At 41.7% G+C, this 282,190-nt stretch overlaps 2 protein-coding genes and 1 non-coding gene across 4 annotated transcripts; 1 reads left to right on the top strand and 2 right to left on the bottom strand.

Annotated features, from left to right (window-relative positions):
• The first annotated feature begins 9,598 nt into the window (after positions 1–9,598).
• LOC122209738 lies at positions 9,599–12,520 on the top strand. Its single transcript, XM_042921878.1, has 3 exons — positions 9,599–10,068; positions 10,521–10,689; positions 12,283–12,520. The coding sequence occupies exons 1-3, from the start codon at positions 9,669–9,671 to the stop codon at positions 12,383–12,385; spliced, it is 672 nt and encodes a 223-aa protein (XP_042777812.1). The 5' UTR covers positions 9,599–9,668; the 3' UTR covers positions 12,386–12,520.
• A 27,580-nt stretch (positions 12,521–40,100) lies between these two features.
• On the bottom strand, positions 40,101–200,313 carry NPSR1 (neuropeptide S receptor 1). 2 transcript variants are annotated; one of them, XM_042921855.1, is made up of 9 exons: positions 200,158–200,313; positions 164,055–164,187; positions 96,285–96,388; positions 86,287–86,380; positions 80,295–80,496; positions 67,774–67,850; positions 51,906–51,992; positions 41,079–41,259; positions 40,101–40,191 (listed from the first exon to the last, which is right to left on the bottom strand). In XM_042921855.1, exons 1-9 carry the CDS (start codon positions 200,311–200,313, stop codon positions 40,101–40,103), a joined length of 1,125 nt encoding a protein of 374 aa, XP_042777789.1. The 2 variants fall into 2 exon arrangements, with proteins under 2 accessions (XP_042777789.1, XP_042777799.1); XM_042921865.1 differs by lacking the exons at positions 86,287–86,380; positions 96,285–96,388.
• LOC122214647 lies at positions 70,899–71,005 on the bottom strand. The gene has a single exon (XR_006200027.1). It is a non-coding gene; the product is annotated as a U6 spliceosomal RNA (small nuclear RNA).
• Positions 200,314–282,190: the final 81,877 nt, after the last annotated feature.

Here is a 282,190-nt window from a genome sequence, read left to right as displayed (position 1 = left end):
TTGTTGTGCTTGGGTTTCATTGAGCTCTTTTCATCCATGGGTTTATAATTTTTACTGAAGTTGGAAAATTTTAAGCCATTATTTCTTCATTTAAAAGAATATCTTTTCTATCCACACCCCTCTCTCTAATGTTTCTTCTGGAGACTCCAACTACCTACACTTTAGGCTGCCTGTAATTATCCTGCAGCTCACTGATTCTTTTTTCATTTGGGGGCACAGAAGAGAGGAGGGATTCTTTTTACATCCTGTGTGTCATTTTGGATAATTTCTATTGCTATGTCTTGAAGTTCACTAATCTTTCCCTCTGAAATGTCTAATCTACTCTGGGTGCCATGGAGTGTATTTCACCTCTTAGACCTTATAGTTTTCATCCCCTGAAGTTCCATTTGGGTCTTTTTTAAATATTCTCCATGTCTCTACATAACTTTTGAACATATTGGAATAGTTATAATAAACGCTTATTGAAGAATTATTAATGTCCTTCTCTGCTTGTTCTACTATCTGTGTTAGCTCTGGTTCAGTTTCTATTGATTGATTAATCTTCTCATTGTGGGTCATATTTTCTTCTTTACATATCTGATGATCTTGGATTAGGTTCAAAACATTGTGAATTTTATCCTGTTTAGTGCTGATTATTTTTTATATCCCTATAAATATCCTTCAACTTTGTTCTGGGATGCAATTAAGTTACTTTGAAATAGATCTTTTTGGCTCTTGTTTTGTGATGTTTTTTGGTGGGCTCAGTGTTGTGCTCAGTCTAGGACTATTTATTCCCTACTACCGAAGCATGGCTTCCCTGGGAACTTTCCCCAGTGTGCCATGAGTTATGTGTTTTCCCCTTTGCCTGGTAGGAATAGGAACTATTCACAGTCTTGTGTGAGCACTGGGCACTGTTCTTCAATCCTTCCAGATGGTTTTTCCCCAGCAGCGTGTAGTTTCCTTAAATGTATTTGCTGCTCAATACTGTGCTGGATGCCCAAGAAGGGCCTTCTACAGACCACTCACTGTGCAGTTTTCTCCTTTTTTGGTACCCTGTCTTGCCAGCTCCAGCTCCCTTCTTTTCTCCAGACCCTCAATTCACAGAGTCCATCAGGCTCTATCTGGCTTCCCCCTTCTTAGGCTGCAGACTGTAAATTCTTTCAAGTTCATCTGTGGCAGTTATAGGGCTCACCTTATTAGTTAGCCATCTCAGCAATCACTGTCCTTCACTGCCTAACATCCAGTGACTAATCTGTTTCATATATTTGGTCTGTTTGTTGTTGTTGTTGTCATTTCAGTAGGGAGATAAATCTAACTCTTGTTACTCTATCTCAGGTGGAGGCAGAAGTCTTTAACTTAAAATTATAGCAGAAAGTTTAATTTGAACATAAGGAATGATTTTTTTTTACTCTCACTATTAGAAAAAAAAAAATCATTGAAATAGGAGACCCAGGAATGTGTTGGAGTCATCTTGCTTGGAGACTTAATAAAGGGGACAGGTTGAGAGTATGATCTGGCTGGGACATCCATTGCCCCATTCATGAGAGGATTGATTTGGCTGCTCTGGCTGTCTAGACAGGTGTCCCCTTCTTTCCTAACTGCTGCATGTGCATACCTCCCAAAGCTGTGTGCTTGATCAAAGAGAACGACCACACCCATAGGGGAAAATCATTCTTCAGTCAAGGATATATGAGTAGCCAGGCTCCCCTGTTAGAACCTCTAATCAAGCCCTCAATGTCCATTTGCAGAAGAACATAATATAGGCAAGCTTTCAAAACTCCAGAAACATTCAAATGAGGCACTGAATACGGCAGTCTACCTTTCTTAAATGAAATAAAATAAAATTAAATTAAATAAAATTAAATTAAATTAAATTAAAATAAACAAATAGTGTTTGTCATGGGTGGCTATTTATTAAGAATTCTTTCTGGTGTGTGTGACAGAAAGTAAATTCAAACCTTCAGCCAAAAGGGTTATTAATTAGTTTAACACTTTTTCTGAAAAGTCCAAGGAGTTGGGCCAGGCACATCTGTTACGCAAGGTTTGAATAATCATTCCAAACCGAGGTCTTTCCTTGACATGAGGGCTAAGACAAAGAGAATGATCCTCTCCCAAGCATAAGTAATTTAAATGGGCTCTTGAGTCATGTGAACACTGCCAGATTAATTACTGCTTCCAGGGAAATGATCTAAATTACTCTGATTATTTAGCATGGATCTTGTTTTTCAGTCTCTCCACACTCCCCTCCATCCCCCATCCCCATGACTGACAGTTTTGTTAGAATCACACTAGAGGGGGAGGGACACCGTGTAGTCAAAAATGTACCCGTGAAACATGAGGGAGCTTTATGAGATGATGTTGCAAGATTTCTACCTACTCTAACAATTCATGAGTCTAAGGACCAAAATGTTTGAAAAATTATAGGGCCTCAGCTGATAAACACAATAAATTGATTTCCTTCCTAGGAATCCTTTCTTAAGGTTTTGTTGTTTTTCTGATTTTTAAAATAATGCAGGCTTATTACTGAAAATTTGGAGAATCAAGGAAATGTCACTACCCAAAGAAGTTCCTTGATAACATTTTAGCGTATGTTCAAATTGTTCTAGAACTTGATTGATATGAATTAAAAGGAGGCATACCTGAACAAACACTGCTGCTAATTCTCTTGATCTTTCATGCATATAGACCAAGTTGAATACCAAATCTTGGCATTTATGCTCCCGGTAACAGTAAGCAGATTTTTCAATTAATTATGGCATATGAGCACTCTTGAAGGTCTTATTCCTCTAATTACCTACTGGTGGCTGTTCTGCATTTTGCCTTATTGAATAAAAATGCACATCATTAATGTCTAGTCACTGCTGCTTCATCCTGCATTGCAAAGCTTCACCACAATACACATTTTATCTTGACGTATTTCTGAGGGATCTTACATACAAACAGGAATGGTGGGGTATGGATTGAATGGGACCTATAGCTAATTTTGTGCTAATTCTACTCATTCATTCCTGCATTCATCATTTGTTTACCCATTTATTCAACAACCTTTTATTGAATTTCTACTATGCTCCAGGTACTTACAGGGTAGTAGAGAAATAAATGTGAACAGCACACATGGGGTTTTTCCCCTCTCATAGTTTGAAGTTTAATGGGAGACTTGGAAAAAAATAAATGTCAGGAAAATACTTACAAACCGTGATAAGTGTCGTGAAAGAAGCAAACAGAGTGTTGAGGTTTACAAAATGCTGACCACACAAGGGTTCTTCTCTGCTTCCAACCTTCCGTAGCTCCCCACTGCCTACCTACACAAGGCCGCCAGCAACTCAGCATGGCGTTCAAGGCTCTTCAGAATATCGATCCTGCCTGATGTTACCGTTCCCATCGCCCCCCATACTCAAGCACACATAAATATTCGCCACTGCCTGGATGTGTATGTAATGCCAAGGGCTCAGATGTTTTACTTGCAAGCGATAGAGTGTCTTTGGGTGGTTCCAGGCAGGCAGTCAAACAAGCACACACAATGCGTGCTTTGAATGGGACAGAGTGGAGTGTGCAGGATGACCTGGTGAGGTGGGGGCGTGAGGATCTGTGAGGAAGCATCAACAGGGCTTAACCAAGAGGATGGCATTGCCTAAATGTCAGTGGGAGTGGCAGACCTACTAGATATGGACCCGAGCCCTTCTCTCGGACGTGGTCGTGGATCGGCTGTGAGGGTGAGGACATAACGAGTGACTCCCATCCTCCTGGCCTCGAAGAGGTTGGCGAGCTGCCAGCTGCAGCAGTAAAGTGGCGGTAAAGTGGTATTAAGGTAGTAGTGCTACTTAAATCAATATATAGATTCTTCCAGAGGAAAGTCAGAAATAACTTCTTCCTCCGGGATTCGTCAGTCTTACTAGAGAACTACCCAGACTCCTTGCTGGTGGTGCTCTCATATCACAGGGTATGTCAAGAAAGATGATTTCGTAAGCCTTTAACCTGGGGTCTCACAAGGGTGGCCCACAGGCTGAATCTGACTCACAGACCAATGAGCTGATTTATCTGGCACTGTGTTTTAAAAACTGGGAATCTCCCCACAGAATTTCTGATTTCCACCTTTTCCTTAAAAATAAGATCGGCTGGGTGTGCCTGGGTGGCTCGGTTGGCTAAGTGTCTGACTCTTGGTTTCTGCTCAGGTCACCATCTCAGGGTTTAGTGAGTTCGGAGCCCCGCCTTGGGCTCCGCATTGGCAGTACGGAGCCTGCTTGGGATTCTCTCCCTCTCTCTCTGTCCCTCCCCTGTTCACTCCCATCTCTGTCTCTCTCGAAACAAATAAATAAAAATAAATAAAAATAAGATCTGCTAACATTCTCATGTGAAAACTGGCTGGAGCTGAGGGGAGACCCTTTTTTCAAAGGCATTTACACCCTAGGCCCATGACAGGCCCCACCAGTCCCTAACAGCTGTCAGGGCTGCAGGTTGAGAAGGCCCCAGCTCTGCAGATGGGCCCTGTGTCATACATGCAGTGCCTTCCAGTCTGAGCCCCAGAGCACACGGGTGAGGTTGTAAACACAGTCACCCTTCGCTGATTGCCAGGGAGGCTTGGCTCTCCTCCGTGCCCCACCAGGTGCCTGCCCCTGGGGTGTGCCAGGCCATGGCTGTGCCCCTTCCCCAAGTCTGCCCCAGGCAGTATGTGCCTGTGCCTTGGTGACATTATTTGAGCACTAACAATAATACTTCCAATAATATTAATAGGAACAATTATAGAGCACTTAGCATGGTCCAGGCACTTTGTCAAGAGCATCACACAGATACACGACTCCTTCAATGAACCTGAGGGCAGACATTACTATTCCCATTTTATAGATGTGGAAACAGAGGCACAGAGAAGTGCCTTGCTCAAAGTTACACCATAGGTGATTAGGAGAGAGAAGAATCCAGGTTAAATCCTTGGTGCCTACCCTTGAAGAATTTTAATGTTTATTTATTTATTTTGAGAGAGAGCGAGCATGAGCAGGGGAGGAGCAGAGAGAGAGTGAGAGAGAATCCCAAGGAGGCTCCACATTGTCAGCGCTGAGCCTTATGCGGGGCTCAATCCCATGAACTGTGAGATCATGACCTGAGCTGAACTCAAGAGCCAGACACCTAACCCAGAAATGATAAAAATCATTTCTGTTTTATCTATTTTTTGAAGTTTAATAATGTATATTTGGAATTATCTTCAAACAGCTACATCTATCTGGAATTGCTGGTTAATTCCAAATAGTGTGCCATATGCTTTCCTATCCTTCATCTTTGTGCACACATTTCTCTTACATGGGTTGTGGTTCCCTCCCCCTCTTGCCCATACCTAGGTCTCTGCCCTGGAAACTTCTGGTGGCAATTTGCCTATGCCTTTTACAGGTGGCATCGCCCCATATTCTGAGGTAGTGTTGATTTAAAATATTTGGTCCTACTGTTATGTGTTCTTGAAGCTTGTGCCCAGGGCATGGATACCTGATTCAGAATACATGACCATAGTGTGTTTATAGTCCTTTTGGTTTCTATTGAGGGTTTTTAAAAAAACTGCACACAAGTTTCCCTTATGAGACAGTGAGGTCCTAAGAGCAGAAATTACATCTTACTCAAGTGCATGTTCTGGTCCAGCTCGAATGATAAAGAGTATTGCATGGGGTGGGCAGTCTGTCTTTTATCCATCTGGATGTTCGTTCTATGTCCTCTTTACTTAATAGCACATTCAGATCCCTTTTCCTCTCCCCATCAATTCAGCTTGCTTGAAATAATGGAAACTCATTCTGAGGTGTCAGAGACTGATGACGGCTTTGTGTGGAATCTCCCTAGGCACTTACTTTTCAGCTGGCATCAAAGGCCTCATCCAGAAGCATCCATATAGAAAAGGTCAGTGAACAGAATCCAATGTGTCTGAGGACAACGTGTGTATTAGAATGAATAACCATGGAGGGTTCAGAACAGCTGTTCTGGGCCAGGGGTGATTTTCCCCCTTCCGTCCCACTCAGGGCAATGTCTGGAGACATTCTTGGTTGTTACAACTTTGGCAAGGGTCTCTATTAGCATCTTGTGGGTAGAGGCTAGGAATCCTACTAAATATCTTACAGTTCACAGGACTGCTCCCACAACAGAATTTTCCAGTTCCAAGTGTCAATAGTACTGAGGTTGAGAAACAAAGTTTCTGACAGGGTTTTCTACGTATCCACAAACACAATGGCTTCAACCAACACACAATTTTTGTCTCCCAGTTCTGGAGGCCCAAAGTCCAAAATGGGTGTCACTGGGCTAAAATCAAGGTGTCAGCAGGGCAGAGTTCCTTATGGAGATTTTAAGGGAGGATCCACTTCCTTGCCTTTTCCAGCTTCTAGAAACCACTCGCATTTCTTGACTTGTTGCTCCCATCCTTCATCTTCAAAGCCAGCAATGGCAGGCTAGGTTCTCAGGTGCCAGGGGTCTGGTTCTCCCTCCTCTGCCTCCCTCTTTCACTTAAGGACCCTGTGATTATGTTGGATCTATCTGGAGAAACCAGGATAATCTCAGGTCATCTAATTATCAGCCTTAGCTCCATCTGCAATTTTAATTCCCTGTCACCATGTAACCTAACATGTTTGTAGGTTTGGGGAGTGAGATGTGGACATCCTTGGGGGCCATTGTTCTGCCTACCACAGAGGACCCTTGTCCTACAACCCAACCCTAAATCAAATGCATTTACTGGCCTTACCAAGGCCAAGTTGCAAGTCATTTAGATAATTCCCAAATACCATAATATGATTTGAAGAGAATTAAGTGTGGACTGCTCAAGACCTGTAATTCTCTTCCAGTTACAGTTACTTCTTTTTAAAAATTTTTTTTAAATTTTTATTTATTTTTTATTTATTTTTGAGAAATAGAGAGTGCAAGCAGGGGAGGGGCAGAGAGAGAGAGAGAGAGAGAGAGAGAGAGAAAGAGAAAGAGAAAGAGAAAGAGAAAGAGAAAGAGAAAGAGAGAGAGAGAGAGAGAGACACACACACAGAATCTGAAGCAGCCTCCAGGCTCTGAGCTGTCAACACAGAGCCTGGCGCGGCTCTTGAACCCACGAACTGTAAGATGACTTGAGCCAAAGTTGGACGCTTAACTGACTGAGCCACCCCAGATGCCCTCAGTTACAGTTACTTCTTCACCAGGGCCTGCCATAGGACCTCCAATGACATTATTTCCTGAGCTGTGGGAGTCTGGGCTCAATCACACCTGCCTCCCTGTGTAGCTATCAGGTGAGGGGCTTGCACACAAGGATTAATAGCCAAATGGAAATCTGCATGCCCCTTCATTAAGTGCCAGATGTAACAACTCTCAGTACAGATACAGGAGTCTAAGAGAGAGTTAGACTTCCCAGTCTAACTGAAGTTTCTTCCCAGAAAATTCAAGACAGCAGCCTAAATTTCTTGCCCAGTTATAGTCAGAATGAAGGTGGAAGAGAAGGGTCCCAGGCTGGGCTCACACAGAGCTGGAGGCTCTACCCAGGAGTGCCTGCCACAAGGGGCAGGGTGGGCACGCATGCCTGAGTGCCCTGGGCTGTGACCAATCAATGACCATTTTCTGGTCTTTTGTACCAAGTTGGAAAACTAGGTAGGAAAAATGGTTAACATGAGTTTAAGTAGCCTATTGGAGACTTATACTTACTTGTAGGAGGCATGTTGGAATTTGGGGGCCTCCAGCACAAGGACTGGGGTTACCAGTAATGGTACAGAATGGCTGGTGGAGAAAGTACTGGCTTTGGAATCAGAAGGCTCTGTGCTCTGGTGCCGACTCACCTCTGCCTGGGACGACTGCCTTATACAGCCTTGCAGGGCCCGGTGGCTGTCCTGCCCCTGCTGTCCCACAGCCTCACGTTCTAGCCCTCTTCAGGTAGGGCAGGTGCATGCAATATAATGTTCCCTGTAGAAGATGCACCTGTGGATCAGTGGTATTAGTTTAGGAACTCAGTAGGAATGTAGCTGTAATCCAGGCCCTTTCCAGCTTTTGAGAGTAAGGCCCTAGTGCCTGGCATGTCACAGAGACCACAGTGCTGTTGTCTCTTGCTGGCTTGTCATGTGGGCCCAGAGAAATATTCTCCTTTGCAGCCAGCAATATGATTTATTTGAAAGAAAGTCTATAATGAGCATGTGCTTCAAATGAAAGAATCAGGATGGTACTGCCTGAGCTCGTTTATGCTAATGCTCTGCAGGGAAGTAGCTTGGAAATTGCTTTTATTAAGGGAATAGGACACACAGAGTGGGGAAATGGAGCCTGCGGGCAGCCAGAGGCCTCCCATCTCTTCGCCTTCAATTTGCAAGCATCTGGGATGCCATCCGCGGTTGGCAGGGGCCTTGGCACAATGTTGGTGTTGCTGGTGTTGGCCCTGTGGGCTGTCTGGGCTGGAGAAGTGCTTTCTTTGCACCCTCGTGGTCTGCCTGAACTTGCTCTCCCTGGTCCCTTTGCTCTGTCTGGGTGTGAGTCAGGAAATAAGAGCAGGCCTCTAGTGTCCCTGCAGTGACAGGGTAAGACAGCTTCAGTTAATAAGCTTGGCAGCTGGCAGAATAGCTGAGCCTCACTGGCCCTAACAAATGCAATACTGGGAAGAGGATTTCATAGGGCTCTGGGTGGATCTGACCTTGCCACCTTTACAGATAACCTTGTTGGCAACATATAGAGCATTCTTCTAAGTGGGTGAATGACCCAGGGGTGGAAAGAGGAACCTTAGGAGGTGCTGATGTTGCCATTTGCAGCATATCTTGGCCCCTGAAGTTTTGACAAAAGTCCTGAGCTCCCCATGCACACCTGTCAACCCTCCCTGCACTACACAAAAGTGTATTCCTTTCCTATTATCTCTGTAACAAATTACCATAAACTCAGTAGCTTAAAACAATGCACATCTATTCTTCTACAGTTCTGGAAGTCAGAAGTCTAAAAGCAAGGTGTCTGCAGGGCTGTGTTCATTCTAGAGGCTTTAGGGGTGAATCTATTTCCTGTCTTTTCAGAGTCTAGAAGTGGGCTGTATTCTACTCCTAACTTCTTGCTCTATTCGCACCTCCTCCTCCTCCTTCTCCTCCTGATTCTGAGCCACCTGCCTCCCTCTTACAAGGCCACCGTGATTGCACTCAGCCCCCTGCATATTTTAGCATAATCTCTCCATCCCAAGACCCTTCACTTAATCATGTTGGCAGACTCCCTTTCACCATGTAAGGTGCAGGATTCCGGGACCAGGATAGCACAGGAGGACTGCCGCGGGTGGGGTAAGATGAGGAGACCACAAGCAAACCCTGCCCCATCCGGCCCAGCAATGCCTCCATCAGCGTGATGGCTCCAGTACCGTGTCCGAGGGCAACTCTGGCTCTGCTTGTGTATTTAGGTCTTTACTAACCACTCCCCATATTCTCTCTCCTGCACCCGAGGGTGCTCATCTTCCCCTGCTGCCAAGTGACTTTGCAGCCCCTTCTCTCCCTTCTTTTGCTTAAACACTGGAACGTTGGGCCGTGCCAGTTCCCTGGTTCTAACCTTGGGTTCTCTTATCCGTGTTCTGCTTCTCCTCCTTGTGGCTCTCCTCAATGGAACATTTCCTCCAGAACTCCCATCATGGCTCTACAGGTTTTAGGAAGCTGAACACATTAGTGTTATAACAGAAGGGCAGAAGTAGACCATCTCTTGAAGCCGAAGGTAGAATTTCAGGGCAGCAGGTGTGAACAGGGATGAGGTCACAATGCTTCCTTCTGTCCTGTGGGCAGAGCATTGGACACGATGAGCAGGTGCAGAAAGGAAGTTCAATGTTCCTCACACTGGGACAACCTGGGGAACCAGAGAGATTTGTCCCACAAAAGTGGGGATGCCTCAAGGAGAGACCTGCCCGGAAGGATTTGAAAATGAATGAGGAACCCTGGGGGTTGCTGACAAGGCTTCCACTTAGGAAGTGCTGTCTCTGGGACAGTGGAGGCAGTCACTGCTTAGGGCACCAGGAGACCACTTTCAGAAGGGCAGGCTGTGCACCTGAGACAACAGCTGAACCAACCAGAGGAGAAAAGTCAGGATCCTGGGAGCCCGAGCTCAGGTTGGAGCTGAAGGTGGTGGTAGCCAGGACAGACCACAGAAAAGGTGATACACAAACAGCCAACCGGCTTCATTAGACACAGGCTGGATGAGTGAGCAGTCCAGGTGTCTAGAAATTGCCTCCTTCTGCAGAGGGTCCCTGTCTCATATGACAATGAAAGTACTTTAGCCCTCCCTAGAGCTGGAGGGACAAGTGTTTATCCTGTGGGAGAAAGGACAGTTTCAGTGGCTTGATGTGCATGTGCAGTGAACGTGGTTTGGGAAAAGAGAGCAGTGAGGCCAAGGCTGGAGGAGCATGGATGGCCAGTATGGGATGTGTTTGCTTTGGAAGATGCTGGAAGACTGCTGGGAGTGATTCAGCAAAGAAGGTGGGGAAAGCCTGGAACTAAACTTTAGGTAGCTCATCTGTCCTTTGGGAGGGGATCTCCCACTTAAATTCCGAGGTGCCCTGTGGGGGTTCCCTCCTGGTCCAGTCACTGTCCCTATCCTTTTCTTAGTTTCCTGCAGGGAAGTGGCAGTGGCCTCAGGAAACCGGGCAGAGAAGAGCCAGGGGCCATCTGAGTTCTCAAACCTCTCCAGGCTCCTCTCTCAAGTGATGTCGCAGCCTGCACCTGTTCCTCTCACCAGGGCAGGAGGAAGGCCCTGGCCACCCAGCGAGCAGACACTGTAAGCACCCACCTCAGTGGGCTGCAGTGTCCCTTGGCAATTCCTCATTTGCTCCTTTTTCCTTTTTCAACACAACCCTCCCTCCCCCTTAAAAAAAATCCCTTGAGGAAAGATCTGCCTCAGCTTCCTGTGCAAATTTCTCTCTCTCTCTCTTTCTCTCTCTCTCTCTCCCTCCCCCCCTTCTCCCTCCCTCTCCCTCTATCTTTCTCCCTCCCTGCTTGCTTCCTTCCTTCCTTCCTTCCTTCCTTTCATGTATTCTGAAGCTCAACTATAGATAAGGTGTTGGCTCTGAGGAGTCTGTGTATTTTGTTAATTTTTTTGCTTGAATCTTAATCTTTTAATCATATTTTCCCTAGATCCTGATTCTTTTATTCCTATTTTTGTCATTACTTCATTGAATGTGTTCTTGTCATTTTGACCCAATTTGTGTGTGTGTGTGTGTGTGTGTGTGTGTGTGTGTGTGTCTAGCACAGTGCTATGCACTAGGTCTAGAGACCTCAAGTAGCTTTACTCATTAGGAACTGGTTAACTGATCTTGGACAAGCTAAATAACATCCTTGGATCTTCTTTTCCTCATCTGAGAAATGAGATAATTACACTGCATATTGGCTTCTTTTAGCTCTAACTTCTTCCTTAATCAGATGGAAACCCAGGGCTTGGGTGGACTTCATTTCTGCAGAGGTGTGCACATGGGCATCACGGGATAGCATCTCACTCCTGCAATGATTAGTATAAATCAGGAAACCTACGTTGGCTTTAAAGAGTTCTTCCCACTTGGTAATGGAATAAATCTATCAACTGTATTATTTTCTTGAGGCTGCTATAACAAATTCCCCAAAGCTTAGTAGCTTAAAACATCAGACATTTATTCTGTCATCATCCTGGAGACCAGAAGTCTAAAGTCAGTATCAGTAGGTGAACATCAAGGTGTCAGTAGGACTATCTGTGCTCTGGAGGATTTGGGGAGAATCTGTTCCTCGCCTCTTCCCGCTTCTGGTGGCAGCTGGCATTCCCTGACTTGTGCTACTTCAGTCTTTGCCTCCGTGGTCACATTGTCTTCTCCCCTTCTCTGTGACCTCACGCTGTGCTCTCTTCTCAGGGCATTTGTGATTGCATTTGGAGCCCACACCCTGATAATCCATGATAATCCTCCCCTGCCAAGATCCTTAACTTAATCACATCTATAAGGACCCTTTATCCTTATAATATTCGCAAGTTGCAAAGGTTAGAATCTGATATATTTGTAGGACCGTTTTTCAACCCATGACACCACCTTACACCAGCCCAGTTATTGGCCATCGGCAAGGAAGGGAGATAAGTGACTGTGGTGGCATTTCCAGCCTCTCATCATAGCTTCAGCCTTTGTAAAATCAATCACGGAGGTGGGTGCCGATAACGATGGCCCTGACATTCTTGCAGAAAAAGGCACAGAACTTTTACAGGCAAAGAAGACAGAGCGTGTGTCTATGCATCTGCAGTCTGGGCTTCTTGTTGGGGGCACCATGAGACCCACAACGCCCCAACTTCTGACAGATTATAGGAGACAGATGACTTGTTCTAAGAATTTCTTTGCTTTGTCCTCTTCTCTTCTAGGTCACTATTTAGAGAAAGAGTGGCATGGGAGGGAAAACTGCAGAAGGAACTGAAAACTCAGTGCCATGGACAACTCTTTTATTGTGAACATGGCACCTTCTGATCCAGAGCCTATCAACTTCCAGAGTTCCTCTCTCTCTCTCTCTCTCTCTCTCTGTCTCTCTCTCTCTCTCTCTGCACATGGCTGACTGGTCAGATTTTTACTAGGCATTTTTGAATTGAAATATATTAATTAAAAGTCTCAACCTCAAAATTTATTGCCTGTTTTGTTTCCCTGTACAACATTGGGCAAATGCCTACCCCTTTCTAGATCTCAGTTTGCTCATCTGTAACTTAAAGAGGATGAACCATGAGGGCAGAGGCAGGAAGGGATGTCTCGGGTGAAAAAGACTATATGATGTAATGGAGAAACCCGTGCTTGAGAACCAGCAGACTTAAGTTAGAAACCTGACTCTGACACTCTGTTAGTCATGTGCTCTTGAGAAAGTTGCTTTTCCTCTACCAAGTCCGGGCTTCTCATTGGTAAAATGGAGATAACAATTGGTATGGGGATTGTTATGGGTTGAATTACATCCCTCAAAAAGATACATTGAAGTCTTGATCCCTAGTACCTGTGAATGTGACCTTATTTGGGAATGGGGTTGGTGCAGATGTAATTAAAAAGAGGTCACACTGGAGTAGGGTAGTCTCTAATCCAATATGACTGGTGTCCTTATAACAAGGGGAGAAGACACATGGGGAGAAGATGGTTATGTGACAGTGGAGGCAGAGATTGGAGTGATGTGTCCCCAAGGCAAGGAATGCCTGGGGCTACCAGAAGCTGGAAGAAGTAAGGAAGGATTCTTTCTTGGAGGCTTCAGAGTGAGCACAGCTTTGCCAAGCTTGATTTCAGACCTCCAGCCTCCAGAGCTGTGAGAAAATAAACTTTTGTTGTTTTAAGCCACCCATTTTGGGGATGTTTCAGCATCCCTAGGAAACTAAGTAGTCATGTCTGTTTAGGCTCCTCTTGGCTGTAATAGTTTCTCAGGCTTTCCTTGTTTTCAATGACCTTGACAGTTTTGAGGAGTGTTGGTGAGATATTTTGCAGGATACCTTTCTATTAAGATTTGTCTGATGGTTTTCTCATGATTACACTGGGGTTTTGTAATTTTGGGATGAAGACACAGAGGTAAAGTGGAGTCTCATTTCATCATACCAAGGGTGAATGCTATCGATATGATTTATGACTGTTGATGCTGACCTTGACCACTTGGCTGAGGTAGTTTGTCAGATTCCTCTACTCATCCATTCCCGTTTTCCTACTGTGCTCTTTGGAAGGAAGTCACCATCTGCAGCCCACACTTAAGAGACGGGTATTCTACTGCACACCCTTGAGGGTGAAATATCTACAGACATTATTTAGAATTCTTCTGCATGGGAGATTTATCTCTTCTTTCCTATTTATTATTCAATCATTTTTCTTTGAGTATGGACTCATTGATATTTATTTTATACTGTAGATTATGATTCAACACTACTTTCTTTATTTTTGTTGCTTGAATTACTCCAGCTTGGCCATAGGGTGGCTCTTTCAGTTGGCTCCCATTTTGATAGCCCCGTCACTGGGATTCTTTCCTGCCCAAGGACTTCCTTATTTCTGGCACTATGAGATGCTCCAGGTTCATCTTGTATATTTCCTGTCCTGGTTCTGGAATCAGCCATTTCTCTAGGGAGACTTGGCTTTTCTTTCTTTCTTTCTTTCTTTCTTTCTTTCTTTCTTTCTTTCTCTCTCTCTCTCTCTCTCTCTTTCTTTCTTTCTTTCTTTCTTTCTTTCTTTCTTTCTTTCTTTCTTATTAGAAGATGGTATTATAAATCACTATGTGCTCATTGCCACTAGGGTGTCATTTCTTCTAGTCCCCCTCAGCTGACAGAGTGAGGAAGTATATATGGTCATACTAACTGTGTTTTTCTAAGTTGCCCTTCACTTTACATTTGGTGCTTCTTGGATCCCTCCTCATTATACGCCTAATAGGTATCTAGCACCCCTGATTGTTGGGCCCATTAGTAGGAAAGGTCTATTCGAACTCACCTAATGAATGGGTCTAGGTAGATACTTTTTATCTTAATGACCCAGTTTGTTAAGCCTGTATTCTCATATCCTCTCCAGTCCATCTCAGAAGCTCCTACCTTTGGACTTTGATTCTTATAGCTCCTTTTTCCTGTCATGCCTGGCTGGCCTTTCACTTCTGTTTCTCCAAATTTTCCCTGTTCTTCTAGGGTCCAACCCAGGTTGTTGCATGGGTGTGTTCCTAGTATCATAATTCATAAAACTGCACACCTAGGATTTGCACACATTTTTAATTTATGAGGAATTATAATAAAATATTTAAAAAGATAACTTTGATCCAGGTAGAAGACATCAATAACTTTGCTTCCATGAGGTTGCAAATAATCTTCATGATACTAAAAATAAAGCTTATTATTATGCATCAGTTAAAATATGTTCATCTTTAAGAAACAGAAGCCCTATCTCAAGCTGGTTTAAATGGGGACTTTATTATCTCAGGGCACAGGAAGCGGTGAGGTAGGCAGCTTCAGGGACAGCTGACTTTGTGGCTCAGTGATGGCACTGAGGACCCAGGTCATACTCTCTGCTCTGTTCCCTGGGTACTGGTTGTATCCAGACATCAGTCTCTTCCTGTGGCTCCCCCTGAAGAGCAAGGGAACTTTCCAGCAACCCCCCCCCCTCCTTTCAAAAAAATCATCCCTTCAGACCCCTTCAGTCAGAATTGAAGAAGAGGGGGTTCCAGGGTTTTTCAGTTGGTTAAGCATCCGACTTCAGCTCAGGTCATGGTTTGCAGTTTGTGAGTTCAAGCCCCGTGTCAGGCTCTGCACCTTCTTTGGATCCTTTGTCTCCCTCACTCTGCCCCTCCCCCCCTTTCAAAAATAAGTAAATATTTTTTAAAATTTGAAGAAGAGAAGTCCAGAGTCTTTGAGTCTTGTATTGGAAACAAACACTGTCACTCCTTCCTGAGGAAGGAGAGTTTCTTCAGGCAGGAGAATGGGTGAGGGTCTTGTCCCAGGGATTTTCTTAAGACTTTCAACAATTTATTTTTTGACTCTTCTCTTTCATGTCTTCCAATATTGCTGAAATCTGGTTGGAGTGGTCATAGGACAGCTAACTTGCAGGATGAGAAGGTGGGCAATGAAGGGTCAAGCAGTGGGCTTTATAAAGGAGGGCTGCACTGCCCTGGTCCCCTGTGGGGATTATTACCAGCCAGGAAATAGCTTCAGCACCCAACCCAGGCTGCATCCCGGCCTCAGGCTCCTGGTTCAGATGTCACAGTGCCAGAAAAGTGTTCTCTCAAGGCATTTGGCACCGTTCTAATTTTACATTTTCTTTGGCTGATTAACAGCTTTCCCCTTACTCTGTAAGTTGCCCAAGAGTGGGGAACATATCTATTTTCCTCAGCTTTGTATCTCCAGCATCCAGAACAGTGTGTGGAACATATGGGAGTTAAACACTATTTATTAGTTGAATCAATTAAAGTGGTAGGTAGAACATGGGGTTTTATTTTATTTTATCTTTATTTATTTATTTTTAAATGTTTATTTATTTTGAGAGAGAGAGAGAGAGAGAGAGCACACATGCAGGAGGCTGGGAGGAGCAGAGAGGGAGGGAGAGAGAGAGAGTGACAATCCCAAACCAGCTCCATGCTAAGCTCAGTGCAGAGCCTATCACGGGGCTCAATCCCATAGTCCTGGGACCAAGACCTGAGCTGAAATCAAGAGTCAGATGCTCAACTGATTGAGCCACCCAGGTGCCCCAGGACATGGATTTTTAGATCAAACCAATGTTGTTTCTTTTCTTTTTCCATATAAGGAATATTTTTTTTAATTTAAAAAAAAATTTAAATACAATTTATTGTCAAATTGGCTTACATACAACACCCAGTGCTCATCTGAATAAGTGCCCTCCTCAATGCCCATCACCCATTTTCCCCTCTCTCCCACTCCCCATCAACCCTCCGTTCTCTATATTTAAGAGTCTCTTATGGTTTACCTCCCTCCTTCTCTGTTTGTAACTATTTTCCCCCTTCCCTTCCCCCATGGTCTTCTGTTAAGTTTCTCAAGATCCACACAGGAGTGAAAACAGATGATATCTGCCCTTCTCTGACTGACTTACTTCACTCAGTATAATACCCTCCAGTTCCATCCATGTTGCTGCAAATGGCATGATTTCATTCTTTCTCATTTTCAAGTAGTATTCCATTGTATATATAAGCCACATCTTCTTTATCCACTCATCAGTGATGGACATTTAGGCTCTTTCCGTAATTTGGCTATTGTTGAAAGCGCTGCTATAAACGTTGGAGTACACGTGCCCCTATGCCTCAGCACTCCTGTATCCCTTGGGTAAATTCCTAGTAGTGCCATTGCTGGGCCATAGGGTATTTCTGTTTTTAATTTTTTGAGGAACCTCCACACTGTTTTCCAGAGGGGCTGCACCAGTTTGCATTCCCACCGACAGTGCAAGAGGGTTCCCGTTTCTCCACATCCTCGCCAGCATCTATAGTTTCCTGATTTGTTCATTTTAGCCACTCTGACCAGTGTGAGGTGGTATCTCAGTGTGGCTTTGATTTGTACCTCCTTGATGATGAGTGACATTGAGCATCGTTTCATGTGTCTGTTGGCCATCTGGATGTCTAAACCAATGTTGTTTCAATGCCCAACCTAGGGACATTTCAGCTCCCAGCTTTGACAGCTAAACTTCTCTGAGCCTCTGAATCCCCCACCTGTAAAATTAGGATAATGCCACCTTGCCTTTAGAAGAGCTTAATACATGTTAGCTTGCCCCTTATTTTTCACTCCGCATTTCCCAACACCTCCTGTGGACTGTTTCTTTATGAATCAAATGGGGACCAACAGCTTATTTCATAGAATGGTTATGGAGATTAAATGAAGTAAAATGTATAAGAGAAGGTGCTTTGTAAAAGTTGGAATTAAAATTATGATAATCATCATGTAAAAAGGAGGGTAGAAGAGCATTGAAGTCAGTGTCCACCTCACCAGATTGTCTGGAATATACAAGACTTCCTATGCTGCTATTGATTTTGCTCTGTGTCATTTGAAGACCTGAGTGGCATCTTTGAGGGTTGATTTGCTATATTTTAAAATTGTTATGTATTGCCTATATTTTTGAAATGTTCTGTGTTCTTTTTTTTTTTTTTTTTTTTTAAATTTTTTTTATTTTTGGGACAGAGAGAGACAGAGCATGAATGGGGGAGGGGCAGAGAGAGAGGGAGACACAGAATCGGAAACAGGATCCAGGCTCCGAGCCATCAGCCCAGAGCCTGACGCGGGGCTCGAACTCACGGACCGCGAGATCGTGACCTGAGCTGAAGTCGGACGCTTAACCGACTGCGCCACCCAGGCGCCCCGAAATGTTCTGTGTTCTTGATGCTCTGGCATTTAGGGCCTTATTCTGGAAAGACTGTCCCTCCCTGGGCTGGCAAATTCCTCCAGATAGCAAGCGACTCCCCTGAGAGTGCATTTCTGATACACAAACCAACCAATCTGGAGCCCACATCCCCAACCATCACTTTCATCAACCTCTCCCACACCAAACCAGTATTCCCCTTACCCCAGAGCACCACAGGGTCAGGTTCATGGGACAACTAGCAACCACCCCTATAGCCCAGAGCCCACCAAGATTATTCAGACTATCAAATCCCAAGCTATTCAGTGCACCTACCCTGTCTCGCCCCTTCTTTCCCAGGAATACCCCAATAAATGCTCTGAGCCACGCTCTCCCTTCTCACCTCTTTTGCCTCCTGACTGACAGTATTGTTTCCATGTGTCCTGCATGGTATGGTGTGTTTCCTGTTTCTTGGGATCTGTGAGCATAAACTTCTTCCTTCATGATTGTCGTATCTGTGTTTGCATGTCTTACCAAACCTGATTAAAACAAATCCTGAGTACATTTTAACACAGAAACAGCCCCCAGGACCAAATGCTCTGTGTGGGGGTGGGTGCCCAAGTTAGAGAAAGGATATCTAAAGAGCCCCCTTCCCATCTTCTGAGAGGACACCCAGTGGCAGAGGCTGCCTGAGCTGTGGGCTCAGATGCTAGGAACCCAGGCTAGAGGACCCTCACAAGGCTCGGGCTTGGCCAGGGAAAGGTTCATGAACTTCATGCCTATACAGTGAAGAGTGCCTGTACCCCTCAGAAATCAGTGGGAGAGATATTATTTAATGCCCTGGAGACTTAACTGGAATCAAATCTGCAGGAATTTCCAGTAAAGGAGTCAGGCAGGAAAAGATTTTGTTGAGTATCTACATTGTGCTCTGTGCCAGAGACATGGCCGCCTTTCAAAGAAGGTGCTATTTAGCCTCATTGTAGAAATGGGGAAACTGAGGCACAGACTGTTGCCCAGCTTGTGAGACCAGAAGTGGAGCAGAGGTGTATTGCTCCATGGTCTCCCTGACCCCACCTGCCTGTTGTCTCTAGACTGTGCTGTCACACATGTAGGGACAAGGGAACCCAAGGTCATCCCCATCTTCTGGGTAGATATGCCATTAACACATCCATAATTATTGTCATGCAGATTGAGATGCCAGTAGTCCACCATATTTGTCAATGAAGGATTATTCTGACTTAGGATATAGACTTGGATTGCTCCATTTTGCATTCCACAAAACGAGATCTTGGTTAATGCTGAAAGTGATAGTATGGATGGGATTATCCTCTGTATCTTCAAGAAAATGAAAATCAAAAGGTTCATCCTTCTTTTCTGTGCTATTGATATTTTGTCGTATGGGGGGAACTCACAGTGATATAGAAAACCAGAATCATAGCCACCCAAAGAAACCCAGAACTTCCCTGGCTCAGAGAAGCATGATGAAGGAAGGGCCTCTAGGACGCCCAAGCCTCTCAGTGAGCTCCTTGTGCTGCATGAGCCTGTCCTGGATGGTTGTGCAGAAGCAAGAGCATGGCAACCCCTCCCCTTCCACTGGGCTTTGTTGGGCCCTTCTGCTCCCAGGCTCTCCCAGGGAACCCCTGGTGCCCACCACCTGCAATTTCATGCCCACCCCTGACTTGAGCCCATCTTGAAGGCATGGAAGGGGTGTTTCCTGAGGGCCCTCTGTTGTGCCAGATACCATACTAGACTTCTTTTAAGTTATCACTAGGACTTGGAGGTGGGTTTTGCTATTCCCCTTTTACAGGCGAGGAAATGGAGATGAAAAACATTTATTTTGGGTACCCAATGTTAAACACAGCCAGTAAGTAGTGAAACTGGACACAAATCAGATCCTCCCCACTTCCTGTTCCAGTATGAACAATAGCAGACCCAGACCTGGCATGGCTGGGCTCTGGATTCAGTATGTCGGGGGGAGCCTAGGAGCCTCCCCACAGCCACAGTCACCCCTCTTCACTGCCATGTTGATTTTAGTCTCAGTTTTCGTGCTTAGGCCTGCCATTTCCTGCTGACTGGAGTCCTGTCCTGAATATATGCCCAGGTACCTGATCTCCTCCTTAACTCCTGTTAACACAAAAAATAAACAAGCAAACAAACAAACAAAAAAAATGAGAAAAGAAAGAAAAAAAAAAGGAAAAGAAAAGGTGAGGGGTGCCTGGGTGGCTCAGTCGGTTAAGGGTCTGACTCTTGATTTCAGCTCAGGTCATGAAATTGAGCTCCACATTGGGCTCTGAGTGTAGAGGCTACTAGGGATTTTCTCTCTCTCTCCCTCTTTCTCTTCCCCTCCCTGCTCATGCTCTCTCTCTTTCTCTCTCCCCGCCCCCCTCAATAAATAAACAAAACAAAGAAAAAAAAAGCAAACATTCTAAACCAAAAAAAAAGTTTATTTATTTACCGCAGTGAAATGAGTGTTCCTTTACAAAAGCCAGCCAGGAAGTTCACCAGTCAGAACAAAAAAAGTACATTGAAGCAGGCATTGGTGAACTCTCTCCGGAAGAAAAGGAAGGAACAGCACACCTCTCTGGGAGGCATTATGTTTCTGGGAAACCCACATCAAACGTCATAATCTGCTCCCTGGCCTTCACAAAAACACACATTCATTACAAAACAAATACGTATTTATTGTAGAAAATCTAGAAAATTGAGAAAGGAATAAAAAGGAAAATCCTATGATCCTCTCACCCTGCCACCTAGTATCTGTGTATCTAAGACGTGTGTGTATTTACAAAACTGGAGTTACGCTATTATATACTACAAAGTATAGATGTATCTATATTTACACTGTTTATGATATTGGTATTTAAATGCCTTTTGTTAACACCCTTTTTAACGGTTGGATAGTAGTATTGTGTAGCGGAAATCGGTACTTTACTACAGGTTTGGTGCTGCTTCATCATCGCCTCGGGAGCTTACATGTGTTTGTGGATTCCTGGGCTCTTTCCCGTACGTTACTGCGTCAGAATTTCTAGGTTTAGAACCCTGCATTTTTATAAGCCTCCCTGGTGATTCTGACATAGCCCGGCCTGCTGTGACCCATTTTCAGAGCCACCAGTGACCGTGAGCTGTCGTAAGCAGTCAGAAGTGGCACCGGGCACAGGGCCACCTGCGGCACGTGATGAGAGCAGAGGAGCCCAGGAAGGCGGCTGACCAGTTCCTCCCCGGCTCTCTCCTTGAGGGAGGCGCAGAGTCGGCCTCCTGGAGTTGACATAGAAAGGAGAAAGATGGGAAGGAAGAAAGATGGCTTGAAATGGATAAGGCCTGGGTCTTCTATGTGTGAACTCATTTTGGGAACTCCTCATACCACGTATAGGTCACCCCTGACCGCTGTTTTTCACCTTCTAACTAATACCACTGTGGGGGTCTTTTTAAAATGTTTTCTCCTGTGAGCCTCTCTGATGGTTTCTTTCATCCTCTTCAACTCCTTCCCCGGGGCTGGACCCATGCTGCTCCGTCTGGGTGTCTGCTGGGAGGACAGCTGGCGTCCTGATCAGCGCCAGCCGAGTGGCTCCCTCAGAGCCTCACACAGTCAGCTCTCACCTCGCCACTGGGGGCCCGAGCAAACCTCTCAGCCTGGCTGAGAAAAACGTGGTCCCGGACCCACGTGCAGAATCTCAGGCCAAATCCAAACCTGTATTTTCAAAGGGTCCCAGGTGATTGCTATACACATTCAAGTGTGAGAAGCCCTGTTTGAAGGGGTAATAACATCATTCAGGAAGCATTGCTGCCCTTCACTCAAGGGTCTAATTCAAGGAGTGAGACCACAGGCTACAAGTGCAAGCAAGCCACTGAGAGCTGGCCCTGCAGCTCTAATACCGGTCTGTTCTCCATCCTGGACTGGCCAGGAGATCCCAACTTTAAGGGAAGAACACAAGCCGTTCTCCAAAGGGCATCAAGCCCCAGCGCTGCCTGGAGGCCTCGGGCTGTGGCACTCACGCTCTGGGCAACACCTGGCTGCTTTGTTAGGGGAGAGTAAGGACCAGTGGGGATAGTGAGTGGCACTGCAAATTCTGAGTGACTCGGCAAAGCTCCTATCTGCATTGGGAATGACAGCCCAGTTCTGTTCGGGAAAGAAGCACAATGGCTCTTTATCACTGGGTGTTACCAGATTTCAATGGCCGGAACCAGCCAGATAGGCCAGGGGATGATTAAGAGGCAAAATGCAAGGCATTGTGAGGGAGCCACGCTGCACCCCGTCCTGAAAGTCCTATCATAAGAGCCATTGTTCACACAGCCCCTGCCCGGGCCCCACCTCCTTCCTCAGAAATACTGTGGGACAGGAACACGGGTCTATTCATCTCTTCCCAGGAAAAGGCGTATGGAGCCGTAGTAAACTCCAGGGTCCTGGAGGGCTGGTGGGGGAGAGGGATGAAAGAGGGTGCACAGGCAGGACAGAAGGTGATGGTGAGGGTTGGTTAGCTCATAGGACACAGCAGATCGGAGAAGACATGTTGGGGGCATGATCAATTAGTGTTGCACTTTTTGGCTTTGAGGAGCCAGAAGCAGGTGGAGCGCGGGGAGGGCAGGGGAATGCTATTGCTGGCCCACACTCCTGAGACAGGATGTCGGGAAGCCCAGGCTCAAAATCCATACCCCACCGATGGCTAGCTGGTTTTGCCATTTTGTGTACATTTTCTGAGTCTTACTTTCCTTGTCTGTAAAATGCAGATACTGACATTTGCCTCACTGGAGGATGCGACAATGAAATTAAATGAAACGAAGCCTAAGAAAGCATCCAGCACAGCACTTGGAACAAATCAGGAGCTCAGGTTCAGAAAGATGTTGCTTTCTGTTGCCTGCCAACGAATGCACCACACCCTGCCAGTTCCACTCCCTAAGAAAGGTTCACAGCGTGTCCCCAAAGGCAGCCTGTGAGGAGGGGGCAGGGTACGGCTGATGTCCATTAGGCTACTGCAATTATCCAAGAACTAGTTAATTAAGGTCTGAGTCGAGGCAGGGTGTGCTGGAATGGAGAAAAGGCAGTGATTTTAAACAGGATATGATGTCACCAAATTTACATTTTAGAAGAATGACTTTCAAGCACTGTGAATGACTGGGCCTGTATTTTCTCGCCTTGAATTATTTAATTGTTTTACTTGAATTGTTGTATTGTCCAGTCCGTTTGCCTGATTTTTGCCTTCACCTGGTAACGAAGGCCACTTTCTCCCCTGCAGTTGCCAGAGGGCGTCACCCAGCCACAGATCTGTCTGCTCCTGCCTTGTGTTCAGCCCCGTCTTGCGGGGTGGCAAGACAGTCTTCTTCCATGCTCATCATGGGGACTCGTTGTCACGGAACCCTGCCATAAATGCCAGCTAGAGTGAATTGTTTGAATTGTTCGTGCACTGTCTTCCCAGTTCCTCAGAGGAGGTTTGTCTCAACCCCACCCGGAGCCACTGCTGCCTTTGAGCAGCCGTGGTATTGCACACAGGTCCCTCCTTGTTCTGGCCCCCCGCATCTAGGCCTTGGTGATTTTAGCACCGGGGGCACCTCTGTGCCATATGTTGACAGAGGGGGACAAGCAGCCCTGATGAGTTTAAACTGGAGTCCATGGAGGCTGGCTCAGGGGACAGACACGAGTGACTACAATACTCCACGACGCCTCTCTCCTCTGAGAACAAGACGTGCCTTACTGGGCCACGTTTGCACACCCAGCTTGCACATGCAGCTCTGCATTAGTGCAAATGCTTTCTCTCTCTTACTCCAAGAGCAGGCTCCCCCTCTGCCAACCCTCTGCTGCACAAGTGAGCTGCTGCTGTGCCCAGTGGCCGGCCCTGCGAGGGTGTCTGCTGGGTGCCAAGTATGGCTGGCTGTATGTTCAGACCTCATTTCCTTTCCTTGACTTTTGGTGTTACTCCCTCAACTCTCAGTGGTCAGGGAGACTGAAATTTCCAGTCTGGTTTCTCCCCATCAGGGTCAGAGCTACTTAGGTCAGGCTGAGGGAGGAAAGAGACAGAGATGGATAGGCCAGGGAGTACCTGTGGGGTGCTGTCCTGGGTGCTGCAGAGGTAGCTGCTCTCTAGTAGAGGATGCTAAGGGGTTCCAGACTCCCTCTCACTTTCACTCCTGGCTTACCCCCTGGGCTTCTGAAATCTTTCTCCTGCTGACTCCTCGCTCTTTAATAAAGGAAACTAACCAGGGGTTTATTTAATAACATTCTAGTATGTACACCAGATTATTTGGCTGTTTGACTAGTTGAATTGTCAGTCTTAGCTTCATTGCATTCAATTTCCTCACTAACTTCTTTGTTTTGGTGAGGATTAAGATAATTCAATATGTTATAGCTTCCTAAGTTATACATTTTAAAGATTGGAAATTTTTTAGTAAAACTGGCTGAACTTTCTGCATTTGGGGTAGACATGCCTCATTAGTTTATTCCACAGATCTCAGAGTGTCTCCTTTTCATAAATGAACTCTCTTATTGGATGTAAGACTGTTTTGGATTTATCCTGGAACCCAGGCTGGGAACACTATGCTGTAAGGAGAACATTGAGCAGGGGGAGCCATTTGTTTTAGAGTTTATTTTTTTATTTTTTTAATTTTTTTAATGTTTTATTTATATTTGAGAGAGAGAGACAGAGGGAAAGGGGGGAAGGGGCAGAGAGAGAGATGGAGACAGAATCTGATGCAGGCCCCAGGCTCTGAGATGTCAGCACAGAGCCCGACGTGGGGTTAGAACCCACTGGCCACGAGGTCATGACCTGAGCCAAAGTCGGATCAGACACTTAACCAACTGAGCCACCCAGGTGCCCCTAGAATTTCTTAAAAGATATTGCTTCTGAAAGAAGTTCTATTAATGTTCCCAGTGACCCTTTTCTTATTTCCAGATCAAAATCAATCATCATTATTGCTCTTTAGGTAATATATGGGAAATCTCCAGGAAGAAAGATGCCACTCGTCTATAGCTATAACAGGTGTGGTCACAGGGACTTGGATGTGTTTCTCCAGTAGGACCTGAAATAGTACTGGCAAGTGAGTATTGTCCACAGACCTACATTCTTTGAAAAATTTTTTTTAACGTTTTTTTATTTATTTTTGAGACAGAGAGACAGAGCATGAACAGAGGAGGGTCAGAGAGAGGGAGACACAGAATCTGAAACAGGCTCCAGGCTCTGAGCAGTCAGCACATAGCCTGACGTGGGGCTTGAACTCATGGACCGCGAGATCATGACCTGAGCCGAAGTCGGCCGCTTAACCGACTGAGCCACCCAGGCACCCCATAGACCTACATTCTTTGGATGAACGTGCCGATCTGGCCTAGTAGCCCCAAATACCCCAAGCGATTCCTAAAGATGAGGACAGAAGATGCACTGTGAGTTGTCAAGTGCCAGGATCTCCTGTCTCATGTGGGGATCCACATCCGCCAATCTTCCCACTTGCCACTCTGTTATTCCCTCCGGGGCATGGGTTGGAGCTAAACTCTTTCACCCTTCCCTCCTCCCATTCACCCTGCTTTGGAAACTGGCCACTAAGCCTCTTGGCCCTTGCAGCTCTGTCAGGACAACTGCCCTCTTTCTTGGGGACACTTGTTGGTCTTGATAATGGATCCAGGTTCTGGGTTCCACGTTACCGAAGCTCACGTCTGTGGGCTTTTGTACACAAAGCCTCTTTACCTTAGCTTGGAAGGGTTTCATCCAGGCCTCAACATCCCACAGCAGGAAAGGATCAGTATCTGTCTTGGGTTGAAAGATGACAGTGAGGACATGATTTAGTTCTCTCTTTATTAGAAGTAAGGGAACGTCAACTAATTTTTTACCAGCCCGATGATGTCCTTGAAGAAACCTTCCTTATTTCTTCATGTGACCTGGAGAAGTCTTCAGTGTGGCATGGATTTTCTGTGGGTGACTTTTCTTTTACCCTAACCCCCAAACCTTGTAGAAAGCTAAAGAATACCATAAAAATTCACCTGTCTTCTTCTCCTTTCTTCACAAAGTACCAATCTTGCCAAACTCTCTATTATTTATTCACAGCCTCTTCCCAAAGTTTATAGCTCAAGGCATCTGACAGGTAGGTAGGAAGAGGAAGAAGCTCATATGAGCATAGTTTTCCAGGGAATCACTCATCACAGTTTGATAACACAATTATGGAAATGAATTCTTCTAGTCAGATAAGACACAGTGATGCGCTCAAGTCAGGTCAAGGAAAAGGGAAGTTATTATAAGGATAGACATGGAAGGAATTGAACAACTGTCAGGATCCAAGATATCTCTGTGGATGGGTTCCTCCAAACTGTGTTCTCTCTCTCCCTTTCTCTCTCTCTCCATTTCCCCCCCTCTCTCTCCCCTCTCCCCTCTCCTGTCTCTGTTTGCATTTCTCTGCACAACTATATCATCGTCCTTTCTCTATCAGTCCATTTCCTCTGCTTACTGCTGGGTCCTATTGTTTTATGGGTTTGAGATGGTCCATTGTGACCTCCCTTGTTTGAATCTTATACCATGAACTTTGGGTTTCAATTCCCACTAAATGGCTCAGTCTCTTGGCCATAGTTGGTGGGTCAATGTGTAGATGAGCCCCCATGGATTGGAGGTCTTCCTCGTCTAATCTGCTTTGGCTAGGAGGTGTTAGGTCACATGGTACTAAGCCAAATCTTGGCCTAAGCATTAAGTGCTGTGCAGGACAGTGTCCCTCAGAAGGGACTGTGGGCATGGCAAGTACACTAAAGTGGGCCAATCCCAGCATATATTCTTGCTATGGTGAGGATCTGGGCTTTTCTGTTTCCATTTCAAGTAAAGGCATAAGAAAGGTGGTTCCCAGGAAGGTGGACTCTGGGGGTGGCTGAGAGCACAAATTTCCCTCAGAAACAGCCTGGTGATTTGTAAGTAAATGCTACCATTCTTTTTAAAAATGTGCCAAGAATCTCCTGTTATGTCTGCTGAACATGACCCTTTGTGGATTCTGGAATCTAGAGCAGGTAGGGAGGTGGGTGGTCAAGAAGCATTGTTTTCCCTTTAATTTTACTCCAGCTTTGCCCAGAGGACAATTTGGCTGGGCTTCCATGGGCCAATCACTGGAGAGAACCAAAGGCAATGGCCCTCTTTTTCACACCTGTTAAGGAGGCTGGGGTGGGAGTGTGTGTCTTAGGAAAGAGACAATAGAATCTGGATGGGGAGCAAAGGAAAGATGTCAGTGATGAAAACAAGAGGTGTACAAAAAGAAAACACATTTTTGATGGGCAGATATTTCCTTCCACAAGAAGGTATAATGATCTTAGCTTCTGGAAAGAGGCCCCCTCCTGCCAGGTGGTCTTAATCTGATTGGTTTGAACCTGAGAAAACTGTACTGAGCACACTCAGCTCAGCCCCACTCTCCTTCTCTCAGGCTTGGGCTGTCCACAGGGTGCAGAAAGTTTTTTCTGCTTCTCTGTCTCACTGAAGCAAGCTAACTCCATGCTGTAGGAAAACCCATCCTGGGTCAGCACTTCCCGGAACTGAATGGGTAGATCAGAGAGGGGGTAACCTAAGTGCTGCAGGAAACAACTTTTGGAAATTTAGTAGCTGCTCCCTTTTCTAAGCCCTGCAGAGTCCCCTGCAGATGGGGGTGGGAAGGGAAACATGAGAAGGAAAATTCACAGCAAGTGTTTATGGATCATGCCAAGAGGGTGTGCGTGACTTTTCCACTGGGCAAAACTCACGAGCAGAGTTACCTCTAAGAGAGGCTGAGAAATATATAGTGCCACGTGCCTCAGAGAAGGGCTGCAGATAGCGATGAGCAGGAGCTGTATGAAGTCTCATTCTAGAATTCATTATTAGCAGGTTCTCTTGCCTGTAGGTACAAGCCATATTTATTTGTAATAAGGGTGTTTTATTCTACCTTCTGTCATCCTTTGTTTTGCTTTATAATCTGCTCAAAGCTCTCATGGGGAAGAGAGAGGCTATTTTTGGGCCTCTCAACTCCAACATTTGGTGCATGGCCTTGGAACACTGAGAAATAGAACGTAGGAGTTGAATAACAAATTGGGAGGAGATTTAGATTTTAATTTTCTTTGAACCTTAAATCACACAGGGAAGAGAATATGATTTTGGACTTTAAATCCTTTGGACTTTAATATCTTTGGACTTTAACTTAATCATTGAACTTTAATTCCTTCCTAGAAAATTCATGATGAGAAGGGGTTGATATTCAAATTTGGAGCATGTTGTAATTGGTATTTTATTGCTGGAGTATCTTAACATCATTTGATTTTATTGCGGAACATATAATGGTCTGTATTTAGAGTGACCATGTAATTTATCACCCAAACTAGGATAGTTTTGAGAGAGAAAGGAGGCTCTATTGAGAGTTCAGTTGCAACAACGGGCATGAACCTGGACTGTTTTGGGTGAACTTGGATGTATGGAGAACATGTGGAAAGACATAACTAGAAAAGAGAAATGGAATGAGGAATGAATTTCCAGCAGTGTAGTAAATTTAATTAATGAAGATTTTCTGACCCACATAAGAGCCCTCTGGGGATCAGTTCTAACTTGTTCACCAGTGGTCCCAGCAGGATCTACAAAGGAGCTGTACCAGTTGGGGCCATGCAGTCAGGCAAGAGGAGCCACCACAGGCATTTCAGATAGAGGGGACTCAATGCAGGGAATTGGGTGCTCAGGTGTGGGAGGGTAGAAAGAGCAAAAAGGAAGAGTAGCAGAGATATGAATAACGACAGGAAGCTGCTACCATCCCCGAGACTGTGGGAACAAAAGGAAAGAGGAGGAGTCATCCTAGGAGGTTGGGCCCCCAGCACAGATGCTAGGGTCCAAGCTCCATGCAACTCAGGAGAGGCACAGCCTGGATATTGCTAATAACTGAGGAGATGGTGAGGCTGGTGCTTCAGACAGAAAGGAAGCCCCCCATTCTCCCCAGTTGCGTTCTCCCCTCCAGTTTCCTGCCCATGTCCCTTTGCCACACCCTACCTAACAGAGCCAACTGCCAAGGGAGTCTGGGAAATGTGGTTTGCAGAGTCCCAGCCCCAAATGGAAGGTGGACATGAAGGGTGGGCTTGGAGCTGAAAAGCAGTATGGAGATAAAGGGCCTACATGCAGTGGATGACACCAGGGGCGTGCCTGACAAAGGAGGAGCAGAGAGGTCTTGACGGAATGTCCAATTTCCTTCTCTGAGTATTGCCACCCTCTGGCTGACCACAGCTTAATAATTAAGCACAGACGGATTGAGAACAGTTGAGGAAAGTCACAGTGGATGCTTCTCTATTCCTGACGTTTCCTTTCACGTGGAGATGTCACAGTCCCAACTTTTATTTGTTTGCCCTTCAATCACCCAAGGAAAAAGGAATGGCCTAATCTGTGTCACAAATCTGGGAAGAAGAAACTGGGCATGCTCGGCTCAGCGTTCCCCTTCTCCTGGGTGCAGGCTCCTTGTAGGAAGCTGAGGTTCTCCTCTGCTCTTCCATGTGTAAATCTTACCACTTGATTCATAAGACTAATATGTATCGGCACCTGCTCTATTTCAGGCACCATTCTGGTCCTGGGGATACAACAGTGAATGAAACAGAAAAGATCCTTATCTCATGGGATCTGCAGCTAATAAACAATAACTGTAACCAATAAGTACATTGCATAGTATATCGGAAGGTGGTAAAAGCTGGTATAAACACAGAATAGTGAAGGGGACCAGAGTTGCTGGACTGGGCAGCTACAGTTCTGAGTCAGCCTCACTCAGCAAGCACCTTTGAGCCAACAAGGAGTGCTATTTGTTGCCGACACTCAGAACCCCTAGCTTTTGAGGGGAATATCGGCCATTGTGTTCCTCAGTCTAAGCAATCACTTGTCCCCAGTCCTGGACATGCACTGAGGGGCTCGTATGGGTAGGACTAGGAGCCCAGCCCCAGCAGAGACAGGCTGGATCATCTCCTGAGGTGTTGTCTGGGAGCCTCAATCAGAACTGCCTGTGATTATGCTTTAACCAGCTTTGCAAACAGATGCACACGGTCCCTTACCTTACCCCCCTCACCCCCACCCTACATCTGATTTGCATCCAAGACAGTGGTAATAGCAATGCTCTTGGCAAGCAAATCAACACTGTTTTTCTTTCAGGCAGCAGTCCTCAAAGGGTGGTCGAGAACCTGGAGGCTGGAGGGCCATGTCCTTGAGAACTTTTCAGGGGGTGATGTGTGAGGTCAAAACTATTTTCACAGCAGCACCAGGATGCTATTTGCCCTCTTCATTTTCATTCTCTTATGGGTATGGCAGAATTTTCCAGAGGTTACATGGCATGTAATAGCACAACAGATTGAGTGCAGAAGCAGATTAAAATACTCTTTTCCCCCCTAACTACATATTTGTGTGAAGCCTGATTTTCTTTATATATTTCCATCAAAACAACATATTGCAACAGATTGAATGCAGAAGATATGAAAATCCAGCTGTCTTCTGTTAAGCCAAACTTAAAGAGATTTGCAAAAGTTAAAACAATGTCACCCTTCTCACTAATTATTTTTGGGGGAGATATATAGTTGCTTTCCATATAAAAGATATTTAGGTTAATATGTAATGAGCTTATTATTGTTACTTGTAAATGAATCCATAAATATTGAACATTTTCTCACTTTTAATTTTTAATGCAGTAAATATCAATGAGTATAATCCACATAAACAAGCATAAAGGGGTCCTGAGGAAAAAAAAAGTGTAAGAAAACCTGCTCTAGAGGGCTTTGATGTGATATCACACCCACATGCTGTTAGATCTCTCCAGACTGCTCTTTGCAAGCATCCTTCCTTGTGTCCAGGCATCATATAAATACACGGCCATACTTATCCACTTGATTCTCTTTTGGGTATCTACATGGATGCAGAACTATTTTAGATTAAGTCTGTCTTCTTGGGGAAAAATGCATTTAATCCAGAGTAGAAAGAAGAAGAAATTGAGCTGTCTTGGGTTTATCTGACAGATATACAGAGAGTTGCAAGCTGAGAAAGTTGGACTCTTAGGAGAACACGTTTGTCCTCAGGTGGGTCCCAGAGCAACTGGATGGAGGCAAGCAAAGGGAGCCTGCACACTTCGGCCATGAGAAATTTACGCTTATAAATCCTGGCGCATTGAAGGGCTGCACAGACTTGCTACACCATAACCACCTGAGTTGCTTGGTATTCATACAGATCTCCAGGCTCTGCCCAGAACCCAGTGAAGCAAAATCTCTGGGGCTGGAGATCTAGCAATCTGTACTTGTTTATTTTTTATTTTTTAACTTCTGTGAGGTAGGTTTGGGACCATTTGATCAGCCTCCCTGACTGATTAAAGCCAGTCAGGTAGTTATGGGGATGTGTGAGTTACAAGATTTTGGCCTCAAATATTTCTCCCAGCTACCTACTGCAGGCCTCAAGTGCCTACCTTTGGTGATTAGTTCTTTGGGGTTAGGACATCACCATCTTCAGTGTTCCCAGTTTACATGTAAATCTCTCAAGGAATGCTGCATTCAGCTGAGCTCTGGGTAACATCTTAGCCGGTGTATTGTGTATCTGCTCTGCCCTGCGGGATGAAGAAGGGCAGGAAGGATGGGGACAAGGAGGAGAGGGAGACTTTGGGAAAGGATATGGAAGGATATGGGAAGAGCTTAAGTACTCCAGACCCCCAGACAGACAAGAAGAGAACAGAAGATGAATACTGATTTCTGCTGAACTGACTCCCAAGGCTCTGTGAAGGAGCCAAGATGTTTCTGCAGATTTTGAAAAATGTTGGCATCCAATATCCCTATTACTTGATGCTAATGATACATGTTGGCTCTGAATGCAGAGAAGGAACCCAGAAGGATCTTTCAGCCATCTCTGCTGTTTCTTATATGGAACTGAGACACAACTGATCACCTCCCTGTTGCCAGTCTGGCTCCTCTCTCCGCACTGTGTCCAGAATAATTGTTCCAAAAGCCTTTTTGAAATACAGTTTTAGAAATTCTGTGTACTGTGAAATATAATGCACATTCATAAAAGTGCACAGGACGTAAATATACAGGTTAATGAGTAATTAGAGCATGTAACTGCCACCCAGAGCAAGAAATATAGCCTGTCCATCCCTCTTCTGCATGCCCCCTCTCAAAGAGAGTTCTTCCTCCCTCCCCTACAAAGGTGCCCTGGCCTTGGCTTTTATAAAAAGTAATTTTCTTGCTTTGCCTTAGAATTTGTATCACCTATGTGTGCTTCCCCAAACAGGGCAGTTTAATTTGGACTGGTTTTGAATTTTACACGAATCAAATGATACATAGTATCTTTTGGTATCTATCTTCTTTATCTTTTATGTTATTTTTTTAAATATTTTTTCATATTGTGGTAAGCAGCTGTGGTTTTTTTTTTTTTTTTTCATTTTTGTTGCTATAAAGTATCCCATTGTATGAGATCCAGCATAATCTGTTTCTTCTACCATTGGTGGACATTTGTTTTGTCTCCAATTGAAGTTCTTACAATCAATACTATTATGAATATCCTTTCATTTGTATCATGGTGCACATAATTACACTGTTCTGTGGTATGTGCACTAAGGAATGGAATCTCAAAGTCATGGGGTATATGCATCCTTAATTTTACTAGTTAAAGGCACATATTTTTCCAGAATAGTTGTATTAATTATTCACCCACCAAAACAGAATGACAATTTCTGATGCTCTGTGACCTCACCAGGGCTCGATATCTGTCAACGTTTTCAATTTTTGCCAGTCCAGCGGATGCATATTATTTTCTCATTGTGGTTTAATTCACTTTCTCCTGACTTTTGATGGTATTGAATTACACATGTTTACCAGCCACTTGGATCACCTCTTTCCTGAAGTCAAGTATTGCCCATTTGTCTCTCTTCTATTGTCTTTTCTTACTGATTTGCATGAGCTTTTATATATTCTAAATACTAGATCTTGCTCAGTTTTATGTGTTACAAACATCATCTCCCATTCTAAGGCTCTCTTGACCCTTTCTATGATGGCTTTTGGTGAACCGAGTTTCTAAATTTAATCAAACGTATCGCTATTTTCCTTGACAAACTATAGTTTTTGTTTTTTGTTTAAGAGCTACTTCCCTATTCAGAGATCTTAAAGCCATTGTCCTACATTATTTCCTTAAGGTTGTTTTGTCTTTACAGTTAGATCCATAATCTACCTCGAACCAATTTTGCATATAATTCACTAGGTTTTCATTTTAATTTTTTCCCATGTTAACACCCAGCTGTGCTAGTATGATGTATCTGAAAGAGTATCCTTTCTCCATCCCTCTGCAATGCTACTCTGAAATAAATCAAGTTTTCCAAATGTGAGCATCTTCTTCTCGATTCTTTCTCTGTTCCATTTGCTAATTTGTCTACTCTGAAGACAATACCACAATGTTTTTATTATTATTATTATTATTATTATTATTATTATTATTATTATTATTATGGCTTTATGATAAGGTTTGGTACCTGGTTCATCAAGGTTTTCCATTTTTTTTCTGCTTAGTGTCTTGACTAAGCATTTCTATATAAATTTTTAGAGTTATCTTGTCAAGTTTTACAAAATTCCTGTTGAAACTTTGATTGCCATTGTATTCATATTATACATCAGTGGAGAAGAATAATTTTATGATATTCAGTCTTCCAAACAGTAATCATTATATATTTATTTCTACATTTTATTTCTACATATTATATCTCTCAGTAATATTATGATTTCTCCATAGAGACTTATATACATCTTATAAATTTGTTCCTGGAAACCTCATCTTTTAAGGCTATAATAGATAATAATTTAAAAGTTTAATTTTCTATTTGTTGCTATTATGTGGAAATGATACAGATTTTTGCGTATTGATTTTGTATCCTGCTACCTTACTAAAACTTATGATTAATTCTAATAATTTATCCACATATTATTTTGAATCTTCCATTATATATTTATAGCAATAATGTTGGTTTTTATTACTCATTATCAATCCTTATACCTTTTATCTTATTTTGCTTGCTTCGTAGCTTTGGCTAGGATCTCAGTACAATGTTGAAATGTAGAAATGATGATGCTAGCATTGTTAACTCATTCTTTCAGGAGTAGAATTTAGTGATTCATCACTTACATATAACACCCAGTGCTCAACACAACAAGTGCCCTCCTTAATACCCATCACCCATGTAGCCCATTTCCCACCCACCTCCCCTCCATCAGCCCTCACTTTGTTCTCTATAGTTAAGAGTCTCTTGGGGTTTGTTTCCCTCTCTTTTTTTTTCTCCTTCCCCTATGTTCATCGATTTTGTTTCCTAAATTCCACATGAATGGAATCATATGGTATTTGTCTTTCTCTGACTTATTTAGCTTAGCCTAATATAGTCTAGCTCCATCCACATTGTTGCAAATGGCAAGATTTCATTATTTTTTACAGCTGAGTAATATTCCAGTGTGTGTGTGTGTGTATGTATATATATACATTTGTACATACACACACACACACACACACACACACACACACACACACACATACACACTACATCTTTATCCACTCATGAGTCAATGGACGTTTGGGCTCGCTCCATAATTTGGCTATTGTTGATAATGCTGCTATAAACATTGGGGTGCATGTGCCCTTTTGAATCAGTATTTTTATATACTTTTGAGTAAATACCTAGTAGTTAAATTGCTGGGTCATAGGGTCAGTCTATTTTTAACTTTCTGAGGAACCTCCATACTGTTCTCCAGAGTGATTGCACCAGTTTTCATTCTCACCAACAGTGTAAGAGTGTTCTCCTTTCTCTGCATCCCCGTGAACATCTGTTGTTTCCTGTGTTGTTAATTTTAGCCATGTTAACTCATTCTTTAATTTAAAGGGAACACCTTTAAAGTTTCATCATTAGATTTTTTCGTATGTAACATTTAGAGTTAGTTAGGAATTTCTTTTTATCTCAAGTCTGTGAGATTTTTTTATTGTGCCTGGATGTCAAATAATTTTATCAAACATCTTCTCTACCTTTATTATAAATCATTTAATCTATTAATGTAATGAGTTACTGAGTGATTTTCTAATGTTAAGCCAACTTTGCATTCCTGGAATGAATGCAATTTGGTCACAAGTGTTACTCTTTTTATATTTTTTCTGGATTTGGTTTATTAATATCTTATTTCAAGTTTTTGTATTTATTTTCATGACAAAACGTGGCTTGTAGTTTTCCTTTTTGTAATCTTTGTAGGATTTTGGAATTAAGTATTTTTAGTCTCAAAAATAATTTTAAAACTCACCCCTTTTCTAGTCTTCTGGAGAGTCTGTAAAATTGGGAGTTGCTTTGTACTTAAATGGTGGTAGAACTTACCAATGAAAACATATTCTTTATTTAGTAGTTATGATACTACTCAGATTACTGTTTCTTCTTATGTCCATTATGGTAAGTTGTCCCATTCATGCATATTTTCAATTTTTTTGGCATGAGTTTAATCATAATATGCTGTCATCATCTCTTTATTGGCTCCAGGACCTACAGTGATATCCTTTAAAAAAAAATGATATTGCTTATTTATGAGTTCTCTTTTTTTCCCCCTTGACTAATCTTACCTGAGTTTATTTTATTATTTTTTCAATGAGCAGAAATTTATCTTTGTTGAATCTTTTAAATTACAGTTATTTTCTATTTCCTTAATTTTACTCCTACTCTATTATTTCCTTAGATTTTGTGGGGGGGGGGCTATTTTGGTGATTTTTTCTAACTGCATGAGACAGATAATTTAATTTGTTCATTGACTTTAGATTTTTCCTCTTTTTTTTAAGCATTATTTTATCTGTATCCCACACATTTGATATATAATTTCATTATCACTTAGTACAATTGTTTTCTAATTTCCATATACTTTCTTCTTTGACCATAAGTTATTGAGGAGTATGTTTCCTAATTTCCAAACATATGGCAATTTTCTACTTATTGTTCTAGCATAATTGCATCGTGATCAGAGAAACTCTTTGACTGTATGAGCTCAGTCTTCCAAAGGTTTTGAAGCTTGTTTTATGGCCTGGCACGGGGTCAACTTTTATAACTGCTTCACATGTGCTTTAGAAGACTGTTTATTCTGGGGTGTTAGGGTAACCTGCTTCATGTGTTACTGACGTTGTTCAAATTATCCAGATCATTTCTAATTTCTGCTTCAATAACTGGAATTAAGCGTGATAAAATTCCCCATGAGGCTATATATTGGCCTATTTATTTTGTATTTTGACAGCTTTGCAAAATATATATTTGAAGCCATGTTGTTAGATGCACAGAAATTTGGAATTAAAATACCACCCTGTTGAATTAAAACATTTATCATTTGAAGTGTCCCTGTTTAACTCTATAAATGCTTTATTCCTTAAAGTTTAGTTAGTCTTTACTAACATAGTCTCACCAGCTTTCTCTTGGTACCGGGTACCTGGAATGCCTTGGTCCATTCTTTTACTTTCAAACTTTCTGCGTGTTGTTTTGTTTTCTTTTTAAAAAAAAAAATCCAGCCTGACAGTCTTGGATTATTAATTGGAGCATTTTATCTGCTTACCTTTATTACAATTACTGATATATTTGCATAAAAAATCCTCACCATCCTCCTATGCGCTTTCTATTTTTTCCCAGCTCTTCATGTTACTCTCTTTTCTTGCCTTCTTTCAGACTGCTTAAGAGATTTTGTCATTCAGTTTTTCTTCTTTTTTGGCTTAGAAGTTTTATACCGCTTCATTTCTATTATTTTACAACATGCATTCTTGAAATCACAGCATGCATTCTGGGTGTATCGATGTCTAATGTACTGTACATTCTACTCTCTCTCATTCCAGGTAATTCAAGGACCTTTAACCAATTTAACTACATTTAGTTCTCTCTGGACATGTTATTGTTGTGTGTACAAACGGTAATACTGAGTCACACCTCCTGTGAACCTCTTAAAGGATCCCCGAGCAGTTTGAAAACCATGAGACTAGACAGCCAAGCCTCCATCCACTTTAACATTCTATAAGCGCAGAACTGCACTTCTAAAATGTTAACCGGACCAGCCCAGTTAATCCACTGTTGTGGATAATGCATTTTAAAAATGCAATTGCAGAGCAATGAGGCATGGGTTCCTCACGATTCCACAAGCAAGGGGGTTGGTGCCAAACAGGGCTATCTCTTTTTAATCAAATGCAATTGAAAAGCTGTAGGGAACACGAGCAGATCTGCATATAAAATGAGGTCTATTCAAAGGATGATAAAAGATGTGCAGTTGCCACCAGGTCTGTATCTCACCTAAGATGATTCTAGAAGTACAGAATAACTCTATCTCCTGCTGAGAGTATCTTTGTTTTCCTGTTTCCTTGCGGCCCCTTTCCACACCATGCATGCAGAAGGAAAAAAGCAAAGTCATCTCTGCATATGTGTGTATAAAGTTGTTGAAGTGAGGGAGACAGTTTATGCTGCGCGTTTGTTTGCTTTTAAAGGGATGCTTTTTTTCTCATGATTAATTTCAAGTTAAAGCCATTAAAAAGGTGTTGCCACTTACTTTCTGGAGGAAAAATGGTGAGAGATGTTGCTTGGCGAGATTAAACTTCAATTAAATTATGCTTCACACAAGCCCTGAAAGCAGAGAAGTTTTTACCATTCATGTTTAATTTAGTTCAGTAAAGTGGAGACACTTATTTCTATAGCATGGCTAAATACATTGAGCACACCTACTCTTCTTATCCTAAACTTTCACCTGGGCCTGGAGCTATGTGATAATGTAACCACAGGCCTCCTCTCGGTGTAAGAAGTGAGCATCTTTATTTTATAAAGCCCCTTGTTGACTCCTCTGGCCCCATTTGGGCATCCAAAGCTACTGACAGTGACATCACATCACCAAAGCTGTCTTTTTCTCCAGGAGCTCAAACTGTATTTCTCGATTAGGAAATGATGTTTCTCTGATATCATAGTGATAGATAGTGAAGTTACACCTTCTAAAGGGCAAATGACTCAGTGTTGAGTCACCAAGTTACCAGGCCCATGGGTAAATGATTGCAAAAAGTCTGACTCTCTGGGTACAATTTAAACCATTTCAGTCTCAGAACCGTATCTATGGAGAACGTATAAGATCCTCTGCTCCAGCCTTATTCTGTTCCCATCTTGCAGATTGGGGCAGTTGATACCCAAAGACATTAAATGATTTGTCTGAGGTGATAAGACTAGTAAATTACCAATGTTCTCATGTTTAAATTGTATTTTCCCGAGCCTAGTAGATAACATGGAGATGAGGATTCCAGAATCCACACCAATCAATATAAAGCAATATAAAGCAAGTTTCATTTCATTTTCATCTTCCAGGGGCACTTGGGTGGCTCAGTCAGTTAAGCTTCTGACTTTGACTCAGGGCATGATCTCGGGTTTCATGGGTTTGAGCCCTGCATCAGGCTCTGTGCTGACAGCTCAGGGCCTGCTTGGGATTCTCTCCCTCTCTCTGCCCAGCCCCTGCTCATGCTCTTTCTCTCTCTCCTCTCTCTCTCTCTCTCTCAGAAATAAAATAAAACATTAAAAAAATAAATAAAGGCAGCTTATCCTGCAGCAACATGTATCATTATCTTACTGATCTCCAGTCTTCTCAGGGAATGAGATACACCGCATTACAACAACTACAAAATCACGTTCCCAGTTTCTAAAGAGCACACAGCGCCTCACTCTACTCTCTCCTTCACTGTCAGACTCCACTGATAGATGAGGTAGACATCTAATATCTTTTGCAGACCAGGACTTGACAGAGATTGAAAGCATCTGTCAGGAGAACCCAGGCCTCCTATTTTGCCATCCCGGACACCTGCCAGATTTTGCTCTGTTAATTGGCTTCCATGCAGGCAGCGATTTTAGCAACAATTCTGCGGGTCTTTTCTTTTGTGGCACATCTTGATTGAGAATGAAATGTTGAAAAGTACTTCTCAGCCGCTCAAAGTGTTCAGGGTTGCTCACATTTAGCTGATTGGACAGAAGGGGAGGCAGTCTTCAAAACCATTGTGTAGACATAAACTAGATTATTCAGGCTACTCAATTCAGAGAATTATTCTCAGAGAGAGAGTGACTGAAGAGTCTGATTTCTGCCCAAGGAGATACTTTCCCTAAGGTCAGACAGAATTGATAAGAGAGTTTGCGGGAAAAATGCCACTGTGACCTTAAACATGCAGTTGCTGGGCTGACACCATAATGAGGAATGGAGTGCTATTAAAATATACTGCACATTTTAATGACTCCACTAGCAGTAGGCCAAGAAAAAAAAAAAAGACTTAAGCTCAGAATAATTCTGGGAAGGAGGATTTTGCCAAGGAGATTTTAATGTCAAGAATGTATGTGAGGCTAAAAATAAGGAGTTCACGCACATTCCACAGCCGTGGGTGGGGTGTATATATAATCAAATTAAATTATGCCATTTCCACTTACGAAAAAATCTGATGGCAAAAATTGACTAGAAAACATTTAGTCATATTTCACTTGGATTATGCTTATAAATACCAAACTCCAGACTTGTCAAAATAAACCCCACCAGCACTTTCTGGCCGAGGTGTTAGATAGACAATGGCTGTGATATGCAAAAATGATAGAGCTTCTGGGACCAGGACCGCGCCTAGAAAAGCCACAGGAATTCAGCTCCCAGCTAATGAGAGAGGGTTCATGGAAGGGAAAGAAGGGTCCCTGCGACATGAGGAACAGAGCCCAGAGTGGCCCAAACGTTGAATGCAAAGGGAGGGGACTTCAGAGAGCCTCAGATATGTGAGACCCGGGTCCCAACTCTCAGAGACTGGAAATCTGGGGCCCATGATTTTTTAGTGTTTTGTTTTTTTTTCTCCCATCAGTGAAAGCACCCTTCAATTAGAACTTTCCTCTGGAGGGCCAGCATTGGGTTCTTTTGACAAATCATTTGTTCATACAACAGTACTGTGAGGTTGATTCCTGCCAACACACCCAACTACAAACCAAGGCTATCTGCAGAGGAGACACAAAGTAGCCATGCCTGGAAATGAATTTGTTGGCATTTTGAGGACAGATATCTTCTGGGCTACAACTACTAAACAGCCAATCCAAAGATGGGGGGACAATCTAAGCTTTAACAAGTCTTTTATTTACATCCGAAGTTGTAATTAGAAGACTCTCGTAACACAACTATGCTTCTTTAGTCCCCTCTGCTTGCCCAAGCTTGATCCTGGGCCAGAGATGTCTCTGTTCATTGGGTTCTGGTGCTGAGCAGTGGGAAGGAGGGCTGGGAATCATGGGGAGGAGGGAGGATCTTTCCTGGCTGACATGAACAGTTGGTGACTTCACATTAGCCAATACTTGCTGACGCAGGAGATACACACTCATTGGGATATTTGCTTTGTGCAAAGGAGCAGAATGGAGAAGTTCCATGCACGTGCCCAAGGTGGAGACGGACCCAGCACTGCTGATGGGGCTCAGACTAGCCATACTACTGTCCCAGAGTCTAGATAAATTCTGGCTTGGATAGAACCTGCATCTCGTGCCTCGCGGTTCTCTCCCGGAGTGTCATTCTGGAATCCTGTGATGTTTGCTGCCTAGAGAAAGAATAGATCAGAGAGGGAAAATAATTTGACCTGATGAAAAGAGAAGTAAGGAAGTTAAACCGTAATAGTTATGGAGGATGTATTGACGACTAAACACTGGACTAAGCACTTTGCATGTAATATCCCTCTTTCCTTCCCACTCCCAGTCTTCCCACTGGTCAGCACCAGAGCCCAGTGTACAGAGACATCACTGGTCGAAAGGTAGGCACTGCTTCTAGTCCCATTTTATAGGCAAAGATACTGAGTTTTATGGAAGTTAAATAACTTGCTCAAGGTTATTGAGCTTATCCACATCTATTATCCATAGCCATGAATCAGCAATGGCAGGATTTGAACTGTGGCCACTGACATCAAACCCAAGCCTTAAACCACTTTAGTATTTTATCTCCTATGGATATCTCTACCTATTCTCTGTAGCCCATGCACTAAAACAGCTGAAAAACAGCAAGATGGCTGAGTAGTTGTGGGAGGGATCTAATTTCAGCTTTGCTACTAATTTTTTAGATAACCTCAATAGTGTTACTTAAGGTCATGGGCCTTCATTTGTTTATCTGTAAAATGACAATAAGGCTTTGGATCCTGCTATCACCACAGCATTGTATTGAGTGTAGAGAAATTAGTGTAGAGAAACTTTGGACAAAAGAAAGCTCTTCTATGTGTGACCTGATTAAGATGGTTGCTACAGGAGGTGATGTGGTTATAGGAGAAAGAGCATGGACAATGGCCCAGGCCTGGGTTTGAATTTGTCATACTAGCAAGACCTTTCTGACCCTGAAGCATCTCATCTATACCTGCCAGGAGGCACTGAAAGAGAAGACACATGTCAGTGTCCTAGTGCAATGGCCATCTGTGCTGGCCCGGGCAGTAGTGACCCTTACCCATGGGGAAAACAGATGGAGCTGCTGAAGACACAATAGATAAGTGGGTTGATGGCACTATTCAAAGCCGGCAGGTTCTGAATGATCACAGAGGCATAGAAGCGCTCCTCGGTGTCTGGAAGGAGACTGAAATTGTCCAACATGTCGAAGAGGAAGTATGGACTCCAACAGCAGATGAAGGCTGGGGAGAAGAGAGCCATTAGTGCCATAGCAGATCACAACCAGGGGCCTTTCGGTGGCGCCCTCAACTGGAGCTCCAAATAGGAGGCTCCTTAGCCCCTGGGATCTCTCAGAAATATTTAGGACAGTTGTGTGTGTTCACATTAATGTCATGTTTACTAACACACACACACACACACACACACACACACACGTACACATGCATGTATACACATCCCACAGATACATTGTTAAAGTTGAGGGAATTTCTTGGATCTTCTCTGTCTGTAAAGGGAGCGTTTGATTTGACCATTGTTGTCAGTCTTCATGGAAAGGTTGGGAATGGCTTGGCATGGCCTCAGCCTCTTATCCTGTATCATGTGGAAGGAAAACCAGCAAAACTCTTTGGAGATTCTATTAAAAAAAAAACAACCCAGAAGAACAGGAAGCATAGTAACCAGATAGTGATTTCTGGTTTTAGTGTGCGGCAGGGGAGAGTTGTGGTGCCTAATGTTTTCAGAGCAACGTCTGGCCTCATCACAATGTTCTTAATTTTCTTTTCCATTTCTAAGTTAGCCACTCCAGAAAACAGCTGCCCTCTACCCCCTCCAAGTCAGTCGGTGCGTGTGAGCCCCTGATTCTGTTTGTCTCAACATCTTCAGAGGAAATGAGTGGTAAACAGAGATCCAGAGTATGACGGTTAACTTCATGTGTCACCTTGACTGGGTCAGGGGGTGCCCAGATATTTTGGGAAACATTATTGCTGGGTGTTCCTGGATGAGATGAACATTTGAATGGGTAAACTAAGAAAAGGAGATTGTCCTCTTCGATGTGAGTGGGCCCCATTCAATCACAGAAGGCTTGAATAGAACAAAAAGCTGAGTGAGAGATGAATTGTGCTGTCTGCTTGACTATCTTCTAGCTGGGACATTGTTCTTCTCCTGCCTTCACACTCAGACTCGGACTGGAGCTACACCATGGGCTCTCCTGGCTCTGCAGATCCTAAGCCAATTTCTAACAATTCTCTTTGCATATATGTCTCTCTCCTCATTCTCTGGAGAACTGAACCAATCCCCACATGCACAGAGGTAAACAATCTTAGGCTGACTAGACACCGAGATGTGCTCTTCTGCTTTCTTGTCACACCCTCTCCACCCTCCTTCTCCCCACTTTCTCACCCATAGGACTTTCCTCAGAGAAGTCAGGCTTCCTTCCCCATCTGCTTGCAGGGGCCAACTTTCTTCTGAAACTGTTCAACTGACATGTGTTTGTTTCCCCAGACCTTGGCAAGGTATCAAAGAGGAGCAATTGAAACACCAAGACCACTGAGCCTTCTGGGTGCTGGTGGTTGAGCTTAGCATTGACCTAGAACAGTGGTTCTGGGGCATGGAGGGGCAAAAGTGCCTCTTGGGAGAATTTTGAAAATGTGCATGCTTATGGATTTGTGTGTGTTGAGGGGGTAAGGGGCCTGGGGTGTCCAGGGATACTAGTCCTCCTGCGGGACACAGGTCCCATACAGCCTTTGATTTATGTAGCAGAGCACTCTGTTTATAATTTCCAGAACTCTGGAAACCTAACTCTATTTTATATATGAACACAAATATTTGTACTAAATAGTGAATTTTCCAGAAATGCAATTCTCTTGCAAAGGGAGGAAAGATTACTTTCTGTAATTTGGAACTTGAGCAGGATTTGTTTACCTGCTCAGAAAATCAGGTCCCTGACAGCAATACTGCTTTATTTTCGTGCCTTCATGAAAACACACCTGCACTGATTTTCCTTTGTAGCTGTTAATACATCTAGCTGACTACTTCATTATTCTCCTAGGGTAGCTGTGCCTAAGTATTTACATATTGAAATCTGCATGGTTTTATTATAAATTATTTTCTTTCTAGTCCTCCTTTGTATTATTAAATATTGATCTTTGAAGACTTATGTTGGGTAAGTGGTATTAATTATACATTTCATTTCAGGTAAAGGGGCCTTACAAAACATGTGTTTTAGGAAGGGCTGCTTTGGTCTGACTGGGCTGTTAACATGGGCTGCCCCTCTTGTGGGCATCTCTGCTCTCTGACTAAAGGACCCCCAGGGCCTGGGCATATGGTTCCTGATTACAAATAATTATGTTGGCTCTGGCACACATGTGTGACATATATTTCCTGACTCAACATCCATGGGAGGTATATCTGTGTTTCTGATTGTCTGGGAAGGCAAGAGAATCTTTGATTTACTTTGTAAGCTGTTGGGAAAGGATTCTGAGCCCCCGTGGCTATATACGCTTTATCCTCAGGTCAGCCTGCAGTGCTGTTTTGTGCCTCTATTCTACTGGCTGTGTCACACTGCATGTGGTCTGTTTGGCATTTTGCAATTGTGTCTCAGAAAGGTGAGATATGGACCGTTTTGGTGAGCTGACAGGCAGCTTCCACGAGAGGTATGCTTTCTCAGAGCTCCTGGAGCTGTAAGAGGGCAGGGAGGGTAGTATTTGAGCCAAATAAAAAGAATCCTTTTTCTTCCTGCATATCTTAATCCATTTGTTCCCAGCAAATATTAATTAAGCACCTAGTGTATGTGGGATCTTATTTAAGGCTTTGGTGATAATAATATAAGGAACACAAAGCAAAGGTCATTGCTCTCATGGATTGAAGCCAGTAGGGGATACACAAAATGCAGATTAATAGATATAATGTCAGGTAGAAGTGGGAATAGGCAGAAAAATACCACAGAATAATGACGAGGGGGGCTGTTTACAACTTGTGCTGGAGGACTGGCTGAAGAGGTAGCACCGTTGGTAAACAAAATGATGTGAGGGGGGAGCCAGGCAACCATCTGGGGGCAGGGTCTCTCAGGTGGTGGAAACAACACAAGGTCCCTAAGGTGCAAACAAGTTGACATTGTAAAGAAATAGCAAGAAGACCAACAGAAGTGGGAGAGAACGAGCAACAGGGAGAGCCCTGGGAATGAGGCTGGAGACCTGGCTGAGCGATAGATCACACATGGTAAAAACGTGGGGTTTTATTCCGATGTAATGGGAAGCCAGAGGTGGGTTTGCAGGATTGTGATGATACCTGGTTTACAATCTTGAAAGATCACATTGGCTGTTTTGCAGAAAAGGAATAAGACAAGACCAGTTCTAATGTTACAGGCAGAAATTCGTGGAGGCTCTGCCAAGAGTTGTATAGATAGTGAAGGATGATTGGGTTTGAGAATTATCTTGGATGTAGAGCCTCCAGGCTTTGCTGATGTGCTAGTTATGCAGGATGTCAGAGAAATAGAATAATGACAGAAAGATGGCCCTTAGGTTTTTGATGCAGACACCGGGTGAAAGATGGTGTCATTTACTGAAATGGGGACAAATGGGGGCAAGAGTTACTCTGGAGGAGGAGAAGAACATGCCAAGACTTTGGGTTTGACGTGCTGAGTATGATGAATTTATTGGAAATGCAAATCAAGATCTCAAGTAGAAATCATAAGTATGATTTCTAAGCAAAGGAGGTGTTCTAAGAAGGAGAGCCTGATCACATGTTGCTTACAAGTCAAGATGAAGATTGAGAATCGACACTGGGCATTTTGGAGGTTTTGGTGACCTTGGTGAGGGTGGTTTCAGGAGTAACAGGACAGAAGAGAGATAGAAACAGACTCCAGAGAATGAGAGGTAAACTGTGGAGGAGTTGTACTAGGGGAGAGAGTGGTGAAGCGGGTCTATTCTGAAGAGCTCACTGAGGGAGCTACTGCACAGCATTTACGTGCACATGATCCAGGTAGGGGAGGCCTGTCATGGAGGAAAGATACCCAGAGAGGCAAAATTCTTGAGGAGGCAGCAAGGAATGGGATGCAGGGCTCCAGCCATCATTTTGGGCTTAGAAAGAAGCAGTGTTAGTTTATCCACAGTAATAGGAGAAAAGAGCACATCGTACACAGGCAGATAGGTGGAAGAATGTGAAGGTGAAAGGGTGAGGGAGTTCTTTTTTTTTTTCAATATATGAAATTTACTGTCAAGTTGGTTTCCATATAACACCCAGTGCTCATCCCAAAATGTGCCCTCCTCAATACCCATCACCCACCCTCCCCTCCCTCCCATCCCCATAAACCCTCACTTTGTTCTCAGTTTTTAAGAGTCTCTTATGCTTTGGTTCTCTCCCACTCTAACCTCTTTTTTTTTTTTCTTCCCCTCCCCCATGGGTTTCTGTTAAGTTTCTCAGGATCCACATAAGAGTGAACACATATGGTGTCTGTCTTTCTCTGTATGGCTTATTTCACTTAGCATCACACTCTCCAGTTCCATCCACGTTGCTACAAAGGGCCATATTTCATTCTTTCTCATTGCCACGTAGTATTCCATTGTGTATATAAACCACAATTTCTTTATCCACTCATCAGTTGATGGACATTTAGGCTCTTTCCATAATTTGGCTATTGTTGAGAGTGCTGCTATAAACATTGGGGTACAGGTGCCCCTATGCATCAGTACTCCTGTATCCCTTGGGTAAATTCCTAGCAGTGCTATTGCTGGGTCATAGGGTAGGTCTATTTTTAATTTTTTGAGGAACCTCCACACTGTTTTCCAGAGTGGCTGCACCAGTTTACATTCCCACCAACAGTGCAAAAAGGGTTCCCGTTTCTCCACATCCTCTCCAGCATCTATAGTCTCCTGATTTGTTCATTTTGGCCACTCTGACTGGCGTGAGGTGGTATCTGAGTGTGGTTTTGATTTGTATTTCCCTGATGAGGAGCGACGTTGAGCATCTTTTCATGTGCCTGTTGGCCATCTGGATGTCTTCTTTAGAGAAGTGTCTATTCATGTTCTCTGCCCATTTCTTCACTGGGTTATTTGTTTTTCAGGTGTGGAGTTTGGTGAGCTCATTATAGATTTTGGATACTAGCCTCTTTGTCCGATATGTCATTTGCAAATATCTTTTCCCATTCCGTTTTTGCCTTTTAGTTTTGTTGGTTGTTTCCTTTGCTGTGCAGAAGCTTTTTATATTCATAAGGTCCCAGTAGTTCATTTTTGCTTTTAATTCCCTTGCCTTTGGGGATGTGTCAAGTAAGAAATTGCTACAACTGAGGTCAGAGAGATCTTTTCCTGCTTTCTCCTCTAGGGTTTTGATGGTTTCCTGTCTCACATTCAGGTCCTTTATCCATTTTGAGTTTATTTTTGTGAATGGTGTGAGAAAGTGGTCTAGTTTCAACCTTCTGCATGTTGCTGTCCAGTTCTCCCAGCACCATTTGTTAAAGAGACTGTCTTTTTTCCACTGGATGTTCCTTCCTGCTTTGTCAAAGATTAGTTGGCCATATGTTCATGGGTCTAGTTCTGGGGTTTCTATTCTATTCCATTGGTCTATGTGTCTGTTTTTGTGCCAATACCATGCTGTCTTGATGATGACAGCTTTGTAGTAGAGGCTAAAGTCTGGGATTGTGATGCCTCCTGCTTTGGTCTTCTTCTTCAAAATTACTTTGGCTATTTGGGGCCTTTTGTGGTTCCATATGAATTTTAGGATTGCTTGTTCTAGCTTCGAGAAGAATGCTGGTGCAATTTTGATTGGGATTGCATTGAATGTGTAGATAGCTTTGGGTAGTATTGACATTTTGACAATATTTGTTCTTCCAATCCATGAGCACGGAATGTTTTTCCATTTCTTTATATCTTCTTCAATTTCCTTCATAAGCTTTCTATAGTTTTCAGCATACAGATCTTTTACATCTTTGGTTAGATTTATTCCTAGGTATTTTATGCTTCTTGGTGCAATTGTGAATGGGATCAGTTTCTTTATTTGTCTTTCTGTTGCTTCATTATTAGTGTATAAGAATGCAACTGATTTCTGTACATTGATTTTGTATCCTGAAACTTTGCTAAATTCATGTATCAGTTCTAGCAGATTTTTGGTGGAGCCTATCGGATTTTCCATGTATAATATCATGTCATCTGCAAAAAGTGAAAGCTTACCTTCATCTTTGCCAATTTTGATGCCTTTGATTTCCTTTTGTTGTCTGATTGCTCATGCTAGAACTTCCAACACTATGTTAAACAACAGCGGTGAGAGTGGACATCCCTGTCGTGTTCCTGACCTCAGGGAAAAAGTTTTCAGTTGTCCCCATTGAGGATGATGTTAGCTGTGGGCTTTTCATAAATGGCTTTTATGATCTCTAAGTATGTTCCTTCCATCCCGACTTTCTCGAGGGTTTTTATTAAGAAACGTTGCTGAATTTTGTCAAAGGCCTTTTCTGCATCGATTGACAGGATCATATGGTTCTTATCTTTTCTTTTATTAATGTGATGTATCACGTTGATTGATTTGCGAATGTTGAACCAGCCCTGCATCCCAGAAATGAATCCCACTTGATCATGGTGAATGATTCTTTTTATACGCCATTGAATTCGATTTGCTAGTATCTTACTGAGAATTTTTGCCTCCATATTCATCAGGGATATTGGCCTGTAGTTCTCTTTTTTTACTGGGTCTCTGTCTGGCTTAGGAATCAAAGTAATACTGGCTTCATAGAATGAGTCTGGAAGTTTTCCTTCCCTTTCTATTTTTTGGAATAGCTTGAGAAGGATAGGTATTATCTCTGCTTTAAACGTCTGGTAGAACTCCCCTGGGAAGCCATCTGGTCCTGGACTCTTATTTGTTGGGAGATTTTTGATAACCGATTCAATTTCTTCCCTGGTTATGGGTCTATTCAAGCTTTCTATTTCCTCCTGATTGAGTTTTGGAAGAGTGTGGGTGTTTAGGAATTTGTCCATTTCTTCCAGGTTGTCCAGTTTGTTGGCATATAATTTTTCATAGTATTCCCTGATAATTGCTTGTATCTCTGAGAGATTGGTTGTAATAATTCCATTTTAATTCATGATTTTATCTATTTGGGTCATCTCCCTTTTCTTTTTGAGAAGCCTGGCTGGAGGTTTATCAATTTTGTTTATTTTTTCAAAAAAACAACTCTTGGTTTCGTTGATCTACTCTACAGTTTTTTTAGATTCTATATTGTTTATTTCTGCTCTTATCTTTATTATTTCTCTTCTTCTGCTGGGTTTAGGCTGCCTTTGCTGTTCTGCTTCTATTTCCTTTAGGTGTGCTGTTAGATTTTGTATTTGGGATTTTTCTTGTTTCTTGAGATAGGCCTGGATTGCAATGTATTTTCCTCTCAGGACTGCCTTCGCTGCATCCCAAAGCATTTGGATTGTTGTGTTTTCATTTTTGTTTGTTTCCATATATTTTTAAATTTCTTCTATAATTGCCTGGTTGACCCACTCATTCTTTAGTAGGGTGTTCTTAAACCTCCATGCTTTTGGAGTTTTTCCAGACTTTTTCCTGTGGTTGATTTCAAGCTTCATAGCATTGTGGTCTGAAAGTATGCATGGTATGATTTCAATTCTTGTATATTTATGAAGGGCTGTTTTGTGACCCAGTATGTGATCTATCTTGGAGAATGTTCCATGTGCACTCGAGAAGAAAGTATATTCGATTGCTTTGGGATGCAGAGTTCTAAATAGATCTGTCAAGTCCATCTGATCCAATGTATCATTCAGGGCCCTTGTTTCTTTATTGACCATGTGTCTAGATGATCTATCCATTTCTGTAAGTGGAGTGTTAAAGTCCCCTGCAATGACCACATTCTTATCAATAAGGTTGCTTATGTTTGTGAGTAATTGTTTTATATATTTGGGGGTTCCCGTATTCGGCGCATAGACATTTATAATTGTTAGCTCTTCCTGATGGATAGACCCTGTAATTATTATATAATGCCCTTCTTCATCTCTTGTTACAGCCTTTAATTTAAAGTCTAGTTTGTCTGATATAAGTATGGCTACTCCAGCTTTCTTTTGGCTTCCAGTAGCATGATAAATAGTTCTCCATCCCCTCACTTTCAATCTGAAGGTGTCCTCAGGTCTAAAATGAGTCTCTAGTAGATAGCAAATAGGTGGGTCTTGTTTTTTTATCCATTCTGATACCCTATGTCTTTTGGTTGGCGCATTTAGTCCATTTACGTTCAGTGTTATTATAGAAAGATACGGGTTTAGAGTCATTGTGATGTCCATAGGTTTCATGCTTGTAGTGATGTCTCTGGTACTTTGTCTCACAGCATCCCCCTTAGGATCTCTTGTAGGGCTGGTTTAGTGGTGACGAATTCCTTCAGTTTTTGTTTGTTTGGGAAGACCTTTATCTCTCCTTCTATTCTAAATGACAGACTTGCTGGATAAAGGATTCTCGGCTGCATATTTTTTTCTGTTCATCACATTGAAGATCTCCTACCATTCCTTTCTGGCCTGCCAAGTTTCAGTAGAGAGATCGGTCACGAGTCTTATAGGTCTCCCTTTATATGTTAGAGCCCGTTTATCCCTAGCTGCTTTCAGAATTTTCTCTTCATCCTTGTATTTTGCCAGTTTCACTATGATATGTCATGCAGAAGATCAATTCAAGTTACATCTGAAGGGAGTTCTCTGTGGCTCTTCGATTTCAATGCCTTTTTCCTTCCCCAGATCAGGGAAGTTCTCAGCTATGATTTCTTCAGCACATTTCCCTCTCTCTTCCTCCTCTGGAATACCAATTATGTGTAGATTATTTCTCTTTAGTGCATCACTTAGTTCTCTAATTTTCCCCTCATACTCCTGGATTTTTTTATCTCTCTTTTTCTCAGCTTCCTCTTTTTCCATAATTTTATCTTCTGGTTCCCCTATTCTCTCCTCTGCCTCTTCAATCCGAGCCGTGGTTGTTTCCATTTTATTTTGCAGCTCGTTTATAGCATTTTTTAGCTCCTCCTGGCTGTTTCTTAGTCCCTTGATCTCTGTAGCAAGAGATTCTCTGCTGTCCTCTATACTGTTTTCAAGCCCAGCAATTAATTTTATGACTATTATTCTAAATTCACTTTCTGTTATATTGTTTAAATCATTTTTGATCAGTTCGTTAGCTGTTGTTATTTCCTGGAGATTCTTTTGAGGGGAATTCTTCCGTTTCATCATTTTGGATAGTCCCTGGAGTGGTGCGGGACTCGGGGGCACTTCCCCTGTGCTGTCTTGAATAACTTGCGTTGGTGGGCAGGGCCGCAGTCAGACCTGATGTCTGCCCCCAGCCCACCGCTGGGGCCACAGTCAGACTGGTATGTGCCTTATCTTCCCCTCTCCTAGGGGCGGGATTCACTGTGGGGTGGCATGGTCCGTCTGGGCTACTAGCACACTGCCAGGCTTGTGGTGCTGGGGATCTGGCATATTAGCTGGGGCAGATCGGCAAGGGGCACAGGGGCAGGAGGGGCAGGCTCAGCTCTCTTATCCTTCAGTGATCCATTTTGGGAGGGGCCCTGCGCCACTGGGAGGGAGTCAGACCTGCCGCCGGAGGGATGGATCCGCAGAAGCACTGGATCCACAGAAGCACGGCGTTGGGTGTTTGCTCGGTGCAAGCAAGTTCTCTGGCAGGAACTGGTTCCCTTTGGGATTTTGGCTGGGGGATGGGTGGGGGAGATGGCGCTGGTGAGCGCCTTTGTTCCCCGCCAAGCTGAGCTCTATTGTCCCGGGGCTCAACAACTCTCCCTCCCGTTGTCCCCCAGCCTTCCCGCTCTCTGAGCAGAGCTGTTAACTTATAACCTTCCAGATGTTAAGTCCCACTTGCTGTCAGAACACTCCGTCCGGCCCTTCCGCTTTTGCAAGCCAGACTCGGGGTCTCTGCTTGGCCGGCGGGCTGCCCCAAGGGTGAGGGAGTTCTATTCTGATATAGTATTTTCTTAGTCAAATAGGAAGCAAGGTCATTAGTTGAGAGGGCGTAAGAGGGAGGAAGCTTTGATGGTTTGAGAATAACGAAGAATACATACCAATCCGACACATACTATGTGCTCTAGAAATACCTTTTTTTCCCCCCTAAGGTGAGGTGACTTTTTTGGTCTTAAGAGTAAAGAGAAAAGGGGTGCCTGGGTGGCTCAGTCAGTTGGGCAGCTGACTACAACTCAGGTCATGATCTCGTGGTCTGTGAGTTTGAGCCCTGCATCGGGCTCTATGCTGACAGCTCAGAGCCTGGGGCCTGCTTCCGATTCTGTGTCTCCCCCTCTCTCTGCCCCTTCCCTGCTTGCTGTCTGTCTCTCTCTCTCAAAAATAATAAACATAAAAAAAAAGAGAGAAAAGGGAAAAGAAAAGGAAAGTAAAGAAGATAGGATGATGGGGGAGAAGGTAAAGTGACCATTAGGGAGAGATTTGTAGTGACTTTGCAGTTATATATCCAGAAGAAATGGAATGTCACTTCTGTGTTTACTTTGCCCATATACTTCAGCTCCAGGGGGAGTACGTGTTAGAGAATGCAACTGGGTCAACTGGGTATGGTGAACATCATCCAGCTAGCTATGTCTTTTTTTTCTTTTTTTAATTTAAATCCAAATTAGTTAACATGTAGTATAATAATGATTTCAGATCAGCTCGTTATGTCTTAATCGACTTTCTCCAAATTATCCACCCCATGGTCTTGGTAGGATACTCGAGTCATACAGGGAGGCATCAGGCACCAATGTCTGCCCTTAAAGGAGATGCAGATGGTGTGTGGCAAGTTCCACACGCTCCACTCCAGTCAGACAAAGCTGGCAGTGCTTGCAGACAAATTCCTTTCTTGCGTGGGCTCTCCACTACCAGCTCCCAGGTGCAAGTTTGCTTTTGGAATGTTCACCCAGTTCTACAACACAAAGAGGGACTTTGCTTACCGAGAATGATGACAATGCTGTACTTGATGGCCTTGATTTTTGCCTTTGAGATGAGCCCTCGGTTGTAACTGGTGCACAGCTTTCCATCTGTAGATACAAAAGGGCAGTGTGAAATGAAGTTGTTGTTGCCAACAGGAACATCACAGGCTAGACCCACAGCTGTCACGGGACCACTTGTATCCCACTCACCTCTTCCCAGGAGGACCTCCTGGACATTTTCAGAGTAAAGACGGCTCTGGGCCGGATGCTGGAAACTGCTGTTTGCAACTTGATATAAAATGCAAATGCATCGGGACATCCAGATTCTCTCGAGTCATGGCTGAATGCCCTGAGTCAGCGGAAGCTGGAATTAGCCTTCAAACCTGGAATTGGCCAGGGAGCAATGCTAACATACCCATCTAGTCACGTTAGCAACTTAGGGTGAAACCATTGTCTTAGAATGGTTACCCCAAACTAACTCATACATCTAACTCAGAAACTTCACTCTCAACAAAAGCTCAAGCCAGGGATATTAAAAAAATAAAACAAAGACAAAAAAAAAAAAAAAACTGTCCCAAGTAGGAGCCTGGTTATAATTTAATTCTATGTGGGCTATTGTTTGATGGTAAATACATGAAGGATAAATATAAGAATCCACTAGAATATGAACTTGATGGAAGCAATGACTTGGTTTTTTTACATTCCTGTATCCTCTAAGCTTAGTGAATGATTAATAAATATTTGTTGAATCAATCAATATAAACCTCTCTCTCGTTAAAAAGTAGTGGTAAAATTAAAGTTGATTAGGGTGGACAGAGTTCAGAGAGATAGCTCTTAGTAAAAGGAGTGTGTAGATGGCAACTTTGGGATTGGAGGTGTTGGACACAGGGTCCATTGATGCTGTGGAGGAGTTTTTATTGTCAGAGCTTCTGCCAGGCAATAGGGCACCTTTGTAAAAACTGGGAAAAGGTGCCCTTCCTCTGCATGCACACAGCCCTGTCCCAGCATACCCTCAGTGAGGATGGGATGCCAATCCCACACATCCCTGGGATGCCACTGATTAGGGCTCGATGGGTAAAACCCTGGCAGTGGTCCAGGTCAAAAGCCTACCCAGGGCCCCTGTCACATGGGGCAGGACAGTTGTATACTAGAAACCAACTGCTGTGCTTGCTTGTCCTCACTACATTGTTCAGATTCCACATTTGAAATTTATTTTAAACCCATGGAAACTGGTGTGAAATTTACATTTGCACTTCTTATTCTAGCCCCTCTCCAGTCCAACCCAGCCCAATCCAAACAGCATAGCACACCTGTCATGAGATAAGGACCCCACCACGATGCTGAGGAGGCTGCGGGGCAGATGCAGAGATTCCAAAGGTAGAGCTGGGGGCAGGAAAGACGCATGAAACAGAGGGAGTCCTCAGCCAAGACACGGAAACAAGAAAATGTCAGATGTATTTGGACCATGGTGGAGTCACCTCACTTGGCTGGAGCCTGAAAGAATGTTGGCTTTGGAGTGGGGAAAACTGAGGCCAAAATGGGGAGACCTGAAATGTCTTCAAGAGGAGTCTGGTCTGAATTTCTGAGCTGATCGCAAGCCTCTGAAGCTTCTGAGTCTTTTCACAGTGTGAGCATTTACTCACTGGAGTGAACAAACTGTTATCAGGAATAATAGGAATAAGGGTCTCTTTTATGGGCAATAAACTGAAATGCTAATTATAATTGATTTTTTTTATTTCTTAATGTATACCTCGCAAGGCCACTCTCAGGTACTATTATGGCTTCCAATTATTCTGTGCATTTCACAGAACCACAAGGCTTCAGTGGTGGAAGGAAGCAAACGCTTCAGAAGCATTTACAGCAGTGGATCTAAACTACGGGCAATATCGCTCCCCAGGGTTACATTTGGCAATGTCTGGACACATTTCTGATTGTCTCGATGTATGGGAGGCTGCTAGGAGCCTCTAGTGTGTAGAGGCCAGGAATGCTGTTAAACATCTTAAGATGCAGAGGACAGCAAAAAAGAATTATCCAGCCACACATACCGGTAGTGTCAAGGTTGAAAAACCCTGATTTCTAAGGTGGTATCCTGGGAAGGATATGGGCTTCAAGGTCAGAACCGATTACACCTTCCAGCTCTACCAATTACCAGCTGTGCAACCTGAGGCAAAATGCTGACCGTTCCCAGCCTCAGTTTCCCAATTTAAAAAATGAGGCATAAACACCAAAGTCAGAGTTTTGAATATTGACCTGAAATAATGTATTTAAGGTGTCAACCCTATGCTGAGAATATCAATTCTCTTATTACTTGAGATGAGTAGAGTTTTAACAGTATTTCAGGAGGAATATGAACCACCTTTATGGAAGTGAACAGAAGGTATTACTACATTTAGATAGTCTATTATACAATGTTGTTATCTGTTTACAGGAATTATATACATCCAAAACTTATCCCAGAAGGATTTTACCCATGGGAGGCAAGTAAGAAATACAGCCGACCAAATTATATCCTTTCGAAGTATTCCCATTTGCTGGAGTAACAGCTGGCTTTGAAACAATATGGTTCTGAAGACTTTGTTTTTCAGAAAAGTTCTTGAGCATGACATTTGGACTCTGAAATCCTTTTAAAATGGAAACTTGCAGTACTTTCCAGGGGGCAACTGGGTGCCAATATAATCAACTACCTGCCCTTTGATCTCCCAATGAGATCAGGGAAAAGCGTCTTTAATCTGACCACTCAGGGAAATGCAAAGCCTCCAGCTTCTCAAGATGGCCCTTCAAAGAGAGCTGAGCTACAAAATGCCAGTAATTCTCCTTTATTGAGAGATAAAAGGATTATTTCTACCCTGGCCTTGGCGCTGAGCTGGAGCAAAAAGCAGTTAAATTCAGCCATCACTGAGCATTAGTAGCTGGGGTAGCCTAGAGGCAGCAGGTCCATGAGATTCCGACTGGAAGCGTCATGCTGCCTTAGGCAGTTTTGGTTCAAGCATGCATCCCTGGATACCCCACACTGTAAATTTAGTGTCTCAGGGGCCAGTTCCTGCTCTTTACTTCCCCTCGCTTCAGGCCCCTTGCAGAGCCACGGGGAACCCTTTGTTCTTATATGCCGAGAGCTTGAAGGAGGAACAATTGGTGCATTGGGATTTTTAAATGAGACAGAATTTATTCCTGGCCGGAGGAGGGAGCCATCTATGGACTTATAATTTATGAGTGCAGGTGATTTGTTTGTAACAAGGAAATCCACCTGGTGATGTTTTTATTTATTAATTTTTTCTCTCTCTATTTTATTTATTTTTTAAAATTTACATCCAAGTTAGTTAGCATATAGTGCAATCATGATTTCAGGAGTAGAATCCAGTGATTCACTCCCTACACATAACACCCAGTGCTCATCCAAACAAGTGTCCTCCTTAATGCCCCTTGCCCATTTAGCCCATCCCTCCACCCACAACCCCTCCAGCCACCCTCAGTTTGTTCTCTGTATTTAAGAGTCTCTTATGTTTTGTCCCCCTCCCTGTTTTTATATTATTTTTGTTTCCCTTCCCCTATGTTCATCTGTTTTGTATCTTAAATTCCACATATGGGTGAAGTCGTATATTTGTCTTTCTCTGGCTAATTTCACTTAGCATAATACACTCTAGTTCCATCCATGTAGTTGCAAATGGCAAGATTTCATTCTTTTTGATTGCCGAGTAATACTCCATTGTATATATATACCACATCTTCTTTATCCATTCATCTGTCGATGGACATTTGCACTCTTTCCATACTTTGGTTATTGTCAGTAGCACTGCTATAAACATTGGAGAGCACATGCCCCTTTGAAACAGCACACATGTATCCTTTGAATAAATACCTAGTAGTGCAATTGCTGGGTCGTAGGGTAGTTCTATTTTTAATTTTTTGAGGAAACTCCATACCGTTTGCCAGAGTGGCTGCACCAGTTTGCATTCCCACCAGCAGTGCAAAAGTGTTCGTCTTTCTCTGCATCCTCACCAAAATCTGTCATTGTCCGGGTTGTTAATTTTAGCCATTCTGACAGGTGGTGGTATCTCATTGTGGTTTTGATTTGTATTTCTCTGATGATTAGTGATGCCGAGCATTTTTTCATGTATCTATTAGCCATCTGGATGTCTTCTTTGGAAAAGTGTCTATTCATGTCTTTTGCCCATTTCTTCACTGGATTATTTGATTTTTTGGGTATTGAGTTTAATAAGTTCTTTATAGATTTTAGATACTAACCCTGTATCTGATATGTTATTTGCAAATATCTTCTCCCATTCCATCGGTTGCCTTTTAGTTTTGCTGATTGTTTCCTTCGCCATGCAGAAGGTTTTTATCTTGATGGAGTCCCAGTAGTTCATTGTTGCTTTTGTTTCCCTTGGATCCAGAGACATGTTGAGTAAGAAGTTGCTGTGGCCAAGGTCAAAGAGGTTTTTGCCTACTTTCTCCTCAAGGATTTTGATGGCTTCCTGTCTTATGTCAGGTCTTTCATCCATTTTGAGTTTATTTTTGTGTATGGTGTAATAACATGGTCCAGGTTCATTCTTCTGCATATTGCTGTCCAGTTTTCCCAACACCATTTGCTGAAAAAACTGTCTTTATTCCATTGGATATTCTTTTCTGCTTTGTCAAAGATTAGTTGGCCATATGTTTGTGGGTCCATTTCTGGCTTCTCTCTTCTGTGCTATTGATCCATGTGTCTGTTTTTGTGCCAGTACCATACTGTCTTGATGATTACAGCTTTGTAATACAGCTTGAAGTACAGAATTGTGATGCCTCCAGCTTTGGTTTTCTTTTTCAGGATTGCTTTGGCTATTCAAGATCTTTTCTGGTTCCATACAAATTTTAGGATCATTTGTTCTAGCTCTGTTAATGATGCTGGTGTTATTTTGATGGCATTGAAACCTTTTTCTTCTTTCTCCCTTTCTTGTTCAGTCTCTTGTGAGTATTTCTGCTCTTTCTCTTTCTCTCCAGGTACTTTCCAGGGGAGTGCTTTTACTGCACTCTCTCCACTTTCTCTGTCCACTCTCTGCAAAAACAGCTCCCTACCCTCCATGGCTTCTCTCTCCCCCAGTTCACCTCTATGCGCTGGGTACCTGCTCAGTTCTGTGGCTCAAGTTATGCAGATTGTTGTGTAAATCCTCAGATCAATTTCCTAGGTGTGCAAAATAGTTTGGTGCTTATCTAGCTGCATTTCAGGGATGAGAGAAGCTGAGAATTTCCAGGCTGCTCCGCCATCTTGGCTCCTCCCTCAAAACTCATACCTGGTGATATTTTTAAATAAATATTTTTTCATATGTTGGGAATTCGATGTATTTCAGGTTGATTTAAAAAAAATTTTTTGTAGTTAGGCTTGATTTGTAAAACTTTTAAATTTGAAATTAATTTTTGATTTCTGATCACTGATGTCCTGTTTATTTACAAATATAACCTCAATGTTAAATATTTTTCATACATTAGGCCTCACCTGCTTAGCTGTGGGATTTTGACTACTACCTTCCCTTGTGGGTTTTTTTGTTTGTTTGTTTTTTTGACCCTCTAACAAACCAGAGGTCATAGCTAGATATGAGCAAGTTTAACCTAACCTACCTCACATCCTTGTCTATTCCTCAGCTCCTCAGCTCAGGTGGAACCAGGAACCCTGACAGAACTAAGATAATTGTGGCAGAGACAGGTTAACTGTCCACCAAATCGTTTTCTTTTCAGCAGGGTGGAGTCATATGACTAAGTTCTACCTATGGGAATATGGGAAGAATCCATATACACTATTCTCAGGTCTGGCTCAGATAAACCACCTGAATATTCCTCTGCCTCTCTCTTCCTCCCACCCCTGACTGTTGGATGTTGATGTGGAGGGGTACCTTAGCAGCAATCTGTTAAGTGTGGCAGAATCTCCATCTCTTTGAGTTTCTGAATGACTGTGGAACAGTGCCCTTCCCTTTGACCTTTACTGTCAATTGGACTTTAATTAAACCAGAAACATAGTTCTACTTTGTTAAGGCTACTGTATTTGGGGGTTTCTTTGGTAGTGCATCTAATGTTTCCTTACCTGAAACAGAAATTGGTATCTCATATGCAGTGCTATCATAACAAAAATCTAAAATATGTGGTATTGGCCTAGTGGGCAGGCAGCAGGTGGCAAGGAAACTGATATTGGAAGCTGGGACACTAGAGATCCATTTGCTACAACGTTCACATATGATGCCTGGGAAGTCAAATTCTGTGCCTACGGAGCCCGGAGCCCATGGGACAAGGTTGGTGTAGGAGTCAGGGCTCTCCAGAAAACAGAACCAATAGCAAATACATAGAAGAGGAAATGTATTATAGGAACTGGTTCATAAAATTATGGAGGCTGAGAAGTTCCACAATTTGCTGTCTGCAATCTGGAGAACCAGGAAAGCTGGTGGTATAATTAAGTCCAAATCCAAGGAATGAGAACCAGGGGAGATGATGGTGTAAGTCTGAGCTCAATGGCTGGAGAATCAGGCAATTATGTAAATCCTGGTCCTAGCCCAAAGATGAGAAACAGGAACACTGATGTCCAGGAGAAGATGGATGTTCCAGCTCAAGCAAATTTGCCCTTTGTTTGCCTTTTTATTCTGTTCAGGCCCTCAGAAGATAGGATGGTGCCCACCCATATTGGTGAGTGCATTTTCTTTACTTAGTCTACCAATTCAAATGCTTCCAAAAGTGCCTTCCAGACATACCCAAAAATGGTGTTTTGCCAGCTATCTGGGCATCCCTTAGTCCATTCAAGTTGACACATAAAATTAACCATCACAATTGGTAAACAGAATGTTAATAGTCTCTGTTGATTGCTACCAGATGTGTTTAGCAAGGTATTAGAAAAAAAAAAAAAAAGATGAACTCAGACAAGAGTTGGTTGGTAAAAATGAAAGGAAGTTAAAGAAAGTCTTACAATTTCAGATTTCATAGAGCTGTAAGCATCAATTACTTCTAGTCCCTAATAGTAACAGATACACACTTTACCTGACCCAGTGCAAGAGGAAAATGTGAGCAGAGCATTAAAGCAAATGTGTACAACTTCTAAGTGTGCAAGACTTATGCCAATGAAGCTGACCCTCGTCCGCAAGTTAAGTTATAACTCTCAGAAGTTTTAACAAGCAAAGACCCATTTAGAATCATTCCCAAGGCAAAGATCAGACTAAGGATGGGGCCTCCCCACTATTGTTTCAGGTGGCTTCAAACTAGCTTCCATTAAGTTAAAGATAGGGATTGCATGAGAAAGCAAAGAAAGTCAGACCTGAGAATTCTATTAAGAAAGACTTTTTGGACATGATTGTTGGCACATGAAACTCACTGAAAGCAAATATATCACAAATCTACTAAGTTTTTGAGGAATGATATTGCTAAATAAACCATGACCTCTTTATCTTTTACAACACTTTAAAAGATCAAACAGTACGGGGCACTTGGATGGCTCAGTTGATTAAGTGCCCAACTCTTTTTTTTTTTTTTTAATGTTTATTTATTTTTGAGACAGAGACAGAGCATGAATTGGGGAGGGGCAGAGAGAGGGGGGGACACAGAATCCGAAGCAGGCTCCAGGCTCTGAGCCATCAGCCCAGAGCCTGACACAGGGCTCGAATTCATGGACCGTGAGATCATAACCTGAGCTGAAGTCGGACGCTTAACCAACTGAGCCACCCAGGCACCCCAAGTGCCCAACTCTTGATTTCGGCTCATGTCATGATTTTAGGTTTGTGTGATTAAGCCCTGAATCAGGCTCTTGGCTTACAGCATGGGGTCTGCTTAGGATTCCCTCTCTCTCTCTCTCTCTCTCTCTCTCTCTCTCTCTCCCCCTCCCCTGCTCTCACTCTCTTGCTCTCTCAAAATAAATAAAAAATAAATAAAGATCAGATATCAAAATTTTTACTAATCCTGTGGTTAGAAGAAAATTGTACCCAAATGAGGTTTAAATGTGCACTTTCCTAATTATCTGTGAGGTTGAGAATCTTATTTTTGTCCATTCCTCTTTTCCCTTCTGTGAAATGCCTGTTTATGTCTTGCTCATTTTTTTCTATTTATCTTTTGTTGTTGTGGCTATATATATATTTTTAATGTTTATTTATTTTTGACAGAGAGAGACAGAGCATGAGCAGGGGAGGGGCAGAGAGAGAGGGAGACACAGAATCTGAGGCAGGCTCCAGGCTCTGAGCTGTCAGCACAGAGCCTGACACGGGGCTTGAACTCACAGACTATGAGTTATGACCTGAGCTAAAGTCGGACATTCAACCGACTGAGCCACCCAGGCACCCCTTATTTTTTAATTGAAGTATAATTAACATACAATGTTATAGGAGTTTCAAGTGAACAACATATTGATTCAACAATTCTATACAGTACTTAGTGCTCATCACGATAAGTGCAGTCACCATCTGTCACTATACAGTATTATTAGGTTATTATTAATTATATTCCCTACGCTGTAATTTTTCATCTCTGCAACTTATTTATTTCATTCATATTTTTAAAAAACTCTTTTATAAATTGATTTTTAGGTGTTCTTCATATATCGTGGATACTAATCTTTCCTAGATATATGTGTTGCAAATAACTCCCACTTTGTAACTTGACTTTTTAAATAACTTTTTAAACAAATCAAATTTATCTATCATTTCTTTTATGATTTAACATATTTTGGATCTTGCTTAATACATCCTTCTTTATCCCAATGGCATAAAGGTATTACCCTACATTTTCTTTTAAAAGTTTTACATATTGTGAAAATAAAGGAAACCTCACTTAAAATGGAGTTGGCAAGCCCTGCAGGGGGTGCTCACATACTTACCACTCCTTGCAGCCTGCTTACCATCAGAAAGAAGAAACAATCATTTTGACAAGGGAGGGCACTTTGCACATAGAATTTAATTCCTGCCTTTAAGAAAAGTAAGGAAGGGGTGCCTGGGTGGCTCAGTTGGTTAAGCATCCAATTTTGGCTCAGATCACGATCTCACTGCTGGTGAGTTTGAGCCCCACATTGGACTCTGTGCTAACAGCTCAGAGCCTGGAGCCTGCTTTGAATTCTGTGTCTCCCTCTCTTTGTCGCTCCCCCACTCACACTCTGTCTCTCTCTCTCTCTCCCCAAGAGAAATAAACATAAAAAAAAAGAAAGAAAGAAAAGTAAGGAAGATCCGTACCTCCCTGCCCCAGCCACAAAGCACCAACCACCGCCTGCTGTCAATGAGAAACAACCACCACCTGGAACTCTTGTTCTCAAATGAACTTTTGTTCAGAACAGTCCTCCCCAGCATCCTCCTAAAACCTAATAAAATCTCACCTCCCCTTTGTCTCTTTGGACTGGCCTAAGGTTCATCATAACTTGCTTGTCCCGAATTGCAATTTCTCTGCTATTTATAAATAAACTCATTTTTTACTGAAATAAATTGCTTTTTGCTCTGTTTAAAGTTAACAAAATTTAAGTCTCCAATTCACCTGGAATTTGTTTTTTCCCTATAAATTGAGGTAATGACCTAATTTTATTTCTTTTCCTATGATCTTCTGACATATATAAAGTTCTCATATATCTGTAGATTCTGTTTTGGGGTTGTTTTATTTTCTACTTGTCTATTGTATTGTGTCAATACCACACTCTATTAATCACTCTGACTTTATGATGAGTTTTAATATTTAATACAGTAACATCCCCCCCCCCCCCTTTGTTCTACTTCTCCAGGAGTGTCTTGACTATTCTTGGCTCTTGAAATTTCCACATATATTTTAAAATTGGTTTGTCAAGCTCAATAAAATGTCCTATTTTAATTTCAACAGGAATTGCATTAATCTATATGTTGTTGGGGAGAACTGACATCTTTAGGCTATTGAATTTTACTACCCATGAACTTGTTATAAGCTTCATTTATTTATATATTTATACTTTTTTTTTGCATGAAGTTCTTTACATCTTTTGCTAAATGTAGTTATTTGTAGAGAAGCCGTTTTACCTACATTTACTGATGAAAAAAGGTACTGAGAGCAGTTAATGGGCTTATCTTAAATTCATTGGGCTAGAAATGAATAAGAGTCTAACCCAGTTCTTAATACAAAGTATTTTTCTCCACCTCTTTGTGCCTCATTTAATTTGAAACATGCAGTTTGGCTATAGTATGGATTGTATCACATCTTCCAAGCCACAATGACCAGATGCAGTTATATGTAGATATGTTACTTTATCCATGCTGTGTCTGCACCCCCACATCTCCTGTCCCTCTGCAGTTAAATGTTCTATTTTATAGAAGTAGATACCCCTGGGCATCAAGAGCATGTCTGTTTATGAAAGATAAGCTACAAGATTGAAAATCTTATCTCCTCTACCTCTTGCCTTCTACACCTGTTTTTGGGAAAGTATTTAGATCATTTATTAAAAAATGCTTTTCCTTTTCTTTCTGTCAGCCTTTGAGGGAGAGAAAATAGACATATTTGCCAGTAAGAAGAGTGGTTCATAAACGAGTGATAGATTGAATTTTGCAACCTATATTTATAAAGTGCGCTTCTGTTCACACTAATCATTGCTGATGTCCCCTTGTTGATGAGCAATAATCCTGGCCTGCTAACACCACTGGAGATCTATTTACTGGCCATCTCCATAGCTGCTTGGCTGTAATGACAAGTAAAAAATCATGGGGCGCTTGGGTGGCTCAGTCTGTTAAGTGACTGACTCTTGATTTCAGCACAGGTCATGATCTCACAGTTTGTGAGATGGAGCCCCACGTTGGGCTCTGTGCTGACAGTATAGAGTCTGCTTGGTATTCTCTCTCTCCTTCTCTCTCTGCCCCTCCCCTGCTCACTCTCTCACTCTTTCTCAAAATAAATCAATAAACTTAAAACAAAAGAAAATCAGGTGAATTCCATTTATGAATCAGATACAGAGAGTATACAGGCTTTTGATACTACTCTCTGCTCCTCATTCCAGAAGGGGCTCATGGTGGTGATAATGGACAACTAGAAAATAGAGGTAATGGAGATATAAACTTGTATTAGAGAATAAAAATTGACTGCCACCATTTCTACCTTCGGGGAAGGATAATGGCATACTGTATATCAGTGGGAAAACTGATCACTTTGAGGCATTGTACTATTTCAAAGACTGGAAGACGGGGGAAGCCAAGAACTTAGGGACTGGAAAATCTAGTAGCAGGGAGATATGGGAGATTCTGGAGAGAGACAGAGCTCAACCATAGTGGTGAAAGACCTAATGAGAAAGGGGGAGGGGTGGGGCAGCTGAGGGGATGTAGAAACCTTTCATCACCTCGAACCTCCGGCAACATTTGCTGTATTTACTCTTGTGAGTGATGAACTCAAGGAAAATGATGTGGATTCCATGCTTTCTGGGCCAGGAGCGGAGGGAACAGAAGAACCCTACGAGATGAGTCGTTGAATGTGAGAGCTTAGGGGTCAAGGACATACCAGCCTCCTGGAACTGGCAAGAATCACAGGACAGGGGTTTAAACCAACCTGATTTACATCTGAAAGCACAGGAAGACCTCACCTACCTAAATAAAATTGAGCCCTGCACCCGTAGCGGCCATCTTTTAGATATTAAATACTTCAAAACGAAACAGTTTAGGAGAGAAGACAGGAATAGCACTCTGAAGGCAAAAGCCACGCCACAGAGCATGTGCTTGGGTTTTTTAATTAGGAAAAGTATTTTTTTCACTCTACGCTTTGTTTTTGTTTTTATTTTGTTTATTTGTTTTGGTAGGCTTCACACCTAGGGTGGAGCCCAGTGTGGGGCTTGAACTCACGACCCTGAGATCAAAACCTGAGCTGAGATCAAGAGTTGGACACTTTAACTGACTGAGCCACCAGGCACCCCTGAGCATTTTTTTAGCCATTTACCACCTCCCTTTTGCAGTGTCCTTCCTCTGAGAGGCAGCTTGATACAGTGGGAAGACACACAGGCTTTCTGGTCAATCACATGGGCTTAACCTGCACGCCTGTCTTCTATTTGTAAAAGAGAGACGATAATGCCCCCTTGCAGCATTGTGTAAGGATTCAGGAAGACAACACATGGAAAGAACTTAGCGAAGTGACTGGCAGTAGACGTTCTGTCTGTTCCGCTGTCTCGTCAGATTGTGTTGACAGACCAAATAAACAAATGGATCATGGCAAGATCAAATATAAAAACAGAACTCTGACCCACACTCTGCAGCTGCCAGGCCAGGAAACCAGTCCATTATCTATAGTAGGCAGACCAGAAAGCCACCTTCTTATGTACAAGTCAGACCTGTATCTCTAGCATGCTGGCCAGTAAGACCTGTGACACTCTATGCCAAACAGCCAACACTTGATTAATGACTGGCAGCTTCTTCAGGTTTTGTCCCTGCTTTCAACGTAAAACCAACCAGAGAAAGCCAAATGCACACCCCTAACCAATCAGACAGGATGTCATGCTTCTACTTCGCTCTGCCTGCAGCTTCCCAGGCCAATAGCCACCAACCAGGCACACCTGATATCTTCCTTTTTTTCCACTATAAAGCTTTCCCATTCTACCACTGGCTTTTGAGTCTCTGCCAAAATGTAAGTCATGGCTCTTTTGCAAGCCATGCCATGCAACCCATATGGCTCTTTTGCAAGCTCTGGATAAATAGTGTTTGTCTATTCTCATTTCGTTGGTCTTCAGTTACTTCCACGGTGTCTTTTTTTTTTTTTCTCAATTCTCTCTCTGTATGGACTAAGTGTGTGTATCTTCCCCAAATCCATATGTTGAAACCCTAATTCCCAACATGACGGTATTTAGGGATGGGGCCTCTGGGAGGTGATCAGAGTTAGATGAGGTCATGAAGGCCTGGAGCTCTCAGGATGGGATTTGTGCCTTTATAAGAAGACAGGTGAGAGCATGGGCTCCCTCTCTCTCATCTCCTGCCTCATATGAAGACACAGCAGGGAGGAAGTGGCAGCCGTCTGCAAACCAGAAGAGAACTCTTACCAGGAACACAATCAAGTGGCACCTGATCTTGGGCTTCCAGGCCTCTTAGAACTGTGATAAAATAAATTTCTGTTGTTTAAGCACTTTGTTAGGGAAGACTGAACAGACTAAGATATCCCCCTTTTTACTTTGTCCCCCTTTAGACCCAAAGCTCTGGACCTTCCAAACCCCTCTGGTCCCACCACACTTGATCTGTCCACCATCAAACAGGGGTCATGCACTCTAAAATGACAACTTGACCAGTATATGCTCATGTGGTGCATGCACATTGCTCAAACCAGGCTGCAAATGTACTGCTGGGTCCTCCTGGAGAGAGTACCTTAAGGAAAAATGACTGACTCCACTGGTTTGAATTTCCGGCATCATGGAAGGTTCAGAAGGGAGATAGCTCAGGGCAGACAGAGGCACTTTTTCTATCTCTCATATCAGCCTCTGGGAGCTTCCTTATTGCTTGTAGCTTCTAGATACTACCTATATACCCAGATATATCTGATCTTGGTCATTACCCATTCACTGAGAATGTAAGTTTTGAATGTTTAGATATTCATCAGTATAAGATCTCTATCTATCTATCTATCTATCTATCTATCTATCTATCATCTATCTACACAGTCTCAGCATTGGGTCTCTCAGGGTTCAAGCATAAAGTTTACCCAGAGAAGTGCATGAAAGGATAATTTTTTGTGGGGGCTGAGTTGACAGTTAAAAAAATATCTCCTATACACAGCTAGCATAATGATGGATGTTTATACAGACTAAAGGGCCAGTGGGCTATTACTTTATATTATAAAATATATGTAATCATGGAAAATTTTAGCCCCTGGATAAGCAAGGGAGGAAGGAAGGAAGGAAGGAAGAAAAAAAGGAAGGAAAGATAAAATTCCACCACTCAGAGATAGTTACTATAACATTTAGTGTTTGTCCTTCCTGACATTTTCAATCATCTATCTATCATCTATCCATCTATCCAACTAGCTGTCATCTATATGTACATGCACATGCATATTCTATTTATTATATATTAATATACTTAAAAAAGTGATATTTACATGTTTCTGTAATTAAGTACTTAATAATTAAATAATTAACTACTATAACTGTTTCAACAGTTATAGTATTTAATATATTTATCTGATACCTGATAGAGGAAGGATGTCTTCCTCCTTTCTTTTTTCAGACAAATATTCTGACTTTTGACCAAAGCCACTCACAATAAATAAAATGAATGCATTTGTGTTTATTCTTCCTGACGGCTCTTGTTCTTCTAGAAAAACCAGGCTGCAGAGACTAGACTGGCACGAGGGAGTCTGTGTGGAGGATCTGCGTAGAGGCCAGAATGAGCTACGAGCTGAACGATAGGTATTTCACGGGCAGAAAATTTCCAAGCAGCTTGCACACACCTCTGGGTTACTCTCGTCAATCATCGTGGGAGTCAGTTGCCTATAACTGTGTCTCCCACTGGATGAGAGGTTGTCAAACCTGGTTGCACATTAAAATCATCTGAAGAGCTTTTCCAAAGTAATGATGCCAGACCTCCCTCCAAACAAAGTGAATCAGAATCTCTCAGGCAGTGGTAGCTGGCATTGGGGCATTTGAAAAGCTCCCCAGGCAATCCCTTGTGCGGCCGGAGCTGAAACCCAGTGCACGAGAACAGGCTTCCTCTAGCCAGGAATCGTGCCATTTACTCATTTGGCATTCCTGGTCCTTTGTAGCACTGCTGACATGTGGGGAACACAGCAGAAATGAACTGAATTCAGATGAAGACACTAACACTGACACATCTCTACCAATTCTTCTAGAGAGAGGGACACAGATTGTCAGTGCCCACTTGGGAATCCATGTGACTTTCTCACTGGAAGAAGTAGCTTCAAGAGGGAGGAAGATGAGTGTGGTCTCGGTCCAGTAAAGGTAATGGCTCAAAGTCTGAAAAGAGGTAGACTTAGAGCCATTTAGTCTGTCCCCTTATCTTAACCTCTTGAAGGCCAGAGAGGTTATTGCAAGGTGGCACAACTCTTAGTGGCACATCTAGAACAGAAACCAACTCTTCATAGTCCACGTAGCTGCGTTCTAGCTTGCTGTCCTTGAGTGAGCGTATGTGGGTGAGTATGTAGATGTGAGTGCATATGAGTGCGTAAGTGTGTGTGTGACAGACTGGGTGTGTGAAGGGATGCGTGTGTGTACAAGGAACGGGAGGAGGTGGGGAGCCTGAGGAGAGAACTAGTTGCATTATAATAAATGGAAAACCAGGAGCCCTTGCCCCTCTCTTTCTGGCAAAGTGAACTTGGTTCGCTGAGTTCTCTCCAGGTTGGTCTCCATCAGGTCCAGTAATATTTGCTTGGGAGGCAGGCTAGGCCTTCAGGTCCCGGTGCCTGCCATGGGGGAGGTGTTCTGCATCAAGGTTTACTGCAGCAGGATCTGGGGAAGGGATGTAGCAGGTGGTCTCAGGCTCATGCTGAGGTGAAATTGGCCATTCTTTGCCTAGCTTAGGGTCCAGGATTGTTCTGTGGATAGACAGCAGTTTTCTCCATCTGTAAATTTAAGTCAGATAGAAATGTCTATCCTCATGTTTCACCAAATGTGTGCTCCTTGGACAGCTGTCTTTTCACCCCAGTGTCCTCCAGGGTGTTCCTTTTTGCCAGGCTTAAGAAACTGGGGGGGGGGCGGCTTTGGATCATGGCCCCCAAAGTCCCCCCTTCCTTCCTTCTTTGAGTTTTCAGGGAGGCCACCTGGAAGAGACAGTACCTACTGGGAGAGCCTTTGGGGGATCTGCTCTGCTGGCTGAATCCTGATAGAATAGTGCAGGCTTATTGTATTCAGGCAAAGCGCAAGCTCATATTTGCCACAAAACAAAACAAAAAAACAAAACAAACAAACAAACAAAAAACACTGCAGAAGCAAAATTACCCAAGAGTTGGGTAATTCGGATTAGAGACTTACCGGAGCAGTTGGAGATCACAGTCTCGTGGGCTTTGCTCTTAATCCAAATGGTTCTGATCACAATGGCATAGATGACACTGTGGAAAGGAGCAGAGGTAATATTAACATGGCTGGTGGGTTCCTACAGTGAAGACACAGAGACAGGAGGACTCACAGGTCCCGGAGTGTGAGGTATGGAGGGAGGGGTCTCTACACCATGCCTGGTCCCTGTCCTTGCTGATTATAGAATCCCAGAAGATGACAGCTACCTCTTTTTTAACTGAGGATGCTAGGACTTGGTGAAGTGAAATGGTTTCTCAAGGTAACTCAGGTGGTTAGAGATATAGCTGAAGAATAGCTGACCTTAGAATCCAAACACAGGGTTTGGAGTCAGAAAGATTTATCTTTGTAACCAGCACTGCTATTTGCTAGTTGTATGACCTTGACCTTAGACACTCTTTAATGTGGCCCCATGATTCCTGTCTCTGGTGTTCATGCCTTTGTGAGATCCCCTCCCCTTGAGTGCGGTGAGAACTGTGACTTACTTCTAATCCGTGCAGTGGGCCGAAGGTGATAATGTCTGTGATTGCATATAAGTGTAGTGCCTGTCTTGCTAGTGTCTCTCTCTGTTGCTGCCATGAGTCCTACACCTCCAGAAAATTAATTCTGCCGAGAACCCATGAGAGCTTGAAAGAAGATCCTTCCCCAGTTGAGCCTCTGATGATATCCCGGCCCTGGCAGACACCTTGATGACATATCCATTTAAGCCATGTCCAGCCTCCTGACCCATAGACACTGGAGCTAATACATATATGTTGTTTTCAGTCATTGAGTTCATGATAATTTGTTACCCAGCAATAGATAAGCAATACACTGAGTGATAGAGGCTGAATGTATCTCCACCCCCAAATTTATATGTTGAAATTTTAATGACCACAGTGATAGTATTAGGAGGTAGAGCCTTTGGGAAGTGATTAGGTCATGAGGGTGGAGACTTCATGGATGAGATTAGTGGTCTTATCAAAGAGACCCCACAGAGCTCCCTAGCCCCTTCTGCCATGTGAGGACACAACAAGACGTCTGCCACGTGGAAGAAGGTTGTCACCAGAATCTGACAGTGCTGGCACCCTGATCTTGGACTTCCAGCCTCCAGCACTGTGAGAAGTAAAGTTCAGTTGTTTACAAGCCACCTAGTCTGTCTGTCTGTTGTTACAGCAGCCCACACCAACTAACACACTCTGTTGACACTAAAATGCAGTTAATAATGCAAACTTCTTATGAGATTTTTGGGATCAAATGTGACAACATTGAAAATGCCAAGCACAGTGCTTGGAAATTAGCAGAGACTCAATCAATAAATGCCATTTTTCTTTCCCTCTTTCTTTTCCATTTTTCACATAATATCACATCTACTTTCGCATGATATAATCAATACCTAACAGGAAAGCAAAGTGTAAGTGACTCAAAAGCATCAGCAAATTTTGTATCTTTCGTCTCCGTTAATGAATATAAAAATTTATACTGTAATCGGTTATTTGTTGTTTCTAATATATTAAGAAACTCAACAAAAACTTTGGGACAAAGCATTGCTTTATTTTGTTTTATTTTATTTTTAAATCTTTTTAAATGTTTATTTATTTTTGAGAGAGAGAGAGAGAGAGAGAGAGAGAGAGAGAGAGACGGAGTGCAAGTGGGGGAGGGGCAGAGAGAGAGGGAGACACAGAATCTGAAACAGGCTCCAGGCTCTGAGCTGTCAGAACAGACCCTGATACGGGGCTCGAACTCATGAACTGTGAGAGCTGAACCTGAGCCGAAGTCAGATGCTTAAGCAACTGAGCCACCCAGGTGTCAAGCATTTCTTTATTTTAGAACTGCACAAATTTCCCTCCTGAGAATCACTGGTTAAAACAAAATCAGAGCTCTGGTCTGCAGTAGCTGACAAAGCACTAATTGCTTTTAGTGATCTTTACAATATAACTTAATTAATGACTGTGTTAAAACCTTCTGCTTCTTATTGCTTTTCCTATTCTTGCTCACTGAACTCCTCTGAATGCTCCAGGTGAGCTTGGGACCTTTTTCGAGCAACCCCTCTCCTTCTCATCTACCTGTCCAGGGATTTTTCTGGAATTTGTAAGTCTACTTTAAAGAAGAAATGAGAAAAAAATTACTTGTGAGTCTATTCTTTACCCTAAGTTGGACATTTGTTATAGCAAGGAGACTTTTTCCCCAGGAAATGAAATATAAGGAAAGGTTACAACCACTGTGAAACATTAATTATGTATTACACTTGCAACCTCAGTGCTATGTCAATTAATAATTCAAATATTCATTGACCACCTGCCATATACATAAAGGAAAATTAAGGAAGGTCTTATGTGTTAGCGGTTTAAGACTAAGTCATCACCACCTAATCTACATAGGACCAATCAGGCAAGTGGAAAACAGCTCCTAATAAGTAGGGTGTCCCTTTATTACCCAAATCAGGCCACTTCTCAGAGCAGAGCAGAGCAGTCATGCATCAGAGAAATCTCTGAATTATATTTGTCTCCTTCTCCCTCCTCATTTCTTTCATCAGCAAGTTCTGTGGACTTTCCATTCAAAATGTCTCCATGATTTGTTCCTTCCTCTCCTTTGCTGCTCCTCAGCATCAATCCAGATCCTTCCAACCTCTTTTTTTATACTTCGACAATTTTAAAAAAATGTTTATTTATTTTGAGAGAGAGAGACTGAACAAACTCACACACAGGGGAGGGACAGAGAGAGAGAGAGAGAGTGAAGAAACTCACACACAGGGGAGGGACAGAGAGAGAGAGAGAGAGAGAGAGAGAGAAAGAGAAACTGTGAATCCCAAGCAGGTTCTGCACTTACGCACTGTCAGCATAGAGTCCGACTCAGGGCTTGATCCCATGACCCTGGGATCATGACTTTAGCTGAAATCAAGAGTTGGATGCTTAACCAACTGAGCCACTCAGGTACCCTGACAACTTTTTTTATTGTGGTAAAATAAACATAGCAGAATTTACCAGTTTAGCCCTTTTTAAGTGCACAGTGTGGTGGCATGAAGTACATTCACATCATTGTATAACCATCACCATCATCCATCTCCAGAATTTATCATCTTCCCTAAGTGAATCTCTATACTCATTAAAAGTATAGAAGCCTTCATGAATGTTCATGTTATACTCATGCAAGGGCCATACTAATCTTCTCTGTATGATTCTAATTTCAGTATGTGTGCTGCCCAAATGATCACCCCTTGTGACCTCTTGCCTGATTATGGTGATCTTCCAATGCCTCTACTCAGCTACCATCTTGAATGTCCATGCCACCATCAAGGTGGAGCTCTGGGACACAGAGTCATTCTCTGGCTTAAAACACTCCAGTGTCTCCACATTCCTACAAGATGGTATCCAGTCTCTTATGCAGGGCATCCAAAGCCTCCCACAATCTGCCTCTGCCTTCCTTACCTTATCATCATCATCCTGCTTCCTTCCACCCCACTGTCTCTCAATGACATTTCTCCATATCAGTGATGGGAGCAGCCAATAGGGCAGGCCAACAAAACTAACCCTGACTCCATGCTTCACATGTAGTTGACTTTGGGTGAATCTGAGTTCCAGTGTCTTCCATCTGTCAGCATCCGCTTTGCTCTCTCATTGAAATGCATTTTTAAGCCTATTCTCTGTATTTCACTTTGCTATGAAACCTTTCTGAGCTGTGCTTGTTCCCCAGTGATAATTAGCTCCCTCTTCCTTGGGGATAGGATTCCTTCCATGATAGTATAACACTGGTTACACTGATTCTTGTCTATGGTGGTCATGTCCTAAAGATCAGCAGACCTATAAATAGCCCATTTGTAGAAAGAGAGCTAAAGAATAGCATCTCCATTCTTTTAGTCCAACTTCTTCCATGTCTTCAATCTATTTCCATTCTCTTGACAAGTGCAGCTTTCCTTCAGGCTTCTTAGAAACCTGAAAACTGAAAGATCACCTAGATTGAAGAAAGTATCCCTTATCGGTAACTGGCAGGTGGAGTTCCTGATTTTATGGAAGACTATCTGGACACAGACCCATTTTATTTCATTTCCTTTATAGAGGCAGCTCATGGTGAGGGGAGAGTGAAAGCCTAAGCCAGAGAAAACCTTGTAGGACTCTTAGGAGGATGCCTGAACCCGGTTCCTTAGTTCTGAGTCTGGATTATGCGTAAGAAGTGTTGAGGAAACAGAACAAAACCTTTACTCTTCCTTTGAGACACCATGAGAGCACCCCATTCAGATTACAGGTGCCTGACCCCTGTAGGACTCAGCACAAGGCTGGGGACTTGATGGATGTCCACTGCAATCTTGGAGCCATACGCCTTCAGAGTCAGACGGGGCCTAAGGCTGAATCTCTGCCTCACCTTTGGGGTCTGAGGATGGTGTTGAATTGTGCTCTAAAGGTCTCGCTGGAGGTCAGGCATAGGGAAGACAGGCAGGGGGAGTTGGTGCTTCACTGGATAGGCCTTTTTTTCTCCTCTCCCGGCAGGGGCTTTAAGAATACTCCTTAGTTGAAAGTGTCTCTCTCCTTCATTAATTAATTCATTCCACTATATGCATTTGAGCACTTTTTTGTATCAGGCACCTGTTGAGCCACTGTGGATACCACAGCAGAAAAAAAACAGAGTCCTACCCCTCATGGAGCTCATATTGTATTTGTGGAGATAGACGATAATAAAATGAGGACACAGTAATAAATGATTATAAAGGAGCAAAATCATATGGAGATAAAATGTAGGGTGACACAAGAGTATATAATAAGGGCCCTGACTTGTTCTGGGGGTCAGACTTCAGTTTTGAGAGATTCAGTGACTTGTCTGAGTTCACACAACTAGAAAACGGGACTGTAGCCTGGGTCCTCTGACTTCAAGGACTGTTAACCAACTTGTTAACAAACTTGTTAAGGAGGGTGCACAGCCTCCTCTGGGGGCTGTATTGGGTCACACATACTATATATGGTTCTAGTTATTTACTTCTTTGATTCCTAGACCAGCTTAGCCTCTCTGCTGTGGATCCCCTAAGGGGGCTCTCTATTTGCCCTACCATAGCACTCATCACACTGCTACAACACCTTCCTTAATTGGCTGCCTTCTCTGTTATACAAGAAGATTCTTAAATTCAAACAGGATGTATGTCTTGTCATTTCTGTATCCCCTTTGCCTGGTCCAGGGTCTGGCAGAAGTTGGGTGCTCTACATGTATTTCTGGAAATAACTAATGTGTGGGAAGAGGCAAGGAGTCAGGGACTGTGTCATTGGGCTCTGGGAGACATGAAGGCAGAAGTAACTTTGGGGGGAGAATGTAGAAAGAGCATGATACTTAAGAAACTAAGAAAAATGTGAGAGTCCTGATATACACAATCCATTGACACCATGTTTAATGGGCTCCTGGACAGAGAAAGTCAAAGGAATGCCTTTATTAACTCACTCGGCACTACAGAATTAACTGAGATTTCTCAGAAGAGTTCACTCTGGTGACTTTGGTAGTTCAGATGAATTCACTGATGTCTGGAACCAGCAAGTATGGACAGTTGGGTATCAGTTAGGATGCTTTTTGTAGCAAGTTACAGAAAACTCCCAACTCAAATTGTTCTAAGAAATTAGAATATTTCTTATCTTCCGCAATTGTAACTTCAGAGGGTCAAATCTGCATTCCTTCCATCCCTGTCTCTTTTCTTTTCAGTGTAGGTGTCTCCCTGAGTCAGACTACAGCAGTTCTAGGTGTCAATGCAGAGACAGCAATGTCCAGAAGGTGAGAAGCTGTCCTCTCCTGGGCTTGTTCCCTAAGAATGGGGAAATCTTTCCCAAAAGCTTGTCAGAAACACTCCCTCACATCTCATTGGCTACAATTGCTCACCTGGCCATTCCCAAACTATTCACATACTGAGGGGAGAGGCGACCATGAGCAGCTTATTGTGGAATGGATATTGGAAAGCCCATCACAAACATCTACCCTAACCTAGCAAATTCGTGAGAATGCCTTTTCAAAAGGTATAACTCTTGCCACCCCTCAGGTAACACCATATAGTATATCACTTCCTTTACTAATATCATGGGTCATTCTCCTTGACCTTGGACCTCATGCCCAGGGACAGTGCTGGCCAGCCCCTGGGTCCTTTTACCCACCATAGCCATGAACTCTACTGGGCTGTACCAACCTTAGCATAGGGCTTTCCCACAGTCTGAACTCCATTCCCCAAGCGAAATAAATGGATTTTTTTTCATGTAACACGAATCAGTGCTCTATGACAAATGTGCTTTTTTCCACTTATTACTTTGCAGTCGTTGGCCATGGATCTTTTATGCCTCTATCTTTATGTCACAGAGATAAAAATGATAGAAGAATGAGAAATCAATTAAGTCACAAGAAAATAACCATAGCTAAACTAAAGCAATTACACCGGGGCTAATAACCTTCCCAGCAACAGTTAGACAGTTATGTCAAGTAAATTTTAAAATAACAGGAGTTGTGTTGACCCAGAAAAACATTGTATTGCCTTTATTGTCAGTCACTGTGATTTCAAGTCCTGGGAGGCTTGATTTAATTAATGGCAGAGCAGCTAAATCTTTATTCATACACAGCTCTCCTGAAAGTTTGCCACAGGCAATATAACTCCTTCTTCTCTTCTTCCCCCCCGTCTCTGCCTTTCATCCTCTCTCCCTTTCCTTTCTCCCTTCCTTCTTTCCTTTCACAAATATTAATGAAGGATCTGCCATATGCCAGAAACTGATCTAGGTACTAAGTAGCCAGAAATTTCCATGATAGGTGTGTGTGTGTGTGTGTGTGTGTGTGTGTGTGTGTGTGTGTAAGAGAGAGAGAGAGTGACACAGCATCTCTGTCCTGTGATTGGGGCAGTTTGTCCATTGGGCCTTTATGGTGTGCTGGATTTGGAATCCAGAAATTAAGAGACAAAGTTCTATACTCAAGTGATACAGCCGCACAAGCAGGTGATTACACTACCATGAAGCCTTTATGGCGACAGGGACGAGCTGAGGTTGGAGGCTATGGGTGAACAGCTGAGGCACTATTTGGCCCATGACTGGCAGCAGCAGCTCTGTGTGGAGTTGGTGTGTGGAAGGACAAATGAAGAATGTGAAGTGAGTTTCCAGAAGCAAGGCAGGGTGAGTGTGGAGGAGTGCTTAGGCACAAGGAATGATGTGCACAAAGGCACAGGCATGAGAGGAGTGAGGGACGTCCCTGTTTGTTCTGGCTGGAGAAGTGCGTGAAGGGAAGAACATCAGTAACTCCCTTGAAATAGCCAGGGGACCTTTGAGAAAGACAAGCCATCTTGTCCTAACAGATATTAAATGTATATAACGCTATAATAATTAAAACAATGTGGAATTAGTGGCAAAAAAAGCACCTAACCTACTTATTTCTATGTTCTCTCCTTTCCTAATTATGGCAATTACGATGAACTGAAAATAAAACCATATTTAAAATGAAGAAGCAAATGACAAACTAGGGACATATTTGCAACTCGTAAAAAAAGAAAAAGGTTATTGTATAAAGAATATCTCTCAAGATAAAGAAAAAAGAAGATAAAAACAAACTGAAGAGACTAACAAGCCCAGAAACAATGAGAGTATTTATAATATAAACATGCATATGATAGAATTGCTGTTTCATACCATGGAGAAAAGATAGATTATTCAGTGAAAGGTGTGGGGACAAATGACCAACATTAAAAAAAACAAATTCAAGTTAGATCTCTAATTCATATGTAACATCAAAACTAAATGCTATTGGGGCACTTGTCAAATCAAATCAAATATGTTTTTTTTTTTAATTTTTTTTTAATGTTTATTTTATTATTTTTGAGACAGAGAGAGACAGAGCATGGACGGGGGAGGGGCAGAGAGAGAGGGAGACACAGAATCGGAAGCAGGCTCCAGGCTCTGAGCCAACAGCCCAGAGCCCGACGCGGGGCTAGAACTCACTGGACCGCGAGATGGTGACCTGAGCCGAAGTCGGACGCTTAACTGACTGACCCACCCAGGCGCCCCAAATATGTTTTTTTAAAGTGACATTTTTAATGTACTCCCAGCACAGAAATTATTTTCAAATAACTAAAATAATAAATCATTAAAAAGTTAAATCGGGGTGTCTGGGTGGCTCAGTCAGTTAAGCATCTGACTTTGGCTCAGGTCATGGTCTCATGGGTCATGAGTTCAAGCCCCGTATCGGGCTCTGTGCTGACAGCTCAGAGCCTGGAGCCTGCTTTCGATTCTGTGTCTCCCTCCTCACTCCTCCTCCCCCACTAATGCTGTGTCTCTCTCTGTCTCAAAAATAAATAAAACATTAAAAAAATGTTTTGGGGCGCCTGGGTGGCTCAGCCGGTTAAGCGGCTGACTTCGGCTCAGGTCATGATCTCGCGGTCCATGAGTTCGAGCCCCGCGTCGAGCTCTGTGCTGACAGCTCAGAGCCTGGAGCCTGTTTCAGATTCTGTGTCTCCCTCTCTCTGACCCTCCCCTGTTCATGCTCTGTCTCTGTCTCAAAAATAAATAAATGTTAAAAAAAAAAATTAAAAAAAAATGTTTTAAAGTTAAATCAAAGTAGAAATAGTATGTGGAAGAGGCAATTTCCTAAGAAAGAAATGGAAGGCAACAATGTAAAGAAAAGCATGAGTAAATGTGCATACACGACAGTGTGAGACGTGGGTGTATTAGAGAGAAGCCATATACATTTCATTCATATTTTCTCCTGCATTTATACAAAGTTTTGCATATGCTTTCCTATGATTCTTTTAACTTTTTAAATTTATTCATTTGACTTTTTCATTTCTTTATTTTTTATTTATTTATTTTTAATGTTTTTATTTATTTTTGAGACAGAGAGAGACAGAGTGTGAGCAGGGGAGGGGCAGAGACAGAGGGAGACACAGAATCTGAAGCAGGCTCCAGGCTCTGAGCGGTCAGCACAGAGCTGGACGCGGGGCTCGAACTCACCGCGAGGTCATGACCTGAGCTGAAGTCGGACGCTTAACTGACTGAACCACCCAGGCACCCAAGACTTTCTCATTTCTGATTTTTTTAATTCATGCTGTCTCCCCCTTTCATAATTATGTCAGTCATATCAACCAAAAGCAAAATAAAACTATATTCAAAATGAAAAGGCAAATGACAAACTAGGGAAATATCCTCAATGATTGAAAACATGAAAAGCTCATTACTTAAAGAATATCTTTGAAAATAAAGAAGAGAGAAAACAAAATAAAATTGAGAAAAAAATGGGTAAAAGGATAAAATATGTAATTTACTTGAAAAATAAAAAATGATAATGTACATATTAAATTTTTAAAATCTCATCCGTAATGAAAAAAACACAAGTTAAAACAATGACATATGTATTTTTTGCCTCTCAATTTGGTAAGGATATATGTATGTATGTATGTATGTATATGTATATATATGTACGTGTGTATCATGCCTGAAGAACAATGAAGCATGAGGCATGGTTCATAAAGTGAACGAGCATCTTATTTGAGTTGTTTCTTTTGTCTACTTAAGCTTGGAATTGAAAGTTTAACTTTACCTAAAAGAACTATAAGCAAAAGAATCAAACGCAAGGATCCACAGCGTGGTTAAGAAGGAAAACTAAAAACAACAACGGTAAACTTTAGCTCTGAGAGATATGAAATTGTTACAAGTTATCCGAGGAGCTAGCTGGAAAACAATAAATAAATGAATTCCTCACGAGATTCCATTTAGGCCTGGTCTTGTGTCAAGGGAGGAGAAGAGGCTCCTGGGTGGCTCAGTCAGTTGAGCACTGGACTCTTGATTTCCACTCAGGTCATGGTCCCTGGGTCATGGGATCAAGCCCCCAGTCTGGCTCTATGCTCAGTGTGGGGCCTGCTCAGGATTCTCTCTCCCTCCCCACTCTCTGCTCCTCTACCTCTCTCTCTCTCTCTCTCTCTCTCTCAAATTAAAAAACAAAACAAAACAAAAAAGAAGGGAGGAGAAGCTGATGGGGTGGAGCCACATCCCCCTGAGAGAAGTTCTTTCTTCAACAGGAGGAGCCTGACCATGAAAGAGTGAAGCTCCTAATTGAGCAGATAGGAAACCCTTCAGAGAAGCTCAAGGTTGGAGGGAGGTCACTCTGAATCTCCATCGTTCTACCACAGCTAGGGAGCAAGGAGAAGGATGAGGGCCGAGTGAAACTCGCTTTTGAAATCATCCCTTCATCATCAAATTATACTTAGCTTTTTCCAAGGACACTACAAGAACACACAAGTTGGGCTGTAGGTAAGTTTGAGAGGTCCTGATGGGAAGAAGCAGCTTGAATTGATGGGGGAAGATTAGGGACAGTGAAAGAGCCGCGTGACAGATCTGGCCAGACAGTGCAGTGGGAGCCATGTGGTTCACATACTGTATTCACCCTGCTGAGCAGGGGTTTTGACTGATTTCACGAACTGATGGGAAATCAATCAGGAGAGAACAAGGACATGCACTGCCACTGAAATTGATGTGTCAGTTGTGTGACAGACGGCGGAAGCTGCTTCCTCCCAAATGCTCACCCCTGCAACTAGTCGCCCTCCTCTGCCATGTGCCCCTTTCCAACAATGCTATGACTTACCTTTGATTGGTTGTCTAAATACCCTTCATCTTTCCTTCAGGATTCCTCCCAAGTTCAACTTGGTAGAAAGGAGGCAGTACGTTGAAATAACGTAGACGTCAATTTGTCAGTTCAGCAGAGATGACTGGGCAATCTCCAACCTCAGCAAGGCTGCTGGGCTGGCTATGGGATCACCATCCTGCCCAGCTCCACCTCTGATGCTGGGTGAGTCATTTTGCTTCTTTTAAGCCTGCTTTTATGAAAAATTCAGGGGCTGGACTATGTGATGGATGACATTTTTCCAGCTTTGGGATTTTATGAGACTGAAGATGAGCAAAGAGCAAGAATATGTGATTCCCATAATGTCAGAAAACACTTGAAAAATACTTAATACACTTAATTAATAATCAAAGAAATGCATATTAAAATGGTGAGATACTTTTTCTTTTTTTTTTAATTTAACATTTATTTATTATTGAGAGGAAGAGAGACACAGAGCATGAGCAGGGGAGGGGTAGAGAGAGGGGGAGACACAGAATCGGAAGCAGGCTCCAGGCTCTGAGCTGTCAGCAGAGAGCCCGACGCAGGGCTCGAACTCATGAGCTGTGAGATCATGGCCTGAGCCGAAGGTAGACACTTAACTGACTGAGCCACCCAGGTGCCCCGGTAAGACACTTTTTCACAACCTCTATGTTTGACAAAGATTTAATAAAGAAGTGATGTCATCTTCCATTGGGTCAGGGGAAGAAGAATCAGAGCTCTTTTTTGCTGTTGGCAGGAATACATCTTTTCTATAGGGCAGCTTATGAATATGCATCTAAAGTCTTGAAATGAGCATCATCTTTGATCTAAGAATTCCACTAGAATGGGATCTGAAGGAATAATCAGGGACTCATGAATAAATTTAAATACAAAGATTTTTATTGCATCATTATTTATATGATCCGAAACCAAAGGCTGATCTTCCTTCAACCAGGAGAAATTATGGGACGCTCCATGGCAAGCTTGAGGACACTCAAAACAGGATCAGCCTGGCCACATACACACTCAACATGCCAGCGTCTCCCTCAATCCCATCTCATCCACCCACACAGAGCCACGTTGTCAGAGGCGATCCTGCCATATGACTAGTGAGACCCTGCCTTTCCAGGTGGCTGTGGTCTTCTCTGCTGAAAGACCATCAGTGGCCACCATTGGCTGCAGGACAAACCACCTATGGTTTGGTGGTTAAGGCCCTTTATAATCGAGCCTCACCCCACCAGAAAGAGCTTTTTGCCAACTTCTCCCCTCCCCTACTGACACCGCCTGCCTTCCCTTTCCCTGTCACCACACTTACTCTAACCCCCAGTCACCAGGGAGCCTGCTTTCCTCTCTCCTTCAATGGTGGCTTCCAGCAAGTGTTCCCTGCCATTAACTGACCTCACTGCCCACACTTTCTAGCATAGTTTTTGTGTATATTGCCTTTTTTTCCTTTTTTGCTCAGTGTTGTTTCAAGTTTGCCTATCTTTCCAATTATAAGGTCTCTGAAACTGGCACTATGTCTTACATTTGAAAGACTACATGCTATAGGAGAAAGAACAGGCATGAAATCAGAAAAACCCATGTTTAAATCCTGTGCCATGTTGGGTAAATTACTTGACCTCTCTGAGCCTGAGTTTTGCCACACATAAAATGCAGACAACAGTAGTTCTTTCATAGAGTTGTAATGTGGTTAATGGGACAATTGTTAACCACTTAGCACAATGCCTGCCCCATAGTACATACTCAGAAAATATCAGTTCCCTTCTTTCACTCTACTTTGGAGAAGTTGGGCTTGATAAACAGTAAGTTTAGATGAAATTTTGTGGTCTGGCCACTTCCCTCAAGGACACCAGGAACAATGAAAGACCTGTAGGGAAGGAGAGCAGGAATTGGCGAACCAGGAAATCCATGGGTCTGGACTGCTGGCCCCTTACCTGATGATTGTCAGAGGGATGAAATACACCAGGAAGGCCACGATGGTCATGTATGGGGTCCAGTAGGAGTCGTCAGGCCACAGTGCCCAGCACTGCACTTCACCATTAGAGAGTTTCCTTTTTCCAAATATGATCAGGGTGGGAATGGAGAAGAGGAAAGAGAGGGTCCAGGCAATCATGATGAGGACCTTGGCTTGCTTTTCTGCTCAAAGGAAAGAGAAGTTGGATGGTTTGTTCATGTAGACATCAAAATCACCCAAGATGAGGACAGTATGAAAGGTGAGAAAGAGACTGAGAATAGTGTCTGACATCTTCACTGGGCGAGGAGCATGGCTGTGTGGTCAGACAGAGGGAACATTGTAGAAGGCAATCATGGTAACATGAGCATCAAAGGAACAGACCAGTGCACATGCAGTAATGGAGGAGAAGGGAGCTAGAAGTGATCCAGGGAGGTAGGAAAATGTCAACACCACCCCCACGCCTTGATGTTCTCAGAAGGAAGGCTGAGAAGCATCCTTTTCAGAGATGTTAGGAGGACCAGGGATCTCAGGAGGCAGAGGGTGGAGGGAACCTACTGTGATGTGGTTGACAATGTAAGGGAGTTGGTTCCTGGAGGAATAGAGGAAAGTTGCTCTGGGTAGAAAAAGCAGTGGGAATTTGGTGAGGAAATAAGCACAGAGCAGGATGGGATTGAGAGAGCAAGTGAGATGGCTGGAAGGCTTTTCCTCTTGATCAGAGGGATGTGATCCCTGCTGGGTTTCTGCAGACCTCGACAGCATTAGTAACTGTTCCTGCATGCTCTTGTTCTTTCACTGGTTAAAATTCAAATTTTATCTTCTGTAGGTCCTAGAGCCTGGACTTTTAAGAGTGATCTGCAACTCCTGGGCCCCACTCAGATTCCCTTGACGGGCTAACAATGTATTCACTTGTGAAAGGAATGGGCAAGGAAGTAATCAGATTCAAAGAATAGGAAACCATGCTTTAGAATTAATTCCACCAAGGTACTAAAAATGTGTCCCCAGAGTCCACCCGGGGCACATGCTTGGAATTACTTTTCTCATACAGGTGCTGGGCTGTACCGGGAAGTCCCCAGTCAGATGTGTCACCAGCAAACACACAGCAGTGGTAAGACTGTTGACCTTCTGATCAGCGGAGCCCATCTGCTATAAAGAGTGACCGTTTGGGGCTTAACACTCAGGGACAGAACAGATGAAATGCAGTCTGGGTATTAGGTAGGCCATCCTCTGTTATCTTCAAAGTTGCCTGTGTCTCCTACCCATAGGAAGGCAGCTTCTTGTTCAAAGTGCTCTTGTCCAATTCTGTACTTCTGTCTTAGCCTCTACCTTTTATGCATCATAAAAGGTAGAAGCCTCTACCTTCTTTGTTTTTAGCAATGGAAGTTACACATGATAATTACAGACATACTAGCAGAGAAATGGAAGCAAAGAGAAGAAAAAGAAGTCCTTGGTGGCACCACCCAGAAATAGCCAGACTAAATTTTGATAGTGCATTCATATATAATACAATAGATTACACATATAAAAATGAGAACATAATATACATGCTGATTTTCAACCTAATTTTTTTCCCTGGAAAAAATTTTATGACCATCTTGTCATGTCAAGAAAATCTTTTGTCAAAAAATTTTATGACATCTTTTCATGTCTACATCTACACAAGCGGCATTCAGAGTTTTTCAGGCAGTGAAAGCCTTTCATCAAATGTTAATTTTATCCTGGGCCCAGTGCAGGATGCCTGGGTAGCTCAGGTTGAGGCTAGGTGACAGCCAGAAGCTTCCAGGCCTGTCTGGGAGCAGGTCTACAAAATGAGCCCTCCGGGCCCAGAGTGTGAAATGTAATTTGAAAAGCACTGATACATTTCCCCCCCCCCCCCCAATGGTTACACTAAACTGCAATTTTATCCATAGCCTCTTATTATTTAAATTGCTTCTGATTATTTTTATTACAAATAATTTATATGTATCTCTTTGTACTGCTATTGCCTTAGGATAAACTCTTAGAAACAGATTTTGGCAAATATTATTAAATTTCTCCCAGAAGTGTCTACAACTTATGGCTCCCGCCAGAAGTCTACAGACACGACTATCTTGTTATACCCTCCCAACCCGGAGAAGATTCCCCCTCTAACTCTTGTTACCTCATTGGTAAGATTTCATATCCAAATGTTTAATTCTTGCAATTGTTTAGTTAGTGGTCCAAAAGAGTATTTCTATATATGGTCTGCTCATTTTTCTTTGTTTCTTAATAAATTTGTTCATGTTCTTCGCCCACTTTTTCTATTGGTATGTTATTCTATCCTTGCCACAGTTCTTTACAAAAATGATATTACCCCTTTGTCTGTTGTATACAAATATTTTCTCACTTGTCATTTTGCTTCTTAAGTATGTGTACAATATTTATTATTTGTATAAATAGTTTTAAAGTTCTGATGTAGTGAAAACAACATTTATTTCCCTTATTGTTTCTGCCTTGGGTGTTATTCCTAGGAAGATCTTTCTCTCACCAAAACTAAAAAAAAAGTTTTACTCATACTCATCCCCTTTCAAGTTTAAAATTTTTACTTTTTTCAATCCAACTGGCATTTACTTTATAATTAGCTGTGGCAGATAGCAGTCTAATATTTTTTAAGTGGCTAGACAACTATAATAACACCATATACTGAGTAATTCATTCTTTTCTAATTGACATTATTCCATATGCTTTCCATACATTATTCTGGTTTCAGTATCATGTTTTTTAAAATTATCAAACTTTTATATTATGTTTTAATATCTGGCATGACATATTTCTCTTCATTATTAACAGATGTTTTCCTAATTGTTCTTATATTTATTTATCCTAAAGGGCCTTGAAATGTCAACTTCTCTGGAGTGGCTGGCTAAGGAAACTACCACTTTAGTAAAAAGCATTAAAAAAAAATCAGTAAAATGTGGCCTCCCCTTCCCCTCTCCTTCCTTTGCTTTAGTTGTCATTGCCTTGTGTCTGCAAAGCCACATGTGACTCTGTGTGGCTTCCACCTGCTCCTGTTCTCCACAAAGGTGTGCTGCCTGGTGGGGAATTGCTTTCTGTTGTCTTCTCTTTGTTCAGTCACGTAAACCCTTAGCTCTGCCCCTCAGGGCTGCCCTTAAATTCCAATGAGCTGTGACATCAAGAGACTCTAGCATCGGGTTCCCTGTTCTCACCTGTACCTCTCCCCCAAACTCCTGCACAGCCATACAGCCTTCCTGGGGGTGTGGCACCCATGTGTGCTGGGAATTCCTTGAAGTTTCTGGGATTTGGATGGCTTCTTTCCTTGGCTCCCACCCAGCTCTAGGTCTCCTCTATTTTGACTGGGGCCAAGGTCAGACACTTAACAGACTGAGCCACCCAGGCACCCCAAGTGTCCTCGATTTCTATGGCTCTTCCATGACTTCAGAGGAATTGGCAGCGAGGAAGGGAAAACGGTTAATGTTGATTTCCAACTTTCATCTTTCCCCGATGCCATTGGAGATGATTATTTTCTAAGTGCCCAACACTGAACCTCTATTAATTTTGTAGTGAGGAAATAAATTGCTTTACATCTTTAACAGAACACTGTGATATTCATTCCTGCCTTTTCTGTAATTTAGGACACTGTTCATAATATTGCAGTGTTTCCTAGAACTCGTCATATCTTCCATGAGCTAAACATTTGATTTTTTTTTTTTTTTAATCTAATGAGTATGGTGACATGGGTAACTGACCATGTTTTCCTTCTGGCTACGGATTCCCTAAGCCTCCACCTTCTGCCAAGCATCCTGAGACACCTCTCACATGTTTTCTTATATGATTTCCCTTCACTCATATTTCTGCACTTTGAAATACCCTGGTGTATGTGTTTTTTGTATGTCCCCACTCAAACCTTCCTGGGGCCTACTGGGCGTAAATAAATAGATGAATGAATAAGTATATCACACTTTCGTATAGAGCATAAAATGTTTCCCCATTTTCCTTCATCTCACTCCCTGCTTCCTTCTTTATCATAATCACTGAGGCAATGGTAGTGCCTAGAAAGCTCAGTAGTGGTCACGTACCTTCACACACACACACACACACACACACACACACACACACACAAACAAAAACAACCCTAGAAAAAGCCTAAAACAGGTGTAAATTATATTTTTAAATTGGTTTTAACTGCACACAACACATCAATATACCTTCTTGTATGTAAGTCCCTGTGGTCACTATGACTAGTCCAAATCCCATCCCCAGAGTGAGGACTATTTGGTGTGTGTGTCCTTGGAAGCAATTGCTTATTACTTTCTTTTCTTTTCTTTTCTTTTCTTTTCTTTTCTTTTCTTTTCTTTTCTTTCTTTCTTTTTCTTTTCTTTTTCTTTTTTTTTTTTTACTATCCATTGCTATACCAATGCCTCATTCAGAGGCAGGATATATGGTAGTCAAAGACACCCATGCTGTCTTGGGTTCAAACCTTGCCCCTACACCTACCAGCTGTGTGATCTTGGGCAAATTACTTTAACTATCTGAATTGCAATTGTCCAGACTATAAGATTCAGATAATAATAGCATCTATCTCCCAGAGATGTTGTAAGAATTAAAGTACCTAACATTCATAAAGAGCTTAGAATCGTGAATGGAATATAGTATGCAATCAATAAATCTAAGCTACTGAAACTTCTACATAGGCTAGCCAGCCATTCCTCCAACGAGGGAATCCCTGCTATTCTAAGCAACATTACCATAAACGATATGTGTGCATACTTGCATGCATGTGGGTGTTTGTCAAGAGAAGATACCAAAAAAGTAGAATTCCTATGTCAAAGAGCACATGTGCCAATATTATCTGATATATTCAATAGATTCTGATGACATTAATTCTACTTATTCTAACGTTCTGCTTGTTCTGTTCATTTTGCTTTCTTAGTTGTAAACTACACAGAATGGTATTTTAAAGTATTATCTATTTGCCACGTTTTGACTTTTGTCCCATTTTCTATATTTGATTGCACCTCATCTTTGTAGGTGCAATCACATTAGGTTCTTCACATTAGGTTCTTCATTTCATAAGTTTTCATGGGCTGCTTGGGAAAGCGTGGTATGGGTCACTGAACATTGGGTTATTACTTGCTTTCAGGGGTCATGGAGGAAAGTAAGCTCTGCCCATGGGCAGAGTAATGGATAATTAGTCTCATGACTAGGTACCCATCACCCCTCCAAGGACTCATTGATTCCTAAGACCCCCAACTCTGTCTCTCCAAATCCAACACCCCCACGATTAGGAGGAAGAGACTTCCATCCCTGTTGCCTCTCTAGGGCAGGGGAGGCCAAAGGGAAAGGAAACATGCAGTGATCATCCCTCCTTTTTGTGCTCCAGAAATCACCCGTTAGTTTCCTTGAGTCCTTCCTGCCCTGGGCCTTTACACAATCTTAACACTTCACCCACATTACTGTAGCCTGTGGGTACTGGCAACCGTGTGGATTCAGTCTTCCCTCTGACCCATCTGCGTCCTCCTAAGGATTCCTTACTATCACTGGATCAAGGAGAATTTTCTTTGTTTCCAGTATTGTTATGAATTAAAAAAATCTTTCCAATTATTTCTATGGTTTGGGAGTACAGAGGGCAAGGTGCTTGTTTCTGGAAAATGAGCAAGTTGAAGTGGGAATATTTATTTCTTGGGAGAGGTGAATGTGTCAACACTGCTCTAAAGGAAGAGGCCAGAGGCATTAGGGTCAAGGGAAATGGTCACAAAGTGGGCCCAGCAAACTACCTTCCCTAGTAGCTCTTGACCATCCGTGGGAACCATCAGCATTTCCCCAGGCATTCTGCCTCTCTTTCTACATCTTTATGGACAATCAGACCCATTAAATAGAAAGAAAGCAGAGAAGGAGAAAGTGGGAGGAAAAGAACCATAGAAGATATTAGTGAGAACAATCCCACTCTCACCCAAGGATGATTTCTTACAGAATAGTGCTTGGTTGAGCCAGCTCACCTCCTTGCAGAAACTTCATGGGGTAGACGATGGCATGGTATCTGTCTATGCTGAGGGACACCAGGACATAGGTAGAGGCATAGAGCAGCACAACCTGAAGACAGAAACGAGAGGGGGTGCATGACTTCATAGAAGTGAGGGAATCCACACAATGGGAAGAAGAATGTTCTGTGCTATTGAGAAACCTGTGCACCAAACCTAGGGAGGGATGAAGTTTGGGTGAGGGAGAGAAATGATTCACTCCCTGTGTCTACAAGCAGATTGCTGTTCTTGGTGCTGCACTTGTCATTGTTAGTCGTAGCTGGGGAGAATGCTTCCAGATCACCCTTCCTCACTCATTCATTTGGCTTCTTGGAGACTCCACATCTCAGGATCAGTCTCTCTTGACATTTGCATGGTACATTTGTTTGTAATTGACTTTTAAAGCTAAACTAATTTTCCCTGCCACAATTGACATTCCAGAATAATTAGAAACAAACGTTCATTTGCCTTTTATCAGTGTGAGTTGTTGAGAGACAATGGAAGGGATCTGGTTTCTGGGAGCCCATGTGCTGTTTAGAATCATTTATCATCATCTGCGTTGACAGTCTCAGAGCTCACTTCCTCCTCCACTTCTCTGGTATAACTGTTCATTAAGGCCAGTCCTTGGGTCCCCCCCTTCCTCCTTCCCACCCTCTCTTTTATTAACCTTACTCATGCCCTTTAATTATCCTGAGTACAGTGTTATTTGCATAGTTTGCAGAGAAGGAAATTGGGATATAAGAGGTTAACATCTCTCATGTTAAAAGCATAATCAAAATGTAATTAAATGAAATATTTCTGAAAGAATGATCAAGGTGGAAAGTTTTCAGGTAACTTTGAGTCTTATTTATACCAAGAGTCTAGTCATATCTCTGCTTTGTAACCTTTGGATCAATTCCAGAGCAGGGAAGAATAACTCAAAGACCAGAGTCTAAGGGTGAGTGTCTGAATCTCTCCTAAAAACAAAATAGAAATACCGTGACTTTGGTAATAACTTTTGTCTGAATTTATACCTTATTGTTCTTTCTCTCATTCAGAAAAATAACAATCAACTATGTTATTGTTCTCTATTATTTTTATTTGTATAACACCACCGCAAATGCGTCCTGGCACTAATGTTGTGGAAGGTGCCACAGGGTGGGAGTTCTGATTAAAGATTGAAGGCTTTCTTGAGGGATATAAGAAGAAATTCTCCTCTTGCTAAAAAGATGCAATATGGACAGGGAGAAGAATTTTGGCCAAATTTAACCAAAAAATTTAGACAACAGTCTTCTTAGAGAAAAGTGGGATTTGTACGTGTGACCTATGAATTCAGAACTATTAAGGATGGCCACTCACAGCATAGGAGATGGCATTCAAGGAATATGAGAAAGAAAGCTCCCAAGGGCAGAACTCTATGGGATGGAACGTCTTGGTGAGAAGGTCGTAAAAATCTCAGCCATCTTTGACTGTGTTGAGTGACTGTGACCGTGAGGAACTTGCCAACACAAGTTCAGAATTTGAAGCAAGACGAAAAAGGTCACAATAAGGAGTGGCTGGAGGAGTAGGCGATGTTAACACAAAGAGATGTACTTTCAGACAGTCAAAAAGAGTAGTTAATTTCAAGGGTCTTCAAACATGTAGGCAGGGTAAAAAAAAAATTAAAGGTTACATAAAAGAAATGCATCTCAAATTGTCATGCCTCTTTTTTACAAAAATAAATGCCAGAAAACAGCATAAAAACATGTTCAGAGTTTTGAAAGAAAAATTATGATCCAAGAATTTTGTAAATATCATTTCTGTGCCAAGGCACAGAATAGTTTTCTTAAGTGTATAAAAAAAAGAAAGTATAACATCACATAATCTCCTGAAAAATCTTCCTTGAGGAAATATTTCTGCTGACTGAGCATTGTTTAAAAATTAAGAACTCTAGAAGAGGGACGGGATTGAATAATAATAGCTATGGTAAGCAATGAGTCCCCCCAAATCCCACAAAATGTTTACAACATCATTATGAATATAGTTAGGAAACATTCCAGGGAAAAATCTGGGGAATTGAGTGAGAAGAGAGAGTAGAAGGAAAGAAATCATGTTATATATTTCCATTTGGTCATTTTAGACATCTCTGTTGTTTTTTACTTTGATAGAGACATATTACACTTAAAAATTAAAGATAAGCTATGACATAAAATAAAAGGGGGGAAAATAATTTATTAGCTTCTTACGGCTATTGTAACAAATCACCACAAGCTTCATGGTTTAAACCAGCATAAATGCACTTTCTTACACTTCTAGAGACTAGAAGTCCATAATCAGTTACACTGGGTCAAAAATTAAGGTGTTGGCAGGGCCACCCTCCCTCCACAAGCCCCAGAGGAGAATCCATTCCTTGCCTCTTTCAGCTGAAGGTGGCTGCCAGTATTCTTTGACTCGTGGCCACACCAATCTCATCTCTGAGTCTATGGTTACAATGGCTTATGTCTGTTTGTCAAATCTCCCCCCTTCCCTTTAATAAAGGATATATGTAATTACACTTGAACTCATCAAGATAATCCAGAATAATCTCCCCATTTCAAATTCCTGGACTTAATTACATCTGCAGAGTCCTTTTTTGCCGTATAAGGTAATATATATAGGTTTCAGGGATTAGAATTTGGATTTGGGGGTGCCATTTTTCAGCCTACCACAATTAACAACCAAGCAGGAAGGAAAAAAAACATGTAAATAAAAAAAATAACACAGAAAGATTAAAATGAGGTGACTTAAATAACACCAAACACTATTTGTCTCAATAAATATAAATGACTTAACCTCCTTGACTAAAACAAAGACTATGTACAAAACCCTTCCACAAATCTAACTGTATACTGTGTTGAAAATAAGCCTCTCAGTCCAAATTATTATCAAAGTTTAAAAATAGAGTGATGGCCAAAGGCATAGGAAAAACTAAAATCAAAAGAAGGCATTTACTACAATACTACTATTTGACAAATTAAATTCAAAGCAAACTGTACTACATGGGACAAAGGAATTATTTTTATTGATACAATACATAATGATGACAGAATATTAATAAACTTATATGTAACAAGTAACATAATACTAAACATGCATAACTGAAATGTTCAAAGACTTACCAAGTATAAAACACAATAATACATAGAAATAATTAAACACATTTTAAAAATAATACACATTATTGTAAAATATCTAGGCAACATTTCAAAAATTGATCATAAAATAAACTACCAAGAAAAAAAATCCCTCAATAGATTTCAAAATTATACAATTTATATAATTTGCATATTTAAAACAACAAGCAATAAAAACTGAAATCAGTATCATGTTATTTTTTTTTAAATACCACTTGGAAATTTAAACACCCTTGTAATTAACTTGAGTCAAGAAGGAAATCAAAGTACAATTATAGTCAATTCATAAATGTCAACAATGAAAATTCTACACATCAACAACATATGGGATACCATTTGGATAACAGATGGCAGATTGAGGACATATGTCTGAATTCTCACTACCCCACCCCTCTATTCTGACAAAAATGACCTAGGAAATATAAAACCAAAGAAAATCTTGCACAGAAGTTGAGACTTAAATGCAGCAAACTTAGAAAAATTTTATTTAGAAAAATACCAGATTGGATTCATGTAAAGGAGGATCCCTGGATTGACTTAAAAAATTAATATACTTTATTTTTTAGAGCAATTTTAGATTCATAGAAAAAAGGATAGTTTCCACCTCCATCCCCAACTTTTCCCCATTATTAACATCTTAAGTGTGGTCCATTTGTTAAATTTGATGATCCAATATCAATACATTACCATTAAAGTCCATACTTGTGTTGTATAGTTCTATGGGTTTTGACAAATGAATAATGTCCCCTATCAATGATTCATACAGAAAAGCTTCACTGTCCTAAAAATGCCTTGTACTTTACCTAGTCTATCTTGCCAAATCCCTAGCAACCACTGATATTTTTACTGTCTCCATAGTTTCCCTTTTCCAGAACATCATATAGTTATCATACTTCTGTAGCCTTTTCAGACTGACTTCTTTTACTTAGCAAAGTTCATGTAAGATTCCCCCATGACTTTTCATGGCTTGATAGCCCATTATGTTTTATTGTTAAATAGTATTCCATGATATGGAAGTACCAAAGTTTTTTTTTTTTATCCATTCAGCATTTGAGGAACATCTTACTACCAATTTTTGACAATTATGAGTAAAGTTGTTATAACATTCTTGTGCAAGTTTGTGTGAACATAAGCCATAAACTCAATTGGATATATATCTAGGAGCACAATTGCTATCTTGCATGATAAGAGTATTTTCTCTTTGTTTTTAATCTTTATGTCCTTATTTTGAGAGAGTGTGTGTGTGCAAGCAGGGGAGGGGGAAACAGAGAGAGAAAGAGAGAGAAAGGAAGAATCCGAAGCAGGCTCCACACTGTCAGCACAGAGCCTGACACGGGATTTGATCCCATGATGCTGGGATCATGATCTGAGTCGAAATAAAGAGTTGGACATTTAAGCAACTGAGGCACCCACGTGTCCCAAGAGTATTTTCAATTTTTTAAGAAACTGCCAAAATATCTTCCAAAATGGCTGTACCATTTTGCACTCCTACAAACAGCACTAGCATTTTGTATCATCAGTTGTTTGGATTTTAGTCATCCTAATAAGTATGTAGTGCTTTCTCATTTTAATTTGCAATTCCCTAATGCCATATAATGTTTCTTTTCATATGCTTGTTCATTATTTATATATCTTCTCTGGTTAGCTGTCTGTTCAGATAGTTTGCCTATTTTTAAGTGGGCTGTTTCCTTACTGTTGAGTTTTAAGAGGTCTGTGTGTGTGTGTGTGTGTGTGTGTGTGTGTGTGTATACATTTTTTTAGAGAGAGAGTGAAGGGAGGAAGGGGCGGGGGGGGGGAGAGAGAGAGAGAGAGAGAGAGAGGGAGAGAGAGAGGGAATCTTAAGCAGGCTCCACACTCAGCACAGAGCCTAACACAGGGCTTGATTCCATGACCTTGGGATCCTGACCTAAACCAAAATCAAGAGTCCCATGCTCAACCAACTGAGCCCCACCTAGGCATCCAGGTCTGGTATAGTTTGGATACAAATTCTTTATCAAGTATGTGTTTTGCAAACATTTTTTTCTCATTCTGTGCCTTGTCTTTTCTGTCTCTTAACAGTGTCTTTTGCAGAGAAATTTGAAATTTTCATAAAATCAAACTTTTCATTTTTTTTTTCTTTCTTGGGTTGTGCTTTTGGTGTTATACCTAAAAAGTCATTGAGAAATCCTAAGTACCCTAGCTTCTCTCCCATGTTTTCTTCTAGTAGTTTTATAGCATGCATATTTCATTCAAGTCTATGATCCATATTGAGTTAGTTTTTCTGAAAGGTGTAAGGTTTGTAGTTAGATGATTATTATTTTTTTAATGTGGATATCCCATGACTCTAGCAGTATTTCTTGAAGAGGCTGTTTTTTCTCCATTGAACTGTCTTTGCTCCTTTGTCAAAGATCAGTTGACTTTTTGTGTGCATTTGTTTCTGGGCCTCTATTCTGTTCCACTGATCTATTTGTTGATTCTTTTGCAAATATCATGCTGTCTTGATTTAGCTGTAGCTTTATAATAAGTCTTGAAATCAGATAGTATCAGTCTTTCATTTGTGTTCTTCAGTATTGTGTTGGCTATTCTGTGTCTTTCACCTTTCCACATAAATTTTAGAGTTTGTCTATATCTATAAAATAACTTGGTGAGCTTTTTATTGGGATTGCATTGAATTTATAAATTGGAGTAGAATTGACATCTTAATAATAGTGAGACTTCCTTTCTGTGAACATAGAACAGCTATCCATTTATTTGGATATTCTTTGATTTCTTTGATTAAGTATTGTAGTTTTCTTCATACTGATTTTGCACGTATTTTATTAGATTTATACGTAAGCTTTCATATTTTTGGTGCTAACATAAATGGTATTGTGTTTTTCATTTTAAATTCAAACTGCTTATTGCTGGCATATAAAAGCACAATTGACTTTTGTTTACTAATCTTATATTCTGTAATCTTGTTATTTTCACTTAATAAGCCCATAGGTTCTCTGTGGTTTTGTTTGGTTTTGTTTTTTGTCAATTCTTTCAGATTGTCTGCATAGACAATCTTGTCATATGTGAACAAAGATATTATTTCACCTTTCCTGATCTGTATACCTTTTATTTATTTTTCTTGTCCTGTTGAGTTAGTGGGACTTCAGTATGATGCTGAATAGGAGTAATGAGAGTGAACATCCTTGCTTTGCTCTCAATCTTATGAAAGAAGCATCCAGTTTCTCACCATTAAGTATGAGGTTAGCTGTAGCTTTTTGTAGATGTTCTTGTATCAAGTTCAGGAAATTTTCCTCCATGAAGAGTTTACTGAGAGTTTTTATCATGAATCGATATTGGATTTTATCAAATGATTTTTTGGTATTTATTGAAATGATCATATACATTTTCTTCTTTGTCTTTTGAGATAATGGATTGCATCAATTGATTTTCAAATGTCGAACCAGCTTTTTATACATGGAATAAATTCCACTTGACCGTGGTATGTAGTTCTTTTTATAAATACTTTGATTCAATTACTAGTATTTGTTGATAATTTTTACATCTATTTTCACAAGAAATATAGGTGTATAGTTTTCCTTTCCAGTAATTCTTTTGTCTGTTTTTGATGTTAGGATAATGCTGGACTCACAGAATGAGTTAGGAAACATTCCCTTTGCTTCTGTGTTCTAGAAAAATTAGCAACTTATTGGTATAATTTCTTCCTTAAATATTTGGTAGAATTCACCAGTAAACCCATGTAGGCCTGGTGCTTTCTTTCTCGGAAGATTATTAATTATTAATTAAATTTGTTTCATAGATACAGGCCTACTCATCTTGTCTATTTTTCCTTATATGAGTTTTGGTAGATTGTGTCTTTCAAGGATTTGGTCCATTTCAAGTAAATTATCAAAGTTTCAGGCATATAGTTCATAACATTCCTTTATTATCCTTTTAAAATCTATAGGATCAGTAGTAATTAACCCTCTTCCATTTTTAATATTAACAATTTGTGCCAACCCTCTTCTTTTGTTTACTGTCACTAGAAGTTTATCCATTTTATTATCTCTCCAAAGAACCAGCTTATAGTTTCATTGATTTTCACTGTTGATTTACTGTTTTCAGTTTTAGTAATTTCTGCTCTAGTTTTTATCATTTAAAAAATTCTACTTGCTTTAGGTATACATTGTATGTTTTCTCTAGTCTCCTAAGGTAGAAGATTAGATTATTAATTTTAGGTCTTTTTTCTTGACTAATACAAGAATTTAATGCTATAAATTTCTCCAAAAGCACTGTTTTTATTGTCCTACAAATTATGATAAGTTGTATTTTCATGTTTAATTTGACCCACATGTTACCTAGAGTGGGTATAATCCCCCAGAACATTGAGATTGGCCAGCTATCCTTCTGTTACTCATTTCTGGTTTAATTCTAATTTGGTCTGAGAGCATACTTTGTGCTATTTCCACTCTTTTACATTGTTAAGGTGTATTTTATGGTCCAGGATGTAATTTCCCTTGGTGAATGTTCCATGTGAGTTTGATAAGAATAAGTATTCTGCCTTGTTGGATGAAGTGTTGTGTAAATGCCAATTAGGTCAATTTGATAGATAGTTTAGTTTACTTCAACTGAGAGCTATTTAGTTCAACTATATCCCTGCTTCTAACACTAAGTATTGGCATAATTTATTTCTCAGCAATTGCCACAGTAAGCAATTGATAACATTTATCTACAAGGAAGCAAATTTTTTTCAATAAGGAATTAAAATATGTTTTAAAAAATAACCCCTGAGAAAATACCAGTTCCAGATGGTAATCAGGGGTCTTTCACATCTACTAAACTTTCAAGATTATATTCAGAACACAGAAGATTTTTATTTTATTTATTATTTTAAAATTTATTGATTTATTTTGAGAGTGTGAGGGAGGGGCAGAGAGAGAGAGAGAAAGAGAGAGAGAGAGAATCACAGGCACGCTCTGCACCATCAACATGGAGCCTGAGGCAGGGCCAAACTCACGGACTATGAGATCATGACCTGAGCAGAAATCAAAAGTTGGACTCTTAACTGACTGAGCCACCCAGGCACCCCAAAGATTTTTAATTGTAACTATTCTCTATTCATTTTCTGAGGATGGAGTAACTCTATTTCCAAGGTCTGAAAATGATAGAATAAATGAAAATTGTAGATGAATATAGATATGAAGATTCTTAAAAACCCTACTAGCAAGTGGAATACTGTGGGATAAGGTTTTCCAGAAATGTACTCTACATCTCTAGAGCTATAATAATTTAGATCCGGAATATGGGCATCAGAATAAAAATTATTAATGGAAAATAATTTTAAGAGCTCAGAAACAGAACACATCAGTTCTAACGCCAGTTATGAAACAGTTCATTCTTTCTGTATTAGTTGAAGTGCCTTAATCCATAGTATGTACATATATTGTGTATTAACAATATAATATATGTATATGGTAAATATGTAATCTTTTGTACCATCTATTTTATGCATATATATTTGCATTAGTAATTTTTACATTAAAGTATATTCAACAGGCAAAGTATAAATGTCTTTAATCTAAAAATAGATATTAGCAATAATTAAGGAAAAGCACATATCCCAGGGATGCCTGGGTGGCTCAGTCAGTTAAGCATCCAACTCTTGATTTTCAGCTCATGTCATGATCTTACAGTTCATGAGATTGAGCCCCAAGTGTGGCTCTGTGCTGATAGCATGGAGCCTGCTTGGGATTCTCTCTCTCTCTCTCTCTCTCTCTCTCTCTCTCTCAAAATAAATAAATATTAAAAAAAAAAAAACCCAAGTATCCCAGTTATAAAAAAATTGAAAAGGATAGTAGGCAATTTAAATAAGAAGAAATTCAAACGCCAATAGATATTTTTAAAAGTCCAATTTAGGTGGTAATACAGGCACCACAAGTTAAAACAACTAGAGATGATACCTATTTTCTGACAATCTGTCACAGTTTTTCAAAAAGAACAGTAGCCAGTGTTGTGTTAGTTTCAGGAGGAAAAAATTAAAGGAACCAAAACCAAAAAAACAAACAAAAAAAGAACTTTGAATGTTTGTATCCCACCAAAATTCATATGAATCCGAATGCCCAGTGTGATGATGGTAGGAGGTGAGGCCTTTGGGAGGTGGTTAGGTTATGAGGGTGGAGCCCTCATGAATGAGTGGGATTAGTGCCCTTATAAACAAGGCCTGGCAGAGCTCCCTCATTCCGTCTGCCATGAGAAGTCTGTAACCTGGAGGAGGGCCCTCACCTGACAATTGCTGGCACACTGATCTTGAACTTCCAGCCTCCAGAACTGTGAGAAATGAATGTTTGTTGTTTTTATAAGACCCTTACTCTGTGGTATTTTTACAGTAGCCTGAATGGACCAAGAAAGCCAGAATATGTCCTTCATATTTACTGCCCTCCCCCAATTTAAAATGTGAATATTTATGTTCTTATTAATACTTATTTATGTTTGCTTTATATATTAATTATTTTTAGAAAAAAAAATTTAAAAATCTTACCAATTTGGCTTATCCTTCCAACTAGGAGTAAGTGATAAGTTTGTTGTGTGGGAGTGTTGAGTTCTATATTGTTTTCCTTGTGAAGACTCCAAAAACTACTTGTCACTTTGCCTCATATTTTTTTAAAAAAAATTTTTTTAACGTTTATTTATTTTTCAGACAGAGAGAGACACATCATGAACGGGGGAGGGGCAGAGAGAGAGGGAAACACAGAATCGGAAGCAGGCTCCAGGCTCTGAGCCATCAGCCCAGAGCCCGACGCGGGGCTCGAACCCGCGGACCGCGAGATCGTGACCTGAGCCAAACCGACTGAGCCACCCAGGCGCCCCGCCTCATATTTTTAAAGGGCTACATACCTGCAGATAGCGGACCACTCGGCAAACGAGATCAGGTGCCATAAAATCTCCAGTGAATCGCCAAATGATATCTGTCAAGATGTTAACCAGTCCTGTGAAAGAGTCTAACAAAAACATGCAAGTGGTTAACTTTAGTCTCTTTCAAATTTCCAGCCTTGCCACAATAGAAATGTATTGTGAATTGCTAGGGAGATTTTTTTTTTCCTTCTGATTTATCAGGTTGCCATTAAGGAAAAGTAAGGCAAGGCAGGAGTTCATTGACTTTTATTATTAGGTCTTGTTACCACTCAGATGTAACCACCTTGGAAGGATTTTGGTAATGACTAAAATGATTTTGGTAACCATACAGTTGACCTTTTGAGTCACAGAAGAGGAGCTTTAAGGGGGTTTAGATCTGTACCAAAATAAGGACTGTGTGAGGATCGATAAGGGAAAAATTGAGAAAAGGAAAATATTTATCTTTAAGAAGCCCCTCAAAATCCCTCTTCTTGTACCCACTGTTTTATAATGTCGACCTCTTGTTACCTCCCTACCAGCAATGACAGCACTCCACTTTCACTCCAGGTTTCTTTTCTTTCTTCTCCTTTCCCCTTTCAACATCTATGCCTGGAAAAAATCAAGTGCATGATCTATCAGTTTCATTAACTTAATTGGCTAAACAACAGAGGAACTGAGGCCAAGATTTGAGACCAAAGTCAGAGACTTTAGGCTCCTGTGGTTATCTTTACTCATTTCTGTACTTAGATTGAAAGTTGTGTAGATATCTATATCAGAAATGGTAAAATATATGTCTAGAAGCTCCCTCTCACCCTTCCATGACATATCACTAATTGATCATGTGATCCAGAATCATTCTCGAAACAGTGCTATAGGGATTCTCTGCTAATTGATGGATAGGGCTGGTACTTAAAACAGGATAAGTAAGAATTCATTGACTTAGAGTCACTTCCTTGGAACATGGGATATAACACTCTGTCAAAGACCCAAGAGGCAAGGCAAATTCATTGCCAGGGTAGCTCTTAGAAGTCTGGAGAAAGTGTTGGTCTTTCCTAGGCAAAAGAGAAATGCCTGAGTTGCCCCGGCAGACAGTAGAAAAAATAAAAATAAAAAGGCCAAGTAAAGTGTGCATGCTATAATGGATATATTATGTAAAGCCAGAAGACCCACCAGAGAATTATATTCCATGGAAGGACTCAGAAGACACATCACTCATCAAGAATGTACTGGTGAGAGGAGCACCTGCATTACAAAGAAGCTTCCAACTATGCTAGAGTGGATGTAGGAAAGGTGGTCATAGAGCCTGGTCTTATTATACATGGTAAGGCTGCACTGTAATAATTCTCCTAGTCCTTCCCCAAAGGGACCTATGGTCACTTATTTGTGTGACTGTACACTGGGGAAAGAAGAATATACAGACATTTTGAGTACTGAGGCACAGGCTCTATGTTGACATGATACCTAGAGACCTGAAGTGTCATTTTGGCCCGACTAGAAGAGTGGAATCTTTGGGGCCAGGTAACAAATAGAATCCTAGTTGAAATGGAATGGTTCACTAGATCTGCAGACCCTCCATTATTCATTTCCCCATTCCCTGAATGTTTAATTTATACTAATATACTTAGCATTTGGAATAACTCCATATCTGCTTCCTCATAATAGTGGCAGACAGCAAGACTACTCATTGGACAACATGATGAATTACCCCTTATCATGGCCAATCTAGCTACTGCTGTATTTGAGTGTCTTTGAATTACCAACAGTGGAGATCAACACTGAGCCCCAGTATGACACTATTTCTTAAGAAGACCAACCAGCTACTTTGTGACAAGCTGACTACATTGGACCCTTCAATATTGCAAGTGTCAGCTGTCCATCTTCCCAGCGTATACTTATTCTGGGTATGAACATGCTTTCCCTGACCTCTGAGTTGTAGTCAACACCATTCACCAATCTCTAGAGGATTTCTGATTGCCCAACTGGAATGGAATCCCGCATAACACAGTATCTGATCAGGAAACCCACTTCATTGTAAAGGGGATATAGGCTTGCACCATGGATCATAGAATCTATTTGTGTCACACAGTGCACCACCCAGCACAGCTGTCTTTCTGGAGCACTGGGATGCACTAGTAAAGGCACAAAGTGCCAGCTTAGTGGCAATACTCTGAAAGCATGGAATCCCATCCTCCAAAATGCTGCGTATGCATTAAATCAGAGCTCTCTTTATGGTGCTGTGTCACTAACAGGAGATATACATATGAGAACCAAGGGGTAGAGGTGGGAATGGTCACACTGCATATTACTCCCAGTGAACCCCTGGGGGAGCACTGTGTATACGTCTCTGCTCTGCAGGCTGGAGGTCCTAGTCCCAAAAGGAAGTTGCAAACCTGCCGGGGGTCATAGCAAGGGTCCACTAGAACTGAAAGTGATGGCTGACACGAAGACACTTCGGACTCGTTTGTCCAGGGACTAGCAGTCAAGAAGAGAAGTCACAGCTGTGGTCAGAGTAATTGGCTGTGATCAGCTGATGAGGCAGAGCTGGGTTTATACAGTGAAGGAAGAGAAGAGGATGGGTAGAACACAGGTAATTTACTCATTATTTTATGATTGACTGGAGATAATGAGTGAATGGGGCTAGATGTGCTAAGCATATTGCAGCAGGCTCTCAGTGTAGGGTTGTGCAGATTTTTGAGGCTGTAGACTGCTCTGCTCTGTCCTGCTGTGGTGGGAGGGTGCGTGGGGGCTGAAATCGAGGCTTTAGTATGGTCATGAAGACACACACCCTGGCTTCAGGCTGCACAAAGATAAAGCAAGTGTCAACTCTGTCCTGCATGACATACGAACTATACCCTCTACGAAACTGTTCAGATCAACATTCTAATCCTGCCTTTGTTGAGAAACACTGCCAGGTTTTATGGGAGAGAATCTGTGGTTTCTGTGCATTTCTGCTCAGACAGAAGAGTGGGCAGAACCTTACTTAGAAGTGAAGGGTATCCATTTGGTTGAGTTCAGGCTCTCGGAAAGCTGAACAGCTAAACCACAAAAGAAACTCCTATTTTGGAGTAGGCCGCTCATGATTTCATTTCCAATGGTTTATTTTTATTACTGTGTTTCTGTTAAAGAGGAGTAACAAAAACTGAAAATGGCACTGTCACTTGGTTAATTACTTCTGTGCATGCTGGAGAATGAGAACAGAAGGGAGGCTAGCATCCAGAGCAGGGGATGGCATATAGTAGGTGCTCAGAACGTATTTGTCAAATAAATTGTCTCTATGGTTTGGAAAAGGCATTTATGGCTTTTTAAAAATTAAACTTGGGTTCCTGGGTGGTTCAGTCAGGTAAGCATCTGACTCCTGATTTCAGCTCAGGTCATCATCTCACAGTGGAGGGAGCCCCACATGGGGCTCTGCACTGACAGCATGGAGCCTGCTAGGGATTCTCTCTCTCCAGCTCTCTCTACCCCTTCCCCACTCACACTCTTTCTCTCTCTCTCTCTCAAAATAAACATTTTTTAAAAATAAATAAAATCAATTTTTATTTTGAAATAATTAAAAGCTCACAAGATGTTGCAAAAATAGCACAGAGGGTCGTCACGTACCCATCACCCAGCTTCCCCCCATGGTGACATCTCATGTAACTAGAGTTGGCTTCATTGTTCAAAGGAGAATTATTACTCTCAATCCAGGTTTCTGTACAACACGGAGCATGATCCTAAGGAATGTTACTAAGCAGTCACTATATCTTTGTCAATATTTTAAGTATTTAAAATATCTCAAGATTTTTTAATCTAACAAAAAACTATAAATTCCTCATTTGAGAGATAGGCAAACTTCGTGTGATTAAAATGTTTTCTAAGATTGTGTAACAAGTTACAGCTGAAGTCAGACTTGTAACCCAGACTGGATGTTAGTGTCTAGTCTTCACCACACTGTTTTTTTTCCTCCTCTTCCCTCCCCTCCTCTCCCCTCCCCTTCCCTTCCCAATTCTTGTTCTATCTGTTTTCCTTTAATCCCTAGACCAATATACAGGCACAATTCTTCCTCCCATGCCCTCATTCCCTGTCCTGGTTGCCCTGATTTTTCTCTCAGCCTCCTCTATTTGTAGGGTCACTCCACCCATAGGATTTGCTTCTATACCTTTAGAGAACTGTGATGGTAAATCTTCCTTTTCAGGATCTGTATTGTAAACAAGATAAAGGCTGAGCTCCCAACTTAGTGTAAAGACTTGCTAAGACTTACGTCTTGCTAAGTAACCACCTGGCATTTTTATATTGAACACCATAGTGATCACACATTCATGTTTTCAGACATGCATTCCGTCTTCTTGAAATTGCCTTGTTCCATTTGTCAGTCTGTTGAATTATTATTTACCTTTCAATATCTAGCTGACATGTCCTCTTTTTTCCAGGAGCTTCCTTTGACCATTCACAAGGTAGGGTCTATCATGTAAGGTATTGGGCCCTCCCAGTCTTATGCCTGTCTGTCTTTTCCTTTTTGTTTCTCTGTAGGTGACAATTAGAGCATGAACAAGCACATGGGAACTACAACAAATTGTCAAAGATTAGAGAAATCAGAGAAGTTCTGAGAAGGTCAGATTTGAGCAGCGTCTTGAGAGTCGTGGGTTATGACCTGATTAATAGAAATCTCATGAAGGGCTTCCTGGCAGGAATGGACTGGATGTATGAGTGGATTGGGCCAATTGAAGTTCCTTGGATATTCTCTTTTGTTTTACATATTCTTTTTTTTTTTTTTTAGTTTATTTATTTATTTTTGAGAGAGAGAGAGAGAGAGAGAGAGAGAGAGCATAGAAGGGGCAGACAAAGAGGGAGAGAGAGAATCCCAAGCAGGTTCTGCACCCTCAGTGCAGAGCCAGACGTGGGGCTGGAACTCACAAACCGTGAGATCGTGACTTGAGCTGAAGTTGGATGCTCAACCGACTGAGCCACCCAGGCACCCCTATGTATTCTTTAAATAAAGAATAATGGGCAAGATCCCTAAACTTATGTTTTTCTGAACTGAAGTGATACATTAACAATTATATTGTACCCCCAGTAACATTTCTTTTTTGTCCTGGAGCTCAGTCTTTAATGAGCCCATATCTAGGAGTAGACTATCAGTGAAGCCTGGGCCACAGCATTTGCTGCTATTAAGCAAATGCTGCTGGATCTGATCGGTAAAAAGCTATTTAGTTACCTAAGTAATTGAATACATTGCAAATAAACCTTTCTTACGTGGTAATTAACAGGACCTTGGGAACAAAGGGTGCACTTTAAAAGTCTTAATCACTTCCCCACTATTACTCCTGTTTCTTGAAATTTCTTCAGTGAGAGATCCTAGGAAGCTGAAATACTCAGAAAAGCCAAAACAGGCTCCCTGCAGGCATTACTGCCCCTTTGATGGCTTCTTGCAAGTATGAGTGTGGGTTCCCAGTTGGAGCACAGATATGGGTGGAGTGGGGAGAAATCAAGAAAGAGGGGACACCTGAACTGAACCCTGAAGGGTCAATATGAAGGGGTCGCATGGAAAGGGGGTGAAGGACACCCTAGGATTCTAGACAGGGATGACACCATGAGCAAAGTTGTGGCGAGAAAAAGTGAGGTAAGAGATTCCGTGGCTTGTGTATATGAAACAACATCAGTTTGTAGTTGCTGAAGTCTGAAGTAGGAGCTTCCAAGCGGCACGAAATGGGGCTGCAGAGACAAGAGTTGGGCCATTTAGGGTCTCCAGTGCCAGTTAAAGGAACTCTTGCGCTTTTTCCCCTGTGTACTGTGGGAGCAATTGAATGTTGATGTGTTCAAACACCAGTTTCAAATAGATTTCTTTAGTTACTGTTGGGGGATCAATTTGGGAGGTCCAGTGCTAGATTTTACACTACACTTGTTAGGGAAATGTGCAAAAGTTCAGGAAAGAGATAAGTAGTACCTGGGGTATGTCAAATAGGAATTGAGATATAGAGAAGGATGCAGATTTGAGGTATACTTTATAAGGTAAAATTAGAAGGACTTGGGGACTGAGTGTTAGATGTTTTAAATGGGAGGCAGAGAGAGAAGTCTACACTGTGTTATGGGTCCTGGCTTGGGTGTTCGTGGGAGATGGTGGTGCCTCTTGAGAATACGGGAGGATAATAAGTTCATTATATTTGGGTCGTTCCCAGTTTTTGGCAATTCCACATAAAGCTGTTACGAACATCTACCTATAAGATTTTGTGTGAAAGTAAGTTTTCTTTTCCCTGGGGTAAATACCCAGGAGTGAGATTGTTGGGCTATAAGGCCCTAGCTTCAATTTGCATTTTCCTACTGGTTACCGATGTTGTTGTTATGGTCACTTGCAACCCCTATGCCTCAAATTCCTCTTTGAGTGTTCATTGATGGTGGGAGCTGGGGCGTGGAGTGTTCTAATAATCCATTCTCTCCCCTCATCTGCATCTGTGTTCCTGTAACACTGCTGCCTCTTGTTGCTCAGTGCTTGCTAAGCTGCTGGCTGGAGGGTTCTACTTTGCCTGAGCTCAGCCTCTAATATCCACCTGTGCATCTGGGCCATGGGGTTGGGAACTTCTCAGCACTCCAGTTGCTTCTCCACCATGACTGTCGAACTTCTGCTTTATATCTATGTGGTGAGTCTTGTGTGGGAGAGTTTTATGCCCTTCCCCTAGCAGTAGGTGACTTCTCATGGAATTGGTGTGGTACCTGGGGCCAGCCATTGTATGCCCCCGTCCCCAAGAGTTGAGGGTTTTTTATTGTTTGTTTCTGTGTATTCCCCTGTGCTCTGGGGCAACAGTGTTTGGTCACACAGTGGCCTAAGATTTTTGTTGAGAGGTAACTGGGCAGGAGGGCATGATTTCATACCTTTCCTGAAGGCATAAACCAAACCCTCATGTATACCTTCACACTGTCTCTGTAACAACTCCTCAGTTCTGCCACTGTAGAGTGGAAGCAGCCATAGACTGTCCTCTAACTGAACAAACATAGCTGTGTCCCAATAATAACTTTGTTTATAAAAATAGGCTGCAGGCTGGATTTGGTGGGAGGGCTACAGTTTGCCTCCCCCCCCCCCCCCCACCTCCTGCTCTACAGTATAAACTACAAATCGTCCTACTGTGACTTTTGGAGCCTTCCTGCCTACCTCTTAGGTCTGATCTTTTCTGGTCCTATTACAAATTCATACCATAAGGGAAACTCTTTCAACCAGCAGTTATACTGACAGCTGGTTAATTGATCAAAACGTTGGTTAAAAAAAGGAAGCACACACACAACACCATCTTAAAACATTTTTATATAAAACATTAATGTGCATGTATTTATCCATTTCTTTAATGTAGGGCCAAGAGTTTTATTTGATTTTATGCATCATCTTTCTTTTGTGTGCAGAAAATACATCCATAATGCATCTTTTATGATTTCCAGTTTTGTTTTCTTTAAATTGGAAAACTTGAGATACCAGCGAAGCAATTTGAGGCAGAATCTCATTGTAGAGATTTTTATAATCCTTTTTCATTCTTTTATAGTTACATTCCCTGTGCTTAATTCTATTGCTTCTTTTAGTGACTCAGGAAAAAAAAAAAAAGTCTTTGCAATGTATCCAACTTAATTTTCCCAGAAACAACCCTTTCATGTTGTTTATGTCCATTATATAGTTTCAATAATGAGAACAACTGGCATAAACTGGTTTGGGAACAGACCCCTGTGACTCCTATAACCTAAGTAGTGGGAGCAGAAATGGACAGCTTCTTAGGGACTATCCTGCTAGTCGTGGGTGCTAGTTAGTCAGGGTGTGTGAAGGATGGAGACTGTTGGTTAGTCCAGTAAAGCATAAAGAAGATGCAGCCAACAGACCTTCTATGGGAGACCCTTACTGTTCCTTGACCATTCCTGGCCATTCACTCTGCCAGCCCCTTTCTTCATGTTGCTCTCTTCGCTTGGGAGTTTCTTTATGCACCTCTGCTTAAGGATATCCTAACTCCTCTGGGTTTAGTTCAAGGTTACCACCTTTATGAAGCCTTTTCTACATACTGGGATTGGTTGATTACCTCCCCTGGGCCTCTCCCTAGCTTACCATCAAAGTACCATAACACATGAACACATTTATTTTTTGTATTTTTCTCTAATTTTGTTATGAGATATAAAGATTTTTTTTAATGTGCCATCATGTCTCCAGACCCTAACATCTTCTTATTACATGGTAAGAGCGTGGTAACTTTCTGGTAAATGAATGGCGACATTATCACTGTTGTTGCTTGATTGGCCGCCTCAGCAGATGTGGTTTCACAGAGCAGACTGAGTCCCATTAACTGTGTCCTTCAAAGTAATGTAATGATTACTTAAGGTAATCATTACTTAAGGTAATGATTTTGGAGTCAAGATGCTGGAAGGAGGAATGTGGTTGGAAATTTTGATCCCCAAGAAGAATTCTAAAAGAGCTCTCTAGATTCTGAGATCTCTGCTAGATGGTAAGCTCCTGATTAGTAGTGGCTGTGCCTCACTCATATTTATAGCCTCATCTTTTTTCAGGGTGTCTTGTGAGATACTCAGTACTTGCAAGATAAAGGAGGAAATGGCCAACTGAACAGATTTGCAAAGCTCTTGAAAATGCAAGGCCGCTAGTGAGGGATTCACCTACATAGAGAATGAGTTGAAGCACCATTTCTTAGGTTCTCCTTGCTCTCAGCTGATGTTCATATTTTCCCTTACAAAGCAGGACTACAGGAATAATGAACACGTAGCAAGCCGAGTAACTTTTTTTGGCAAATGAGTAGCACATGAGCATTTGTCGCGCTGGATAACAGGACTACTGAATACAAACAATTTTAACAATGACTTTGACATTTCTGACAACGTAAGGTTATTTTAGCTTCAGCTATGGTGTTATGGACGAGAGGTGCTTTGGTTTTCCTGGAGGACACTGTAGATGGCAATGTCAACAGTGAATCTCCAGGGTATACAACGCTTCCAGCTCAACTCAATGTCTCTGGTGTGGTTGTTTGTTTTGTTTTTAAAGCAAGGGAGGTGGTAATTGCTTGTGGTTGCACATGAAAGCGTTTTTGATATTGCTAAGAGTCCTTCTCTTTCTCTTTCTCTCTCTCTTTTTTTTAACAACCAAATGCTTAAGGACTCTCTAAATGGAATGAGATTTGAAGACTTTATGTAAAAACTTGTTTATTGATGGAATTTGCATTACCCAACCTGTCAGGTACTTAACTGCCAATTAAAATTATTTCTCAAAAAGGTAAGTTCTTGTGTTTCTAAGTTTTAGACTCATTTTGCAATACTAATATGATCCTGGCACTGTGCCCTTCACCAAGATTAAGTACAGGCTGAGCTTAATGGCCCAAACTGTCAACTCCCCAGCTCTTTATTAATCCTGGGAAAGTGGCCCGCACCTCAGTCATTACTGCTCAATTAGGTAAATAACCATCACATCCATTCTCATCAGACCACTCTCTTCACAGAAAGCTGTTCCTGAGATTTTCAGTTAGTCTTAATAAGTCATGAATGTCGCTAGTGCCTCCCTTTTTCCATTGGTCCACTGAACAAATAAAAATCATGTGCCTGATTAAAGGAACACAAGTCATCCTAAAACCTATTGTCTGCTTCCATTGTGTGCAAAGGCAAGAATCTCAACACTTGAGGCCAACTGGCCAGTGTGGGTCATTGGTATTGCTGGGTGGTGAAGAACTCTTATATTCATATGTGTAAACATCAGGTTCAGCAAGAGCATACATTTCCTTGAAGTGAGGACAAATAAGGCACTGAGTCACTGCCATTTCTCCTCCTCACTCCACTTTAGGGAGAAACTTCTGGAGGCATGACAGTACATCATCACCATTGCACAACGTGAGGATCAAACTGACTCTGGGTGTAAATACAAGACATGGACAACTTGTTTCCTCCTTTCCTGAGAGTTTGCTTTCCTAGTAAGAATGGTCTTCCATCCATCCCATCAATGGTCTTGCATTTTTAAAAATCCAAGAGAAGGGGAGGAGTTCCATTTGCAGTTATCCAAGAGAAGAATTCTTTTAATGGGTTTTTTTTCTTTGCAGTTCTTGCCCAAAGGCAGCTGAGTTGCAGCAGGTTGGCGCGAAAGTCGTAAATTGTAATAAGAAATATTTGGTTCTCATTTCATCCTGCTGCAAAAAAGGGGCAGACTTACACATAAGGAGGTGAGGCAGACATGGAGACAGGCTGCTCACATCCCTCTTGAAGAAAAACCTCACTGTCCAACTGTGGAGAGTGTGGTTTTCTGGCATCCTCCAGCTGTTAGATTCCTCGGGGTCTGTCCCAGCTTCCTAGTTGAGATCACTCTATTAGTAGTACAATCTCTGCCAAGGACTGGGCAAGGTGTGAGTAGAAGGGTCTAGTCATTTCCATCCAGCATGGGAGTCCTACAGTGAGCTGGTAGAAACTGTAAGGTTGTCATCATATTCCAATGGGTCCTCTTATAATCTTTCTTCTTCCCTTTATAGATGTTATATCCCCTCTAATTTTTGCATGCTTAATTCTGTTTCAGCATCTGTCTCCCAAAGAACTCAACATGCAACAGGAGATAGGGCAGGAAGAGATGCATGACCATTCATTGTCTAGAGAGAGTCTTTAAAGGCTGCCTCTGCATAACCTAAGATCTTAGCTCCTAGCCCAGTCCCGAGCTCCTACCCAATTTTCTGGAAGATAGTTTTCTGAAAAAAATTGATAAATAGGAGGCTCAGCCTTTGTTTAAACTTGATCTATAGTAAAGACCGTCTATGTTATTTTCTATAATGCATGCTTGTTAATTTATCTAGTTAATTTACTACATTTGGCATCCACTATGAAGACAGTGTTAATTAAATTAACTGATTGGCTCACAAGGTGAATACAACCAAGCCAATACTTGAGAGAATAGAACACCAAGAAATACTAGTTGTGATGAAGGTTCGGAGATAGGGCCATTGTTTTGCTGAACAGCAAAGATGCTGTTTATGGGGCAATTCTTTGTTGGGCTAGACCGTACTGTGCACTGCAGAAAATGTGGCATCCCTGGATTGTGTGATAGTTCCAAATGCCCAAGCATTTCTAAATGCACCAGGACTGCCTCCAGTTGAGAATCACTTACAGGGCAAGCTGAGGTGTTCAAGGTCAGAGTTATCGAAAAGAGTCTGAGCTGTGGCATAATATATTGGGGCAAAAATGAGTTGTCTGTGTTGAGTGGGGAATGGAGCCAAAGCTCAGAGGGGACAGAAGATAGGAGCAAGCATGCAGAGGAAGGGAGCAGAACCAAATCACAGGGCCAGAAGAAAGCTGGAGGATTTGGGCCACAGTTGGTCACTAGAATAGCACAGTGAGATGAGAGCAATGCCTAGCCTAGTGGGTGATTGATTAAGGCAGAAACAGGGATCAGCCTGGGAATAAGAGAGCTGCCTGGGCTTCAGAGCTAGTACTCATACACTGGACACCCTACTGCCTTGGACTGTTAGTTCCAGTGCATTTTATAAGGCCTTGGCCTCATCTTTCTAAGTGACATTCCCTTTTCCCCAAAAATAGCTGAGTCTGGGCAGAGGGTGGAGACAAATTTTTGGCTGACCGCCTTTGGCGTTGCGTGAGGGATTTAACATATGTTAGTTTAAGGGCACCTGGGTGGCTCAGTCGGTTAAGCGTCTGACTCTGGCTCAGGTAGTGATCTCATGGTTCGTGGGTTCGAGCCCACATAGGGCTCTGTGCTGGCAGCTCGGAGCCTGGAGCCTGCTTCAGATTCTGTGTCTCCCACTCTCTCTGCCCCTCCCCACTTGCATTCTGTCTCTCCCTCTCGAAAATAAACATTAAAAAATTTAACATGCATTAGTTTATTTAATGCAGTGTTTGTATAAGTGTATCTGAGCCAAACTCTCTACCCTACACATAAATAGAATCAGTGACAATTGAGAGTCTGCATTCAAGTTTGGGTTCAGTGAAATTTGGAGTGTAAATTGGACTTTTATAGATTTCTAATTGAATAGAATAATTCTAATTAGATGAAATGATTGCGTCTAAGGTGCAGGACGACTATAGACACTCAGAAAAATCACAGAATCTTAGAGAAGCTGGGACACTATCACTGAACCAACATACGGACTTCTGCATGTGATAAGGATTAACCTCCATCAACAGTGGAGACCAGGTCAGGCATAATTTACACATAATCTCTTTCCGTCACTGTAATTGTCCAAAGGAAGGCAATAATATAATTTCTGTATCTTGTGGTCATTATGCAGATTAAATTGAGTAAAGCACACAAAGCATGTATCTCGGTGCCGGTCACAAAGGAGGCTTTGAATGCATGGTCCCTGCTCTGCTCACTTCCCCAAGAGAGAAATGAAGTGATAAGAATTTAAGTAACGTGTTGAAAGCCACACAAATGATAAGCACATGAGCCAGGACTCACACCCAGGTACTTAGACCCTGCCACTTGATTTTGTAGAGCTTTCAAACTAAGAATGGTTTTTCAAATGTTTTAATAATTGAACAACATTACAAGAGTGAAAACATTTTGTGGCACATGAAAATGATATGAAATTCAAATCACAGTATCCACAAGGTTATTGGAACACAGCCATGCCCATTTGCTCACATATTGTCCATGGCTGCTTTCCTGCTACACCAACAGAACTCGGTGACTGAGACAGAGATCATATGGCCCCCCAAAGCCTAAAATGTTTAGATAAAGCTGGCCGACCCTTACTGCAGACCTTAGACCCCTGATCTTTCCTTTATGCCCAAGTGCTGGTGGATCCAGATTGCTTGTGACTTTGCCAAATTTTTCTGGCATTCTTGGGGAATTTTCAAACTGCCAGACAGGTTGCACTGAAGGGCTCCCTGCTGGCTTACATAGGAGAGTTTTGAAGGTACCAGATGGGAGCAGATTCCTTCCTTTCATCTTAACAAAAATCCAATCTCACTCTCTTTCATCTTCAAAGGATTTGATTAATGAGGACACAAAGGCGGGAGAGAGAACAACTCCTACTCTTGCACTGGGCCAGGCTGCCAGCTGGAGCTGCTGCCGTTGAGCCCCACCTCCCCACTGTCTGACAGGTCCCCGAACCCCCAGCCCTGCCCAGCGGACGTGGAGGCTGACTGCACAAGCTCCGGGGGCAGGGACCTGCTTTGTGTTGGCTTCTCCACTCACGGGCACTATGGTTTGGGGCAAGTCATGCAACCTCCGTCAGGGTCAGTTTCCACAGGTCTACAATGGGAGTAATGAAAACATCCATAGCGCAGGCAATTTGTAGGATTAAATGAGAAAATACACGTAAATAGTTCTTTGTTTTGCGAAGAGTTGGCTGAGTAAACATTCAGTAAATAGGAACCATTATTAGTACTTTTTTTTTCTGCCTACTTGTCAGCAGGGAAGAAGCTAATTTTCTGATCCCAGCTAAAATGGCCTGGGAGGTATTTTTAAAACATTTTTTAGAGTAACACCAGCACACAATACACAATTCAAGCAGTACAAATAATAAAAATAGATGTCTCACAGTGTTCAAGGCAGCACTATTCATAATAGCTTTAAACTGGAAATTACCCAAATGGCCATCATGAGTAGAATGGAGAAATAAATCGTGCTATATTCATACAGTGGAGCCATTCAATAAAGAGTGTGAAGGGTCTACAATATGTGCAACAATGTTGACGAATCTCTTGAACAGAATGCTGTGCCAAAGGAGCCACACATAAAACGCATGCCTACTGTAAGGCTTCATCTGGAATATATAATAAGGGGAAGCTCTCCTCTGCTTCTGGGATTACCCTTGGTGGAGGTGAGGGGTGGGGGCTAGAAGATGGTGGAAGGAGATCGGGGGAAACCAGTGGTGCTCTGTTTCTTGATTTGGGTTCTGATTACATAGGTATACTCAGTTTGTGAACATTCATTAAACTGATATTGGTAATGTGTGCACAGGATTAGACTTCATATTTCAATATGAAGAATAAAAACTAAAAATAAGAAAGCCACCTTCCACCTACTCTTGACTTCCACTCACTCAACTTCATCCTTAGAAGCAGCAAGTGTTACCATCAAACAGAATCGCCAGAGCTGGTCACTGAATGTACAAGAACGTGTCTGCATGGGTAGATTGTGGGTCTTTCATTCTTTCTTTGGATTTCCTGAGAGGAAGTTTTTGTGTTATTTTATAACATCTTTATTTTTAGAGCAGTTTTAGGGTCACAGCAAAATTGAGCAGGAGTACAATGAATTGCCATATACCCCCTGCCCTCACATATGCACAGCCTCTTCCATTATGAACGTCTCCCACTGGAGTGGTACATTTGTTACCATTAATGAAAATACTGACGCATCATAATCACCTAAAGTCTATGGTTTACATTAGGATTTTCTCTTGATGATGTATGTCCCAGGATCTTGGACCAATATATAATAAAATGGAACCAGCATTATAGATAGTATCACACAGAGTATATTCACTGCCCTAAAAATCCTGTCTGAAAGCAAGTTTTGATGTGCCTAGCCCTATGTCCAGTTGACCAGCTGTTACAAAAAACAGACCTCAGGAGAAGGAACGAGAGCAGAGGGGTTGGGAAGGCGCTCGGATGTTGGGTAACCCTCCTGGCCCTGGCAAGATTTCTGCAAATGTTGGTTGAACTGTCAAAGTGAATTTAAGGGCTTCAACGTGGCTGGGCCTTCTTCTTCGTGTTGGGTTGTTGTCACCTCATGCCTTCTTTGTGTCTCAAACTCCAGTTATCATTTTGGGCAGCCCTGTTCGCACGCCTATTCCTGATGAGCACTAGGCCCGATCTGTGATGCTGAATAACATCCGTCTTCTCTCATTCTGAAGCTGTAACAGTGTCTGACAACAGGAAGGGATATTTGAAATCAGGCCACCATGAAATCCCTGGGAAGACATCCTCGTATTTCTGGACTTTTTATTCTGTCTTACCTTCCCCACTGGTGACTTTGTCTTGCACTTTTGGCAGCATCAACAACCCCAGATGTTGTCACCCTTTAAGACCCACTGCGAAGGTTACCTCTGCATGGAGTTCCCCCCATGTGCCCCTGGAGGGCAGACTCTGACTTGTACCATTTCATCTAGTATTCCTTTAAGTGATCATCAGTCTATAATTATCGATTGCTGCCCACTAGGCTTCACATACCATATCATGTGCTAGACATCCCCCGAGGAAGAGAACCCCATCCCTGTCCTCAACTTGCTCACATTCTGGTGTCAAAGGGAGTCATGTAAAATAATTTAACACGTTTTTGCATGGTATCTGTACAAAGGATGGGGTGACCGATCAGCTCTGCTAGGGTAGGAGCCCAGAGGACAAGGTAGGCTTCACCGAGGTGCCCCTTGAGCTTTGTATCTCAAAGACTGAGCAGTGCTTTGCTAGACGGATGACAGCAAGAGAGCAGCATGCGTGACGGCATGGAAGTATGAAGCACCCATCGCCATTCATCGTTTAGGGTGTCATTTTATTTACTAGTCTTTCCAACTGGACTGTGACAGACTCATGGATGAGACTCATAACAGCCTTCTCTACTCCCCTAGTCAAGTTCTAGACACTAAAATTAGATGGAAACAAAAGATTAAGGGCAAACCCAGGAAGAGTCTTCTTAAAAGATTTAACTAAGGGCCTGAATTTTACATGTTCAGCAAATCTCCATTTTTAGTGTGCGGACTTCTCATCAGACTTGGAATACAAAGGAAACCTTCTAAAGAGATGAAACTGAACTTTAATTGGAGCAGGTTTTATAATCAGGGTCAAACTGTGATTAGCATCTTGTCACCTCTGTACTTTCTGCTTTATTCTACATCCCATGCCTGGGTCCCCAGGGCTGGCTTCTCCAGGTCTCAGGAGGATATGAATTATTTTGAGTGTAACTGGGTCTGGCCTGTGACATAGTCCTTGTTTGCCACTTAATTGCTCTGTGACCTTGGGCAACTTACTTAGACACCTTGGGTCTTTGTTGCTACCTTATAAAACTGAGATAAGTAGGGGCACCTGGGTGGCTCAGTCGGTTGAGCGTCCGACTTCAGCTCAGGTCATGATCTCGCAGCTCGTGAGTTAGAGCCTCGCGTTCGGCTCTGTGCTGACAGCTCAGAGCCTGGAGCCTGTTTCAGATTCGTCTCCCTTTCTCTCTGTCCCAACACACTGGCATTCTGTCTCTGTCTCTCTCAAAAATAAATAAACATTAAAAAAAATTAAAAAAAAAAACCGAGATAAGTATACATACTTACTTTGTCAAGATTAAATATCATAAGTGTTTGGAACATAGCAATAATGTAAGCTTTTCCTTCTTTTCTTCTCCTTACTTTCCTTTCTATCCCCTTCCCTCTTTCCTTAGCAGGATTGAGAAGAAATTTGGGGAAGAGAGAGCCTAGGAGTCAGACAATGAAGAGACTCTGAGCAGCTGATGGAGACTTCGGGAGAGGTAAATGGATGGGTAGAGAGAAATTTTAAGACACTTTTCTGGGTTTCTTACAATTTATCCCCACGGATAAATGCCATTGCATCTGAGAGGTTTCCTTTCTTTTTTTTTTTTTTATTTTTTATTTTTTCAGTATATGAAATTTATTGTCAAATTGGTTTCCATACAACACCCAGTGCTCATCCCAAAAGGTGCCCTCCTCAATACCCATCACCCACCCCCCATCAACCCTCAGTTTGTTCTCAGTTTTTAAGAGTCTCTTATGCTTTGGCTCTCTCCCACTCTAACCTCTTTTTTTTTTTTTCCTTCCCCTCCCCCATGGGTTTCTGTTAAGTTTCTCAGGATCCACATAAGAGCGAAACCACATGGTATCTGTCTTTCTCTGTATGGTTTATTTCACTTAGCATCACACTCTCCAGTTCCATCCACGTTGCTGCAAAGGGCCATATTTCATTCTTTCTCATTGCCACGTAGTACTCCATTGTGTATATAAACCACAATTTCTTTATCCATTCATCAGTTGAAGGACATTTAGGCTCTTTCCATAATTTGGCTATTGTTGAAAGTGCTGCTATAAACATTGGGGTACAAGTGCCCCTATGCATCAGTACTCCTGTATCCCTTGGGTAAATTCCTAGCAGTGCTATTGCTGGGTCATAGGGTAGGTCTATTTTTAATTTTCTGAGGAACCTCCACACTGTTTTCCAGAGTGGCTGCACCAGTTTGCATTCCCACCAACAGTGCAAGAGGGTTCCCGTTTCTCCACATCCTGAGAGGTTTCCTTTAAGACTGAAGTTGGATGCTTCTTTGGAGCACGACATCAGGCTGAGACTGGCCACAAGGGGGCTCAGCTTTGTTGGGGTTGCATACTGTGCAGAGGAGGGATGGGATATTATTTATCTAGAAGTTTCAAGGTCACACTCTTGACCTTAGTGTGTGCCTGTCAGGCATTCCTTTAAGGGCTGTCACCTGGGAAAAACATTCAACTTGAGACTAATATGTGGCTGGCTAAGGGCCTTTTCTCAGTAATATCTTGGAGCTTTGAAGTAGCTTATCCCCATTATTAGAGGGGATTATGCAAAGATCCTCCATCCATTTGACAGGGATTCAGGCGCAGTGGATGCAATGACCCAAGCTGTGTCTCCCGGACCTGTGTCTATGATTCCATAATGACTCGCCAGGACCCCTCTCTATGTCACCCACCCCACCCCCAGGCACGAGAGTCCCAACACCCCAGTTACTCTTCCCCACTCTCGCCCCCATTTCAGCCCACCAGAAGTAAAGGGCTCTCCATTGCAAACAAATCTAACTGACAGCTAATTTTCCAGGGCTAATGGTTGAAGCCACTTACGCTCTCCACAGTACTTTCATTTTAATGGGGGCATCAAACCTTGGCCCAGGAGGGACTCTTTAATGGAGGGATTCCAGGCAGTGTGGAATGCGGACAGGAGCAGAATGGGCTGGCCCCTTGCCCAAGGTCACACAGCAAGGTGGAGGCAGAGCTGTAAATAAAGCCCAGCCACCTCAACTCCCAATCTCACACTGCTGCCCCAGCCTGAGGCTGCCTCTTTTGGTCACCAAGGGGACTTCCGGCCCTGTTCTTGAACTGTGTTAGTGACTGCGCCCAGGCCTGAGTGTGAAGAGTGTGATGTGAGACCCAAACAATCCTCCCCCACTGCCAGAACCCAGCATGAAGAATAGGAGCGTGGAGGAGGCTTGATCAATAGATATTATGCAAATGCCTAGAGCAATAACATTCCCTTCCATTACCAAGCTAACAGTCCCAATAAAGAGCGTGCCTGGATTCTGACAGTTTTATTTTTCCTGGTTTGTCTGACGGAAACCAGGGTCTGACTGATGCCCACATGAAAGCATAAAAGGTACATGACTGGCAGAGGCCCAATTCCTTTTTCTCTGAAATAGAGGCCCTTGCACCATGAGCTTGCAACAGCCCGGCTCTGTGCACATCAATTATGTTCTCTGGCTGAGAGCCTTGCTGAGTAGTAAACATGCCTAGAGCCACGATGAGCCTCATTTGTGATGCAGCCCCCATAGAAGGGAAGCAGCCGGGCAGCGGTGCCCACATGCCCTCCCTCCTTCCCCTCTCCACCTCCTCCTGCCTGTCACGGCAGCTAAGGCATCCTGGGATCTGAGTATTTGTTACACTTTTGTTTGTAGTGTACAAGAAAAATAACATTCTTCATCTTCTAAACCTGAAATTAATTGCTAGTGTGAACTCCTACTCTGCTGGATGTCGAAAACTTAATTGCAGTCAATTAAGTGTTTACTCTTCCCCTGTCTCTGTAGTCCTCTTTAAGTTCTAGAAAACTTATGCAGTATTAAGTTGTGTGTGTGTGTGTGTGTGTGTGTGTGTGTGTGTATGGGTGCCTGCCTGTGTGCATGGCGTCTGGTCCTAAGTGTCTTACCTTATACTCACTGGCGTGTACTAAGAAGTCCTCAATCCCATCTTGCTTTTGGTTGATCAGCAGATCAAAGTGATGCCTGCCTTGTTCCAGTTGCATGGCCCCTTTAGGCCACCGGCTCTCTCTTCCTTGGTTGCTCAGAATACATTCCTCTGTCCCTGCACCAGGATAAGGGCAGTCTCTGCAGACTGCATGTGGCTATTTCAGACTCTCTGCCTACACACCCACACAGATATTTCTTCTCACTTTCAGTGCTGGGTTGTGGGGAGGGGGATCCCCCCTCACTCACTCCCTGGCCTACCTCTGGAGAATGTGGGTCATAGATCCCCTTGCCCTTGAATTTCTCTGACTTGTAGTTCCCCTCCCATATCCCACTAATGTTTGTCCTGGAGTGGCTCAAGGCTCAAGGTCTCCTTCTCAGCAATGCCCTGATGTCTTGGCTCTTGTCTCCTGCACGTGTCTCCTTACCCTTTCCCATTTCTGGATCCAGGTAGTCTAGCTTTTCAGCTTTTCTTCCATATCACTTGAAATTCAAAAGCCAAGAAGTAGACTATTTTGTTTTCACATTCCTTTAATAAACCTTCGTTATGGCAGTAAAAGCCTCATGATATAGTTGTCCAAATGGAGGATTATGTAGCGATAGAAATGCTAAAGAGGAGAGGGGGAAGAACACATTGGTTGTGGAGCAAAAACATCATACGGTTACATTCGATTTTTTAAAAACTTGCTTGCAGTCATTCTCAAATAGAGTTCCAGAGAAAATGAAGCCTTAAGGAACATGATTGGAGTTTTCATCTTCTCAATGTTCCCAAGGTTGATACCTTCCCAAAGTTGCCCAGGGCATTTCCCCAGGGTAATTCTGGATGCACGGGAGAAAAATAATTCATTAAAGCAACGGACACTTTGGGAAAGCAATTCTCAAAATGTGATCTGAGGACTCCTCATGGTCCCCGAGACCCTCGGTCTATCAGGTCAAAACTATTTTCATGTAATACTAAGACTTTATTTGCCTTTTTTGACTCTCGTTCTCTCATGAGTGTCCTATGGCCTTTGGAAAATTCCTCTGTGCAAACATAAACATCTGCGTACACACAGAAAATAGGTGTACAGCGATTTCATTGGAAATTATCAAGTAACCAGTATTATATTACATAACCTTTAAAAAATGTTAAAGCAGGGGATTATAAATTTGATGAGATTAAAAGGCAACTATAACTGAGCAGATATATTAAAACAAGAACAAAATAGAACTTTTAGAAATGAAGAGAAATTATGTAATAATTAAAATTAAAATCTCAATAAACATGCTAAATAGAAGACTAGAACCAGATGAATAGAGAACTGTAAGCTTGAAGATAGGTCTGAAGAAATCACCCTGAAGGCAATAAAGAAAAGGAGGTGGATCAAAGAGAAGTTAAAACCCATAGTGAATAGAATGAGAAAGTCCAACACAAATCTCATTGGAGTTCCAGAAGATGAAAAAGAGAAAGGAAAAGAGGCACTATTCAAAGAGATAGTGGCTATGAATTTTCTGGAACTGAAGGACACCAATCCTCAGATATAAGAAAACTGAAAAAGTCTGGGTTTTAAATTTCCCACACAATTCTCAGACAGTATTTCAGATTTAGGATGAGGAAATCATGTGTGTTGTTTTGAATCACAAACCAAATGGAGTGTCTATTATGAACAGAAGGCCTAGGAGATCAGGGTTTCTTAATGCAACTCCTAGAGTTTCAAACACAAAAAAGTCATGAGGAGACTTTATCTGGTTCCAAGGCCAAGGCTAGGAAGAAAACCTGGCCATAAACATTCACTTTGGTGGTTTAACAAATATTTGTTGAAGCCTTGCCAGGCTCCAAGAAAGTCACCCAGCCTCAGGACTCCTTCCCACCTCCTCTGCTTTCCCTTATCTTCTATCTAAGGCCCACTTCTCCTTTATGGCAGTCAGTCAAACTGCACACAAGACTAGGCACATGAGTACTTGCTCTAAGGAAAGAAGAAAAAGGAAGCACCTAACATAAAAATACAAAATGTTGTGTGTTTTTAAAGTTGTATTTATTTAAGTAATCTCTACACCCAACTTGGGGTCCAAACTCACAACCATGAGATCAAGAGTTGTATGCTTTTCTGACAGAGCCAGCCAGACACCCCCCAAAACACAAAATGTTTTAAAAAAAGAATACATCAGACAAATATTAACTAAAACAAAGATGCTATAGATACATCAATACAAGATAAAATCTTAAAGGCTAACAGCATTGCTGAAGATAAAAAGTTACTGAATATTGATTAAAAGTTTAATTCATTGGGAAGATGTAGGAATTCTAAATCTTTAGAATAAATAAAATAAAAAATAATAGAACTATAGGGAGAAGTAGACAAATCTACCACCATACCTGCAGATTTTAGCAATTTCTTTTAATTATTTATAGGTCAAGTAGATAAAAAATCACTAAGAATAGAAAAGATTTGAATTATACAATAAACAAACTTGACCTGATATAAATATATAAGTAATGCCCCTCAGATCTGGAGAACACATATTTTCGAAGGCACCTAGCACATTATGAAATTGATATGCATTAGACCATGTGTCATGTTTCATCCAATTTCAAAATATCCAAAACATGCAAGACATTAAGCTAACAATAGCCAAGACATAACTAGACAACCCTGGTACTTTTGAAAATTAAAAAACATACTTCTAAATAATTATTTGTCCAAGAAGAAATCATAATAAAAATCATAGGTTAATTAATCATAATGATATAGTAAGGAAAACAGTAGCTGTCAGAACTTGTGAGAGGAAATTCAAGTATCTTTGAGAAATACTTATAATCCCTAAATGCCTATATTAGAAAAGAAATAAGTATGAAAGTAAATTAAGTAACTTAAGAAGCCAGATAAGAGTGGAAGTGGTATTACTGAAAATGGTAGAGTAAGGAAATCCCTGAACTCTCAGAATCAACTTTCAAAGAACGCTGAAATATAGTAAAAAACTTACAACAACCAGGGGAAAGCCTAAGAATTTGCTGCATTGTGGTAAGAGAGTGCTACAACATTTTACACTGCCTTCCTTCCATACCCTAGTCCCCAGATTAGCAATGGCCATAAAGACACCACATTCCTGGTGCAGGTTGCTACTGCCACAGGGATCAATACAAATCTCATTCTCAAAGAGCTGTGGTTGTATGTTTTGACTTGTCCAGCAGCTCCCTTTAAGCACTGGTACAAAGTGTGCCTTCATTTCACCTGGCTTGGAGTGTTCTCAGGACTGAAACACTTACCAAGTGGTACTTGTTGAAAACATATAAAGACAAAGGTATTGAATACGGCAGTATGGACCAAAGAATAATAATAGGGACAAAGCAATAGAGAGATCAAAAAGCCTGGGAAAGATGAGGTTGGGAGACAAGATATTTGGGGGAATAAAGGCTGAAAGCACCCATGAATACAGGTGAATCAAGGTCACACGCAGGGCTCAGGGATGCGTGAATTCTCTGAAAAGTCTGGAGAGAACCCTAATCTTTCACTTCTGGGCATCTCAGAAGGAGAAGAAAGAAACAGAAAAGAGTAGAAAGAATATTTGAAGAAATAATGGCCCAAACGCTCCCCAATTTGAAGAAAGACATGACACTACCCTTGCAAAAATCCCAATGAACTCCAAGCAGGATAAACTTGTAGAGATCTACACAAAGACACATTATAGTTAAACTGTTGAAATCCAAAGAGAAAGACAGAATCTTAAAAGCAGCACAAGAGAACTGACATGTCATATATAAGGGAGCCTGCATAAGATTAACAGCATATTTCTCTTCTGAAACCATGGAGGCCAGAAGGCAGTGGGATGACATATTTAAAGTGCTGAAAGAAAAAACTGTCAGTCAAGTTTTCTTAATTTTTTTTTTTTTCAACGTTTTTTATTTATTTTTTTTTGGGACAGAGAGAGACAGAGCATGAACGGGGGAGGGTCAGAGAGAGAGGGAGACACAGAATCGGAAACAGGCTCCAGGCTCCGAGCCATCAGCCCAGAGCCCGACGCGGGGCTCGAACTCATGGACCGTGAGATCGTGACCTGGCTGAAGTCGGACGCTTAACCGACTGCGCCACCCAGGCGCCCCCAGTCAAGTTTTATATGCAGCAAAACCAGCTTTTAAACATGAAACAGAAGGGGTGCCTGGGTGGCTCAGTCGGTTGAGCGTCCGACTTCAGCTCAGGTCACGATCTCGCGGTCCATGAGTTTTAGCCCCCCATCGGGCTCTGGGCTGATGGCTCAGAGCCTGGAGCCTGCTTCCGATTCTGTGTCTCCCTCTCTCTCTGTCCCTCCCCCATTCGTGCTCTGTCTCTCTCTGTCTCAAAAATAAATAAACGTTAAAAAAAAATATTTTTTAAAAAAACAAAAAACATGAAACAGAAGTGCCTGGGTGGCTTAGTCAGTTAAGCATCCAAATTTGACTCAGGTCATGATCTCATGGCCTGTGAATTTAAGCCTCACGTTGGGCTCTGTGCTGACAGCTCAGTGCCTGGAGTCTGCTTCTGGTTCTGTGTCTTCCTCTCTTTCTGCCTCTCCCCAGCTCACACTCAGTCTCTCTAAAATAAATAAATAAATTAATTAATTAATTAATTAAAAAAATGAAGGAGAAATTAAGATATCCCGATATGAAAAATGAAAAGTTCTTCAGCCATGAACATGCCTCAGGAGAAATGTTAAAGGGAGTCCTTCAGGCTGAAATGAAAGGCCACAAAACAGCAAGTAGAAACCATGTGAAAAAATAAAGAACAGTAAGATTCATGGCAAAGGTAAATATAAAAGCTAGTATATTATATTTCAGGTTTGTTACTCTTCATGTTCACTCAGTATGCTTTAAAAGACAATTGCATAAGGGGCGCCTGGGTGGCGCAGTCGGTTAAGCGTCCGACTTCAGCCAGGTCACGATCTCGCGGTCCATGAGTTCGAGCCCCGCGTCAGGCTCTGGGCTGATGGCTCGGAGCCTGGAGCCTGTTTCCGACTTTGTGTCTCCCTCTCTCTCTGCCCCTCCCCCGTTCATGCTCTGTCTCTCTCTGTCCCAAAAATAAATAAAAAACGTTGGAAAAAAAAAATTAAAAAAAAAAAAGACAATTGCATAAAACAGTAATGACAAATTTATGTTAATGGATATGTGCTGTGTAAAGATGTAATTTGTTACTTGCAACAGGAAAAAAGAATGAAGATGTAAAAGCACAAAGTTTTTGTATACTGTTGAAACTAAGTTGGTATTAATTTTCAAACCTGATTATACGAATTATAACAGCTACAAAGTTAAGATACCAATTGTAATCCCCTGGGGAACCACTAAGAAAAAAATAAACTAAAAAAAATAAAAACTATACACCAAAAACATCAATTATTCACAAAAAGAGGCAGTAATAAAAGAATACAGGAACAAAAAAGCTATAAACAGAAAACAAATAGCAAAATGGCAGAAGCCTTGCCTTGTAATTACTTTAGATGTAAATGGATTAAACTGTCTAATCAAAAGGTACAGAATTGTTAAGAACCATTATCCAGCTATATGCTGTCTAAAAGACACTCACTTTAGATTCAAAGACACAAATAAGATGAAACTGAAAGGATGGGGGGGGAAATCCATGCAAATAGTAACCAAAAGAGAGTTGGTGTGGTATCACTAGTTCACTCATTCAACGAATATTTATTAAATGGCCCACTATGTGCCAGACACTCTTCTAAATGTAGTGAATGAAATAGATAAACATCTTTCTCTAATGGAGCTTACACTCCAGTGGCCATTACTGGATATATTTGAAGGTTGAGACAACTGAATTTCCTGATAGACTGGAAATGGAGTGTGAAAGGAAGAGTCAAACATATCTCTGAGGTTTTTGTTTTGAGTAGCTCTAAGAGTGGTACTGCCATCAACTGAAATGGTACCATGTTTTCTAGATATCACACTTCTAGGAACCACATTTTCTAGATTCTCCTTCCCCATGTTGTTCCAGGTTACAATTTTCAATGTGAAATTTGAGAAGTAAAAGAGGAGAGACCATTCTGTCAGTAGGCCATAGAAAGCATATGTATAGGCAGCTGCAAGATTTACAGTGGCTTCTCAGGCTTTTGAAAGAGACTGTTTTGCTTCTGCAGTTGAGACAGTTGGTGGGAGCTTTGCCAGAGAACTTGAGAATTGCTGCTGTACTCAAGGGAATATTTGAGAACCACTGGCTTTTGGGGGATCTTTCACTGACCACCTGGATTCTTTTTTGAAGTTTTTTTTTTCATGTTTATTTATTTATTTTGAGATAGAGAAAGAGTGCAAGTGGGGGGTGGAGAGAGAGAGAGAGAGAGAGAATCCCTAGCAGGCTCTACACTGTCAGCACAGAGCCTGACGCAGGGTTCGATCTCACGAACTATGAGATCATGACCTGAGCTGAAATCAAGAGTCAGATGCTTAACAGACTGAGCCACTCCCGACACCTCAACCATCTGGCTTCTTGGTCTTCATTCCTCCAGCTCTATTAACATTTGAGAAAGTACCCATTTAACTGCTATATTCCTATAATACTTAGAGTGACTTTAATTGATAGACAAAATCCAAACTGATACAGATGGGAAAGGATCCAAATGAAGTAGGTGTAGGGAGAGAATATCAGGAATTTAGCTCTGGGCATGGATTGTTTGAACATCTTTTTGTGGCAATGTCTAGTCGGGTTGTATATTCAAGTCTAGAATTTAGGAGTGAGGTCTAGTCTGGAGATACAAATGGGAAAGTTATTGGCATATGGATGAGGTGTAAAGTCGTGCTGCTCTATGAGATCACCAAAGATGTGGGTGTGGCTAGGAAAGTGTAAAGTTCTGAGGACCAAGTTCTGGGACACCCAAAACTAATTGATCAGGGAGAAAACGAGAAACAGGGAAAGGCGACAGGGAAGAAGGAACGAGTGGGGTGGGAGAAAAATCAGGAGAGTATGTTGTTCTGGAAGGCAAGCTTGGAAAGCACTTCAGGGAGCAGGGGGTGATTAGCTATGTCAAATTCTTCTGACAGGTCAATGAAGATGTCATTGAAGAACTGAACGTCAGTTATGTTTACCATAAATATGGAAGCGAGAGAAAAGTAGAAAGTTGCGAGAGAAGGAGGATCGTATGTTTTATCATCACTACCACCAACAGTTTTCCACATTCTTTTTTCTGTGCAAGGCTTTACTTTATATAGCTGAAGTCCATTGTGCATACATAGTTCTTTATCTTGCTTTTCATTTACTTTATGAGAATTTTTGTATACCATTACAAATTTATTATTAACATTATTTTTAATGGTACATTATATTCTTTGAGGGGAGGTAGCATATGTTAGTTAGCTGTTTCTTCAATGTTGGACATTTAAGTTGTTTACAATTTTCTGCTGTTATAAATAGCCCTGTGATAAAAATCTCTTTGCAAAAAGCATCATCAGCAACTTTAGATGACTTCCCTAGGGTAGATTATCAAAACGTTAACTGCTATTTTTTTTAAAAGAACATTTTTAAGGCTGTGTTTTAGGCTTTTGGAAATTAACTCATTAAGCATTACTTTGCACAAGATATCTGTTTTGTTTTCTCAAGAGCCTGAGGTAAAGAACTTTCATTTTTTTCAGCTCTTCTATTCCAATAATCACCCAATTTATTTTTTGGAGGGAAGAAGGAAGGCTGGAGTGGCATTTATGGGGAACATATGTGTAGGATCCAAATATATGTTCATTCATTCATTCATCTATTTATTCATTCATTTATTCATTTATCAAAGTCAGCAAAATAGAAAAGAGGAACTCTGGTATAAGGGGCTCTGGGATAAGAAACAAGAGAGACAGCCCTGTTGTGAATGGCACAAGCTGGCCTTCATTTTAGCTCTTTCTTCCAGAATGGTCTTTTCTCCGAAACCTCCGGGGCCTCCCCATAAAGCATGGCCATAACTATCATAGAGACTGGGGAAGGAACATAGTAATCCATGGACTATCCCTGGGGTTCATGGGACAGACTCTGGTGAGGCCTAAAGGAATGGAAAATTGGAGGCTCGCTGAAGTTTTACCTGGCACCTGTTGCTTTGCTTGCCCTGCATATATTTCTGCTGACGACAGTATCTCAATTATCCTTTCCCCAACCAGGTCTCAATACACATGATTTAGGTGGTGTTAACTCCATTCCTCCTACCAAGGATGGAGTCATGACCCAGAAATAGCCAGTCAGAGGAGTTCACCCATGGTCATAGTAATTAACTACTAGCTCTAAGGATAATATACGCCTTGTGCTGCTGGGGTCCTTTGTGCAGAGATCCTGCCTAAGAGGAAAATACAACCATTAAATGGTTGAGAATAGCAAGAGAAAACAGGTAATGCCAGCAGGAGATGAAAGAGAACATACTTGCAGGTAGACATTGGTTTTCAAGAAGACTGAAATCTAATAATTTCTATGCAACATCATGGCCATTTAAACCAATTTGCACTCTGCAAAGAGTGCACTCTGAGGAGACACTCCACCTCAATCTTAAAGAAATGATAAATCTGATCCCAGAGAGGATCAAAATCTTCATGATGAAATATTGATATTTTACTATCTAGATCTTCCTTGAGAGCAGGCATCTACAGTCAAGCCATTTTTTCTTGCGGCTGTTGAGAGGATAGGATTTTCCTAACACTAGCCAACCAATTTGAAAAAAATATTTTTCAAATATTAGAGGCTTTCTTTGCTGTTGTAGGTTTGTAGGACAGGCTAGGTTTTGAAGTGACTATAAGTTGTAGTATATTCAAAGCTTGAAATGTGTTTAGCTCTGAGAAGGTCCTCCATATTTTCCATCTTAATAAGTGTTGTGTCACCATATCCTCCAAGCTGTCCAAGACCTGCACCTTGACATTAGATATTTCCTGTTCCTCCATTTCTATCAGTCATCATCAACTTCTACCTCCTGAATTTTTTTTGAAAACATCCACATCTATTGCCAGTGATGGTTTGCAGTGGCATTTTCAACTCTCATCTTGCAACAGAATCATTTGGGGGAACTTTGAAGAATATTGGTGCCCAGGTGTCACTCCCAGAGATTCTAATGTAATTGATCTGGAATGGTATTCGGGAATCTGCAGTTTCAAAAGCTCCCCAACTGACTCTAATATCCAGCCAGCATTGAGAACCACTGGACTGGAGACTAACTTGAGATCCTTATCATCTTTTTAGGATTATGAAAATATTCTCCTAAATTGTCACCTTGACTCTCCCAGTCTGGTTCCTTCCCAACCTGTCCTCCACACCACTTCCTGGGAAATCTTTTGGGGGAATTGGTTTCCAGGGAAACCTATCCGACGCTGTCACTCTCATGATTGTGACCCTTCTGCGATTCTAACCTAAGTGCACTGCTGGAAACACAACCTCACAGTGGGCTACCCACCTCCCTCTGCTCAATATCAACACCTATGCTGTTCCTCTCCCAGTTTATCCAATGGGAGTACCAAAGTAGTCTTTGGTATTCAAAAGAAAAATATCTCAAGGCAGTTGTGACACTCTATTTTCTTAGATGTCACATAATTTCTTTCCATACAGTGTGGTATGCTATAACTAAAAAAAAAATGTGACTTCCCTGACTCCATAAATGCAGAACTAAGGTAATTTAAATAGTAATAACAGTACATTTTGTCACGAAAATAACCTCCACACAATGTTGCATTACATTTCTATAGTAACACTGACCAAGAATGATGAATGGGTTATGTATTCCAGTAGAGTCCACATTTGTACAGAGGTGGGATTAAGAAGCCCTCTCCTCACAAAACCCTGTTATCTAAATTCTGCAAAAGAAAAAATAATTCCTAAAATTTCCAACCAACTTTTATTTTTCAGCACATGTCATCAAAGCCTTAACGATACGTTTGCTGTGCATGGGTTCCTGTAAAGAGTCAGACACCTGCTAACACTGCAAGTTCACCACCATTTGACCATTCATTTATTGTATCTCTAACTGCATGAGCAATTTTTGAATTGGTTCAGGCAGTCATTAAAACAGATTCCCGAATCACCCTTTCTTCTTTCTAAATGCTATACTCATTATCATTCAAACTTTAACAAATAGATGAGTTAACATTTCTCTTGTCATTTACCCACACCTTCTTTTCTTCTGTCCGAGAACTCATAATCTCTCACTCTTTATGGCCACCACGAGAATTGGCAGTTGACACCCTTTTTGTGCCCACTTTTTACAAAAGAACAGCCTCGTTGTAAAAGTGTGCGTGTGTATTTGTGGATAAAGACACAAAACGATGTTTAGTAGACCTGTGACTTTTGGGTGGTCAGCTAGTCTCATTCACTAGTTCAGTGATGTACTGTGCACAGTAATCTTATACTGTGGATCATTCAGATTTAGCCTCAGTAAAATTAATACTACTGAAACATCGTGGACCTCTGCTACGGGTACCCGAATAGTCCAAAAGCCACCCTAGGAGCCTGGTCTGGATAAACAGAAGAGTCTAAAAGCAACCCTGGGAATGCTCACTGAGTTGCCCGGATGTTGAGCCATGGGAGACAATGGGTTTTTCCCATGCCAGGAGATGGAGCCTCCCTTGTACTCAACTTCTTGGGTCTCCAGCAGGCGGCTGGCTTTCCTAAACAACTAGAGTTAACAACTGACATCTAAACCACCCTGCCTAGTGCTAGTCCTTTCCTTGCCACCATGATTCCCTTCCCCATCGCTGAAGAACTTGCCCTATCCCTTGATAAATAAGAGAGGTGAACAGCTAGAGAAGCTGGCTCTCTTTCCTGGGAGGTACACTCGAGACTTGCCCCAGCACTTGCCAGGGTGAGAGGTTAGAGAAACACGCTCTTTTTTACTGACGCTTGCTTTGCAAATTTCATCGAGAATTCTGTCTGTTACCCGTAACCTGTGAGGTGAACTTCAACCTGAGCCCTGCACATGATAAACTTTTGGTGGCACTTGTGGATTCTGGGAAGTGAGAAGTCAACATGTCGCTTGTTTTTATTATGACACTACTGTGCCCCATCCTGTCTTGTGACACTCTCCTTTTGCACGTTCTATTCTTCTGCCTATATTCCTTTCCTCCACTGACCACCTGGAAACCTCTAGTGGGACTTCAAGATCCATCTGTGCAGTATTAACCCTCACCCCCCGGTTCTCATCCAAAGCAGAGAAAAAAATCACACTCTTCTCCATGCTACTGACAGGTGCAACAGACCTAGGCGATTCTCAGTACTGAGGCATTATTTTTCAGGATTGGCCCATCCAAGGAGCCAAGGTTTATCACGGCTCTATATTTTTTATGTATACTTAATTTTTTTATTATGTAAGAATTATGTATTTCTGAAAAATTAAAAAGTACCGAAAAGCTAAATATGACCCAGAAATAAAAACTTCCTAATGTTTTGTTGATGCCATTTTGGATTTTATTAAGAAGAAATGACCTGATGCCCTACCAATTTCTTGAAACCTACTTTCTTTTCTTAATAGGAAAACATGGCAGTTCCTTGTTATTCTTATTTGCATTTATTTACTTAGTGGCAACATTTAACATTTAAAGTTTTCTTACTGGTAAAATTGAATTTCTATTTTGTATTTTACCTGTTCACATATTTGTGTTTATTTCTTTATATTAAGTATTTATGTTCTTCTTATTAATTTGTCAAAAGTCTTTATTTGGTGAGCAAATTAACTGGTTATCAGCTATGCAAATATTACTCATATTGTAAATATTCTAATCAGTTTATAATTTTATTTTTTAAATTTCCCTTTATAATTTAAATTTGGTATTTTATATATTTTAGTCAAATTTGTTAGCCTTTCTTAATAATTTCTACCTTGATTTCACATTTAGAAAAATCCTTCCTCATCCTAAATATTGAAATTTTTTTCCTAAAAACAATTTCATGTTTATATTGGAACATTTAACTTACTTTATGGCTTACTTAAGTATACCTCCTTTCTTTTTTTCTCTTCCTCTCTTCCTTCCTCCAGCAAATGCTTTTTGACCTACCATTCTGTTCAGGCATTCAATTTTTTTTTAATGTTTACTTATTTTTTGAGAGAGAGAGAGAAAGAGAGACAGAGTGTGAGCGGGGGAGGTGCAGAGAGAGAGGGAGACACAGAATCTGAAGCAGGCTTCAGGCTCTGAGCTGTCAGCATAGAGCCTGACATGGGCTCAAACCCATGAACTGCAAGATCAAGACCTGAGCTGAAGTCGGACGCTTAACTGACTGAGCCACCCAGGCACCTCTGCACTCAATTGTTTTTGACACTGAGTAAACAGCTGTGAACAAAGATGATACGGTTCCTGTCTTCATAGAGTAAAATATTCTAATGAAAAAAAAAGATAATAAACACAAAAACCAAGTAAATATAGATTATAGTGTCACAGAGTGATAAGTGTTAACAAAATATGAAAGGGGTAAGGAACTAGAGAATGGGATGGGAGTACCTTATATAAATAAGAGATGGCCTCTCTCTATTGGTTCCTAGGTTGCTTATTTCTTCACAGCAGACTGAGATCTGTTAGCTCAAAAGCCACTGGCACCAAAACCAAAACTTTACATCCAATTATTTTAAATACAGCCCCAAGTAACAGACATTTAGCCATTGAAAGCCTGCCTGCTTTGTATACCCTGAAACTGTGTCCAACATCTGCTAGGCACAGATAAGATAAATTCTGGGGGTGTATAGACCTCAAACTGATGCTGTCAACTTTGGAGCTGTCTGGTGCCAGTGAGTGGCATCATATGGACACATAAACCTCTCCCTGATCCTACTCCCCACTTGACCTCCTCTGCTTCTGAGCAGGGACCTTGCACCATAGCCTCTAGATCATGCTGATGTGAAGAGCTTCCTCACATACAAACTTGTTAAAGTAGCCCCTAAATAACGCTTGTGTGCATTACTGGTCGGACCTTTTTCATTGATCGGCCTGGAAATCCCTCAAACCCCCTGCAGGGTGCTATCTTAGGGAGGCCAAGGAAGGCCTCGTTCAGGAGGGAACACTGAGCAGAGACCAGGAACAGCTTTGGTGGAAGACTGTTCAAGTCAGAGGGAAGAGCAAGCCCAAAGAGCTGCAGGCAGCACAGAGTTAAGTATGTGTTGGGAGGCAGGAGCATCAGTCAGCCCCAGCACATGCATCCTGCCAACTGTTTATTCAGTCATCTTCCCCTTGCCCCCTATTCATTTCAAAAGCACTTTTCTTATATTGTCAAGTCTTATGGATATTTGATTTGTTTCTGGCCTTTCATTCTGTTCCTTCACTTTCAAATCTTAAGCCAACACAGACTTGTTTTAAGATGAGCAGCTACGTTTTACTTATTGTTTTCATTTTAGAAAACTTCTTGGGGGGGTGCCTGAGTGGCTCAGTCAATTAGGCTTCCAACTCTTGATTCCGGCTCAGGTCATGATCTCACAGTTTGTGAGATCGAGCCCTGTGTCGGGCTCTTTGCTGTTAGTGCAGAACCTGCTTGCGATTCTCTCTCTCTCTCTCTCTCTCTCTCTCTCTGTCCCTCCACAGCTCATCCTCACTCTCTCTCTCTCTCAAAAATAAATAAATAAACATTAAAAAAAACAGAGAAAACTTCTTGGAAAATTTCAAAAGTGTATGTTTCCTGATGTGCTTTAAAATAATACCTGCTAGTTCTCCCTCTCTCTCTGCTCCTCCCTCACTTGCGCTCTCTCTCTTTCTCTCTCTCTCTCTCAAAAAATAAAAAATAAACTTAAAAAAATAATAATATCTGCTAGTTTTAAATTAAAAATCTATTTGGAGTCTTCACCTGAATTGCATGAAACTAAAATTTTGATTTGGGGATAACTGGAGTCTTTAAGGTGGCATCTTTTGACCAGAAACATTGAATTGGATTTTTAATTACTAAATTTTTAAAATGTCACTTAGTTAACTGTTCCTATAAGTCACTACATTTATTTTAAAGTGTATTCACATGCATTTCATGTTTTGGTTGCTCTAGGAAAATGTAATCTGCAGGGTTTTTTATATTTTCTAATAGGTTATTGCTATTATATAGGAAAGCTAATTGCTTTTTATATTTGTTGGTTTTATAATCAGCTACTTTAATTAAATCTCTTATTAGGCCCAATGGGTTTCCAAACAATCTTGCATTTTCTTCTTAGACAGTCACATCATTTGCAAACTGATAATTTCACTCATTGTTTTTTCACTTACATCTTTTATTATGTTGTTTTCTTACTGGATTGCATTAGCTAAATTCCTTAGAGAGTTTCCTTTTGAACTGCAGAATCTTTGTATGTGTTCATTGATTTTTCTATCAGAGGCTAGTATATTTTTTCAAGATGTTTAAATCTTGCAAAGTTCAGGGATACATCTCTTCTCTGGGATCGAACATATTTTGACTCTTTTATTCACAAGAAGATGGAAATTTCAGGAAACAAAGAAGCAAACAGAGATCAGTCAATAGGTTTTGCTTCTCCTTTATTCCCTCTTAAGTGTAAGATTAAGCAGTCTTGAGAGATCACCTGTACCTCCACAGCCCTCAGCAGGATAGGATCTTGCATAGCTGGGACCCTGGGAGAGGATGGTGCGCCCAGAAGATTTTAGAGCTGACCCTTTAACAGGACACACAGGTGACAGTTCTTGCAAAGGGTTGGTGGGAGGCACTTAGATACCCTGATCAATTTCCCCAGGTGGGAAACTGTGGGCACACTGTGAAATGGGGTCTCACTGTTTATTTTTTCTCTTGGGAGACAGAGGAGCAAGTTTCTCCCTTGTGTTTAACGCCAATATAAAAAGCAAGCAAAAATGTTTTCTAAACACAGGGGACTTTGATGAGGAATTTACAGACATTTTATGCTCTCTCTTTGCTCCTATTTGCCTCTTATCCGAGAAGAGGCCCACGGAGACCTCGGTAAGTCGCCGCAGTCTCCGGGCCAGTGGACTTCCCGTGAGAAGACACACGGTGCCTGTAGCTGCCATGGTCTCAAGCCCAGCGGAGGAGTTCTTCCTGCGCCTCTTCCCTGACACCAGCCTTGGAGCTGAGTTTATTTCTTTCACAAACAATGTCACACTTGTTTATATACCGGGGTAGTTCCTGAAAAAGCTTAGGTGAGCAGACAAAAATTGAGGGAGAATTTTCTCCAGTTCCGTTTGGCCAGATCGAGATCCATTTATTTTTAGAGACTAAGGTAAAAGTACCAGCTCCCCCTGTAGAGCTTTTGAGCTCTGTCAGGGCCTGAGGCACTGCCACTTGGCTCCGTTTAGCATCACCACTCCAGGTAAGAAGTGGCTCTGCCTCGTGCACCCCTCTCCTACACCCCCAGCCCAGTGCAGTCTGCCTCCAGTATGCACTGGGAGGTCACCATGATCCAATGCTCTGTGACTGGGTCTGGCACACTTCTTCCATGACTTGTACCCAGAATATCTTTTATTTGTAGCTCTTGGTTTTCGGAGCTCCGGGACTGAGAATGGACTGTTGATTGGTATCCCTTCCACTTACTAGTTCCTGTTTTCTCACGTGCAGCCTTTCCCCGTCACCTGCTATGAATCTGGTGAGAAAGATTTTTTTTGTTGTTGTTTGTTTGTTTTGTTTTATTGTGTGTTTTTTTGTTTGTTTTCCACATGGATAGCACTCTTTCCTGTCATCAGGAAATTTTTGTTATTTTATTTCAACAAGAATGTTTCTGGGGAGTGCATGTAAAGCTCATGCTGGCTCAGTTAGCCAGCTTGAAACGGAAGGCATGACTCTTTAATAGTGTGAGGGTGGGCTCCCAATCCGTGCATTTATAAGCTATTCTTAGATCCAGACTTTATAAAGATAAAAATAAAATGATTTGTGAGATTGACTGAGCCTATACTATAAGAACTATGTGCTATTCATTTATGTTATAGATTCAGGCATCCATTCAGCTTCTTGCTTATTCATTCACTGAGTTACTTCACAGTATTATTGACTACCTTAGCACTTACTTGAACAAGGTATCATGGTTGTGGTTACATGCATTTTCACATGAACACACACATTTTGCCCACATCAGTTTCCTGATTTTGACATTGTATTAAAGTTATGCAAAATGTTATGCAAAAAACCCTGGGGAAACTAGATGAAAGGTACAGAAGATCTCTCTCTACTGCTTCTACAGTTTCCTTCCAATTTATTATTATTTCAAAATAAGTTAAGAATAAAGCAAGCAGTATAAACATGTTTCTTGCCCCCTTAGAGATTACTATCCATCAATGAATTGTAAAAACAGTGTGCATGTGTTTGAAGTTCATCATCCACTTCCTTTTAAAAACAAAAAACACCACCAGATTTCAGTTTTTTAGATCAATTTTAAGTTCATAGCAAAATTGAGAGGAAGGTACAGAGCTTTCAGATACACCCTACCCGTGTTTCACATCACAACCTCCCCAAATAGCAACAACCTGCACCAGAGCCATGGGCTAGTTACAATCGATGAACCTACATTGACACATTGTTATGTTATTCCGCAAAATTCATAGTTTAGTTAGGGTTAACTATGGATGTTACATAATCTCTGGGTTTTCACAAATGTTTACAATGCCATGTATCCACCACTGCAATGATGTACAGAATAATTTCACTGACCTAAAAATCCTCTGTACTCTGTCTTTTCATCCCTCCTTTTCCCTTAACTCCTGGCAACCACTGATCTTTGTTCTGTTTCCAGTTCAATTTTAAAATAGAATAGTTTTATCTTTTCCAGAATGTCATAGAGTTGGAATCACACAGTATGTAGCCTTTGCAGATTAGCTTCTTTCACTTAGTAATATGCATTTAAGCTTCCTTGACGTCTTTTCATTGATAACTCATTTCTTTTTAGCATGGAATAATATTCCATGGTATGGATTTACCACAGTTTGTTTACCTTCTGAGGGACATGTTGGTTGCTTCCAAGTTTTGGCAATATGAATAAAGCTGTTATAATAATCCATACCCAAGTTTTTGTGTGGACGTAAATTTCAACTCCTTTCAGTAAATACCAAGGGGTCTAATGGCTGGATTGTGTGGTTAAGAGTATGTTTGGTCTTGTAAGAGGCTGCCAAACTGTCTTCCAAAGTGGCTGTACCATTTTGCATTCCCACCAGCAACGGATGAGAGTTCCTGTTGCTCCCTATCCTCACCGTCACTGGTGTCACTATTCCAGATTTTGGCCATTCTGAAAGGTGACAGTGTAACTCGTGGTTGTCTTAATTTGCAATTCCCTAATGACATAGGATGTGGGGCATCTTTTCATAGGCTTACTTACCATCTGCGTATCTTCTTTAGTGAGATGTCTGTTCAGGCCTTTTTCCATTTTAAAAATCAGGTTGTTTTCTTACCGTTGACTTTTAAGAGTTCTTTGTATATTTTGATTAATAGGCCTTTTTTCAGATGGGTTTTTTTTTTACAAATATCTTCTCCCAGTCTGTGGCTTGTCTTCTCATTCTCTTGACCACCTTCCTTTTTTTTTTTTTTTTTTTTTTTTTTTTAAATAAGCTGGTGACAGCATTTAGCTGGCATAATTCAGGAAACCATCTCTCCACTGGGCTTTGCCCTCATTACAGGGACTCTACTGTGAGGGTGCTCTGGGTATAACCTGGTTCCACTGCCTATGAGGTATGCAGCCTAGCTAAGCTTCTTAATCTCTATCCTCAATAGTCTCTGTCAGAGCTGGAGATAAAACCAACACTTACCATTGGGTGGCTGTCAGGATAGAAGGAGCCAACCCCAGCCGAGGATTTGGTGTCCTTGAGTGGACATAGCAGATTCTTCAAAAGTGTAGTTATGACTGACATGGATGATGACACCCTCTTTTGGCTTTAGCATCTAAATTACTCAGTTTTAGTCCCACAAGTGCTTTCTCTTTTTGGAATATGAGTGGTTTCGGGAAATGGTTATGAAAATTATGGCAGTCACCTTGTGGCAGTTGGTACTCTGGGTTTCAGATCCCCCCTCCCTTTTTATTCCTTTCTAAAATGGGATTTGAATGTATCAGCCATTTGGTAGTTTGATAACACTCACTGTCTATTACCATTAGACATTCTTTCATCCAACCCCATCAACCACAGACATTTGGGGGGTTGTGTTTAATCACTTCTGTCATTTGCATACTACAGTACTGTTTTAGACTTTTCATATACTATAATGATAATAATAGTTACTCCCATTTCTTGATTGCCTACTGTAATCCAGACTCTTGTGCTAAGCACTTTACACATATATTTGTATATATATATATATATACCATCTCATTAATTTTCACCTATGATCATCCCCAGTTAATTGATGGGAAAATTGAGACTTAGGTAGTTAATTGACTTGCCACATTCACCTGGTTGGTGAGATAGAGAGCTAGGATTTGACCCCATGCTCTGTAACTCCCAAGTTCCCAACCACTAGGTGCATACTACCATCAATATCCCACTTAGGGATTCTCGAAAAATTGCTCCAAAACCATCTGCATAAGAATAACTTCGAGGGGGGTGTTAAAAAAAAAAAAAAAAAAAAAAAACAGCTTCCCAGTCCCACCAGACCTGTTGAATCATGCTGTCTGCTTTCTCTCCCTTTCTGAGCATACCTTATTCCTGCAAACATTTTACACTTTATCAGAAGAAAGAAATCTCCCAGCTCCTGGGAGCACAGAACAGATGCCAGGAAGTGAAGCTGTGTGGGCTTATGGGTAGAACTGAATGAGTTTATATCCAACCATGAACAAAGGCTGCCAGACTCTAGGGAAAAACTTATATAATATGCTTTCCTTCTCTGGAGTTCTTGGGTTTATTTTTCTGAGTTGGTTTCTGTGGCAATACGGCCACACTATTTAGAGGTTTTCCTTTATGCTAGCTACACCATTTTTTCCAGGTCTACTTATAGGAGGTGATGAAAAGGAAGTCAACAGTAATTACGTTTTTGGAGAAATCTGCTAATTCAGGTTTGGGGGACTTTGAGGACAAAGGTCAAAGTGAAACTATACTGGGGCTTTCTTGATAATAGCATGTTCTTTAAAATAAAAGCTAACTCTTCAATGTGGGACATAGGTGGGTTTTGGTTCAACCCAACGGATACATTTTCTCTCTGACATCTATAGAAACTAGATTACCTTCTTCATGTGATTGTTGTAAAGATAAAATGAGATATGTTCACAATAGGGCCTGGCAAACTAACAAATGTTCACATTATTTTATTATGATTATTATCATTATTATGGTTATACACTATATTGTAAGAAATGTTGAGTAGATCAACTGAAGAAGTCTTTTGGTAAAGAATTTCCATGATTTGAAACAGCAATCCCAATGACCTATCCGTACTTTAAAAGTCTGCTAAACATAGATAGATAATTGCAGGCCGTCTTATTTTGTGCCATTTAGAAGTTGGCACCCTCTTCATTCTGTATATAAAGGATGCTTTGCTCAAATCCTCAGGCTCTTGGAGTCCTCAGGGGGAACCTGTCAGTGTGATGAGTCTTCACATGCTGACAGGCCCTCCGATCTGCCGGATGGTATTTTGGAGCAGGTCCTTGGGGAAACGACACCAGTCCCAATGAAGGTCACGGTGATTATTACTGGGCAATGGGACATTGTTCTGCTATTGTAAGTCATCGGGGTCAAATGTGTTGCTATTTCCTAGAAATAGAAACTGTGCTGTGCTTGGCTGATGCAGGATTCCCAGGAGTTCTCCATTCAGCAGTAAATGAGGCGCTCAGCAGAGAATAACCCTGTTCTGCAAAGCGGCTTGGGGCGGCATCGCCTGGGGATTGCTTCAGCCAAGATGGATGGATTCACTCTGACTGAGGGGTTCCTGAGGGAGCAGTACTTTCCTCTCCCTTTGAAAATGCTCATTCAGATTCGGTGTGTTTGCAATTTGGCTGGGAAAGGCCACCGTGAAACAGGTCAAATAACGGGACCCACATTTCTGGCTGAAATGGTCCTCCCCTCCTCTCCAGAGATCTGGCTGACTCTTCCTTTTTCTTTAAAGCTCCGAGGAGACATGATTTCTTGCTGAACTGTACAGTAATTATCTGTGGCTTCACTCCCATTTCTACCCAATCTCCAGCCTTATCAGTCCCTCGTCATTGGAATCACTCAAGTCTACCTATTTTTGTCCATCTCCCCTGCTACTGTCTGGCTTTGGACGGCTACCATTTCTCATCTGACTTGCTTTCATTACTGTGTTTCTCATCCTGGCCCTCAATCCTGTCTCTACTCTATTCGATTGAAAATCGAATATGTCACAGCCTTGTTTAAGTCTCTTACATGTAACTTGTTGAAAAACTAGAAAATCCAGAGGAGCCAAAACAAACCAACATTTACCAGAAAATAACAAGTGTGTAAAATCTTTTCCATTCAGATGTAGCAACTATTAACATTTAATTGCAGAGATGTCTAGACTTTATTTTCTATTTATATGCATATGTTAATTTTTTTCCAAAGTAGAATTATACTATAAATATTGGGTTTTAACTTGCTTTTTTTTTTTTTTTACACGACAACATATCACACCTTATTCTCCTATAAATGGATTTTATCTGCATTGTTCTATTGTATTTCATTATAGGTTTAGATTATTGTTTCTACAGCCAATGACACTGTTGTTTTTCTAATTTTTTTCACTTTATAATTAACACTGTAAATCATATCTTTGTTTAGAGATCATTACACCTATTCTTAAATAATTTCTTGGGAAATTATAATAGAATTGTTATGTTGAGGGTGTGTACATTTATATATATTCTTTTTCAGACATATTATTTGATAGACATTTTCAATTGACAACCATATGTACTAATTATTTATGTTTATTTTAATAATTTCAGGACTTCTATAACATAACTTCTTCAATCTCAGGTCTTCAGTTCTGCTCCAACTCTCCACTGGCTATGGAATTTCAGTTTTTAAGTTTTTAAGTTTTTTAAGTTTATTTTTAAACATTCTATATTATTGCCGTGGTTTCTAAACTACTGCATATCTGCATATGCCACTTTGTTACCTTCACACACAAAAGGTAACCTGGCAGCCTCTGAAGTCCCTGGGCCATGAAATATTCCCTTAAGACTTGATAAGTCTCAGGGCACCTGGGTGGCTCAGTTGGTTGAGCATCGGACTTCAGCTCAGGTCATGATCTTGCACTCCATGAGTTCGAGCCCTGTGTAAGGCTCTGTGCTGACAGCTTAGAGCCTGAAACCTGCTTCGGATTCTATGTCTCCCTCTCTCTCTGCCCCTCCCCTGCTCACACTCTGTGTGTGTCTCTCTCTCAAAAATAAATAGATGTTGAAAAAAACGAAAAAAAAATTTTACAAGTCTTCTCCAAGTGTTCTTATGTTTGCTTTCACGAAGATATCAGAAGTCACTGGAGGTATTGTAAGTAAACAATTTTGTTCTACCTAAAATTTGGAGACCTTCCTTTAACCTTTATAATTGTAGTAACTACACATAAATATTTGTTGAGTGAATGCATAAAAACGCTTTGCTAAGATGTGACTTGATGGCAGTGGAGGTGAGCCAGCGTGTCTTTTCAATTACTGTGTCTAGAAATGACAAGCCCCTAGAACCTGTGCACACATACCTCCCTCTCCCCTTTCTTTAAGCTCAGGGAGACTTTCTTCCGTGTCAGTCTTGATTTTGCTTTTCTTCCATTTATTCTTCTTTCTCTTCCAGGAATACTCTTTGCCATCTTCCCTTCCTACCTCCTTTTACTTTGTTTTGACTTCCTTATCCTTTCCCTTGTCATTCTGGACATGTTTCTCACTTTTGTCCTTCTGGCAACTGAGGAGATCTTTTTTTTTTTTTTTTTTTTTTGGTTGTTGCCTCAGGTGTTTTCTGGGGGTTCCTTCCCCCACTGGGGGTTCTTTCCTATCACCCTGTTCTTCTTTACTCGCCCTGCTTATGCTACTGCTCCCTCTTAGGCCTCCTGACATCTTTAAATGACACCAAAACATTTCCTTGAAAGATTTTTTTTTTTCTCTAGTCACTGAGGTACATATTTTCCAGAGATATCTTTTTCTTCTGAGTCTTCCAGATGTTGTTTCCTTTTTCTTGGTATAAAGGACGCTTCTATAGTTCTAAATTATTTGATGACTTCCTTATTTTTTTTTTCAGGAAAACACCAGATTTCTTTTCAGATTTGATGATGAGAAGCAGATATGGCAAATGAATTACTCTTGTCCGTGCATCTGGTGAGCAAATACCCCTTCCCGAAATGCACTGGGAGGCCAGGTCACTGGGCACAGCTCCATGCCAAACCCAAGTTTCTGATGGCTCTTTGTCTAAGGGAAGTCTTCCCTCTCCTTCAGTCACCTGATTCTTTAAGACTCTTGATTAGGTGTACACACACCCCCCCCCAACATGCCATACATACACACACCACACCACACAGATGCCACGTATACACACATGCGCACACACATGTGCACACACATGCATGTACACATCACACACTTGTATCACATACACATATGCATACATACAACACACATACAACTGCTGCATAAACATATACCACACACACACACACACACACACACCATGCCACACTAGTGTGCACATACACATACACACACCCCACACACAAACCACATACAACTCTCAATGTGGTACTGTTACTAGAGGACTTCTGTAAACTCACATACCTAGCATTTTACTTGTGGGACTAACATCACCTTGTATCGCAAGTCCACTCCTACATCCTGCCCATTTTTCCCCTGGAACTTGTATTCCTTTCCAGAAAGTAGTTAATGGGGGGATGAGTCCATTTCCCTTGCCTCGCAGCCTGGCAGTATCTAAGGATGAGCTTCTCCTCGTCCAGTGGGTCATCAGGGTCATCAGGCCACAGATGCTCCCTCTTTCTTGCATTTTTTGTCAGTCTGGGGTTTGCAAAATGAATCTAGGTATAGCCTAGAGAGTTCCTTGGCTTGGTGTTTCTCAATGCAACCCCATCTGCCTTATAAGTAGCATCAATTCCCCTCTAATTCTGACATTAGATTGTCTGTCATGGGTGGTTTTCGATAGTAATGGGAGTTTTCATTTTTTCCCATGATTTTTAAGTGAGAAAATGGGACAGGTTGCATAGGGGGTTGTTGAGACAGGCACAATCCTGAACGGGAGGTCCATCTCGATTTTTGGCATAAGACATTGGAAACAGTCTGTGATTTAGGAACATACTCTGACAGCGGTATGAGAATACGTTTAAAATCCTCATTAATGAATCAGGTAGGAAATATATATTTATTTAGTAAGGTGCCAACTGTATGAAAAATCCCTTTCTTGTTTCTCATATTTCTGAAACTTCTTAACAGTGCATAGAGACAGAATGTCATCATTATCCAGGGACGGCGCGTTATCCTTTTTTTTCCTAGGACCACTCTTTTCTAGGTCACCTGCTGCTTCAATATAGCTCTGAACAATCTAGCATGCTAACCATCTGACTCCATTCTCCTCACTAAGTCGTGAGAGAGAAAACAGCCTTGCAGCAAATTATGCCAAGCACAGGATGGAATGAAAGGAGAGGAAAAAGCCTCCTTTCCCTTTCTCCCCCGAGAGGGGCAGTCATGGGGCAGGGTGGTGTTTGCATACCCAGTACATGTGTTCTGAGAGCATTTATCCTGACTCCAGCCCTCTGATAACCAGTCATGTGACTGTCCATTTCCCACTCACTGTATAACCCACTTCTCCCCAGGCAGTTATTAGGTATCGAGTGCTCATCCACCCTCGCATGGTTATCACATGCCATGGGCTCAGGATAAACTCACAGAGAAAACTCCTTCCTCCACTTCTTTCTGCTCCCTGCTGACCCTAGCCAGCAGGACTGGGAAAAGCACGGGCTTGGAGGTCAGACAACCTTGGATTCAAAGCAGGACTGTGTCATTTTGTGTCTAATGGGCTCCTCGGATTACCATTCTGTACTCTGCAACCCCAGGGTGCGAAAGTAGCCTCTCCCTACGGTGAGACCCTGAGAGCACCGCTGGGCTTTCGAGTGTATGCCTCACTTCGGGGCACGGCCAATTCAGAGCAAGAGTATAAGAAGTTCTGCACCAACGGTACCTCCCCAGGGAGAGTCTCTGGGGTTCCCAGGGGTCACACTTGCGTTCCTTGTCTTCCCGGCTGCTTCTCAAATCCTCTGGCTTTTCATCCTCTCTTACATCTCCCCACTCACCTAAGCTGCTTTCAGAAAGAAATCTGAGAAGTTAATTTCTACTAAGGTATATGTGACTGATAGGTTTTAGTACATGTCTTCTCCCTGGAACTTTATATTTTAGCCGAATGGTTATATCTTAATTTATGGAATGGTAGACATGGGGAAGTGAGTGAGTGATATAATGTTACCGGCAGTGGGAATTTTCTGGTGTCCAACAAAGCACACCAAGGAGGGAATTGTCTGGCTTCTCTCCCTCTGAGAGCAGCCCTCGCTCCCAGCACAGCCGTTTCAAGGCTCCGTGTAATCTTCTCCTGAACACCCTAGTCTTGGCGTAAAGCACACAAGGAGGGTGGCAAGTCAGAGATTTGGGACATACAGAAAGGAATTAGCGCCCTTAAGCCGTAATGTCCCCATCCCAGAGTGAGGCTCCACAGTGCACTTCTGTGTTCCCAGGAACAGCACAGCAGGGGGGGGGGGTAGGGGGAGGACTGGCCTGTCTTAGGCATTTAGAGGGGAAGAAGGGGTAAAGAAAGAGGTAGGGATGCCTGCCCAGTGCTTGGAAGGATCCCCGTTAAATCATGATATCTAACATTTACTTAGGACTCAAGAATCAGACATAGTGCTAAATACGTGTCTGCGTGATTTAATGTAATTCCTGTACTGACCTCATGAAAAAGGAACTGCTTCAATCTCCCTTTGACAGGTGAGGACATTGGAGCAGAAAGAAATCAAGTAAATATCTTGCAAGATTTCCCCAAAGAAAGCAGGAGAACCAGGGTTTGAACCAGGAGCCCTGTCTCTGGAACCAGCTGTCAATATGTACATTCTCCTCCTTTTCTTACCGAAAGGTTAATAAATGAGTCCCAAACAGCTCGATCCCAGGCACAATTTGTACCAGGTCCTGGTACCTAAATTTTGGAGGCCACCATGCCATTCCCTCTACTTCCAGGTTGTCTATGCCTCCTTCCCTCATTCTGTCACTCACCTCTCTTCTCATGGCGGTACCTCCCTGGGCTGCTTGCACTGACATCCCTCAAGCCGAACACGGAGTTTTCCCATCCAGGTGCTGCCCCCGCCACCTGCAGGGGTCCCAGCTTTGGGGTGCTCCTGGAGCTGCAGAGATGGGCCCACCAAGTCTCTGGACTAACAGAATAGTTGGGGCTTATGCAGCCTGCAGCGGGAAATAACCTCCAAATGGAGAGAATTCAGGCTACTCTGATCTAAAGAACCTGATGCCTCAACACACGGCTTCCACACTCATTACTAAAAATGGAGGGGCAGACAGACTTATTCATGGCTTCAGCTGAGAAGTGACACGACCACTTCTGTTCATACTTCATTGGCCTGAACAAACTACATGGCCCCATCCAGAAAGGATGGGCACGAAATGGAACATAGTGAACATACGGCATTACTTCCGCCACAAGTTTAAGATAAGGCCACAAAGAATGTTCTGTAAGGCTGACTGACAATTCCCTGGTGGAGGCTCCAATATGAGGGTTTTCTGACTCTCTTGAATGCTTCAGAGTCTGGGTGCCTATGTAATCCCAGGGGTCTGACTGGCTGTCAAAAAGAGGATTTCTTTGAGAGAAATTCCCATTTGCTTAGTCCAAGAGCACCGCTGGCTTGGGACAGAGTTGCCTTTACATTCGTGAGCTTCTTGATTTTACTGAACTAGGTATTCTTTCTCTGCTGTCTTTCAAGCAGCCCAAATTATGAGGCTGTTATATCTCTGCTCTATTCTGAAGCATCAGTCAGGCAGAGGGGAACCTGCCACAAGGCAGGACCTCTGCCCTGAGAGTCAGACTCCTCTCTCTCTCTCTCTCTCTCTCTCTCTCACATCAGGTGTCCTCAATTAATCTTCCTCCAGAGAGAAGGAGCACAATGGGACTTGTCATTCGTGTTAATCAGAGCACACATCTTCACTGTGAATTGTTCCAGCCTGAGGCTTCTTTTCAGAGATGGCTGCTGCTTGCCTGAGATGGGAGGTTTGTGGTCCTAGTACCATTTCTTACGGACATGCAAGTGGTCTTATTTCCTTCAGAATAATAGCACATCTTCATTCATTTGGCTCCTGGTCTCTATGGCACTTCTTGATGCATAGCTAAAGTCACTAGGTAGCCCACCTACCCATCTAGCCCTGATCCCAGCTCTGTTTCTCTCCAGAGGCTGGTCGAAACAACTAACTGGGTCTTGGGTTGAGAACCCTGTGGACCTCCATTTGATCAGCCTTGGAGCTCACATCCCAGCTCTGCTAAGTGGACATCTACCTCTACGTTTACCTTCCAGGGGACCTATCTTCTTTGGGAACTCTGAGCTTCGGTAGGTGGTCTAATGCACGGAGGTCCTATGAGGCAATTTTTAGGGTTACTTCTGAAGGTCACCAGAGTTGTCTTATTCTGAACCCGTGTTTCTATTTGGCTTTATGCAGAGATTCCTATAGCCTTAGCCAAGTCCTGGCACATTGCCCAATTCTAGCAGTTTCCAAAGATGCTCCCCTCATAGTCCCCCAAGCCATGTTTCATGTTGAAATACCCCCCTCCTCTTGAATCCTGGCTGGGCTGTGACTCATGCTTATCAATGGAAAGTGGCAGAAGTGATACTTTGTAACTTCTCAGCCTGAGCCAAGTGAATCCTGGCAGCTTCTAGTAGGTGCTCCCGGGAACCCTGCTGCCCACCTTCAAGAAAGCTCTAGAGAGGTCGTGTGAGAAGGAGCCGGGGAACCTGCCTGAAAGATCTTGTTAATTTCCCAGTGGCCAGCCAGCATCAACATGCCAGCCATGCCATTTAAACCATTTCCACTTGGGGCGCCTGGGTGGCTCAGTCGGTTAAGCGTCCGACTTCAGCTCAGGTCATGATCTCACAGTCCGTGAGTTCGAGCCCCGCGTCGGGCTCTGTGCTGACAGCTCAGAGCCTGGAGCCTGCTTCAGATTCTGTGTCTCCCTCTCTCTCTGCCCCTCCCCCATTCATGCTCTGTCTCTCTCTGTCTCAAAAATAAATAAACATTGGGGCGCCTGGGTGGCGCAGTTGGTTAAGCGTCCGACTTCAGCCAGGTCACGATCTCGCGGTCCGTGAGTTCGAGCCCCGCGTCAGGCTCTGGGCTGATGGCTCGGAGCCTGGAGCCTGTTTCCGATTCTGTGTCTCCCTCTCTCTCTGCCCCTCCCCCATTCATGCTCTGTCTCTCTCTGTCCCAAAAATAAATAAAAAACGTTGAAAAAAAATTTAAAATAAATAAATAAATAAATAAACATTAAAAAAATTTTTTTTTAAATAAAAAAATAAAAAAATAAAAATAAACCATTTCCACTTGAGTCCCAGACATTGTGGAGCAAAGACAAACTACCTCACTGTGTCCCGCTTGATTTCCTGACCCCCAGAAACATGAGGGGCAATAAACTGATGTTTAACCCACTAGCACTTGGGGTTGTGTGTGACACAGTAACCAATGACCAGAAAAGGGGACACTTGTTTGTGGGAATGATGTTCCCTGGAGGTGTCCAGTGGACATTGTGCCTGGTACGTGGGACACAGAGGGTTTGAGATCCTGTTTCTTGAGGGTATTCCTGTATCCAGAGGGGCCTGGGACAAAGCCTGGGACAGATGGCTGGCTTCCCAGCCAGCAGAGCAATTTTCCATTTCCTAATCATGGATGGTGCAGTGTCTCCCCAGCTCCAGGCTTTATTCAGGGAGTTCAGATCTGTGCTTTTGCCCTGGAGCCTTGACCTCTCCACAGAGATGTGAAAACCCACCTCTTGGACATGGCTTCTGGATCCTCACTGTGTTCTGCAAGGCTTCAGCTCCCAGAGCTTTCTGGCCCCAGTACTTGCCCTTCATCTCTGGCACCTGGAGATTTTTTCTTACTGCCTTTGAGCTAAATCATTAATTGTCTTAATATATGTTTTTTCTTCTAGACGTTGTAATTTGGAGATGGGACAAGGATGGGCCACATAAGAGAAATCCCAGAGGCAGCTCCATCTGACATTTTAACCTGATTTTCTTATCTTTTCTCTCAAATATTTTTGGGCATTTTCCCCCTACATCATGAGACTGTGCTAGCAAAACCACAAATGTGTTCTTACAAAAGATGAAAAATCATTCAGAAAAAAAAAAAAAAAAGAAATGATGTCCTAGATTTTTAAATTCACAGTTGTACTCTATTGTCCCACCAGGGTAGGTCTGACAGTTGAGACTCTGTTTGCTTTGGGGACCAGCGATGGCAACTACCAATCACGGAGGTCTCCTTGCTGCTCAGTCTGTGCTTCGTAACAACCACCCAAGAGCTATGTCCTTAAAATCACGCCCACTCGCAATCCATTTCCCCTGCAGACGACAGCTAATGGGGCCAGGCTGCTCACATGCATCTCCTAGATAATGTAGAGGGTTTTTTTCCCCCATTTAGATTTTAATAAAACTAGCAGATGGGAATTCAAGCTGTAACATTCAGCAAGAGAATTAATATACTGAAATGTGACCCTTTGACAGATACTCAAATGAGTATAAGGCTATCAGGGCAAGTGAACGGAGAAAAAAATCATTATAGAAGGAAGGAAACTGGAAACAGAACTGAGATGATTACATAGTCCTTTGAGAAATGAATAAAGGACTCTCTCAGAAGTAATTAAGTCGCCTTGTATCCACAGGCTGTATTTTGGCTTATACACTTAACACACATTTCTGTTTAAGTTGCTCCCCTGTTCAGAGCCTCCGGTGATGCCCCAGTGCCCTGATTTCTTACCCTCCAGCTCCTGTCCCAACCCACCCCTAGCACATTAACTTTAGGTACACTTTTGAGTCACTGGGGACCTTTATAAATTGTGGAGGCCTTTCACATACACAAAAATAGATCAAACATAACTGACATGCGTGTTAATCATCTCATTGTATGTTTACTTTTACACCCACCAGAAAGCTTCGGTGATGGATTTGAATTTTGAAAAGATCGCTCTGGCTACAATGTGAAGAAAAGATATAAAGCAAAACAATGACAAAAGAAAACATGGCAAGTAATGTAAATGGAAACGTAGAACGGGGAAATCAGGGCCTTTCAGATGGGTATCTGTGGCTTCAGACAATTAGTTAAATTAATATTACTTAAATATATGCCATATGTTAGAACTTTGCTGGGTACCCAGTGCAAGAGGAAAGAGATTGTATAAAAACAAAATGAAACAAAACATAATCCTTGATCTCCAGTGATTAACAACACAGTGGGAGAGATAATATAAACAAGCAGCTATAATACAAGGCATATTGTGAAACCTGAAATAGCATACAAATCGATTATGAGGGGGAAACAGATCAGATCACGTGGTGAATTTTTGTGGAGTAATTAATGAGGAGAATATCGTTGCCTGGGTCCCACCCTAGAGATGCTGATTTAATTGGTCAGAGTAGGCCAAGACATCGGTGCTTTTGCAAAGTCCCTGTTGAGTAAAATGTTCAGCCAGTGTCGAGAAGAGTGCTCTATGGTCTTATCCACCAGGCAGCTGTAGGGCAATGAAAATGATGCTCTTCAAAGAAACCTGGGCCAGGTTTCAGATCTCCTAAGCAAAGACAGCAGAGAACAAAAGCTAACATTGCTTGAGCAGGTTTTGTGCTAGGTTATTTCAAGAGTATTGTCTTAGTATTTCTCCCTGTCTGCACATTAATATCATCTGGGGAACTTTGAAAAAAATACTCATATCTCAATTTGGCCCCAGATCAGTTGAATCAGAATCTGTGGTGTGGGGCCTGGACATTAATGTTTTGGTTTTTTGTTGTTTTTTTTTTTTAAGTGCTCTTGGACTTGACTCTTCCCTGCAGGATGACTGAAAACTACTAGCGTTGGATGCTATGAAGTATCTCTAGTGCTTATATTTACAAACCCCCTCCCTCCTTTATGGAGTCCCTGTTTTCTAGCCAAGCAAGCCTACTGGCCATATTCTGAGAACACAACACACCTCCTGCTCTCCTATTTTCTAGGCCAGAATAACTCCTGGCTTATCTCTTTGGGAAATCTACCTACCCTTTAAGATCCGTCTCTCCCTGAAAAGCCTTTCTGATTTCTCTTATGAGAATATAATTTCACCTTCTTTGAAAATGTCTTAGCTCTTGCTTTTATGTAATTTTTTCCATGACATTTTCCTCTGCTTTGTGTCATTTCAATTAATAACTTTGATATCTCCCTGTTATACATAAGTCCCCCAGTGAAAGACTATTTCCCACTAATGCCACTCTTCTCTGCCGGCTCTAGCAGAGGGCCTTGTGCACAGTAGATCCCAAATTAGTATTTCTCCCACTGAATCGGGCCACAGATCAAGAATAGCCTCTCAAAAATCTAATATCAGGCCAAGCAGAAAGGCGTTTCTCTTATTAGCTAAAGGAATCTTATTGGCTCAAGCTTCTGATTATTCATGGCCTTTGAGACTCCAATATAGGAAGTTCAGAAGGCTGTTTAGTCACTAATAGTAGAATTCAGAAATAGGCAATTCACGGACACTGGATATCTTTCCTTTCTCTGCTTTATCTCCTCTCTCCCAAGGGAGGTCATTGTATATTTAGTCTCAGGGTCTTGAGGCGAGTGCCAAAACAGGTGGGACTAGTCCTTCCCCCCATAGACCTATCAAACTTGTCAGGTTTGAGCAGAAAGTAGCTTTCCTAGGAATTCCAAGTAGAAAGGGTCTTGGATACAGGGAACTATAGACATAAGAGGGTTCCGGGAAGCTTGATCTTAGCTCCCTGTAACACTACAACAGGTGGTCTACAGGAGCTCACCTGGAGTCTCTGAAGACTTCATGAATTGTTGTAAGCACTAATAAATCAGGAAATTTCCAAGACCTAGCTTACAAGGCACTGATGATAATCTCATGTTTGCCATCTGCTCATGACTCGCCGCCAGTGAATAATGACCTCTCCTTTGTTTTTATCTTTCACATCTCCTGTGTGTGCTCCTCAGTGGCAGGATCCGACCGGGCAGCAAACAGGAAAAACAATTCTGGGAAATGTAGGCTTCTCCCCTGTGACTCTACGGAAAATCTAGAGAGGGGGCAGTGGTGATGAGGAATTAACAAGAGACGATCTGGACAAACTCAAGGTAAGTCAAGACAAACTCATTCGGGCGAAGACAGAGGGGGGAAAATGAAGAGATAAGAAAAATGTAAATGGAAAAAAGAAAGGAAGCCCAAGAAAATGTTTCTCCTGAAAAGACCGTATGCAACAAGCAGAAAGGTGTCTCTGAGGAGGCCTCTGCTTGTTCCCAGGAGGTTTACAGAGTGGCTTTCTTAGGGTGAATTTGCCAGGGTGTGTGGCTTAGTCCTTCGTTAAGCAGGTCCAGAAATTGGGCTTCTGATCTACAGCCACCACCAAAACTCAATTTTCTGATAACAGCCTGTTCGAGGGACTGAAGTCATCACAAGGTTGCTTCATGATCATACAATCAGAGTAAGAATCGGCAGCTGGTCTTGGAGACCCCCTCCCTGCGTCCACACTAGGCTTCTGCTCCACAGGGCCACACACGCTGCGTGTTTGGTCACTACCAGATCCCTGGCACTTAGCACAAGCCTCGTGCCTAATAGACGCTCCATGAGTTTTGGCTGACAGGATGGATACACAGTCATGATGAGGCCTGATGACACATCCTTGATTCAAAGGACAGAGCATCACACTAGTGACCCTGATTTAGTGTGTCTCTCTTGGGAGGGATTATAGGTCAGATTAGGTCAGTGAAGGGCATGAAGATATTTGCCAAACACTACTGGGAAGAGTGCCTTCCTATACTTCTAAGAAGCCTTCTGGAAGTTATAGTTTTTCTCCACCCACGTGAACTAATGTTCCTCAGGGGTCATTAGGAGGCCTCTGCTATGGGTTGAATTGTATTTCCACAGATTTATTTGTTGGAGTCTTAACTCCCAGTACCTCAGAATATGACAGTATTTAGACACAAGGCTTTTTTTTTCTCACAGCACAGATTACTGGGTTTATTTAAACTGCATAAATAAGAATATTTTGGCAGTTACAATAAGAACTGTAGCACATATTAATATCCACAGGGATTTCAGGCTATATTACAAAGCTGTAGTCATGAAGATAGTATGGTACTGGCACAAAACAGACACACAGATCAATGGAACAGAATGGAAAACCCAGAAATGGATCCACAACTATGTGGTCAATTCATCTTTAACAAAGCAAGGAAAGAATATCCAATGGAAAAAAGACAGTCTCTTCAACAAATGGTGCTGGGAAAACGGGACAGTAACATGCGGAAGAATGAAACTGGACCACTTTATTACACCATACACAAAAATAAATTCAAAATGGATAAAAGACATAAATGTAAGATAGGAAACTATCAAATTTCTAGAGGAGAACACAGGTAACAACCTCTTTGACCTTGGCCATAGCAACTTCTTACTAGATACATTGCTGGAGGCAAGGGAAACAAAAGCAAAAATGAACTATTGGGACTTCATCAAAATAAAATGTTTCTGCACAGCCAAGGAAACAATTGACAAAACTAAAAGGCAACCTACAGGGGTGCCTGGGTGGCTCAGTTGATTAAGCGTTTGACTTTGGCTCAGGTCATGATCTCACAGTTGATGAGTTCGAGCCCCACGATGGGCTCTGTGCTGACAGCTCAGAGCCTAGATCCTGCTTCAAATTCTGTGTCTCCCTTTCTCTCTGCCCCTCCCTTGCTCACATTCTGTCTCTTTCAAAAAGAAATAAATATTAAAAAAAAAATTTAAAGGCAACCTGTGAAAAAGGAGAAGATATTTGAAAATGACATATCTGATAAAGAGTTAATATCCAAAATCTGTAAAGAACTTAGGACACAGGGCTTTTTAAAGAATAATTAAGGTAGAATAAGGTCATATGAGTGAGACCTAATTCATGTGACTGGTGTCCTTGTAAGAAAAGATTAAGACACAGACATTCATACACACAGAGGAAAGACCATGTGAAGACAGGAGAAGATGGCCATCAAAAAGCCAAGCGGCGAGGCCTCAGAAGAAACCCAACTTGCCAACACCTTCCTCTTGAACTTACAGCCTCCAGCATACTCCAGAAAACAAAATTCTGTTGTTTAAGTTACCCAATCTGTGGTATTTACAGCACCCCCAGCAAATACAGCATCCCATAACCAGGATGGGGAACAAAGCTTAGGGGGTGATGCCTTCTACCATATCAGAGAGAGGGTCCTTCGTGGCACCGCTGGATTGTTAAAACAAATCAAGCCCAAGGCTTATTCTGCCACTGACTCTTTCATGGACAAAAGAAAAGTTGTCCTCTTTCTTGCATTAGTGTTTGAACTCTCACTTATAACCAAATACACCACTGTGCCCTTACCACCCAGAACCATGTTCCATCATAGTGAATGCTTAATAAATATTTGTTGAATGATCATAGGAAGGAAGGAATAAATAAGCCATGTATGGAATTGTAGAATGTTGATCTGGAAAGCCCCACCCCCCCCACCCCCGAGGCAGCAAGCAACAGGGGAGCGAGTCAACCTTATAACCGCATTCCATGGGTCGTTTTCCTTCGATGTGGGCCTGAAGCCAGATACTACCATTATGAAGTGACGGCGCTAATTCATAAAGGTGTCGGCACTCATTACAGCAAAAGCGTTTAATTACTAAACAATTATCTAAAGATGTAAAAGTTCCTCTCACTTTTTACAACTGGGCATTTCTGATTAGAAGCACAGGGCTACTAGAACCAGATCACTCTGGCCTTTTACGCTCAACCAGCTAACATCTTCATTTTTAGAGATGGGAAAACAAAGGCTTAGTGAGGGTAAGTACCTTTCCCAGGTCACCCAGTGTGCTAATGGTGGCATGAAAGCAGGGAACAAAAAGAAATACAAAAGAAGGAAAAGCTTTCGTAGGAGAAGAGTTCATTCTTTTTAGTCAAATTATTCACATAGTGATAGGACAATATCTTCTTTTCCTGCTCAAAAGAAACTGATTTTCTTTACAAACATAGACCTTTTCTTTTCAGAGGAGGGAACAATGATGGCATTGTGTAGCCACTGTAGCAATAATCTAAATGACAAGCATGTGCATTTATTCAGATGTTAGCCAATTAGGCAACTTTTGGAGGAATAAGTGAGTCATGGAGTAGAAAGATTTTGTGGTATTAAGCAGGAAAGAGCACACAAATATCAGAAAAAAGCTACATAAAAACCACTTTAGTTCAGAAATGTACTTCAATTTTAAGCAGTGTATTTTGTGTGTGTGTGTGTGTGTGTGTGTGTGTGTTTTAGGAATACTTTACAATATGGCATAAAAGGTGAGAGAGGAACCAATAAGATATTAAATGAGTTCCAAAAAAAGAAATACTAAAAATTGACAGAAATGAAAGGCACTAGGCAATATAAAACATATTTTGAAACTAATTGTTGGAAAAACAACTTCTAAGAGAGTTCAGAAATGATAAAAAGTAGAGGTAATGCTGCTAATAATGGAATCAAAATCAAATCTGTGATTAGGAAAAGGTTAAATAGTTCTTCCAAATGTAGAGGAATAGGACCAAGATATTTAAATGATAAGAAAGAAAAACCAGAGTTACTGACATACAGATAGTTAGCGTTCCTGAACAAAAGATCAGAACAAAGAAGATAATCAATATTCAGACATAAATAAAATGAGCTAAGAAATCACTTTAACCTGCAGATCAAGAGCTTACTTGGCCAAGAGCAGAACTGATCAAATAGACCAATAAATAGATATAACCAGAAAAAGGTATGGAACCACAAGGAAAAAAAAATCTAGAAACAAACAAGCAAAAATTTGATAACCTATAAAAGAAGAAATCCCTGGCTGACTTTAGACTTCTCCTTTGTAACATATATTGCCGGGAATCTATGGAGTAACATCTATGGAGATCTGAGCTGTGAGTTAAAAATTTCTCCCCCCCATCTATATTGTCATTGTTGAGAAGGTGAGAGAAAGACTTTTTCATAAATGCCAGGTGTCTGAGACTCCTCTTCAGGTACCAAACCCGAAAGGAGAAGGAATCATAACTCAAAGTACTTCAGAAAACTGTGAGCTCTATCAAATACAGGGGCCAAGAATGAGGAAACCAACTGCTGGTGAGCACAAAACATTCCAACATAGAAATACTTGTTGATAATTGTAAACATCAACACAAAATGGAAGACGAAGGCCATAAAAACATTTTTAAAGACAATATTTTATTAAAATGTTTGGTCCAGTGTTTGTCAAATAAATGCAATAAAAATAAAATAGATGAAGTTAATATCACATAAATAAATTTGGAGCCGAGTGAATAACGAAACTAAAAGGATTGTGTGTGTGTGTGTGTGTGTGTGTGTGATGTTAAGCACACAAACCTATATTAAAGATATACTAGTCAGGAGCCTTTAGGAGCCAAATAATCAAATGTTAAAATTTATAAAATAAATGTTGATTAAAAAATATTAGGAGAAAATGAAAGTATGAAAGTTTGTAACAGTGCTTTTAGTTACCCATGACGTATCAAATAGATAAGAAATACATGAAAATAAAGAATATTTGAAGGCTATAATTAATATGGGAAAATTCAAAAAGATAAACACAAAGAACACACTGAGAGACTGAATATACAAATGGACAATGATCAGACTGTATATAAACGTAGAAATCTGACCCACAACCTGCAGCAACCAGCCCAGGAAGCCAACTTATTATCTATCTGTAGCAACCGGTCCAGAAAGCCAAGCAATAATCACTGTAGTAATCCACTCCAAATAGCCAGAATTTGGTTAAAAACTGACAACTTTTCTAATTTTTGACCCTGTTTCCAACTTAGAGCCAAAGAGAGAAAGTCAAATATGCACGGCTACCCAATGACATAGGATGCCGTGCTTCCACTTAACCTGCCTACGGCTTCCCATGCCAGTAGCCTCCCATGAGGGCACAACTGAAGCCTTCCCTTTTTTCTATATAAAGTTTTCCCGCCCTTCTGCTCATCTTCGAGTCTCTGCCAACAGAAAGGATGGTGGTGGACTTCCCAGCTCTAGCAAGCTCTGAATAAACAATTATCGCTTGCTCTCATTCAGGTGACTTTCTCTTACTCCCAACAACATTAATCATTATATCCTACTTTTTATAGTATACGTAAAATATTTTTCAAAAGAAATGATTGCATGTTAGACCTCAAAGATACTCTTAATAAATTCCAAAAACCAGGGATCCTTCCGAAAAATACTCTTTGACTGCAAGGCAAAAACATCAAATGTGAATTATAAAATGTTAAAGAAAATAGAAAGTCACCTAGACAATAAAAATAAAAAGAACCCCCAAACCACCAAATGGTTATTGTGTGAAAGGAGATATAAAAACTTCAAAACTAAAGTGTTGGAAATGAAAACAGTAACATAATGTCATACACAAATTTATGAATTCAGAAAAAATTCAGTCTTAACATTTTCATTATGAATGAGAATTACAAGTAATGTCATCAATATGGCAACACATGTTATTCCTGACTTCTCCCTCACAAGAAGACAAACTAGCAGTTGTCCATACACAAGATACAATTATGAAGCATCCTGCTGGAACACAGAGGCCAAGAAGGGCTGCATTAGAAGGGTAAGAAGAGTAAATTTACTCTGGCTGCATCACCCCTCACTCAGGAAGGCACAACACCGCATCAACAGGACCCCTCTTGGACCTACAGTTTCTCCAGGGGAGAAAAAAAAGATTGCTAGAGACGTCTGCAAGTCCAGTCAAAATATATTTTAAAATTCATACAATTTAATAGCCAAAAAGAAATGATCCATTTAAATTATGGGCGTGGGACCCGAATAGACATTTTTCCAAACAAGTTATTCAAATGGCCAATAGGTTCATGAAAAGATGCTCAAATCACTGATTATCAGGGAAATGCACATCACATCCATGAGGTATCATCTCACACATGTTAAACTGGTTATTATCAAAAGATAATAGATAACAAATGTTGGCGAGGATGTGGAGAAAAGAGAACCCTTGTGCATTGTTGGTAGGAATGCAAACTGGTGCAGTCACTCTGGAAAACAGTATGGACGTTCCTTAAAAAATTAAAAATAGAATTACCATATGATCCAGCAATTCCACTCCTGGCTATACACCCAAGGAAATGAAATCTCCATCTTCAAGAAATATCTTAACCCCCATGCTCATGGCAGCATTATATATAATAGCCAAGACTCAGAAACAACTTGTGTTTGTTAACAGATGAAAGGGATATGTGTGTGTGTGTATGTGTGTGTGTATGCCTAAGACAGTAGATTTTGAAAGTTCTTAACACACACAAATTGTAACTATATGCGGTGATGAATATTAACTAAACTTAGTGTGGTAATCATTCCACAGTATAAACATATATCATTACTTTGTCCACCTTAAGCTTACATGTTATATGCCAATTTTATCTCAATGAAGCTGAAAAACTTTTAAAAGTAAATGAATACGCAGAATTAAAATAAATAAATGAATTAAGTATGCAACTCAAAAATACAGGAAAAAAGTGAAGAAATAGGCATAGGCAGGTCATAGTGAGCTCCACCTACGACCTTGAACACCTCAACACCCCTGGTCTCACTTCTCTTGCCTTGCTGAACCTCTCAATTTTCTCTGTTGTCAGATAATTAACCAGAGGGTTTTGAGGGTGGAGAGTTCCTTAGTTCATCAGTAAATTGCTCTCCAAGAAGTGCTTTGAGGCACAGCTAATTTTCTATACTAATATGATAAGATTTGGCCCTATCAGAAAAAGGAAGTTATTTGAATGTGTGCCAAAAAATATGTTTTCTATCTTTCCTTTGTTGAACTCAATGGGAGTTATTCTCATTAGCTCCTCTTCTTTATTGCGTTTGAATAAAACAGACAAGTCAGTCTTGAAGATGATAAATGACTAATAAATTTTAATTGGCACTTTAGCTCATAAGATATAAACAGTCATTAAATTCATCCAGAAAATTGTTAGAATGGAAGTGCTAAAAATTGCAGAATGTGCCAAAATAGCAGCTTCAATAGCTTCTGGTTTCCTTCCATTCTTAAGACTAATCCTATAACCAAAGGTCCTAATGGAATTTATAGAAAAGAATTAGTTAAGGTTTTTTTGGAAGGGGTCTGAAATGTGGAGAAGAAGTAAGTTAAAACATATGAAAACACACAGATCAATAGTATAGTATGGAAAGCCCAGAAATAAACCCCCTACTCATATATGGTCAATTAATCTCTGACAAAGGAGGCAAGAATATTCAATGGGGAAAAGGCACTTTCTTCAATAAATGGTGTTGGGAGAACTGGACAGCTACATGCAAAAGAATGAAACTGTCCACTATCTTACACCATATGCAAAAACAAATTCAAAATAGATTAAAGACTTGAATGTAGGACTGAAACCATAAAAGTCTTAGAAGAAAACACAGGCAGTAAACTCTTTGACATCAGTCTTAGTGATATTTTTTTGGACCAGGATTTGCCAGCAAGAGCAATCAAAACTAAAATAAAATGGGATCACATCAAACTGAAAAGCTTTTGCATAGCAAAGAAAGCAACTAACAAAACAAAAAAGGAACCTATTGAAGGGAAGAAGATATTTGCAAATGATATATCTTGATAAGAGGTTAATATCCAAAATATATAAAGAGCTCACACAACTTAACATCAAAAACAAATAAATAATGTGATTAGAACATGAGCAGAGGACTTGAATGGACATTTTTCCAAAGAAGACATCCAGATGGCCAACAGATACATAATAGATGCTCAACATCACTCATCATTGGGGGAATGTAAATCAAGACCACAATGAAGTATCACTTCACACCCGTCAGACTGGCTATAACAAGTGTTAGCGAGGATGTAGAGAAAAGGGAGCCCTTATACACTGTTACTGGGAATGACAACTGATGCAGCCACTGTGGAAGACAGTATGGAGGTTCCTCAAAAAGTTAAAAATAGAAAGACCATATGATCCAGGAATTCCATTACTGGGTATTACCCAAAGAATATGAAAACCCTAATTCAAAAAGATACGTGCATCCTTATGTTTCTTATGTTTATTGCGGCATTATTTTCCATAGCCATATTATGGAACAACCCAAGTGTCCATCAATAGATGAATGGATAAAGATGTGAGATCTATCTATCTATCTATCCATCTATATATATTTATCTATCTATATCTAACTATCTGTATTTAGATCTATCTATCTCTATACATAGATAGATCTAAATACAGATAGATCTATCTATCTATATATATCTATATATGATCTCTCTATATCTATCTCTCTCTATCTCTATCTCTATCTGTATATGATGAAATATTACACAGCCATAAAAAAGAATGAAGTCTTGTCATTACACAACATGGATGGATCTTGAGGGTATTATGCTAAATGAAATAAATCAGGCAAAAGACCAATACCTTAATGATTTCACTTACATGTGGAATTTAAAAAACAAAACAAACCAACAAAACAAAATAGAAAACAGACTCATAAATATGAGAAACAAACTGTCAGTCACGAGAGTGGGGAAGACCTGAGGCCTGTCCAAATAGGTGAAGTAGATTTTAAAAAGGTATAAGCTTCCAGTTATAAAATAAATAAGTCATAGGAATATAGACTATAGCATAAGGAATATAATCAGTAACATTGTAAAAACTTTGTATGGTGACAGTAGGTAAGTAGACTTATAGTGGGGATCATTTTGTAATGTATAAAAATATCAAATCACTATGATGTACACCTGAAACTAATAGGGTATTATATTTCAGTTATACTTCAATAAAAAACATAGATATGCAAAATTAAAATACTTCTTCTATTCAAATTTTCTGATAAATGATGTGTTCTTTGTTTTCACAAATGTATGAGTACTGCTATAGTTATTGTGGAAGACAAAGACAAATTAAATTTCTTCTCCAATACACTGGCTAAAGTAGAAGAAAATTCTCCCTTTTAAATAAGCAAATTATACTTGAATAGGTACATAAGTATCATCAACGGATGAACAGAGAGGACCCCTGCCTTCAAGGAACTGGGTATGACTCTATAACTAGTGCAATCAGCAAGGCTTTTGTTTTCAGGGACCTTCTTAAATAAGACTCAGTATGGATCTATGTTGGTGGCTTCTAGAGCATTTGTCTCATGACATTTTCCATCATCTTTTAGTCCTGGGGGAACTAAAAGGACATCAGCCAATTTGAAAGACTTAAGAGTGTCCTTCTTTCATAGAAGTCCACTTCTATAAACTCTTATAAAAAAATAAATAAATGCTCACAAGATTTAATCATGAGACTATTCATTGCATAACTGCTAATAAAAGCCAAAACTTGGGTGGGAGGGATGCACACAGTCAACAGTAGGATTTTATCGACTTAACGGGACAATCATCCAAAGGGTCAATGTAGTACACAGAGAGCGTGCCAAGATAAAAGGTTAGAAGAAGATAGTATGACACTCTGGAGGAGGCATTGTCAAAGCAGAGGAATAGCTAGTCAAACAGATTCACTGTCTAAACTTCTCAGTTCTCTATGGAAATTAAAGTATGGAAGATAAGCTATACCAGAGACTGCCACATACCTCTATTCTCTCATTTTTCCTTATGAAAAGGAATCTAGTTTTATTCTGGCCAATGGACTCAGGTGAAAAACCAACAAAAGCACTTATTCTTCTTCAATTAGAGATGGTTGATGAAACACAAGCAAAAATTAATGGGTGTGAGTTCTGGGAATGTCAGCTAAGAGAGAGACAGATAGCTGGCATGGACCCTCCTCTCTTCCCTCTTTCCTCCCCTCTTCCTTCCTATTGACTAGACTTTGTGCACGATGGCTGGAGTTCTAGCAGCCATCTTGAACCAAGAATGCTCCATACCGTGAAATGACCTTGGGGATGGAAGTCCTTTAATAGAGTAGAAACACAGAAGTACATGGTTCCCGGTGATGTGGAAAGACAATATGAGCCCTGGACTGCCCACCTCAAGAATTCTTTACATAAGATAAAAATAAATCCCTATACACTTAGGCCACTATTATCTGGATTTTATGCTTGTGTGGCTGAATTTAATTCCAACTGATTTACCAACTAAATAAATGAAAGATGAAATGGAAATCCAAAAGTTTTTCAAAGAATCACTCAAGCCTACTTGAGTCGCTAAGTAAGTGGCTATTGTCAACAAGTGAGTGATGATGGAAATATTATTTAATGAATGGCATTAGTATTGCCTTGCCAAATAATAAGTATTAGAGCACATTTTTCTCCCTCAAAAAAAGCCAGGTACAATGTTTGGATTTATTTTCCAAATATTTGTGCCATTTATGATGTCGGCTGAATCTGATGATTTAAGAATATGTTTATATGAAAAGGTTTGGCCATCCTTCAAAGCAACATTTGAGAGCCAAAGGCACATCTGAGCTAAGTATACTGTCCTGAATAAAAGAGTAGAGCAGTTGAGGGTTGCAATGAACTTCAGGCCTTTTGCAGAACTTTCACTCTTTTAGTAAGTGACTCAAAGGATTTTAAATTAATCATCCCATTCATTTCATTTCGATGAATGAAACAACCATAGCAGTACATTAGCAGCTAGCATTTATTGAGCAATTACTATGTGCCTTGCACTGTATTAAGCACTTAATTGATATCGTCTCATTTACTCCTCTCCACCACTCTGAGAAGTATCCTTACTTTTCGGATTAGGAAACTGATATTCAGAGAAATTGCCTTTTCCAAAGGCACAGAGCTAGGAAGTACAATTGCTGAGACTCAAGCCCAAGTCTGAATAACCTAAAACACCTGGCAAAACAAAATGCTCACCCAAAGAGGTGAGTTTGTGGACATTTTTATGAATTTAAAAAAGGGGTTTTATACAGTGGTTGATAGAATACTTTGAAAAGATCATATCTCCATTCAGAATGTTGATTAAAATAAAAAGGTAAAAATTTGCCAGATCTAGCTCTTCCTAAACTTTGGAACCATCACATTTGGTTTGCCTTTATGTAAATTCCCCAAGGGATCAGAAATACAAAAGTTTGAAATGGGTGAAGTTTGTCTTCAATAACACTGGCCACTTCCCCACTCCCTGCCATCCACTGCCCTCAGGGCCCTTCTCTTTCTATGAGCTTTCAGAATTTCATTCCGTACTGGGAAGCAACGAGCAAAGTGAAACGTGGGATATGTTTTCAGAGTATTTTCACTTTAACTGAAGTCCAAGAACTGGTTATGCTGTGACAGACATTTTAGCCAATGTCAACAGGTTTGCAAGGCGTTGGGATGGGACAGGAGGATTCCTGGTGTCCCATCCTGCATGGGCAGTTGTCACTAGTTCCAGTCCTGGGACTCACTGTGCAGACTGGAAATCCAGCCAACTGGTCAGATACAGATAGTTTTAACTTTATCACAAGCACTTTCAAAATCCTTTGAAGTTTATATTCAGCTCTTACGTTCTCCTGCCTCTAATGACTTCTATGCTCTGGCTTGGCCAATTTCCCTTATTTATTAAATACATTGGCACCAGGCTCTCCATTTTGCTCCATCCAACCAGCTTCCCATTGTCCTGAGGTGTTTAAGTATGCCCACGGATCACTCACCCACACACAGGCCTCTTGGGAAGCCCATTCTGTAATGATTAAAAGCTCACGACTGGAAGAAAGACTACCTGAATTTGAATATTTTGTCCACCCTCACTGCATGACCTAGGGCAAGGTCTGAATATCTTTGAGCTTTAATTTCCATGCCTGTAAAAAGGGGATTATGGCAGGGCTAGGTCATGGGACTATTGTGAGGATTAAAGAAAATAATCTACACAAAGCATTTAGTATGTAGCCTGGTACATGGTGAGCATTTAATAGAATTTAGCTTCTCTTATGGTGGCCCTGTTTGCTAATGACTTTCTCTGTGACTCCACTTTAGCTCCCCGATACAAGGGAGACACTGAGTTGTATCACCTCTGTAACATTCACCAGAGGATACCTTGATTGTTGAACACACACTCGCTGCTTTCCAGGCCTCTTCTTCAGGGGCTCTCACTAAACCCATCTCAAGACTGTGTGGCCACCTGTCATTCCTTGACTCTCCACTGTCTCTGTACTTTTCTGACCTGTACTGCTTTCATTTCCTTCTTTAACAAAATTTTTTTAATGTTTATTTATTTTTGAGACAGACAGAGATAGAGTGTGAGCAGGGGAGGGACAGAGAGGGAGACACAGAATCTGAAACAAGCTCCAGGCTCTGAGCCGTCAGCACAGAGCCCAATACGGGGCCTGAACTCATGAACCATGAGATCATGAGCTGAGCCAAAGTCTGATGCCTAACCAACTGAGCCATTGAGGCGCCCCTTCATTTCCTTCTTTAATCAGGGTCTCTGTGGCCCAACATTTGTATCACGCTCTTGAAAAGAAGTTCAACTTCCTTGCTTTATTGTGTTCCCCTGTTACCAGCAAAACCTGGCCATGGGCTAATTTAAGTATCTGTTTTCTCATTCTTACACCTTGGGACTTTTGCATAAAAGGCGATGGTGGACTGAACCAAGCTAGCATGCTAGAGGATAAGCTCAAGGTAAAGCCTGAACATCTTAGCAAGGCATCCAAAGCTCCCATTTATTGTTTATGGCCACACCTTATTTCTTTCATCCAAGACCTCCATCCCCCCATACCATGTTCCACACATTCCGGGTCACCTGTAATCTTCTAATACACCTAGCTTTTTCCCTCTGTTATAATCTGAATATGCCTCACCAAAATTCATATGTTAGAGCCCCAGCTCGGATGTGGACGTGGCTGTATGTGTCGATAGGGCCTTTGTGGAAGGGGTTAATGTTAAATGAGGTCATAAGGGGAAGGCCCTGATCTGATAGGATTCGTGTCTTTATTAGAAGAGATACCAGAGAGCTTGCTTTCTCTCTGTCCACGCGAGGACGTAGTGAGAAGACAGCCCCCTGCAAGCCAGCAAGAGAGCTCTGACCAGAACCTGACCATGCTGGCGCCCTATCTCAGATCCCCAGCCTCCAGAACAATGAGGAAATATGTGTCTGTTGTGTAAGCCACCCAATCTGTGGTACTTTGTTGTGGCACACTGGGCAGACTAAGACATCCCCTTCTTGATGCCAAGAGGAAAACACCTATAAGATTTTAGCTACATTTATGCAAATGTCTTGGCCTCACAGGGACACACTAATAATAGCAGCATCTTCATGTGAGAACAAGTCATTCATGCGGAGGTTAACCTAGCAGCCTTTGCTTTAATACCACCCTGACAGGGCCAGTGTCTTGTCTGATGTTTCCTCATATAGAGAAGCCTGGTACATGTTCCTCTGAAGGAAAAATCTTAGTGATAGGCAGATACGAATGTGTGCTGATTTTGACTTTTCTCCTTAATCTTCCTGGTCATCTGATAATCACGTACACTGGGTTATATGGATTAGGCTTGATTTCATTGGGAAGTTTCCTTTATATTTTCATTTGCATTATTATTATTCATGAGGCATATAATGATTCAATGTTTTGGTTTCAGTAGTTCCATATAATGGTTTATAATTTTCAAGTTATAATAAAAGCCCTAACATAGCATTTATTTGCAAGAGAACACATTTTATTTTATTTTATTGAAAGAGTTTTTTTAAATGTTGATTTATTTTCGAGAGAGAGAGGGAGCAAGCAGGGGAGCAGAGGGGCAGAGGGAGAGGGAAACACAGAATCCGCAGCAGGCTCCAGGTTCTGAGCTGTCGGCACAGAGTCCGATGCGGGGGTTGAACTCACGAACCGTGATATCATGACCTGAGCCAAAATCAGATGCTTAAACAACTGAGCCACCCAGGTACCCCAAGAGAATGCATTTTAAAACTTTGACAAACATGTGACTTATCTAAACCGTTATAAATGTTAAGCTCCCCATCTTGCTTTCACTCTCCCCAACCCCATGCAAAAAGCTTGATGTTCCCTTCACATATTGAAAATGGGATTCATACTATGGGCTGGGCTAGAATTTTATAATGGTGCAAGCTTTTCAAATTCTGATTTTAAGATTTTATATAACAGCAGTTGTAAACCAGTGGCCCTTAGGACAAATCTGGCCTGCCAGAGTGGTTTGTTTGATTAGTATCCCATTTGACAAGAATTGAGTTTGAATGCCTGTAGGTGGGGCATGCATTCTCCAGTTCCCCTGGGTGTCCACCTTTGCCTGTCCCTTCCCTGGGCTCTTTCACACATTTGCTTCTGAAGGCCTTTGAGACTGCAACTCCTGCTCTATATTGAGGAGCTGTGTTTTTTAAATAAAACATTTACTGATATAAACTACGTAAAGTGCACAAATAATTATACAACTTGGTGAATTATCACAAAGCTACACACCTGTGTGACTACAATCAGCATCACCAAAAAGAACATTAATAGAGCTAGAGTCCTCTTGTCTTCACTCTGTTCCCCTAAAGCAAGTGCTAAGACAAAGATGTGGGCACCTGAGCTATGAGAAGCACAGTGAATATTTGGATTTCCGACATGTAAATATAGCTTCATAAGCTATCTTTTGGTTTGTGCGTCCTTGTTTTATTATTTTTCATTCTTTTACTTTCCTTCTAATTTTATTTTTTTCTGTATCATTATTTGTAAGGTATACGTCTCTTATAAGCAGATTAAATAAAGTAGGTATGTCTTTTTTAAAACTATTTTTAATGTTTATTTATTCTTGAGAGAGAGAGACAGAGCACAAGCGGGGGAGAGGCAGAGAGAGAGGGAGACACAGAATCCGAAGCAGGCTCCGGGCTCTGAGGTGTCAGCACAGAGCCGATATGGGGCTCGAACTCAAAAACCATGAGATCATGACCTGAGCTGAAGTTGGACACTTAACCAACTGAGCCACCCAGGCGCCCTATAAAGTAGGTATGTCTTAAATCTACTCTGACCATCTTATTTTACACTAAATGCAATTACCAATATATTTGAGGTGACATGTATCAGCTTATTTGCCCTACCTATTCTAATAATTCTGATATTTTTCTCTCAATTTCTTTTAGATTAATTATATAGAATACATGCATATTATATACAAATACGTACATCTATATGTATGTGTATATTTTAAATATTTCACTTTACATGTTTTCAACTGCTACTATTATGCATATTTATAATTTGGGGATTACCCTATAGGTTTCAATATACCCCTTGACTTCTTAATATCTGACACAAATTAATGCTTTTACTACATCCAAAACAATTCAAGGAACTTAAAGTTCTTTAACTCCCCAAATCCCTTTATTTTGTTTCATTGTTATCACGTATATTTTTTTCACTATTCTTTGTTTTAAATTCTGTATTATTAAAACTTTTCTAATGTATGTAAAAGTAAGGAGAATAGTATGAGAAGTTCAAAGTATCCAATGTACTCACCACCAAGCACCAACAAAAATCAGTCTTGTCCTTGATATCCCTACCTAACCATGCCCTCAAATTATTTTGAGGCAAATCTAAGATGTGTTATCAATTTACTTGCAAACATTTCAGTATGTACCCTTTAAAAGATAAGGATTCTTTTAAAACATGAGATAAACCATGAGTTGACACACATACTTTCTCAATTCAAATTCAATATGGGAATTTTACTTAATGTCATCATTTTCATGTGTTTCAATTCTCTTTATATTTATTTGATTGTTTTCTGATCTGTTGACCTTTATGGTGCTTTATGCACCTGAGTTTTGATGTCTTTCAGGGTTTTGGGGAAACTGTTGGTCATTATATCTTGAGATATTATTTCTGTCCATTCTGTCTTACCCTTTTGTGGGAATCCTTTTCACTGAGCCCATATGTTTCTTACCTTCTGTCTGAATTTTCCATCCTTTTGTTTTTTCATGCTTCGATCATTATTTTCTGACCTATATTCTAGTTTAATAATTTTCTCTGCAGTTACATCTAATTTGCTGCTACACCCATCTATCGTATTTTTAGCTTCGGTTATTTTACATTTTTCAGTTTCTAAACTTTCAGAACCTTGGCAAAATTTCTTCTCTGAGAACTCTTCACTTAAAATGGCCCTGATCTGACCCCTTGAGTTTTTCCAGAAAGAATTAACAAATTAAAAAAAGACATGAATATTCATGAGAAATTAAGCCCAGGTTATACAGCAGACTATGGATTAGACTAGAATACACAACTTTTCTCCTTAACAATAGATGGTGATATTTCAATGATTCATTTGTTGATTTTTTTTGTAACACTTTAAATTCCAAGCTGATATCCTTGCCGCCTCTAAGTTCTTACATTCTAAAAAAACACACATCTCTGTAGAATGTGGGTTACAACACAGTAATTAAGGAAATTTAATGAAAGTAAGTTATTACATCCTCATCCAGTGATTTTGCATTTCAGCTTTTGCTGGATGATCCTGATTATCCTTTATTCCTACAGTCAGGAGTGAAAAGTGTGGCTCCTGTTTGCAGGAAAGATTGAAGGAGTTTTCTTCCATCATAAGCATCACCTCTGTGACACAAACTTCTCTCCCCATGTCTGTATTTCTCAGTAGTGCCTTTGTTTTTCATCCTGGTCTCTGTAGCCCAGCTTAAGCAGATGGGCTTGCTACACTTTTTTTAGGAAGATATGGGAGAATGTCAGGCTATCAACAACGTTTAGCTAAGTTTCTCCTCTAAGTTATGGTGCCATATTTTTCCCGTATTGTGGCTCAAGACTAAACCCCACAGCCAGTGCTGCAATGGAGAATATAGCATAGGTTGAAATGTACCAAACAGCCCATTCTGATGGTCATCTACCATTGCTTCTTGTTAGCACTTAATTTTTTTTTTTTTTTTTTTTTTTTTTTTTTTGCATTTTCCCTATAGTCTGATTCAAATTAAAGTCATATCACAGCCATCTTGTTCCCAGAGCTCAGGAGTCCAAGCCTGTCTTAGGCTGGACCTTCTAGGAATCCCATCTGTCCACTCTCTTCTTTGGCCTGTAGAATAGGCCTCTCTCCTTGATTATGTTTTCCTTTCGAGCATGACCCCTACCAATTTGGGCTCTACCCATCTCTGTGGGAGTCTTTATTTCACAGATCATTTTTAAACTTGAGAATATTTCACCATTCACCCTTTAAGTGTGATGCATTCACACTTCAACTATACTGGCCATTTCCCAAATCCACATTTAAACATCCCGATCCCAGATATTATCTTCTGTCCTTATACTGTGCCCACCAGTGGTGTTACATATAACTTATATTTCCAAAGCAATGTCCACAGACATAAATCTGCAAAGTACTTGAGACTTCACATTTATTATTGAATACAGATGATCCTGGTCCATTTTCTGGAGTATATTCTCTTTTTTCTCTTGTTTTAGAGAGAGAGGGAGAGAGAGAGTGGGGGAGGGGAGACAGAGAGAGAGAGAGAGAGAGAGAGAAAGAATCGTAAGCAGGTTCCATGCTCAGTGTGGAGCCTGACACAGGGCTGGATCCCATGACCCTGGGACTGAATCATGACCTGAGCTGAAATCAAGACTCAGATGCTTAACCAACTGAGCCACCTAGGTGCCCCTAGGATACATTCTTTAAGCTCATAATATGGTATGATATTGTACTATCACCTTAGTGAACTATGGAGGCTGCTGCGTAGAGGAAGGGTGGAACCCTAGAGAACCCCTTGGTGGCACTAATAATGGTATTTTCAAGTGTGTTGTAGAGTGAATTATTTTTATAATGGAGTCTTTTGGATGTACAGATGTGTTAAAACTTTCTGAAAGAAAAATTCACACGTGGGTTTTTTTATCCCTATAGAAATCAGTCTCAAATTTGCCAATGCCTTTTGGACTCGATAGTATGCCATTTCTATTGGTAAAAGAATTGAAAGCAAGGAGCCATAGGAATTTGGAAACAGCTTATTCTCTCCCACCCGCACAGTTACTTACCTGTGATAGCCAGCTGAGTCACAAAAAAGGTCATTCTTGACTTCTTCTTCCTCCTCCACGTAGAGAACAGCACCATGGAGTTTCCAACAATGGTGAAAACAAACAGGACCCACAGAGTTATCAACTGTTCAGTCTGTGAGAAACAAAGCAACACAAAACCAGTGTACTAGTGAGGACCAGGGTACTTTACAGAATGCAAATCTCAGGCTTTGTTCCTGGAATGTCTTCCTCTTCGTGTTGAATCCTCACCTGTCAAAGCTCTACCATCAAGAGAACAGAGACGCAGTGGTCCTTATTTACAATGATAGCAGTGGAAATTGATGCAACCTTAAGAAATCTATTTGGAAATATACATCAGGAGACAACAAAATGTATATATATTCTTTGGCCAAGCAATTGTTTAAGTCTACGTGAAAGAATTCAAGGTGTGAAAAAAAAATACTATGATAGAAAAGATGTGGATATTTATTGTAAGAATAAATTGCTAATTGTTCAAAGATAACAAGAGAAGTAAATGAAACACTTCAATTCAGTGAACGATTATGTAACTATTAACAATGAGGACCAGGAAGATTATGTAGTGACATTAAAAATGCTTATACTATAATGGTAAGTTGAAAAACATGATACAATTATATATTGGGTATGATTATAACTGCAAAATTCTACATGTGAAGAAAGACTGAAGTATACTAAAATGCTAAGATGGGTTATTTTAGGGTAGTGTGATTATGGGTTATCTTTATTCTTTTTCATTTGACAGAATTTTATAATACAGTAATATTAAAGTTCCACAGAGTAATGTATAAATAGTAAATAACAGACAAATGAGGAATGCTACTCATTTAAAATGCCAAGTCTTTTGCAAGGAATTTTCCATGATTTCTTCAAGTGAAGCTTTCCATCTGTTTAAAATCTATGGCCCAGAATAAGCAGAGGCCCAGGGCACTGGGGCAGCCTGGACACAAGAATAAAGCAGAACAAGGCCATGGGTGGAAAGCATGGGGCCAAGAGGATCCAGAGGCAAGCTTGAAGTCAAAAGCCAAGAGACATAAGCTCAAAGGATCTGGGCAGAATGCTGGTAAGAATGCATACGAATACTGGAATCTGAAGTGCAGCTCTTACTTGGTGAAGATAAGAAGAGCCTGAAGATACCCATTGTGATGGTAAAATTTCATGTGTCAACTTGAGTAGGCTACAATGACCAATTGTTTGGTCAAACAGTAATGTAAAATGTTGCTGTGAAGGTATTTTGTAGATATGACTAACATCTACATTCAACTTCATTTTAAATACAGCAGAATAACCCTCCATAATATGGGTGGGATTCATCCAATAAGTTGAAAGCCTTGAGAGCAAAAACTGAAGTTTCCTAAAGAAGGATTTCTCAAAGAATTCCTTGAGAAACATAGAAATCAGGCCTGAGTTTCCAGCCTTCTGGCTCATTTATGGATTTAAGACTTGCCAGTCCCACAATCACGTGAGCAACTTTCTTAAAATAAGTCTCTCTCTCTCTCTCCCCATTGGCTGTGTTTTCTGTGGAGAACCTTAATACACTCTAAATATCTGAGGCATCACAGTAGCACTTTTTCTTACATTAAATTAACTTTAAGTTATGCAGTGACAGATGGATTAATTCTTTAAGATCTATAGAGGTGCCTGGGGGCTCAGTTGGTTGAGCTTCTGTCCCACTCTTGATTTGGGCCTAGGTCATGATCCCAGGGTGGTGGGACTGAGTCCAACGTCAGGCTCCATAATGAGTGTAGAGCCTGTTTAAGACTCTGTCTCTCCTTCTGCTCCCCTCCCCTGCTCTCTCTCTTTAAAAAAAAAAATACTATAACAATTCAGGGGCAGCTGACTGGCTCACTCAGTAGAGCAGGTGCCTCTTGATCTCAGAGTCATGAGTTCCAGCCCCACATTGGGTGTAGAGATTACTTAATACAAAATTGTAACAATTCAGATAAAGCTCAAAGCCCCTTTGCTTCTACTCTCTGTCTTGATCAACTCCTTCTCCCAGAAGGCAGATATCATTTTGATTACATTATCTTTCCAATTACACACAGACATACACACACACATATACCCATAGCAAATAAATAGTATTTTGTGTGTGTGGACAGCAATCTGATATGTACTCTACTCTCTATGTATTGTGCATATTGCTTTTTTCGGTCAGTTGGAGAATTGGCTACATAAAAGGTGGTACTTTCATATAGGGCAGTAAAATATTTCAATGAAAAGAAATGGATTAGATTTGCCAAAACAAAATAAGGTGACGGTGTAGGGAAGCCTCTAGCCTGAAGGAGGGGAGGGAGCTGGGAAGCGTACTGAGTCAGCTCCATTCTCTGAGCCCCTATTCTCCCCAAGCATCACTGGGGTTCCCTGGGGCTGCCACGTAGAAACCTACACCTGCTTTGCTGGGTTCCAGGGCTGGGGCAGTTTCTCATGGTTTCTCCTCCAGCCCTATCCTTTCCAGAAGTCCAGGCTGGAGCTCACATGTCCCTCAGTCCTGCACTTTGTAATACTGATATTTAGGTCCTCCATCGCAGATTTACAGATGGGTTCCTGGGGCCCTGGGCAGAGGTCAGGAGTGAATGCAGATGGTGGGAGTAGGGGGAATAGCGTTAGTGGCAGTGCCAGGGGGCTGGCTGCACATCTAGAATGGGGGGACCACAGGCTTGATGACCTCTTTGAAGGGCTACTTTGAAGGGCACAGGTGGTCAATACCCCACCTCCAGCATGCTTACTTCATCTCCCCTGATGAGAACAGTCTCCGATCAGTGCCAGATTCCAGATTTTTCTCTGGTCTTTTTGTTACCAGAAGGGTCACCTTCTTCTGGATGATTCTTCTCTCTAGCAGTCTAGATATGAACAGCATTGAGAAAGCATCAAGAGTGAAAACTATTATGAAAAAGGTTAGTCTGAGTGGAGTGAGGGAGTGGTTTTTGTAAGAGAATTCTCTCCTTTGAGATAGATGGGCAGTTGTCAGGAGCAGACACAGCAGGGGAAGCCTTTGATGTACCAGAATGATGTTCCCCTTTCAGCAGCTAGCAGGTAGGTCGTAGAGCATAAATAGGTGGTTTGAACTTGGAGGACCTACCTTTTAAAACTTTAGAGCAACTTGGGGACCAACGTAAGAAACTAGATGACTTAGACGTCTGTTAGCAGAAGGTCTCACTGCCACTGTGAGGCTGAGAGCTGATACAGTCGGGGGCCAGGGTGGGGGATGAGACACCTATGTCCCCAATATGGTCCTAATATAGTGTGCTATCAGGGAGGGTGATGGGGTCGTGGGGTGTTTATGATTCAGGAAAAGACGAGGAGCCCCTAGAGCTGGTGGTGTTGGAGATGTGGGCACACAAAGTCCTGCCAAGCCCCACTGAGAATACAAATGAGAGATTTTCCAAGATTTTCTCCTGTTTCTTTCAGGAAATGTCTCACAGGGAAAAACGCTTTGATGCCTTCAAGAAATTCCTTTTTTCAAATTATAGGACACTGGGTCCTGTCCAGCAAACCTTCTCAGCCCGGGCGATGGTGGTGTGGGGGGTTATTTCCACGCTTGTCCAGTACTGAGATGATTTCTGTTAAACTCTTTTAGCCTCAGATGAAGAAGAAAGGAAGAAGTCAGAATGTTTGTGATGCTTCTTTGCCAGATCGGGAATCGAGATCTCCACGGTGAGTGGGCAGAGAGCAAAGTCTCAGAGCAGACAGAGAAGGAGGCACGTTTCTCTGCCGGCAGTGGTTGAGTGTCAGGAAGGTGGTGGATACAGGGCTGTTTTCCTTACTGGGTCTCCGTCTTCACCAGCACCACCTATGGCCCTGGTCGGCTGCCCACATCCCTCAGCTGGATGATAGCTGCTTTCCGTGTCTCCCCCATGGAGTCTGCAGCATTCGGTGAACTTCCCACAGAAACTCGCCCCACCTCAGCCTCTGGACTCCCTGGGGCCAGACTCTTCTCATTGCTTTTCCAGGGAGAGACTCTTCAGTGAATCTGTCTGCCCTTCTGTGAATCTGTCTGCCCTTCCCTCAGAATGTCTTACCTACTCTCTACTTTATAGGGATTCTTCCCAGTTTGCAGAGGTAGGGTCAACCTTCTCTGTTTTCTACTTCTGACACAGAACTTTTTTCAACTAAAATTGTACTCTGAAGGCCTTCTGGATGAGAACTGGAGGGATGAGGAGATTTAATCAACGGAACTCAGGTAAATCTGAACTAGAAGTTAACGTTTTTTCCCAGAATGTCTCTCTCCTGACGCTCTCCTTTCCTCACATAACGTTAGTTACTGCCTGCGGTAAGTACGGTCAGGCCTCATTTCCAGAAAAACAGCACTGAAGTGGTTAAACAGTTTGCTTTTCACATGGCACATTGCCGATTACGCTGCTGAGATCAAAGTTCCGATTTCCAGAAATCAAGTTTCTCCATACTGGAAGACCTCTGGCCTCTCAGTGGGCATGGGGCGGCTGTTTTCTTTGTTTTTGTGCTGCACAATTCCGACCCAGGCATCCAATATCGTCAAAGTAGGCTTGGAGCTCAGATCTGTTCTGCTGGGAGCACAGAGTGACAAACACTGCAAATCAAATTATCCTGCTTAGATATATCAGTGAATTGGAAGTCAGGCCTCAGGAGGGCTGGCACACTCAGTGCTAGCTTGGCTGAGCCTTTTCTTAGAAGCTTGCAGTAACTGTTTTGGGCTGGTAGACCCAAGGCTCTCCGTAAACCGGTCAGGGTCTATTCTCCTTGGGATTGGATGATGTCTACAGGGCAGGCTGAGCAGGTCCTGTGAAATTAGGCCCCCTGCTCTTGCTTTAGTGTTCTCTATTTGAAGACAATCTCACCTTACCTCAGAAGCTTCAGGAAATTTCCAGATGGAAGACGCCCCCCCCCCACCTCCCCAAAGCCCTCCTTGCTTTCTGGAGTCTTCCTAAAAGCCATGTTTACTTCTTTGTTTATTAATTCATTCAAAATCAATTAATTGTCTATAGTATAAGGCGTTGGCATTATAAGGGAAAATAAAACATGTAGAGTATATAAATTGTGCTCGGCCAAGTTTAAATCCTGTTTCAGTCAAGTAGTACAAGGGGTATTAAGTATGCAAACACTTACTTGTGGGATCATTTATTCATAGTGTTCTTACCCATGTGTGCACAGACACATAGACCCACACAAATCCCACGGTAATATGAGGATTTGGAAAATTACAACAATGGGAATTCAGGAAGTAAGTTCAGGGGCGTTTGACTGTCACAATCTGGCGAGTGATGTGTAGAAAAGTGGGTAGACTTCGAAACCAGCCCGACCTGGGATCAGATTCTTTGTTACTTGCTAGATGTGTGTTACATTGGTAAGTGACAATCTGAGTCTATTTTCTCATTTATAAAATGAAGATAAAGATAAACTCTGCCAGAGGATACTTGTGATGGATACATATGATGATGAAAACGGAGACTTCTAGCTCACAGCTTGATGCATAGTATACGCACAGTAAAAACTGGTTTACCTCCTTCCTTAGTTTCCTATACTACACATAGGTTTGAGGAGTCATTTATAAATAACTCACAACCTTTTCAGGACGATGCTTGAATTCACCCTGTTCACGCCATTTTCAGTTACAGTCTATTGGAATTTCACCTGAGCCCAACCAGCTCTCCACCCAGACCCCCTTCCCCCAGATAGGGATGGTGTTCTAATACCATTCTCAAAACTATTGCAGGATATAGTTGAGGATCAAATGCCCCCTAGTGGTCACATGAGGCAAAATTCCAGCCAGATGCTTAACCGGCGAATTTGAAATTTTGCAGTGACTAGAGACTACAGTGTTTTCAACTCAGCTATGTGGTTTTAGGCTCATGACTAATTGGTTTTCAAATTCAAAGTCATGAGGCCGTGCAGTGATGTCATCTCTTTGCAGATCAGAAGATGAAGAGCAGGGATTTAGAGAGATGGATTGCAGCCTTCACTTGATGATGCTGGTGCTGCCACAGGGCTGATACTTGGGGTTTCACTCCATAGAATAGGCTTCTAAGGCCAAAAGGACGCCCCTAAGGGCGGGCATTAGGTCCATGGCACCACTCCAGGCCGGCATTCTGTCTTCCCTGTAGAAAGTGCTTAATAAATATCTGTCGGATGGATACACATTTAATGACAAGTGAAAGGTTATTTAGAAGTATAATAGAACAGGTTATCTGAAATGGGAATTATCTCAAGAAATACATTTAGTTGGGTGATAGTAATTAATGCTGGATATGTCAGATTTGTCTGGAGGAGAAAGCACGATTTATCCAAATCCAAGGAATGGGGATCCACTTTTCCAGAGGAGTCCTGGAAACCAGAATTTTTTTAAAAAAAAGCCTAAAGTATCTTTAACAATTATAGGGTGAATGGAAACTAACATTATTTGAGTGAATCACATTAATCTAGCATGTGACTCACTTAGTTTGTCATGTATAGGAGATGTACTATAAGTGTTTGTTCTTGATTGATTGTCATCTACCAACTATCATTTGAGAAGCTTTACATATTGCTCATGGAATTATCACAAACTGACCAATGAGACATCATTGTCCTCAATCTTATAAGTAAGGAAATGGGGCTCAAAAACTTAGTAGCCTGGGGCACCTGGGTGGCTCAGTCGGTTAAGCGTCTGACTTTGGCTCAGGTCATGATCTCACGGTCCGTGAGTTCGAGCCCTGCATCGGGCTCTGTGCTAACAGCTCAGAGCCTGGAGCTTGCTTCGGATTCTGTGTCTCCCTCTCTCTCTCTAACCCTCCCCCGTTCATGCTCTGCCTCTCTCTGTCTCAAAAATAAATAAACATTAAAAAAATTAAAAATAAAACTTAGTAGCCTGGAATATCTGGTTCATAAGTGATGCAGCTGGGATTTGAACACAGCTTTACTTGACTGAAAAGTGCATGCCCTGCTTCTATAGTGGTTTTCTCTTACAGTTTGGGGCCAGAGATGGTGAAGTCACCTCATTTACTTTCAATTTGCAGTTGGAAGACAGATCTTCATTTTTCTCTGACCTAAAACTTGTCAGTGGCTCAGGTTAGTTTCATGACTGTGTCCTACAGGGCTGAGTGTAAGGTCAGTGCTCAGTATGTGCTTGGATGGATGGACACTGGAGCAGTGTATGACTTCCACACAACTGTAATCATAAATATCATACAAGATGTAGCTGTATCATCTGTCCCAGGAATCATAGAACTTTCTGTACCCCTTACATTTTCATGGTTCATTTTATGGTTATTGTTATTTTTGCGATGTTGAAGATGAATCCTTCAGACACAGGAAGGAGCAAATATATCTTACTTCCCAGGGGAGGAAATGAAGTCTCGGGTTATGATTCAGCCTCAGTTCTCAGGGAGCAGGCAAAGAAACTCTGCTCCCCTGTCACTGAGACTCAGACGCCACCTGTCTTTCACAGCACTCAGGCTCTGAGGCTGCTCAGAGCCCAATTAATTTGCTTAGGTAGGCTGCAAATATCAAGCAAAGATCTGAAAATGTCTAATTTCACTGAGGATGAATCACCAGGCAATGAAGGGAGCACGCAATTTAAAGTGAGACAGGTAGGAACAGACTACAAAGCTCTGGATTCCTGAAGCTGCTTGATTAGACTTGAGGAATGAGACACATTCAGGGGATCTAGAAACCCCTGGGCAGTAGCCATTTCTGCACAGTTGGGAACCTCTCATTCAGGAGTTTGTGCCAACTTCTCCCCATGTCTCACCTCACCTGCTGCTTCAGACGCACTGCCAGGAAATGGTCAACTAGAAGGCTCAGAGGTAGGACTGGGCTTGCTCCAGGGTGCACACCTTGGCCTCTCCCCCACAGCCGCCTCTGCATTTTCACCACCCTCCCAGTAGCCATCTGAGAGACACCTTTGCAAATACAATTGAATTATTATCATCATCACCACCTATCTGCATTCACCTTTTCAAACTGTTTTACCCAGAGCTACAGGAATTCCATGTACGATTACCCAGGATAGCCTTCATTTCTACTACTCAGTTATGAGAAAATATATGGCAAAACTTTTAAAATAGTTACTGTTGCAAAAACAAGAAATTATAGAAAGCTACATATAAGTGCGGATGTTAATTCAAGTTTTAAATTTTCTGTAAAGCTTTTCATATCACTTTATATCACTTTCACATATATCACATATCACTTTCATATCACTTTAACAGGGGCCCAGGACACTCTCTTACTAGGGGCTGGTGGGACAAACTGACAGGGGCCTCTTGCTGGAAGAATAGAGAACGTGAATAAGAGGGGAGGTATTCCCACAGCCTGGGTCTTTTGAAGTTGACAGCACGGCTGTGCACAAAGATGGTCCCAAAGTGTTGTGAACCAAGAGTCATTCTGTGAACTCCTGTAGTATATTTGGTGGGGGGGGGGGGGGGGGGAGAGAGGGGAGTGGGTAAGGGAAGGCATTTGCCCTAAGGGGTTCAAGAACCTTGGTTCTCATATACATACATATATACATATATATGTATATACACACATACATACATATATACATATATATGTACATACACACATATATACACATATGTACATACACACATACATACATATATACATATATATGTACATACACACATGCATACATATATACATATATATGTACATACACACATACATATATATGTTGGTGTAGAAATGATAGACCAGAAGTGGAAAACTGTCCTTGAAATTGTGTTGCTGTGAAAAGAAACATACTGATTTGCTTTCTGTATAATCAATTCCGACAAACATTTATTGAGAAGCTAGTACTAAAGTTCAACATAGTCTGAGGAAGGAAGGAAGGCTAAGATAGGGAACTCACGGTCTGATGGTGGAGGCATATATGTAAAAAAAAAAAAAAAAAGTGTGAGCTACTATAATGGAGATTTTGTAGAATTCCAAATAAGGGGCATGTAATAGAACTGGAGGAGACACTAGTCATGGTTGGCCAAAAGGTATATCTTGGAGAAATTAACATGTGAACCAAGTCTGAAAAAATGAGAAGTAGCCAAGGAAAGAGTAGAATGCCTAGCAGTAGTGTAAGTGAAGGAGGACGGTAAAAACTCTCGGGTTAGTAGGACAGATAGGGGCCACTTATGAACATTAAGTGTGGTCACAGAGCAATGGAAGGCTTAATAATGAGAAACTGGACCTGTGTCCTGAAAAGCAACTTTTTAAAAAAAAATGGGGCCAGGTACATTCTAGCTAGATCTTTGTCCTGAGTTAGGAGAACTTACTACCAAGAGGAAAATAAATTCTCCATCTAGAATTGTCTTCACTGTCTGAACTGCCTTTGCCCTATCTCTCAACACCACCATCATGAGTGACAGAAGACAATTTTATCTCCTTCAAATTGGGACTGCACAGGGAAGTGATTCACTGCCTAACATTTATTTCTCAGTTTAGCCTCCAGGACGTATTGAATAACTGCATCAGCTCTTTCTACTCTGACAAGAAAGGGTTACTTATTGCTCTGGAGTGTTTTATCATTACTGCCATGGGTTATATTGCATGTTTAATTAACAATGTTAATTTCCCACTGCCTAATTGTTCTCATTTCAATCAGGGTTTGGTAGCATGGGACCACATTTGCATGGGACTGTCTGATTCAGCCTTTTGGTTACCTGTGAATGCTTGAATTCCACCAGCAACAGAAATACCACTGCCCCACATTCATTTCAATGTGAGTCCCTTCTTCTGATTCATTCTTGGCTCACAAGAGGACCTCTCGATTAATCACAAATAGGGTGTATTGGTAGCTTTGGGGCAATTAAACTCTGGGATTCCATCTGAATTCCCATAATATACCACACCACAGATATTAGAAATCATCTGAAAACCCACTGGGCTGCAAGTCCAGGTCGTAATTAATATTTGTTGAACAAACAAATGAAGTTCCTGCTATGTACCAAGAACTGAGATGAGCATTTAAATTGCTATTTGAGCTCCAGACCCTTGAAATATTAAAAAAAAAAAACTAACATTTGAGGCCACCTGGGTGACTTAGTCGGTTAAGTGTCCAACTTCAGCTCAGGTCACGATCTCACGGTTTGTGAGTTCGAGCCCCGCGTCAGGCTCTGTGCTGACAGCTGAGTCTGGAGCCTGCTTTGGATTCTGTGTTTCCCTCTCTCACTGCCCCTCCCCTGCTCATGCTCTGTTTCTCTCTCTCTCTCTTTCTCAAAAATAAGTAAACATTAATTTTAAAAAAAAAAAAAACACTAACATTTGGGTAAATTAGGTCCAAATCTCTATAATGTAGTAGGAACTAAAGTAATTACTATGTAATATACCAAAAACTATTCTTCTTGTTGATCCACATAATTTAAAAAAGCCTCCAGGAACTTGTTTTCTGTTCTGGAGGTACTAATAAATGGGGGAAAGTGTCCACGGAACCCTTCCCCTTGGAAGCCCACTGCAGTTCAGACTCTGATATTTTCAATCTGTAGTTTCCAGTCTATCTCACATTCGAGTAGCTAAAAGAAATTGGCAGGACTTAGCAGATGACAAGCAGGGGCAGACATGAGGCCAGGATATGGAGTAGATGAGAATGGGTAATAGAAAGGGGCACGAGAGGCACCCAGTATGAGGATTCCAGGGAGATCATCCTGAACTCCTGGTGACTTCACTTTCTGGGCACCTACGTTGAGTGGTTGGTCAACAGAGTATAAGTGGCTAATGAGTTACCTTGCACCCAATTCATACAGCTACTCATCTGCCTTGGTTTCCATTTGTCCTCTAATTCCCTTGTCTGCATTTCTGGGTCTCCTACATCTATCTGAGTCTTGCGAGCCTTCCCTGCCCAGGGTCACACACTAGTCCCTCCACCTCTTGTCAGTCATTCCGTGGGAACCTATCTGAGGCCTACAGATGTAACTACCTGCTTAGCTGCAAGCATCACTCCTATCTGAACCTCTTGGGTGTTGGTGGAGTTGGCCATATCACCTTGGGTTTATACCCAGGAGCCTCGGTTACCCCAGCAGGGACAAGTCCCCTAGAGACTGGTCCTCTAGCCCGATGCCTGCCCCTGTCTAAACCACCTTCCTACTCTTTAGCATGGAAGTTCAAGAACAATTAGTGGTTCAGCCCATCCCAACAACGATAGAAAAATGATGCAGGATTGGAAAAGTGGGTTTTCAAAGGAACAGATAACTCACAGATAACTCACAGGCTGCATGCATAATCCAGAAACCACTATCAAAATCTCAGTTGGGGGTTGGAGTGCAGAGAAATTCTAAGGGGAGTGAAAAGAGACAGGAGAAAGAAAGAAATGAAAAGGGAGAATCGCAGCATTGATCCCACTAAATTCCAGAGCCTGGCTGTGGCTCCAAAAGCGCATAACCTTAATTATTTCAAGACCACATCCCTCCCTCATATACATGGGCCATTATTAGAGAGACACGGGCAGCTCCCCAGACCCTTCCACGTGTGAGTCTCAGGGGCCAGTACATTCTCTGGAATCTTTCCCTCTTTTTGGCATACTTTGCTGTCACAAAGGTGTCTTGCTCTCAGATGCCTTTTAGAACCTCCCTTAAGGTTTCTCTGCAGAAAAAAGATATTTTCATTTGCTCTTATGGAAATGCAATGTGCAAAATATATTTAAAAGTCTGCATAGAGTATTTTATATGACTATTTTGTTGTTTCTGATAATGAAAGTAATAGGTGTTTGCTGTCGAAAATTTAGTAAAATACTTACCAAAGGCAAAAATCACCTTCCAGAGAGAACTTCTCACTTTCTCATTTTGGTATATTTCCTTCCATGTTTTCTCAGTATGTATCTACGTAGCTTATAAAACTTGGAATATATTATATATACAGTTAATTGTGATTTTTAAAAAGCTTTAGCATTGAATGAAAACAATGATTGATTGTTATAGGTGCATAATACTCCATCCTGTGGTTAGATCATTATTTTACTCTTCTACTACCAGATACATAGTGAATAAAACAACTTAATACATAAACCCATGTCTAAACTTTCTGTGAATATTTCTTTAGTATTCCTATGGCTCAATCCTGTAAGCAGAATTACTAAGTCCAAGTGCAGTGCAATACATCGTTTAGGCTTGCGGTGTATTACCAAATTGCTCTCCAGAAAACATGTCAGTTGCCCTGATTTATTCTCTTAACAGTTTTACAGAACTGTCACATGCTTTACGTAGTATTTTTCTTTAATCTTTGCCAATTTGATATGTCTCATTGTTAAGTTTGTATTGTTCAGACACTAGCAGACAATATTTTTTATATGTTCTTTTAGCTCCGCATTTAATCTAAAATTGTTTTTATTTCTTTTGCCCATTTTTCCATTAGAAATATCTTTTCCTCCTATGTGCTCATTATATATTAAAGGCTTTAATCATGTTATATTCATCACACAATTATGTACTATTATTAGCTATAATAGTAACAGACTTAGATCTGTTGCAAATAATTTTCTGTTTTTGTTTCCCTTTAAATTTTTATTTTTAAACTCAGAAAGTTCTTGCTCATCCCAAAATCAGTCTGATAATTACGCTTTTTTCTAGCTATTTTGTAAAAACTTCATTTCAAAATCCAAGTGAAACCGATCTTATAACCTTATGTGATATAAGAATCATCACCCACCCACCTTCTACTTTTATTGCTAAAATATGCATTCTTTCTTACTAATTTTTGTAGTTTCTTTGTAGTATTAAGTTCATTAATGCACAAGAACTTTATGTTTAGGTCAAATTTGTATTATTATTGATGCCAATTACTGTGCTATTTCTGAAATGTTTTTGCTTAATGCAGATGTATATTTATTAAGAGCTGATAGGGAAAAATGCCTCTTCCTCATTAGCATTTATATTAAAAATCTCTTCATTTTTCTCACCTGCTTTTTATAAGCTTTTGAATTATTTTATCAAAATAAAACAATCACATTGAAATTTTGGCTAAAATTGTTTTAGACATTATAAGGTAATTTGGGAGGAATTGACATCTTCACACAATTTAACCTTCCTATCCTGAAGCCCCACATGTTTTTTCATTTATTCAAATATTTTATATATTTCAAGAATTAATGCTATGTTAAAGTTGACTAATACTTTCCAGTTTATAAGGGATTCTTGTATTTTCACGATCCTTCCACAAGCCAACCAGGAGCTCTGACTTAGATATCTAGAGACTACAATTCTGTCCTGTCTCTACCATTTATTGGCTGTGTGACTTTGGGAAGATGGCTTTACCTCTCTGGGCTTCATCTGCCCAAACAGGTCATTCTGTTAGGTTATTCCGCAGGTTCCATGGGGAAAGAACATGATTTGGTAGAGAATTTTCTCAGGTGTGTTCCAGGACCATTGTCTCGATGGCATATTATTAGAGGTAACATCGTGATGTTCTGTGGTCAGATAAATTTGGGAACTTCTGATTAAGCAAAATTAAACTGCTTTCTTTACTGTAAGACTTCTCAGAAACTTAAATAGGCCACTACATTATATATGGTGATATATAATATGTGCATTTTCCCAGACTTTGTTGGCCACGGTCCACATAGTTAGAGTTCTGAGGAACATCTTTGTGGGGTTCTGTTACGGTGCAGAGAGCATGTGCTTCTGAACCAGATCCGATGGGGTTCACATTTTTGGACAACTGATTATTCTGTGAACTTATCTTCTATGAGCCTCACCTTTTCTCTCTGTAAATCAAGGATAATAATGCCTGTTTCAGAGTTACAGGAGCTGCACACACAGTTCTGATCACCAATAGCCCCTGCCTCTCCCAGAGGGAGGATGCTCTTTCCTTTCTCCTTTGATATCAGATCTGACCGCGGACTGACTTTGGCCAATGAATTGTGAGCAGAAGTGATATGTGTCATTTCTGGGTAGCAGCTATAAGAGCCAGGACAGGGTTCACATTTTCTGTCTGTCTTTCAGCCCTGGTATCATGGCAGCCTGTGTTGAGATGGAGCCTCCGTCAGCCTGTGTCCCTGAGTAACTACAATAAGCAGGGGCTCCTTGTTAACCCAAAATAAACATGTGGCATGAGCAGGAAATAAACATAATTTTAGCTGTCTGATAATACCTGGTTACTTGCTACCACCACATAACCTAGTTTAACCTGAGTAATGAAGGAGAAAATGAAATAATTGATGGAGAAAACAAAGTGCTTGGCGGGTAGCATTCAATAAATTATCCTAAGTTTTATTTTGGGCAAGTAGTGTCTGTATTCTTGAATACCTTTTGCATTTTTATCCCAACCTAGGAAAAAAAAAATCCTCAAAAAGAAATAATGCATTGGAAAGAAAATTAAATTTATCCTCAGTTGAAAGAATATCTTCTATTTGCATAGATTGCTATGTGTTGCCAAGGGCAATAGTCCACAATACTAGATGAAAGGAAGGAAACTTGCGTTCGGGCCCTAACAATATTCCATTTCATTTTTTATTAAATTATGAGTTGTGAATAATGGTCCTTGAGCAAAGACTTCGGCTCGATATCTGTACGTGAATAGAATTCTGAGTGCCGTGGGAGACCTCTTATCAGGTGCAGAGTCGGAACACTGCAGGCCTGGGTGAATCAGGGCTCCAGCCCAGCAGAGGAGCTGGGCAATAGCCTTTGGGAGCCAGAAAAAGAAGAATTAAGGGGAGCCCTTTTCCCCCTTGCTGTCAATTCTTCAAGGAACTCTAACAACTCCTCTAGACCCTGTGATCTTCACTATCTCAGTCCAGGATGCTCAGAGAGTAGGGGATTGTTTATGTTAAGCAAAATGCTCTTTAAAATGCAAATAGCCTTGGAAGGTTAAGGGCGCTGTGGGGAGAGACACCGCTGGGAAAGAACTCCCTTACTCAGAAAGGCTTTTATGCTGATACTTGGAATCAGCTTGTTGGGGAAGAATGTTTTTAGATGGAGGGAGGACTAGGGAAAAGAGGGAGAAAAAAAGTTTTCAAGGCAGAGCATGGAAGGTCAAAGCTGAATGCCTGGGCAGGCAGGTATGAGAGCAGGCAGCAGAGATAGTGAAGGGAAAGATAGCTCTTGACAGTGTGGGAAAGCCTAACTGATTGTTGTTTGTGTCAAGGTTATGCTTCCTTCTTATTCCTCTTCAACAACTTACTTCTATCTGTGGGAGAACTGTCTCTTTCCTTCCAAAAATGAAACATAAATAGGGGAGGAATCCCTGGAAGTTTCTGCTTTATTTACCTTTGGTATTAGGGGAATACCCTGGTAGAGAGTGTGGTGGGTGGGGAATCTGGGTGGGTGGAGAATCTGGGAGTGTGAACAGTGTGGGAGGGTGCAGAATCTGGGGGTGTGAACAGTGTGGGTGGGTAGAGAATTGGGGAGTGTGGAGAGCGTAGGCAAATGGAGAATCTGGGTGAGTAGAGAATCTGGGAGAGTAGAGAGTTGGAGAGTGGACAGTATGGGTGGGTGGAGAACCTGTGTGGGTGGGGAATCTGGGTGAGTGGAGAGTAGGGTGAGTAGAGAATCTGGGAGAATAGAGAGTTGGAGAGTGGAGAGTGCAGGTGGGTGGAGAATCTGGGTGGTGGAGAGTCTGGGAGGCTGGTTTTCAAGGGGAAGGGCATCAGCCTTCGCCACTCACCCACTCTCAGTTTGCGGGCACCCTCATAGGAGATTAATGAGTAGAGCTCCTCCATGACTGCCTTCCTCTTTCTCTCCCCCAAAATCCATCTTCCACATGAGAACGGGCTCCTTCCCTTCTTCAGCATCCTGCGGTGAAGTAGTCGTTGCTCTGCTCCCACAGCAGAGCTACATGAGGGGAGAGCAGCTCTGGGAGGTGTTCCGGATTGCACAGTATGGAATTGGTTTCAGGGTCCAGAGCTAATGTCTCACACTCTTCTTGGTCGTTTTAAAGTGTCAGGAAAGGATATGATTCCTCACACTTTAGGAAGAATAGAAACTCCTCTTGCTGAGCTGTCATGAAAAACGACTTAATGTTTTGGGTAGTTTTTTAAGATAATATTTAAAAAGTGCTTTCCGTATTTTTTCATAAAATTGCACAAGTGAATAACACTGTCATTATCCGAAACGTGGAGAATCAGTCTGAAAAATTTAAGCTTTTTTCTTTCAGAAAGGGGAGATACTTTTTCGTAGTTACTCAGATACATACGATCCAGTCTGAATCAATGTTTATAAAACTCTATTCAATGCCTTCGTAATCTGGATAATAGCAGGATGAGAAAAACTGAGCATAGCCAGCCGCTGTACCAACCAAATGTGGAACAAAAGAAATGAAATGTCTATTTGATTCTCTGTGGCCCTTTTTCAAGGCCCTGTCTTCCAAACATGTAGTTTTGCACTTGGTTTTTGTATATATTGGGAAATTGTTCGGCTCGAAAATAAAGAAAGTCCATTTAACGGTGACTTAAACAAATATTTTTTTCATATAATAAGAAATCTGAAGTTAGGTGGCGGCTGTCTTTGACTCGTCGAACTTGCGTTGGCTTTTCTCTTGCGGTCACAAAGTGGCTGCCACAGTTCCATGCATTGTGTCAGAATTCAAGGCAGACAGAAGGGAAAAAATAAAATGCCAGCCGTATCTTTCTCCTTTTATCAGAAAAGGAGAAACTTTTTCTCAGAAATCTCACAGGCTTTTTAAATTAAGTTTCCCAAACTGAACTACTTTTAACTGCAAGGGACACTAGGACAGTGAGTACTTGGCTGGGAACGTGAGAAGGGATTTGAGATTAGCTATGGGGTCAACCAAACGGCACTGCCCATTCAACGTCTGTTCCCGAGCACACCTTTGCCTTCTCCAGTTTCATCCAAAGCCTTTCACAAATCTGTTGATGTTCTCCAAAATTAGGAAGCCTCATCATTATTTCTCACCAGCACTAGCTATTACAGACTTAAGATTCATGCTAAGCGGCTAATGGTTGATGTCTACTTGTAAAGTAGAATAAAGAAGACCCTAGAAAAGCATTCGTAGAGCTGTGCCTTGAGTTCTTTGTTGATATTTATACCTATCTTAAGTCCACAATAGAGTCCATTCACTCTTTAAGACTCTCCGAGGGGGGTGCCTGGGTGGCGCAGTTGGTTAAGCGTCCGACTTCAGCTCAGGTCACGATCTCGTGGTCCGTGAGTTCAAGCCTGGCATCGGGCTCTGGGCTGATGGCTCAGAGCCTGGAGCCTGCTTCCGATTCTGTGTCTCCTTCTCTCTCTGCCCCTCCCCCCTTCATGCTCTGTCTCTCTCTCTGTCTCAAAAATAAATAAATGTTAAAAAAAAAAAAAAAAAAGACTCTCTGAGGGTCTCATCAGGGCCAGCATGGTTGCTGACACTGGAGACGCAGGATCAAACAAAGTGAAGTTTTGGTCCTCATGAGCATAGTTTCACACACGGATGTGTAATATAATGTCATAGAAGTTGAAGAAGACTCTTGAGGAGATGACGTGTGAGCAAAGACCCGTGTCAAGTGGGACCTTCATCTTTCTGTCCATTTTGATGCATATTTGCTGCTTTTGGAGACTCATCTATCTTGAACTCTGTACTAATCTTCTGAATTTAGATCCTGTTTTGGGTCTTCCTGGGGCTTCAGCTATACTTCCCTTATGCTGTCACTTGGGGATTTATGATTATTAAATGAAACACATTGGGTTGAAAATTAAACTCACGATGTGAATCTCTAGAGAATAAATTTTTTATTAAGGTATAATTTATACAGAAGAAAATTCGCCCTATGAGTGTACAGTTCTGTGAGTTTTGACAGATGTAACCATCCTCACAATCAGGGTGCGAAATAGTTCCAGCATTCAAAAAGATTCCCCTGTGCTCATTGTAGTGTAGCTTTTGCCCACTCCCCGCCCATGGCAACCACCGATTTGTTTTCTGTCCTTAGAGTTTCATTTTTTTTTTTAACAATAACATGTAAATTAAATCATGACAGTCTGTAGCATTTTGAGTCTGATTTCCTTTCACTTGGCATAATGCACTTGAAATCCATTGTGTTGTTTTGTAGATCTGTAAGTTTATTCCTTGTTATTGCTAAGTAATATTCCACTGAATGGGTGTATTATAGTTTGTTTATCCATTCTCCAGCTGCAGGATGTTTGGGTTGTTCTGCTTTCCGGCATCTTTAAATGAAGGCAGGGTAATTATTGACATACAGGCTCTTAGGTAGACATGTGTTTCATTTCCCTTGGGTTAATGCCCAGGAGTAGGATTTGGGGGTTAAACATACAATAAATGTATGTTTAACTTCATAAGAAAATGGCAAAAAGTTTTCCAAAATGTCCTTACCATCTTGCCATCAGCAATGTATGATGGTTCTAATGGCTTCCCATCCTTAACAGTGCTTGATACAGTCAGTATATTTTCATTTTCGCCCTTCTAATAAGTATGTGATGGTATTTCACTGTGGTTTTATTTTGTATTTCCCTAATGACTAAGGATGCTCAACATCTTTTCATGTACTTATTTACCATCTGTGTATTTTCTTTGGTGACATGTCTATTCAAAACTTTTGTCACTTTTTTAAACTGAGATTTTTTTCTTCTTATTGAGCTCTAAGAATTTTTTTATATGTTCTGGATAAAAAGTTCCTACTAGATATATATGTTATTTATAGATATTTTCTCCTAATATGTAATTAGTATTCCTTTTTAAAAATTTTTGTTTATTTGTTTTGAGAGAGAGCAAGAGAGCATGAGCGGGGCGGGGCGCAGAGAGAGAGGGAGAGACAGATTCCCAAGCAGGCTTTGCATTGTCAGGGCAGAGCCCGATGTGGAACTTGAACTCACGAACTGCGAGATCATGACGTGAGCTGAAATCAAGAGTCGGACCCTCAACCGAGACACCCAGGGACCCCAGTCATTTAATTCTCTTTATAGCATCTTTCAAGTTATAGAAGTTCTTAATTTTAATAGAGTCATATTTATCAAATTTTTTCTTTTATGGTTTGTGTCTTCAGTGTTGTGTGTAAGAAACTTCTGCCTAATCCACAGTCACAAAGATTTTCTCCAGTCTTTTCTTCTAGGTATTTTATTTTAGGTTTTAAACTTAGGTAAATGATCCATTTGGGGTTACATCTTAGAAGGTGTAAGCTTTGGGTACGGGTCCACTTTTTACAGGTAGCGATCCACTCATTCCTTGTTCCTGCGCTATTTTTGCTGTTTCCATTGAACTGCTTTTTACCTTGGTCAAAAATTAACTGACCATGTATGTGTGGGCCTATTTCTTTTCCATTTCTGGATGTTTAGCATCCCCTCCATATCTCACTGGAACTTGACAATAAGTCTGTAAACCAGCTAGCATGAGTCCCCTTACTTTATACTTTTTCAGAATTATTATGGCTATTCAATTTCCTTTGCCTTTTCATATACATTTTGGGATCAACTTACGAATTTAAAATTTTTTTTTTTTAACATTTATTTATTTTTGAGACAGAGAGAGACAGAGCATGAACGGGGGAGGGGCAGAGAGAGAGGGAGACACAGAATCGGAAGCAGGCTCCAGGCTCTGAGCCATCAGCCCAGAGCCTGACGGGGGGCTCGAACTCACAGACCGCGAGATCGTGACCTGAGCCGAAGTCGGAAGCTCAAACGACTGACCCACCCAGGCGCCCCAACTTATGAATTTTAACCCCATATCATCTTCCTTCTCTGCCTCAGCCTGCATTCTCTGATTCCCTAAACTCTGCATGTGACCCGACATGATGGTCTCTTGCTTCTTTGTCCCCACTATCAGATAAGACAATCCTTGCTTGAGCACTGACACCTCTTGTTAGGGCATCATAACTGATTCTCGGTCCCCAAGGTCCCCTCCCTACAATCTGTCCAGCACTCTGCAGCCTGATTAACCTCTCTCTGATTAGTTTTCACTGTTAACAGTTTTGCTAATAAAACTTTAAAGATCTTCTTGTCTATAAAAAAAAAAAAAAAAAAAAAAAAAATATATATATATATATATATATATATATATATATATATATATATTGTTTAGTCTAATGGCCCTCTTGGGTCTTTTTTACCTAACTCTTTCATCTAAACCTGAAGCTTCCCTTCTACTTGTCTTCTACAAGATCTATTTGATTTTCTATGCAGAAATGCTTCTTTTCAATCCGTTTATACAACTCCCTGCATGCCCTCCCCATCTTTTCTTCCCTTTTTTTGACTGCAACCTCTTTCTTTATAATTATTGACTAAATGTCTGGTATCTTTCCAAAGGCAAGATACCTGTTTCTTTCATCTCTGTACCCACACCCACCCCCCCCCACCCCCCGCCCAGTGCCTAAGGTAATACTCCATCAAACCAATCCGATTCTCAATTTGGTAGGGCAAAGGGATACATGATATATGGGGAGGGAAAGAATATAGTTGAAAAGATTGTATTCTACATAATTATATGTATGCTTTTGACTTATTGTCAGATATAGTATTTTATTTTAAAATTTAAATTAAATTGAGAACTATTTATGTTTATCTATAGGGATTAAGATCTTAAAAGGCTGAAGTCATTTTAGTAATATTTGTTGAATTAAAGCATTAGTTTACCAGCCCTTCACAACAGTGATATGTCCTTTTTTGGTTCCCTGGTACCTACTATAAGGTCCTCTCCTAAGAAATCAGCTGTAGTCTCACTGTTCACAGGACAGACAGTTTCTGCTGGCAGTGACTAGAGGCAGCAGACAGCAATCCTGTGTGACTGCTCGACTGAGATTCTAGTAGACAGAGCTGAGTCCATTCACCCCACTCAGCAGGTCCTATTGTCCACAGATGGTGGCCTTTGCCTCTGTACTTTGCGGAAGACCTGTATGGCTGGACTTCTATAATCAGGTGTCAGAACACATCAGTGGAGAGCAGGGATGTGAGTGTTAACATCCGCCTTTCCCAATACCTGCCTGATGTCTCGGGGCTCAGAGATGGATGGTTTGCAGACCTGAGGTGTGGAATCTGAGCTAGCAGCATGAAAAGAAGTACAGTTAGACCTCGCATATTGTCTGCTTCGGGTCTAAAGATTTGCCTACACCCACTTCCCTGTCAGACGGTCTTGTGCTGCTCTCAGGAACTCCCCCAAATTGCAGTACCTTTAAAATTCAAATGCAATGGCATGTGGGATAAAGATGAAGACTCTATCCACTCTTATATGCTCACATTAATTTACTGAGACATTACAAATAAACTTGTGACACAAACCATTCTTTTTTTAAAAGTTTATTTATCTTGAGAGAGACAGAGAGTGAGAGAGCAAGTACATGCAAAGGAGGGGCAGAGAGAGAGAGAGGGAGAGAGAATCCCAGGCTCCACGCTGAAGCCAACACGGGGCTCAGTCCCACAAACCGTGAGATCATGACCCGAGCTGAAATCAAGAGGAAGACACTTAACCAGTTGAGTCACCCAGGCGCCCCGTGGCACCAACTGTTTTTTGATGCGCTTTTTCGTTCACCAAAGTATTTCTTGACCATTTTTCTAATATGTGTCAGACACTATGCTGGGGAAGTAGGATCTAGAGTTGTCCTTCCATGACTGACATCTAGTGGTGTGTGTGTGTGTGTTTGTGTGTTTGTGTACGTGTGTGTGTTCATGTGCGTATCTTACATCATATGATGTATGAGTTATGAACATATTCAGGTCAGGTCAAAGAATCTGGGTTTCATCCTGTAGAAGGTGAAGATCAAACCAAACTTTAAGCAGTACACTATGCTCCCCACACTGGGGGTGTTCAATAAAGCTGCATTTCCCATGCCCGTCACCTAATTAATTCTTGCCAGTGGAATTGAGTCAAACTCATGTGCCATTTCAGGGCAGAGCAGATGAGGAAAGGTTTGCGTTCTTCCTTGGAAACCATTTTGTTCTAGAAGGTAGAGTTACAAATTGACCTGCTTGCAACTGGGATGTGAGAGATAAAGCAACTTCTGATGTGCTAAACCACAGATATTCAGGATTTGGTTTTTACTATTGTAGAACCTAACCTATCCTGACTAAAATCAGCAGCAGAATCTTGTTTCTTTTTTCTTCTTTCTTTTTTTCTTTCTAATTTCTTAGGAAGTTCACACTTTCACCTTTTCTCAGATTTCGTGCCCACCTTTGGTTAAAAAACAAGAATGCTATTTTAAACTCTCCTAGAGCTGATGGTAAGTAAAAAAAAAATCATGTGAAATTATGTTGTGGACTATAAAGTGCTGACGGGTGTAAAAGATCCATCATTTTTAAGGCAGCCACCAATATTGCCAAAGTTAGGATAAAAAATAAAAAAGAAAGAAAGAAAGAAAGAAAAGACAAGAACCCTGAGGATTACTCCTTAATGATTTCATCCTGACTTTGGGTGGTTTTGGCCCAGAAGATCTTTTTGCCACAGTAGAAGCCTGTCCTTTCTTCTGCTGGATGGGGCATAATTTCCCATCTCTGTAAATAGCCCTTCTTGTACTGGGCCACTAAGCTTGCCTAGATAAAAAGTAGACATTATATCAAGATGATAAAGTAAGAAATGGAATCTTCTTTAAATATCTGACTCTCCATTTTTCATGGTCTAATTGAGAGAAAAGAAACAGCTCAATTCACCACCACTGTTTGAGGACTTAATGCATATTAAAACTATCCTAAAGGGCTTCAACTGCAGTGATATCTTTTAAAATATTCAAAAGCTTCTTCCATAGAGATAATGGTGGCCCCTCATCTCTCAGAAAGTAGCTTTGGAAAAGAGTGAAACAACTAGTTCCTGGGTATAGAATAGATAATATTTATTGAACCCTTTAGGCCACTCACTCTTCTGAAAGGCTTCACAAGCATTCCATCACTTAACCTGTCACAGCAGCCCTCTGGAGGACATTTAACTGTTCGTGTCATCTATCTGACATGGAAACCATGGCACAGGTAGAAGCGAGCTGCTCAAAGTCACGCAGCTAGATAGTGCTGGCACATGTACCTGACCCCAGCAGTCTGGCTTTAAAGGCTACGCCTGAATAAAACGATGGGGAAGATTCAAGAGCCTGAGTTTACCTGGGGATGACTAAGCTACTTCTGAAATCAGGTCAACTGAGATGTAGAGAAAAGCTAGATTCAATGATAGAGGAATGAAGTTACATTTCTTGGCCACTTGAGTACATGGCTCCAAACACTCTTACCCACTATATCAACAGGATGACAGGGTGACATTTTGAAGCATAAATGGATGTGCCCCTTCCTACCCCTTTGCTGGATCCTTCCCCAGCCCAGGCTGCCAGAGAGCTGTACCCCATCTGGCCTCAGGGTATTATCTTTACCAATGTAGGCAGAGAGAAACAAGTCAAAGTCAGGCTTTCAAAAAAAATGCCTCATGGAGGTTATCTCAAATACCTTGAAAAGAAATAGCTTTTCCCCTTGCAAGAGAATGTGTCTTTTGAGCGTTCAGAGCTGAGAGCTTGGAATAATGAATTCAGAGGAACGCAGTGCAGTCAGCCTCCCCTCCACAAAGAAAGGCTGACGGAGAAGGCCGGTAAGAGAGGACAACAGTGGTATAGAATGTGAGGAAGGGTAGACACTGATGAGAGGGTATTACATTGCCCCCTCCAAAGACCAGCACAAAACAAGGAAGACATAACACCCTCTGAGTTTGGGAGCACAGGATTAAAAGGGCGCTGAAGTCCACTTACTGTATAGGAACCAGGGAATGGCAGTCTCTGGGGGCTTTCCCAGCTATCATGAGGTAGGAGTGGTACAGATATGATCGTCGCGTGGGTAGAGGCGGCACCAGAGACGACATCACTGTGTTTCCCACCGCCCGGAGCTGGGAGGGGAGGACACAAAAACTGAGCCAGGATTGAGAGAGGGAAAGAGGGAGCTATGAACACCCGTGTGCCTAAAGGAAGTGTGACAGAGGTACCCTGCCTCAGAACGCGGTGTAGCCCCGAGGGCCCGATGGGGATCCAGGCGAGGGTCTGGACCAAGGATGTCCACTTCTGAAGGCCAGAAATGACTTTTCGTCTCCGCTGAGGCCGACTTGCCCAGATCCCTCCTCAGGGCGGACCCCCACACTTACCCCCATCACACACATGTGAACACATCACAGAGACAGCATCCCGAAAGCCGAGACACCTTCCCTGAGTCAGAAAATGGGAAAGCCCTTCGGGGGCGGAGAAACCGCAATTCTGAGTTCGCTTGGCACTGACGAAGATCACGTCTCCTGCCATCGGATGCGTGAGCAATGCGAAGGGAAATTTAGTTGAGCAGGTGTTCCTTTCTCACAAACTAGAGTCCAGAGCTCGGGAATTGCAGGGCGTCCCCATCCCCGAGGAGCCCGCCAGCAGCAGCTGTGTCTTTCTCAAGGACACAGAGTAAAATTGGAGGAGGCAGAGCTTACCCAGTAGGGGGTGGGGAGTGTAGCGCTGGGTGTGCACAGCAGAAACAGGCAGGAAATAGCAGACCCTTAACAGTTACTTAAGTGAGCAAAACTAGTAGTCGTTTCCTCACCAACAGCCACATGTTCAACTGCACGAATGTACTGAAAATGAACACACCGAGTGAAACCATACAGGAGGGCAAACACAAACGCATGAGGTGAAGGCCAGCCCTTTGTTGTCATCTGCCGGAGATCACACGGGAAGGTCAGGGACCGAGGGCTCCTGGATTCCAGGAAGGGCATCAGTGACAACTGTCCTGGCATCCAAGACGGAAGGTGACAAACAAGTCCCCAACAGGTGGGACAGGACAAGAGGAGGGTTCAGGCCAGCGGGCAAAAAGGAGCTGACATGACAGTCACTGTCATTTGAGGTGAAAATGCTGGTACTTAGTAGGTAGGTCAAGTTCTTTTTTTTTTTTTTTTTAATTTTTTTTTTAACGTTTATTTATTTTTGAGAAAGAGAGAGACAGAGCATGAACGGGGGAGGGTCAGAGAGAGAGGGAGACACAGAATCTGAAACAGGTTCCAGGCTCCGAGCTGTCAGCACAGAGCCCGATGCGGGGCTCGAACTCATGGACCACGAGATCATGACCTGAGCCGAAGTCAGCCGCTCAACTGATTGAGTCACCCAGGCGCCCCAGGTAGGTCAAGTTCTTAGAAATGAGTTGTCAACCGAAATACAGTGAAAAGAAGCAAGTCTTCGTAAACTTTTTCAATTGAGCTCTTGCTAAAACCTCGTGTGAGATAAGGACATGAGTTGAAACAGAATTTGCTATTGTTATATTCAAAGAGGAAAGGTGTAGCAAGAATATTAACAATAAGACAGTAGACAAGAGGTTGCACTAACAAAGGGGGGGGGGGAAACATGTCCAATCACCCTCAAGCACTTAGCGGCAACCATTTACATATAAACAATAGTTAGACTAATGGCATATCATTTGTTAACTACTTACTGAAGGAGATTCAATAAAAGATCGTCATTAGGTAACGTTTAGCAATCTTGGTTGATGTTTTTTCCCTCACCTGAGAGTAATAAAAATGAGTTCATCTGCATTAAAATATAATTTTGCCAATTTACTCATTCAGACCGGTTTCTCTCCCAGTTACTTTGAGTTAATTTTCTCATCATTAAGAGATACTGGAAGCATTGCTAGCACCTTCAAGGGCAAAATGAAGAGTTCCATCTTTGCCTTCCACTTGGACAGGTTTATATTCACCTCCTCCGTTCACTTTCTGATTAGCCAGGTCCCATCCTCCTAGGGAATTTCTGGTAGAGTTTAATGCTATCACTGGGAGCTGAAGAGGTGAAGCGGATGGGACCCTGAAATTGGAAACTGAAAGGGCGGGCCTACGCCAGCCGACTCCATCTTGTTCTGTGTCCTCCACCTTGAGTGACTATGTCCCCAACATGACCCCTTTTCCGGGAAAATCGCAGAAACCTCAGACCGCGCCTCCTCCCCTTGAGTAACCTCCCGCTCACCTGTTCAAACTTCCCGATCAAAACACGCCCAGCGACCTGCGTAACAGGACTCCGACCCTTCCCCAGCCAATCGGCCGAGGCCACAACCCTTCCCCAGCCAATCGGCTGAGGCCACAGCCATTACCTAACCAACTGCCCCTAGACCCCTATAAAACCTTTGTGCTTTTGAAACTCGCTCTCTCTCCCTGGTATCTCACCGCTGCGTCGGTGCAGGTAGGGGATTGAGCTCGAGCTAGCTCGAATAAAGGTTCTTTTGCTTTTGCATCGGACTCGGCTCCCTAGTGGTCTTTGGGGATCACGAATTCTGGGCATAACATTTGGGGGCTCGGCCCGGGATCCCCAAGACCCCCGAGGGACCCCCGACCCGGAGAGGCTGACTGGTCACGGTTAGTGTCTATCTGTTTGTTCTGTCTTTTCTGTGTGAGCTCATTTCTGGAATTCTGGTAGTGCCCGACGAGGTCTAAGTGGACGCACAGGAGGACCACGGGCCGGGAGTTTCGGAAGACGTTCCGATTCTCCCTTCTGGAGGGACGTGGAATCCCCTCAAAGGTCTGAGACGAGGCGGGTCGCTCCCGCTGGTCGGCGTGAGGCCGTCGTCTTTGGAGGGACGTGGAATCCCCTCATCGGTTTTGGAGGGACATGGAATCCCCTCAAATGTCTAAGCTAGCTTTCAGTTTTGCTTCCATGGAGTTGGAAGACTTTCTAGGGGCCCTCTGTTTGTCTGTTTTTGTGTTTCTCTGTTTTGTTCTGTGGACTTACTGGACGGACGTTATGGGACAGACTCAGACTACTCCTCTAAGTATTATGATTGATCACTTTAAGGATGTGAGGGGAAGAGCTAACAACCTCAGTGTGGAAGTCCGAAAGGGTCGGTGGCAGTTTTTTTGTTCTAGTGAGTGGCCAACTTTCAATGTCGGATGGCCACCAGAGGGGACCTTCGACCTCCCTACCATCCACCAAGTCAGGAGTATCATCTCTCGGCCTAAGACGGGCCATCTTGATCAGCTCCCTTACATTATCACTTGGCAGGACCTTGTAGAAGACCCACCCTCTTGGCTTAAGCCCTTCCTAGCCCCGCTCCCTCCGGAGCCAAAACCCATTCTTGCTTTGCAGGGGACAAAGAAGAAGAAAAGTCTTATCCAGCCTTCAGCACCCCTCTACCCTGTCTTACAGAGGGGTACTGAAGAAGAATTAATTTTTCCTCCCCCGTATAACCCCTCTAGGATGCTGGAAGAACACCATCCTCCCCCTTCGGGGGAGGCAGACGCTGTTCCGAGAGCGGGAGGCGGAAACGCTCCAGTGGGAAGCCCGCCCTTTACCAAAGGGCTCAGAGGGAGCAATCCGCCTCTGCCGCCGACTCCACTATTCTGCCCCTGCGAGCCACCGGACCCCCAGACGCGGAGGGGAGTCAGCCCCATCACTATTGGCCTTTCGCCACTAGTGACCTCTACAATTGGAAAGCTCAGAATCCTAAATTTTCTGAGAAACAGGCAGGGCTTATTGATTTATTAGACTCTGTTCTTTTTACCCATCAGCCCACGTGGGATGATTGCCAGCAGCTTTTGCAGGTCCTGTTCACGACTGAAGAAAGAGAAAGAATCCTCAATGAGGCCTGAAAACTAGTTCCGGGCGCAGACGGGAATCCCGCCACCAACCAGGCTCAGATAGATGCCTCCTTCCCCTTAACTCGGCCCCAGTGGGATTTCAACACGGCAGAAGGTAAGGAGAGGCTCCGGGTCTACCACCAGACTCTAATGGGAGGTCTCCGAATGGCTGCTAGAAAGCCAACCAATTTGGCCAAGGTAGGAAATGTACAACAGGGAAAAGATGAATCTCTGGCTGCCTTTTTAGAACGGATCATGGAGGCATTCCGTACCTATACCCCCATGGATCCAGAGGCCCTGGAAAGCAAGGCAGCTGTTATCATGGCCTTTGTAAACCAATCGGCCATAGACATTAGGAGAAAATTACAGAAAATAGATAGACTAGGAGAAAAAAGTCTGCAGGACTTACTGGTGGTAGCCGAAAAGGTATATAAAACCGGGAGCCTCCTGAGGACAAGCAGGCTCGAGCCATGGCGGCTGCCAGCAGTAAGCAGACTCGAGACCTGGCCAGAATACTACTAGCTACCACTGCTGACTCCCCTGAGGAACGAGACCGCCGTCTCTGGCAGCTGGCAGACGATGCAAGAAAAGGTAAAGGAACCACCAAGGGGGGAAAGCAGAGGCTGCAGAAAGATCAGTGCACATACGGCAAGGAGATAGGGCATTGGGCCCGAGATTGTCCAAAAAGGGCCAGCGGGAAGGGAAGCAAGACTGATCGAGTAAAAGTCCTAGAGCTAGATGAACTAAGTGATTAGGGGAGTCGGGGTTCGGACCCTCTCCCCGAACCCAGGGTAACTCTTAAAGTGGAGGGGACCCCTGTTGACTTCCTTGTCGACACCGGAGCACAACATTCGGTCCTCCACACCCCACAAGGAAAACTAGCCAGCGAGAAGTCCTGGGTACAAGGGGCAACTGGTATGAGCCAGTATTCATGGACTACCCAAAGAACAGTAGATTTGGGAACGGGCCGGGTATCCCACTCCTTTATGGTAATACCAGAATGCCCCTACCCGCTGTTAGGACGGGACTTATTGACCAAGATTGGAGCTCAGATAACTTTCAGACAAGGGGGGGCTCAGGTCACCGATGGCAAGGGCCACCCCATCCAGGTACTGACCATGAAACTGGAGGATGAATACCTCCTCCACCAGGAGGCGCTCCCGAGAGAGGATAATATAGACAGATGGCTACAAGAATTCCCCTCGGTTTGGGCAGAGACGGGGGGAATGGGACTAGCCGCTCACAGGACCCCAGTCCTGGTAGAGCTCAAGCCAGGAGAGAGTCCGGTAAGGATCAAACAATACCCCATGTCTCAGGAGGCCCGGAAGGGGATCCAGCCACACATCCGGAGACTACGAAGCCTAGGGGTACTAGTTCCTTGCCAGTCTGCCTGGAACACCCCCCTACTGCTGGTCAAAAAGCCTCACACAAATGACTACCTACCGGTACAAGACCTCCGGGAAGTAAATAAGAGGGTCGCGGACATACACCCAACTGTTCCCAACCCATATACTCTCTTGAGCTCCTTGGCGCCCTCCAGGGTCTGGTATACTGTACTAGATTTAAAGGAAGCCTTCTTCAGTCTGCCGCTGGCACCCCAGAGCCAACCCCTGTTCGCCTTCGAGTGGCATGATCCGGAGGAGGGCTACAGTGGGCAACTCACCTGGACACGGCTACCTCAGGGATTCAAAAATTAACCCACCATCTTCGACGAGGCACTACACGAGGACCTGGGTGAGTACAGAAGGGAGCACCCTGGCCTCACCCTTCTACAGTACGTAGATGACATCCTGATTGCTGCCGACAGGGCCAAAGACTGTGAACAAGGGACCCAGGACCTGCTGGCTACCCTGGGGGCCTTAGGGTACCGGGCATCCGCGAAGAAGGCTCAGATATGCAGGGAGAGGGTAAGTTACCTGGTATATATCCTGGAGGGCGGACAGCAGTGGTTATCAGATGCCAGAAAAGAAACTGTCCTAAAGATCCCTACTCCCACCTCCCGAAGAGAAGTGAGGGAATTCCTAGGATCAGCCGGCTACTGCCGCCTCTGGGTTCCAGGTTTTGCTGAGATTGCCAGGCCCCTGTATGAAGCTACCAAAGAGGGGAAAACATTTAAATGGACTGAAAAAGAAGAAATTGCCTTTAATCAGTTAAAAAAGGCCCTCCTAAGTGCCCCAGCCCTGGGCCTACCAGACATTATGAAACCCTTCCACCTCTTTGTAGACGAACATAAGGGAATAGCAAAAGGGGTTCTAACTCAAGCCTTAGGCCCCTGGAACCGCCCAGTGGCTTACCTGTCTAAGAAACTAGACCCAGTGGCTGCCGGCTGGCCACCATGCCTAAGAATTATTGCGGCGACAGCACTCCTAGTCAAGGATTCAGACAAGCTGACCCTAGGACAGGAGATCTGGATCACGACCCCACACGCCATTGAAGGGGTCCTGAAACAGCCTCCGGATAGATGGATGAGCAACACATGTGTGACTCATTACCAGAGCCTCCTACTCAACCCTCCACGAGTGCGGTTCCACCCCAGTGCAGCCCTCAATCCTGCAACCCTGCTGCCCGACCCTGACCTAGGTGCTCCACTACATGACTGTGCGGGAATCCTGGAACAAGTACATGGATTCCGGATGGACCTGACCGACCGGCCCCTCCCCGATGCCGAGGCTACTTGGTTCATTGATGGCAGCAGCTTTGTGCGAGACGGACACAGGTATGCGGGTGCAGCGGTGGTCACCGAAACGGACACCTATGGGCGGAGGCTCTACCCTCTGGAACGTCAGCTCAGAGAGCAGAGCTCATAGCCCTCACCAAGGCGCTGATGCTGGGAGCTGGAAAACGGCTTAACATCTACACAGACAGCCGTTATGCATTTGCCACAGCTCATATTCATGGGGCAATTTATCAGGAGAGGGGGTTACTGACGGCAGAAGGACAGACCATAAAAAATAAGCAGGAGATACTTAACCTGCTTACGGCCTTATGGCTTCCTGCCAAGCTAGCCATTATCCACTGCCAAGGGCACCAAAAACCTGATAACCCAGTAGCTAGAGGTAATCGAAAGGCTGACCAGGCAGCCAAGGCAGTAGCCCTTACTCCAGTCCCCACCATGACCATACAACTACCGGACCCGGGAGACCCAGTTTTACCAGACCAGCCCAAATACTCCCAGGAGGAGTTACAGCAGATCAAGAAACTCCCCATGGCCCAGGAGATAAAGGGATGGTGGTATACACCTAACAAGGAGCTCGTGCTGCCAGACCAGCTCGGATTCTCAATATTAGAGCACATGCATTGGTCTACTCACATGGGGGCCCGAAAATTAAAAGATTTAATCCGACATGCCGGAATCAAGATTCACCAACAGGACACCAAAATAGAGCAAGTTGTATCTGCCTGCAAGACCTGCCAACTCACCAACGCGAGAGCCACATCAAATAAAAAAGGAACCAGGCTCAGAGGCACCAGACTGGGAGCCCAATGGGAAGTCAACTTCACTGAAGTCAAACCAGGAAAGTATGGTTATAAATATCTTTTAGTATTTACAGACACCTTCTCTGGCTGGGTGGAGGCATACCCAACCAAGCATGAAACGGCTCAGACGGTGGCTAAGAAGCTACTAGAAGACATCTTACCCAGGTATGGTTTTCCTGCCATGGTAGGATCAGACAATGGACCAGCTTTTATTTCACAGGTAACACAGGTAGTAGCCAAGGTGGTGGGGGCAAACTGGAAATTACATTGTGCTTATAGGCCCCAGAGCTCAGGACAGGTAGAAAGAATGAATAGAACCCTAAAAGAGACCCTTACCAAATTAACCATGGAGACTGGCGGGGACTGGGTGACTCTCCTACCGTACGCTCTTTACCGGGTTAGAAACACTCCTTACACTCTGGGTTTTACTCCCTACGAGATCATGTTTGGCAGGCCACCCCCTGTTATTCCCAGCCTTCGAGCTGAACTTATTGCTGAGTTTAAAGATCAAGAACTTTTTCTTTCCTTGAGAGGGCTCCAGAGGGCGCACGAGGACATTTGGCCGCGCCTCCGTGCCATCTATGAGGCTGGCCCGACCCCGACACCTCATCAGTACAGGCCAGGAGACTGGGTCTACGTCAAGAGGCACCACCGAGAGACCCTCGAGCCGCGCTGGAAGGGACCCTACATCGTGGTGCTGACAACCCCCACCGCTCTCAAAGTAGACGGCATCGCGACCTGGGTCCATCACACCCATGTTCGGCCAGCGGACCCCTCCTCGATCCGGAAGGACTTCGTCACGCGATGGGCCATCAGTCGGGACCAACACAACCCGCTCAAGCTCAAGCTACAGCGCATTTGACCCACCTAATATTGGTAACTCTATTAACTCTGCTTGTCATTGCTCATGCTGCCGGGAGTTCCCACGCCCCCCAAAACATGACCTGGCAGATCATAGACACCAGCTCAGGGACAATACTTAATCAGACCTCCCAGAGCCATCCCAGGGACACTTGCTTCCCAGAACTTTGTGTAAACCTCCAAACTCTGTTCTCCTTGTCACCATAAATGCAGCAGGTCCCATGATTGGGTCCCTAAGCTACATGACAAGGGGGGAATGAAAGGGCGGGCCTATGCCAGCCGACTCCATCTTGTTCTGTGTCCTCCACCTTGAGTGACTATGTCCCCGACATGACCCCTTTTCCGGGAAAATCGCAGAAACCTCAGACCGCGCCTCCTCCCCTTGAGTAACCTCCCGCTCACCTGTTCAAACTTCCCGATCAAAACACGCCCAGTGACCTGTGTAACAGGACTCCGACCCTTCCCCAGCCAATCGGCCGAGGCCACAACCCTTCCCCAGCCAATCGGCTGAGGCCACAGCCATTACCTAACCAACTGCCCCTAGACCCCTATAAAACCTTTGTGCTTTTGAAACTCGCTCTCTCTCCCTGGTATCTCACCGCTGCGTCGGTGCAGGTAGGGGATTGAGCTCGAGCTAGCTCGAATAAAGGCTCTTTTGCTTTTGCATCGGACTCGGCTCCCTAGTGGTCTTTGGGGATCACGAATTCTGGGCATAACAGAAACTATGAAAGAAACCGGGGCTTGAGCTGGGAACCTTGAACCCAGGACCACATAGGATTGGTAACATGAAGCCAATGATAGAGGAAGGGGGTGGCGAACTCACCTCTAACCTTCTTGCCTATATCCAAGGACATGGTTACACAGCAGAGTAGGCTAGAGCAGTGGGGAGTGGCGGTAAGACTTTGGGGGTGGAAATGGGAAGAAGGGAAAAGGTCTAAGCCTGTGGAAGGAAAAGCTAACCATACCTACCCAGGGATGTCTTTTCTCCTGCCAAGAGAGCTTTGGAGTTCAGAGGAGAACCTGAAGGCTAAGCAGGAAACTAAGTCAGAAGCCCAGGTGTGTGGACTAAACAGGACTGCTGAGACTAGTAAGGCTGCAACACGGTAAGTACAGTTTCTCGGGCCTAGATCAGTAGTAGGTTCTAGTCTATGGCACCACAACGAATTCCATACCCCATCCACTGGCATCCATAACTTACCTTGGTCATGTTGGCTTAGAAATGAGACAAGGATGATTCGAATGTTCCTGCAGAGAAGGACTTTGGCCAGTACAGAGCGTAGAGACGAGGCAAGGCAGGGGCTGCCATGTGCAGTCATGGTTGATAAGATACCCACTCCCCCAACTCTGTTACGGAGCAAGCAAGCTTTCTATTAGCCAATCTGACAAAATGTGGGCAGTTGACAGAAACAGAATACCACACTTCATTTGTGTAGTAAACATTTATTATGTCTAGCCTGGTGCTGGTTTCTGGGGAATAGGAAACAGAAATCAAGCATTCCTTTCCCTCAAGGAGCTTAATGACTATTAGATATCTCCTAGGCACGTACTGAAGTAGCAGCTGAAGACAGATTAAGTGGCAAGAAGACAGTTACACTCCTTGGCACGACTGGAACTCAGAGGAGAGATGGGTCAAGGGGGGCTTCGAGGAGGAAGCAATTCAAGAGGAGACTTAAGAGCGGGTAGAATTTATATAAACACAGATGAAGGTGGAAGGCAAGTCCAGGTGGAAAAGAGACACCATAGTGTGTGAGAATTAAAGGAGATACTTCACAGAAGTCCTTTAGAAAGATTCCTGGCACCAAGAAAGCCCACAGCAAATGAAATGCAAGGCTATTCCTGTTACTGTTGGTTCTATTACTTTTACTGCTGATACCATTTGTTTTATTTTTATATTTACTGCTTTCGGTAGAGAACGGGGATTAAAAATACACGTTTGAGAGACAGTAAAGAGGAGCGGTTCTGGCTTTCTTCTTGAGAAGTCTGTGAAATCAAAGGACCAATGAATAAGGGTTTGCATCACCATTGTTCCTGTATCGCCAATGTAACAGAACTGCCCTGTTCAGAGAGGACCCTGGGGAAAGGTTACCCTGAAACATTTAAGCTAGGTTCCCACAAACACCAGCACCTGCCTTGTAACTACAAATCACTGTGTTTTAGTCAATGATTGCATGGGTCAAAAGTGAAACGTTCTAAGCTCCCAGACAAACAATTCTTCTCTTTTATCCTCTTTTCCTTGTACACTGGTCCAGGTGTTTGAGGGCAAACATGAAAAGGAAGGAGATTTAAAAGAAAAAAGTGATAGGATTCTCCTTAGTGCCCAGAGATGGTGTTGCTAGGACAGAGTATAAACACTAGTAGAGAACCAGCGGGGGAGGGGGGGGGGTGAGGGGGGGTGGTTTGTCTGAATATTCAAAATATCCCCTTAGGAGCTATATTCAAAAAATGGCCAATGAGATTTCAGTGGAGACTGAGTATTGCCTTATTGCTGATTATTATCCCTGTTGCAATGGCCATTCTCTCTTCATTCTGTTTACTGTCATGTTTTATAAATATCAGAGAGGCTTCAGAAGCAGTGTCACTGAGAAGGAGCTGTGTCTGTCTCCTGGGTGCACAGAGCCTGCTTCCCCAAGACAGAATCTCTGGGTCTGCAAGCTGATTTCATAAAGGGGATTATTCAGTCAAAGGTAAATGACAACAAACTCCAATTTCAGTTTCTATTTTCTGTCTTGGAGCTGGGCAGCTGGGCAGGGTGTGTGCATGCATTAGGAGGTGGTTCTGAGGGGCTGGACCCATGGAGCCAGCCTAAGTGACTTGTTCAGGCTCTGCTTTGTTATTTTGTCTCTTGGTTTTTGAGGAGCAGGAGGCTGCCTTCCGAGATTGCTCCCTGTTGAAAGTTTTATTTTGAGGGGCGCCTGGGTGGCTCAGTCGGTTAAGCGGCCGACTTCGGCTCAGGTCATGATCTCACGGTTTGTGAGTTCGAGCCCCGCGTTGGGCTCTGTGCTGACAGCTCAGAGCCTGGAGCCTGTTTCGGATTCTGTGTCTCCCTCTCTCTGACCCTCCCCGGTTCATGCTCTGTCTCTCTCTGTCTCAAAAATAAATAAATGTTAAAACAAAATTAAAAAAAAAAAAAAGAAAGTTTTATTTTGAGTGTTTGCAAAGAAGCAAAGCTCCGGTAGAGAGGTGGATGTTACAGTAATTCTATTTTGTGGGGTAAAAACTAAATCATTTCGGGGCGCCTGGGTGGCTCAGTTGGTTGAGCGTCCGACTTCAGCTCAGGTCACGATCTTGCGGTCCGTGAGTTCGAGCCCCGCGTCGGGCTCTGGGCTGATGGCCCAGAGCCTGGAGCCTGCTTCCGATTCTGTGTCTCCCTCTCTCTCTGCCCCTCCCCCATTCATGCTCTGTCTCTCTCTGTCTCAAAAATAAATAAATGTTAAAAAAAAAAAAAAACTAAATCATTTCAAGAACACCCAGAGGACTAAAAAAAAAAAACTGCTAGAATGTTTTTTTTTTTTTTTTTTTTGAAGTATTTTCCTTTTTGGTATAAAAAACCAGTTGGAGACCTGGGAATTACTGCCACCACTTAAAGCACATTCAGGCAGCGTGTGAAATACCCTGACAGGCCTGCCTTCTGATACAAGAAGCAGAGAACTGTCGTTTTCCAGATGCCTGATTTCTGACCAATCTTGTTGCAAAAGAGGGAACAGGATTAGGTTAATGAGGATCATTTCCTCAGTATGGCCCTTGGATGCTTTGAAGGTGAAATTCACCAAAGTCGGATTCCTCCTTTGTTCTAGGAGGCAACTTGTTGCAAAGGATGGCACCACAAACTACAATCAAAGAATCTATTTCTCACTGATGTTCAAAGCATAGGTTCAATAAGAGTATGGACCTTCCCTCCTTACTGCTTACGTCTTCGTTTGCACCAGGCACTGTCCTGGGGGATGTGGGCTTTCCACACCTCTGATGTTCCTAGCAGAAAACTCACGGCAATAACCCCTACAAGAAACAGGCAATATTTCAAGCACTACTATAGAATTAATTAAAAGTGCTTTTATCTAAGGGGGGGGAGTAAAATCATCCACTTTGCAGACTCTTAGGCATGAAGTTAACATAAATGTTACTCAAGATTCACATGTTTTCAGCAGCAGCAGCAGCAGAACAAAAGACCAGTATTCAGAAAAAAACTACACTATAGGTCCTTAGACAATATGAAAAACTCTTTGCCTTAGCTCATTGGTTGTTGTTGTTGTTGCTTTTTTTTTTTTCCTTTTACTCTTTTCGGTAGGGAAAACAAACTATACCCATTCACAGTATTGGCAATGATAGTTTAATTGGGTCTCTTAAATTCTACTTGTCTCATTTAAAATCCGTTCAGACTGGAAAGCAGGAAACTTACCTTAAAGGAGTAGTAGAAGGAGCCCCACTCCTCCCCTTCCACCACTTCAGTGAAAGTCATCGTTTCGGTGCAGAGGGCTGGGGAAGCATCCGGGGTCTGCGTGGTCCCGCTGGAGCCCTTGGAGTCCGGGCTGCCCTCCGTGAGGTTGGCTGGCATGGTTCAGGTGGAGTTGAGCCTGGCTGTCCTGGCTCCTGCAGCCCAGGAAGAGTCCAGCTCCCCTCTGAGAGCTGGCCAGCAGCTGCAGTTCTGCACCTGCTCTGGCTCCTAAGGCTTCTGGCTGGAGCTCAGCTGAGCAGAGGCACGGAGCCCTCCCAGAGCCCACCTCCCTGAAGAGCTCTGCCTGACACCAGGGAGGATCCTTGTGCTGCTCTCTCCTCAGCAGTTATGATCCAGTAGCCAACACAGCCTCTTCACCCCCAAGTCCCGCCCACCCATGGCGGGGCCTCGACCCAGGGCAGGTCTGAGACACCCCCACCCCCCACCCCGAGCGATCCACGTGGCTCCTGAGACAGGCCTCCCTGCCGGGCTATGCTTTCCTTAACTTCCAGAATGGACTCCCACTTCTGCTCCAGCTTCAACAGTACAGGAACTTGGACTCAACAGCAGACTGATTAATTCAGATCGTGTTGGATCTTCTGATAATCAAATCATAATTATGCATCTGCCTCAGCTGCGCTTGCCTTCTGACTTACAATACTCTCCTAACCATTTACTTAGTAGCCTGCACATTATTTCAATGAACGTGGGGGAAATAGCACATTTGTATTTATTCTAGATTTTCGCAGGGCACTTCTCAGAAAAGCCTGGGGTCTGTGTTTGTCAATAAGCTATGACTCTTGGTGATGTACCTGGAAACGGTGCCTGGTAAATCCTCTGATCACCTTGTTCTTTCATTGGATATCCAAGCAACTCTGTGAGATAGGCAGGGGACGCTTCTGTATGTTCTCACTGTACCCTAGAGGAGATTTACCCAGAGGTGAAATGACTTGCCCAAGATCCCACAACTGGTGACGGAAATGAGATAATAACTCATCTCTTCAGAAATTCCTAGACATTTGGTCCCTTTACCAGAACGTACGCTGATTTGCATCAAATATCAAATGGCTATTGAGGCACGAAGTTAACATAAGGAAGGGTAACAAGCCAGGTGTAAAACAACAAAAGCTGCTTATATTGAAACCAACCATAACTGCCTGATTACTTTCACGGAAAATGCTCCAAATACAGGTGGCCGTTGGTTATGGACACCAGTATTAAAAGAAGCAGGTTTAGTGATGATCATAAAAAACTGTAGCCCCCATGAAATTGACTGGGAAAACTTTAGCATAATCTCTCCAGACCAAGAAGAATATAGAGAGTTATAGATGAGAAGATATTAAGTCTATACTGAAGAGATAGCAATTGGCACCGGCCTGATCCCCTGAGCTCAGGACTGACCTCCTGAACTCAGGACTGACTTTCTGAACTGTCTGTCAACCTTACCTTTTAGAATCTAATGACCTGCTGGAACAGAAAAAGAAACATTTGAGGAAGATGGCTGCAGGAAGACTCAAAAAGTGCCAGAGAGTGTCACAGCCTCATTACAATCTTAAAATCCCCCTTGGAATATTTATTCTAAACCCTAATAAAAGGAGCCAGCTTTCCCTTGTTCAGAGAGACCCGACTTTGGGAATCATTCTCGGTGATCTATAGTCCACCAAGGAGCGGATCCACTTTGGTCCAGTAACAAGGGACAGCAAATAGGGAGCTGTCTAGAAAAGTGGACAAGCCATGGGTTCCCAGGGGAAAGAGTCAAAACAGAACAACAACTGGGGCACCTGGGTGGCTCGGTAGGTTGGGCATCCTACTTTAGCTCAGGTCAGGATCTCACGGTTTGTGGGTTTGAGCCCCACATCGGGATCTCTGCTGAGCACGCTTCAGATCCTCTGTCAGCTTCTCTCTCAGGCCCTGCCCCATTCATGCTCTGTCTCTGTCTCTCTCTCCGACTCAAAATAAATAAATAAACTTCAGAAAAATTCATTAAAAAAAAATACACAGGACAATAACCAACAGCAAAATGAGTAAAGAAAATTCTGACTGGCAAATAAACATGAAAAGATGCCCAGCCGTATTAAAAATTAAGGAAAAGCAACTTAAAACAATAACACAAAATTTTTACCTGTTGGCATAGGGAAAACTAGGGTTTGACTACCCCAAGTATTGACAAGGATGAGAAGAAATGGGTATACCTTCTCACTTCTGTGAGAGGTAGCTGACATGGTCACTTTGAAGAGCAATTGGGCAGTATCCAGTAAAGTTGAAATTACAGAACCTATAATGCATCATTCCATTTCTTACTGCTAGTAATTTTCCATCTCTATCAGGGTTACTCATGTGTATTTAATTTGGGGAATTTCGTTGCACTGCACACATAAAATGTATGCACTTTTCTATAGATATGTTTTACTTCAATAAAAATTTGTAAAACAAAATCTGTGAGAAACTTCTGGGAAAGGGAAGAAGCTGGTTAGTCATAATGTGGTGAGGGTGAAGAGAGAGAAAATACTAGATGCCAAAATGGACAGGGAATAAGTGGAAAGAGAACTTTCTGGTTGTGTTGTTTTCTCTCCACTCATGGTCCAGATGGATCATTTTTTTTTTTATTTTGATCTGTGGTTACCCAAGAGAAATATTTATGTGCGTGTACAAGTAGATGTTCAAAAAGATGCCTTTGCAATATTGTTTAGAAACAAATTAGAAGCAACCTAAAATTCACAATGACAAAATCAGTGAGACGCTTCAAACTGGAAACTATCCACATGCTCATTGATAGTAAACTGGATAAATAAATTTCCTTGTAGTCACATAATGAAATATTATACATCAGTGAGAATGAATAATTTGTAGCAAATACAACACATTATAGATGAAACTCACAAACACTATTAAACAAAATAATACATTTTTCATTTATATTATGACTGTAAATACATGTGTGTGTATGTGTGTATTCCATTACATACATGTGGGTGTGTCTATATGTGTATACATATACATATACATACACACGTATGTAATGGAATAGTATACACAGTTGAAAGAAATCATCGTAGACAAGATGACAGGCTAATATGGTATGATGACTAGCCTTATGTATCAACTTCACTGGGAAGTGAGGTGCCCAGATATTTGGCCAAACATTATTCTCAGTATGTCTGTGAAGATGTTCCTGGATGAGATTAACTTTTGTTCCTTTTTTTTTGTTGTTGTTATTTTCTTCCAAATTTTTATTTAAATTCTAGTTAGTTAACATATAATATAATATTGGTTTTGGGAGTAGAATTTAGTGATTCATCACTTACACATATCACCCAGTGCTCATCATAACAAGTGCCCTCCTTAATACCCATCATCCATTTAGCCCATCCCCCAACCACATCCCTTCAACAAACCTCAGTTTGTTCTCTATCATTAAGAGTCCCTTATTTCATCAAAACAGCATGGTATTGGCACAAAAACAGACACATAAACCAATGGAATAGAATAGAGACTCCAGAACTAGACCCACAAACATATGGCCAACTAATCTTTGACAAAGCAGGAAAGAATATCCAATGGAAAAAAGACAGTCTCTTTAACAAATGGTGCTGGGAGAACTGGACAGCAACATGCAGAAGAATGAAACTAGACCACTTGCTTACACCATTCACAAAAATAAACTCAAAATGGATAAAGGACCCGAATGTGAGACAGGAAACCATCAAAACCCTAGAGGAGAAAGCAGGAGAAGACTTCTGTGACCTCAGCCGCAACAATTTCTTACTTGACGCATCCCCAAAGGCAAGGGAATTAAAAGCAAAAATGAACTATTGGGCCCTCATGATGATAAAAAGCTTCTGCACAGCAAAGGAAACAATCAACAAAACTAAAAGGCAACCGACGGAATGGGAGAAGATATTTGCCAATGACATATCAGACAAAGAGCTAGTATCCAAAATCTATAAAGAGCTCACCAAACTCCATACCCGAAAAACAAGTAATCTAGTGAAGAAATGGGCAGAAAACATGAATAGACCCTTCTCTAAAGAAGACATCCAGATGGCCAACCGACACATGAAAAGATGCTCAACGTCGCTCCTCATCAGGGAAATACAAATCAAAACCACACTGAGATATCACCTCATGCCAGTCAGAGTGGCTAAAATGAACAAATTAGGAGACTATAGATGCTGGAGAGGATGTGGAGAAACAGGAACCCTCTTTCACTGTCGGTGGGAATGCAAACTGGTGCAGCCCCTCTGGAAAACAGTGTGGAGGTTCCTCAAAAAATTAAAAATAGATCTACCCTATGACCCAGCAATAGCACTGCTAGGAATTTACCCAAGGGATACAGGAGTGCTGAGGCATAGGGGCACTTGTACCCCAATGTTTATAACCACTCTCAACAATAGCCAGATTATGGAAAGAGCCTCAATGTCTATCAACTGATGAATGGATAAAGAAATTGTGGTTTATATACACAATGGAATACTACGTGGCAATGAGAAAGAATGAAATATAGCCTTTTGTAGCAACAAGGATGGAACTGGAGGGTATTATACCGAGTGAGGTAAGTCATACAGAGAAAGACAGATACCATATATTTTCACTCTTATGTGGATCCTGAGAAACTTAACAGAAGACCTTGGGGGAGGGGAAGGAAAAGAAAAGTTAGGGAGGGAGGCAAACCATAAGAGACTCTCAAAAACTGAGAATAAACTGAGGGTTGATGTTGATGGGGGGTGGGAGGGAGGAGGGTGGGTGATGGGCATCGAGGAGGGTACCTGTTGGGATGAGCACTGGGTGTTGTATGGAAACCAATTTGACAATAAATTTCATGTTAAAAATAAAAGTTCCTTACAGTTTATTTCCCTCTGTCTTTTTTCCCCTTCCCATATATTCATCAGTTTTGTATCTTAAATTTCACATATGAATGAAATCATATAGTACAGTAAAACCTTGGATTGCAAGTAACTTATTCTGTGAGTGTTCCTCAAGATGAGCAAACATTTCTAATAAATTTTAACTTGATAAACGAGTGATGTATTGCAATATGAGTAGTACGTGATGCCTAATGTCACATGGTCACAACGGAGCCAATGGTTCTCCCTCTCTCTCCCTCCCTTTCTCTCGCTGTGGGATTGTGGGTGATTGTCTCCTATGCTCTGATGCTTCGTCTCAGGCCACAGTGGTTGGCAGAAATCAGTGATTTTTCAGAACACTGGAAGGTGCCCACAACTGGCAGAAGAGTATTTTTTGTCACTTCAAATCACCTATGGACAGTCCTTTGCTTTTCCATACAAGAGTAAGCTTAGGAATGCTTTGCTTCATTCTAGGTCAGGCTGCCTGCAGATAGAGGCCCTTTTTATTGCCAGTTACATTAAATACAGTATACAACAAGAGTTTATTAATACTGTACTGTAGTCAACATCCGTGCAAGTGTATACAATGGTCCCCGTGCAGAAAAAGGTTGAAAAGAAAGGCAGTAAGAAGGAGGTGATTACAGAGGAAGGAAATGATTGAGAAGTACAAACAAGGTATATGATTGGCTGAAATTGCAAATTCTATAAGTCTATGTCAACCATTTGCACAATATTAAAGAAGAAAGAAGAAATAAGGGGCTAGATGCTGCAAATGGAGTCACGAGAATATCAAAGCAATGGCCATGTGTTCTGGAAGATGTAGAAAAGTTGCTTCTGGTTTGGATAAATGAGAAGCAACTAGCAGGTGATACTGTGACTAAGAGCTTTATCTGCAAGAAGGCAAAGGCCTTGTACACTGACCTTGTAAGTAAACTGCCAGGTACATCAACAGAAAATGAAGAAGGATCCAAGGCGAGCAGGGGATGGTTTGATAACTTAAAGAGAGAAGTGGCATCCATAGTGTTGTGAGCACTGAGAGGCTGTGAGTTGACTCATGGTTCCTGAGTGTTACCTGCCAGGGCAGGTTTTTAACTGCAAGGAGATGGCATTTTATTGGAAAAAGATGGCAAAGAGAACCTACATTACAGAAGAGAATTAAATGCCCGGTCACAAGCCCAGGAAAGACCATCTCATTCTCTTGTTTTGTGCTAAAAAAGCGGGCATTTCAAAGGCAAGCCCCTGCTTGTGTGTCATTCCAAGAATCCACAAGCCTTCAAGAAATGCTATGTGCATGGGGCCCCTGGGTGTCTCAGTCGGTTAAGCCTCTGACTTCGACGCAGGTCATGATCTCGTGGTCCATGAGTTCAAGCTCAGCGTCGGGCCTGTGCTGACAGCCCAGAGCCTGGAGCCTGCTTCTGATTCTGTGTCTCCCTCTTTCTCTCTCTTCTCCCACTCATGCTCTGTCTCTCTCTCATCTCAAAAATAAATAAACAATAAAAAAAAAAAAAAAAGAAATGCAACGTGCAGAAAAGCCAGTTAAACATTATGTGGAGGTCCAACAGCAAGGCTTGAGTCACTCATATCTTGTTCATTGAGTGGATCAATGAGGTCTTTGGTCCTGCAGTAAACAAATGCCTTCTAGAAAAGAATCTGCCACTCAAAGCCTTGCTGATTATGGATAATGCTCCTGTTCATCCTCCAGGCTTTGAAGATGACTTACTGGAGGAATTCAGTTCATTAAGGTCAAGTTCCTTCCTCCCAACACCACTCGAATCCTCCAGTCCATGGATCAAAAAGTCATTTTGAACTTAAAAAAAATTTAAACCAAAGCACTATTTCAGCGATGCTTCAAGGTGACTGAAGGAGCAAACCTTACCCTCTGAGCGTTTTGGAAAAAATAATTTCCACATCAGGAACTGCCTCAAGATCCTCAATAAAGCCTGGGACGGGGTCACCAAGAGAACCCTCAATTCTGCTTGGAGAAAACTGTGGCCTGATTGTGTTCTTGGACACAGCTTAGAGGGTCTTGCTCATGAACAGGAGCAGCAAGTTGTTGATGAAATTGTGTTCTTGGGGAAGACCACGCGATTGGAGGGAATGACATTTAAGAGCTGGCGGAGGAACATGGCCAGGAGCTGACCACCCATGAACTGATGGCTCTGCATTGCGAAAAACAGCAAGAGGTTATGGAGGAGATCGTGTCTGCCGAGGAGGAAGAGAAAAAGGCAGAGGAACCCATCACTGCCAATGAGATTAGGGAGATGTGTGAAATGTGGGAAACAGTTAAAAATTTTGTAGAAAAGCACCACCCGAATGAGGCTGTAGCAGTGCGAGTGATGAATCTGTTTAATGACAATGCAATGTCACATTTTGTGGAATCCTCAAAAGGCGGCAAAAGCAAGTGTTGTTGGATAGATTCCTTGCTCAAGTTGCATGAAAAGAAAAAGATTCCACTGAGCCCACAGATAGCAGTGATTGGATTAGTGACGGTGAAAGTCGTCCTACACGATAACCCTCCTCTCTCTTGTCTCCCTCACACCAGCCATGAAAGTTTTCAACTGTAAGTGTGGGTTAATTTATTTTTCTTTATATTTTCTTTATCATTTTGTATTATATTACACTATTGTAATCATTTTTATATGAATATTTTTGGGTTGTGGAATGAATCATCTGAGTTTCCATTCTTTCTTAGGGGAAATTCATGTTGATATATAAGTGCTTTGGATTACAAGTATGTTTCCAGAAAGAATTATGCTTACAAACCAAGGTTTTACTGTATCTGTCTTTCTCTGACTGACTTATTTTGCTTAGCATGATATACTCTAGATCCATCCACTTCATTGCAAATGGTAAGATTTCATTTTTTTTTATGGCTGAGCAATATATATATTTATGTGTATATATATATATATATGCTGCATATTCTTTTTCCATTCATCAGTTGATAGACATTTGGGTTCTTTCCATAGTTTGGCTATTGTTGATAATGCTGCTATAAACATTGAGGTGCATGTACCCCTTTGAACCTGTATTTTGTATCCTTTGGGCGAATACCTACTTAGTGCAATTGCTGGATGGCAGGGTAGTTCTATTTTTAATTTTTTGAGGAAGCTCCATACTGTCTTCCAGAGTGGCTACACTAGTTTGCATTCCCACCAACATTGTAAGAGTGTTCCCCTTTCTCCACATCCTCACCAACATCCGTTGTTTCCTACGTTGTTAATTTTACCCATTCTGACCTGTGTGAGGTGGTATCTCATTGTGGTTTTGATTTGTATTTCCCTGCTGATGAGTGATGCTGAGCATCTTTTTATGTGTCTGTTAGCCACCTGGATGTCTTCTTTGGAAAAGTGTCTATTCATGCCCTCTGCCCGTTTCTTCACTGCATTATTTGGTTTTTGGGTACTGAGTTTGATAAGTTATTTATAGATTTTGGATATTAACCCTTCATCAGCTATGTCGTTTACAAATATCTTCTCCCATTCTATAGGCTGCCTTTTGTTTTGTTGATTTAGTTTTGTTGTTTCTTTCACCGTGCAGAAGGTTTTTCCTTGATAAAGTCCCAATAGTTCATTTTTCGCTTTTGTTTCCTTTGCCCCCAGAGACTGTCTAGTAAGAAGTTGCTATGGCTGATGTCGAAGAAGTTGCTGCCTGTGTTTTTCTCTAGGATTTTTATGGTTTCCTGTCTCATATTTAGGTCTTTGGATGAGATTAACTTTTCTTTTCTTTTTTATTTTATTTTTTATTTTTTTGATGCTTATTTATGTTTTGAGAGAAAGAGAGAGAGAGAGGGGGACAGGGTGTGAGTGGGGGAGGGGCAGAGAAAGAAGGAGACAGAATCTGAAGCAGGCTCCAGGCTCTGAGCTGTCAGCACAGAGCCCGACGTGGGGCTCGAATTCATGGAACACGAGATCATGACCTGAGCTGAAGTCAGATGCCCAACAGACTGAGCCACCCAGGAGCCCCAGGATGAGATTAACTTTTGAATCTGTAGGCTGAGTAAAGCTGATTGCCCTCCCTAATGTGGGTGGTCTTCATCCAATCAGCTGAAGGCCCAAATAGAACAAAAAGACTAATTCTCCCATAAATAAGAGGGAACTACTCTCTAACTGCTTTGAGCTGGAACATTGGTCTTTAAAAGCCTTTGGACTTGAACTAAAACATGAACTGTTTTGGGCCTCAACCCTGCTGACTTTTTGATGGGAACTACACATCAGCTTCCTGGTTCTCTAACCTAGACTTCTCATATGACTTCTATCTCCTCACCTGAAACTAGCCCTAGAGATTCCACAGAAATGAGAGAGGCATTAATGGATCACAGGACATAGAGTGACACCACAAGACACCTGCTAGAAAGACTTAAATGATAAAGAGGGGAAATATCTTGTGTTGGTAAAGGTGTGTAGGATAAGGAACTATTATACACTCCTGTGGCAATGTAAATTGGTACAAGCACTTTGGAAAACTTCTTGGCATCATTATCTAAAGCTGATCATAGGGGCGGCTGTGTGGCTCAGTTGTTGAGTGTCTGACTTCGGCTCATGTCATGATCTCACGGCTCATAAGTTCTAGGCCCGCATCAGGCTCTGTGCTGACAGCTCAGAGCCTGAAGCCTGCTCTGGATTCTGTGTCTCCCTCTCTTTGCCCCTCCCCTGCTCACGCTCTGTCTGTCTCTCTTTCTCAGAATAAATAAACATTGGAAAAAAAATATAAAGCTGGTCATATGCATATTCTATGACCTAGCAGTTTTCTGCTAAGAAAATACCAGACATAAATGAGCACGTATGTTAATCAAAAAGTGTAAAGATGAATAGACCACCTCTGTTTGTAATTGCTCCTAACTGGAAACTACTTAAGTGTTCATCAACAGAAAAGTGGACAAATAGATTGTGGTGTATTCATACCACAGAAAACATATATCAATGAGAATGTGTGATCTGATACTATCAGCGACAAAATGCATAAATCTCATAGTTGTTATTTTGACTTATAGGGAGGTTAGACACAAATGAACACATACTGTTTGATTTCATTTACATAAATTAAAAGCTAAGAAACCTTTGGTGGTTAGTGACTGGAGCGGACTAGAAGGGAGCCCTTGGGATGCTGGTTATATTCTGTTTGTTGGTCAGTGTGATAGTTACACGAGGATATTCCACTTGTGAAAATGCTTTGAGCTATATACACTTACAATCTCTGCACTTCTCCGTGAGAACTTTCTAGATGTGGGTCAAAGACTGGTTGGGTCGCAATGTGGTGATGGCTGAAAGTGGGAGGGGAAATCTAGAACAGGCAAGGGCCAGGTGCCATGGACAGGGATAGGCTGAGAGGAAGCTTTCTAGTTGTGCCTTTTTTTCCTGCACACGTTGCCCAAGTGGATTATTGCTTGGCCTATGGCTACAGCAGAGCAGAAAAATGGCAGCAGCAATTCCAGAGTCTGATCTGGGGTGAAAGGAATAGATCACAATCCATGAAGATGGACAGTCTAGTCTCTGAGTCTTTCTTCTTGCCCAACTGTATTAGGCTGAGATCAAGGTGTTGATCAGGATTGGGGTTTCACCAGAAACTCAACTGGACAGGATCTGCTTCTAGGGTCTCTCATTGCTGTGGCAACATTCATTTTTTGGTAATGGTAGAACTCATGGCACCTTTTTCCTTCAAAGCTCGTAAAGGGAGGAGAAATTATAGCAAGATGGGTTCAACACTATTATGTAATCACATACATATAATTGCATACATCCTATTACCTTAGCCTCATTCCACTCAAGATGAGGGGATTACACAAAGGCATAAATTCCGGGAGTCAGGTATCATGGTGGCCACTTTAAAATCTATCCTTCATACCACCCCTTGTGCTAAATGTTTACAAGTGAGGGAGGTAGCTTTTGAGAAAAAGGAAGGTAGAGAAGAGCTAAAAGTTTAAGGTGTATCAACTAGAAAAATGGAGAACAAATTGAGGGTTGATGGAAGGGGCAGGGGAGGGGGCAAAATGGGTGATGGACATGGAGGAGGCGACTTGTTTGGATGAGCACTGGGTGTTGTATGTAAGTGATGAATCATGGGAATCTACTCCTGAAGCCAAGAGCACACTGTATACACTGTATGTTAGCTAACTTGACAATAAATTATATTTTAAAAAAAGAAAAGAAAAATGGATATAAAAATAAGTAGCTGGGAGAAAGCACAAAATGTTTTGAATTGCAAAAAAAACCCCAAAAGAATTAGTGAGATACAAGGCAGGTAAGAAACTCTGAAGTCATTAAAAGGAAAAGGATGAGAGAAAAAAATAGTTAAGGAATATGAGCAAAAGAAGTACTTGTGTGGGCAACTATATAATGAGCCCTAAAGGGGAGTTAAAAATAAACTGAAGGGGTTGGACAAAAAAACCTTACAAAACATTTTCATTTACAATTTTTTGGAATTCTTCAAATTTAGGAATTTAATATTCTTAAGAATATATTTAACAAAAAATGTGAAATACTCTTGCAAAATATTGCTGAGAGAAACTAATAAAGACACAGAGCCATCCCAGTTCAGAGATTGGAAGGCTCAGTGTGGTTCGGATGTCAGTTTTCCCCAGATTGAGCTATGGATTCAATGAAATTTCAGTCACAATCAAATCGAGTTATTTGGGTAGAAGTGGAGAAACTGATGCAAATATACAGAAATGCAGTGAACCTAGACTATCCGGAGTACTCTTAAAACTGAAAAATGGGGGCGCCTGGGTGGCTCAGTCAGTTAAGCGTCTGACTTCAGCTCAGGTCATGATCTCGCGGTCTGTGAGTTCCAGCCCCGCGTCGGGCTCTGGGCTGATGGCTCAGAGCCTGGAGCCTGCTTCCGATTCTGTGTCTCCCTCTCTCTCTGACCCTCCCCCATTCATGCTCTGTCTCTCTCTGTCTCAAAAATAAATTAAAAAAAAAAAAAGTTAAAAAAAAAATTAAAAAATAAAAAAAAAACCTGAAAAATGTTGGAGGTTAAGAATTTACATAAAGCTACAGAAATCAAGACAATGTGAAAATGAACTAATGGTTGATGAATAGAGCAACGAAGCATTTCATATGGGCAGAAATAGACCTCCATTTATATGGGTATCTGATTTTTGACAAAGGCACCACAATAATCCAGTGAGTGAAAAGTCTTTTCCACAAATGATGCCAAAAAACTGGACATCCACGTGGAAAAGAAAAAGAGCCTCGGCCTTTATCTCACACCATGCTCCACATTAATTTGGGATGGATCAAGCCTTCTTATAAGCCCTTAGAAGAAAACACAGAAAAATATTTTCACAGCTAAAAATGTCAGTACTTTAGCTTTATTAACTAGCTGTTAGCCCGTTAACAATGACAATTGTTGTGGTGGCGCAGCAGAGAAGCTTTCCCTTGTCTACCCAGTAGTGCTGGCGAGTCAGTTACCTGTACAGTGACTCTACCCTGTTTTGAGAGCTCTGGTCTGCTAGGTACATCATGAGACGCAGCCTAAGCATTCCCCACCTAGCCACCTCCCTAACACAAACCTTAGTAAATGGTTTACTAACAGACTGCAGTAAAGTGAGCCTCAAATCTCTATGTTCCCTGTAGAAACTGGGAGGCCTCGCCAAGAAAGCCCTGTAATTTACATGTTCATGGCTCCCCAGGGCAGGGATTCCTCAGTCCTGGCTGCACATCGGAATAACCTAGGGTGCTTTCTAAAATACTAATGCTTACGAGACTAAGGTTCTGATTAGATTGTTCTAGGGTTCTGCCTGGGCATTGGGATTGTTAAAATCTCCCCAGGTGATTCGAATGTGCCTCCAGGGAAGAGAAACCCTGTTTTAGGAGGACAGCAATCTCTAGCATCAGACTCCCAGTGGGTGGTTTTTGCTGCCTGCCTTTGGCATTCATTTCGGGGCTGCTGCTGTCTTAATTATCTGGTCTTTGGCCCTCAGGGCCCCTTCTGGAGCTCCTGGGACCCCTGCGCGCTCCCCCTCACTTCTGGGCTTTGCTTTCTTGCTACCAAGTTTGAACCTCTAGGCACCCGTAGCCCCAGAGAGGGAGGGAAGTTGCCCATATCTTTATCTTTAGGCCTCCAAAGAGTTTTGTTTTTTGTTTCTCAGCACCAGGAAGTCATTTTGGAGACACCTAGATACGCAGTTTCGATCAGGTTTTTAAGACTTGACTTCCTCAGAAAATATGCAACTAGAGTCGGAAAGAAGAATTTCCAGGTAAGGAAGTGAGTTGTAGAACTCCAACTCCATCCCTTAGATTTTCTCTGCCTGTGGGTGGTTCAGTAATTCATTCTGCCTTTCTGACTTTAGGGAAGTGGGTCTCAATTTAGTTCCTTTACCTGAGAATGCAACATGTCCTGGAGTGGGGCATCTCCATAAAACGTGACCAAGGCTTGGAGATATTTTTATTTTTATTTTTTTATTTGAGAGAGAGAGAGAGAGAGAGAGAGAGAGAGCGCGTGCGAGCTGGGAAGGGGTGGAGGAAGCGACGGAGGGAGGGAGAGAGAGAGAGGAAGGGAGAGAGAGAATCTTGAGCAGGCCCCACACCCAGCACAGAGCTCTCCGTGGGCTCGATCTCATGACGGTGATATCATGACCTGAGCCAAAATCAAGAGTTGGATGCTTAATGGAATGAACCGCCCAGGTGCCCCAAAGGCTTGGAGATATTTAAGAGAGAAGTTTGCACAAACTGCTATGAAACTACTTTACAAAGTATCATTTACTCCTCATGCTTCTGGGGCACATTCAGGCTATGGGCCTTTGGAAAGGAAGTGGTGTCTGGGAGAGTTTCACCTTTTCTTTTTCTGGTCCACCTGTGTCCCTGGTACATGCCCAGTCCTCCCTCTCCAGATTCCCCTATCCTATCCTGATATATCTGTCAAACATTCAGTTTGGAGCACAGCACCTCACTCAGCCTCTTCTCCTTCTAGATGAAGGTCACCTTTCCTGGCTTACTGGTCCCCTTCTTCATCTCTACTGTGAAAACCTTTGCTCAAAATCAGTCTCTATCAGCAACCTACCCCTTGGGGTTATATGGTAGGGATATTTATTTATTTTTTTAATCTTCACCTTCCTAAGATGAAAAGAGTTACCCCTGGGACAGGGATTTCACCTTCAGCAAACCAAATGATGGAGAAGCTTGGAACCTTAGAAGCTATTGGGACCTTATCAGAAAGTCTGTGAGAGGCCACACTCATGGCTCCTCCCACAGGCAGGTCTGGAATGAATTCATCCTTTTTATTCCCTCCCAAACCCGCTGCTGCTTCAGCCTGCCTCCCCTCTCTCTCTCTGCCTACTGTTAACGCTTTCCCTCCTCAATATTTATGTCCTTGAACAAATACATTATTTTTTCTATAATGATGAAAGGGAAGTTCATAAGCTTTGGAATAAAAATTCTGGCCAAAATATTTAAACTCGTAGAGATAATTTTGATGGTCACTGAGGCCTGTCTCATTAGGGATAGCCATTCTGCTTCATTGCAGTCTGAAAGTCTGAGGGTTTCCCTTTAGTCCTATGTAAACGAGACAGAGTTTCGAAACTCCCAGGTATTTCCTGACCTTCCCAGAGCTCATTCATTATTTGAAACTTTCACGGATGAACCATAACCTTGGCAGTCAGTGATCTGGATCCAAAGTTGGCTCTGCTCCCTCCTTTCTGTGAGTTCTTGGATACCCGGAGGCTTCTCTTTTGTCCTCTGTTAACCAGGATGACTGTAGTGCCGCATCATCAGAGAACTAAATGAGATAATGCTGATCCATTAATGCTAATTGTCTTCCTTCTTTCCTTCTTAATTATGCCTCTTTCTTTTATGTGTGTAAATTTTCCTGGGCTCTTTGTTTAGTCTCCAAATTCCTAAAGGGCTGAAGCTGCCCCTTTTCTTTTTGTATCCTGTGACAACACTGAACCTTGCCTGAGCCCTGGGGGGAAAACAGGGAAATTAATCACGTCTTTGTGTTCCAGAAACAGATTACTGCCAGTAACCATGGTTTCCCATGTGGCTCAGATCAGACTCCTGGATGCCCCCTTGTGGGTCAGGGACACCTGTAACAAGGCCAGACATAGACCCTCCAATCCCCTTTCTTTGCTTCGTAAATGGTTAGCTAAACTAGTGTGTCCCCATTGATCAACTGGGAATGAAATGCTGGTTAGGAAAACTTTAGTTAAGATTCTGTATTTTTTCCCAAGCTGAACTTCAGTGCACCTCATCCTAAGTCAGCTTACAACCCCTCCTTAACAGCCCTTTGCTAGAATGGGTCAGCCCCTCAGGAAAACGGTTTCCCCTTTACTATCAGACCAAAGCATTCTGTTCACCCCTCTTCTCCACACCTGCTTCTTTCCAGCCTCATAAACCTCTTTGTGTCCTAACACAAAGATGCTTGCACATCTACTGGTGGGAACAGTCTCCCCATTGTAACGGTCACCTTTCCCTATTGCAGTGAAACCTTCCCCTCTTGCCACAAATCTTTCAAATTAAGTCTTTTCTTACCCAACTCCATACTGTTAAAAAATTCATGCTGTATTGAATGGAAAATGTTATTAGTTAGAAAAACAATCTCGGGCACCTGGGTGTCTCAGTCGGCTGAGCGTCCGACTTCAGCTCAGGTCTGATCTCACAGATCATGGGTTCAAGCCCCGCATCGGGCTCTGTGCTTACAGCTCGGAGCCTGGAATCTGCCTCGGATTCTGTGACTCCCTCTCTCTGTCCCTCCCCTGCTCATGCTCTGTCTCTCAAAAAATAAATAAACGTTAAAGAAAAAAATAAAAAAAAAAAAACAATCTCTTTCTTGAGCTGTTGCTAAACGAGGAATACGTTATGTCAGGTGCTGTGGGCGAAGTTCATGGTTTGGTTGGAAAGAACAGACAATAAAACGCTCCAGGTTAAATCACAGAAGGCGTAAAATAGTACAAAAGCAGTAGGTGACAACAGGCAGAGTGTGGCTAATCTCCAAGTGAGGAGTAAAGAGAATTAATGTTCCAAGTTCAGAGGAAGATCATAGGTATGAGGTTTAAATTTGGGCTTTGGTGTTTTTAATTACTTTGGATGAAACACGCGACATTTCTTTCTTCACCAGTGTGGAAAGTGGTGATTTAAGAGTAGGTTAAGGACACTGGAAATTAACTTCTTTCAGCGGGATTTTGATCCTCTGGTACCAGAATGTGCCACTGCCTGCAGGGACTACATTTCTCAGGGTTAAGGTGATAATAGACATGCCACCTCCCATGCCCCATGACTTCTCTCTCAAAGGAATAAGCTGACAGTCTAAGCTCTCAGTTGACACAATGTCGCACACTGTAATCTAAATAAAATATATCACTGCCACACTTGGACATTTATTCCCTAAGTGCCTCTTTTAGAATCTGTGTAAATGCGGATTGGTTAGGGAGCTTTTTAATCATGGAGGTAGGAGGTAGGAGGTAGGAAAGGATACGGGGGAGGGAAAAGGGAGAATTCCACCTAATCATTATGCTGGGAGCTTGACATATGTCACAACATTTAATTCCCGGAATATTACTTTCAAGTGGGTGCAAGTTTCCCCATTTTAAAGGCGCAGAGAGTTCTTGGTAAAGGAGAACTTTTCAAGTAGAAACATGGAATTGGAAACAGTCATTGACTCCCTACGCTGGTTAATTTGCCATAGTCCCTTTATTTTTGCCTTGCGTTCTGAGGAGGTGGTGAGGGCTCTGAATCATTAGTATGAAATAATAGTATCCTCTGAGAGGAAATTGCTTTGAAAGCAGAGAGAAATCCTTGGGATCCTAGAGAAAAGATAAATGCAGTATTACATCTGGTAATTGCTTGCTCTAATAGGTGTAAGAGGTTACACATGTTTTAATGACTAAGAGATATTATCCCTAAAGAAATGGATGCAATGTTCGACTTTAAAGAGGACGCCAGAGGAAATAGGATTTAGCCATCCATGATTTTGGAGTTGTATTTTTCTGATTATAACAACAAAACTTGCCTACTCTAACTATTGACCTGAATATGCAAAGATACAAATTATACTGCTAATGTATTACACTGCTAATACTACATTCTACTTGTTAATTTTGCACATTGTTGGCTTTTATATCAATAAATACAATGGCTGTTTCTAGTATCTCTCTGTAATGCTCATATGTGTTCCTACAATTTCATTCATTCCTTCCCGTATTAACTGAGATTTAAGTTGTGTCTGACATTTCAGAAACTGCACTGAGCAATCATGTTTGAGTACTTTTCTGGTAATTTACCCCAAAGATTTTCTTGTGCTATCCTTGCTACTGCTTCTTTGATCTATTTTTTCTTCTGTCTTAATTTTGCTGTTCTTTATCCGCATCCTTGGATTAAATGCTTTACATTTATTTTCATTCTTTCATGTTTAAGGCAATGACTTTTCCTCTGAATATATTTTTAGCTATGTCATGTGGATTCTGATGCATATTATTTTTACTTTCATATTTCTTATGATATGTAACATGCATTTTGATTTCTGTTTGGACCAAAGAATTACTGTGAGTGACTTCCAAATGTTGATATATTTTTTCAATCTAATCTAATTTCATATTTTTTTTTATTTATTGAATTATGTTTTGAAATTAAGATCTATATTCGAAATATTTAAACATTTTCATATAATCAATTTTTGAAAAAAAAAACCATGAGTTTTTATTTATAAGGCAATTGAAATACATACACACAAACACTTTCATATACATGTGTGTTAGGGCAGCCTCATTAATTCTACCCTATTCTTTAGAACCTCCATTTTCTTACCTAATGGTTTTGTTTACTTGAGTTTTCAAAGATCCAGAAAAGTTTGCTTATATTTCTCAGTATAATTAAAATCCTGTAAGTTTTCCTTGTATTTCCTATAGCTTTGCCTCTAAACATTTTGAAATATTATTGTCACAGAAAAATTTATGATGCATATTCATGTTGGATTCGATCAGTGAGCAAAGTGATTCTCTGTCACATTTATTTTTTTTTTTCCACACTGGATTTTGGTTTGTTGTATATTGATTTTATGATCTTGTATCAGTTAAGAGTTGTTTTGAGTGCAAGAAACAGATCTGAAGAGTAGTTGAAACAGGATAGTCTTTTGCTTGTTTGTTTGTTTGTTTGTTTGTTTTCCCTCTCAAGTAAGAGTCAAGAGGTGGTGGGAGTAGTCCCATGGGCTGGTGGAGTAGTCCCATGATGTCATCAGTGACACAGGCTCCTTGTATATTCCTGCTCTAGCATCCTTGGTGAATTGCTTCTATCCTTGAGGTCAGCATATGGTTGTAAGATGGACACTCATTTATTATGTTTACATCCCAGCCAGGGAAAAGGGGCAAGTGGGGAAAGTAAAAGGGTACTCAGCTCTTTTTAAAGGAGCTTTCCTAGAAACCTCTCCCAGTACCTTCCACTTCTCTTTCATTCATTCTGTGGCTTCTCCTGTTTGCAAGGGAAATTGGGAATATTGTCATGCCCCATAAAATGAGTGTTAAGTCAATCAGTTAAGTATGAATTTTGGTTGGGCAAACAGGAGTCCCTGACACATGCCTTTTTTCTTTTCCATTAATGTCATTTACATCACTTTTTTTCCTTACACATCTTTTTCTTTCTTATCATTTTTCCCCCTTATATTTCTTAATCTTTCGCTTTAGATCATCTGTAGATAGGGTTGTTTACTTATGGGATTTATTTGTTTGTTTGTTTATTTATTATTCAATGTCAGAGAGGCTTTCCTTTAATTAGACAGTGGTTTAATCATTTGTATTTGTTATTAAACATATTTGTGTTTGGTCTTTTTATATTACTTCCTGACTTTTACCTCTTTTCTTTTTCTTATTATTTTCTTCAGTTTTTATGTTATCTTCATGTTGTTTTCTTTATCTTTTTAATGTTTTCTTTAGTTGTTTTTCTTCTGTCATGTGAAAGATATACACATTTTTTGTTCTGCTAATATACTTTTTATATCTTCAGATAATTTAATTAAAACTTTGTTCATTTATCAACACTGCAAATGATACTATGGTAGGGTCCCCTCCCCAAGGAAAGGAAAAAAACCCTCAAGGCAACCTGGTTATATGCTTAAGTGACAACATCCTTCAAGAGTTTGTAACATAAGACCACTTAATCAGACTGCATGTTTGTGTGTTACCATATATGGGGAACAAAGAAGTAAAAAATATATTAAAAACTACGCCACATGGCGTTCAGGGCTCAGTTCTTTGGGTACAAACCTAACTGAGCGGTGCCGGCAGGAATAGAGTTGCTTCCTGGAAAGAAAAACCTTGGTATCATGACTCTGCTAGAATCCTGCTACAAGACATTATTTATTGAGTTCCCTCAGTGAAAAATAGGAAAAGCAATTCACACACATTCTCTTTTGATGGGGTTCTTGAGGAAACAGCTAAGAAAGAATTCTTGAGACGTCTGTAGTGCAAAAAGGTGATTTCATTAAAGCACGGGACAGGACCTGTGGGCATAAAGAGCTGCACTGGAGTGGTGAGGAGGTGGCTGATTATATATTTTTAAGTTTGTGGAGGGAGGGAGGTAGAGATAAAGTAAGTTTCTAAGGGATTTGGAAGCAAGGCTTTCAGGACCTTGAGGGGCTAGCTGCAATTAAGATAAGGTTACTTTAAGTCTTTAATAAAACAAAAGCATCAAGGGAAGTAAGGCAGCCATGAGTTGCTTGAGGAAGGTCACGCCCTGCATGTTTCAGGTATGTATCAGTGGACTGCAAGCTGTAAGGAAATTTAATTTAGGCTACATTTCTCTTGCCTTTGTTTCCCTCATCACTTTCACTCTCTTCTGCCTACTTCTTCATAAAACTTTTAGCTGATATGCACTGGAATTGTTTATAAATTATTTTTAGTGTTTATTTTTGAGAGAGAGACACACAAACAGAGTGAGTGGGGGCAGAGAGAGAGGGAGACACAGAATCGGAAGCAGGCTCCAGGCTCTGAACTGTCAGCACAGAGCCCAACTTGGGGCTTGAACCCATGAGCAGTGAGATCATGACCTGAACTGAAGTCGATTGCTTAACTGACTGAGCCACCCAGGTGCCCCAGCACTGAAATTGTTGATGCAGTAGAGAAGTTAAACACAGTGATCGTCTTCCAAGAAATAGAACATGCACATTTCATCCAGACACAATATTTTCTGAATCAATTTATATATAATTTGATTTTTAAATTCTTTTTTAAATTTTTTATTTTTATTTTTTTTTTTAAATTTTTTTTTTTTTTTCAACGTTTTTTATTTATTTTTTTGGGGACAGAGAGAGACAGACAGAGCATGAACGGGGGAGGGGCAGAGAGAGGGAGACACAGAATCGGAAACAGGCTCCAGGCTCTGAGCCATCAGCCCAGAGCCTGACGCGGGGCTCGAACTCACGGACCGCGAGATCGTGACCTGGCTGAAGTCGGACGCTTAACCGACTGCGCCACCCAGGCGCCCCTTAAATTTTTTATTTTTAAGAGAGAGAACACAAGTGTAGGAGAGGAGCAAGGAGAGAGAGAGAGGGATAGGGAGAGAGAGAGAAAGAGAGAGAAAATCTTAATTAGTCTCCATTCTCAGCACAGAGCCCAACATGGGGCTTGATCCCATAACCCCAAGATCATGACCTGAGCTGAAACCAAGAGCAGGACATTTAACGACTGAGCCATCTATAATTTGATTTTTGAAGTTGATTTGTTGCCCACTGCCAGTCCTTCAGTATCTTACTTTTGTATTTGTGAAGTCTAAATTTTGATTCATCCCGCAATCAGCTGAAGAATGTCTTTTTTTTTTAATGTTTTATTTTTGACAGAGAGAGAGAGAGAGAGAGAGAGACAGAGACAGAGCATGAGCGGGGGAGGGGCAGAGAGAGAGGGAGACACAGAATCTGAAACAGGCTCCAGGCTCTGAGCTGTGAGCACAGAGCCCAAAGCGGGGCTCGAACTCACAGACTACGAGATCATGACCTGAGCCGAAGTCAGATGCTCAACCGACTGGGCCACCCAGGCGCCCCTGAAGAATGTCTTTAAGTACTTCCTTGACTATTTGCTGCCCAACTCTTTGTATATTTAAAAACAGCTTTTTCATTGTTTTTGTACATTAATTATAACTTGAGTGTATATAAATTGTTTTTTGTCATGAAATGTTATGGAGAATAAGTCTAGGGCATTATTTACTTACTAAATTAAGTAATTAATTATTGTTTTTTAAGTGATTGCTTCTACCGAATGCATGTAGACTTGTTCGTTTATCTTTGAAATGCGGGATTTTTTGGAATGACCACTTTTCACTAATTGTGACTTGATGCGATAAACACTTTGGCTCTACATAGTTGGTGTAATAATAAGAAGAAAGCCTTTGGAGATTTATATGACTATAAGTTTCAGTTCTGTGACTTACCAGCTGTGGTCTTAGGTTCAAAGTAGGATCATCATGTAATTTACTGTCCATATTCTAACACTTTGGAGAACGAAATGGTACCTCAAGTAATTTTCATTCATTTACTGATGTACCACAGGAGTGAATCAGCATTGTCCTAGGCAAACTGGGAATATACACTCATCTTATTCTAAGGATCATCTGTAAAATGGGCATAATTATAGTGTGTGCTTTCTAGGGTTGTGATGATCAAACAAGTTGCTGTGTGTGAAATGTTCAGTGCAGCTGCTGGTATATTGTTATCTGGTATTTATTCTTGTTAATGATAGTGCCATTTATATTTAAAATTCTCCTCAGCTAAGAGAAAATTTAAGTAATAACTTTTAATTTTGTTTTATGTTGTTCTCTCCTGTACCCCTATGAATATGATTGTCTTTTCTTTGGTCCTCATTTTATGTCATCCATATCTATCATTTATTTTCTGATAATATTAATCTCTTTCTCCTTTTCTTCTGCATTGTCTGTGATGTCTTCAAACCTAATCTGGTCACCACTAAACTACTTTTGGATCTTCATTATTTTTTACTCTTCCTAATACCATTTACAGTTATTTAATGGCATTATTAATTCCTTGAATCATTTCTTTAGCACTACCATCTTCCTTTTAATTTAAGTCTGTCTTTATACTATCATTTCATTTTTTTTTATCTAGCTGGGCTCAGTTTCTGTATCTGTAAGAGGGGATATAATATCAACCTTATAGGATTAAAAAAAATTTTTTTTTAATGTTTATTATTTTTGAGAGAGAGAGAGAGACAGAGAGCAAGCAGGGAAGGGGCAGAGAGAGAGGGAGACACAGAATCCGAAGCAGGCTGCAGGCTCTGAGCTGTCAGCACAGAGCCTGATGTGGGGCTCGAACTCACAGACTATGAGATCATGACCTGAGCTGTAGTCGGCTGCCCAACCGAGCCACCCCAGGCAACCAGGCGCCCCAACCTTATAGGATTGTTTAACGATAAAATGATTTAAAGCGCTGAGAATAGATTTGGTATATAATAGTAAACGCTCAATACATTTAGTTAATATTATTTTTATAGAAAAAATACACATTTTTTAAATGTTTATTTATTTTTGAGAGACAGAGAATGAGCAGGGGAGGAGCAGAAAAAGAGGGAGACACAGAATCCAAAGTAGGTTCCAGGCTCTGAGCTGTCAGCACAGAGCCCAGCGTGGGGCTTAAACCCACGAACCATGAGATCATGACTTTAGCTAAAGTTGGACACTTAACCAGCTGAGCCACCCAGGCTCCCCTAGAGTAAATGCATTTTTGAAAAAATTCCTGCAGCTTAATTTTTTCTCCTATTCCTTAAAGTAATCTTTTCAAGGTAATAATCTTTATTTTTGTGTATTTATTATTTTTCCATTATTTTTTTTCAGAATTTTAAAGCTAATTCCACATTGTGTCTTTCTAAATAGTTTTATTTTGATATAACTTACATACTATAAAATTTATCTATTTGAAGCATATAATTAAAATTGACTCTTAGTAGTTTACAGAATTGTGGAAACATCACTGTCATCTTCATTACTGTGACTTTATAGTAAGTGTTGAAGTCAGGTGGTGGTAGTCCTCCAACTTGTTCTCCTTCAATATTGTGTTGGCTACTCTAGGTCATTTACCTTTCCATATAACTTTACAATTGGTTTGTCAACATCCACAAAATGACTTCCTGGATTTTGATTGGGATTGTATTGAATATATAGATCAAGTTGGGAAGAATGGACATCTTCACAATATTGAGTTCCTATCCATGAACATGGAATATCTCTCCCATTTATTTAGTACTTCTTTGATTTAATTCATCAGAGTTTTATAGTTTTCTTCATCTATGTCTTTTACAGATTTTATTAGAGTTACATCTAAGTATTAATTGGGGACTAGTATAAATGGTATTGTGTTTTAATTTCAAATTTCACTTGCCATTGCTGGTATACAGGAAAGGAATTGTCTTTTCTTTTGTCAATATGGTAGAGAGGGGGCAGGATTACAGACAATCCAGATCTCTGGGGCTTGTCTTTCTGTACATTTTCTCATATTTTTAACTACTTTATCTGATACCAAATTATGAGAGTATCCTAATGGATCCTTAAAGTTAATCATTTCTTTCTTTTTTTTTTTTTTTTTTAAAGAAGTTTTTTTTTTTTTTTAACGTTTATTTATTTTTGAGACAGGGAGAGACAGAGCATGAACAGGGGAGAGTCAGAGAGAGAGGGAGACACAGAATCCGAAACAGGCTCCAGGCTCTGAGCTGTCAGCACAGCGCCCGACACGGGGCTCAAACTCAGGGACCGCAAGATCATGACCTGGGCTGAAGTTGGCCGCTTAACCGACTGAGCCACCCAGGCGCCCCAATCATTTCTTTCTTAATCCAGGGTGGATCAGCCTCATTTGTGGAAATTTGAGTTAGAGACAGTGGTTTTCAAACTTGGATGGACTTTGAACCACCTGGGAAGGCTGACACATAACCTGTGCCTGTGGTCCACTTCCACTTTGTTGTAATAGCCCAGGGTACAGCAATGGGGATTTTAAAAATTTCTACAGGTGATTCTAGTGTATAGTCAAGGTTGAGAAACACTGAGCTAAACAAAGCAATTGCCCTTGTAGGTCTTCTGTATGTTGAGGATAGATAGCCCCACTCCTACACAGTGGCAGACAAATCGGTGCTTGTCTCTCCTGTGGTATGAGTGCATAGTCACATAACCTCAGATTGCTCAATGTGTGTGGGCATGGGGCATTCACTCAAGTCAGAGGGAGAAGGCACTGCAATTAAGAAGCTGTCAGCTCAGAAACTGTCTGAGACATGCTGCAAAAGTATGCTTACTTTTCCTTCAGCTAAACCTCTTCTCAAAATTGTCCTACATGCAGTGGGTAGAGGGGTAGGAAATATTGCCATTTTATCTACCTTACCTCCTTTTCCATACTTACTTTCCATCGCAGCGTGTTGGTGGTTCTCAAACGTTAATATGTATCAGAGTCACCTGGAGAGTCAATAAAGAATAGAGCGGATCAGGCATATTAAGTAGGCAAAGGCCTGGGACGCTGCATTTTTACGAAGTTTCTCAGGTGATTCTCATACATACCAAAGTTTGAGAGTCACTGCACCGAGGCATTTTCTTGGGAACTTTAATTAGTAACAGCCCTAGGGAGGAGATTTATGCACTATTTTGATGCACATTCTGTGGTGGTTATACTTAGTAGAAATTTCTTGAGTTGTTATCTTTCTGCTTTGCTTGATTTTTGTCTGGAATGCATTATACATGTAAACACTAAGCACAATCAAAAGCATAATAATATGAGACAGCACATCATGAATACCTGAGACTTTAATCACATAATTTGTTCCTGCCTAGAAGTCTGGAGGTGTTCTGATTATATATTGTTGTGAAACAAACCTGTGCTTACAGATTCTGTGAATGAAGAATTTGGACAGGTTGTAGCACGAATGGTTTTTCACTACTTCATGATGTCTGGGGCCTCCATAGGAAGACTTGAAAACGTCGGGTAACTTAAATGGCATCAGGCTGTAATATTTTAGAGACCTTTACACTCAAATGTTTGGCAGTTGAAATGGGATGACTCCAATGCTGAACTTGGAGTTGGAAATGTTGACCAGAATGCCTACATATAGTACGTCCATGTGGCTCAGGCTTCCTCAAAGCATAGCAACCCCAGGATAATTGAACATCTTACATGGTGGTTCAGGAATCCAAAAATGAGTATTCCTGTAAATAAGGCACAAGTAGGTGGCCTTCTATGATCTAATCATTGAAGTCACATAGTATCATCTCTACTATAACATCCTCTAATGGTTAAAGCAGTCACGAACCCAATTAGATTTAGACATGAACATAGACCCCATCTCTTTAAGAAATGCTTTATGCTCTAAAACCTCCATAAGAAGGGAAGCAGTTTGTCATGGGTAACCTGGATTGGCTAAACTTCAGTGTAGGACTCTTCGTTGTTTGACAAATCACCCATCTTACTGTAAAGAACACTGAAGTCTCATGTGTGTGATTTGATTCCAACTTATATATTATTATTCACACTTTTCAGCTAATTTTTATTTCTAAGTGTTATCATGGACTCAAGGCCTACTTATGGATTAATCTAATTCTAGTGGACCATAATTGTTAGTTTTCTAGTCACCTTTCTGCTGTTTGAACGCTCTGCTGTGTAAGCCTTCATCTCACATCCATCTACTTACCTGTCACTGTCTCCAGAATGTCTAAATAGGTCACCATCTCCAACCACAAATGATCGCAGGCCCATCTTATTTTCCCATCCTCAGATTTAGCACCCTTGCCCTATAGGGAAACTGTAATCCCCTGTAGGGAGAAAGTATGAGGATTGAATGCAGGCCCTGTAGGTTTGTATCACTATCTGACTCCGGATGGAATGATGCCAGGCATATCTGGGTAGTTTCAGTTCCAGAGTAAACATTTTTCAAAGTCGTCAGTTCATGCAAATGATTTCAGTTTTTACTTTTATATCTTTCTCAAATATAAGAGCTTCTCGGTCAATTATTTTCTCTTATCTGAACTGCCAACTTTTCTTCCTCTCCCTTTTCTCATATATGGTGAATTTATACCAGAAGCAAAACATCGTACCCTATATTGTCACACTAAACTCTGTTTTAAATTATAATGTAAGGATTCTTAGAAATAGTGATGTTAAGGTACATTCACTGAAAGCAAATTTAATACACTCAGTCTCCTATCACTTAAATAAGAGAAGATTCATTGCTCTAAACTTGATTCATGCTGTTATATTAGGTATCTTGTATATGTCAGCTGAAAAGGAGGTTCTGTTTGATTCCACAAGCCACCTAGACTTCCTCAGGAACATCTTTTTCTTCGCTGTCATTTGATGTATAGAATGCATCCAACAGAGAAAGAAGACAGGTTAGCACTCTGAAGGGTAGAGTCACAAGGGGGATATACAGTCCCTGAGCTCAGCAACTCCAACCAGCTACAGAGTTTCTGCACTACTAGTGAACCAGCACGCGGAATGTCCCTTGGCAACATATTCACTGTATCATATGAGAAGGAGATCAAATTGCTGCCCCAGTTCCTAAAAATCGAGGTAGTGAAGTCTGCTATTGGCTGGATGGGGTGTATCTGGGGAAGTCTCAGATGGCTGTTATGACCCTAGTTAGTATAAAATGAGAGAGGGGAAATAATAATGAGTTAGAATTATGTCTCACCCGGGGCGCCTGGGTGGCTCAGTCAGTTGGGTGTCCGACTTCGGCTCAGGTCATGTTCTCATGGTTCGTGGTTTGAGCCCCGCGTAGGGCTCTATGCTGACAGCTCAGAGCCTGGAGCCTGCTTCTGATTCTGTGTCTCCCTCTTTCTGGCCTTCCCCCGCTCACGCTCTGTCTCTCTCTCTCTCAAAAATAAATACACATTAAGGAGTGTATACACCCTTAATAAATAAATAAATACACCCAAGGAGTAAGGACTCTAAGCTAACAATAGATTCTTCTTTTTTATGTGCTGGGATACTTCTGGTTATCTGTTTGGCCAGAAACCAAAGCTATTGTCCTATTTTCAAAGACCCTCTCCCCAAGCAAATGACAGAGCCAATGTACCATCTCAGTGATTCAGAAGGCAAGACATCTATGTCCATGTGTGCTTGACTGCAGTGGGAGTGGTACAAAAGCATTTGAAATAGTCCTTAAAGATTCCTTACTGCCTCCTACCTCACTTGCTATACTTCTTTGAACAGCAAAAGTGGCCTTTTCTACTTTGGTTTGAAATTAAATCCCCAGAACCCAGACCTATACCCTACACTCTCATGTTTACTCCTGCTTGGCCTGACTCCTCCAAATTCCCATTCATTTCCTGACCTTGTTCTGTCTCCATCTTGGCTTTGGGTTATGAATTAGGTTTTGGGAATCTGCCTACACCCTTTTTCTTAGGATGGTCTCTGGAGCAACTACTCCAGGTGAGACCATGATAGATGATGAATTCACAGTGAAGCAGAAGCTGGGGCAACAGCTTGGGGGATTCAAGTTGTCCTTTTCCTTTACTCCCTATCAACTAGAATGCTGAATATGTGCTACAGTGGATCTGGCCTCTTCCTAAAAGCAGCACCTTTTTGGCCACTGAGACAGACTCAGGGCCCCAGAGATTGGATGGAAAAAGCACTCGGTAATGAGGAGGAGTCAAGGAAGAGGTTGCCCACAACTTGAGGTAGAGTCCATACAAATATGACAAGAAGAAATTGGGATGTGATAGGGATTCAGCGAGGAATCTTTACACTTTTTATCTTACCTAGGGCAGAAATGGAAGGCCCATACTGAAATGTAGTAACACATTTATTTTACTATTTTGGGACATTGATACAATAGTTTCTCAAATATACACACACATGCACGTAAATATCAAAAGGGGATATATAATTTTAAGCAATACAGACCTCAAAATGTTTAACTCTGTATAATTCCTGAAGAGTAGCTTTCAAAAAGTATTCTCAAGTATTATGCCTTTCCTTCCTCCTTATAGAAGTGAAACTAGCCAGTCTTAGAAGGGACATGGTGGCTTTGCAGTACCTGGCTCAGAAGGAAATGACACAATCCATTCTTTTCATCTTCTCTCTCTCTAAGACTGTAACAATTATGTGGAGATTGCAATGGAATTTTTCTGAAGCTTCCAAAAACTTCTTCCCAGATGCCCAATGACCTATTACTTTTACTACTTATTTTTTTTGTTGAGAACTGAATCGGGCCCCATAAAAATAAGATAATAACCCAAGGGAGATGGGGGAAAAAGTTGTTATATTTTATTTCCTTAAATGTATTATAAATTTTCTGGAAGTCAGGAATGTGGTTTTAGCTTTTTGTAGCTTCCACATCACCTATATCAGGGTCTCCCCACTCAGGCGCTCAATTAGTATTAATAGAATATGTCATGTTATCCTGTTTACCTCCTCTATCCACCTGCTATTTACATCTGTTCAATGATTGAGGTCTGCCTGTACACTTTTTTTTTTTTAAATGTTTTTGTTTTTGCTTTTTGCGGGGGGAGAGAGAGAAAAAGAACTCCTCCCAGCACAGAGCCCAGTGCAGGGCTCCATCTCAAAAACCGTGAGAGCATGTAAATTGAGTCAGATGCTGAACTGACTGAGCCATCCAGGCGTGCTGTGCACCATTAAAGAAGTCTTTAATGCTTTATGAAACTCTCTATTCTTTTTTTTTCTTAAAAATTTTTTTTTTTTAAATTAGTTAACCTACAGTTTCAGGAGTAGAGCTCAGTGAATCATCACTTCCATATACTCTCTATTTCTTTTGCTCTCCACCATCACGGGCCTTGTTCAGGCCACTAACATCTCTTGAAACAATCTGATGCAGTCTTCCTTGCTTCTCAGTCTTGGTTCCGAGTCTCATATCTTTCACCTTGGCCCCAGAGCACCTGTCTTATCTCTGCCACTGTATTACAGAGATCGTATTATCCCCTTGTCTTTTCCCTGGGCTTGAGGATGAGATTGGCACACTTGCGATACAGAGTGAACATCAGTTGAATGAGTACTGATGGAGCCATCTCTAGATGTTCATGTGGATTACAGGTGGCTACCTGGGAGCTTAATGTTTAGTGTTTCTGTTATTATTTACAGAGGCCAATAGGTACAACCAAATCTGAAATTAATTAGATTGACTTAAAGATGAAGTCACCATGGTTGTTAAACCTTAGCATAAATACATTGTGCTTAAGCTCAGAATATGGTAAAATTTATAGCATGAAATAACAGAAGAAGGGAGAAAAACTGGTATCTGTTGCATTTCCTGTACGGGCCAGCAGAGTTGAGTGTTACCTTTTTTACCCTTTACAAAAGTATATTGAGGTAGATATTAGCCTTCCCATTTCACAAATGAGGAAATCGAGGCAAGAGTAACATACCCAGAAGGGTATAGAACTGAGCTTTGACCCAGGATGGCTGATTCCATGCCCACGATTACTCTAACATTCTGCAGTGGCTGAGGTGACTGCTCTCAACTCTCCTTGGTTACATCTGACTTGGTTCATAATTTGAACATTCTCCTTTTGGGTGCTTCAGAACTTCAAATAACATAAAGAAACATTCCCAGGGAACCAAGAAACCAATAATGAAACATTACTCACAAAGGACAGGTACGGGCAGGTACCCCAGGAACCTGATGTCATAGGCAAGCTCAGTTGAGCGATGTGGCTCCTTGCAGACCAGGTCTGTTCTTGAGCACGGAAGTGCTCTGGGGCGGGGGCTCCAAGGGCTGAAAAAGCCATCTTCATCTGGTTGGCTTGTGCCTGCTCTTCGTGGTCGTGAAATATAATCCATGCTTCAGATTTCGTAGCCTGTGGGATTTCTCCATGTGGGGACTGTCAAATTTGGTCTTTTCTTTTGGGTCCGTCAGATAAGATGGCAACAGGGAAGCCTGCTGCTCGTGGGCTCTTTTGGAAAATTGCTGTTCGCTCAGATGGATGAGTTCTAACATTGTATGCCAGGAATGTCAAATTGTCTGCTGTGACTTCAAATTTGTAACACCAACTCAGAAGGGAAAAATGAAACTTTATTATAGAAATCAACTTAGTTCATGAAATACTGTTTCTGCTCTGTAGTAGGCAAAAGAAACCCCAAAACAAACCTTTGTCTTTCCCTTTCAGGCTATGTAATTTTAAACTCAATGTCTCTGAGCTGTTCTCTTTATCTTTCTTTTTCTTCCCATTTCTCTGATGGCATCACTTTCTGCGTCTGCTGTGGGGTTGTGAATCTCTGACTGCATTCCAGCCCTTAATTCTCTGCTGTCTTCTGGGCCCCTTGAGAACTTTCTGCGTCTCTTCCAAGGCCTGTGATGGGTGGTCTCACTGTGCCATGCCCCTTACTAACCTGTAGCAGCCTGCCTTTGTTGGTATGAGGCAGTCGGCATGACTGTTTCCTGAATGACTTCCAGACATGGAATGTGGTACAAACCTTTCTGCATTTAAATCCCGAAACTTATTCTATCCACAGCCCCCCCCCCCCCAGTAATGGGTCAAATCTGTGGGAAAGGACAGTCAGAAGTCAGACCCCAACATTAACATCTATTATGTTGTTCTTTTTTTTCCAATACTCTGTAGAAAATGTTCTTTTCTTCTCTGCAGGGAGTAAAGAATAGTTAGGTAGAATTCTCCTCCTGCCTCACCATATAAATTGTAGGCTGTGAGTCCATCAGAAATTTTCTCAAGAATCTGGATCTAACAAATTACAGCTAAGGATCCCAAGATGTGTGGGGTTTTTTTTGCTTCTGTAGCTTTACAAAAATGAGATTCAGAGACTTCCTTTTTCTAGGCTATTTCTGTGTTGTCAAAGATGACAGAACATGTAGAAAGTTATTGCTGTTGCCCATTTGATGGTGTACTGATATTTGGATGCCATGGACTGCAAGGAGCAGAAAACTCAACTCACAGAAGATGAAACCGTGAAAATGGAATGTTTATTCCATAGAGAGCGGGATCTGGGCAGTATCAGAGCGGGGTTGGTAGCTTCCTTGATCCTCTGTACCATGCTATCCTGTTGCCAGTGTCTCCCTTCCTGGGGACAAGATGTACGTACCCAGATCCCTAATCATCACATCTTCACATGTCAGGATCCAAAGCAGAAAGTAAGGATGGCGGAGGAGGGTGTGCTTATCTTCCTCTCTTTTCTTAGAGAAAAATATTTTCATGCTGCCCATGAAGGTACTGACAGTTATCTCTTTATATCTTGTTGGCAAGAACAAGGTCGTACGGCAACCCCTACCTCTAAGGGCATCTGGAAAATGAGTGCCTGGCTTTTAAGGACTTGATGGTAGAAGGAAACAAGGAAAAAGAGTGCTGGAAATGACTGCAGAGTAGCCGAGTTGGGTCATGGAGACAAGGAAGCCCAAGAAGAAGCAACCTCTTACCACTGGGTCAACACGTTCTCCTTCCTTATTTCTGACCTGGGCATATTCTCCCCTCCCCGTGCCTGCTACCTTTCTCACACTCACTGAGGCACTGCTCATGGATCATGACACTTAGACCTGCTGTGCCCTGGTATATCCTTAGTTTTTTCTCAAAACTGTAGTGCCATGAGAAATCGACCAGTTGGCTTAAAAGGTAAAAATGTAGATCTCATTGGGGAAAATTGTGAGGAAAAATTTAACTCTGGATTTACACCACTTTGATTTGAATCTCCAATCCGTTTCTTAACAGTTACCTACCTTTGGCAAGTTAGACCTATCAGCTTTGATGTCTTCCTAAGTATAATGAAGACAGTGAGGCATATGCCAGGCTCTGTGAGGATTAAATACAAATATGTATTTAGAATGCCTGGAACATCATGGGTGCTCAATCAATGTGAGGATTAATATCAAATGATTGAAGTAGTTGGTGTGCTCCCAGGATGGAGAGAAAAGGACCCCTCGAAGATACTGGAAGTGAAGGCTAACTCACAGGAATGCTGCTGATTGTGCGTGTGCCTTAGGGAACAGGTAGGGACAACAGAGAGGCAAGATGGCATTCTGGATACAAAGACAGCCAGAGAAAAATTGTGGAGATAAGAATTTGAAAAAAAGATTAGGACAAGAGTGGGGGTGTCAGGCTGTGAGTAGCGGGGAAAAGACTTAAAAACTAAATGCTGGCAGATTTTGTAGGGTCCTGAGTGACAGGCTAAGGAATGTAAGCTTGACTCTAGGAAAAAGGCATTTGAGATTTTTGAGCAAGGAAGTGGTATGATATCACCCTGATTTACTTGATAGAAGCTTTTTTTCCTTTATTGTAATATTTAAAGGTAGGATTTTAACTGATAGTTGCTTAAAAAATAGATGTTGATTGGCTTGTTCTCAGGAGCACCTTTGGCTTTATGTCAAGATATTGCTAATATTGGTTTTTTTTTTTTTTTTTTTTTTTTTTTTTTTTTTTGTTTAGATAGTTGGATGCTACAAGGACAGAAACCGATTATTACAAAAGTATAAAACAAAACAGGACATGTTTTATACGTATGCATGCTTGCCTGTATTTTTTGTGTACATTTTTGGTATATAATTTGGATATAGTATAGATATTGGAATTGACCTATCTTTGGAGGACTCTCAAACCAGATCGATGGATTTGAACCCCAGCACTGTCACTCTTTGCTGTGTGATCTCGAGGAGTTATTTAAATGATCTGTGACTTCGTTTCTTAATATGTAAAACAGACAATGACGGTACCAACTTTTACATATATAAGAACTTTAGAATAAACAATGTGAGACATAGTAGGCATTCAATACATATTTCTAGTAGTAGTTGTTCTACTCGATTTGTAAATATTTTTTACTCCGTTAGTCCTCATTGAGTGACAGTCTCAGTTGCCACAAACCTTGATGTGATCTGGCTAGAAATGAAGAAAGTGTGTTTATAGAGTGTCTGTTATGCACTAAATGGAATCCTCACTACAATTACTTATTACAAATTTAAGATGTGCCGGGAACTGCATCCAGTTGTTATACATGTCATTTATTTGTTTCCCTTTTGCTGGTGAGGAAACTGACGCTCAAGGAGAGTTTTAAGGAGTTTACCTCCAGTTCCATTCCCCCAGCTGGTTAAGAGATGAAATTCCAACTGAAGTGTGTGTAATATCAAAACCCAAATTATTCCTACCTAGGAAATGCTGGATACTATGGAAAACATAGTATGCCGGGATTTAGGAGGTCTGGGTACCATTCTGAGTACCCATCCTTAAGAACTCTGTAATTTTATGAAAATATTATTTTCTTATACTGTATATAAAAAAGGGCATCATATTATCTTGCTAGATAATATGTTCTAGAGTTAATGAAAAATTAAATGAGGTAATAAATGTGAAAGTGACATTGGAAGGAATGACATTTGAGTGAATGATATCATCTTCTTCATCATCATTGATAAATATAGGGAGTAAGTGGGAAAATTTCAAAAGAAAGTAGGAACCAAGTGTGAGCCTTGGGCCAGGCAGTTCCTGTCTAGGCTCCACAGTATTCTTTGGGGAGTTAAAAGATGGAGGAATTAATTTATTGTTATAGATTAAATCAGAGCATAACAGAATTGTGTGGAAAGTAAGATGGGTGAGACTTTTGAAAGAAATAAACACCATTGTCATTTACCCATAATTTGGAGAAAACTAGTTTCTCTGCACAGCTGACATCTGATCATCCACATCAGTTAAAACTTCAAGTGAAAAAAATTAATTTTATTTTGTGAATCAAAACGTGGAATGTGTTTTAAGAAGTAACATATGCCAATAATTAATTTGAGCCGCTTAGAACATTTTGAGAAATTAGAAATTTATAAACATAGAACATACTCACGTATCTGTTGTAGTTAAAGACCATATGTTGCCCGGGTAAGAATTCATTAATCTCCTCATTGTTTTTCAGTTATTCGCTTGTGATGGGACTTCAGTTATTAACCATTTGTGACCATCCTTTAGGTCCATATTGACTCAAGTTGCACAATTGAAATATCTTTTGGGGAGAATAAGTCAAATATGTATTACCTATTTATTTATTACACAGTTATCTCATTTAAAACATTTAGGAATTGAAAGGGTACCTTCTATTCTCACAATTGTATTGGAATCATGGAGTCTTCTTTATTTTGAAGTTACAGTGTCTGACCTCCAGGACCCTTTCTGCTTGGGAAGAGAAAGGGTTGGCAGGGGAGCAGAGTGGATCTTTCACATACATGGAAATATTGCTAATAATACATTCACTGTCCTAACATATTAATAGAGCATACACATAGGAAGATAGATATTTCATTCAAAAATTCAGTTTTGGGGGATTCTCATAACTGAGCCAGTTGGGAATGAGGTCTCTAATCAGGTCTAGAATTTAAAAGAGAAAGGGGGCACCTGGGTGGCTCAGTTGGTTAAATGTCCAACTCTTGATTTTGGCTCAGGTCATGATTCCACAGTTTATGAGATGGAGCCCCACGTGGGGCTCTACATTGATAGTGAGGAACGTGCTTGGGATTATCTTTCTTTCTCTGCCCCTCCCCTGCTTGCTCTCTCTCTCTCTCTCTCTCTCTCTCTCTTTCTCTCTCAAAATAAATAAATAAACATTTAAACAATAAAGGAGAAAGAGAACGTAACTATATTTGGGACAGATTATCATTTTTGCTTTTAAGAAGTTTCAGTCAAGAAACATTCAACAAAGAAACAATTTACATAATTTAAGACTTAAAAGAAGAGTTGGGAGTTATGTTTTCTTGGTCTACTTAAGGCTTTTTGAAATGGGAATTGCCTAATCAAAACTTTAAATATATGGCCAAGACGATGATCAGGTCATAGGTACTTTTCAGTACCATTTGAAGGATGATTATAGTAACATAATCGTGACGTGTGTTATGATGGATGTCATCAGCCTCCTGGCTTCAGGGTTAAGGAGACCTTGGAACTCCATGGATTGACAACTGTTTATCACGATGACTCCCAGGAGAGCCAATTAAACGATGGAAGCTCCTTGGTGGGGCTAGTGCATTACCTCCTTTAACTTCCTCCCACCTGCTTAGATGTTTGCAGTAATTCTGGCACTGTCTTTGAGGGTCTTTGAGGCTGTGCTCCTATCACTTTCCTTTCAGGCCTTAGATTTTTTTTACCCCTACCAAACAGAAGGAATGGCAAATGAAAAACTCCTTTTTTTAAAAAAAATTAAAAAAAATATTTAATGCTCATTTAGTTTTGAGAGAGAGAGAGAGAGTGAGCAAGCGAGCATTACCGGGGGAGGGGCAGAGAGAGAGAGAGGGAGACTCAGAATTTGAAGCAGGCTCCAGGCTCTGAGCTGTCAACACAGATCCTGATGCAGGGCTCAAACCCACGAGCAGCGAGATCATGACCTGAGCTGAAATCAAACATTTAACTGACTAAGCCACCCAGGCACCCCTAAAAACATTTTTTTAATGTTTACTTAAAATGAGAAAGAGAGACAGAGTGTGAGCAGGGGAGGAGCAGAGAGAGAGAGGGAGACCCAGAATCTGAAACTGGCTCCAGGCTCCAGGCTGTCAGCACAGAGCCCGACGTGGGGCTTGAACTCTCGAACCGTGAGGTCATGACCTGAGCTCAAGTTGGACGCTCAACCAACCAAGCCACCCAGGCACCCCAAAATTTCCTTTATACAACTGGAAACAAGATACGTCTTTCCTGAGATCTTCTGAGTTAGGGGAGGGAAAACCAAAGTGCCAACTGAACATACGATTATGAAAAGACAAAATCGCCTTTTTTGCAATTTTACATATGTAGCATATTTAGAAGATTCCTAAAAGATTACAGAACGAGGGAATAAGACTTTTTGTCTGTACTCAGAGAGAATCAGGGATATCATGGACATATGAATTAATTTGAGACTCATGCAAGACATATCTAAATATGACAATATGCTCATGTAGTAACCATGAACTCCAGTATTAGAGCCAATACTCTGCTAAAGGCTTTACATGCACTATTTTATTTGACCTTAATAACAACTCTAGGAGGCAGATATTAGAAGGAACTGATGACCAGGGAGATGAAATAATTTGTCCAAGGATGCATAAATAGTAATGGGGAGGCAGGATTCACACCCAGCTTTGTCTGAAATGAAAATTCCTGCTGTGGATGATGTAGGATGATGACTGAGCTTTGCACAGATCCTTGCTTATTGTGGTCTACTGGGCTGTATGCTTGGTGAGGCCAAGGACTACTTCAGTCTTATTTCAGCTGCTTCCCAGCACCAGGAACAATGCTTATCTTAGAGCAGGAATCTGGTTGTCTTGGTTGAGTGAGTGAATGAATGAATGAATGAATGAATATCTAAGCTTCATTGATGACCTTGAATAACAAAGTATTTCAGAAGGGTTGAACTCTGAATATGATGAGACTTAGGAATTCTTCAATTAATTTCACATATAGTTTCCTTTTATATATGCTCTAGGGTGGCAGATAATACAAATCTATACCTGCATAAATTTAAAACAGCTTTTTTAACAACTGTAAAAATTTTCTGAGTTATAAGAACGTTTTGTATGTGGTTTAATCAGCCGTTCTTTTTTCCTTTCTCGTGCATACAACAATGGTATTTCTTCTAATTGGTTCCTAGAGTCTATGGCTTATTATCCACAGGAGGCAGGATGATTTTTTTTTTAACCTTAAGTCAACTGTTTTCTCTCTCCTGTTCATCCTCCTTAAGTGGCTTTTCCTTTCACAAGAGTGGACTGCAAAGCCTCTCCGTGACTTCTGCCACTCCGTGTATTCTGTTCCTCCTCTGATCTTATTCCCCACCAACCCTGAGCCACCTTCCTTCCAGCATCACTGGCCTTTTTGCTTGTCTCTTCCAACATGCCAGATAGGCTTTTGCTTCAGCACCTCTCTGCACTGTCTCTTCCCTCCACCTGCAATTGCTTTTTTTATAGATGTTCCTAAGACTCCTATCATTCTGATCTCTGTCAAACTGTTACTTCCTCAGCGTCCTTTTTGATCATTCTCTACATCCCTGCCTCTCCCTGTCCTCTCAGACTACTGTCTTACTCTCTATGGACTTTGTTATTCCCTAACTTCCAAGTGTGCATTCTTGGCCTCCCTCCTGCCTTTCCCTCTCACACCCCACTGAAATGCAAATGAGACTTGGGGTGCTTTGCTCACTGCTTTGCTCACTGCTGTATCTTCAGTATCTAGAACAATGTCCAACACAGAAAGTTTTGAATAAACCCTTGTCAAATTATTTAGTCCATGGATGGATGGATGGATGGATGGATGGATGGATGGATAGGCCTTCTAGAAGGCCAATACAGGTCTGTGGGGATGCATGATACAGGAGTGGAGTACTAAGCGCCATTGTATTGTTGGAAGGGGACATCATTTAAAAGGCCAGAGGGTGGATATACTTGGTACGTGAGGTTCTCGGGTCAACATTCAGAAATCCAAACTCGTTATCTGGTTCTGTAGTCACTAATAATAGGAGATGGGATAAAAAATACCAGGAGTTGCAAAGATTGCCAAATGGGGGTGGTAATGAGATACAAGGACTTCTTAAAATCAGGAAGCCCAAGCTTGTTCCTCCTGAGCACTGTTGAGTTGCGGAAGGTCGTTTTGTCTTGCTATTTTAGTCATTAGGGTGAACAACTCCTTTAATTTTTTTCTTAAGCCTATTCTACTCTTCTCTGTTCCTATATTTTCCTTTTCACTCTTAGAAATTGACACAGAGCCCTATTATTTGCAGACAATCTTTCTTTTTAATTCAAATCCAAGTTAGTTAACATACAGTGTAATAATGATTTCAAGATTTTGGGAGTAGAATTTAGTGATTCCTCACTTACATCCCAACAAGTGCCCTCAATGCCCATCACCCATTTAGCCCATCTACCCACCCAGTACCCCTCCAGCAACCCTCAGTTTATTCTCTAAATTTAAAGAGTCTCATATGGTTTGCCTCCCTCTGTGTTTTTATCTTATTTTTCCTTCTCTTCCCCTATGTTCATCTGTTTTGTTTATTAAATTCCACATACGAGTGAAATCATATGATATTTGTCTTTCTCTGACTGACTTTTTTTTCCACTTAGTATAATACACTCTAGTTCCATCCATGTTGTTGCAAATGGCAAGGTTTCATTCTTTTGGGTTGCCGAATAATATTCCGTTGTATATATATACACCACATCTTCTTTATCCATTTGTCATTTGATGGACATTTGGGCTCTTTCCATAATTTGTCTATTGTCAATAGTGCTACTATAAGCATTGGGATGCATGTGCCCCTTCGAATCAGAATTTTTGTATCCTTTGGATAAACATCCAATAGTGCAATGGCTGGGTTATAGGATAATTCTATTTTTAATTTTTTGAGGAACCTCCATACTGTTTTCCAGAGTGGCTGCACCAGTTTGCGTTCCCACCAGCAGTGCAAAAGGGTTCCCCTTTCTCTGCAGCCTCACCAAAGCTTGTTGTTTCCTGAGTTGTCGATTTTAGTCCTTCTGAAAGGTGTGAGGTGGTATCTCATTATGGTTTTGATTTGTATTTCCCTGATAGTGAGTGATGTTGAGCATGTTTTCATGTGTCTGTTAGCCATTGGGATGTCTTCTTTGGAAAAGTGTCTATTCATGTCTTCTGTCCACTTTTTCACTGTATTATTTGATTTTTGGATGTTGAGTTTAATAAGTTCTTTATAGACTTTGGATACTAACCCTTTATCTGATGTGTCATTTGCAAATATCCTCCCCCATTCCGCTGGTTGCCTTTTAGTTTTGCTGATTGTTTCCTTCGCTGTGTGGAAGCTTTTTATGTTGATGAGGTCCCAGTAGTTCATTTTTGCTTTTGTTTCCCTTGCCTCTGGAGACGTGTCAAGTAAGAAGTTGCTGCAGCAAAGATGAAAGAGGTTGTTGCCTGTGTTTTCCTGAGGATTTTGATGGTTTCCTGTCCCACATTTAGGTCTTTCATCCATTTTGAGTTTATTTTTTGTATGTTGTAAGAAAGTGGTCCAGGTTCATTCTTCTGCATATTGCTGTTCAGTTTTCCCAACACCATTTGCCGAAGAGAGTGTCCTTATTCCACTGAATATTTTTCCCTGCTTTGTCAAAGATTAGTTGGCCATACATTTGTGGGTCCATTTCTGGGTTCTTTATTCTGTTCTATTGATCTGAGTGTCTGTTCTTGTGCCAGTACCATACTGTTTTGATGATTACAGCTTTGGAGTATAGCTTGAAGTCTGGGATTGTGATGCGTCCAGCTTTGGTATTCTTTTTCAGGATTGCTTTGGCTTTGGGGTCTTTCCTGGTTCCAGACAAACTTTAGGGTTATTTGTTCTAGCTCTGTGAAGAATGCTGGTGTTATTTTGATAGGGATTGCATTGAATATGTAGATTGCTCTGGGCAGTATCAACATTTTAACAATATTTGTTCTTCCTATCCAGGAACACGGAATATTTTTCCTTCTTTGTTTGTATCTTCTTCAATTTCTTTCACAAGCTTTCTATAGTTTTCAGTGTATAGATTTTTCACCTTTTTGGTTAGATTTATGGTTTTTGGTGCAATTGTAAATGGGATCGATGCCTTGATTTCTCTTTCTGCTGCTTCATTATTGGTGCATAGAAATGCAACAAATTTCTGTGCATTGACTTTATATCCTGTGACTTTTCCGAATTCATGTATCAGTTCTAGCAGTTTTTTGGTGGAGTCTTTTGAGTTTTCCATGTAGAGTATCATGTCCTCTGCGAAGAGTGAAAGTTTGATTTCCTCCTTGCTGATTTGGATGCCTTTCATTTCTTTGTGTTGTCTGATTGCTGAGGCCAGGACTTCCAACACTATGTTGAATAACAGTAGTGAGCATGGACATCCCTGTCATGTTCCTGACCTTAGGGGGAGGCTCTCAGTTTTTCCCCACTGAGGGTGATATTAGCTGTTGGTCTTTTGCATATGTGGGCCTTTATGATCTTGAGGTATGTTTCTTCTATCCCTACTTTCTTGAGGGTTTTTATCAAGAAACTACCCTGTATTTTGCCAAATATTTGCAGACACTCTTGACAGGAGCTATGTGCAGGGGACTTTTGCTAATATTTCAGAGCTTCAAACCATCCTTCTGTGCCCCTTTCTATTTTGTCAGCTGGCTCCTTTCCTTGTTGTCTCTGCCAACAGGGGGAGCTAGAGGAAGGATGGCCAGTTGTCAAGGGGAAGGGACATGCTCCTTCACATGTGTTTCCTGTTCATCTCAGCCATACCACAGCAATGGTGGTTTGTCCCCTCACCGACAGCAAGTTCTGGCAACAGCAGTTACCTACTTTGTTGTTAGAACTAGCCTCATGGTATCCCCTCAGGGGTCACAGTGCTGGCCAGCAAGGGCTCCACTCAAGGTTTGAGTCCCAACTCCACAGGTTTCCTCCTCCAGGTCCCGGAGGTGTAGGTGTCACCCCATGCCGATCAGGCAGTGCCCTCTCACTAGGGTCTTCCATCCCACTTCCTTGGGATGCCTCCTCTGAGCATCGAAATTTTGGTAATCCTAGTCCCTTCCCCTTGAACTCCCAACCCCAGAGATAGTTGCTACTTCTTGCGGTCATAACCTCTATAAAACCTCAGTGTCCCTGTTTGTATTTTCTCTTCTCCAATACCTAATTATACTTTGCGTTAAATTCTTTATATAAAAATAACTGATGTGATCACTAGCTCCTGGCTGGACACTGGCTGAGACAGACCTGGAGGAAGGATAACTGGTTTCTGATAAAAGAGGAAGAGGTTCTGACTTTACCATTGCAGGTTGGCATTTAGATGTATCCTCCCAAAGGAGATCTGCATTCTAATGCTATTCAGGTAACAGGGATAGTGTTTTTGGGGGGGGGGGGGCGTTAAAAATCTAAAAGAGAGAATACATGTCATAAAATAGATAATGTTAAACTATGAGAACCATAAAATAAAACATCCTGAGTTACAGAGGTTAACATGATAATAAAAGAAAGAAATGTGCAAGGGATTCCTAAAGGAGATGATTCATAATGTATTATTGAAAGAGATGAAAAGGAATCAGATGTAATAGATCTTATTATTTCAATTGTATGTGGGAGTAGAAAAGGGCAAGCAGAAGTAAAACTAAATTGAACATTTTGTTTGATGGTCAACATCAATAGGTGCAGATGTATATTTCATATTGGTAGGAAAATCTTAGCTTTTCTTTCCCCCTCTAAACTAAAGGCTCTAAACCTGATAACGATACTTCATCTTTATATCCAATATTCAAGGAGCCAACAATCTAATTGTTCTTTTCTTAAACACAGAAACACAATTATCCTTTTATTGTTCTAAGTCACTGGTGTTATATATTCATTTTGGAATAACTAGAAGATACAGATAAACCAAAAATAGCATCATCCAGACAGTGTTATGTTCTGTAGTCCTTTTTTTATGTGCTTATCTATTTAGGTATGTATTTATATGCCTACTGGAACAATATAAATGTTTATAACCCGTTTCTTTTCTTAACATATATCATAAATGCATTTTTCTCATCAATAAATATCACATAATAGTTATGTTGGCTTACTGCCGGTTTCCCTCTCAGATTGATTCCCTATCTTTTCCTACTCTGTTCTCAACTACAGGCAATTACACATCCCAGACTTCAATGCCTCTCTCATTTCCAAATAGATTCACCAATGGGAGAAACTGGTGGAAGACTGGAAGGATAAGCCGGGGTATTTCTCTGCCCTTCTTTTTGTGTTGAGTGTTACGTTAACCTCTGACAACCACTGGTCCCTTCTGTGGCTCCAGCAATAGTAGGACAGTGCTTTCCTCCATAGAACCTTGCTCCTGTTCCCGCTGGGGCTGGGGCTTCCACAGGAAGGCCCCAACTTCTGGTTGCAGTGACACCACTTCCTCCCCATCATCAGTCCAGGCATCAGGGTGCGAGCAGCTTTATGCTGTTGTGACACTCTGTGTTGTCTCATCATCCTGCTTGCCTTCCCAGTTCTTTTGTCACCTGTATAGAACCAATTCCCTGACAGGGCTGTGACTAACGATAACTCTACTGCTGAAATCTTTCTTCTTGCATGAATAGGCACTAATATATTTATTTTTTTAGATTTTAATTCCAGTATAGCTAACACACAGTGTTACATTAGTTTTAGGCATGTGATATAATCATTCAACCCTTCCATGGATCACCTGGTGCTCATCATAAGTGAGCTCCTTCATCCCGAACCATCCCCCTAGCCATCTCTCCTCTGGTAACCATCAGTTTGTTCTCTGTAATTAAGAGTCTGCTTCTGGGTTTGTCTCTCTCGCTTTCCTTTGCCTGTCTGTTTTTTTCTTAAATTTAATATTGCTTCTTTATTCAACACAGGATATTTCAATTTCATGCCATTATGAACTAGGCTACATTGCACATCTCTTGCCCATTAGTCTAACCACATCTTTATGGTAGTTTCCTAAAGACAAAATTGCCCTGCCACAGGGCACATATTTTGCTTTTCTTTTTGCACCAAATATACATGTTTTCTTGTTAGTTATTTCAGGAAGTCCTTTTAGTATTTTTGGCATCATGTTTTGTTATTTATTCACTGCTATTTAGTATATTTTGGTCCTATCATAAATTGGATTTTGTTTAGTTATTACAATTATATTGATTTTGTACACTGCTTTTCATTATTAACTTACTGAATTCATTTATCAGTTCCAATAGTTATTCAGTTGGACTTTTATGCTCTAATTCTGTGTCTCTGTCTCTCTCTTCCCCTCTCTCACTCATACTCGGTCTTCTCCCAAAAATAAACAAACGTAAAAAAATTTAGTTGGGCTTTTACAAGTTTTACAGGTATAAAATGACAGCGTATGAAAATAATGGTAACTTTGTCTCCTCTGTTCTAATATGTATAGCACTTAATGTTTTCTTCTTTTGCTTTTTGTAAAGATGAAGATCTTTTTGTATTGTCCAGTATATCCAAAGCAATACTGAATAATTCACTTATGACCAATAATCTCTTATTCTTCTTGACTTTAGTGAAACTGTCCTTAGTATTTAATTCTAGAATATATAGTTGTTTTTATCCTTTGACTGCTATTTTCCAAGTACTATTTCAGTATCTTTTTTACACTTTTCATTCTTTGATCCATTAGATGATGAATTGCCTTAAGGAAATTGCCTAATGAACTGCCCAACATTAAATTAAACTTTTATTTATGGAATAAATCTTCCTTGGTCGTTGTCCCAGTTTGCCCATTTGTTCCAAAATCTATTCTCTGCCCTCACCCTGCTCTACTTGTTAGCTGTGGAGGTGACCTTGCAAACCATGTTTCCCAGGCTCCTTTGCAAGTAAGATTTCAATTAAATTTGGCTCCTAGGTTCCTGCGTTTTCTTGGCCAAGTACTCAGTAAGCCTTTTCATCTGAAGGTGGAAGCTTCTGTATGTCTCAGGCAATTTTCTTCTATTATTTTTTTGGTTACTGGTTTATTTCTGCCTCTTTATATGGTCCTTCTCCAGTTTCTATTCACCTTTCATCTGGGTCTATTTTGAGTATATTTACCACATTCATCATGTTTATTCCCTAGATTCTGAGAAAAATTTTTAAGCCTTTTATCCAATTAACCAATTTCAGTTTTTGAAAAATGTATTTTATCAGGCATTGCCTCCATCATATTTTCACAATAATTATGCTGATCATCTGAGGACAGTTGTTCCTTATCCCGGATTTATAACTTCTCATAGATACAAGTTTCTCTTGATTCTCTTTTTTTAGATGTTTATTTATTTGTGTGTGTGAGAGAGAGAGATAGCACAAGCAGAGGAAGGGCAGAGAAAGAGGGAGGCACAGAATCCAACATGCTTGGTTGTCATCGGGGAGCAGGTCTTTCCTTCTGGAAGCTCCCTGGGTTCCTTCTCATATCTGCCATGTGGTTCCTTCAGTAATGTCATATTAAATCCATTTCATGCTTCAGATCTCTCCCACTACCCCTTCTGCCATATGTTCGTGTCTCCAGCTGGTGCATTGTCTCTGTTTTTAAGACCTCATGTGATTAGATATGCCCACTGGGATAATCGAGGGTCATCTCCGTATTTTAAGGTCTGTTACCTTAATATCCTTTTGCCATTAACAAACCATATTCATAGATCCAGGGGTAAGAGTACATATGTTTGTGGGGCACCTTTCTGATTACCACAAGCTCTAAGTTTCCCCTTGTCCTCATCGGGTGAGAGGGTGGTGCTACTTCTCATAATACTAAAGGCTACATTGGGTGTGAGCCTGCTAGGTTGGGCCAAGTGCTTTTTTTTTTCAGTTTAATGTTTATTTATTTTTGAGAGAGAGAGTGAGACAGAGTGCAAGTGGGGGAGGAACAGAGAGAGAGGGAGACACAGAATCTGTAGCAGGCTCCAGGCTCTGAGCTGTCAGCACAAAGCCCAACGCGGGGCTCAAACTCACGAACCGTGAGATCATGACCTGAGCCAAAGTCTGATGCTTAACTGACTGAGCCACCCAGGCGCCCCTGGTCAAGTGCTTTATATTCATGTCATTTAATCCTTGAAATAATCTTGGAAATTAGGTATACTTATCTCCTGTTACCAACCAGAAAATAAGGCTCCAGTGATGGAACTAATAAACAAATAGTTTATGCTAATAATAACATTAACAATAGATAATCCTGTGGGTGCCGTGGAAGATAAGTCTTTGAGGTTGACTGAAATTCTAAGAATGAATGGCTTGGCCTAAAGTGATTTGCAAGAGTGTTGCTATGATGAAAAGTCCAACACTATGTTTGACAAAGGAGAGGAAACCCATTCAAAGCTAGGAAGGAAACGGCACCAGGAAGTGAAGCAAAGGAAGAATTAGGGGACTGAGCAATGTGGTCACCAGAATGCAAGATGAAGGCAAGAAAAAAGGGATCAAGGGGCACCTGGGTGGCTCAGTCAATTAAGCATCCGACTTTGACTCAGGTCATGACCTCACGATTCGTGAGTTTGAGCCCCGCGTCAGGCTCTGTGCTGACAGCTCAGAGCCTGGAGCATGCTTCGGGTTCTGTGTCTTCCTCTCTCTGCCCCTCCTCTGCTTGCGCTCTGTCTCTCTCTCAAAAATAAACATAAAAAAAAGAAAAAAGGGGTCAAGTAATAGGTGAAGGCACTTCAGCACTGAGTCTGTGAACAGAAGCCATGAGTCAGAGCGTGCCCTTTGCAGGTGCCTTGTAACAGGAGGGGTGAATACATGCAGAGGCTTAAAAATGGACCTTTGGAACTTGCCAGAACCTTGCCTTCTCAGAGCACTTTTGTGGAATCCCTTACCCACTGCTTGAAGTAGCTGATATGCAGCTTGCAGCTGATACAAAGCGTTCCCTTGGGACAACCCCAGGGATGCTATGAAAATATTAAAAGTAAACCAATTTCCTAAACACTTACATAAACATAAAAAACTAATATGCAAAACAAACAAGAAAGCACAGACCCCCTCAGGGCAGCTTCTTGAAACCATCCATAAAAAGGCTCTGTCTCCAGTAGCACAGTTATCTGTGTGTAAGGTGGAATCTTTTCTCCATATTTTTCCCTTACTTTTAGGAATAACAGAACCACGTCCTCTGACTAAAGCATCAAATGTCTGAACTACTGCTCCTTTGCTGGCACCCCGGCTGGGTCTCAGAGGAAGGCAGCCGTGATGCCAAGAGACAGCAGGAGGGTCCTGTCTCCACAGGGCATGAGTGTCTGAGCAGTAAAAGTAGCAGATGGGAATTTGAATTCTAGAATGCCATGTCAGGATCAGGATCTTACTATGAGCCTTCCCAGTGAGTAAGAGAGGAAAATTAATTCTGGCTATGTATCTTTTTAAAATCAGAAGAGTGACTCTCTCATTAAAATTGTTAAGTAACATATTTTCAAATGAATCGATAACTAAAGGAAGAGACGCAACTCCCCACCCCCCCCCACCCCCCCCCAACCCTGAAAAAGCAAAAAGAGCAAAAAGAATCTTGTCTGTTCGAACACATTTTTCTTGTTTTGTGTCATTTTTGTCTGAGGAACCAGCCTGGTCCTGGGAAACATGTGCTCTCTATTGAAGGGCCAGCACCGTGTGACTGAGCTGCAATGATCTAGGACAAGTCACATGCCAGTCTTAGCCTCACATCTTTATCTGTAAAAATTGGTCCTTCTCTTTCTTCCAACCTGTTTAGACACAAATGTCAGCTATATTACTCATATAGAACTGGTGGAACTTAACGTAAGACTCACTGCAGTGTGGGGGTGGATCACAACAGCTGACTTACACAGTGTGACTATTCACCAGGCATTGTTCCAACCCAGAAGTTCCAAACGTCCTCGTTTCGTGGCATTCATAGCAACAATAATTTTTTTTATGGCACATCTGGGCCAAAAGAAATACCCATTATATCCATTTACCAAGTAGTTAGGTCTTGACAACTTAATACATATTTATGTCCTGACAACTTAAGTAGCCATTTGAAAAAAAAATGACATACATAAATTAAAAGATAATACTTTTATTTCATTCTTAAAGAACACAATTACTTATAATGGGATGAGTGCACCTGTTGGGGCCTACACAAGCTTCTCGAATGTAGGATTCGGATTGGACACCGCCAAGATCACTCCCTGCTCCACATTGATTTTTGAGTGGGACTCTTTTGCACAGCAGTGACTCAAAACCCAACTTTGTGAAGATAATACCATTACCAAAAAGAATGCATGGTGATCTAATGTTGAAACTGTGAATGACATTGAGCTAGTAGTTCACTCAGTGTTGGACAGGTGTCCAGTATCACATTTCTCATGAAAATTTTATTTATTTTTTAAAGATTCTCTCTTTTTTTTTTTTTTAAAGTAATCTCTCCACCCAACATGGGGCTCGACCTCATAAATCCTGAGATCAAGAGTTGCATGTTTTTTCGACTGAGCCAGCCAGGTACCCCTCCCTTGAAAATTTTAAATGCCCTAATAACCCTCTGTGAGTTCACCCTGGGGCCCTGGGGCCCCTCAGCACACTGGATAGGAATTGCAGATCTAAGAACTTTAAATGCATTAACTCATTTAATTTTCATGACAACCCTGGGATTTACTGTCTCTATTACTCTATTACTCTATTCCCCACTTCGAAAATGAAGAAGACATGGAGGCACAGAGAGGTTAAGAAACATGCCTAAGGTCACACAGCTAGTGGAGTCAGAATCTGAACCCACGTATTTTGGTTCTAAAGTCCTTACACTGCACAAGCACACAGGTCGGGGATCAGGGAAAATTGTCTCCACCTCTCAGGATCTGTGTGGCCTTATGAGGCCCTCTAGGCCTCAGTGTATTTTCTGATGAAGGGGGATGATAACAGTTATCTTAAGGATTGAGTGAAAACAACAGATGCAAAGATCTGAGCTTAGTACCATCACTTAAAATTTGTAACATTTTGCAGAAAGGTTCATTTTTTCATTGTGTTCTTTTTGTTTGTTTATTTCCCATAAGAACTTTGTGCCATAGAGGTCAGTTTTAAGGAACCCAAGCCCAGAGATAATTCAGAAGACATTGCAGTGAGCCCATGGTTGGTTGCTCCAAACCTACTACACTGGGTGTCCCTGAGTGTCACCTGTCCCCTCCTGCTCACTCAGTCCTTTGTAGAAGACAGCACCGAGCTTTAGGGGGAGGTATTTCCTATCAGCACCTCATAAAATTTTGAGGAATTGATAGGAAAAGATCAAATACTTTAGTTAAAAAGCTTTATTTTTCATGGTGCCTGGGTGGCTCAGTCGGTTAAACATCTGACTTCAGCTTGGGTCATGATCTCACAGTTCATGAGTTCAAGCCCTGCATCAAGCTCTCTGTACTGACAGCTCAGAGCCTGGAGCCTGCTTCAGATTCTGTGTCTTCCTCTCTCTCTGTCCCTCCCTTACTCACACTCTGTGTCTCTCTCTCTCTCTCTCTAAAATAAATATGCATTACAATTTTTTTTTTAAAGCTTTATTTTTCTGGTGCTATGAAGAAAGGGAGAGTGAAAATATTGAAGAGTCCTCCTTATCTGACAAAGTAGGAAAAATAGTCACAGCGAGTCCAGAGTTCCACCGATCTTTTTCATAATAAATTAAAAAAAGAACAACAGCTAACAACCCTTCAAAAAAGCAACAAACCAACAAACTTCCACTAATTCAAACATGAAGACCTGAGGGAGAGAAAATTGTCCCCTGCCCCCTGGCCAATTTCATTCTGTTCCAGTCTACAGCTGTTTGCTTCATGGCCCCCAGTGTATAAAGATCAATCTGGAACAAGCATTCAGTTCATGCAACCCAGGCCAGCATCACACAGCAGCACCGATTCGGGGCTCGAACTCGTGAACCATGAGATCATGACCTGAGCTAAAGTCAGACGCTAGCTAACCTATTGAACCACCCAGGCGCTCCATGGAATCTTTCTTACACATGAATTATAATGTTCTGTTTTAGCTAAATAGGCAGTGTTTTTGATGGTTGTGGGCTTCTCCGAGCTACTCAGAATGGTTTGATGGAAGGAGGTTAACTGTGTGTGGAGTGAACCAAAGAGACATATTGAGTCTCGTGTGAATTCTGCCATTAAGCAGGTATGTGGACTTGTGAAATCTCGCCTTTACGTATTTCCATGTCCTCATCTGTAATCCCAGAGTAATGAATGGTATGTCCTCTTCCTTGTCATTGGGAAGATTACCTTTGATGATAGATCTGAAGATGAGGTATGTAGCGAACATCATATTGAGGTCCTCTCCAACGGTAGACATTCTGTCCCTGTTTTCTCAGCTCTAGAACCTTGTCTATGTTTTTCTATCACCTTCTTGGTAGAATATAGGAATCCCCTAGACTGTTTTCCTCAAAGATGCTTTTTTTTTAAAAGTTTATTTATTTTTTGAGAGAGAGAGAGAGAGAGAGAGAGAACCAGCAGGGGAGGGGCAGAGAGAGGGGGACAGAGGATCTGAAGCAGCTCCGGGCTGACATCGGTAAGCCTGCTGTGGGGCTCAGACTCACAAACCATAACATCATGACCTGAGCCGAAGTCAGACACTTAACCAACTGAGCCACCCAGGTGCCCCCGAGGATGCTTTTTTCTACTTAAGCATTTATTTTCCTTATAAATATCTACCTTGTTATCCCAATACTAATATATAAATTGGTTTCTGAACTTGGAGTTTGTATATGCTACAATATGCATGGAATGTACTCATTTGGCTCCTTTTTAATGCAATGGAAATAGACTCAGGGACTTGATAGAGTTATAAGGACGTAAAAGAGATGACAGAAAGGAAATTAATGAATAAATCCAAGTTTTCTTTCAAAACGATTTCCCACACAGCAGGTTTTCTCATGCCATCTTTTTGTCCTGTTGGGATGGCTAATATTTAGAAAAGTTTTGTCCTAGAGCATTTTCTCTGTTGCCTTTCCTTCTTCCCCCGTGAAGAAACAACCTCAAGTCTGTGTAATTTGATTCTTAGAAACAACTGGCAAAATCCTGGGCCTTGACAGCCAGAGATTAATGGAAGGGAGGATGGTTGGAAGCTAGCCTCTCTACTCCTTGACCAGTTGAATTAGACCTGGTAGGTTGGTCCAGTTTCAATTTAAATACAAAGGACAGGGACCTGCAGTTAGGGTATTTGGCCAAGATGTGGCAGTGGTGACCCATGGGTGGCAGTGCCACATATGCTCCAATAAAAAAAAAAAAAATCACCAATAAAACAATAATAAGGTTTATTCTATGCTTTTAGCATTTTAGATTCTGTGTTCAACACTTCCTTTATGGGATTATTTCACTTACACATTCTCAACCTGAGAGGGGCAGCATGATAATTATCTTCCTTTCATAGATGAGGATATTGGGGTTTAGAGGTAAAAAGATTGCTCGGGATCACAGGGCTAGCCAGTTAGAGGGCCAGAGTGGTTCTCAACCTTCACACTAATCTTGGGAAAATCTGGAAAAAACAAAACAAAACTTCTGCCTCAGCTCATTCTGATTCATTAAGTTGGGGTAGAACCTAAATACGGGAATTTTAAAAGCTCAGTGAGTGACCAGCCGCCATAATTTGCTTGAGAGGCAAGGCTTAGGGTCTCTAGACACAACTGCTGATTTATTACATCAATGAAACATTCTACTTACAAGATGCTACCTTAATTTTGATCACAGTGTACTCTGTATCTTTAATTTCCCTTTAATTTCGATTAAATGAAGCTATTTATCCGATCCAATAGTTTTTGATTTACTCTATGTGCTAATAAAAGGCTATGTTCAAAAGCAATCAGTGTGAAAATTCATCCTTTTGTGTCTATTCCATAAATGATAATTAAGCACCTACAATATACTTGGCTCTTCTGGGACTACAGAGATTTTAAAAAACACTCTCCTTCCCAGAAAGGACCTCTCAGGCTAGTGGGACAGCTTGAAAGACTCTGAGAATGTAATGTACTGAAACGTTGAATGGATTTACTTTCTTCAGGTTAAAAGATTTATTGAACACATACTTTGTGCCAGCTGCAGGAGCCCTTTTGAGAAACAGGGATGAATGGAACAGTCACTACCCTGGAGCTCACATTCTAGCCGGAAAGATGATGCGTGATAGACCCGTAGTCAACATCCTGTAATAGTTATGAACAAGAGCAGTGCAACCCCGAGAAGCCAATGTCTACCTCTAACAGAGGAAGTCACTGAGGAGATAACTTTCAACGCTGGGTCTTGAGTAAGCATTTGGCAGTGAACGAAAGAGGGCAGGAAAGGCATGCCTTATAGGAGTCTTATGTGCAGTGTCCCAGGGCATGAATTGTTCACAATTGTCCAGAGTTTCTTAAGTGGTGAGGAATTCACAGTTACCTGGGTTTAGGACGATTGCCATTGCCAGTGGGAGAGCCCAGTGAGAAACCCAACAGTCAGGAGGAACCCAACGGCCACCCAGAATCAGTCTGAGCAAGCTGCCACCGTGATTTCCAGTCCAATCACGAGTCAGTCTGAATGGGAAATACCAGTGCCAATCCCTTCTACAGCTGGAGGAGGGAGGGCAGGAATGATTCTCTCCTAAACTGGAGAGTAACAACTAACCGCTAATATTTGTGAGGTCTGTGTCACAAACGTTTTGTGATTATAGCATTTGCTGTTCATAGCAACCCTGTAAAGTAGGTCCTTTTATCTCCATTTGACAGATACGGCCATTGAGGTGTAGAAAATCAAGTCAGTTTCTCAATGTCACATAAAGAACTAAAGCCAGGATGAACCTGGAAAGTTTGACTTCTGGGTCCACACAGTTTGCCACCATTATGATCACTTTTGTTAATAGTTCTATGTCACCTGGCCTCAGGGGAGTGCTTCTTGCATGTCACGAACTGTGCTAACCACTTTATGTACAGGATCCCTTTAAAAATCCAGTGGGTAATATTATTATCCCTATTTAACAGATGAGAAAACTGAGGCTCAAGATTACACAGCTGGGGAACAGCATGGCCACAGTGTGAACCGTGTCGGTCCTGTGCCAAAGCCTTTGCATTTAACTCTGCGTCTACTCAAAAAATGACCAAGGGGGGCGCCTGGGTGGCTCAGTCTGTTAGGCATCCAACTTCGGCTCAGGTCATGATCTCGTGGTCCGCGAGTTCGAGCCCCGCGTCGGGCTCTGGGCTGATGGCTCAGAGCCTGGAGCCTGTTTCAGATTCTGTGTCTCCCTCTCTCTCTGACCCTCCCCTGTTCATGCTGTCTCTCCCTGTCTCAAAAATAAAATAAACATTAAAAAAAAATTTATAAAAAAAAAAAAATAACCAAGGGACCCAGGGAGGTGCAGTTACCCAATTTTCTGGTTTATATCTTGGGTTAAACGTTGCGTATAAAGAATAACCTGTACTTTTTGTTTCTAGCACAGCTTGTGAGAAAGAAAAGAAGACTGCGCTCTTTTTGCATATTAATTGGATTTATCTGTAATAATCTTATGTGGTTAATAGAGCCCTCTTCTCCTCCTTGACATGAAGGGGTAGTAAGGGGGGAGGGGAGAGAGAGAGAATGGGAGAGAAAGCTGCTCAGCTTTCCTTTTCTGTGCATGTGTCTCTCCCACTGGGTCCCTGTCCACACCTCCCTACCACCCCACTTATTCCTGGATTAGTGTTTTTGTCCTTTCCTTGGATGCTCAGGGACAGTGATACATCAGTGAGGAGAAGGAGCCTTGGATGTGAAGATGTTTCCACAGAAAATTTTCCTGTAGGGAGTTTTCCGAAGAACGCATCGGGTCTCAGAACCCTGTCCTCCCTGCGCTCGATGTAGACGTGGTGGTGTGCCGTGATGCATTGTGGGGTGGGGGTGGGGTTGCTGGAACTCCAGTACGAACGTATGCAAATACTTTGATTTCATCAGCAATTAGAGATTATACCATAGATGAAAGATGGGTGTGATGTTAGTACCTGAACTCTGAGTGAGAGAGACTGACAGCTAACTCAGCTGGAATTGCAATAATCCTCCATTTATCCTATGCCGGCAAAGCTCCACATTTTTTGTTTTTTTGTTTGTTTTTAATTTTTTTTTTAACGTTTATTTATTTTTGAGACAGAGCATGAGCAGGGGAGGGACGGAGAGAGAGGGAGACACAGAATCCGAAGCAGGCTCCAGGCTCTGAGCTGTCAGCACAGAGGCCGATGCGGGGCTCGAACTCACAAACTGTTGAGATCATGACCCGAGCTGAAGTCAGACGCTCAACCGACTGAGCCACCCAGGCGCCCCTGTTCTTGTTTTTTTTTTTTTACATTCAGAGTTTAAAAAAACTTCGGTCAGTGACACTTCTTATTCTTTTCTTTAAAATGACAACATTTTTGAGATAGGTGCCTGATTTCATTGGTTTTGCAGTTATGAAATGCTTTAAGAAAATGCTATACCAAATAATTTAGGGGGGGAGGATTATGTTTGTCCCAGTCAAGTTACACTCCTGGGCTTGTGTAGGGCAAGTGGAAATCCTCCACCACAAATGGCCCGGGAGAACAGTGTTGTGACTGTTGCCTTAGAAAACCCTAAATAACCAGGGTTGGCCCCCTTTAATCCTGCCCTGAGGGTGGCCGAGTCGTGCCAGGCATTCCCAGCCCCTGGCTGGACTCCTGCTATAAACAGTGGCATCAGTCGGAAGCATGATACAAGTCAGCCGTGCTGGATCCTGCTGGGTCTTGCCGGATCCCGGAGCCTCGATGCCTTCTGCTGTGACACCCTGGTTCATGGTTTGGCACCTGTGCTCTCTTGCTTGCCGGACCCCACAGCTGAGATTTCCAGGATCCCTTGCAGAAGCCGGCCTCTGCAGCCAGATCTTCCCCATACGGGAAGAGCTTACTGTTCAAGTCTCTTGGCTTCTCTGTCCGCTATCTTCCTGACGTCAGCCTGTGTTAAACTCCAGACCTGCATCCCAAAGAGGCTATAATCTGTCCCCGAGGCCAGGGACTCCTCATCCTGTCTGTTTTGAACACTCTGTGTAGTGCAAAGGCGATGAGTCGTAAACACATGGGCAAATGTTGACAGAAGTTACTTAAAAATTAAAGTTAATTCTAAAAAACGACATCGAGGCACATTCTAATTCTGCCCTTACAAAGGTCTTTTCGAGTAACTACTTCCGACAGTCTCAAATATATTAGTCTCAAATATAGCTATTTTTACTCAACATGTGCAGTCTGGCTTTGCTTCCACCATTGTAATCATGGGGGGCAAGATTGACAGCCCCCCATGGCATATCCAAGGGTGCAGCTCGCCCACGGCTTGAAGAGCATGAAAGAATCAGTCCACAACTTCTCTAACACATTTGCGAGTTAACTCTGGGGCCTCAAGTACACCTCAATGGCACTCCATGAAGACGTTGCACCTCCAGCAAATGACTAGATGGGATTTTCCTTGTAATGATTCTGGAAAACCGACAGCTGTTAGTTTGGTTGTCCATTATTCAGACTCGCTGTAATCAGAGCAGCGGGGACTCAAACAATGCCCTAATGAGCCCCTACTCTGTGTTTCTGAATTCTTGATTTTTATTCTTTTCATCCCTGAGCCATGGTATGGTTGACCTCAGAAAAACACTAGTATCCTCAACGTGTGAAGAATATTTTCCAGATCAGAAGAAATTCTTTTCTACATAAGTACAATGTAATTTGGTTATATAATGAAGCACTTAAGCTTTGGCTTGTTCTTTTAACTTTCGTATTCTGCATAACAAGTATTAGAGCCCTCTCACCAGCCCCCTCCCTCTTTTTTTTTTTTTAATTTTTTTTAACATTTAAAAAAAAATTTTTTTTTTAACATTTTTTTTTTAATTTTTTTTTTTAACGTTTATTTATTTTTGGGACAGAGAGAGACAGAGCATGAATGGGGGAGGGTCACAGAGAGAGGGAGACACAGAATCTGAAACAGGCTCCAGGCTCTGAGCAGTCAGCACAGAGCCCGACGCGGGGCTCGAACTCACATACCGCGAGATCGTGACCTGAGCCGAAGTCAGACGCTTAACCGACTGAGCCACCCAGGTGCTCCCCTCCCTTTTTCTTAAAGCAGATACTTCTGGTTTCTCAGAGTTGCTTGATATGGTATTTGCAAAGATGTACATACTCAACTTCTGACAAGAACCTTTCAGGCAAAGAAAGGTATGCACTTGACATGGACCGAATGCCTGCTCCTAACACCTCAGAGCTCCCAGTCAGATGGGGAAGAGACACATGGAAACAAGGCAGTGCAGTGCAGGGCAGTGCTCTTAAGGGTCTTGAGAACAAGAGGAAAAGAGCTCTTTGCTGGGGTCATTGAAGAACGCAGCACACAGAAAAAAGGAACTTTCTTCTTTGCAACAATGAGAGGAGGGAAGAAGACATCAGAAGAAACCTGATTCACACATGTAACCCTGTAGGATTTTGGTGTGGAGGGCATTGCAGAGGCCACTTAGGTCAGTCTTCCAATCCTCAGCCACCCCCAGCCACCACTATTTCTAACACCCAAATGCCCCCCAAACTTCCCTAACAGCTGATTGCCTGTTCGAACTCCTCATTGGCAGTCCTACTTGGGCATCCATGTATGCTTTCATGGCTCTCCCTTACACAGGTGTGCAGCCAGCCTCCCTCTGCAGTAGCAGTCTGTCTGTCCTTGCACTGCATGATGGCCCTCTAGGTATTTGAGGGCACAGAGCATGTCTTCCATAAACCTCTTCTTCTTGTCTCTTCCATTGCTCCCCATGTGGCAAATACTTTGATGCCTTCACCATCTTGATTGTCCTCCTCCAAACTGGCTTCAGTTCATCTGAGTAACCTGCTCATGAGTGGATTCCAGAACCGAACCCTATGGTACAGTGAAACACACAGTGGGACTATGACCTTCCTTTTTACAGGTATCATGCGAGCCCAAGACTTTAATCAACTGTGTGGGAAGCCACATGGAATTGTTGATTTCCACTGAGTCTGCAACAAAAATAAGCTCATGGCTGGCTGATGGAGCTGATACGGTGATCCGACTGGAACCTGGTTGCACCCCGTGATACATAAATCATCGCTGCTTCTCATGCTGGGCTGCCAGACTGATCCCCCCGCCTCATAGTCTCTGGTCAGGGTTATTAGCTCAGCATACTGTTGCCGTCCATGTCCTAATCACTAATAAAAATACTGACTAGAACAAAAATGAGAACATGGCAAACCATTAAAGACTTTGTTTTCTTTCAAATTCTATTGTCAAAGATAAGGACATAGACAAATTGTCAGGCTGAATATAGATAACTTATTTTGAACATGTCCTCTTTATGAATTGTGACTTCTATGATAGATAATGTCTGTGTAAACTTCAGAACAATTTATTTTGATCAACACTTTCATTCAGCTACTGTTTCAGTTTTTATTGCAAGAAAATAAAGGAGATAAGGATCCAACAATTGGGGTATTTTTGCTAACTGAATGTTTACTGGGACAGTCTCCAGCTTTCTGTCATTTGGGACTTTCTTAGTATTTTCTACAGTAATCTTTCATATCAAGAGGGAACACAAGTTCTTAATGGATTTTTTTCATTTTATTTCTTACTGAGACAAGAGAATGATTTTTTAAAGTTTCATTAAAAATGTGGTTTATTTCTTTGCATAAGGAGGTATATGAATAGAAAGAACTGTTTTGCCAAACTAAAATTTTATTAAAAATTTTTTTTACATTTATTTATTTTTGAGAGACAGAGAGAGACAGAGCGCAGGTGGGGGAGAGGCAGAGAGAGAGGGAGACCCAGAATCCAAAGCAGGCTCCAGACTCTGAGCCATCAGCATAGAGCCTGATGCGGGGCTCGAACCCACAAACCGTGAGATCATGACCTGAGCTGAAGTTGGTCGCCTAACCAACTGAGCCATCCAGGCGCCCCTGCCAAACTAAAATTTTAAACTTAGGAATGGAAATATTTATTTTTCCATTGTGGATGAATCGCTAATTTCCTTGACTATATAAATACCCAAAAGGAAAGGAAACATTGTGATGTGCTGAACACTTCTAAATCTAGAAGGATTTATGTATATAAATATACATCACTATGTGTACATATAAATATATATACCCTATGAATTTCCCTTTAAGCACTGTTTTTACCTGCCTCCTTACATTTTGCTATGTCATTTCTTTATGGTAATTCAGTTCTATATTTTATAATTTTCATTGTGATTTCTTCTTTGACCTAGACTTCTCAGAAGTGTATTAATTCAGGGGCACGTGGGTGGCTCAGTAGGTTAAGCATCCAACTTCGGCTCAGGTCATGATCTCACGGCTTTTGAGATAGAGCCCCATGTCAGGCTCTGTGCTGACAGCTCAGAGCCTGGATCCTCCTTTGGATTCTGTGTCTCACTCTCTCTCTGCCCCTCCTCCTCTCTCTCTCTCTCTCTCTCTCTCTCAAAAATAAACATTTAAAAAAATTAAAAAAAAGAGGTGTATTAGTTCATTTTTATTTATATTTTGTACTTAAAATTTTTAGCTTGATTCCATTATGATCAGAGACTACGGGATGAATGATATCATTTTTTAAGTTTGTTGATGTTTGCTTTATGCCTGGCATATGATTATTTTTATTTAATGTACTGTGTGAACTCGAAAAGAATGAGTCTGTCATCATTGGGTGCTGCATTGTTCTATATATTCCAGTTAGGTCATTTTTAAAAAATTTTGTCTCTCAGATCTTGCATATGCTTGACAATTTTTTAATTTTCTTATTCTATTGGCTTCATACAGAGTTATGTTAGAGTCTCCTGCTAAGATACAGATTTAAAATATTCTTTTTTATTTTTATCAATTTTTGCTTTGCACATTTTGAAATTGTCCACATCCTTTTTTAATGGTAAAGCAAACAAAGAGGACTAAATGTACCAGAAAATAAATCTCACGACAAAGAGGTCATAAAAAAGATGGTTTACTGGTTCAAGTAAAAGTAGGTGAGTGGAACTCAATGGAAAGTCAGAAACAGAGCTACCTATCTGGGGGAATTTAATGTAAGATAGTACCACATCCAGGTGGGGGAAGCTAGGTTATTAATAGAAGGTGCTGGGAAAATCAGCTCACAGTGCGAAGAACTATACATCATGCAAAGTACAAGGATGGATACCAGTGGAATATAAGTAATAAGGGTTAAAGGTAAAGATAATAGGGAAAAAATGTAGAAGGTTATCTTTCTGACTTCAGGTCAGATGGATATTCCTAGAGAAGATCTTAAAGAATATAACCCATAACGTAAAATATTAAGATTGGATTACATCAGAGCTAGAATTTCTGTTACATGAAAGCCACCATCAACGAAACGATTAGACAGGCAATTGACCAGAGGAAGATTTTTGCCAAGTCTAAGACTGACAAGAGATTAAAAATTTAGACTATTTGAGGGATTCCTTTTAAAACACTAAGAAAAAGATACGCAAAAGTGGACAGGTATACTGAATCCCAGAAGTGAAAAATCAAATGGTTATTAAGTATGTGAAGTGATGGTCAAACTCACTAGTTAAACAGGTACGTGTGAAATACAGCAGCTGTGAACTGCTATATTATCCCCGTTACACCGACAAAAGTGAGTAACAGGCATTGGTAAGAATGAGACGGATGAAACTTATGGAGTGCTGGTGAAAGTAAAAAGATGTAAACAATATGAAAATCAATTCAAAAGCACTTGCAAAAAAAAGTGTGTGTGTGTGTGTGTGTGTGTGTGTGTGTGTGTGTGTCCGTCCCCACCTAAATTTTTACATAGATCCTTAGGAAAAGTGCATAGGGATGTTCATTGTGACACTAGTTGTGATAAAAATATCCTGAGGCAATTTAGGTGCCATTACTTTCTTTTTTTTTTTTTAGCATTTATTTATTTTGAGCAAGCGAGCGAGAGAGTGTGCGCATGTGGAGGCCAGTGAGGGAGGGGCAGGGAGAGAGGAAGAGAGAGAGAATCCCAAGTAGGCTCCGTGCTGTCAGTGCAGAGACCGATGTCGTGCTTGATCCCATGAACCATGAGATCATGACCTGAGCTGAAATCAAGTGTCAGACGTTTAAACAACTGAGCCACCGAGGTGCCCCAGGTGCCATTCCTGAAAGAATGTATTATTATAATGTTATGTGCCGTTACTGGGGAAGGAGGAACAAGGCAATGAGATTGGGGACCTAAAGGGAGAAAATTAATAAGAAAAAATCAAAACAAGAGACAGTTGTATCAAGTGTGGATGATGTCAATTAACATTCCATGAATTGGGAGAAGTGAGATGAATTCAACGCTCTGCCCCTACTGTTCCCAAACAACCACTCAAATACCCTTTGACATATGTCTTTGGATCCTAGAGTCCTACTCGTTAAAGAAAGTTTCCTTACATTGGATTATTAGGCCAAAGACGATGTGCATCGAAATTTTTAATTATACTCCCAGGATCCTTCTTTCTTCACTGTTTCAAAAGGTTTCTTACATAAGTCTCATTTATGTCTATTTGAGGTTGAATTTAGAGTAAATTAATCAAGATTTAAAAGAAACCCATGGGGATGTTTATTAGAATGGAATTCTAATAAGGAATCACAACTTAGAATTGCATTAAATGAATAGCTTATTTTAGGGGTAACTGATCTATTTTCAATCCTAGAAAATACTTTATAAGCATAAAACTTCTTAGGAAGAAATCATAATTGAAAACATTGAAATGCTAACAATGATTTTTTCTTGGGTAATGGGGCTAAATGTGCTTTTTTTTTCCTTCTGTCTACTTTTCTGGGTTTTCCAAATGTTCTTTAATATGCATGTTCTACTTTTATAGTGAAATCATTTATTTAAAAAGGAAACCATCCAGTAATAGGGCCAGGAGGAATGGCTGTTTCCAAATCTTTTTCTTTTTCCCCATTTAATGAGAAGAGAGATTCAAGAGTTGCATTTTAAATGTCAGAAATTATTTATCAAAGTTGGTTGCATTCATTAAAGAAGTAGAAAAATTGAGATTATCATTTTAGGTAAGAAAAACCACTTTCCTTATTTATGAAGTCAATATTCCAAAACCAAATGGGTCTCATTATGTAGCATGGTCCATGAGGACAGTGTCACCAAGGTTCTCTTAATGAAGCATGGCACCAAATGGCTACGTTTTGGTCCTAACATATTTAATGCTCAGAAATTCCCAGAAGGCAGGAGCAATCTATTGCTAGAAAACATCAGCACATCTTGGCAGAGGGATGCATCACAGAGATCTGTGCTTTTCCAGAAGTAAAGAAGGGGAACGCTTTGGGGTTAACCCTTACTTAATAAGAGAAAAAAAGGGGTGTATCAAACATCCAGTTTGCTAATGCTTTCTGAACAAGTTTGAATAACCATTGAAGTCTGTGACCACATAAAAGCAGGAGGTGAGACATTTTCACGTCTGTGCATCTCAATGTCATCCTAACTGTACTGTCTGGGATAATAAAGGAGGGAGCTAGGAATTGGGAAGGGCAGAGGACACCCAGAAAAGGAAAAAACATGTGGACATGTTGTAGTGCGAAGCTGAGCCAAGGAAGCTCAGCCAAGGAAGCTGAGCCCTGGCTTTTTAGTACTGCCCTATGGGGTCTGTCGTCTGTGAGACTAGAGGGAGGTGAGTCAGCTGTATGACTTCTCCCAGTACATTGTTCTGGACAGTTCTGCAGAAAGCCATTACAGGTGAAATTAAAGGCTTCTAGGACAACTCTTTTTTTTTTTTTTTGAGACAGACAGAGGGCAGGGGAAGGGCAGAGGGAGAGGGACAGAGAATCTCAGGCATCTCTACACCCATCTAGGAGCTCAACATGGGGCTTGATCTCAAAACAGTGAGATCATGACCTGAGCCTAAATCAAGAGTCAGATGTTTAACTGACTGAGCCACCCAGGTACCCCAAAGACAACTCTTTGAGCTAAGATGAGCAGACTATGAAATTAGAATAAATTTTGTACTTTAACAAGCAAGGGTGGTGTTAATCTTTGAACTTCCATTTCTTTCTGGAATTTGATTAAGGGAGAAGTTTTAATAATCAGATTCAGGGTGTATCTATCTGGTTTGCATTTTATTCATTTGTTTTTATTGCAGGACCTCTGATATGCTGGGTGGACATAATTTGGCCTGGGAAATAAAATAGAAAGCAAATTTTCAGGCTTGGGAACTGAACGGCCTTGGGGTTGTCTTAATTAATTAACTGTTCTGACCAATTTCTGAGCTTTATGGAGGCAAATTATGTATTTCTCATTAGCAGTGTCACGGGTACACAAAAAGATGTAGATGTCAATGCCCAGGAAGGGGCGTAATTAAGTGGGGCAGGTCTTCCCTATAGTCCTGGGATGATCTTCTCCCCCTGGGGAGCAGCCACACCCCTAGTTGACCAAAAGCTTAAGTTCAATGGACCAAGATAAAAATAAGTTAGGCACTATGAGGGGGTCTCTCCCTTCATATAGGGTGACATCCATTTGTGTGACACTCCTGGCCTCTGGAATAACTACTCCGATTTGCAAGTTACATAGGAGAAACATGCCCAGTCTCTCCCTTCCCCCTTGAGAGAAGCTTCTGTTAGGAACAACACTCCCCTCTGCTCCTTCACATTGCAATCCTCACCCCCTGGTAGGACCAAGAATCCATAGGAAGTTCCGGGAGGCCTGCTCTGGTCCAGTATTGCTTGTGCCAGAATGGGTACCTGTTTGGATTGAGTCACGGCATCCCATCACGTCCTCCCTCTGGACTCTTTTGGGAGACCATCTTCCTGCAGAGAGCATGGATTCTGTTACTCTCCTCCATGCTTTCCATTTTAAAGGTGTCTACTCCTCCAGACTCCATACTTGCAGGGAATTTCCTATTTGGAAGCCCACGTGACCACAGATGTAAGCTCTGTTATCCAGCCCTGTCTCTAGTAGCCATTTCCTATAATAAGGCATTCTGCTTACTCTTTGACTTATTTTTCAGGTTGAGTGGATCTCAGCAGCTGGGTGTTGTTGAAGACCACTTGGCCTGTCAACAGAGGGGTCGTGGTACTGGTGCACACACTGACCCCACCCTTACAATCACCCTATTTTGTCATGGCCATTATCCGAATTATATGCATCTCTTTCATACTCTCTGGGGAAAGGGACAGGTCAAGGAAACTAGTCTGATAGTCTCTCAAGTATGTATCATCATCTGCTAGTTTGCAAGCTTTTAATCAAGGTATCCCCACAAGGCATAGGCTGATGACCTGAAGGGGATGTGGCCGCCAGCCAGGGGAGGGGTCAGCTGTAGGCAGACTGTATTGGCTCAGGAGGGAGGGACTGTGGGCATTGCGTACAAACTCTGCATTCAGTGCCATCACCTTGGTAGCCTGAAAGCAGCAATGACTGACACCAAAGAAAATGGCAAATGCTACACATTAGGACTTCTTAAAAAAAATTTTTTTTGAGCTCTATCTTACCAGCAACTCACTTTCTCCATCTCAAATATCTCCACACCACTTTTTTTTTCTTAATATAATTTATTGTCAAATTGGCTAACATACAGTGTGTAAAGTGTGCTCTAGGTTTTTGGGGTAGATTCCCATGGTTCATCGCTTACATACAACACCCAGTGCTCATCTCAACAAGTGCCCTCCTCAATGCCCATCACCCATTTTCTCCTCTCCCCCAACTCCCCATCAACCCTTAGTTTGTTCTCTGTATTTAAGAGTCTCTTATGGTTTGCCTCCCTCCCTCTCTGTTTGTAGCTAATTTTTTTCCCCTTCCCTTCCCCTATGGTCTTCTGTTAAGTTTCTCAAGATCCACATAGGAGTGAAAACATATGATATCTGTCTTTCTCTGACTGACTTATTTCACTTAGCATAATATCTTCCAGTTCCATCCATGTTTTTGCAAATGGCATGATTTCATTCTTTCTCGTGGCCAGGTAGTATTCCATTGTATTTATTCTTTATCCATTCATCAGTTGATGGACATTTAGGCTCTTTCCGTAATTTGGCTATTCCACACCACTTTTCTCATTGAAGTAAGTTTCCCAAACCAGTGTGGAATTTGAAGGAGGAGAGTTGTGACTTTATTTAGTTAATCCACGGAGAGTTGTGACTTTATTTAGTTAATCCACACCCTGAACTCCAAAGGAGATTGGGGGGGGGGGCTGCCGGGGAAGTCAGAGACAGGACCTGCTCCTAGGCCCTTGGAGAGTGTCCCATGTGGGACATTCCTTCTTTTAACCAGCTCTCTCCATCCATGCAGTCTTCTGTACTTCACCTCTGCATTCTCATTTCCTTTCTCTGGACATTCCTCTTCTTCCTATGTGATAACAGTTGCCCAGTAACCTTCCCTCCCTGTGTCTAACCAACTCTGGTCCCAGTATACAGCTCTAAGTTAATGACTTTTTTCTAGATCTTGGTTTGCCTTTCTTCTGAAGAGGGTGGGACAACTGATTTGTTGGTGGCGAGAGAGAGGGTAACTGGCCTAAATTGTGTGTCTACTTTCTCCAACAGTGGGCCTGTGGCTTATTTTCTCCTGAATCACTTAAAGAAAAACGCACTCAGCTACTACAATTATGTATCTTCTTCCAGAGTGAAACCAGAGTTGGCCTCCTTTGATGTACTCAAATTCACATTTTGGCAATGACATTGACTCTAAAGCTTGGTCTTCTGATGAAGATACAATAGCATCCTTCCTGGACCATCCTTGTTACAAAGGCCCAGGTTAGCTGAATCATCAAAGATGGAGGCTCCTGCATCAAAATGCCCTTTATATGCCTCAGTTTAGGCATCTTTGTCTTAATGACTTACTGTGTTTTATTCTTATGACTTGGGGCTCACAGACAAACGTAATAGAGAGGGGGCAGTTCTTTTTCATGTTAGCAAAGAAAACAAACAGATATTGTAGGTTTTAGAGCTCTGACTCAGTTACTTAGGGTAAATCCCCTCCTTAGCCTCATGAAAGGGATTACCCCTAAATAATAGCCATTGCAACCTTATGTTTATAACATTGAGTATGGCTTCTGCCCAAACAGACTCTGTAAAGCTGGAGGAACCTTTTGGAAGAGAACTCTGCTGTAGCCCTGAACTTACTCATTCACCATTCCGCTAATCCAGAGAGTGCAATTAAAATACAGCTTTGCCTGTAAATCCTACTTTAGTTTATCCCTAAGAATTTTTAGGAGACAGACACTTGCTAAAGATTAATACTCAACATGAAGAGGATTAAATGCTTTCATAATTCCAGCAGTCAAGAGGAGATTAGGAAAACCATTCTACCTTTTGATTGTTGGCTCCCAGCTACCCTTAGTACATCGTTTGAGACTGATGATTTAGTTTTCGGTTTAGACAATGTAAAGAAACTTTTTAAAAATAGTATTCAACTTTCCATGATGCAGCATAGTGTAAGAGATAAAAACAGGAACTTTGAAGTCAGTTACCTCTATTTGAATTTCCACACTATCCCTTCTAGCTGTGTGATCTTGAGAAAATTACTTAACCTCTATGTGTCTCTATTTTCTCATCGGTAAAAGGGGACACTTGGCCTCCTAAGGCTGAACATTAAATAAGTTTATATTTATAGGGCCTTTAAAATTGTTGTTACATCTCGTAAGGACCATGTAAGTGTTTGTTAAATAAAATACACTAAAAATGACACAGGTAAGTTTTGTCTGGAAATTATTTTACGTCCCTGAGCATGTTTTTTATGCTCACAAGAGACATTGAGAGGAAATAAACATAAGATTTGAACATAAAGACTATGTGACCCTCTCTTGACTGTGTGGTTTTGTATGTAGATGCACGAATACATGACATCACTCCAGGTGATTTGCGAGCTCCCAGGTTGCTCCTCAGTCCGGAAGAGGATTGGAAAATTGCTTCTCAAGTCTCAGTCTAAAGCTTCCTCTCTAATTTTTTGTGGTTTCTAGGAAAATAAGGTAGCCTTTAAGCCCAGACACCACCTTTAGTCATCTCGTATCTCTTCCGTATTTCATCAGAAATACTCTATTATCAGTAAACTTCAAATCCCCGCCTATTGCATTTAGCAACAAAGCCAATAAACAACATCCTTCATGACGTTTAACAGATGAGGAAACTGAGGCTCCTGAATGTTAATGATTTCCTGGAGACAGGAAAGTAATGTGATGAGACAGGGTCTGCATCTCTGACCTTTTCACTTGTGGTCTCATGATCTCCCTCTGCATCCTAAACTGAGCTGGAAAAGAAAAGTTGGATATGCCTGATGACATTGTCTTCAGGGTACAGAGGCAATGGGTGGACACCCCAAGACAGGAGCCAGGAAATGCACAAATGGAAAACTTTAGACTCTCAGACCTACTTACTTGTCATTTTCCAGATGTTCTCAACTGCCTCTTTCCTGTATGTACCCTCCTAACTGAAAGAAAGTACAGTTTTGATGTCAGTGAAAATTTACCTCAATTCAGCTTCTTGGTTCTTTTCATCTGCCAAGTGATGGAGAGGTGTCTTGGGATTGTGCCTGTGTGCTTAACTGCTGTTTAAAGTATTCTTATGATGAGTATTTTTCAGTTGAGACATTACTTTTCAGAACCACCTACACACACGCGTGTGTACACACATGCACGTGCATGCACGCACACTTCAAACTTTAATTTTTTTCAAATGTCTGCCATTTCCCATGGATAATTGTGACTTTCTGCTTTCCCACTGTGTGGAATTTTGGTAACGTTGTCGTTCTGCACGTTGAGTTTACTCTGCTTCGCTGACGTCATCAGCACTAACTTTAACTCTGTGTTTTTATGTTGTGTCTTTCAAAGGAAGTTGACGCTGTGATTGATTAGTGACTAGACGTGAGAGCTCTATCAAGAAATGTTGGGAATTGCAGTTTCTGGAAATTCATGGGTGGGGAAATGCTGGATGGCTGTTTTCCACCTGCAGCCCTGCTAACGTGGTCAAGTGTGGTGGTTTACAGACTGTACTGGTGGATCCCAGGGGGCAGCAGTGTTGATCAGTCAGTGTGCATTTGCATGGCCTAGAAATGGTGACTGATGCATCTCTTTTGATCATCCTGTGCCTTCTCCTTACCAGTGGTTAAGTATTTTATATCACCTTCCCCCGAGGCATTATGGCCATTCCTCAAGGTAGGGGATGAGGGAAGAATCCAGCAGATCGGTTTCCAGACCCCACCTCTGCTTTGAATTTAGTCCTCTATTTATATTGCCTTCCTCATCATATTTCACCTGCAGAAAGAGTCCAGTGCTGAAAAATATTTTGAACCAGTATATCAGTGAAGAGGGCAGTGTTGATTCAGAAGACCCAGGTGGAGCATCTGTCAAAACAAGGAGTGACACCCTGGGGAAACGAACTTTCTGAGGGTTGGTTTCCTGATTTTACAAAAAGAAAGAGGCTTGACTAGGTGATGTCCAAATTCTGTCTCCCACTCCAAGTGTGTGTGATTCCCCGGGACTAACTGGAAAGCACTTAATATCAGCAAGACAAACTGCTATTAATGATGCAGACAGCAGCAGGAGAAGGGAATGTTAGTGATTGGAGAAGTCAGGGAGGGAGAGATGGGAAGGGAAGCACAGCAATATGAAACACTGGTACCTATAAAGAACTCAGTCACGCAACCGGCCCATTTTACAGGTGAGGAAACATGACCACGGGACCACATGTGGCGAGAGTGGCCAAGTCCCCACACGAAATATTACCAGATTTTGCCTCAGTTTTCCTTGTTGACTAGGAATTCAAGCAGATAAAGGGATTGATGCTACAGATTTGGAATAGAATCCTAGAACTCAGTGCAAGAAGTTTAGTAGGTGCTTCTGTTCGGTCTAGGGGAGAAATCATGGCAATTGCATACCATGGCTTGCTGCAGACTTCTGCATGGGTGAGACTGCTAAACTTCCAGAACTTGGTCCTTGGATGATTAGGCAGACCTGAGAGTCTCAAAGGCTAGCTTACTTAAGATCAGGGGAAATAAATACTGAGATCTTCCTATGTTAGGGTAGGATTGAAAAAATCTGCTGATATTTGAGTTTTCAGTATTTGCTTCATCCAGGGGAAGAATTTTAGAATTTCCACCTTTCTGTTTGCCTCTATATTTTTTTCACTCATTGGGAGGAATAATTGCTGAATGCCAGAGGCTCAGGGGTGAGGTTTTAATCTTTCAAGGGGCAATTAATATCCAAAACAAGATGGCACACCACTGTGGAGATAATATATACGCTAGTTAAAGGAAAACGATTCAAAATTTATCGGGCAATTTATGGCAACATCCCTGATTCTTCCATAAACTAATTTCCATAGAACTCCATGAGACTTCCATGAGGTAGATACCGGCCAAATGACATGTTCCTCTGAGTTCAGATCAGGAACCCGGGCTAACTCATTTTTGCAAGAGAAGAGACAACTCTTTGGAAATTCTGTGATTTAGTCCTTTCTTTTGATAGAACTGCTTTGTGGCAGGCACAAATATCACTTCATACTGGTTGCACAGAACTCATTTACTTCACTTCCAGGCAGGGATTTTTCATTTTTATGAGTGTAAATTATTGAGTTTCTTCCCTGGCCCGAAGGTAAGAAGGGGTGGTCCTCGGAGAGCCAAGTAAACGAATGCCCTGCTGGTTAACGGGCCCTGCCCCATTACTTTGTCTAAAGTTTCTCAGGTGGGCAGTTACCTCATAATTTCATTTTTGCAGAATGAGAGGCAAGGGATCTTGATGGAAGCGTCTGCTCCCTTTAATCATTTCATCAGAATAGCTTTCAATTTGCAGGGAGTTGCACGAGGAAAAGGAGGAAGTTTGGACGTAAATTCCTTGAAGGCAATACACGTTTTATAGACACGAAACTGTGGAATGAGGAAAGCTGGCAAATGAGTGGTTTCTTAATAAAGCTACTTTCCCTGCTATCTTGTGCAGCCTTTTGTGTTGATCAAGTTTGTCTTTGCTGGTGAGAAGAGGTAAAGGGTGGTGGAGTTGGAAGGAGCAGTGAGCTAGGTGTTGGAAGACCTGGGTTTGAATACCCGTCTGATTCTCTGAACTGCCCTCCGCTCCGGTGTGGGGAGTGAGTGAACATATTTTTCTTTACCTCACAAAGTGGGTGGTGAGACATAGATGAAATAACGTTGGGGATACTGCTGTTGAAAGTGAATTTTCCACGTTGGAAATTAGTTGTTTCTCTCTTCTCTGCTTCACCCTGCCCTTGACAAAGAGGAGTTGAGATGAAGAGGTCAAAGTTCAAGGTTAGGGCCTTTTATTGCTCAGGGGGCCTGGGTGGCTCAGCATGTTAAGCATCTGACTCTCGATCCCGGCTCAGGTCGTGATCTCACAGTTCACGGGTTCGAGCCCTGCGTCGGGCTCTGCACTGACAGCATGGAACCTGCTTGGGATTCTCTTTCTCTCTCCTTCTCTCTCTCCCCCTTCCCATGCTGGTGCTCTCTCTCCCTCTGTCTCTCAAAATAAATAAATACACTTTTCCTTTTAAAAGAAGGTCATTTAGAGGCGCCTGGGTGGCTCAGTTGGTTAAGCGTCTGACTTCGGCTGGGGTCATGATCTCGCGGTTTGTGAGTTCAAGTCCCGCGTCGGGCTCTGTGCTGACAGCTCGGAGCCTGGAGCCTGCTTCAGATTCTCTGTCTCCCCCTCTCTCTGCCCCTCCCATGCTCATGCTCTATCTCTCTCTGTCTCCCAATAATAAATAAAAATAAATAATTAAAAAAAATAAAAGACGGTCAGTGAGACTGGTGTGGAATCTCACTACCTGATGGACAGTGGGGCTTTTTATGGAGTCCTTCAGTTCCACTTGCTGGGAGCTGAACTCCAGGAGAGTTCTTATCTTTTTTATCTGTTTTTATCTTTTTGCAGATCACCTGGGTCCCACTTAGACCACAGGCACTGACATAGTATCATATAGAATTTGAGTGTAGTGTTTTCCCCCAAACTGCTGAGTTTTTTATGGATGTGTTTTTTTGGTAGGAATGTTTGCGTCTCCTTAGTGAATCATTACATTCTCAAATAGCAAGGGTATTTGGGTTTCTCGATTATGTATGTAAAAGCTAAAAGACCAATCTCAACCATTTCCAAAAACAAAAATAAAGTTTCTTTGTGACACAATGAATGTTGGCAGATCAGGGAATGACTACTCAAACTGACTGGTATTGGCACCAGAAAAACATTTCCTTTTAACTGCCTTAAGAAAGTCAGAGACCTGAATGCGCTTCAGAAAAAGGCTTCCAGGGGGTTGCCTGGGTGGCTCAGTTGGTGAAACGTCCAACTCTTGGTTTTGGCTCAGGTCATGATCTTGTGGTTCGTGGGATCGAGCCCTGAGTTGGGCTGGAGCCTGCTTGAGATTCTCTCTCCCTCTCCCTCCTTCTGTCCCTCCCCTTGCTTCCACTCTTTCTCTCTCTTTCTCAAAATAAATAAACCTTTTTATTTTTAAAGAAAAAGGTTCTGAGGAACTGTGGTAAGCAGAGCATTGACCACGGGCCATTTGACCACCACTTCTTTCTCCAGATGACCCTCTCAGTACCCTGCCCATAGACCCTGGCCCGCCCCAGTATTACTTGCAGAGAGGTCCTGTACTGCGTGTGGGTATTTGCTGGCTGCAGGACTGTTCATTGCACCCAGCTATCCCCACTGCCCAGCAGGTGGGGAGTGCCAGAGGGAGTCCCAGGAACGACTCTGAAGCAGAGAGTACTGAGACCGCTGTTATCAACAGCAGTTAGCAGACAGCAGTTATCAACTGCAGAATCTAGGTTGTGGGTATATGGGCATACAAGACACACTCTATACTTTTCTGAATGTTTGAAGATATTCATAATAACACGTTGGATAGGATGGTGTTATAGAAGACAAAACATGGGCAAATATTTACCATGTGTTGTTCAGAAAAGTGAAGGTTACAAAACAGTGTATAGACTATGATCATCATTTTGTAAATACAATATATACGTACACTGCCTGCCTAAACACACACACACACACACACACACACACACACACACAGAGGGATATAGAGATAGATACTGATATGCCACTTTCAATATTACCCTTACCTGTATTAAAATATTTCTGGGAGGAAAAAACAGCAAAAAGATAGCAATTGTTAGCTGCAGGTTGTGGGCATACAGAGAATTAACAATTTTTAACATTATTTCTCTGTAACTTCCAGATATTGTACAATGGATCAGTTTTACATAGTCAAATTTTAAAACATATTATTTACGAAATTGTGTTTTTATGAGTGTGTAATGACAGGGAGAAATAAAGCTATAGCTAGTTGTTTTATGATACGGTTGTGACCGAGAAACTACACATGTGATTTTGAGGGTTGTCAGATATTGCTGGTAACCCCGGGGAAACAGATAAGAGTATATTAGGAGTTAAATCATAAGAGTGATAATGTGTATCTTTGAGATGTGCTTTTATGAGGAATTTGTATTTTTAAAAAAAATGCTTAAAGCTTTTTTGTTATGTCCTGTTTTTCTACAAGAACATTTATTATTTTTATAAACAAACCAAACATTTTCCTTCAAAGGGAGAAGGTGTAAGTTCCTATTCCAGGCCCAGCACTTTTTGCATCTGTCTCATCTCAGAGGATTGTCATCAGTTCCAAATGTATCAGAAAACACTCTTTTTTCAAAGTTGAAATGAAATTATAGCATATATTAAAGTAGTTTTCCTACAGCGTTTCAAGCTCAAGAGATTATTTTAAGCATTAAGAATGGGAGACTCTTATTACCAATAAAATCTTCAGGCTTTACTGATTTCACCTTTCATGAGACTCATTTTTCATTGACTAGGCAGAGCATAACCAGCTTTATATGTCACTCCCTAAGTTGAAGAGTGGCAAGACTCCATAACAGGGGAGAGTATCTGAGTCCTGTGCATGCCAGGGCTCTCTTTCCCTTATTCCGTACTCAGGAGTGCAGAGTGGCATCACTCGGTTGGGAACATGTAGACCATGAAGATGGGCTTGAAGCTGGAATGCAGAGAAGCAACTGTGAGGCACCCTCAAATCCCTGAGTGTGTGATAGGTTGACTGCCATCATTTTTTTCCCTCCCTCCACACTCATGCCAGTTTCTCACTGAGCAGAGTTGTCTGTTTGCCTTCTTACTTGACTCTGGGCTCACCGGAATGCTTTGACCGATAGAATATGGTGCAAGAGATGTTGTGCCAACTTTGGGGCTAGACTTTAGGAGGATTGGTGATTTCTGCTTCTCCTCTGTTGAAGCCCTGAGTTGCATGTAAGAAGTCCAGGCTAGTCTTCTGGAAGAAGAGGTCATGTGTAGGAGCACTGAGGTGTCCACCATGTTCCTTTCTTCTACTAGAACCTTCTGCCTTTCTTCCTCTGCTATGGATTAGAACATGAAGTCACCTAGCTCTGTTAGCGATGAGGTTGGCAAGTTTAACTTCTGTTTTGAGAGTCACATTGAGAGGAATGCATGGTTTGGGATGCCCCTTGGCATCCCTTGGTGGCCAAGCTCTAAGCTGCATTCCCCAATCAGCTTTATCTTGCATTCTCCATCCGTGTGAATTTTTTGGTCTGATTTCTCAACCTCGAGGTGGAGATGGGGGAAGAGGTTTGATTTATTATCATCCCCTTAAGCCTCAACACTTGAGGATTTTCTTATGTCTGTGTGATTAGAAAAATTGCCAGGATGAAATCTAGCATGGATTCCTTGTCATTGATTTTGTCTGCATTGCAGGGAGTCATTTAAATTATGTACACATGTCTCCAGGTCGTTGGAATATTCTGATACACTTAGCCCTGCCATAGAAGTGCATCCGGCTCCAAGGTTTTAGCTGGTGGGCAAAACAACATATGCATTTTATCCTTTAGTGTTAATGTGAAAACCGCTGAGCTTCTATTAATGGAGAACAAAGTTCAGGCTTTAAGCTGTTAATATCAATAATGAGTGTTGGTAATTACATACTGTAGATAATTATAATCTCTATCATTATGCAATTAAATTTTAAAAACTTCTGAAGTGATAGGGATTTTGGTAAAGTGGTAACATCAGTGCCAGCCATTCGGTCAGTTTTTTATTTTGGTTGAAATGTATCTGGGACACAATTTTGTAACAAATATTATTCATTATATTACTGTTATTAATAGCAAGTAGTATTCCTTATATAACTAATAAATTAAAATATTATTAAAGATAGAACTCCATTTTAACCCTAAAACTTGAAAAATCCGTGCGCAGAATTTTTTGTCACATGCCTCTGGGCTGAGTACAACCAGCTTCAACACTGTAGAAGTGAAAAAAAAATCCTGCTTTGTATAACAAAAGTGGGTGGCTTATAAATGTGTGAGACTTCTGTGTGAAAACTTATAAAGATAGCAAAAGAATGGATGTATATCTTTGATTATAGCTTCTGTCACTCTGTATTCTTTCATTCTGGTACCTGAGTTACTCATATTAGTCCTTTATATTCTTTAACTTTCTAATTGTTTAAATCTCTGTTCATTTTCTAAGTCTTCTGGGAAGCTATCCCATTTGTCTCTCCATCATCACCTATAATCCCTGCATTTCTGTGTAAGTTTCTCAAACACTTTTGACAGATAATAATGATGATGCCAAAAATATTTTGATGACCAACGCTGTGCTACCCTAAATAGTCATTGTTTTGTGCCTGTAATCCCATTGGTATTAGGATTGGAGTCTTAGCAAGGTCAGCCAAGCTGTATAAGATCATACAGTTATTAAATCATAACACTGGAATGCATAACTTTGTTTTTCTGATTTCAAAGCCCATGTTTTTTAACCACTAGATTTTATGGTCACTGCAGTTTCTTGAAATTTTACTCTGGATCCTACCTGGATCATTTTGGTGTGTATTCCTCCTTTGAATCATACTTCTGTAGAGCCATTTTCCTTTCCCTTTAGCTAACAGAAACTCTAATAGGCTCTATAGATGTTTTCTCTTTCCTTTTCAACAGATGATGTAAATTTCCTTGTTTCCATTACCCATTTACATGTAATCTGCCCAACATAAATTACTTCCATTAGTACCTTTTCTTTTTTTCACTACTCGTTCTGATAACAAATGAGGTTCCTCATCCTGCCAACGGTTAATTTCTCTACCTACCCTGCATCCCATGCCCCCTGTAGCTCCCTCATCAGGGACTTGCTCCACTGATCGTTCTCTATCCTCTCTGCATGTTCTTTCCCAAGGACATTTGAATGAGCCTCTTACATTTAAAACAAAAAACCCAAAAATGTAAAACCTCCTTCAACCCATGTGTTCAACTACTTCCCCACTTCTCCTGTTATAAGCCATCCTCCTGAAAGAGTTTTCTGTCTTTTCTGTCTCCATATCGTCATGTTGCATCCATCCCTGAAGCTAAGACAATGTGGGTTAGCTACCCCAGCCTGCCCCCACTGCACCATGGCATGGTTCTCATTTATTGAATCACATGGGCACCTTTTTGAACCTAGTTCATTTGCCCTTCAGCATTATCCAGCTCCATGTACAACCCACTCCTGAAGATTCTCTTTCTGTGGCTCCCTCCCTTGTTTAAAACATTCTTGTTTCTTTCTTTCTTTTTTTTTCCTTTTCTCTAGATGCTTTCTTTCCCCTTAGTAGGCTCCCAGTAAGGACATTCAACCTAGTCTCTCTGCTTTTGGTCTTATGCTATTGGTCATTCTAAAATGTGAATCTAGGGGTGCCTGGGTGGCTCAGTTGGTTGAGTGTCCGACTTTGGCTCAGGTCATGATCTCACGGTTTGTGAGTTTGAGCCCCGGAGCCTGCTTCAGATTCTGTGTCTTCTTCTCTCTCTCTCTCTCTCTCTCTGCCCCTCCCCTGCTTGTGCTCTGTCTCTCTCAAAAACAAACATTAGAAAAAAAAAAAGAATTATTTAAATACAAAATATAAATAAATAAATAAATAAATAAATAAATAAAATGTGAATCTAATCATGTCACTTCCCTAAATCCTTTAATGGTATCTTTGTGAACTTAGGTGAAATTCAAACTACTTCCCATGGGAAGCTGGGCCAAACTAATAGTGACTTACAGGGCTATAGGTTAGAATTCCAGCAACATGGCAGGGTCCCTTGGAACTGACTGCTTGTTGGTTTATGAAAGAAGACCATTTGTTACAGATTTCATCTGAAACCCATGTTCCTATTATAGGCTGGGCTACCTTAACAAATAGGCACCAAATACAATTTAAAACGTGCATTTCTTCTGGGGCACCTGGGTGGCCTCGTCGGTTAAGCATCTGACTCTTGATTTCGGCTCAGGTCATGACCTCACACAGTCGTCAGATCAAGGCCCCGTGTTGGGATCCGCGGTGGGCCTAGCTGGGCGCTGTGGTGAGGTGAGCTGGGTGTGAAACCTGCTTAAGGATTCTCTCTCTCTCCTCTCCCTCTGTCCCTATGTGCACTTTCATGCTCTCTCTCTCTCTCTCTGTCTCTGTCTCAAAAAAGTGTATTATTATTATTATTATCTTACATTATAGTTGAGTTGAGTCTTCCCATGTGACAGAGAGCAATCCGTTATTTGGCCCCCTATGACCTCATCATTATATGTATCCAGCTGACACAATGGTAGAGACTATGTGGAAGCCACCAGAAGCTAAAGCCCAAAATGTCCATTTTCCTTCTCTTCACAAACAACTATCCACGCTGTCATACCTAGATGAAATGGTTAGGAAATACAGTTCTATTGTCTATACAAAAGAAAAAAAATAAAAGCAATTATTGAGAGCTTGCTATGTGTTGGACAGGCAGGTAAGTCAGTGGTTGTAGATGGATGTGAGGCTCACTCTTTTGGAAGTATGGGCAGGATGCAGTGGGGACACGGGGGTGCCGTGATCTTGAGGGACAGGACAGGACGTGTGAGCTTATTCTCTATCATTTTCATTCTCTCAGGAGCGGGGCTATGTGGCCTGTCTTGCCATTCCATATTCCACATCACGTGATGTTTGGTGCACCTTGCTGCCCCCATTTTGTATTAGGCAATTGGAAGAATGAGATTTTTTATTAAGAGAAACATGTCATTCACTGAGAGAATCCATTAAGTATAGCTGATCGAGATGGAAGGAACCTGTATTGTCTGTTCTCTGAAGAATTTAATTGGAACTCTGACTCCGGCCAGAGTGAAGCTCTCAAACGAGGAAATGAGTCAAAACTCTACTGGGGATTTTCTCTCGTTTGCAGTAATTGCTTCTGAATAGAAAAACACCTTCAAAACTTTCCTTCAGAACTAGCCTGGAAGCATTGCTCTTGCAGTCGGTATTTTAAGACAGTGAAGTATTAGCATTTCATAATCACTGCTGGGGACAAGAAAACACAAACCTACCTCTTACCACACAATTGGGGCTTGTCCCTGAAATTGTGTCTAACTGAAGGAAACCATTTTAGCAGGCATCTACAGGAGAAGCAAATCCTTGTGTGATATTAGACAAGTTATTTAACCTGGTTTGAGCATGTATAAAGAGGTGCTAGTAACAGCCATCTCACAAGCTTGTCGTGGGGGTTAAACAAGTTACTCTATAGGAAAGCACTTTGTCCCGAAAAGATGACCAATGAAGGTTAAACCTGCCCTCCTGTCCTCTCTCTTCCCCTCCCTCCCTCCTTTCTTTCTTCCCCGCTTTCATTGTTTTTTCTCTCCTCTCCCCTCTCTGCCCTTCTCTTCTGTGGAGAACTGAGATTTCAGAAGAGGACCATGAAGGTCTAGAGGGAGAGCGGACTTATCCTGGGCACTGTGAGGGAAGGAGAGAAAAGTCACAGGTCAAAGGGCAGGCAACAGTGAGGGACATGGGAGAAAGCCAAAGAGGGAGAGGGACAGAGGAAGGAAGGAAGGAAGGAAGGAAGGAAGGAAGGAAAGAAGGGAGGGAGGAAGGAAGGAAGGAAGGAAGGAAAGAACAGAAGAGGTTTTGTGCTTAGAAGATGTCACATGACACTGGAGAAGTCTGAGGCTTGAAGAGGTCAAAGAAAGACAGAGATTGCAGGCCTCCTACAGTCAGTCCTTTGGCTGAACTCAGGGGTTCCCCCTGGCTGAGTTGGCCTCACATATTTTAGTGCCTAAGGAGAAAGAGCCAGGCAAGTCTCCCCCAGCCCCAGGTGCTCTACCTTCTTCCACAACCCTTCTTTGAAAACACTTCTTGTTGGGGAAGTTCTTTATCCTTTACCCCCAAATTTGCCTGCCAACCTTCTACTTATCTTTTGATACTCCATTAAATATCCCATGGTTGGTGTCATTGATTCTTGCAGGTGTTCCCCATGGCATCTTGTCTGCCCTTGGGACATGAATTTGTTAGTTCAGTTGAGGCCAAAAAACTTGTGGGGTCTCCCATGTTCCATGCACTAGGCTGAGGGTGGGTATGGAAACATGACTGATACAGGGTCTCACATCTGAGGCCATCCCAGCAGGGACAGTGGTTTCCAAAACCCAGTTCCCCATGGACAATTCATATCAGGTCCTGTGGGATTACGTGTTCAAAATGTATATTTCTAGGACCTACTCACAGGTATTCATGTAAAGTTAAGGCTTGGGCATCTGTAATTTAAAAGCTCTCCCAGGTTATTTTGATGAACAGGCAGGTTTGGGAACTTCTTAAAAGGTGAAAGGAAAGTGGGGTGCCTGGGTGTCTCAGTCAGTTAAATGTCCAACTTCAGCTCAGTCAGGTCATGATCTCGCGGTCCATGAGTTCGAGCCCTGCGTTGGGCTCTGGGCTGACGGCTCAGAGCCTGGAGCCTGCTTCCGATTCTGTGTCTCCCTCTCTTTCTGACCCTCCCCCTGTTCATGCTCTGTCTCTCTCTCTCTTTCTCAAAAATAGATAAACTTTAAAAAAAAAAATTAAAAAAAATAAAAAAGGTGAAGGTGAAGTAAGTAAAGTAGTCACTCTTAACAGGGTTTGGATTGATGGTGTTCTATGTTGCCAGCAGTTAGGTGAGCTCACATCTTACTGTATTATCTTCAAGGTGACCTTCTGTTTAAGGTTCTGATATTTGGTCTGGTTAAGGGTCAACATGCAGAGAAGGTAGGCGAGCCAGAGCCTGTCATCGACACATAAGCCAAGGGCCCAGGTGAAAAGGACACAAAGATGTTAGGCTTCTCCTGGCTTCTGCCCTGGTGCCTGGAATCTAGCAGGCTTCCCACCTGCCACACAGAGGCTGGCACTGAGGGCTCGGCTGTGGACACAACCTTCCTCCATCATCTGTCTGTATCATCCTCTCTGCCTACCTCCACCTCTCTTCTCTTGCTCTCACTCGCTCCCCCTTGGAGTCAAGGCTTAAAAGTCCAGGCCCCATCCCGTGATGTGCTTCCCTGCCCCTTCTTTACCTGGTACAGAGCTACTGTTGGCTCTGTGTGCAGGCCCATTCGTGCTCAGAGACTTCTCCTTTCAGCCAGGCAGGTGGAGTCCTATTGGACAGACTAACCTCCTCCCACCACTACTAGAGGAGAGGACTTTCTACCTGTCTGTCTTTCACTGTGTTCCACAAAAGGCTGTTCTGCCCTCAGTGACTCATGACCACCCCGGGGGACTGAGAAACTGTGTCCAAGGTCCCTTTCATGTCTCCGCAAAGGGAAGCACTCCTTGATGGGTTCCCAGAGGAGCACAGTGTTCTCGTAAGCCAGCCAGCTGGAATAAGAAGTAGAATGGGGCATGGAAGCATTAAAAGTGATTTCTGTTCCTTTGGGGAGGTAGATGCCACTTCAGAGAACTGGAGTTCCAAACTCTGCTCTAAGATCTTAAAGTTGAAATCCTTCTTCCTGAGGTGAGTCTGACCTGGATATGTCTAAAGTCAAAGACGGACATTCCCCCACAGGAGATGGGAAGATATATAAAACAAAATACTTCAATGCAAAAGGAAAACCCATTTTCTTGAGAAATTTAATATAGATTGTGTAAATGATGGCCAAAAGGGAACACCAGGATCCCAGAGCATTAGAGAGTCTCAAGAGCCAAACATCGACAAAAGCCAGAAACCACTGTATCTCTTTGAAATACACCTGGCAAGAGGGTTTCATAAATCAGGCTAGGAGTCCTTGGGCTGTGCCCTTGGGACAATGCTAGTCCCCCCTTGATGGGTGGGTGGGTAAAATCAGCTTCATGTTCTAGGAAACCTTATTGTCTCTTCCTTTCTCTCTTATCATCTGCCACTTCCAGGTCATTCTGAGAAAGAAGGGAAACCAGGTGGAAACATTGGCAACTGTATTAGTTTCGTAGGGCAACCATGACAAATGACCACAAACTGGGTGGCTTAAGGCAACAGAAATTTATCTTCCCATAGACCTGGATGTCAGAGTCTAAAATCAAGGTGTGGGCAGGGTCACGCTCCCTCTGAAACTATAGAAGAGAATCTTCTTTCTTCTCCCAGCTTCTGGTGGCTCCAGACCTTCTCTGGCTTAGAGCTGCATACGCACACTTGCTTCCATCGTCACATGGTCCTCTCTGTGCATTTTCCTCTTGCCAGAATGAGGACACTTGTCACTGGGTTTGGGCCCACCCTAATCCGGGATGCTTTTGTCTTCAGATCCTCAACTTGATTATATCTACAAAGACCCCTTTTCCCCAAATAAGGTCACATTCACAGGACATGGTGGACGTATCTTTTGGAGCATCATCGTTCAACCCACTACAGCAACCTTTGAGGAAATGTCCTCTAAGAGAGCATTGAAGCTGGATTCTGAGGCCTGCTTTGTAAGATAGTACAGCTCACAAATTGACTCTGGGTGCTATGGCTGGTCTAGGTTGTCACTGGCCCCCTTCCTCACAACCGTCCAGCCACACTGGCCCCGTGTCAGGTCCTAAGATTCACCAAACCCCTTCCCACCTATGAGCCTTTGCACTTCCTGCAAGGAAATCCCTTACTACCTCACATCTAATGATTACCTCTTCCTAGACAGACCTTACCTGTTCATCCTGTTAGTTTTTTCTTTCTTTCTTTTTTTTTAATCATAACTGCTGCTTGTTTCCTTTGAAACACTGACCACAGGGGCGCCTGGGTGACTCAGTCGGTAAGCGTCTGACTTCAGTTCAGGTCATGATCTCATGGTTCGTGGGTTCGAGCCCCTCATCGGGCTCTGTGCTGACGGCTCAGAGCCTGGAACCTGCTTCAGATTCTGTGTCTCCCTCTCTCTCTGCTCCTCCCCCACTCACACTCTGTCTCTCTGTCACAACTAAATAAACATTAAAAAAAATAATAAAATCAAAAAATTAAACACTGACCACAGTTTTCAATTATTTACTTATTCTCCCTGTTTACCACTAAACTGAAGTGACAAGAGGACAAGAAACAGATCTACCCTGTTTACCCTACACACCAACACCACACACGCAGTGTCAGGTTCTCAAAAACTAACAGTTGGTAGATAAGGATGAGATGCATTGAATGAGGGGCGCCTGGGTGGCTCAGTTGGTTAAGCATCCAACTCTTGATTTTGGCTCAGGTCATGATCTCAGGTTTGTGAGTTCAAACCCTGCATTGGGCTCTGTGCCAACAGTGCAGAGCCTACTCCGGATTCTCTCTCTCTCTCTCTCTCTCTGCTCTTCCCTGACTCGCACTCATGCATGTGCACTCTCTCTCCTCTCTCAACATAAATAATTAAACTTAAAAAAAATGCATTGAATGAATGAGCATGTGGCATCATTTACCCTCTTTGTGCCCCTTCCATCCCTTCTTGTACTTGACTTTCACAAGTGATTATCCAAAACCTGATTCTTATTCTTATCTAATCCCTGTTAGGATGATAACTGATGGAGGCCCTTGTGCTTCTGCTCCTCGAGTTTATACCCTAACTCTTTGAATTCTGTTGGAATTGGGAACAACTAAGCAGTTGGTTCTGTCGCACCAAGCACGTTGGCTGTTGTGTTTTGTGGTCATGACAATTTGCTCCAAGGAAGAGCATGAGGAATAAGGGGGAGAAGAGGCCATAGCTGCAAGGGTAATTGCCAAGCTTTTGGGGTATGAGGTAAATGAGCAGCCAGCCTGCTCCCATGTGCAGATGGGCTTCTGAATTTTTCCTGCTAAAATGACAGCACCTCATGTAGCTTTAAGCTCTAATACATTTCCACACTTTTGTGAAGATTCCTTTACCAAAGCTTTCGTTTTCATTGTCTTTACAGAAATGATACATACTCATTGTGAACACTCAATCATTATAAAAATATATAAGGATGAGAATTTTAAAAAGTCACCCGAATTCTACCACTGGGCTCGTGTAACGGACATCAGATAGCCATAATTCCAGGCAGCTCTCTGTGCATATATACATGAGGAAGGCTGTGTGGTTAGGTATAACAATGGAATGACACTTTATATAATGTAATACTTTTAGTAAGAAGGTATTAAATTTAATTTTTACATGAGTTAAACACAAGGAGAAGAAGCTGATTTGAAACTGAAACATTTTCTGACTTTCAGTTATCTTTTTAACAAAAGGAATACTAGATTCTAGAAGATCCTTCTAAAAGTAAGGGGAAATTATTTAAAGTGACAATAAGAACTATCACAGTTATTTACTGTTCAGTCTATATTTAAATGAATCCATGCTTTGGCTACCAGAATGTTTCCATTCTGGATTTTTTATTTGGGCATGTAAGGGGCTATATTCCTTAAAACTTATAACATTGTTTGCTTTAATTTTTTTTCTTTTTTAAAAAAGTTTTAATTTTTATTATTTTTTTAACTTTTTTTTAAATTTATTTTTGAGACAGAGAGAGACAGAGCATGAACGGGGGAGGGTCAGAGAGAGAGGGAGACAAAGAATCTGAAACAGGCTCCAGGCTCTGAGCAGTCAGCACAGAGCCCGATGCGGGGCTCGAACTCACACCTGAGCCAAAGTCGGACGCTTAACCGACTGAGCCACCCAGGCGCCCCTAATTTGTATTATTTTTTGAAAGAGAGAGAGAGAGAGAGCGAGTGCAGGGGAGGGGCAGAGAGAGAGGGAGACACAGAATCCGAAGCAGGCTCCAGGCTCTGAGCTGTCAGCACAGAGCCCGACGAGGGGCTCAGACTCACGGACGGCGAGACCATGACCTGAGCTGAAGTTGGACGCTTAACTGACGGAGCCCTCCAGGTGCCCCTGCTTTAATTTTTTTTTCATACACAATTAACATTTATCACCCCCTAGGTTGTTCTACATTACACACATCAAGAAACCACCTCTTTCCCAGACGCCTCCCTCTTGAAATTCTTCCTCCTCATTCCCCAATCTCTACCAATTGCTCTCTACACACCCATGAAACTGTTACTTTGAAAGCTTTCTTTTGTAACTCTCCAGTTTTGGATTCACTGTTTTTAAAGATAACCATATCTTCCTCTTACTTAAGTTTTATCTTGTTTCGCTAAGGCGTATTTTCAACCAACTGCCCAGTAATGGCTGTGGGAAGCAGAGCATTTTTGTCACTTCATATCTAAAAGAGCCTTTTTTTGTTGCTTGAATGATAGTTTGGCTGCAATTGGAATCCATTGTTCTGGGTTCTCAGTGGTTCCATTTCATCTAAAGACACTACCTAGAGACACATTTTCTCTCTGGATATACTTTTGTATTATTATTTGGAAATCAACTCATTGGTTGTTTTTCTTTATTTCAATTAAGATCTATTTACATACAGTTTGGTGAATTTTAACAATTATATACACTCACACAACACTACCCAAAATAAGATACAGAATATGTATGCCCATCACCTCCAAAGTTCCTGGGGTCAACCCCTGCCCACACTCACTAGAAACAGTCACTTTTTGATTTCTCTCACCATAGATGGGTTTTGCCTTTTATAATACCTCATTTAAATGGAATCACACAGGATGTACTCTTAAACCTAGCTTCTTTGCACAGCATGTTTTTTGAGATTCATTCATGTTATTGCATATTTCAGTAGCGTATTTCTGTGTATTGTTGAGTAATGAATATATCACAATTTGTTTATTCAGTTTCCTACAGATAGAAATTTGGGTTGTTTCCAGTTCTGGAATATTGTGAATTAAAATAATATGCCATTATTTTATTATTCAGCCATAAAAAGAAGAAACTCTTGCTATTTACAACAATATAGATTAGACCTTGAGGGTATTATGGTAGGTGAAATAAGTCAGACCAAGAAAGAAAAATCCAAACTTATACATAGGGCAGTTTGCATTTATAAAGCATGAAAATTTTTGTCTGTTTATTTCATTCAGGTTAACTGTTTTAAGATTCATTTGTGCTATTGTATGTATCAGCAGTTCATTCTGCTTTATTGCTAAGTAGTATTTCATTATATGGATATACTGCATTTTGTTTATTATTCACTTTTAATGGACATTTGGGTTGTTTTCAGTTTGGGCTATTACAAAGAAAGCTATCGTGTACATTCATAGAAGTCTTTGTATGTATATGTACTTTCTTTTTCTTTTAAGGAAACACCTAGGAGTGGAATGAGGGTTCCGTCTCTGAAATGTTCTTGCCAATGCTTGATATAGTCAGTCTTCTTTATTTCAGTCATTCTAGTAAGTATGTAGTGATATATCATTATGATTTTAATTTGCATTCCTCTAATAGCTAATGACATTGAGCATCTTTTCTTTCCTTCTTGACTTCTTCCCTCTCTCCTTCTCTCTCTTTTTCTTTCTTTTTTTGCATATGTTCTTCTATTGCCCCAGTACCATTTGTTGAAGAAGCAATTGCTTTTGCACCTTTGTCAAAATTTTTTTCGACGCTCTCCTTTTCTCTTGCTTGAGTTGTCTATTGGGACCCTATACCAAACGGTCTTGATTGCTCTAGCATTATGAAAAGTCTTGATGTCATATAATGTATGTTCTCCAACTTTGTTCTTTTAAGAATTGTAAAGATGTTCTATGCCCTTCCTTCGCATTTCCAAGTGAATTTTATATTCAACTTATGAATTTCTATAAATTTCCTATTGGGATTTTGAGTGGGATTGCAGTAAATATATAGATCAATTTAGAGAAATGACACCTTAAAAACATTGGGCATTCTGATCCATGAACATGGCATCTCTGTGTGTTAGGATCTTCTTTAATTTCTCTCAGCAATAT

Source organism: Panthera leo, chromosome A2, assembly GCF_018350215.1.
Source record: "Panthera leo isolate Ple1 chromosome A2, P.leo_Ple1_pat1.1, whole genome shotgun sequence".
In the NCBI taxonomy this organism is placed as follows: Eukaryota; Metazoa; Chordata; class Mammalia; order Carnivora; family Felidae; genus Panthera; species Panthera leo.
This window is presented reverse-complemented; position numbering and strand designations above follow the sequence as displayed.

Bases quoted from the DNA above. Each gene is read 5' to 3' on its own strand.
- LOC122209738 (XM_042921878.1), top strand. From the start codon at position 9,669: ATGAGGTCACAATGCTTCCTTCTGTCCTGTGGGCAGAGCATTGGACAC. The intron at 10,069-10,520 runs GTGATACACAAA...TCCTTTTCTTAG, and splicing joins CAGGACAGACCACAGAAAAG to TTTCCTGCAGGGAAGTGGCA. The intron at 10,690-12,282 runs GTAAGCACCCAC...CTTCTCTTCTAG, and splicing joins CCACCCAGCGAGCAGACACT to GTCACTATTTAGAGAAAGAG.
- NPSR1 (XM_042921855.1), bottom strand. From the start codon at position 200,313: ATGCCAGCCAACCTCACGGAGGGCAGCCCGGACTCCAAGGGCTCCAGC. The intron at 51,993-67,773 runs GTAAGTCTCTAA...TTGTATCTACAG, and splicing joins TGTGATCTCCAACTGCTCCG to ATGGAAAGCTGTGCACCAGT. The intron at 40,192-41,078 runs GTAAGGGTCACT...TTCTTTCTCTAG, and splicing joins TCCATCTGTTTTCCCCATGG to GCAGCAAACATCACAGGATT.